This window comes from Natrix helvetica (assembly GCF_964273705.1).
Source record: "Natrix helvetica genome assembly, chromosome: 2".
In the NCBI taxonomy this organism is placed as follows: Eukaryota; Metazoa; Chordata; class Lepidosauria; order Squamata; family Natricidae; genus Natrix; species Natrix helvetica.
The window spans coordinates 268,111,764-268,363,542 of NC_138552.1; the positions used below are offsets into that span (position 1 = coordinate 268,111,764).

Consider the following 251,779-nt stretch of genomic DNA (forward strand, 5'->3'; position numbering starts at 1 on the left):
GGGCACGCAGCCCATTTGTGCAAAGGGGAATAATTAAAGGATGGACTCCCTCATTTTCTTTCAGACACTTTGATTTATTGAAAAGCTTTCTAGCTGTCAAGGCTTGCTTGTTTGATGGTTTCAAAACTTATTCTGAAAATGGGTCAAATTCCTCCAAGAAAATGTTGTCTTCTAGAATTTGCCCAGCTTTCTGTTTTCCTTTTTTGGGGAGTGGGGGCTAGTTTTCCATCTTCTCCAAAATATTTTGAGAGGAAAGATTGGAATTTCCCAGATCCATTAGAAAAAAAAAGCAAAAGTGTATTGGTCTGCACAGTCTCATGAATTCCAGTAATTCCTGGGTTTGTTCTGGATTTTGAGGTATTATTTGACTACTAGCATGTGTAATTTGTTTGTTTGGGTTTGTTTTTTTTTGACAAAAATAAAAATAAGCTAATTTAAGAACATAGCACATTTCAGTTTTCTCAAGCAAAAGAATCATGATTAATTATATTGACTGACATTTTGTGATTTAAAAAATCTAATAAACTGGATTGGATAACAAAAAGTGTGACTGTGAAATTAAATGGTGTTTGAGTCTTGGGTCCCAGTTACTCCACCCCTTGCTCTGTAGGGATAGCTGGTAAAGCATCATCTCCTAATGATCACTATTAAAACATTTTAGATGTTAATTGGAGCAAGCAGAACTGTGCTTACATAAACCTATCTGGAATTAAGTCCGATTAATTTTTAAAATAAGGCTCACGTCTGAATGGACAGAGATCTTTTCCATATGATGCATGTACTTTGTGTACAGATTTTGGAGAAAAATGAAACAGCACAAAGGATTATGAATATAGCTTTCAGCATCCGCTGTCTCCATCCAGCATGGTCGATGTTGCAGCCGTAGCCTAAAGCATCTAAATGTTGTTTTCCAGTTACATAAAGAAGCGCAGGTATCTACGTTCCCAAAGACTAATTGAAAAATCTGGAAGCAGTGCTATTTTAAAAAGTTTGGCCAGCAACTGTACAAGATATGAAAGACAAAGGTGGGTATTCTCAGAGAACATACACATGCGTACACATTCACTTACAGAGACCCACAAACAGCCTCTGCAGTGTTATTAAAAAAAGGATAATTCATTCACCACCTGCTGCTTTGAGATAAGAGCCCCTGTGCATCCGTAACCATTTCCACAGACAGATCAGTCACTTCATCTGCCAAAAAACACTCTTCTCTAGGTCAAGCAATTGGCAAAGCAAACTTCCCCAATTATTCTTCTGAGTATTTGTGCAAACTGTTTAACGGAAGCGCATTTTCATTTCTCTCCCTTTTTACAGAATAAGAAGGATGTAGTCTGTATAGATATTAAAATGGGTTAAATGGGATCTAACGTCTTTGTCCATTAATGCTTGAATTTAAAACACCTGTACAAATAATGATTCTACAATTCTCAGGTGCCTTTAGGGAAAATAAGAGGAGGCAAAAAGAACATTTACTCTTCTTTGGTTGATCGCATAAGCCAAGTTAAGCAAGAAATTCCCAAGGACAGAGCTGTGTAATCCAATCAGCTTCTTGTCTAAACATGTCAGGCTTATATTCATCAAGAAGACATAGAATGATCAGTGGAACAGTGGAATAATTTACTTTACCTATGGTGTAAGTGAGCTACCTAGTCGAATCTGGAAGTTTTTAAGACGAGCCTAGCAGCCACCTATCATACTTTTTAACTTCCTATTTTATTACTAAAATAGTAAAACAGGCAAATTAGATCATTGTTAAATTTTAATTAAAAGCATTGTGTCAAGACATTTACTAACACATCCTTCCTTTCTGTTAAGTGCTGTTAAGCTATCTGCATTTTACCTTAAGCATTAAAAATTCTTACTGGTTTGTAACTAAATGCTGGATGCCATATTCCAAACGTTTGAAACTTGCCTTCCTGTGTATAGTGCTGAATATGGGAGAGCCATTCCTGCTTGGATTTCGTTCTCGTGGGTGATTTAACTGGTTTTCCTACACAATGCAGCACTTTGGACTAGCTGGTCCTTGCGGTTCCTTTCATTCTGACATTCTCTTAAGAATTGTTGTACAGGATCTGATTTTGTTTCTAACGATGACTGATTACTGTATTCTCTTTCATAGCCGGAAGGACTATTAGCTAATGATTACTATTCAAGATGCCAGGATGGTACTGTAATGGACTGTAATAACAGCCTTGGGAGACAGTAGGAAGAGACACAGCCTAGACAAAGGTCGAAAAAGAGAGATCCAAATCCAAAGTAGGGAAGTAGGAATGCAGGTGGACAAAGGAACTCAGAAGGGATCCTTCCTGGTTCTCTGGAAAGCTTTCAGACTTGCAAGGTTCTGTTACTATGATTTTATAGTAACGGTAGATTAGTATTCGTGGCTTTTTGCTGGACTTCATGGCTGGGCTACCTCCAATAGGCCAATAGATACCTAGATACGTAGATTACTAGGGGGATGTTGATTGAGGCATTATTGCATTTCTGTCCTGCTTCTCAACTGAGACTCGAGTTTTGACAGCAACCTGTTCAGTTTCCTGTACATACTAGCATTGAATATGCAGTGTTGAGTTCTCAATGGACCAAGTGATCTGCTGTGAAAAGAGTAGTTTTTCCAGGAGTTTTTACCTGCCTTGAAATATGCTAAAGATCTATTGAAACAAACGGGGTTGGATTTCTCTGACATTTTTCCCCCTTTTGGCAGTAAAATAGAAAACGAGTTTATCCAATGTCACAACAAAAATCGCAACATAGTCAAGATGCGCAATTGGAGACCAGACCAGAAAGTATATAAAGTAGTAAAATGCAGAAAAGAATACATTGCTCCATATCTGATGATGTTATAAAAAAGAGAGACAGGAGGTAGGGATAACAACTGGTTTTGGAAATACCAGTCATTTGTTTTCATTCCTTTGATAGCAAAAGATAAAAATAGTGGTGGTGATAGTGGAAAACAGCCTATTATTCAGAAAGTTTACTGCCGAATAAAAACCAAGGGAACAACAGTTGAGGCTTGGTATAGGCTTCAAGTACCTCTGACTATAAATGTTGCCTCTGTCATGTTTCCAAAGTCCACAACTCAGTAAAGCGTTGAAAAGTATTCAGAGGAGTATTAACTTTTTGCTTTCTCAACCTGATAATGAATTTAATTGAATAATAATAATAATAATAAACTTTAATTTATAAACCGCACCCTTTCTTAAACAGGACTCGGGGCGGTGTACAGTCATATTAAAACAGTATAAATACAAAGTATAGAAATACTTAAATATACAAATAGGTAAACGGAGGAGGTAGGATATGGACTGTACAATATTTAAATTAAAATACAAATAAACATTAAAATTACCCTTAAAAACTACCCAATAAGATGTTTGCCAGGAGGTTAAAATGGGACTATAAATCAGTTAAGCCAGCTAATTGGAACAGGTGGGTCTTGAGCTTCTGTCGGAAGGAGCGGAGGTCGGTAGTAGTTCTAATATCGGGGGGGAGGTCATTCCAGAGGGTTGGGCCCATCACAGAGAAGGCTCTACTCCTGGGCGCCGCCCGTTGCCTGAGAGCTCGATGATCATCCTTTGATAGTTCCTTCAATTCCATGGCCATATCGTTGTCTGAGTCCCAAAGGCACTTTTTCTTTGAAGATATTTTGCTTCTTATCCCAGAAGTTTCTTCTGCTCTGACTGGATGGAGTGGAATGGAAGGATTTATAATTTATTCATATGTTTCCCTCTATCCTGTCAGAGATGAAGAGGATTCCTGGATGAGAAGCAAAACGTCTTCAAAGAAAAACCAGAAAGCCCAGTTGCCTCTTGAAAAAGCACCTTTGGGACAACTATGACCTGGATGACTGAGAATCTTCATAGACATTGGTGGAGCATTGGTTTTTACCAGCCTACTTAAAGACCCAATTAATCAGAGTTTCCCAACTTTGGTTATATATATACATATAGTAGTGAGCTCCCTCACATATTTGGGCATACCAGGGGTTGTAACACAAATACATACCTATTTCCCTGGATCAGCTGATAAGGAGAGCCTGTGGTTTAGTGGCTAATACATCTGCCTAATATGTAATACAGCCCAGGTTCTAATCCCAGTAAGGGTATGGCTAGCTGATGAGAGCTAAATAGCTTGAAATAGATCTATACTAGTCTCCCTTTATTTATTTATCAGCACAAATACAACACAAACATAGCAAAGGCAACATTAAAAATAAAAATATGGTTTTCTGCCTGAATGGTCTTCTGTAATGAGCCGAAGGACAGAAAGGGGGAGTAGTGAGCTCCCTCCCATATTTGGGCATACCAGGGGTTGTAACACAAATACATATACATATACATACATACATACATACATACATACATACATACATACATCATTTTGAGTGGGAAAACAATCCCTGGTTGGATTGCTCGAGATCTCGAGATTAGGCAGATTCCAATTGTCTGAACCTATGAAGCTCCACACTAAGCTGTGGGTCTCTCTAATGTAGGGTGTGTATATCCTGTGACCTCAGGATCCCTCCTTTTCTTTTTTGAGTCTTCAGAACCATTTCTGACTGCTATGGACAATACATTGTGAGATTTCCCATTTTGGAATAGGAACTGAAACCATAATGTAATCCCTCAATATAATCAAATATGTTTTTGAAAACAAAGAACTTTTCCCCAAAACTGCCCCCTCCCCCAAACAGGAACTACACACAAGATGACACAACTTGTTCATTTTGTACAGTTGCTGTTGTGGCCCGCCAGAGCTGGCAGCAGATTCAGACAGTGAAGAGGTTGGGGAGAAACATGGGCCAGTCCTGGAGTCTGGGGGAGCCTCGGGCGAGGACTCTGTGTTGGAGGCAGAGAGGGGACCAAGGCCATCTGGTAGTTATTTGCTGCCTCCGGAATATGACATCAGTGAGACAGAAGAACAGCGGGAGTCTGTTCCCAGTGTGAGCATGTGCAGAGCTGCCAGAAGGCAAGAACAATTAAGAAAACAGGGTCGACTTGGGAGTAAGGCTTAGAGATGATTGGCCCCTCCTATAAGACATAAAAGGGGAGCGAACAAGACATAAGCTTTTGCAGGAAACAATTAGTTCATCTGGTCGGTTCAAGCTTTGAAAAGTTCTGTTTAACTCTCTGCTAAGTTAAGTTGGCCTTGCTCTGCATTTGGCAATTAGGTTTCTGGCAGCATTCCGAGGGAGATAAGGTGGGTGCTTATCAACATTCACCTGAAAGACTGTGGCAACTCGAGCAGACATCTGTTGGAACCTTCACAAACTGTTTGTGAAACCTTGTGGACTGTTAATGACCATAATTTACAGCCATATAAATAAAAGAAGTTTTTTGGGACTAAGATTGTGATTTATGCTTTCTCAGGAAGCCTAGGTCAGAACAGTTGCTTGTCTCCTTTTGCCTTTGACAAATTCTCCAGATCCATCGAAACAATCAAATATCTTTAATGTGTAAAATCCGACCACAAAACATGTCCATATAACTTCTCCCATCAAAGCCAAATTAAAGTCAACAGATCAGGCACAACGGAACTTTAGTAACATATTGCAGAAAAGCTAGGGAGCCAATAGGAAAGGCGAATGCTATAACTCTAAACTACTAGTAGTTCCAAAAATTCAGAAAGAGGTAACTGGAGCTAGTTTCCCCTTTCAAGCTTCAGAAGAACATTATAAACTAAAGCCAAGACCTCATCAGTCCACTACATAAAACTACAGGATAGTCCTGGAAGTGTGTATGTAATGCCTTAAAATGTAGGAAGAAGAGTAACAATAGGAAAGAGTGGAATTACAACTTCAGCCCTAATGAAATTCTAAAGCTCTTTTTCTTATTTATAATGAGAGGATAAACCTTACGTATCTGCTCTATCCCTCTAGACCTCATCCCGAGCCCTTTGAGGAGTATAACCCTGTCAGAACTAACTTTCTTCAGGAAAGGAGACCTGGAAACAGAATAGCACTTAAAATGTATAATATAAATAAACAACATTTGTACACTGTACAAAGAAAGACATGCCAAGCATTTAATTAAAGAACAGCAGCACCCCAAGACCTTTTGGCCTGGCAGGCAGCATAGCTACCTGGGGGGAACTGAATTTTCATAACCTTGGGGTCTGGTCTACCCCCTTTTTGCAGGCCAAAGTTAAACATTTCTTGCTCTATGTCATATTCCTCTGTGTCATATTCCTAAGAGCCATATTCCTCTTCGATCCTTGGCCTGCTACACTTTCTATTATTCTACTATGTCTTTTCTATTGTGGGAAAATGGGAGGGGGGGTTGTACAGAGTAGATGCTATGTAGCCACAACAAAATTCCTTTCTAGAAAGCCAAGGTCATCCTTTGTCTCTGCACCTCTGCACCTGACCGGAACTGAATGAGCAGAACTGCCAGCACGGCAGTGGAAGATTGGACGATGTGATGGACTTGTGGGTGTGGGGGCAAGAGCATGAACTTTCAACTGGATGGGGAAAACGGGGAAGCTTTCAGATTCGGATTTTCCCAGATGTGCCAACCTGGCTCTCTGAATAAATTGGAGCTTTGAGCAATACTTTGCCTTGGACTCTGATTTAATTTTGGATGCTATTTGGAACCCTGACACACTGCTTACTCAGTTCTGAACCTCTCATCTGTATTTCTTTTTAAAATTAAGGTCCAGGTTGAAAGGCCATTACCTTGACTCTATGCTATAGACTACCCTGCTTAGCACAGACCAAAAGAAAAAGAAAAAGCAGAAATTGTAACAAGTAGCCAATCAGGAATTGTTTCATTCTCAGCCCTGTGAGGCAAATCATACACAGCTAGAAGAAAACACTTCTTGTTGCAGCTTTTTATGAAACCTGGCAGGTGGCGCTTTAAATTACACAAGCAGGTACCCTGTGCCTTGCTCCAAGGCTGACAGAAGGCTAGTCATTGCCGGGATTTTGAAAAGTTGAGAGCTATTTGGCTGGTTCAGGCATGCTTTAATTTTCTCCAATCTTTGTTGGTTATACTGAAGCCTCTGCTTCCTACTGGGATTTTTTATGGATAGCTGGGAAGAGAAAGGCATTAATTGTTTGCTTTTGCTACTGCAATCAGTGGTTTGGAAGTGGGATTATAAGAATTTCAGGATTTGCATGTAGTCACGGCAATTCTTTAAAACCTTATTAGCTAAAATCATTCTGTAGGCAAGAATGTGGTAGCTGTCATAGATGGTTGTCGGTGTTAAAATGTTTATCCATTGAATAATATAAATACGAATGTCTCTTGATAAAAGTACTCTCAAAACAAATGTAGCTAAAGGAGAATGTGGGTATCGTTTTTGATTTAAAATGCACAATTTAATGTGAATGAAGTATAAAGAATGATTGTAGTAATGCACGGAACTCAAATGTAACCAATTGACATGCTAGCTGGCAGTTGTATTGAAGAGTGTTTTGTGTGTGTGTTATTTGTCTAATTAAAACAATAATAAAAAAATAAAAATAAAATCATTCTGTAGGCAACTGCACCTTGTAGAAAAGGTTTATAATATTCATGTTGTGCTTTCAAGCTCAAGAATTAGTCAAATACATTTTGGGCTGAATTTAAGAAAGCCAAAACTCCACCCAGTACAATTTGTGGAATTTTAAAGCATTTGCATGATTGTTCATTTTTCATAATTCACTCAGATTTGGGCTACTCTATATCGATATTGGCATTTGATCAAATGCACATTGATCCAATGCAAAGATCATCCCTCTCACCACTGCAAAGTTTACTCAGGAACCTTTGCTCACCCCGTTTCAAATATATTCAAGTCTTTTGTGTGGTTGATAAGAAATTTAACTGCCTGCCCACCACTTCCACATTTGCAGAATGGCCACAACTGAAAGTTGCATCAGTTGAACTTAAATAAGGGAATTTGGGGATTTTCACTTTGCTTAGGCACAGGATCGGCATTGGTGTTCTCCTTTGGATGTTTCATCTTAAGGCAGTGTTTCCCAACCTTAGGGACTTTAAGATCTATAGACTTCAACTTCCAGAATTCCTCAGCCAGCACAACTGGGAGTTAAAGTCTACAGAGCTTAAATGTTGCAAAATTCTGTCTCACTCTTAAGGGATTCTGTCTTGTTCCATAACCACAGAGAGGATAAGCAGGCATCATTCACCATAGAGGCTCCTTGCCAAAATGTTGTTCCTGTCTTCACCTTCAAACTTCTTTTGAATCCACCTTGACTCCTGGTGACTTCATGGCCTGGTTCATTATGCTTTTCTTGACACCACAGTTGACGTTTGTATCATCTCCTTTTCTTTCTTTCTTTCCCCACCCCCAGAAAAAACAAAAAATCATGTGTGATGACAGTGCTGAAAATTTGAGCTTTTCAAAATTTATTCTTGGCCACATGTTCAAACCCTTTTAAGGAACTGCTGAGCGAGACTGTGACGAAATGCCTCATCTCTGCTCACCTGCTCTCAAACGCATGGCCTCACTCCACTGCCTTGAACCAAATGGCAACCTTGACATTTTGGGGCAAAGGAGAAGGATGCCTTCTAATATTAATTACGCTTCAGATAAAACCATTTTCTTTTTCAAGAAATTAGAAATAAATCACGAAAGGGCTAGCTTTGGAGAAGCAAGTAGCAGTATGGTGGGGGTTTCAGTTTCTTTCAGTATCTCCACTGGAGTTCTTAGAATGACCCTAGTATTTTTACTCACTTTACTGAGTAAATGTATAATAAACGCAATTTACTGGAGTTACTAGAAGGATCCCAATGGAGATACTTGAGTCCCTGAAAAAGGCTTGCTTCAGTGCCAGGTACCCACAGATATGGCAGGCTGTGGACACATCTGATAGTATCCAAGAGAAAATTAGATCTTTGGTCCAGTGTGTCCAATATCCCAACCAGATATTCCACAGTAATTCCGGGAGATATGGTTGCATCATAACTGGAGGACAACAGGATGACAGAAATGCCGCTTGCAATATCAATGGTGACCTCCAAGACCTTAACAAAGAGGCCTTTCCCAGTCTCTTGATCTGAGGTCCTTCAGATTGGAGATACTGCCAAGGACTAAACTCAAACCCTGCATGCAAAAAATTTTTGGGGGTGGGAGTATCTTATTAAACCTGCCATGAAATTTTGCTTCATTTGTAGCCTGATACAAAATTCTAGCTTCACTAAGTGTATCGCAAATTGCATCCTAGCCAAAGCAAAAAAGCAGTGAAAATCTGACACTGTATGATTTTAGAATATTGACTCAAAGTTGAATTTTTGAATAGTTTACAGTAATTTCTCTTCATTAAGATAAATCCACCTTGATTCTGAAAAGATTTCTAATATTATTTATATGCCACTCATCTTATCTAGAGGCTAATAGATTTGTTTCTCTATGATTCCCTCTGCTGGATTGTAAATTCATTTTAATGACTCTATGGTTTAATGCAGCATGGTGGTCTTTTGTGAACCACACTGGTATGTAGATAATAGAGTGGAGGGATACCGATGTCAACATAAATACGCAGTGAATGCAAAAACCTGTATTTAATTGGCAGGAGCAATTTTACTTTATAGAAGGAATAATGCCTTTTCTCTTGTGTATCTGCAACTAGGAGTATAAACTTTATCTGTAAAGCCAGATATACTCTGAGACTATCAAGTAAACAACCAAAGGCCAGGCTAACACTTCAGATACTAAAAGTGGCAAGTTTAATCTTGCACACGAGGCAATTGTCACTTAACATTAGACTAAACCAAAAGAAAGCCCAATGCTATCTGTTAAAAATAGCTGCAGCTGATATAAAAAGGTCTACGTTGCAGACACCTTATGACAGGGTTGTCAAACTCGCAGTGTCACGTTGCCATCACATGATGTATCATGACTTTTCCCCCCTTTGCTAAAATGGGGGTTAGCGTGGCCAACATGTGACGCATCTGGCCGCAAGTCTGACACCCCTGCCTTATGATACCATAGATCTGAAACCCTGAAGGTTTCCAGGCTGTTACCCCTTTGCAAATGATAATCAGAGAAATGAAATAATGGTCAACTCTATTTTTTTTTTTAGCCTGTTATAGAAGAGCCAACAAAATTCATGGGATGGATTTGAATGTAATACTCAAAAGAGAATCCACTCTTTGAGATCAAGTGATCTAAATGGACCTTGTTTGGCTAGTTCAGACAATGTTTGTAGTAGGGCCATGGCATCTCCATTTGGCTCTGGGCCTTAATGTGCAAATGCAAAACCTCAGGTGTTCTTCGCTAAATGTCAGTCCAGTCTTTTCACCATATAGGGCCCTTCTAGTCCATAGCCAATCTTCCTGTAGTAATCTCTGGTACCCACACCTGCAAGGAAAAAAACACAGAAAGACGTCGTTCAAGAAACAACTTGCGGAGAAGAATATGCAAATAGCCAGTCTGACTGGAAGATGCATTGAAACACATATTTCAAATTACCCGTATTATATCTATTATCGGCAGCAAAGTACGTTTCCTTTGAAATAACGTAGGATCTGCATGTCTTCTTTGCTACCACCTGCACACGACACCAAATACGTTTGCTTCATCTTGCCTCATGTTTGAGTCCTCAGGTTATTCATCCCCAGTTCCCACATTACAGGGGACCCTGGTTTTTTTCATTAGAGCAGCATGTTCTTCCATTGATACCAGAGATGGGAAACCTTGCAGCCTTTGGGCTGATTTCATTCAGCTTGAGGGTTAATTATCAAAAATCTTATGCAAGCTCAAATTACTGATAAGAGTGACCTGTCCTTTATCTGTTGAGATGTTATGAGGAGGAAAAAGTGGGTGCCAGAGAGGCTCCCTCCCCAATACACTTCTATCACATTATTCAAGGGAATGTGGCTCTTGATGGGCTGCAAATCTGTGACTTAAACCAATCCTCCATTTCAGCTGCAGAGCTTTTTAGTTATTCCGGGACCAGGCTTTCCACACGATTAACTAAAACGTTCATGACTATTCTGTGACATTTGCTACATAATAATATTGTTGACAGTCAAGTGATCTTTTTGTTTGCGTTTATGATTATTAAACTGAACTAAAGCTTTTTTTTTCCAGATGAGGAACTATAACCCAGAGCATATGGTTTCCTCCAATGTATCTTGTGGAGACAAAGAGAACCCATTAGCATATCTCCTATTTTGCTGCTGGAAGATAAAGTTCTTAATCAGTGATTCAATGAGGGGTTGAAGGTGCCGAATAAAAACAAGGAAATAGACGCGTACAAGCTATAGATTTTTCTGAAAGATGGCTGGCCTATATGTTCCATTATTTTGAATAATGTGTGGGCTTTATGAAAATCATATTCTTTTTTTTAACATCAGGTTCTCGCCAATCCAGAAGATCAAGTACGAAAATTCCAAATCATATATACATAAAAGATAAGATTTATAAGTTATGAAAGATATACCGCATTGTTCAGAGTATAAGGCGCACCATTTTCCCTCAAAAAAGAGGCTGAAAATCTGGGAACGTCTTTTACACTGAATACAGCATTTTATGCCTCCCAAAACCCCGCCCCCTTCACCAAAATGGCCATGCAGGCCTGTAGAAGGCTTTCAAAGAGCTCCTAAGGGCTGGGGAGACCAGAAGTGAGCAAAAAATGGGCCATTGTTTTGCTCAATTTTGCCCCCACCCCACCCACCAAGGAGCACCCTACAAGCTTCCTAAAGGCTATTCATGCCTTAAAAAAAACACAGGCCCCTTTTGGCAAAAAACGGGCTCTCTTTGGGAGGTTTGCACAGTGCAAAAACTTTTTTTTAAAATTTGCTTCTTCAAAACCTTGGTGCGTCTTATACTCCAGTGCGTCTTATGTTCTGAAAAATACGGTACTTTTTAAAATAAGAAAGGTGAACATAGAATCACTTCACTTTTATTTCTGAGTGATATGTAGGATAACTACATACACACAGAACAGAACAGAACAACAGAGTTGGAAGGGACCTTAGATGTCTTTAATTCCAAACCCCTGCTTAGGCAGGAAACTCTATACCACTTCAGACAAATGGCTATCCAACCTCTTCTTAATGACTTCCAATGTTGGGGCATTCACAACTTCTGGAGGCAAGTCATTCCACTGATTAATTGTTCTAACTGTCAGGAAACTTCTCAATTCTAAGTTGCTTCTCTCCTTGATTAGTTTCCACCCATTGCTTCTTGTTCTACACTCAGGTGCCTTGGAGAATAGCTTGACTCCCTCTTCTTTGTGGCAACCCCTGAGATATTGGAACACTGCTATCATGTCTCCCCTAGTCCTTCTTTCTCTTAAGCTAAACATACCCATACCCAACACAGAGGAGGGCTGCTGCCGGTTCGGGTGAACTGGTAGTTCTGACCACCCGCTGGGCCCGCCCACCCACCCTGCTGCTATCCTGTCCTATATATATATATATCTATATATCTATATCTCTGGCTTGCTCGTCCTGCCCACGCAGCCCAGCTGATTTCCATGCCTCGCCCACTCGACTCACTGCGGCTGCCCAAGGAGGTGTGCTGAAAGCTGCGTGTATGAAATTGCAGTGCGTTTGAAGCCGTAAGCAAGTGTGGAAGGCGCACGCACGAGCGAAGCACAGATGCGTTCACATTTTTGGTTCTGCACTAGGCAAATTGGTTGTTAAATTATGTGAAGCCCACCTCTGCATACACACATGAACTGGAACACTATACAGAGCCTCTTATTTGCCTAGTTGCAAAGGAAAAAAAGATGGGGTGATAATATTTTTGGTAGGCCAGGAACTATTTTATCAGACACTTGAAATATTATACCGGGGAATAAGAAATGAAACACAGGCAATACAGATAAGCTTATTAATACTGAATAAGAGAATGACAGAATTGGTAAGGACTTTGGAGATCTTCTAGTTTAACCACCTACTCAAGCAGGAAGCCCTACTACACCACTTCAGACAAAGAGTTGCCAATCTCTTCTTATAAACCTCTAGTGTTGGAGCACCCACAACCTCTGGAGGCAAGTCATTCCATCGATTAATTGTTCTGTCAAGAAATTTCTCCTAGATTGGTTCTCTCCTTGATCAGTCTCCATCTGTTGCTTCTTGTCCTGTCTTCAGATGCTTTGGAAAATAGGTGACCTTCTCTTCCTTGTGGCCCTAAGGGGTGACCCTTGGATATTGGAATATTGCTATTATATCATTCCTTGTCTGTCATTAAACTAGACTTACCCAATTCCTGCAACTGTTCTTTGTATGTTTTAGCCTCCAATTTCCTAAATATCTTTGATGCTCTTCTCTGCAGGCTTTGTAAAGTCTCAACATCTTTTTTATATTGTGGCAACCAAAACTAGATGCAATATTCCAAGTGTGATCTTACCAAGGTATTATAAAGTGGTAGTAACACATCACATGATCTTGAATCTATTGCTCTGTTAATGCAACCTAGGGCCGCATCGGCTTTTTGGCCACACTACTGGCTCATTTTTAAGTGATTGCCCACTAGGACTCCAAAATTCCTTTTGCAGTTACTACTATTGAGCCAAGTATCACCTATTCTATACCTGTGCATTGGTTTTTCTTGCCTAAATGTAGAACTTTCCTATTTTTGTCACTGAATTTCATGTTGTTAGATAAAGCCCAGTGTTCCAATATGTCAAGTTCTTTCTGTATCTTGAGCCTATCTTCTGGAGCAGTGAGGGCGAACCTTTTTATAAAGGCGTGCCAAAATTGTGTGCATGCCCATACCCACAATTCAATGCACCATGCACACTTGCACATGCGCAGGCGACACCCCCCCTGCGCATGCATGCCCCCATCATGGGGGGGTGCGGTTGGCTCGTTGGGCCTGTTTTTTGCCTGCTCTTGCGTCTGGAGGCTTTCCTGAAGCCTGGGGAGGGTGAAAACGGCCCCTCCAGCCCTCCGGAAGATTGAAAATCAGCTGGCCGGCCTGCACATGCTGACCTCTCACGTGCCAGCAAATATGGCTCCGCATGCCACCTGTGGTATGCATACCATAGGTTCGCCAGCACGGTTCTGGAGTATTAGCTATTCCTGCCAGCTTGGTGTCATCTGCAAATTTGATGACTTCTCTTTCTTATCCCCTTTTTTTAAATCATTGATGAAGATATTGAAGAGTATCTGGTAATTCACAAAACAATTACCAATTATCAGCAAACATTAAAACATGGAATATGTTAGTCCTATATGGAATGCAGAAAAGTATTTCTAGCAGACGATGTATACATAATACTGGAGGATGGGGAAGTCAGCAAATTCCCTATGTTCTTATATTGCCCCATAATAGCATTGCCACAAATTCTTCCTGGAGAAAAGATGGAGTTGGTATTTAGCTCTTTTGCAATTTCTATTTCCTTGCTCTTGTTCTGTCTATTGCAAGTTTGTGGTTGCCTCTGGCGAGTGGCTGCTTCTGGTGGTTGCTGGCACTCATAACTAAATACAGGATTGCCACCCCCAGGCTTTGGAGAGGCAAACGATACAATTTAGGATGGGCTGTCCGTCACTTGTTATACTTTGAAATGATTTTAAATGGGGCCTGCAAGTGGCAATAAACAAAACACTATCATTTTCTCTTCAAGGCTGGTCCTGTACTCAATTATTCTCAGCTATCTCCCTCTTCCCTTTTCAGCTTGTTGAATGAGCAGTTTGAAACAAAGCTGATGTAAATTCTTAGGTCAGAATTAGCAACCTGATGCTTTCTAAATATTTTAGACTCCTAGAAGCCTCAGCCAGCCTGACAAGAGCCTTAAGAGCTATATTCCAAACTGAAGGCAGAATATAATCAGGACAAAACTATTTAAAAAAAAAACCAAATGCAGGGGATTGAAATTGTCAAGAAGGCAACTGTGGCTACATGACAAAAGCTTTGCCTCTTTATGCGTTTTTCATTCATGATTTACATAAAGGAAGGGGTGGATCACAGCTGCCATCTTGATTTTGTTTACCACCACTGCAGAGGCCCTTGAATGCAATTGCACTTTATTTAAATGAAATACAGTTAATATATTCCCTTGTAATGAATAGAATAAATTACCTTGAGGAACAGTAGGAAGAGCTGAAAATGGTCAGATAAAAGAAACCTGAGTCTGGGGCAGAATTGTAACCTGAGAAAGCATCTGAAACAAACCCCTCATGAAGAAAAATGGAGGGAAACACATCCACACTTGCAAGATTCTGTTATTATAACCTTATGTTAAAAGTAGTGTTAGCCTATATGACTTTCAGTCTGATCAACTGAAGAAGATACACATAAGTAGCCACTGTGTATATACTTGTGCTTCAACTTATAAAGGGTAAGCTGGTTTTCATGGCTGGCTTTCATTTTCCATCCCACATTATAACATTATAATTAGGCAGAGAGACAGTGAGTAACTCCAAGTCGCCTACTAAACAATGTGATGAATGAGCTATGTGTATCCAAGTTTTTAATTTCTGAAGCACAGCCTCCCTGTAGCCCTCTGAGAATTATCTTTTGCATATGGATTTAATAATGGAATTATTCATTTATATGGTACTTAAATTCCTCTCTCCTTTATTATACTTTTTTCTGTTTCTAACTAGAACCATGCTGAGGATAGAGTTTGGTTTTTTGATTTTGAGGATTAGTTCTAATTAAGGATAGGAAAAATTTCTATCACTTTTAGAAACAGCAAAGGCACATATGTAATCAATAAAAGATACGGTTCAGTTCCTAACCCCAAAACAAGGAAAGCCCAGATGCTGCTTAAAAGTGAGTTGTCATATCCTACCACCAACCTCTGCTGATGAGCACTCATCATAAGTAAAGCATGATGAGGGAAAGCTACCAAATGTTTCGGAGTATCAGACGCACCAAGATTTTGAAGAGGTAAATTTTTTTAAAAAGCTTTTGCACTTTGCAGGCCTCCCAAACTCTCTGCGCGCTTCATTTTTTGTGAAAAATGGGGCATGCAGAGAGTTTGAGAGGCCTGCAAAGTGCTCCTGGAGGCTAGGAGGAGGCAAAAGCAAGCAATAAACGGTCCATTTTTTGCCAAAAAAGGGCATGCGTACTCTTTAGGCTTATAGAGTGCTCCTGGAGGCTGGGGTGTGAGTGACAAAAATGAGCAAAAAATGGCCTGTTTTTCGCTTGTTTTTGCCCTCCCCAGACCCCAGGAGTACTTTGAAGGCCTCCCAAACCCTCTGCGCATCCATTTTTCTGAAGGGGCAGGGTTTTGGAAGGCCAAAAACGCTGTATTCAGTGTATAAGACGCACCCAGATTTTGAACCTCTTTTTTGGGGGGGAAAAGGTACGTCTTATACTCCGAAAAATATGGTATGTAAACATATTAGAAGCATCCAACCTTCAAAAACACAATCACAACAAAATCAATCTCTGGTTTAAATCAAACCCTAATAATTATTGAAAGATAATTTTTAAGTTTCAGCTGGAAAGCCAGTAGCCCATGTTTGAACCTGAGCTCCACACGATGGGGTGAGCTCCTGCCAACCTAGCATCTCGAAAGTATGCAAATGCGAGTAGATAAATAGGTACCACTTTGATGGGAAGGTAGCAGCGCTCAATGGCGTCATGCTGGTCACATGTGGAAATGTCTTCGGACAGCACTATCTCAATGGCCTTGAAATGGAGATGAGCACCATCCCCTACACTCAGCAATAACGAATGGAGTAAAATCCGCAAGGATTCCTTTACCTTTTTGTTTTTTAAATAAAAACAATTGCAGCCATAAGTTATACATAAAGATCTAATTGTGTGCCAATTTTTAAAATGGTTTCTGTTTCCTTTGTAAGCATTGATTCCCACAGTGGGGGTTTTTTGGGAGGGGGAATACAGCTGGGGATGAGGCCGAGCTGAAGTGCCATTAATGAAATATTGCCATCTCTGCAGGAGCTCAATGAGATATAATCACTCCATCTGGAAGAAATGTGACAGTTCTGAGCCGGTTTTAATCGCAGAAAGAAAAACCAACAGTCCAAAGGAGCTAGAATCTGCATTCACAAGGATGGAATGGTCAGATTTATCTGCCCCCAAACATTATTGTCAGAACATTAATCATTAGGTTCAGTCATAATAAAGTAAAACATTCAAGGACAGTTTATTATTTCAAAATCTATACCATGACATGTCTGTCATTAGCTCCTCCTGGTGTCATATTGAGCTCATGTGAATCTTTCTGTCTCAGGAAAAAAAAAACCTTTCTCAAGATTGTAGTAAATCTCAGCATCTTCTCCGACTTTACAAACTTCACCTCTGGCATCTGATGTATAAACTGTAATCAGCTTTCACTCCTTTTATATGGAAAGCAAAACTTGAATTGCCTATGGAATACTGCACAAATCTCAAGGAATGGTTTTTCAACAAGATTTTGGAAATGCGGGGCTGTGGGCTGCCTCAAGAGGGCCAGCATCATTGTACGCAATAAACTCCCAGGTGAATGGAGAATTAATGGAGCCCATAACTCAGAAGTCAATCACCAGATTTGCATAGAGAAAGTCTTAAACAGCCTCTGACCTCATCAATTTTAAAAGGATCAGATGAATATGAAGCGTCCTGCTGAGTCAAACTAAAAGTTCACCTAATGCAGTATTCTCTTACTCAACTGGCCAATCGATACTGTTGGGAAATCCAAAAAAAGGACAGCAGCATCCCCCACCCACAATTACTCATGACCAATACGCAAACAAGAAATGATTATAAAAAGTATACATATTATATCCAGTATGACTAGTCTCTGTGAAAGACTTATTATTCATAAGTTTTCCTCATCATTCAAAGTTGTAGCATTTTCTTAATGACTTTCTTAAGTTTAACTATGTGCTGTCAGTCTATAGAGATTCTCAGTCATTCAGGTCATGGTTGTCCCAAAGGTGCTTTTTTTTTTCAGGAGGCAACTGGACTTCCATGTTTTTTTTCTTTTGAATTAAAAACAAAAAGGATTCAAAAGAATGCGCTGTGCAAATTGCTTAGTTTTACCTGTCCTCACTCTCCCATCCTTGCTTACTTTTAATGCCTCCAAAGCAAGCAAGAATAGTCTTTTCCTTACTGCTGAGCTGGTGGAAAACCATTGCAATCTAAGCCAAGAATTTTATGCTAGATGGAGAAACAACAGGCAGCTTCCTACATAGAACCTATAGGAAGGTGTAACAGGGATTCAAAAACAGATATCACTGGGGAATTTAATATAGAGAGAGACTGCTGATTTCCCAATGCAGCTTTATTATCGGTTCATAATCCCAATTTATACCTATGGAATAAAAATGGAGGAAAACATTTTCCTGATTAAAATGAAGCTGTGCCTCTTTCTTTCAGGGCAGACTGGTATGGATGAATGTTCCCCTAGCTTTATTTATTTATTTATTTTAAAGGATTTTCCAAACTCGTGAGTGGAAGGAAGGAAACCTATCTCTCTGTCCTGCCAAAGGCCACTTTTGTCTTTTGCTTTTTAAAGGCTACTACGAAGGGACGGCCAGCTTGGATGTCATCAGTTCCCAGAAATGCCCCTCCTCTCCTCTACAGGCACTTCGGCAGCCGTGTGCGCTCAGGCATGCAACATTTCTGGCCTGTGTCCATGTTAATTTTCTACTTGATGGCACACAAATCGAAATCTGGTCTGGAGGAAAGCTGATCAACTCACTACACGGTAATTAATTCACAGCAAAGACAGGCAGTTCTGCAAGGTGTCACTGCCCTCCCTTCCACCCACCCCGTACAGCAGCGGAGATAAGATGTCATCATAACGTAAGAGATGTAAATTTTGGGTATTCTTGCCTACCTCCAAATTTACACACACAACAAAAACGCAATTCTTCCAAACGGAGCTGGCCTTGAGTTCCCTACAAGGACATGAAGGTGTTTACAAACTGGATGAAAATCTCAGAGCCCCCACAAGTGGAAGAACACCTCCATTTCCTTTCAATGATGAAGGGGCAGCAGACAGGAGAACACTGCCTGGGTTGGCCATTTTTTTTTTTACTATGTAGTTCTATATATTCGGGCTCTGAAGGCTGGATAAATATCACGAAGAATGTTATCTTTAATCTTTTCAAGAAGACAAAGTTTTGGTGAAAGTGGAATTGGGAGATAAATTAGGTGAGCAAGGAGACAAGAAAAAAAATGAGATAGCTCCTACAAAGCTCCTCCAATTTACCCCAGTTCACTTGCTGGAGGTAATCTGTTTCCAGATAAAAAAAGTCAATAAAAACAGCCTAAGATTCTGGAAATAGACTCTAAACTCTCAGATATTATTTAGCCAACTATGAAACAAATAGAAAACTGCTCTCCCAAAAGAAAAGCATGCCTAATCCACCACAAACTTGGTTTTCCCTATCAGTTTATGCAACATTTCCGAAACATTCCATAAAGCTAAAACAAAGGATTAAAAAAAAATTAAGTGGTACTTACATCTTGATTTCCTACGAAAAGTCAGAAACTGCCATTTTAGATACATAAACATTTGGAAACAGAAATTAAGATTGTGGATCAAAGCACCGAGGAGCTCCAATAGGGCTACCCCTAAGGTCAAAACCAAAGCAATTCCTTCTGCCATGCTGGTACATTACTCAATCTTGGAAGATCAAGCAACACTTTCACAATAAGTAAGTTGTTCCATTTATGTTTGGCTCTTGGAGACAACTGCTGAGGAAGGAGAAGGAAAAGGGATAGAATGGGGAGGGATGGCTTTTTGGTTGCTAAGGACATACAGCCCACCTTTTCAAGTGAGAACAATGGAGGACTGATTGGCCAAACATGAAAGAATTGAACAAGCATCTAGAATGTAAAAAAAAAAAAATCTTTAGAAAGTTGAATCAGGGCTGCTCAGTACGCAGCTTACTGCCCCAACAGCTTTCTCCAATTCTTTCCACCATTAATGTCTACAAATGCTTCGGCCACTGCTGATTAATGGTCCAAGACCTAGCTTGTGTATGTGTATATGCAATATATGGGAGGAAGTTGTTCGTATGTTCTGGAAGAACAGCAGTAGAAGCTTTTGCCAACCAGATGCTCTCCAGATAGGCTGGCATCACAATTTTAAGGCTTTCCAGTCAAACATACTAGCCAACCTGGCTGAAGAATCTGTGAACTATGCTCATAGCATAATTGGACAGCACCCAGATTAAGAAAGGTTGCTCTATAAGCAAAACTATGAATTGACACAACTAAAACTACCTTTAAACCTTTCCCACCCGAGTGCCCTTCAGATGTAGTCTAGCTTTATGTTTCCCAGAGGGAGCAACTAGAAGTCTTGGAAAGTATACAATGGAACTCCCAAAATGCTTCACCTGTTGATATTCCCAAGAAGCTGTCCTTTGTTTTCTCAGATTATAAAGGTTACACCTCATCATCACTGAGAGAGGACTTGGGGCCTTAGTCTCTCTCACTTCAAACTTTCTCACAGAACTGTTCTTGTGAATATAAAGCTAGGGGAGACCACCAATACGCCACCTTCACATCTCAGAAAAAGATAGGATATAAAGGTAATAAATTAACTTGACTATTTTCTTTTCAAAGATATCCAAATTAATAATACCCTTTGCATCTATCAGCAGAAAGTTACAATTATTAGCTGTGCAAAGAAAGGATTCTGTCCTGAATATTCTGCCAATCACTTCAATGGATGGAACCAAAGTTCTATAACCGTATATATGGATGGAAGCAAAGTTCTATAGCCATGGTGATGAAATGGTTAAAATGAATTATTGCAGGCTGACTCTGCCCACAACCAGGAGTTTGATCCTGACTGGTTTGAGGTTGACTCAACTTTCCATCCTTCCAAGGTTGGTAAAATGAGAACCCAGATTGTTGGGGGCAATATGCTGACATTTGAAAACTGCGCAGTGTGTGTTGTAATGCATTATGGAGCAAAATATAAGTTTAAATGCTGTTGCTACTGCTATTATATTACTGTATGATAGGATGAAAAAGCCTTTTCTCCAGCCATTAGAAAGATCCATATTTCAAATGTTTTATAAAAACTCTTTTAAATTTAGCTTCAATTACCCATTAACTCCCCTAATATTTTCAATCAGCTGCCTTTTTAATGATTGCTGTTAACTGCTTTAGAATTGGTGATGATGAGAAGGGACATATACTATAAATTACTTTAAATAAATAAATGTTGAGAATGCTGGAATATCAATTTAGCTTTTATGGATGTATTTCCAGCTTTAAAGACAGCAGCTACTGAAACTGCATGAAGATGGAACCACAGTCAGAAAATTTTGGCTGTATCTGCGAAATATGCAGTCAGACTCCACATGATGGCAGAATCAGGGTGATGTAGCAATTAAGATGTTGGACTAGATCATGGTTGCAGTCTGCTAATTGGTGTCCTGAAGATCAATAATCTCACACAGGCTCTTCACCTACATGACAAAGAATGCTTCCAAAGTGGAGGACTGGTTTTGTTTTCTCGAAGGGAAATATAGTTTCCTGCCAGATCACCTTAATTCTGCTTCAGTTTTGTATTGAGATGGTGGTTCCATTTGAAGTTATGTCCTCAAAATAAAAGGTCAATAGGAAGCATTGATACCAGGGCAAAGAAAGCTGTTGATGAAGCCCCATTCTCCAGGCATAGATTGGATTGGGAGAAGCCCAAGAAAAAAGAGAATTAACCTGAGAAGCTGAATATACATTGCAACAGTGTATTATTTTATTACCTGCTGCTTGTTATTTTTAACATTCCATTAAATGTAAGTTTGTATCAAGAGTTTTGAGATTCTTTGAATGTAATGTTCTAACCTCATAAAATGGGTTAGTTTTTTTCTTTTCCAAAAGAAACAGTACAGCCCTAAACACTTTCCTGTCCTCATCAACCACGCAGTATCTTCTAAACACCAATCTTTAGAAGTAGCATCTGTGGACGCATTAAACAAAAGCTGCTCTAAGAAAACAATAGCTCTAGTTGCTGGCAAATGAACTCAGCCTTTGTGAAGCTGACATGCAGGCGTGAAACCATTGCAGGTTACCATTGCCTGTGGCCAATTAATTTAGGGTAGATTAAAAAAAAAAGGAAAGTAGCCTTCTTAAATGCCAGCAACTAAATGTGGAGAACAGCAAACCCAAAGAGTACCACCATTTGTATAAACGACTGGTCAACAGTGGGCAGAGAAAGTTGCATTTTAGGTCCACAGCCAGCCAAAATATATAAACATGGATGGGAATCAAAGCACAGTGCACTTGTGCAATTTATTCTAAGCACACATTTTTCTTAGCACAGACTGCTAAGAACCCAAACTGCAGCTGCGTGGCAGGTGGCACAGGCGGCAGCAAGATTTCATCAGCGACTGCCAGAAGCTTCCACCGGAGCGCCTGTTCTTAACTATCTTCTGATTTGATTCATTTCAAGTTCTGTTAGTGTAGTGACAGGGTTATAATGTACTCAGTTCCTCCTTCGTGATAGTATTCCTTAAAGATCTTGTCTGTTCATGTTTCCCTCTCCTTCACCACCCCGAATTGATCTTGCCTGAAAGGACTGAGGAAATTTCAGAGAGGTTTCTTGCCCTCACCAGTGTTAAGGGTTTGGGTGGGTGTGCTCTGGAATAGGAAGGGGGTTTAAGATGGACATTGTTCAGGGCCTTATCTTGCGTTATTTTAAAATGGGCTTATGGTCCAGTGGAGAAAACTATGGGAAGATGAGCTTGATGTTGGCTTGGGATAGAATAGCAATAGCACTTAGACCTATATACAATAATAATACAATACAATACAATACAATAGTAGAGTTGGAAGGGACCTTGGAGGTTTTCTAGTCCAACCCCCTGCCTAGGCAGGAAACCTTATACCGTTTCATACAGATGGCTATCCAACATCTTCTTAAAGACTTCTTTCACAGCGCTTCATAGTGCTTTACAGCCCTCTCTAAGTGGTTTACAGAGTCAGCCTATTGCACCTAACAATCTGGGTCCTCATTTTACCCACCTCAGAAGGATGGAAGGCCGAGTCAACCTTGAACCTGGTGGGATTCGATATGCCAAACTGCAGGCAGCCGGTGATCAGCAGAAGTAGCCTGCAGTGCTGCACTCTAACCACTGCGCCACCACAGTGGCGCAGTGGTTAAGAACCCAAACTGCAGCTGTGTGGCAGGTAGCACAGACAGCACAGATTGTCTCTTGCCTAAGCAAGAAGAATTGCTTAGGCAAGAGAGAGGCGAAGGAAGTCATTTACAAGCCTAGAATGTTCTCCCTGCTTTCTCTGGGGGTGGGGCAGAGGGGCAACTTCCCTGAAAGATAGATAACAGAATCAAATACCAAGTTCTCCTTTACCTAAGTTGGCAACCAATTGCCAAGGAAGAGTACTAAATTGGTACAGAGAGAAGTTTTAAGCAGTGAATGCATTTTTCAGCAAGCTTGTCAATTTTAATTTGGTTTTTCAATGTGTACAAAATATAGATATGCGGTCGGCTGACAGAAAAGCTTCCTGTCTTGTTGAGAGGTGGAAGAAGCATCAGAAGACGAATCTTTGAAGTGCCTTTTGATTTCTGTTACATTTGCTATTATGGGCAGGCTACTTTAATGAATCAGCAGAGGAGTGTGGCACTCACACGAGGCCCGAAGTATTTCTTTTAAATCCTTTATGAAGCATGAAGAATAGGAAAACATTCTACTTTCCTATTAAATAGTCAAAACAATATGTCAACCTAGAATTAAAAGGGAGAGACCCCTGCATCCACTATTTTTTGCAAGATCAGAAAAGCAGCAGTTATCCATCCAGTAATATCAATAAGCGTGAAAGAAATCAAAACACATGGCTTGAAGTATAAATGTTAAATAGTATGGCTGTGCATTCTTTCAAAATTATTTGGAAGAAATGTTAGCTTTGAGAATTGCAATCCCAATGCACCTGGAAAATCTCAGGATGGGAAATGGATTTAGTTGGACCTTGAGGCAGATATGACCAAAAATGTGTCCTGAGGTAAATTTAATCCATCCTTCCTGTCCTAAAGACCAGTATACATATTCCTCTTTTTCATTAAAGGTATTTTATTTGGAATAATTTGACTTAATTTTAGACATACAAATCAAAGCAAATATTAACCTGATGGAAAGAGTTTCAAAAAAAAGAAATATATGAGCAATGCATCATTAGTCAAAATGTAGATGAAAAAGCTTAGGGGAGCTTCGTAAGTTTATCTATGACAAGAAAAAAAATGATGAGGATAATGATGATGAATTGGCCACGTGCTATAAACGTTTCCCACAAAATGAAAGAGAGGCATGGAAATATACTTGTATAAATACAGCCTGGATAAAAAAAAATCATGCTTAAAGCAGCAAGCAATTTTATCTAATACGGGTAAATCCTCAACTTACAACAGTTTGTTTGGTGACCTTTTGAAGTTACAACAGCACTGAAAAAAGTGACTTACAACAGTTTTCACACTTACGACCACTGCAGTATCCCCATGGTCACAAGATCAAAATTCAGACACTTGGCATTTGACTCATATTTATGACGGTTGCAGCATCCTGGAGTCACGTGATCCCCTTTTGCGACCTTCGGACAAGCTAAGCCAATGGGGAAGCCAGATTCACTTAACAACCATGTTACTAACTTAACAATCACAGTGATTTACTTAACAACTGTGTCAAAATAGGCTATAAAGTGGCAAAACCCGCTTAATAAATGTCTCACTTAGCAACAAACATTTTGGGCTCAACTGCAGTCGTAAATCAAGGATTGCCTGTATTGCCAGGGACGCTGGCAATTGCTGCTGAAATGTGAAGATCAAGTGGAATCTATAAAACATATCCTTGGCAATTTTTTCTACAAATTACACCATTTGACTAACCGTATTTTTCGGAGTATAAGACACACCTTTTTCCCTCAAAAAAGAGGGTGAAAATCTGGGTGTGTCTTATACACTGAATGCCGCATTTTTAGCCTACTGAAACCCTGCCGCAGAGTGCAAAAACTTTTTTTAAAAATTTACCTCTTCAAAATCATGATGCGTCTTATAAACCCTGAAAAATATGGTAATACTGGTAGGTTATATCCTACATCTTGATCTGCCTGATCATCCTGGTGGACTTGAATAATCTCAAAATAAGTACCATAAATGAAGTCTCTGGATTATTCTAAGTACACTCACTGAGGATTCAGAAAGTAACAAGTGGTTCCTGTGGATTTGCTCACCTTTCCATGTCATTTTAAATGGCTTTTATCCACAGAGTTTTTCACCCTATAAAAAGTACCATTTGGTTTTTGGTGTTTTTTCCCCTCTCCATACCATTATGAAGGCTGACTTTTGTGAAAAGGACAGTCTATTGTGGGTTTCCTTTAAGGCACAGGTAAGGTCTCAATGCAATGCTAGAGACCATGAGGTGTCTTAAGAAATTTCTTCAAAAAGATATGATTTTAAATTGGGGAAAGCACCCACATCTAGAAATATGTCCTGCCTTCTCCATAAAATTAATTCATTTGGCAAAAATGATAAGAATCTGTTTGAAAGACTGTAAATTCTACATAGACTGTAGAAAAATCTGATAATTCAGAGATGATAAAATGGGATGAAGAAAAATTGACATTATCATTACTCAATAGAAAAAAAGAATGGAAATAATTGTATATTTTCTTTCCTTTCTTTTTATCTTACTTTCTATCTCTTTTTTGCTTTGCATACTTGTGTGTGTGTGTGTGTTTGTGTGAGAGAGCAAGAGAGATTTTAATCAAGTCTGCAGCAAGAATGATTCCCAACTGAAGTAAAAGTGACAGTCTGTATCTTCTAAAGTACATCAAGCTTTCTAAAGACTGCTTGGAGGCTTCTCCACAATATCATCTTATGCATTTCATGCTGCTTTAAAATATGCTCTTAAACTCTCTTTAAGCGCTTCCTCTCCTTTGCCTCTTTGTAAGGAAAATGAGAATAATCAACAACAAAAAATAGCACTTCTTTGGTATCTCTGAAACAGTTTGAGGGTGAGTGAAAATGTGACCACGAGAAAGTGAGAGAAGTTGTTAAGGAGGGGAAGCACCCTGTTCTTATTTGCCTTTTGCTTTTTGAGTGTTCAAGTACCATATGAACTGCCATGAATAACGATTAAATGTCTCATCCTTCTTCCTTGATTGATCTCTTTAGTGGGCCATTAGAGAAGCCTTAGTTATCTCACTTATTGCAATGCAACAAAGGTTTGTTGCTTGGAAAAGATTGGCAATCAGATTTTTATTTTTTTTAAATCTTGTCTTTATTATTTTTATAAATAAACTCAAGGTAGCAAACATACCTAATATTCTTTCCTCCTCCTATTTGGGTTGGGCTGAGATAGTGACTGGCCCCAAGTCACTTAACCAGCTTTCATGACTAAGGCAGGACTACAATTCACTGTCTCCTGGTTTTTAGCCTGGTGCCTTAACGCAGAGGTGTCAAACTTGATTTCATTGAATGCCACATCAGGGTTTTGTTTGACCTTGGTGGACAAGAGTGGGCATGGCCAGCTCAATATTACTCATGTCAGGGGCGCCTGTGGTGGCCAGAGCACTCTGCCAGAGAAAACAAACTCCTGAGCTCCGTTTTCAGCTACAATGGCTTCCTGCAACCCTCTGCCAGTGAAAACGGCCCTCTCAAGCTCCATTTTAGGTTGCAATGGTTTCCTGCAACCCTCCACCCACAGCCCTCCCAAGCTCCATTTTTGCTGGCAGAGGCACCGTGGGCCGGTTCCTCGTTCTTTCCAGGGCAGCCCCACCGGCCAGATCTAAGAACCCTGCGGGCCAGATCAAGCGCCCGGGCCTTGAGTTTGATACTCCTGCCTTAACCACTAGACCAAACTGGATCTTTTAAAAATATCATCCTTCCCGCCCCAAAGTTAAAGTCCTAAAATATCCAGAAATTGGATAATAGAGAAAAGTATTATTGCTTCAGGCCTTCTCCTGGCTGTCTTATTCTTTGATAGATTTAAATTTATCCTGGACTTTCCGCCAAGTGTATTAACCCTTGGATTCAATTTATGAATAGGTGAACAGTACAATGCACGCATAATGGGGACTCCCTCTTTTCTCCTTCCTTCTGCAACCCTCTTTTCAATTTGACTCTGAAGACTTCGCCACCGTCTCCAGCAGACGGTGACTACTGTGTGTAAATTTATGATTGTATCAGCAGATTGATGTAACTTTCAGTTTAGTGCAAAGCTAGGAGTGAATATCAATCTTATTTCTGTGCAAAGTACAGGAATTCCCCAGAATTAGGAGGATATAGGAGAGTGATGGCTTTTTCTCATGTGCTGAAATTGTGCGTGCGTGCATGCCCACACCCACACTACAATGTCTCTGCCCACTGTGCATGTGCCCCCCCACATGTGCACGTATGTACAACCCCCCTCTGTGCGGCCTACTTGGCCTCCTGCACCATGGGGGCGGAGGAGCTTTCGCCATTCCCAGGCTCCGAGGCTTTCATCAAGCTTCTGGGAGGGAAAAAACAGCCTCCCCTGGGCTCCTGCATGCATGGCAGAGACCCCAAAATCAGCTGGCCGGTGGGGGGTGCACACACATGCACAGTGGAGCTGAGCTGGGCGATGGTTTGCGTGGCCGCAGAGAGGGCTCCATGTGCGACCTGTGGCACGTGTGCCATAGGTTCGCCATCATGGATATACGATATGGTCCCTAGATAGATTTGAACTATAGTACCTCTCTCTTTAGAAAATAAGTATGCACATCAGGAGTATGTTACATGTAGCCAAACAAGATATTACTAGAGATCAATTCCCATAAACCATTCCTACTGATTATGCTGTCCAGAAACAAAGCAGGTACAGCTGCTTATCCCCAATTTATATAGTTTGAAGAGCAATATTTGGGAGTGGTGTTTATCAGTAGCTGGAAACATACATTATTTCCTGATCACCGCTGGAATATCAGTTGAGACCATCCTAGAGAGGGAAAAAGCAATCTCACAACTTGCCCTATATATATCCTGCAGTTTTAAAGGACAGACTATTCACCATTCAAATGCCAACAGATGTTGTGGTGGGGTCAACATTTCCACATAGAGTAGACAATTGCATGGAAAGTAAATTAATAAAACTGTTGATTCCAGTTATCTGATCTATATTTCATAACATGTCATTTTCTCCTGGAAGGATGAACATATGAAGAAACAATTAGAAATCTCATCAAACCATAGATACTCTGTGTAAATATACGTGACTAGTTTTTTTCAATAGCAAAATGCTCCCTCTGTCACAGACAAAGACTTCTGATCTAGAAAGCTTTTTTTCTTTAGCAATTTTCAGATTCTCGGCTACCCAACACTTTCTCTCCCATTCACCGGCTAACAAAGGAGGGTACATACTTACACAGTTGCTAGTAGTTTATTACCTGAAATGACAGCTATCTTCCATGAGCCATGCTCTTCCTTGGCAATCCTCTCTGCCTCTTCCATGAGCAGCATCCCAAATCCCTAGAAAAAGAAATAGTACGGAGGCAGGGAAATGTAAGTTTCCAGAATACAGGGAGCTTATAATTTAGAAATTAGCTGGCAGAACATTTAGAACAGAGGTGTTAAACTCAAGGTCCGTGGACTGAATCTGGCCCGCCGGATGCTTAGATCTGGCCTGCAGGGTCACCTGGGAACCAGCGAAGGAGTGGCACGCAGTCCCTCTGCCAACAAAAACTGAGTTCGGGAGGGTTGAATGCAGCCCTCCCGGGCTCTGTTTTTGCTGGCAGAGGGCTGTAGGAGGCTGTCGCAGCTGAAAACGGAGCCCGGGAGGACCACATGGGGCCTTCCTAGGCTCCTTTTTCACTGGCAGAGGATGACGAGCTGGCAATGCCTACTCCGGCCTCGCCCACCGTGGCCGCGCCCACTTGGCCCTCTGAGGTCAAACACAATCCTGATGCGGCCCTTAATGAAAGCGGGACTTAGAAGGTAGTATGGTGAACTATGGAGAGGCAGACAGGATTGAGGAAAAGGAAAAAAATGATATAAAATAACTTAAACATTTCCTTGTTTTTAACAATTACACCAGCTCCTATGGGACAGCTGCATTAATCTGTTACAGAGGTGGGGGAGATCCAAACCACCAAAACAAAAACCAAAGGAGAACGTTGAGACATCCTTTATCAGTACAACACATGTGCCTCTGAATTGGTACATGGATGCCCACTATATTGGCTTGTAAGTTTATCTCTAGAGGTCCTACCAAGCATAACATGAATAATGGGAGCATGAGTGGAGAACATTGGCACCTATAGAACACGAGCAACTGAAATATATGGTACATTATTTAGCATTAGCAAATAATGCTGCCTACAGCACGGCTATGATTCAGGCTCATAATCTAGTCTATATTTTCTCTCTCTTTCTAAAATTATGATCCGAAAGCCTCATTTGAACAAAGCCATAATGGATGTCAGAAGATCAGGATCTATGGGCAGTATGGTGGGGAGAGATGCCCTGATTGGGACAGAAATGTCAAGTAATTTGAAAGTTAAAGCTTTTTCTGTACATGCTAAACCTGGCAAAGTGCCACATCAACCTTAGAAGCAACTTAATTAAATGCAAATTTGCACCAGGCAAATCTTAGTGAAAGTATATAAAAGGGGTAGTTTGTTAAGATATAGAGGTTGTTTTGGGACTGCATTTGAACTGTCTGAATTGGAGGTGGTATGTGAACAGAGGAGGAGGAGGAAGAAGAGGAGAAATAATAATGATAATGATATAACAATAATAGAATGCTGGCAGCAACCCATATCAGAGCCAATGAATGATATTTGTGATACATTTTAAAATGTTCAGTTGACTGAGCTTCATGTTTAATGAATAAAAGTTTATTATACTACTACTACTACTTATTTTTATTATTATTATGTGGTTAATCTTTGATGAGATTCACAGTCTTTGGGGCTGGTTGGTAGCCTAACAGCTCGAGTCCTAACCATGGACCTAGGAACTGTTAAGGTAACATCGGAGGATATAAGTTGTTCCAAGTAGGATGGTTTTTTGTAGAGTCAGAATGTTCAAGTCAGGTAAATTTAGAATTTTCAAATAGCGAGGTAGCCCTTTAGGTATTGCTCCAAGGGCTCCAATTACAATTGGGACAACACATGATTTCTTTTTCCACAGTCGCTCAACCTCAATTTGCAAGTCCTGGTATTTTGTGATTTTTTCTTGCTGTTTATCTTCAATTCATGCATCACAAGGTATTACAATGTCAATGAACCATACTTTTTTTCTTTTCAATTATTATGTCAGGTGTGTTGTAGGCCAAGTGCCTGTCAGTCTGGATTCTGAAGCCCCACAAGATTTTGCCTTTCTCATTCTCTAAAACTTTCTCAACCTGATTGTCCCAGTGGTTTTTGCTGTACTCAAATCCAAACGGCTATGCATGAAGCATGTAACAGTGATACCCCTTATCATCGGGGCACTTGGCACCATGTCCAAGAATTTTACAAGATACGTACATCAACAAACTACAGCTTCCTGCAATAACACCAGCGGAACTGCAAAGAACTGTGCTACTCGAAACATCTTATATGTTAAGAAGCTACTTGGTTGATACCTAGGACACTGGCAGCAAACCATATCAACCATTAGCACCAGTCACTGGTATTTGTAATGCATTTTTGAATGTTCAGTTGCCTGAGTTTCATATTTAATGAATAAAGTATACAATAATAGGCATTGACAAATTTGCTACCAGTCAATTGCAAAAGACAGGTTTACTTGGAACCGCTTCCATTCTATGATGATATCTGTAACTGTCAAACATCCAGATCTGCCTATCCCAGGTCCTTGGTAAGGACTTGATAGGTAAAACAAAAATGCCAAATCCAATCTGAACATCTGGCTGACTGTGCGATGACCAATACTAATAATAATTCAGGCAGAGGTAGAAGAAGAATCTGCAACTGACAACCCAACAGGAACAAGCACAATCAGAAAGAGGTTTGGTTGTGGGGACTGGCTGGTGAAAAGGCTGGATACTTGCATCCCCTTTCTGACCTTCACCACATCCCTGAATGTCCTCTGTGACCCCCACGACACCTCTCCTGCACCCCTGCGCACTCTGCTTGACTTGCATCATATCTCTGTGTGCCCTTCCCTATCCATGCCATCTCTCCTGCACAACCCCACCACCTGTCCTCACCTGTACGGCAGTCCCATGCACCTTTCTGACTGTAGTGCAGCACTTTGCACACACCATTCCCAACTTGTGCTGCACCCGCACCAGCGGTGGGATTCACTTACCTTCCCTACCGGTTCGCAAATATGAATGCACTCACTCGCATGCTCGCCTCACTTGCATGTGCACTTTGCATACACCATTCCCAACTTGTGCTGCACCCGCACCAGCGGTGGGATTCACTTACCTTCCCTACCGGTTCGCAAATGTGAATGCACTCACTCGCATGCTCGCCTCACTTGCATGTGCCTCGTCTTTGCATGCGCACTGTCTTCTGTGCATGCGCAGTGCTCATGCATTATGTTGGGGTGGGTGGGCAGAGCCTCCCGCAGCCGCCCCTACCAGTTTGCCCCAAAACGGATGAAGAACCTCACATGTCCTCCCTGACCCCTATGGTACCTCTTGCACACCCTTCCTAACCCATCCAGCATAACTCATAGAAACCTGCGTATCCCCTTCCACTCTTCCTGACCTGGGCTGCAGAGGTGAGCAAGACACACTGCGTGGGTCAGGAATGTGCAAAAGAGGTGCTGTGCAGATTGGGGAGGGTATGTGAGAGACACTGCATAGGTCAGTGAGGTTCCATAGGAATGTGGCATGGATTGCCATACCAGTGATTATTCAGTGAGTGACATGAGTTTTTAATACTAAATATTAATTTAGAGAAAAATAGTACATGTGTATTTTCTGTAGGTGTGTGAGTGACTAGAAAGTTTCTTTCCTTTTTACCAACCCTTGACAGGCACAGACACCCACTAGCAATGTTAAGGCCACCCTAGCGAAGTTCATGACATATGGAAGAGTATAACTTGAAATTTAAGAACAGTAAATAGTGAAGTATGTGACAATAAATGAAATGAAGAAATAAAAATAGACTAAATGCTTGATTTCACAGACTAATTGGAAATTTGTTAAAGCCTAATGTCCATTAGTGAAATTTTATGCATGAATAAAATGTACATAGAGTCTATAAACTGTACAATATGTCCATAAAACTTAGATAATGTATGTGCATTGTCCAGATTGATTGCAAACAATAAATTTTCTCTGTTGTTTTGCATGAAGTATAACCTTAGATTTTGCCTGTTACATTCAAAATCAGCTGAATCAAAGATCATAAGCTGAAGGTTGACTATGGATATGTTATGTGTTTGTGGAACTAAGAGAAAGGGAAAAGATATAATAGACTTGCATGAAAGTGGTCCAATCTTGTGAAGTCAAATGTATGCCTAAGGAAATGAATGAAGTAAATAAAACATATGAATTGGTTTTATCCATGTCTTTGTGGCTGTGATTCAAAGTAGGACTTCATAGTTTGATGAAAACATGTTTTGGTGAATAATAGGATAATTGAAGAACCAAGGATGACTTTGGAGGAAAAAACTAAACAACATTGTAAATGAATGCAATCCTAAGGTAAGCATTATTCTGTTAGATCAGGGGTGTCAAACTTGATTTCATTGAGGGCCACATCAGGTTTTGTTTGACCTCGGGGGGCTGTGGTGGGCATGGCCAGCTCAACATCACTTGTGTCGGGGGCACCTGTGGAGGCCTGGGTGCGCCACCAGCAAAAATGGGCTCCTGGACTCCCTTTTTGCCTGCCACGGCCTCATGCAACCATTTGCCAATGAAAATGGAACTCGGAGCTCCGTTTTCACTGGCAGAAGCATTGAAGGCCGGTCCTTTGCTGTTTCCAGGGTGGCCCTGCGGGCCAAATCCAAGTGGCCCATGGGTCAATTCCAGCCTCTGGGTCTTGAGTTTGACACCCCTGTATTAGATGAAATAAATGGATGGGTGCAAACAATCTAAGAATAAATTGAGCCATCTTGAGATACAAGAATAGATGCGAATGGTGATGGTTTGGTGATTGCTTAGAGAAAGATATTATTTCAAATATGTCATTTACACATGACTTTAATCATTTCTGCAAATGGAAAATAAATAAATAGAAAAGATTATTGATATGCTTGCTTATAATGAAAGGCAAAACATCTGTGAAAGCTACATTGGTAATGAGATATTCTGGGTATGGGATAGACCTTTTTTTTGGGTAAAGTCAAAATGACTCTGGGAAAATGGACGTGGAAGGAAAAGAAAGATGTGAAAACACGAATGAAAGTAGAATGCATGCAGAAAAAGAAAATATTAATCATATAAAAAGTATTAGACTATATATATTTCAATTTCCTGACAAAATGTAGAAAGAGGGTGTGGTAGCTGCTTGGAACAGAGTAAAAGGAATTATTTTATAGAATGTCACATGGGTATCTGGAGAAATATGAACAAAGATCTCTGCTGGCGTGCAAAAATAAAAAAGGGTTCTGGAAACGCAATTACTGTAAGGGAATATTAATGCAAAAAAAATGAGAATGAAAGATATTGCATGTCAATAGAGGATAAAATATAGTTTCAAGGAATATAGTGAAAGAACAAGAAACAAGATTAAGAAGCAGAGAAAAGGCAGAGTGGTTTTAATGGAAATAATAATTTAGGTAAAGGAGGCTAAACAATGAGCCTCCAGCATAGTGAAAGGAATTAAAAATAATAGAAATCAAATGATGTGGAAGGAAGATGAAATAAGAGAATAATGATGGAATGTTTTAGGGATCTATATGGAAATAAAATAAATATGTTGAAATATAGAGCTAAATTGAATATTGTGTTAGTGTTCAAGAAATAGGGGTGAAGAATAAATTTTTAATCAGAAAAGAGCTAGAAGGGACCTTAGCGGTCTTCTAGTCCAGCCCCTTGCTCAAGCAGGAGACCCTATTCCAACGATGGCGAACCTTTTTTGGCTCACTTGCCACAAGTAGGGGGAGCGCGGGGGGGTCGTGTGCGGGTGTGCCGCACCCATAATGCAACGCGTGATCCCCCAGTGCGCATGCGCGCACAACGCATCCCCCCCCATTTTTACATGCTTTTTTCGCCCTCCCCAGGCTCCAGAGGCTTTATAGGAGCCTGGGGAGGGCGAAAAGAGCCTCCCCCGCCCACCCCGAACATTTCAGACAAGAGACTGTCCAGTCTCTTCTTAAAAACCTCCAGTGATGAAGCACCCATCTTCGGAAGGCAACTTGTTCCACTGCTTTATTGTCCTCGCTGTTAGAAAGTTTTTCCTTAATTCCAGGTTGTTTCCCTCCTTGATTAGTTTCCATCTATTGTTTCTTGTCCTGCCCTCTGAGACTGGACTAAATTGACCCCCTCCTCTTTGTGGCAGCCTCTCAAAAACTGGACTATTGCTATCATGTCCTCACTAGACTAGCCAACCCCAAATCCAGCAACTGTTCATCATATGTTTTAGTCTCCATGCCCTTAATCATCTTAGTTGCTCTTCTCTGCACTTTTTCCAAAGTTGTCTCAACAACTTTTTTGTAATGTGGTGACCAAAACTAGATGTAGTATTCCATGTGTGGCCTTACTAAGGCTTTATACAGCGGTACTCACACTTTGTGTGATTTTGATTCTATGCCTCTGTTTATACAACTAAGCATTATATTAGCTTTTTTGGCTGCTACCGCACAGTATTGGTTCATATTCAAGTGATTGTCCACTAAGAGTCCAAGGTTCCTCTCATAGATACTGTTTTTGAGCCAAGTTTCACATAATCTGTACTTCTACCTTTGGTTTTTCCTGCCCAGGTGTAAAACCTTGCTTTTCTCCACATTAAATTTCATGTTGCTGGATAGGGCCCATTGCTTAAGTCTGTCAAGATCTTTTTGGATCCTGATCTTATCTTCTGGGATGTTGGCTATTCCTGCCAGCTTAGTGTCATCTGCAAATTTGATGAGTTCCCCTTTTACTCCCTCATCTAAACCATTTATGAAGATAAAGGCAATGAAAATACTTAAGAATAGTAAGCCTGCAAGTGTAGATGGGACAATTAGAAAAATATTAAAATATGGATATGGTTTGGTCACGGAGTGGCTGTGCAACTTATTTAATATAAGCTATGGCGGTGCATTGATGCAGGCTAATTCTGTTGAATGCCAGGAGTTTGATTCTGACTGGCTCAACGTTGACTCAGCCTTCTATCCTTCAAAAGTTGGTAAAATGAGGACCCAGACTGTTGGGGGCAATATGCCAACATTTGAAAACCACTCACAGAGTACTATAAAATACTATGAATTGCTATATGTCTAAACGCTATAGCTATATGATTGTGAAGATTACAACTATGTATGGCAACTGGAAGAATACCTTGACTCTAAAGATCACAGCATTCATTGCAAAACTATAGAGACACGACTTGCTATGTTTTCCGGGAAAATGTTTGAGAAAAATCTATCTGACAATGAGCAAAATTTGGGAAACACAGTGAGGTTTTATGCTGTGTGGAGTATGAAGTGACCAGATGTTGGCACTTTAGTAACTCACTGAGAAGGTATGAATGGGAGAAAGTTGCTGCATTGTAGATAAAGTTGTTTACCCCAAAACTGAATAGTATATACCCGTGATGGCGAACCTATGGCACGCGGAGCCATTTGTCAGGGCACGCGAGGCTCTGCCCTGTCAGCTGGCCAGTGCGCATGCGCGCGCTGGCCAGCTGAGTTCACCTTTCTAAAAGCCATTTTTCCCCTTCCCCAGGCTCCAGAGGCTTTATAGGAGCCTGGGGAGGGCGAAAAGAGCCTCCCCCGCCCCCCGGAGGCTTCAGGGACTGTCCCTGAAGCCTTCGGAATGCTTAAAACCACCCTCCGAGCAAACCGGAAGTGACTTCCGGGTTGCTCGGAGCGTCATTTTAAGCATTCCGAAGGAAGCGGGCGGCGGTGGGGGCTGCAGAGGCGGCGGCCCCGGAGAGGCAGAAGGAGATTCCCCGGCCGGCGCGGAGCAAGCGCGGAAAGGCGATGCGCCGCCGCCTCCCAACCGCAACAGGCACAGCTGCTCCAGAGGCGGTGGCGGATGTGGAGGAGGTAAGCGCGGGGGGGGCGGGGCGGGGGAGGCAGGCAGGGCGGGAGGCGCCACGCGATGCCCGGCAAACTTTTCCTGGCTGGGAGCCGCCTGGGCGAGAGGCGACTGGGGGGGGGGAGGACAGGCACTCAGGAGCGCCTCCACACCTTACGCTGCTCTTCCACGTGGGCTCCAGCCGCCTCCCCGGCATGCAAGGTCGGGCCGGGTCTCAGGGGGCGGGGGAGGCAACTTTGCTGGGGATGGGACAAACTTTCCGCCTGCCCCGCAAGCGCATCTCCCGGGCCTTGGAGGCGGGGGTCACGGGGGTCCAGGGCCCCGTGGGGAAAGGCAGGAGCTGCGGGAGGGGCGCGTGGGGCTGTCCTGCCTCCCGGACGGGGGCCGCCCGCTGGCTCCGCTAAATGGGGAGGGGGTGGCTGCATCCCTGGGCGTTGCCTCCATGAGCTCCCCGCCTTTCAGCAACCGGCAGTGGGGAGGGGGTGGCGGCGGGGCAGGTGCCGCTGGGGAGATGGGGAGACCCGTCATGCGGAGGGGGGCTGGGGAGATGGGGAGACCCGTCATGCGGAGGGGGGCTCAGGCGGGGAGGTCCGGAGCGGAGAAAGGCAGGAGCTGCGGGAGGGGCGCGTGGGGCTGTCCTCCTGCCTCCCGGACTGGGGCCGCCCGCTGGCTCCGCTAAATGGGGAGGGGGTGGCTGCGTCCCCGGGCTTCCCTTCTTTGCCCGCTTGGGCTGCGCTGGCCAAGAAGCCCCCTTTGCCACCCTTCCTCCGGGAGGCCGGGAGCCTGAAGCTCTGGGGCTCCGTCGCCCGGGGGTGGGGAGGCTGCAACGCCGTAGGACAGGGGGGCTGCTTCCCGGGTGTTGCCTCCATGAGCTCCCCGCCTTTCAGCAACCGGCAGTGGGGAGGGGGTGGCGGCGGGGTAGGTGCCGCTGGGGAGATGGGGAGACCCGTCATGCGGAGGGGGGCTCGGGCGGGGAGGTCCGGAGCGGAGAAGCGCCGCAGCCGGTTATGTAACCGCTGGATGCTGGGCCTCCCCCCGCCGCCTTTCTCCCTCCGTCCCCAACTTCTGCCGACTCCCCGCGTCCTTCCCTTGCTGGGCTCAGAGTGGCCGAAAACTACTGCGTGTGTTGACTGCATAGCCGCCCCCCCCCTTCGCCCCCCCAACTGCCTGGCGGGCACCGGTGTCCAAGGGGGCTGGGCTGGCAGGCGGCGGCGCCCAGTTGCAGGAGCGCCTCTCGCAGCAGCGCTGGGCTCCCTCGCTCAGACCCAGCCAAGGTTACATAAACTCTGCCGGGTGGGCGATTGGCGGCGGCGGCGGCAGCGATGGAGGCGCGCAGAGGCTGGGTGGAGCGGTGCAAGGGATGGAGGCGGCTGCGCGCCACGCTGGCGAGTGCGCAGAGGCTGGGCGGAGCGGTACAAGGACGCCGGGCCCGAGGTGCCGCGCGGCGGAGGCGATCCGAGCACGGGCGATCGAGACGCATGTCTCGTGCCTGTTCAGGCACCGTCCCGAGGCTTCCCTGAAGCCTTCAGAGCTCTTAAAACAACCATACGAGCAACCCGGAAGTCACTCCCGGTTTGCTCGGAGGGTGGTTTTAAGCGCTCCGAAGGCTTCAGGGAAGCCTCTGGACAGTCCCTGAAGCCTCCGGAGGGCCTCCGGGGGGTCGGGGGAGGCTCTTTTCGCCCTCCCCAGGCTCCTATAAAGCCTCTGGAGCCTGGGGAGGGCGAAAAAAGCATGCAAAAATGGGTGCGTTGTGCGCGCATGCGCACTGGGGCGCGCGTTGCATTATGGGTGCGGCACGCCCGCACATGACCCCCCCGCGCTCCCCCCACTTATGGCACGCGAGCCAAAAAAGGTTCGCCATCGCTGGTATATACGTACAGAGTTAGTTTTGCCTAGATTAGACTAGAAGCTTGTAATTACTTAAATTTCAGGACACAACTATGAAACTGCCCAATGTGCAAACATGCTATATAGAATAAACTACTGAAATCTTATTATCGATTAGACATACCTAGACACTTTTGCCCACAATACTACAAAATGCACCGCCAGATTCCTAGGATAGAGCAGTAACTATTTAACTAATACAAGAAGCAGAAGAAGAAAACAGTTTCCCCAGGCTGGGAACCACTACCTTTGTCTACTGAAGACGCCTCTGGGGATATGTAAATGTAGATTCTATGCCTAACTAAAATTTTCATTTGACTGAAGTAGTTACTTGGATGAGTAACGAAACATCTCAATGTAATAAACTTTGGTCCACTTGCCATGATTTAACCTTCTTACAAATCCTCTGGGGATATTGTAACATCACTTGAAAGAGCAGGAGGCTGAGTTTTTTGTGGCCTTTGGGCAGCTGTTTCAGGTTTTTTATTTTAAGTAAGAACAGGACACTTCTGAGAAGCAAACCAATTCCATCTTTGGATATTTTACCACTTAACTTTGACAGTATGATCTCCTGTGCGTGTGTTGTGAAGAAGAGATTCACAGCAATTTACATTGGACATTTCTCAAACTGCCGTATCCAGCCGGTGAACTTGGGGGGGGGGGGGGGGGGAAATCCTGATCAGCAAGTCCAGGCTGGTACGCTAGAATAACCCACTGCAGGAGAGATTTAGAAAACAAAAAGACAGAACATCACTTGTCCCATCTAGCTCTCAACTAAAACCAATTCAAACATATGAGATCCAACTCAGCTTGGAGCTAAAGCCTTTCCATCCATAGATCTTAATGATTGGCCTGTACTTTCTTACAGACAATTGTCCAATGTCAAATGATAACACACTAGCAATGCAGACCATCTCATAAAGATGCAGAAGAAACAAACGGTGTTAAGAATAGCCATTTTCAACTAATGGCACCCTCTGTGTATGCTGATACCATTGTTACAGGATCCTGTAATGTCAATCTACACAACTGGGGCTTCATTTGTTTAATTCATAATATTACCTATGATTCAATTGTCAGTCACTTTGTATAGGACAAGCAAGCCAAGCTCCACTCAAAACAATTAATGCACACAAAATTGGCATTTCCCAATCAGCAATATTAACACAAGCACTATTTCATTTTCCCATAGTGTTGTTGTGTTATTCCGTGCTATCTAGCCGACCACAACTCGCTTCAGCTCAGGAAGACTTTGAAATGGTCTAAGGAAACAATTTGTGTGATTTTATCCTCAACTTTAAGATGGGCAGTCCAACTTAAAAATAAAAGGAATTGCATCTAAAAAACATTGTAGAAGAACACTTTAGCTCGTAAATGTACCTGTTATAAATAGGGCCAATTATTTTCTGCAACTGACTTATCAGATAAGGAAGCCTTTTAAAAGGCAATATACTTACAATTATCATGTCATGTTTATGAACATATAATGTGGCTCTTCCTCCAAAAATAAAACTATTTTACCAAGCTCCCTCAAGCCTTTTCACCATGACAACCATGTCAATTAAATGAAAAATCATGACAGGGAAACATCTATGGTCATGAAAGGCTATATTGCTGGGTAAAACTGCATAATTTAACATGCTTTAAGATGAAAAGAATGAGGGACAGGTAAAATTAGTTAACGTTTGTGTCCATCTTTCTTTTTAGAACTCAAGTGGATGTACAGGTAGCCCTCAACTTACCACTATCTGCTTAATGCCCGGTCAAAGTTACAACAGCTCTGAAAAAATGACTTACAACCAGTCCTCTTACTTACGACTATCGACGTAGCATCCTCATGTACACATGATCAAAATTTGACATGTATTTATGATGGTTGTAGCATCCCAGGGTCATATAATCATCATTTGCAAGCTTCACTTAGCAACCATGTGATTTGATTAACAACAATAGTCAAAAGGTTGTAAAACTGGACACAATACACTTAACAATCACCTTGCTTAGCAACAGAAATTCTGGGGTTCCAACTGTGGGGATAAGTCATGGACTACCCATATTTGGTATTCCATCCTTCATTTCCCCCCCTTTTGGTCTAAAGGAGTGTCGTCGTCCCCATCTCCCCCTCCCCAACCTTTTGGGAACTAGGGACTGGTTCTGTGGAGAGAGGCTTTTCCATGGACTGGAGGGGGAATGGTTTCATGGGCTGCCTGCATCCCGTGGATGGGCTTCGCTTGTTTGTGTGGGTTGGTCTCTGCTATGCCGTGGACTGGTCCATGGACAGGGGCTTGGGGACCCTGGTCTAAAGCCTTGTGCAACAGATTGGACTGGCTCAAGTCACCAATAAGCTTTCATGGGTGGGGTGGATTTAAACCTAAATCTCCCTAAACATAATTTCCCTTTATCTTGAGCCAAGGTGGCACAGTGGTTAGAATGTAGTACTGCAGGCTACATTGGCTGCCTGCAATTTGGCAGTTCGAATCTCACGAGGCTCAAGGTTGATTCAGCCTTCCATCATTCTGAGGTCGGTAAAATGAGGACCCAGACTGTTGGGGACAATATGCTGACTCCGTAAACCACTTAGAGAGGGCTGTAAAGCTCTGTGAAGCGGTATATAAGCCTAAGAGCAGGGGTGAGTTCCTACTGGTAGTTTGGCAGCCTGGGTTGCTGAAACCGGCAGCGACCCAGGCCTGCCACGCCCCCAAACTAGCTCACTGGGTGGCGCCGTTGCCACCACCACCTTGTTTTTAAGTTCTGCACATGCGCAGAACAATTTTAATCGTACTGTGCATGCACGCACAGCGTGCGCAAACTGGCAGTAGTGCCTGCCGGAACCCACTCCTGCCAAAATGCTATTGCTATCAACTAAGAGAAAAGCAAGTACACCAGGCCAGAATCTTTAGTGGGAGATTTATGTTTTCCATTCTTCCTATGGGGGTATTAAGCTATGCAGAGGACTGAGGATGCTACATCTCCAAGTCTTTAAAGTAGCATCTGTTGTAACATGGGGTAACTAGAATGAGAGAATGACATCTTCTGATATTGTCCTCCATTTTAAAAAATGCTTGGAAATGCTCCTAGTAAGATAGCTTGATTTCCCACAGGATATATCAGATTATTACCTGCGTTATTTACTAAATTTAAAGAAGAGAGCAAAACACGGTTTAAGCTAGGTCTAACAATAGCCTGACACATATCCAAAAATGCGTAATCGTGTAGTAATGGACTTTCTCAACAACTGTGGAACACATGAAGGCTCAGCTGGCTGAAAAACTGAGCTTACAGACAGACAGTTTAGGGGTGAGAGGAGGGAAGAGTCTGGTCATTTTGATACTGGTACAGATTTATTGATTTCACATTAAGTTTTTGATTAATGTAAAATGAGATAGAAGACAGTTATGTCGACTTTATATTGGGTGTTGACTTGGCAGCAGCGTAGCAGTCAAAACAGCTGGTCATGGCAGCCCAAGAAGAACAGTCCGGTTGAAACAATTCTGCCCAATATATTTTTCTGTTGCTTAGTTGTACCAGTAGGAATAGGCCAAGGTAGAGAAAAGAGTTAGAGGAAAGAATCCAGTCCATTTTTTCCAAGAAGATCCATCCATAAATTAATACAGCTTTACATGACCTATGCGCTATGAAGTATTCTATTATGCTCTGGGAATGTCAAGCGTGGGAGGGAAAGAAAGGGGAAGCAAAATAGTGCCATTTCTGGGGTACCGCAGCTACATTCCTCCAGTCCATCTATGTGCGTCATGCACTCAGGACTTCGCTTCCAATCTATTTCCCTTTATTAGTGCTAGCTTTATTCAATTGATTTTTCTCCCTTTTGTCTTCCACGTGCGTCAATCATTTTTTCCACTCCTGGCTTTTGAAATTTCACTTTCAGGAAATAAGAATTCATTTTCTGTTCCTTTCCCCTACTTCTCTATTGCTGCTGCCTCATTGCCCAGGGTTATTAACATCAAACAGAAGTCACATTCTAATTCACATACGGCAAAAAAAAAAAACGCTTTAAAACACCTCCTTTTAAATCGCAATGACTTGAACTGAAAACATTAGGTATATAAAGTGCATGCTGATAATTTCTCTATTCTGGCTAAAAGCTCAAAGGTGGCGAACTAATGATCACATCCAAGAGACACTTAATTTAATATTTACTTAACTGTATTCCATTTATTTAGAGAAAGAAAAGCAATGATGGGAAGCAGCTGCACAGCCCGCATGGCAAAGAATTGAGGTAATGGAAAGGAAATGCACTATAAACACATTGTGAAAACACATATTTATTATGGTAAGGCAATAGCAATACCACTTAGACTTATATATCACTTCACAGTACTTTACAGCCCTCTCTAAACAGTTTCCAGAGCCAGCATACTGCCCCCAACAATCTGGATCCTCATTTTACCCACCTCGGAAGAATGGATGTCTTAAGTCAACCTTCAGCCAGTGAGAATTGAACTGCTGGCAGTCACCAGAATTAGCCTGCAATACTGCATTCTAACCAGTGTGCCACTACGACTCACAAGGCAATTCCATGGTTGTTAGCAATCTGGGTCTTATTCCCTGGTTGAGGCAATCTGGGTCTTATCAACATAGCCAAGCTGTAAGTGGAGGCTGCCCTAGGATTGAATAAACCAGTATGCAAAAAGAACTTTCCACTGCTCAGAAAACCAGAGTGTCATTGAGAAATTTAAGCTAGAAATACCCTTGCCAATATACTAGTTTCAATGCCATAACAAAAATGTAAGTAGAAAAAAAATCATCTTTGCAAAGTCTACCTATAGATGGAGTGGAAAGTGTCTGCTAAAAGGGTGTGTGTGTGTGCCTGTGTGTGTGATGGATTACAACGAAAGGGCAGTTTCCCATGAAGGAGGGAGTACAGTCCAAGAAGAGGGGATGAGACAAGAGATATCACAGCCCAGAGCTGGATCAGAGAAAGAGATTAAGGATAGTCACTCCTTAGAATCTTCCAGGGGATATTCATTAGGATTACAGTAGCACAGGTTTAGTATGGTAAGATTCTGTCTCTATGGTATAAGCAAAGCAAGAACTGAGCCTTAGCTGGATTATTCCTTGTCCTTCTTGGGTTGGGCGTGTTATCAATCCAGAAATAGACAGGGTAAGGACTTATTTTAGTGAAGCCAAATGATAGAAAAAGAGAGCCAGTTTGGTGTAGTGGTTAAGGCATTATCCCCAAAAATGGAAGGCTGTGAGTTCTAGTTCTGTCTTAGGCACAAAGCCAGTGAATGACCTTGAGCCAGTCACTCTCTCTCAGTCCTAGGATGAAAGAAATGGCAAACCACTTCCAAAATGTTGCCAAGAAAAGTTCAGGAGCTTGTCAAGGGAATTGTTAGGAATAAATACTGACTCAAAGACACATGTGCACATATACCCACTGGGGTAGATTCTGGCAGTCACTACTGCTGGTTCGCTGGTGGACGCGCAGCACATGGGCGTGCTTGTGCGCACATGCGCACTACAATAAAAATTGTTCCCACCACTGATACCCACAAACAAATATGTATATAATCTAGTCTTGTCTCACTTATGAAAGAAAATTATGGTAGTTGTAATTGAAGACACATGGAAAATATCAACTTAGAAAACAATGGAATAGATCCATAAGAAACAATGACATGTAGCAATCAGGTGCTCCAACAATTAATTCTATTGGTATTAATAATTAGTAGTAATTTTACCCAAAGTCTCCAACAAGGAGTTGGTTGGACACTGGCGTCAAAGCTAACTCAGTTATTTATTTAAATTTTTTTGAGTCACAGGAGGCATAGAAATTTAATAAATAAATAAAGTTCACTAGGATTTACTGAAAAATATGCCTATAAAGAACAGCTTTCTGATTTCTGTAGAAGCGAAACTGCTAATATACCAATATTAGAGAGAGCAAGTATTAAGAGCAAGATGTCAATGTACTTGAATTCTGAAGTAATTGTACATGCATTTTGCTATTATTTATTTATTTACTTACTTAATTATTTATGCCATCTTCCCTATAAGCTGACTCTATTAAGGCCCAAATATGGGTATCAAATTAAAATTGGTAGCATTGGAAACACTGAACAGAATATACAGGAATCATGGTTCAAACAATGAGAAAAACGTTATTTTGCAACATTTACATTAGCCTGTTTACAACTTGACATAAAAGGCATTTTTCTCAGCCCAAGAGAAAAAATTCTCAATACTTTTATATATATTTTAAAGACTTATGAAATAATTTTGTATCTAATTTCTGATCTTTCCACCATAACGCTTGACAAAATTAAAAAAGGAAAATGTTTTCTTCATACTTTTTTTTAAAAAAAACTTCTTTCAGGAGCCACTATTTGTCTACACTTTGTTACTAATCCCTAGCATTTCACCTGTATGCACTGTACAAGACAGTTTGCACTGTCACTCAAAAGAAACTGTAGCAATGGAGACTAGCATCAGAGTAGACACAGAAAGCAGCACTGAAAAGATACAGGCTGCAGGAATATAAACATTATTGAAATAACATATATACTGTAAGTATGTCATTGATTGGAATGCAAATAATGCTACTGTTAAAAAGACCTAATAGGGGTTCTACTATGTAGCTAATCTTGGCTGATTTCAAAAACGTAAACAGAAGTACTCCTATTTTCTATTTTGATATAAAACCGCCAGGAGATACCAATTAACTAGATTAGGAATTTGAAAAAGTATCCCTAGATCAGAGATGTCAAACTCAATTTAATTGAGGGCCACATCAGGGCTCTGGTTGACCACAGGGGGCTGGGTGTGCATGGCCGACTGTGTGGGTGTGGCCAGCTTCATGCCACTCCCCAAACTGCTGACATGTTTCCCCTTTGCATTGGGTAGGCCGGGCTGAAGCGATGCAGATAGACCGGGCCAAAGCGATGCAGGCCAGCCCCTCACATTTTCCAGGACAAACCCATGGGCTGGATCCGAGCACATCGTGTGCCACATCAGGCCTGTGGGTTTGACACCCCTGCCCTAGATGAATGCAGTGACCAGCTTCATCCATCTTATTGCCAAGAGAATTAGTCAAGATCATCTGGAGTTTAGCTTGACTCAAAGGAGACTTCACTTACTTTTATATTTATTATAAAACGATACCCTATTCAAAAGCTCAAATATCAATATGCATCAAATGCAGATGGATTAATTCTATACATTGCTGCCACTGTTCACTTTAATAAGCTGCAGTTACCTGATGCTGGAATTTAGAGGGATCTCGGCTGCTGACAGGAACCACACTCCCATAGACATGGAGTTCCCGGACAATGGAGACACCGTCCTTCAGCTCAGGTCTGAAGGTGTCCTCCGAACATTTCCGCAAACGTAGAAGCCCAATCAGGATGTCCTGCTCAGGATCTTCATAAGAAAGAAAGGTCTCCCAACCACTGTTGGCCACATAGTCTCTCCGGACCAGCTCAACCTGGTCAAAAGAGAAAGAGCCAAAAGATTGATAAATGATATTAGATAGTAGCCACTATAAACATTGTGCAGCACTCAAAAGAGACCAAAGCCAATTTCATGGTGATGCAGGTAAGACTTTCTTTGTGCAGGAGAAAAATAGCATGAAATAGTTTCACAACGTGCGGGTCACCATAGATGGATTTTTTAACATCCAAGAGAAGAGTCAAAAAGTGTGATTATTGTCTTTCCAACAGAAGTTAAAATGTTAAATGAAAATATTTTTTTGTGGAAAATCACTTGAACACTTCTCAGAAAGAGAATTCAGTGTTTGTGGCCTCTCAACACCTTCTGCTGAGAATATATGAAGAAGCATCGTGCTTAGCCACAACTTATGCATTTTTTTTGCTTTTAATTGGCCACTGAAGGAACAAAATGTTACCAAAAGGTTGGATGCTTGTCTAATCAAAATCTCTTCTTAGGCTCTTAGCGCTCCAGAAGTTAAAAAAAAAGGTAGGGTTTGAACAACTTCTGGCATTTCAAGCAATATAGATACAAATAGTCTAGTCACTAGAATAAGAAGACTGTGGGCCTCTCTAAACGCTGGCCAGCCCAAATCTGGAAGTGAAGCCATGCTTCAAATACTGTGTAATTTCTGGAGATTTTCACAAGATGAACTTGTTGATTGCTGATTGGTTATTGTTGGGTTAATTCAGTTGCTGCTCTAGAGGAAACACTGGAAGACAGTCCTACAGTATCTCCGTTGGAGTTTTGTTATGCATTAGTGAGATTTTCTGCCTTGCCCCGTCCCTCCATAGATCCTCTCTTGACTTCTCATCAGAGACCTCTCAAGGATCTCTCTTTCTGATCCAGATCTAATCAGCTGAGATACTAACTGGGCAGAGGAGAGGAGCTTCCATTATATAAGCCTCTGCTTGAGAGAATTCAAACACAATGTAAGTGACAGCTCGTTCTTCTATGTATCTATGCTTGCCGAGACTGCCCAGATTTCTTCACCTTGTTCCTGCTTTGTTGCTCAAATACCTGAACATCTATTGACCCTGGACTTTGAATTCTAGACTCAATCTTGATTCTGCTTGTGGTGATAGAGTCTATTATAAAACCTTCTTGTTGCTTCTGATAATCTGATCATATATCTGCCCATGCTGCATAAATCTTGATACAGAAGATGATGTGATGAATTTGAGATTATTTCATATAAACTGAGTGTTAAGGTATTGAGATTTAAGAGGTGACCAGCTGTAAAGCTGATGAAATGTAAGGCAGATGCAATGAAGATGAATCAGCATTGGTATAGCCAATTGAAGACTATGAAGAGGTCCACAAAAGTCTTTACCACTTTAGGAGGTGTTTATATAAGGCAGCCAGGAAAGGGTGAATGTTTCTCTCCTTATGTCCATTGTATCCATTGTCAAGTTCTCCGTGTAGAGTTAAGAAGAAGATTGATTACTTGTCAGGTATTTGCTATCATGTATATTTCTGTATATGTTGTATATAAACCACTGTTAAATGTCTAAATCTCTGTGTGCTGTGCTTTGCTCCTGGGTTGTCTCCTAATAGTAGTCATGCTGCAAATGCTCTGACACTCAGGATTTTACAGAGTGTTGGGAATAGCAATAGCACTTACTTATATACCGCTTCACAGCTCTCTCTAAGCGGTTTACAGAGTAAGCCTATTGCCCCCAACAATCCTCATTTTAGCTACCTGTGGAAAGTTGAGGCAACCTTGAGCCGCTTAGGATTGAACTGCTGGCAGTCTATAAAGTTAGCCTGCAACACTGCAGTCTAACCACAGCGCCACCACAGCTCTCATATTTACCTTGCTCAACAGTAGTAACTGTAAGAGGGATCTTGGAGTCCTAGTGGACAACCATTTAAATATGAGCCAGCAGTGTGCAGCAGCTGCCAAAAAAGCCAACACAGTTCTAGGTTGCATCACCAGAGGGATAGAATCAAGATCACGTGAAGTGTTAATACCACTTTATAATGCCTTGGTAAGGCCACACTTGGAATACGGCACTCAGTTTTGGTCGCCACGATGTAAAAGACTCTAGAAACTCTAGAAAGAGTGCAGAGAAGAGCAACAAAGATGATTAGGGAACTGGAGACTAAAACATATGAAGAACAGTTGCAGGAACTGGGTATGTCTAGTTTAATGAAAAGAAGGACATGGGGAGACATGATAGCAGTGTTCCAATATCTCAGGGGTTGCCACAAAGAAGAGGGAGTCAAACTATTCTCCAAGGCACCTGAGGGTAGAACAAGAAGCAATGGGTGGAAACTAATCAAGGAGAGAAGCAACTTAGAACTGAGGAGAAATTTCCTGACAGTTAGAACAATTAATCAGTGGAACAGCTTGCCTCCAGAGGTTGTGAATGCCCCAACACTGGAAGTCTTTAAGAAGATGTTGGATAGCCATTTGTCTGAAACCATATAGGGTTTCCTGCCTAGGCAGGGGGTTGGACTAGACGACCTCCAAGGTCCCTTCCAACTCTGCTATTGTATTGTATTGTATTGTATGCTATGGCTTTCTCAAGTTTAATGTTTTAAGCATAATCTAGGGCTTAAAAGATTTTAATTTTATTTCCCATCAACATCTAATGGAAAATAACCCTGCTGCTTTTAATTAACATAATCCATTTTCTATTATATCCTATGATAGAATTTCCCAATCAACTTGAGCTAAGAGTGCAATAGAATTGTTTTAATTTGTTTTTACAATGCAAAAAGAGTTGGGATCATGAATACTTCCAGGCAAAGGTTGAAAATGCAAGGATACCAGAGAAGTTTCATCTATACCAGGGGTGACAAACTCATGGCCCGTGGGCCAGATGTGTCATGTGCTGACCACGCCCACCCCCCGTTTAGCGAAGGGGGGGAAAGTCCCAATATGTCACGTGATGATGACGTGACGACGTGAGCTTGACACCCCTGATCTATACCCTGTATTTCTCACGTGGAAGAGGAACTCTCAAGGGCTTTGTATAGATTACTAGCCTGGAGAGGCAGATTTAATTCCGAAAAGGAGTTGTGTGATAAATCTTGGTGTTGTGCTATGTAGGAATTTAGTGATAACCACCAGCACTTTGCAAAGGTTCCAGACACCTATTTTTAATCAATTAACTGATTTAATACAGATATTTTGAATGCCAATGAAGCTTTTCCATTAACACTTTGTACCAGCTGCATCTTTTTGGAAATTTGTAAAAAAAATTGCAGCAGCAGGACAGACAGTCCTGGGGGCAATATGCAATTTGAGTTGTTTCTCCTTGACTTTAATATTCTTCCAAGGTTGAAATATCAATACATAAAATAAAATAAATACATAGAAACGTGCAGCTTAAAGCCGCCAATACTCTGGCAACTAGTTCAGCTGGTGCTCTCCATATGTCATAAAGTCTGGTGGTTCAAGCATCTTGAAATTTTAACCTGCCACTAGTGCAAATTGGCTCTCTTCCCCTGCCACCAGTTTATTAGCCGAAGCTATTAAGATTCATTCCAGGGTTCTGCTGCCACCTGAGCCTCCTTGGTCAGACCAGAATGGACACGTCCTTTCAGAAAGATCATCTTCCATAGCCATAGCATCTAATCTGTATTCATCTTAACTTTGTTTGATTTTGTCCACTTCTAAACTATCTCAAGGAACTAGAGTTCCATGGTGGGTTATTATATTCCTGGACTAAGTAAATAGAAACAAAAGATTTGTAATTATCTTCCACAGCTGATTATACTGTGACATATTTTATAATTTCAACATGTCATTGAAAGATTCTAGGCAGCTTTCATCTCATAAAAACATACCACAAAGCAACATCATGTAGCCACAATAAATCAGACACCCCTCGTGCCTCCCCCCACAAAAAAGCACTTTCCTCCAATTAAATAGCATTGTTTGCCCTGGAGGGCGCTCTGTAAAAGCAGTGTTTTCACAGCTTTCTGGAATGTTAACAAAATGTTAATAGAATGTTTTCTATCACAGACCCAATTATGGATAAACATGCTTTTTGAACTGGAAAATAATTTTCTGAGCCTAAATTGGCTGAGATGTTTGGTAACATGTTTATTTGACTTATGCTAATTTTATTTGAAGTGGCTTTTCCCCCCTCAAATAAACATATTTTTTTTAAAAAAAAAACAAATAATTTTTGCTAATAAAGAGAGCAAGATCAATGGTTCTCAGCCGTCTATATCTACAACTGCATCTGCCAAAAGAGCCTATATCTCACCAGAAATAAAAAGGTATGGGGGGAAAAAAGATTGGATAAAAGGCTCCCAGGTTAACTTTTTCTTGCTGGATTCTCAGACGCTTTAAAAAAAATGCCTTTAGGATAACGATGATGGATGAGACAGACGTTCAGCCAGGACTACTTCCCATACTATTGGCTGCTCAGAGGGACATTTCTACCTAGAAGGCAGCTGTTAAAATGAAAGGAAAGGATCAATGCCCAATAAATCTTTGCAACAGTCAAAGCTGCCCTGTGGGAAAGGAGACCATTTGGAATCCTGTCAGTGGGCATGCATGGGCCAATGCCAAGATCAGTGCCTAACAGAAGTTATAAAAGAAAGGAGGAGAGTTATGGGATGGATGTGGGACAACCCAGTTGGCTTGCAGAGAGGAATGACACATTGCCTTTCACTTCTGATGGCTTCTGCTGCTGCTAAGGTGCCAAGTGGGCAATTGTTCAACTCCCTAGTCAAGCAATAGACTCGATGGCCATTGCAAACCCACAGCAGCATCATTTCAAATTCTGGCAGATGCAAGGTAAGCGTGATTTTTCTTTTTCCAGGAACTGTAAAACTGACAAGGATGCGCAAGAGTCAAAGTGGATTCCGCATTAGACAAAAAAGCTGGGTGAACCACAGTCAGCAATGTGAATCAGGAGATGCCTTTTCTCCTCAGATGGACATTTAAACAAACTCTGCATCCCACCTAATTTGGTTCAGTTTCACTTTCTATTGATGGTACATCCATCACCAGTTGAGAATCACTAGCTGAGATGTTTTCATTCAAGACATATTCACTGTTATTTAGACTTCCGATCTGGCTTGATAAAAGGCAGATTCCTTTTGTTACTTTGGGAACAAAGACAAGCATTTCTTTATATCTCAACCTCTATAATAGAGTGTCAAGTGTTGTTGTTTTTTTAAACACTCACACGAAGGAAAAACAAAGCTCACCTGGTAGGGTCTGACTTTGTGATGTATCTCTTGTATTCCAACTTCTCTTGTTCTCACATCACGGCACTAGATAGGAAGAGTAAGCGATAAAGCTTCAGATAAGAAGACAAGAATTGCAACAGGGAACGTATTTAGGCTAAGGAATAGTGCCCTCATCATCACCATCACTTCTTGCAGGGTTGAAAATTAAGTTAGAATAGACAAGATGACAATTTGAAGGGGAGATTTCAAAATAAAAATGCTTACTTCTCCATTGTAGGATAAGGAAGGAAAAGCCTGGTATATAAAATAAAAGCCCATCCATTGCAAATGTTAGCGGACACTGGTTTCCTTGAGCGATCTGCATCTCATGGAGAAATGATATTTTTTTAAAAAAAACAGCCAGGTGAGAAGAAATTTCTCATCAAATATGAAACACCAATGTTAACTGTGTTTTGCACTGGATACGTAAGGATTGAAGCAGAGAAACTCATGAAAAAATTGTCATAAATGTAGAGTGTGCTTTCCATGAAGGCTTAGGGGCTGAAATTTGCCATGCTTCTCTAAGAAAGGCTTAGGGGAAAAAATCTTTCAAATGTGATGAAAAGTACCATACTTTTTGGTGTATTAGATGCACTCCCCCCAAAAAAAGTGGGTGGAAATATATGTACATCTTACACAGCGAATGTTGCTGAAGCCCCGCCCACCCACTGGCCCCCACCCTTCAGCTTCTGCCTCCCAGCAATTTGCCTCCTTGTAGCAAACAGCAACAGGCTGGTCAGCTTCAGCACAGCCTGATTTAGCACGATTGGTGGTTGGCTCGTCCTCCTGGAATACCGCCTATCAGCTGTTCCAGACTGTGGGGATCGCCACCGCCCATCACCACCCAAACATGCTGTCAATCGATGCCTCCGCACTTCGTGTTTTCAGCCTCTGCACACACCATTTTTGGCCTCCGCATATTGCGTTTTTGGCTGGTTCCAGGCAGCAGGGATTGGCAGCAGCAGCAGTGATCCCCGACACCTGGAACAGGCCGAAAATGTGATGCAGAGAGGTGAAAAACGGGGCCTGCAGAGTTCATAAATGTGCAAAGGTGGCAATCGGCGGCGATGTGCTGTGGTGATCCCCACAGTCTGGAATGGGACAAAAATGTGATACTCAGGGGCCAAAAATGGGATGCGCATAGGCCAAAAATGCGACATGCAGAGGTAGCGATCAGCAGTGATATGCTGTGGCAACCCCCACAGCCTGGAACAGCTGATTGGCAGTATTCCAAGAGGATGATTCGACCACCAATCAGCTGCTTGTGCTGAATCAGGTTGCAATAACATGCTGAAGCTGACCAGGCTGCTGGCTGTTTGCTGCAAGGACAGTAGCCAGATGAATACTGATGGATGTTGGTAGGCAGAGGCAGATTTTTTTTTCTAGTTTTCCTCCCCAAAAACTAATGTTCCACTTATACTCCGGAGCATCTTCTACTCCAAAAAATACGGTATCATGTTTATTCTGCCCGAGTTTACATTAAAACAGGACAAGCCACATATGTTTAATTCCTGTCAAGCACAGCAGAATGACCTGTATGACAGTTTAAGAGAACTGTAATCCAAAATTTCTAGAAGACAACATGGATCTGATCTATAAATCATTTAGTTCAAGTAGTGTGGTCCTCAATTTTGGATGTACAAGTGACCTCACTGGCACAAAGTATCCAAAATATGATAAGCTCAGTTTGGTATAACAGCTGTGATCCTTTTTATGGGGAAGGAGGGAGAGGGAAAGAATGTGACTTCTAGATATTTGTAAAATGGTGATTACCAAGGACCGAGTTAAAGCTAGTGCTCTACCTCATATCTTGACTGCCTTGAAAACAGTCTAGAAGTTTGATGCAATGTTTGAGAAAAATGCTGAAAGAACCAAAAATCTGAGCACAGCAGACTGCTTCTTAAACATCTATTATCAATTTCTAAGCAGAAATCAAGCGTTGTTTTTAACCTTAAAGCCATTTAAAACTCCTATTCAGCCATTCTCAGATGAACCTCTTCAGCAATGATGACCTTCTTCAAGGAATTTTCAGTGGAAGTAACAGTTCATCATTTTTCTTCTACACTACTAATATTGCTGTGAATCTTGAATAGGTGCCATGCAAATCTTGATTTAGCCAGCATATTCATCTTGACCTGGGCTAATTTGGACTAACAATTGTCAACACTTTTGTTCTGCTACAGCAAGTTGCTCAGAATGCAAGCCTCTCAGCTGAGCCTACAAAGTAAAATGTGACATTTTCCTCTGCAGTAGGTTCCAAAGGAAGAAAGTGTTCCTGGGCACTAAGACACTTCCAAACTTGTGGTCCTCTAGTCTCCCGATGGTACCCAACATTTTAAAAACAAAAATAAATAAGTAGGATCCTGGCATGTGCAAAGCACCAGCTTCAGTCAACATAATTGATTTGAAGCAATGCCTTTGGGCTTCATAAATGTCTCACTTGCATGTATAACTTGTCTCTATGTGACCGGCCTTGTCTACTGTAGCAGCCTCCTATTATAGTCATCCTTGGAGGATGCATCCACCATATGCTCTCAATGTTCCAAATGTACTTTTGGTCCAAATGATTATTTATTTCTATCTTATATAAATACATTAAATACACCAAGGGAGAACAAGGAACAATGAGCTTTGCTTAACAAGGGGAAAAAAACATTTTAAAAGCCTTTTTCCATGAACAAATACATTTGGTGGCACTTCACCCAAATCCCTTTAGTCCTAAGAGATTATAAATTGTATTTGTACAGCTCAAGCTGTAAAGAAAAGCCATCTAATGTAAATAGGAGAACTTTAGACAAGACTGGTTTTGTTTTAATATATCTGCAAACACAGAATAGCTTTTTATAAACCAGCTATATCAGGGGTCCCCAACCCCAGAGCCCCAGCTCAGTACTGGGCTGTAATAATAATAATATTTAATGCTTCTAGACCGCCCCCTCTCCCGCAAGGGACTCGGGGCGGTGTACAGTTCATACAAAATATAACAGGATACAATAAAATTAAATTAAATATGTACAGTTGACAATTGACATGGAGGAGGTTAAAATGTAGTTAAAAGAACTGTACAAAGCAGATATAAAATAAATTCAAACCCCTAAAAACAAATACAGTAAATTAAAAAACCCCTAAAATAACCAGATATAATACATTTGCCAGGAGGGACAGTTGAATTATGCCAGGCCTGCTAGTCGGAACAGGTGGGTCTTCAGTTTTTGCCGGAAGGAGCGGAGGTCAGAAGTGGTTCTAATGTCGGGGGGGAGGTCATTCCAGAGGGTTTGGCCCATCACAGAGAAGGCCCTACTCCTCGGTGTCGCCCGCTGGCATTGCCTAGCCTGTTTAGAACTGGGCCATGCAAACAGCAGGCACACATACTTGTGCACACAGCTCCATTTGCACGAGTAACAATCACTCTTCCACGCATGTGAAATTCTATTTGTGTAAGCTCACAAAAGAAGCTTCACACGGGCACGAGTGCCCGCCACTTGTGCAAATGGAATTGTGCATTCAAGCATATGCGTCCACACAAAGGTTGTGGCTACCGCAGATTAAAATTCCCACATTTACTTCAGGTTCTGTGTTTGGCTGATTCTAAACAGGCCTTTTCATATGTAAGATGAACTATTCTTTAAGGGTATTCATGAGGAATCCTGATACTGTCCCCTTTACACACACCCTTATACGAATAAGGATTACCGCATTTTTTGGAGTATAAGACACACCTTTTTCCCCCTTAAGAGGGTGAAAATTTGGGTGTGTCTTATACACTGAATTTAGCCCCACCCACCCACCGACCCCAACTCTTTGGCCTCTGCCTCCAAGCAATTTACCTCCTTGCAGAAAACGGGGAGCCATGGCAACCCCTGCAGCCTGAAGCAGCTGATGATCGGGAGGCCCATGCTGAAAATGAAAGTGAAACTTGCTGTTTGCTGCACTAGGCAAATTGCTGGGAGGCAGATATTTTTTTCTTGCGCTAATCAGCTTGTTTGCTGAAAGGAGGTACCGTATTTTTCAGAGTATAAGATGCACCTTTTTCCCTCAAAAAAAGAGGCTGAAAATCTGGATGTGTCTTATACACTGAGTACAGCATTTTTTGCCTCCTGAAACCCCACCCCCATCACCAAAATGGCCGTGCATAGCTTGTAGGAAACTTTCAGAGAGTTCCTGGGGGGCAGGGGAGGGAAGAAATGAGCAAAAAAGGGGCCATTTTTGCTCAATTTTGCCCCAGCCCCCAGGAGCACTCTATAAGCTTCCTAAAGGCTATCCATGCCCTTTCTTTGACAAAAAACGGGTCCGTTTTCACAAAAAATGGGCTGGTTTTGGCTCATTTTTGCCCCCCACCCAGAGCGCCCTACAAGCCTCCTAAGGGTTATTCATGCCTTTAAAAAAAACGGGCCCATTTTTGCGTTTTTTTGGAGGTTTGCAGAGTGCAAAATCTTTCCTTTTTTAAAATTGCCTCTTCAAAACTTTGGTGCATCTTATACTCTGGTGCGTCTTATACTCTGAAAAATACGGTAAGTCAATAACTATAAATGCCTATAGAATGTTCAAATTATTAGACTTATTTTTTAAAGAATACTTTATTATTGTTGTACACAACTTAACAAAAGAAGCTTTTGCAAGGAGGCAAATTCCTGAGAGGCAGAGGCAGATTTTTCCCTTGTTTTCCTCCACAAAAGCTAGATGCCTCTTATACTTTGGAGCGTCATATACTCCGAAAAATACGGTATTTATTTAGGTAGAAAAATCCAAAATCAGAAGTGTAGGTTTCCTCCATACATTTGGGGAAAAAACTCCAGCAGGATGGAGTATATTTATCCATCATCACAATGATGAGAATAACAATCTTAATGCAACTAATCTGTGATGAGCCAATTGTTTCAAAGGACTTCAGGCTGCCTATTATATACCCTTCCAAAAAAAAAAAAAAGATTTCACTATTTGTAACTATTCCTTCTTCATGGATCTCTATGGCTGCATCAGACCTACGGGTGCAGAAAAATACTTATTTAATACATTTGTATGCTGCCCATCTCTACCAGGTGACTTTGAGCAGATCTTGCAAAACAAAGCAATCATTCTTGGTACAGATAAGAATAGATACAAGTCTGGTAGACTTAAATACAGAATAAAATTATGTGTTTTACCTCTGTTCCTAAATCCTTCATCCTAGCCAAAGCCAGTTCTCTCAAGTTGCCATGTTCCACTCCAGAAGTGACTAAAGGCATTGGGATATCTCTGCAAGAAACAGACCCTCCATTAAACAAAAACATAACTTCAAAAAATTAACCATCAATGCTTTAAATATAAAATATAACAGTTTTTTGTCTACTACTACTTGGTTGAATCAGCAGGAATTCATCCCTGCATTGTTCTGGTGCTGTTCTTGATACATGACTAAGAGTTTGCTGCCTTTGCTATTGCTTTGACTTATGACCATTCATGTAACAACTATTCAAAGTTACAACAGCACTGAAAGTGACTTATGACAGGTCCTCGCGCTAACGATTGTCATAGTATCCCTGTGGTCACATGATCAGAATTCAGGTGACAGGCACTTAGCAGGTACCGTGTTTTCCCCAAAATACGACCTGTCCCGAAACTAACGTGTTGCCACATTTTTCGCATAGGCAAAAATATAAGCCTAACCCCGAAAATAAACCCCTTGGACAACCCCCCCCTCCGGCCAGGCAGAGCACCGCTCACCGAGGTAGCGGTATTCCGAAGGCGCCAAGCCGCGGGAGCCGGGAAGGGGGGGAAAGGCGCTCGCGTTGCTTGTTGCCTTTGGGATACCGCTATGTTGGGGAGTGGCATTCTGCCTGGCCGGAGGGGGGAGTTGCTGGGCGGCTGCTCCCTTGCGAGCGGGCTCCCAAAGAGCCGGGCACAGCCTCAGGGGCGAAGCAGCCATGAGGTAACCACGCTCACATGCAGCCACCTGGCAAATCCCCTCTCCAGCCGGGCAGAGCTCCATGCACTGACCTAGGGGTATCCCGAATGTGCCAAGCCGCGGGAGCTGGGGGGTGGGCAGAGCGCCACATGGCTTGGCGCCTTAGTGATACCCCCTAGGTATGTGAATGGTGCTCTGATCAGCTGAAGAGGGGATTTGCCAGGTGGCTGCTCGTGAGCGTGGTTACCTCATGGCTGCTTCGCCCCTGAGGCTGTGCCTGGCTCTTCGGGAGTCCGCTCACAAGGGAGCAGCCACCCAGCCACCCCAAAACAATAAGCCCTCCCTGATAATAAGCCCACGGCCATATTTTGTGGTGCAAAAGAAAATAAGACCCTGTCGTATTTTCGGGGAAACACGGTATTTACAATGGTTGCAGAATCCCAGGATCACATGACTCCCAGGGGGCATATGACAAGCAAAGTCAATGAGGGGAGTTGGATTTGTTTAATGACCACAATGATTTGCTTAACAAGCATAGCAAAAAAATTAGTTGCTAAAATAATTCAGATAAATGTGAGATAATTCCAAATATGACACATTTGTTCTTTTGGAGAAGCATTAATATCTTGAATGGTACTGTTGTTTCCTCTGTTGCCATCTATTTCCTGTCCACAAACATTGTGTTTTGACTTACTCTGGCAACAATAACTGAACTATGAATATTAAGAATAGTGCTGTTGATTTTGAACACAGATCCACTGCATCAAAGTTTGGTTCCCAAAATATCCAAATATGGTAAATGCTTCCAGAAAATGTAGAAATATCCTACCCGATTGTTTATCTCCATTAGCTAGACTAGCGTTTCACAACTTTGGCAAACTTGGCCAGAGAATCCTGGGAGTTGAAGTCCACACATCTTACAGTTGCCAAGATTGAGAAACACTGAGCTAGATTTTAGAAAGGCCATGCCTCCGGACATAAAAATATCAAACTGCCATAATTATTAGCAACCATTTACTGGTTTGAGATTCAAGAATTTGGTTAACCTAAAGTTGAAGATTATTTCATATTTTGAGGCAAAAAAATTCACAACAACTGGACAGCTGCTAGAGACCCAGATAATAGCACTGTTTAATCATTTGGGTATTATACTTGGTCCAAGACCTTACTTCACAAGGATCAAGTGACGAAAAAATATTTTCCCACCAGGGTATTCTGCTTTGGAGAAAAGGCAAAATATAGTAAATAATATAAAAAGTTGAGCTGAAATCTTAATATAAGCTTTGATCAAGTAAAAGATGACTGGCATAGCAGAAAGAAAAAATTGAAAAGGAAAACATGAATATGCTACAATCATTAAGAAGAGGCCACCCAGTGAACTCTAACAGTGGATTATATATTCCAATTCATTGCCATTCTTGTGTGTGTGTGGGGGGGGGGGGTTAAAGGGAATTACACTTTTGCAATATAATTATACGATGGGGGGGGATTGATGGTTAAGAAATATAAAATATAAATAAATATAAGAGTGGGAGGTAGGAAACCCCTACTTCACTCTTCCAGGAAAATTAACATGGACTAGAGACATAAACATTATATTGGGCCTATGCTGTCTCCATATGGCTTTTTTAAAAAATTGGAGATGAGAACTATGGGGTCATGCCAGATTATTGACTTGAGAGAGAGGGATGGGGAAGACATGGCATACATGTAAGAGGGTAAGGTACAAGAGACAGCAAAGCCAAAAAAGCAGCATTTCTGAAACTTTCTCTTAACGTTCCCATATGTCTGGCTGAAAACTGCTCTCTTACTAGAAAGAAAATGAAGAAAAAAGATCTGGGGACTACAAAAGTTGGGAATGTAAGAAGAAAAAGAGGCTTGATGATGAGATTCTCCACCCGCTGACACACTGGGGCTTAATTCCCTCACCCCCTGCTCTCTTCTACATCAACCACCTAGTCTAGCCTCTCCCCCAGAATACAGTAATAATTAGATCACTCATTAATTTATTCAGCTGGGCCCTGGGAGTAAATACAACCTCATCTCGTCAACAGACATTAACAGTCTTCAGGCAGTAACAGTTAAGAGTTAATAAGCTCTTCCCTGCTCCAGCTAAAAGATACACTGGAGGAGAATGCAATTTCCATCTAGGCACGTTAGAACATAGGCAGCCATCAGAGAGCTGTGCTTCTTTCCAATTACCCAAATACTGCGGGAACGCCAGTCTGTTGCACAATTCACCACAGGGATGCCAATAAAACCATTCTTGCACCCTAGCACGTAGCCTACATAGCAGTATCCACTGAGCAAGTCTATCATCTCTGGAACAGTGACACAGTGTACTGGCGTGCCCGAAGGCCCTGGGTGGCCATCTGCTGCGAAACATATTTTTGTTTCTGTGTTAAGAAGGGGATGTGACTCAAGATGAGTATACACACATATGCAAATATGGCAAATTTGAAGAGTGTAAAGACAAATCTCCATTCTCTCTCTCCATTGATGTCAAAGGTTTAAGGTGTCCTTGCTAGATTTTTCCAGCAGCAAAGACAACTTGGGACGTCACAGGTCCATTTGCTGAAGTTTACCTGCCCGAAGATTCTTCTAATATTTTTTTTCAACAAGGCAAGGCATCAAATAGAAGCCATGTGTTAGGCAAGGCTTATTGGATATGGCAATATTACAAATGAAAATTTAAGAGTAGAGCTCTCCTTCTACCACTACATAAGTTGGTATTTTAGCTGGTGTCGAGCGGCTGTTATGAGGGAAGCGGGGATAAAACCAGAGGTGGTATTCAGCAGGTTCTGACCAGTTCTGGGGAACCAGTAGCAGAAATTTTGAATAGTTCAGAGAACCAGTAAATACCACCTTTGACTGGCCCTGCCATCATCTATTCTCTGCTTCCCAAGTCCCAGCTGATCGGGAGGGAATAGAGATTTTACAGTATCTTTCCCCTGCCATACCCACCAAGCCACACCCACAGAACTGGTAGTAAAAAAATTCAAATCCCATGACTGGATAAATCCAACATAAGAGAATCTTTACCGCAGAGGCTTCCCTATCCATGAATTTCAAGCTATCACTACTAATGCCATTTTATGAGATATAATCTAACACAACCAGAAAGCACCAGGTTGAGGAAAGATGTTCTGCAATACCATCAATGGAGTGTTCTTCTGATTGTCTAGATCCCCACTGATTCCTTTAATGGTGGGCAAGCTTTCAAAGACTACAGTATATCTTTAAAAAACCATCATTCCTGGTAGTCCCCTAACATGGTTTCGACCAACTGACAGGCAAAGATGAATTACTTGATAATTACATTGCTTCTTATTAATTCCCACCCTTAAGCAGACCAACTGTTATCAGAAATGTTCTGTGCTGACAATTACAAATGGGATACCCTTCCCTCACTAGGTGAAAATCAGTGGTGACAAACATTGGGTTAATATTCTGAAATGTTTATCAGCTGATATCTTAACTAAAGAAAGGCAATGCATTCCTTCTTTTGGCTAAAACAAGTTATGCAAATAGTCACACCATTTTTGGGTCACTGGCTGCCATATGCATTCGAATGTATAGTAGAGTAAGAATTGACAATGTGTGGCTCTCTGAATAGTCTAAGGCTGCTATTCCTCTAAACTTATGTTACTGATCACACTGGTTGGGTTGCAGTCAATTGCAATTCGGCAATATCCTTCCTCTAGAACAGTGGTTCTCAACCTTCCCAACGCCGCGACCCTTTAATACAGTTCTTCATGTTGTGGTGACCCCAACCATAAAATTGGTGTCTCAGTTCCTAAGACCATCGAAAATATGTGTTTTCTGATGGTCTTAGGTGACCCCTGTGGAAGGGTCATTTGACCCCCAAAGGGGTCCCGACCCACAGGTTGAGAACCACTGCTCTAGAAACTGAACATTTTCCTCTACCTAGCTACTCCACAAAATTCCCTCATTTATCCACACTTTCACCACATAGTAGTTTTACATTAATATTGTATTCTATTGCTCAAAGTGCTCTTCTGTTGTGTGTGTCCTTCATCCCTTATTGCCTAGGGGCCAATCCGCATTTGCTGAATATATACAGATCATCACTGCTTACCCCTTCCCAGTGTGGTTTCTATTTTCAAAGCTCATTTGCAAGTTTCTGTCTAAGATGCAAGTGGCCACAATGTATGGTGACTCATCAGAGATGAACCCTAGTAGTTATGCACAGATGAGCTATCAAGCACAAGCCACAATTATCATAACATTAGCCTGGTGTGTCGATTCATCCTGAATCACATGTAAATGGCTTGATATCTGTGATGAGAATTTGAATGACAGAGCAGAAGAAGTGCAACATTGCCAGTTACTTTCAGGGAAGTGAGGGATGGTGAAATGATTTCGATTTTCAGAAACATTTATTCTGAGAGTATAACAGGGTCAGAAATAGATGCTGCATGAGGAAATCAAACTGTTTTGTTCTCTCACTGTTGCCCTACCATATTTTATTAAGACTCAGGATGGGAAAGTCAAATGTTACCTTTGTACTCGGTACACTCGAGTCCAGGGAGGCACGAGGGCAAGAATCCTTGCCACCAAATCCACAAGGGTGCTTGGAGGATAACTTTTGTACCTCCCAGTTTTCCAGAGTTCATAGAGGCCAGTGCCACGGATCACAAGAGTTGGGTATAGCTTCATGCCATCTGGGCGAAAGGCAGGATTCTCAAAAAACTCCTGCAGAAGAAGCAACACGTAAGAGAGATTAGTGCAATGGCTCACAACAGCTGGACAGTTCAATAAGTCATCACTCTGACAGGCACATGGCAGATGGGAGTGGGGAGTCTGTATGGTCCAGTAGCAGCAAGATTTCATCACAAAACCTTACCATGCCAGTAGATAGGCATCGGAGGGATGTGTGATTCGGTGACAGGGCGAGGCACTCATTGAGTAGAAGCCTTTCTGTCATCACACTAAAAAAACCTTCCTCTGTGTGCGTACCAGCTGAACCTCCTGCTGTACCACACCACCCATGAGAGGCCCTAAGGCTATTTGTAAACCATGGATGTAATGCTATTTCGGAAGAGTACTAAATCTTTTTAAACCTGTGTTTAAAAATAGCTGTCTTAACAACTGACAGGTAGTTCTCCCTCGGTGCACTATGCAGCACTCCCTAAGGTGAGCTGATTTTAAACATGGGTTGAATGTTATCAAGGTTGTTTGACAGTTGAAGATGGCAACCCCAATCACAACCTGTCTAGTTTGGAGTCTTATGTTTTTCTTCTGTGCCAAACAGACCAATTCTTCACACAATGTGGATGGATAGAATGTGATGCGCAAGTTACTGAAATAGCTGCTGTCTCAAAATGCCTTTAAATTATGATTTTAAAAAATGCAGTGAGCAACGGGCTTGACAGTTCTTCATAATGATTATCTAAAACCTCCATGTTCAGATACATAAATATGTGAGTTAACAATTGCTATGGAAGAACAGCAGGTGAAGGAATTTATGCTTCACAGGAAGCCCTCAAGTAGATCTGACAGACATTGGTTTGGAATCATGGGAACCAGGATGATGGAAAGATCTTTAGTCAATAACAATTTTCACACTGTAATGAAAGAGAACAGCCCTGTAATAGCTACTGTTCTTACCTGGGAGAAACCACATGTGGATATAACATTTGCCTAAGTCAATGTGCTTAAAGTCCAATGCAAAGAAAGCCTTTTTCTAAACAAAACCTCTGGAGATGGAATTGTATATTTTGATCTCCAAAATATTATATTTTAAATGTTTGGGTCCAAAGAAAGCAGTACTGTTATGTTTCAAAGGGTTCACTTTATCCCAAAAAATTCAGTACATCCCCCCCCCCACAGCGTAGGTTTTCAGGACACAAGCCAGTTAATCTATAAGGGTCAAGACTGATTTTGCCAGCACAAGTCTACCTAGTTTAATCTTTTCCAAAAAAACCCCTCCCCTTCTACTATTATTACCACTAATGACATCAACAGATCTCATTCACTCACACTCTTGTAAGCCTGCTAGCATAAATAAGCAGGATGCAAATTGTACAAATTAGTAATGTGGATGCCAAAAAACCGTTTCCCCATTATTGTGAGAGGATGGCTACTCAGCTGTGCAGCTACAGCTTTTCCTGCAGGGGCCAGACAAACAGGTGATTATCTTGCTTTGGCAGGATAAATATCTATGGAATTGGTTTACTGCTCACTCTGAATAACTTAGCAAAAACAGTCAAACAAGGAAAAACTGAAATGGATGAGAAAGTGACAATATTCCAGAAGATGGATGGATCTCTGCCCTGTTGTTATGTGAAGATTAGGCAGGCAGGTAGCTTTCGGGAAAGTTAGGAGTTAAAATTGCAGAAGACCACAATGGGCTGCTTCCAACCCTTTTACTTCAACAGACTTTTAAACATTAAACAAGCTAGTGTTTATTTTGATGGGTTTTTAAGTATTGTTTCTAAATTTGTTGCTCTTTAGTGTGCTAGTTCTAGTACTTCATTTAATGTTTTCTCCCATATATTGGTGGATTAGGCACGGGTCAGAAGTGGGGATCAGGTACACGATGTGCAGGGGTTCAGTATAGACGCTCCCACTTGATATTTTTTATCCAGTTATTAGAATTACAGTACTCCAAAGTAGAATTCTAATTTTTGGACACCAGCCCCAACTTCATTTTTTCTGTAATACGTGACTAGCAACAATTTAAGAAAAAATAGGCTCGACAGCTACAGGTCAGAATTTCACTGTGTCCTGTGTCCAGCTAAAAAAATTGAAGCTAGTAATGATAAGAAAGATTCAGATAAACCTGGAAAGTTTGGGAATGGTAGTGCAGTGGAGAAGCCTGAGAAGGAGAGGAAATTCTGTGTGTGTGTGTGTGTGTGTGTGTGTGTGTGTGTGTGTGTGTGTGTGAGAGAGAGAGAGAGAGAGAGATTGTGTGTGTGTGTGTGTATGAGATAGAGAGAGGGAGAGAGAGGAGGATGCCAGGAGGCAGAGAAGAGCACTATGAATTAAAACTATCCACTCAATACAAAATGTATAACCATTCTTACAAACAAAAGGAGAGTGTTCCCAAATTGTCCCATTGCTATGACAATTTTTGTGGCATCAAGGACACAACACAAAATTTCAAACTGGGCCTAAAAGCTTGAAAATTTGTAGTCTGCTGTATATGAAAATATGTCACAGCGTTTCCTCAATCTTGGCCACTTTCAGATGGGTGGATTCCTGGGAGTTGAAGCCCAACCATCTTAAAAGTGGCAAAGGTTGAGAAACATTGATCTATCACATTAAAATTATCTTTGTTGCTACTGTAGTTCCCTCCAATTACTACTCTCTTCTCTGGATGACCTAGTACGATTTGATAGCTTATTAGTAACCTTGACGATCACTAAGTGCTGTATCTTTCTATTCTTGATGAATGTATTTTATTCTCTTATGTACACTGACAGCACAAGCAACAAAGACAAATTCCTTGTGTGTCGAATCACACCTGGCCAATAAAGAATTCTATAAAGAATTCTATGAAATATGGGTGATCCTAACTGATCAAAGATTATGTAATGAAAGAGTTAAATTCACTACAATACCTAGTTAATCACAACTGACTATAAGTCAGTGTTACTGAGAATATATTCTGAATTGAGAGACAGAAACATAGGACACTGAAAAAAATAGTCAAGTAAAAAAGGGTGCTTGTTAATTTTTAAAGAAAATCTTCTAGAAAGCAATAACAAACAATAATAATCATGCCCTGAAAAGAGTTGGATTTTTTGAGTTCAGCTCTAATCAGCCTAGCATCGACCTAGAATTTTCCTGCGTGGTGATTGTACAGGTTAGGTATAACAGGCAACAGCTTAATGTTATGCTCCTCATTCAGGAAGATGAAAGAATCAATAATTTCAGCCTCTACCATGCAGCCATCCTTATCTATGCCTGAATTCCTGACAAAATAATGAACAGTGGGCCTTGGAATAATACATCAAACAACCAAGACTGATTTTTGTTGAATGACTCCAAGCTACCAGGATGTAAAAACAGCCACTTGACACATTGACATGTACAGAGGTAATAAACTGTTTACTTTCTTGTGAGACTTTATGCTAAGTCTGCTAGAGGTTAGAATTCTTTTCTTCCCCAACGAGTGTCTGCCCCCTCCAAATCAAACGAAACTATGTGGTCAATTTGTTCCATTCCCTTTGCGTTATACAGGTAGTCCTTGACTTACAACCATTTGTTTAAGAATCACTCAAAGTTACAACGGCATTTAATAAGCGATTTATGACCGGTCAATGCACTTATGACCGTTGCAATGTCCTCATGGTCACGGGATTGTGGTTCCAGCATTTGGAAACTGGCATGTATTTACAATGTTTGTAGTGTCTCAAGGTCACCTGACTTCCATTTTCAACCTACCCCGTTTCCCTGAAAATAAGACCTCCCCGGATAATAAGTCCAATCGGGCTTTTGAGCACAAGCACTAAAATAAGCTCTCCCTGAAAATATTGCCACACCACAGCACCCATGAGGTGACCACGCTTGCCGCCTCCTGCACTTCAAAAATAATAAGACCTCCCCAAAAATAAGACCAAGCGCTTGTTTCGGGAGTCAAAAGAAAATAAGACCCCCGTCTTATTTTTTGGGAAACACAGTATCTGACAAGCAAAGTCAACGGGGAAAGGCAGATTTGTTTCAGCGGAGCATGATTTGAATAACAACTGCGTCAAAAAAAGATCATAAACTCAGTGCGACTCACTTAACAACCTCATCACTTAGTGACAGACATTCCAGTCCCAATTGGGGTTGTAAGTTGAGGACTACCTGTATATGTCTGAGCGCATACAGAAGAAACTTTGTTACCGTAAGAAATACTGTGAAAGACAGGAAACATGTTGGAATAGGGAGGCCAAAAACATGTTATCAAAGCTTGCTTATATCAAAGATATACAACAGACACCACAAAATGCTTGTTGTAGATTTTAGGTAGAACAGATGTGCTACCAAGAATAGCACCAGTATCTTCAGAAATTAAGAAGATGTTTAAATCAGTGGTGGGTTCCTACCGGTTCAGACTGGTTCAGCCGAACCGATAGTGGTTTGGCGGTTTGGGTCGCTGGAACCGGCAGCGACCCAGTCCTGCCATGCCCCCAAACTGGTTCTCCGGGCTTGTTTTTTGCTTCTGCGCATGCGTGCAAACGAACCAGCAGTAGTGATTGCCAGAACCCACCCCTGGTTTAAATGCAAAAGAACAACAACAACAGCAGCAGCAGCAAAAACCCCACACATAGAAGGGAATATAATCAGAACACAACAATTACAACAAAGTCAAAACTGAAAAGGTGAAAAATCTATATGTAGAGTTGTCTGGACTCTTTGCTGTTGTTTCAAGGTCATCTGCATATTTGCATATTTCAGATCTGGGAGTCCTCATCTTTCTCAATCAGACCTAAAACTCAAAACAGGTTAACTGAGTCTCCTGCATGAAAGGCCTTTCACTACAGGGATTCCAGGATAGCTCTGCCTTTTGGGCCAGAGTAGCAACCTGCACCTTCCTAAACCCCTGTGAATATCACGGTTGAAAAGGATAGTTTTTGCAATTGCTGAAGATCGTTCCATGCCATTTTGAGAGAAGCATTACAAAATTGTAATGCCACTCCCTCAATAGATTTAATATAGTTAAAACATACGGGCGAGCCCATGCACACCCTTTCCAGAATATTCCAACTAAGCCTGGAGAAGAACAAGAAAAATCCCACCAATCTATGTGATAAAGTTCCCATCACTTTGCATCCTGGTCCCATAAAATTATGGTAGTTTCAAATTTGTATGTGGGTCATCTCCTCTACAGTTCCTAGTTTTGTGTAGTTTTCCAAAATCTTCACGGATTAAATTGTGGAGATCATACCACTCAACCACTCATAAAACTATCAGAAAAGTTTTAATCAGACTGAAGATATAGTGCTATGATGGCGAACCTATGGCATTCATGCCAGAGGTGGCACGCAGAGCTGGCACGCACGCCGTTGCCCCGGCTCAAATCTCCATGGCGTTTCTTTCGTGAGCTTGTTTCCCTGCAAACGATGAAACAGAAACTGACCAAAGAAAAAGATCTTACTTCTAGCTGACCTGCCAGTGTTGGGATGGCCCACCTCCAGCCAGCCAGCTGGCCTTCAGCTCTCTGCTGCGTATCTCCACGCATGTCCATGCATATATGCACACATGTCCGCATGCCCATGCACGCATTTGCGCACACACAACTTTCAGTTTGGGCATGCGTGCATATGCAGTTTGGGCACTCGATGTCTAAAAGGTTCGCCATCACCGATGTAGTGAAAATATATTTCCAACTGATGAATTAAACACCTCTGAAACACATGCTGTTTCTGCATGTTCTCTCATTCTTGCCCCTTGATATTCATTCACATTCCAGATTTTTATTTAGCGAGGCCCTTTACATTGAGAGTAACTCAACAGACCTCTTTTCTGGTTTTTAAAAATTGCTTTTCAAAACCACCTAGGTCAGGAGCTATCATCAAATAACAGCAGCATAAAGTGTGTGGCTTATCATCTGGGTACCAAGGTTACCATTTCTAAACATCAACAAACGGTATCAAAACATTGGGCATTAGGATGTATATCCAAATGTGGATGCAAAACGGGAAACACCAAGGATTTGTCACCAGAATTTCTTACCCACGTACATCCTTGAAATGAAAACAAAAAACCCAAGTTTAAAGCTAGAATTAACATTATTTTGAGACACTGCTTGTATAAAAAAAATTGTTAGGACAAGTTGAAGTTAGTGCTTTACCTACATTTATGTAAAGAGGAATGTGGAAAGTGTAGGGATTCTATAGCCTGGGGAAGAGGGCTGCTTGGGGGGAACATGATTGACAGTCTTAAATCTGGTTATAGTTATTTGAGAATTCTTCACTATCATTTAGACTACACTGTTTACTGTTACTAAAGTAACAGTGTACTATTGCTACACATTAACTCTGCTGGGTTCACATACTGTATGAGTCTTGATATGGTTTGTCTGATATCACATGTTTTGCAAGTCGACAAGTTGGGTGATTCCTTGCAAAGGCATATGAGTTTCTGAACCAGAGAATCTGCACAGCTGACTTTTCCCCCTGCAGTTATTTCAGAGATTTTAAATGTCAGTGATGTTACAGCAACAATTAATCCAAAGGCAGAGCAGAGGGGAGGATAGCAAAGGTTTATCATTCAACTCTCAAAATTGCCCTGCACATTTTCAGTTGATGAGTCATAAGCAACCCAAGGCAGAGGAACAGTTTTTACCATTCATCAGCTGTTAAAAGAAATGAAGGTGCAAGAGAAAAATTGCGGACTGCTTATAGTCGTTCACAGAGGGGTTTTTTTCAACATAGAAAGCTGCCCCACATAGTTCATGACAGAGGCAGATGTACCTAGCACATGTTCACAGTTTGTCTCCTTTGTGCTATTCACTGAGTGTCAAAGATAAGAGATCTGAGCACATGGATCAGAACAGAACAGTATTAGCTGTTGGTACAAAAATTAATACATTTTCCATGCTATATGGAATATATTTACTTAATTTAAACGCCCTTCTCAATCAACAATTCTGGGTCATTTAAATCCAAGCCTTAGCTTTTTTTAAAAAAAAAACAAGAAAGAACCAGCAAACTTTACTTTCTATATAGTCCCATAACTGCAATAGTGCATGGAAAGGTTGGGACTGTACTATGTGCTAAGACAGGTTCTTTTTAATGATGCTATGTTGTATAAACCAGGGGTCCCCCAACCACAGACTACCAGGCCATTGCCTATTTGCAACCAGGCCACACGAGTAGCAGGATGGCATGCACCCATGTGAGCAGCTCAACTTGCACGAAGGGTGGGCCAGCGCATGTACACATGCCACACAACTTGCACAAGTCAAGCTGCGTGTGCATGAATGTGTCCTGGCCCACCGCTTGTGTAAGTTGAGTGGCATGCGCATATGTACAGCAGCCTGTTGCTTGCATGGACCGGTTCTCTCTGCCCCCCCCCGGCCGGGCTGCTAAGGCGCAAAGGCTGGGGACCATGGGCATAACTATTAGGGCTCACTCATTCTAAGATATAAGCCACAATTCACTTGACATGCTAAACCAAAAGCAAAGAAAATCTATTAAGACTTTATGTTGTTGGCTTGGTTTAGCAATGTCAGATGAATTGTGGCTTATATTTTGGACACTACCCAGGGTGGTCATATATTTCCATTTTAGAAGAATGTATAATCTCTACCATCAAGAGAAAACATGGAGTCTAAAAACATTCAGTGGTTTGCTGCCCAAATGCTTATTTATCAAAGGAAAGAAAGGACTCTCTAGAGCAGCGATGGCGAACCTATGGCACGCGTGCCACAGGTGGCACACGGAGCCATTTGTCAGGGCACGCGAGGTGCTTCCCTGTCAGCCAGCCAGCGCGCATGCACGCGCTGGCCAGCTGCGTTCACCTTTTTAAAAGCCATTTTTCGCCCTCCTCAGGCTCCAGAGGCTTTATAGGAGCATGGGGAGGGCGAAAAGAGCCTCCCCTGCCCCCCGGAGGCCTTCCGGAGGCTTCAGGGACCGTCCGGGGCGGGGGAGGCTCTTTTCGCCCCGGGCTCCTATAAAGCCTCTGGAGCCTGAGGGTGAAAAAAGCATGTAAAAATGGGGTGGTCGCACGTTGTACGCGCATGCGCACTGGGGGGGGTCACGCATTGCATTATGGGTGCGGCACACCCGCACACGGCCCCCCTGCGCTCCCTCCCCTGGTGGCACGCGAGCCAAAAAAGGTTCGCCATCGCTGCTCTAGAGATTATGATCATAGGGTTGCACAGTGGGATCTCCCTACCCCCCTCCCCAATAGCCCATTTCCAAATTACTCCTTTTCGTTGTGTTAGCTTTTCCTGTCAAAACAATCTTTTGTTTGTTTGTTTGGGAGAGTCATTCTGCTGATGGATGGACGGACAGATGCACAGACAGATGGACAGACACAGGGCTGAAAGAAGAGCATTGTATTGTTCAGCATGTAAGTGACTGCAATCTGTTTGTAATTAAAGTTATTATTTCAGGCATTTATGGAATAAAGCTCTTGGAAATATTTTTTTCAAGTCACTGCTGCCAAACACCTTGTATCTTTCCTCTGCTAATCTAAGAGTGGAAAAGGTAAAAAGGTAAAACTCTTGAAGAGTTTTTTTTCCTTCTGCAAAAATGGCAGGTTTTCAAGGGGATGTTTGTCAGTTTTATAAGTCTTTTAAGAGATTTTCCCTGTGTGTGAACAACAATGGGAAAAATACCTTTCCTCTGTTCATTCCCTTTTATTTGCTTATTTAAACGTTTTTGGAGGCCTATAGCTTAAGGCCTATGAAGTGTTGTTGAAATATGAAGACATTTCTTGCTGTTCTAGATTTACCGAAAAGTAGTTATACCTCCATGAGTTAAGAGATGGGAATATGGGTGGAATGAGCAGAGGTAACTATCACTAATTATGGTGTGGAAAAACAGGATGAAGTGAAATTCCTTCTTTCTCTTGCAGAATACTATAAATTTTTTAACAGCATATTTACTATTTGTTTATCCTGCATTTCTTACTGGACCTCAATATATTGTAGATTGATTGTCTTATCCTCATAACAATCCTAAGACATTCATTAGTCTCTGAGATAATGCTAGGATCAAATAATTGAGTGAATTTCATGGCTAATTAGAAATCTGAACCTGGATTTTCCTTATCTTAGTTTAGCACTTGACCCATTACACTTCATTTGCTATCCAAGTTGTATGAAAATCTAGGTCATTTAATGAAAAGGAATCATTGATGATTAGGATACTAAACAAAAGAAAAAAAACTTTTTCACAACTTCAGAGTTAACTATGGAATCCGCTTTCAAAAAAATCTAGCAATGGAAATTAAACTTTTAAATAAAATCATGAATGATAAGATTACTAATGGCTACTTTTTTTTTTTTTGCAATGCACCTTCATTGTCCCTTCCCCATATCACAGTCAGCCAATCTTTTACTACCAGTTTTGGGAATATGAATATTGTACTCATGTTCTTCTTAGAGATTTCCATAATTACTACTACAAAAAGAGAATGCTGGACTAGAAAGGTCCTTAAACGGATTCATTATGGTTCTTCTTAGGTTATGGTATTTGATAAAGCTAGATAAATATATCTAAATTTCATGAGGATTTCATGCGGGACTTTCTATTGCTAGCAAGCACCATGGGTTGCTACAATATCTATTGAGATTTCTAAATCCTGAAGAGAGAATTTCAAAATCATCTTTTTGTTTACAGTATAATAATAAACAACACACAATTCACAGCACTGTTCCAGAACTTCTACTGTAAACAATTAACATCAATAGGGCCAAAATTAGAGAAAACTAGAGAAACGGAACGCATATCCCTTCAAGTGCCTCAGATTCAGCAGGGGAGTTTATAACATGATCAGATTAATAGCTGGCATAAATCAACTGCTCACCAAAATTAATGAGGTTTTTAACACAGCCAGCATTTCAAGACTACATTAGGCAATAAAAGGCACACGTGTGTTGTCGCAAGGCAAGAAAAATGAGGTGACCTGGGGGGGAAATATAAGGGGGGGGGGGTGTCCATGAATCACCCATGCTGTCAAAACAGCATTGAACTAAGTTCTATACAAGTGGAAAATGCACACTTGGGATTCCTCCATCTGCTGCTTTGTGGTCTTTTAACTACAAACTATCCCTTTTCTTAAACTTGTCTTCATTTTAATATAATGAAATCTCATTTGATCAGATCTTAATGGGAAAGACTTCACATGAAGCAAAGCAAAGCAAATCTCCACTATGATTTATATTACTTGCATAAAGAAGTAATTATCCGAATGATACAAATAAGTCATTTACATCTTCATTGATGTGATATCTACATTATGCAGATGTCAGAAATGAATGTATATTTATTGATGTAAAAAATGTAGATGATGTCATCACACAAATGATAACCTACTCTGGTTCTTCCTGCACTATACTTAGTCTATTAAAATGAGGTTTTGCTGAAATAAAATAAAACACTTCAGGTATGGAACCACGTGACCTATTAAAATACAACGGCCAATTCAAATTCACTAATGAATGTTGTAATTGTATCCCGGAGCTCGGCAGTGGTGGATGTGAGTGAAAATGGGACATGCACAGTTGCTGATGCCTCTTTGTCCCCAGCCCCGTCCACAGTCACTGCCAAATGGCCCAAACCAGGGGTGGGATTGAAAAATTTTACCAACCGGTTCTCTGCCCGGTTGCTGGGTGAGTGTGGGCATGGGGGGCATGGCCTACTCAGCCTCCTGCACCACAGTGTATGTGTGTGTGTATGGGGGGGGGGCATTTTCACCTTCCCCAGGCTCCAGGGGCTTTGTTCAAGCCTCCGAGAGGGCGAAAACAGCATCCCCCCGGCTCTGAAGGCTGGAAACAGGCCCGTTTCCGCACTTCCAAAAGGCCCGTTTTTCACCCTCCCAGAGCTTCCATGCGGGCCCTGCACCTGGCATGATGAACGGGCCAAATGGAGACTCCTGGGAGGGGTTAGGGTGGGTGGAGCCATCCAGTCCTTCCAAGTACCGGTTCGGCGAACCAGATGCAAAATTAGCATCCGGTTCACCTGAACCGTCCGAACTGGCTGAATCCCACCCCTGGCCCAAACACTACCACTGTTGAATGGCCAAGAGCGGCAAGGGATATGAAAATGGGAAGCCTCCAGTTGCTGCTGCTGTTCTGCCCACCCACTTGCTTATCAGGCTAGGACTTCCTCCAGCAGCGAATTGTGGGGTAGAGTTGTCCTGCAGTGACTTGATGGCAGTGAGTTGGCAGAGGCAACTTGGTATTGGTGAGCTGGCAGCAGTGAGCTGGCCACACCAAATAGTCCTAGACCCATTTGACTGCTTGTAATAATGTAATGATACCTAGTAATGTAGTACTATCTTTCAACATTGGATATCCTGTTAAATTATTGCAATATTTATGAAATGCAGTTGGGTTCACATACTGTATGAGCCTTGATATGGTTTGTCTGATATCACATGTTTTGCAAATCTAGATAGAGTGTCTCTAAATGATAGTTGATAGCATAGTGTGCTATTTGTTTTTCTTCTTGTTGTTATCCTCATCATCATCATCAAATGTATTTGCCACCTATTTTGAGGTTCAAGGAGACTCTTGTTTGATGGTTAATGGTATATTGTTTGAACCCTGACAATTAAGACTTTGGCCACAAAGATTGGATAAGCAACCAATGGCTTATCAAAATATGTGAATTAAATCATATCTTTATAATATCAAGCTTTTTAAATTACCACTGGACATAGAAACCAGTGCTGCAAAGTATTAGTTGTAAACTATTTATTAATTTGCCAAGCTGCAGTATGTTTGGTGAAATATTCCTTTAGCTTCTTTAGGACCTATGGTCCCGAGCAGTTGTATTAGTATTTTGGGAAATAGTATAATAATATTATGGGAAACACCCTTGGTATACATATGCTACTTTGTCTCCAACCTATGCTCTCTTTCTCTCCCTCTTGCTAAAGTGAACTCTGATTCAGTTATGATCTTGCTAAACACCAATTTCTGCATAGCTTACTCAACCAGTTCACAGCTTTGTAATGACTCTTTGTCCATGTAATCATCACTGCTTTGCTAAACATTGGACTTTAAGATACAGTCAGGATGAGTTTTTGTGTCAAATAGTCAAGCGTCTGATGAAAAGGCTTGGTGATAAAAGGATACTCAAAGGAAAAATCAAGTTTTCATTGGTTGCTTTATTTATTCTCCTTCTCCAGGCAAGTGAGCCTGATTGTCTCATGAGTCTAAGGGAGCAATAATCAGAGAGAAATTGAAAAAAGAGTAAATTCTTACCACAAACTGGTTGATGTCTCTCTCAAGTCCCATGTTGGGAAGATCTGGCATCATATGCGCTACCACCTTGAACCCAGCATCTTTAGCTAAGTGGAACGATTCACACACAGCCTTTACTGTATGGCCCCTGGAATAAGGAATTTGTTGAGAAAGTTACATCTACATATTCAAAAATTATGTTCCCTGTGATGAAAACCTCTTGAGTAGACATTTTAGAATATCTGTATCCAAAACCCTTTATCTTCTAAATATTATGAAAACTCATAAAATCTATAAATAACATTAAAGGAACAGTATAACCAAAAAATTAATAAGCATGGAACAAAGAAAGGCCTGGAAACTGTTGTGACCCAGCAGGATCCGGTTGAGCTGCTGATGGACTCGGATAGTGAGGAACCATATGAGTCTGCCCTGGATGATGTGGAGGACCCTATGTAGGGTTCAGACTCAGAGCAGGGACCAGAGAGGCTGGTTGGCCACCAGGAGGCGCCTGAGGCATGGAGCAGTGGGGAGGATCAAAGGTAGTTTGTCCCTGATGCTAGATTGAGAAGGGCTGAGAAACGGAAGTAGCAACTCCGTAGGCAGACTCACAGAAGATGATTAAGCACAGGTGGTTGTGGATTGGCCCCTCCCAAGAGAGAGGGGGGAGGAGGAGCTTCCTGGAGGAATGGCGGTCTGCCATTAGAGCTCCATAGATCCGCGGGGCTCTTTTCAAGGGAGCAGGAGTGCTGCCGGTCCCCTTTTCCATCATGGGGACCGGGTGTCCAGCAAATAGCTACCCTGGATCTTTTTACGACCCGAGCGGGTCTTCCAGGGTAGCTAGACGATGAGGAAAAGCATGAAGAACGAGCCAGTGAGCAGCCGATGGGAGACGCCGTCCTGAGAAGCCGTCTGAGATCGGAGGTGATTGGAGGAGAGGCGTATGGCGGGGAAATGGCGGTTGGAGTGTGCGGAGGTACGCCGGTGTCGGCGGAGCCGGAGTTGGAGCCGGAGTTGGAGGCTAGTGACTTGGGACCGTGGCCTGAGGCGGCGGTGGGTGGAGAGGCCGACTCTGGAGCGGCGGGGACCCAAGCGATGGCGGCGACGGCTGGAAACGGCGAACGCCAAATCCCCCGGCCTGCTGCTAACTTTGAGAGGCGTGGAAATCATGTAGGCCGAACATGAGAAGGCTGGAGGCCGGCCGGGACTTTTGAGGCTGGCGAAGACTGAATGGGTAGGCCGAGTAGGAAGCTGGAGGCCGGTAGGAGCGGTGTTGGGGCTTGGAACGGTGGCTTGGGTGCCTAGATCGAAGATGCAGGCCAAGACAGGAATTAAATGCTGATGGCCTGGTAGGAGGAGGGCCGCGATTCAGGAGGCTGCTCAGAGACCGGAGGGGGGGGCTTGTTGGGGACTGCCAGGAGGCCCCGAACATCAGGCTTGGCAGAGGACTTATCCACCTCCTGCCAGCTGCCTTCCTGATTGTACCCACCTACCCCCCTGCTGACTATCTATCAACAACCTGCCCCTGATTACCATCTGCGTGCGCCCTGGAGGATTCCTCCCTATCTTCTGTGACTTACTGCTTGACTGACCATCTGCCCCTTGCCCATTACCAACTATAGCCCAACTACCCCTCGCCATCCACCATTTACATCCACTAGCCCCCACTTTTCGATTGTCATCCGACCAACCTACCACCACCACCACCACCACCCCCATCTAGGACTGGACTATTCTCTTTCACACTGGAGCCCTGCTTTTCAAATTACACTGGACTAAGGCATTTTGGCCGGAACATCTCAGCACAGACCCTAGGCCCTGACAAACTTTTTTTTAAACATTATATGTATTCAAGGTCAGACCTGATCCTACTGCGAGAGTCCCCCCTCTCGCAGGTGTGGCCCTCCGCCCTTTCGAGGGCCCACCTTGATGACGGATTTATTAATCTCGAGAGGTGGAGGAAGCGGAGACTTAGGGTTTTTTTAGTTAATTGTTTTTTAAAAACTTGTTGGGGTAGGGGTTCAGGGGTTGGGGGGTGGGTGGGTCAGGTCAGGAGCGATGAGAGAGCCAGGTCTCCAGGTGTGGTCGCGAGCAGAAGGAGCGGAAGGGAGGAGGAGGGGGAGGATATCGTTCCAATACAGGGCTCTTTGATTCCAACGGTCGTAGGGAGGGGCAGATACGAGGACAGATTAAGAACTCACAGTCGGTTGGGAGACCGTGGGTGCTGGTTACACCCGGTCGCTCGTAACAACCCCCGCGTTCTAGGTGGTCAGGAGCTGCAGACCCAGGGCCTGAGGCTGTTGCTATGCAATGCGAGGTCCGTCGTTAATAAGGCCCCCCTCATTCACGATCTAATTTTGGAGGGGGAGCCGGACCTCGCGGGAATAACGGAGACCTGGTTGGGCCACGAGGGAGGTTTACCCCTCGTGGAAATGTGCCCACCAGGCAACCAAGCATTTCACCAGCCCCGGGCCCAGGGAAGGGGTGGCGGGGTAGCAGCGATTATTCGGGAGGATTTAGAGCCGAGGGAGTCCACTGTACCACAGACGTCCAGGTGTGAATCCCTTGTTGTGAAATGGGGCCCTGGGAGACAGTTGGGCCTGCTGATAGTATACCTGGCTCCTCGCTATACATCAGCGGCCCTGCCTGAACTCCTCGAGCTGATCGCATCGGTGGCGGTTGAGACCCCCAAACTCTTAGTGATGGGGGATTTTAACCTGCCAAAGGTGGGAGAAGCATCCGAGGGGGTTCGGGAGTTCATGGCTTCCATGACAGCCATGGACCTGACTCAATTGATTCAGGGCCCGACACACGAGGGAGGACACACCTTGGACCTTGTTTTTGTCTCTGGCCAGTGGTTGAGTGATCTGGGAGGAGGGGACTTAACCATCACTCCCCTGTCATGGTCAGATCACTCACTCCTCCGACTTGACTTCCCTGGTGCGACCTCCCGCTGCGGGGAGGCGGAACCGGAAAACACTAGATGGTTCCGCCCCAGGCGCCTGATGGAACCAGATAGGTTCCAGACGGAGCTTGGGCCACCTCCTGTAACCCTGACCTGCCCCTGGGTAGAGGACCTGGTGGTCGCGTGGAACAATGCGACTACCGGGGCCTTGAACCGGGTGGCGCCTTTGCGGCCTCTCCGGCGGCAACGATCCACCCTGGCCCCTTGGTTTACCGAGGAGCTAAGGGTGATGAAACGCCGCAAGAGATGCCTAGAGAGTCGTTGGAGATCCTCCCGTTCCGAATTTGACCGAACACAGGTACGAGCCCATTTAAGGACGTACCTTGTGGCATTGAGAGCGGCCAAACGTCAATATTGTGCCGCTCTCATTGCATCCGCAGAGAACCGCCCTGCCGCCCTGTTTCGGGTGTCCCGCTCCCTCTTGTTTCAGAGGCCGCGGGAGGCCCCTTTACAGGGTAGGGCAGAGGAATTTGGGAAATATCTGCAGGATAAAATCGCTCAAATCCGGAAGGATTGGGTCCCTGTCAGTGGTCCAATGGAGACGTCCGTGGCGAGTCTTGAGAAATCGATCTGGGAGGAGTTTGACTTGGTTGCCATCGAGGATTTGGACAGAATGCGTGGACGACTGCGACCCACCACATGTTTATTGGACCCGTGCCCCTCCTGGCTTGTACTGGCATCCTGGGAGGTTACACGTGACTGGCTCCTAGGCCTAGTGAACGCTTCGTTGAGCGAGGGGTCTCTCCCGGCCGCCCTGAAAGAGGCGGTGGTGAGACCCTTGCTCAAGAAGCCTTCCCTGGACCCTATGGAGCTGGCCAATTATCGTCCTGTCTCCAACCTTCCCTTTTTGGCGAAGGTTGTAGAGAGTGTGGTGGCTTATCAGTTTCCACGACATCTGGAGGAAAATGATTATCTAGATCCGCGCCAGTCCGGCTTCCGCCCCGGGCACAGCATGGAGACGGCCTTGGTTGCGTTGGTAGATGATCTCTGGAGGGCCAGAGATAGGGGTTGTTCCTCTATCCTGGTCCTATTAGACCTCTCGGCGGCTTTTGATACCATCGACCATGGTATCCTGTTGCGCTGACTGGAGGGGCTGGGGGTCCGGGGCACCGTTTTGCGGTGGTTCAGCTCCTACCTTTCCGGCCAGACGCAACGTGTGTTGGCAGGGGAGCAGAGGTCGACCCTAAGCCCCCTTACTTGTGGGGTACCACAGGGGTCGGTCCTCTTGCCACTCCTGTTCAACACATATATGAAGCCGCTGGGTGAGATCATCTGTGGCTTCGGGGTGGGATATCATCTGTACGCTGATGATACTCAGCTGTACATTTCCACCCCGAACCACCCCAACGAGGCCGTCGATGTGATGTCCCAGTGTGTGGAAGCCGTACGGGTCTGGATGGATGACAACCGACTCAAGCTCAACCCCTCCAAGACGGAGTGGCTGTGGGTACCGGCTCCCCGGTTCAGCCAATTAATTCCATCTCTGGCCATCGGGGGTGTACAACTTGCCCCCGTGGAGCGGGCGTGCAATTTGGGCATCCTCCTGGATGCCCGGCTGTCCATGGATGACCATGTGACAGCCGTGGCAAGGGGGGCGTTCCACCAGGTTCGCCTGGTGCGCAAATTGCGCCCTCTACTGGACCGGGACGCCTTACGCACAGTCACTCATGCGCTGGTGACGTCTCGCCTGGACTACTGTAACGCTCTCTACATGGGGCTTCCCTTGAAATGCACTCGGAGGCTACGGTTGGTCCAGAATGCGGCCGCGCGGGTAATTATGGGGAGTACTAGGTACTCCCATGTGACACCTTTCCTGCGCGAGCTGCACTGGCTTCCTGTGGTCTATCGGGTGCGTTTCAAGGTTTTGATAACGATCTTTAAAGTGCTCCATAGCTCAGGACCTAGTTACTTGCGGGATCGTATTCTGCCCCATACATCCCTGCGACCAATTCGCTCGCACAGAGAGGGTCTCCTCCAGGTGCTGTCCACCAGACAGTGCCGAGGGGCGGCGCCTAGGAGCAGAGCCTTCTCTGTGGCGGGCCCAGCCCTGTGGAATGACCTCCCTCCGGATATTAGGACTACCTCTGACCTCTGCTCCTTCCGTGTAAAGCTCAAGACCCACCTATTCCAAGTAGCTGGCCTGGCTCAACCATAATCTGACCATATCGCTCCTGACGGGTTTTTTATTTTTGTAATTTATTTATTTAGGGGACTTTTTAATATTGCGATTTTAATTGTTTTTATCCATCTGCCCACCTCCTCCTTGTATATGTCTATTTTATATGTATGTTTTGTCCATATTTGTATTTTTATGTGTTTTATAGTATTCCGCCCCGAGTCCTTCGGGAGAGGGTGCGGCTAAGAAATTATTATTATTATTATTATTATTATTATTATTATTATTATTATTATTATTATTATTATTATTATTATTATTATTATTATTATTATTATTATTATTATACAGTGGGGCAAAAAAGTATTTAGTCAACTACTAATTGTGCAAGTTCTCCCACTTAAAAAGATGAGAGAGGCCTGTAATTGGCATCATAGGTAGACCTCAACTATATGAGACAAAATATAAAAAAAAAAGACCAAATAATCACATTGGCTGATTTGGAAAGAATTTATTTGTAAATTATGGTGGAAAATAAGTATTTGGTCACCTACAAACAAGCAAGATTTCTGGCTCTCACAGACCTGTACCTTCTTCTTTAGGAGGCTCCTCTGTCCTGCACTCATTACCTGTATCAATGGCAACTGTTTGAACTTGTTATCAGTATAAAAGACACCTGTCCACAACCTCAAACAGTCACACTCCAAACTCCACTATGGTGAAGACCAAAGACCTGTCAAAGGACACCAGAAACAAAATTGTAGACCTGCACCAGGCTGGGAAGACTGAATCTGCAATAGGCAAGCAGCTTGGTGTGAACAAATCAACTGTGGGAGCAATAATTAGAAAATGGAAGACATACAAGACCACTGATAATCTCCCTCGATCTGGGGCTCCACACAAGATCTCACCCCGTGGGCTCAAAATGATCCCAAGAACGGTGAGCAAAAATCCCAGGATCACACGGGGGGACCTAGTGAATGACCTGCAGAGAGCTGGGACCAATGTAACAAAGGCTACCATCAGTAACACACTACGCCGCCAGGGACTCAGATCCTGCAGTGCCAGACGTGTCCCTCTGCTTAAGCCAGTCTATGTCCAGGCCCATCTGAAGTTTGCTAGAGAGCATTTGGATGATCCAGAAGAGGATTGGGAGAATGTCATATGATCAGATGAAACTAAAATAGAACTGTTTGGTAGAAACACAACTCGTCGTGTTTGGAGGAGAGAGAATGCTGAGTTGCATCCAAAGAGCACCATACCTACTGTGAAGCATGGGAGTGGCAACATCATGCTTTGGGGCTGTTTCTCTGCAAAGGGACCAGGACGACTGATCCGTGTACAGGACAGAATGAATGGGGCCATGTATCATGAGATTTTGAGTGCAAACCTCCTTCCATCAGCAAGGGCATTGAAGATGAAACGTGGCTGGGTCTTTCAACATGACAATGATTCCAAACATACCGCCCGGGCAACGAAGGAGTGGCTTCATACGAAGCATTTCAAGGTCCTGGAGTGGCCTAGCCAGTCTCCAGATCTCAACCCCATAGAAAACCTTTGGAGGGAGTTGAAAGTCCGTGTTGCCCAGCGACAGCCCCAAAACATCACTGCTCTAGAGGAGATCTGCATGGAGGAATGGGCCAACATACCAGCAACAGTGTGTGCCAACCTTGTGAAGACTTACAGAAAACGTTTGACCTCTGTCATTGCCAACAAAGGATATATAACGAAATATTGAGATGAACTTTTGATATTGACCAAATACTTATTTTCCACCATAATTTACAAATAAATTATTTCCAAATCAGCCAATGTGATAGTTTGGGTTTTTTTTTACATTTTGTCTCTCATGGTTGAGGTCTACCTATGATGCCAATTACTGGCCTCTCTCATCTTTTTAAGTGGGAGAACTTGCACAATTGGTCGCTGACTAAATACTTTTTTGCCCCACTGTAAGTGAGGCGTTGGGAGGGGACATTTGCAGGAAATAATCGTTCGAATTAATAATTAAGAAAATCTATCTGTGTATTCTAGCCGTGTCTGCTCATTTGGACTATCTGCGTTGCTTCATTTGAATTATCTGGGTTGCTCTATTGAACATGAGTTGTCTGGGCCCTCAGCCAAAGGATTCATTATCTCAGTAATTAAACAGTGGCAAACAGCCAAGCCTGTGTGCTGGTTTATTCACAGGCGTGGAGAGGGGGTCAGAACAGGAAGCTATGTTTTAGACAAAATAATTTTAAACATGTTGGCCATATTGGTTAAAAGTCTTTTTTATGTCCATTATAAAAAAAAAGAGTAATTCAAAAGTTAATAAGCATAGAAAAATCAATCACAACACATCTTGTATAGTTTTTTCCCCTTCTAATGTCACATAATTTTTTAGACAAACCTATACCCATAATTTTTGAAAGCAGATTTCAAATACTGAAGCTACAATCAAGAAGAACATATATATCATTCATATATAGTAATTGATTAACAGTCATATAAACAAGCCTGTCACTCCCAACAAAAGCTAAAGGCAGAACCATGTTCAAAGGAACATGCATGGAATACACATTTAATAACATTCTTTCTACAAACATCATTTTGTACCCATGTTCTGTTCCATGTTGCTATATCTGTTAATTTTTCTACCTCCAATTGAGTTGATGTAGGAAAAATTAGAGAAGATATTTACTCAAACACGGAAGGTCTGTCTTCTATATTGTAATACAGTATATTCTATATTCAAATATTTGTTTGTGAAAGACAACAGGACCCTTAAAAGCATACAGCTACCTGAGATAAGCATGAAAATATATTCATCTTCCAGATTCTCTCTTCTTTATAGGTGAAAGAAATCATTAGCGGAAGGTTAATAGATGCATACAAAACTTGGGGTTATTGGGACAAGAATGCTAAATACATGCAAACAAATCCACAATATTAGGAGGCAAATATTGGATAGGAAAATGTAGCATTCTGTTGGCAGAACTGATACACAGTTCTGTTGATAAAGCATTGTGCTTAATCCAATTAATCCTGGAACTGCATATTAGTTCTGCCAACAGAATTTATTCTCCCTCTGGCCTACAAGATTATAGAATCTCCTAATATGAATCCAGGTTGTTTGTGAGGGAGAAAAAGAATGAAGGAGACGCCTATTGCACAGCATAGGCAGAAACCCATATGTTGGGGGATTTATTGCAATCACCAATTTCAAGAGTTTTAAATGAAGGCTAAGAATTGCTCATTCTGTTCCTTCCCAAATGTTTTATTAACCCCCTTTATTTTGTAGGATCTTCCTTTATATATTTGATACACATTGTTTATAATATTGCCACACAATTAAATTTCAAAAATTATATCTCTATTTCTGTCATAAGCAAAGGACCAACTCGTCTTGCTAAGGCAAGCCCCCGTTACTTGAGCCAACAAAGAAAGCCTGTTGCAGATCCTGTCAGTCAAGAAACTCGGACTGGAAGGATCCAGAAGAGCCTTCTCAGCTGTAGTGCCGGCCTTTTGGAACATGGACAGAGGTTTGCTCTTATCCTCCTGTCCTTCTGCAAGGGCCTGAAGACCTGATTCTGCTGTTTGGCCTGGGGCCCCAATATGGAAGTGCACTGGAGGTGGCTCCTAGACTGATTAGCTGATCCCATCTCCCCTCTGCACTTTCGGTTCCCCCTCTTGCCCTTCTTTGAATTCTTATTATTGTACTTTCCTTTATTTGTTTTTATTTTTTCAGTGCTTTTCTATTGTTATATTTTCATTTTTTTATTTTTATTATTTCATTTTTCCATTTTATTATTATAAATCACCCAGAATAGCCCCACAGTGAGATGGGCAGCAGATAAACTTAACAAATGCATGTATGTATAAAGGTAAAAGTAAAGGTTCCTCTCGCACATATGTGCTGGTCGTTCCCGACTCTAGGGGGCAGTGCTCATCTCTGTTTCAAAGCCAAAGAGCCAGCACTGTCTGAAGACATCTCCGTGGTCATGTGGCTGGCATGACTAAGTGCCGAAGGCGCACATAACGCTCTTACCTTCCCACCAAAGTTGGTCCCTATTTTTCTACCTGCATTTTTTACATGCTTTTGAACTGCTAGGTTGGCAGAAGCTGGGACGAGTAACAGGAGCTCACTCTGTTATGCAGCATTAGGGATTCGAACCGCCGAACTTCCGACCTTTCTGATCGACAAGCTCAGTGTCTTAGCCGCTGCGTCCCGCGCCCACAGTGAGATGGGCAAAAGATAAAGTTAAATGTATGTATGTATAAATGTACCAAAATGCATTTTAGATGCCTGGAGTAATAAGAAAAGGGTAGTGAGCCATTTAGACTGCTATTTAGACTTACGTTGTGAACTGAGCTTCATCTAAGCCCTATTAATACATGAAGAGATTCTGGTTAAACAATAAGTATCAATGTTTAACAAAATAATGTGTGGTGTCATAACTTTATTGAACACACTAAGCAGAAATTCACTGTGTTTTATTTTCTTCAAGTATGACATTTCTGATTAATACCAAAAATACAATTTGAGGGGGTTTCATCTGTCTATAGAACATTGTTCTAATAGTGTACTAGATCATCTAGGTCCGTGATGGCGAACAGGTGGCACACAGAGCCCTCTCTGTGGGCACGCCAGTCGTCGCCCCAGCCCAGCTCCACCGTGCTTGTATGCGTGCCTTCCACCAGCCAGCTGGTCTTCGGGTCTCTGCCATACATGTGCAGGGGGTGGGGGGCATGTGGGGGAGTCAAGTCAGCTCGGGTCAGGAACTAATACACTACAGAAACCTCTGAAAATGTATTTTATCGCTGTTGGGTATAGCAGGATTTTGAAAGCTTGCCAGAGTCAGAAAGTCAGTCAGTCAATCCAATCCACTTGCTGAAACAGGGCCAGCACTCCACCCCCACCCCCACCAAGATTTGTAGAGAGACGGCAGCTCCGATCACGCTTTAAGCCCAAAACACCAGCCTGAAGATATATATACATACATACACACACACACACACACACACATGAAAAATAAAAGTCACAGCTATAAATAGTTACTCAGATTTCTCGAAAGTATCTACAATAAAGGTCACATTTCTATAATATAACCCTCATATTCCTGCTATTATGTGTTTAAATATGCAAGCTGGTGCATTTTTATAATTTACTAGCTGATAAATTATTTTCCTAATCCTGTATTAGACAGGAAAAGGAATGAATTGTATCTATTTTGTTGCATGACCCCCTGCGCGACCCCTCACCTCCACCCCTACCCTGCACCCTGTCTTGGGCCTAGTAGGCCTCTCTGCAGCCTCCTGGGAGCCAAAACAGACCACGGGGGGGGGGGGGCTTGTACCAACCCCCTCCCGCATGCACGGCAGAGACCCAAAAATCAGCTAATGGAGGGAGGCATACACGGATGCGTGGTGGAGCTGAGATGGGCTCTGAATACCACCTGCGTGCCAGGACACACACACACACACACTCACTGAGGGTGTTAGGGGTATCTTACCCCACACAATATTTTTTTTCCAGAGAATAAGTCATCTGTGTACCAAGTTTGATTGAAATTGCTCAAGGCGTTCCAGAGTTATGCTGGAACACACACACACACACACACACACACACAGAGAGATATTTTTATATAGATAGTTAGATTTTCCTTGCAGACTGCCTGTTTCCAAAGGCTCTAGCGGGCTAACAATGTCAGCGTATAAAATAATAGTCCCAGAAAACCCTCAGTACATATAAAAATAAAATGACAAAGAAAGATAAAAAATGCAAATGCATAACCCTACCTTCCTGTTACAACACACCCTCCTCCCATGAAAGATGGAATATGTAGGTGTTTCAATTTTTTCGTAAAGTCAAAGAAGGACTAAGTTAAATAAATCTCTGCCCAAATTTTGGAATTCCAAAAAGCAGGGCAACATTTGATCAAAGCACACTGCCTTGGATACAGAGTGTAAAGAAATTGCTGTTGATTTCTTCACACCATTTCCAAGTCTTTCCTTCATCCAAAGAGAACACCTGACACGTGGAAAGCCAATCATTTGTGGTTTACTACAATAATCTGCCCATAAAAACTCTGATGAGAGCTTTAGGTGTGGAAGCTTTAGTTTTGGGTGACTATGTAGCAGAATAAGTTTAATTTAGATTTACGTACGATGACTAAAACTTTCTGCAGTCATAGTGTGGTATAAACCCAAACTTCTTTCAACTTTGAATCCCAGGCCCTAATAGTCATAAGACTATCAAATCCAGGAAAGTGACTCATCTCAAAGGGAAACTTTGATGCACTTCCCTTTTTAAATATAGTCAATTGTACATATGAACCCCTTCAATCTGGTTCACCCCCCCAAATTATCAGATCAGCATGATTCTTTTGCATTAATTTGGTTAAAAATCAGCAAATGCTTTGTTTACTGCTATTATTTATTCAAACCTATTTAAATCCACCCAATCCCAGTGGACCAGTTTTACCTGGGTGTACTTTTGCTGTACTGTACATCTGAGACAATTTCCACAAATACAGAAAGGGAAAGTCAGCATACTGCCAGTATTAAAAATACATGCAGGATTAAGGCTATGGACTGATATAGATTTGCATTCTGCTCTCAGAATGTCTAATTCTGTTAACATCTAGCAAGCTGGAACATGTCTCATCATTTAAGCATTTAAATGAATATCTCTGGAGTCAGAAGGGTAAGCAGAGCTGAGCTTGGTGGGTGTTTAGATGGGAGACCTCCAGGAATACCAGGGCTGTCAATTAGACCTGTACCACTGCCAAGAAAACCTCATGGACATTTCAAGTACCAGGACTTGAGTTCATATAGAAAGAAAATAATTGCTATGCTAGAGGACATAATCTCTGGCCTAGTGCTGCCAAATGGCACAAATTACTTGTAAACTACTTGGGGATATTCTCTCCCTCTCCCAATCCCTCTCCCTCTCTCTCTCCCTCTCTCTCTCGTCTAACATTAACCTATTGCCAGTTAGATTTGCTCTCTGGCCAAAAAATTAGCATTATTAGCATCAGAGAAGTTTTATTTTCTCCTTGCCATTTCCTTCAAACCATAATAAATCTTAATGATGTTCATATATGCCAAGTCATAGCATAGACACCAAAGTAAGAAGTCCTAAAGTTGCTGTGAAAAAAAAGTTGCAATAATATGACTATTTTGGCTGCATCTTATATATTAAAACCCATTTTTTAATTAAGTTTGAAAGTTCAAACTGCCCAAAGAGCTGCTGATTCTGTTCTACAGAGGAATTATTGAGTCTGTCATCCGCACCTCTATAACTGTCTGGTTTGGCTCTGCAACCAAACGAGACAGACACAGACTTCAGAGGATAATTAGAACTGCAGAAAAAACAATGGCTACCAACCTGCCTTCCATTGAGGACCTGTGTACTGCACGAGTCAAAAAAAGGGCCGTGAAAATATTTACAGACCCCTCGCATCCTGGACATAAATTGTTTCAACTCCTACTCTCAAAATGACGCTACTGCACACCAGAACAACTAGACACAAGGACAGTTTTTTCCCAAATGCCATCACTCTGCTAAACAACTAATCCCGGCAACACTGTCAAATTATCTACTAAGACTAATAATTGCTATTACTCTTCTCTTCCTTCTTAGTACCTATCTCTTCCCACTTATGACTATTACCATGTTGCTTGTATCTTTAAAATTTATATTGTTTTATTTTTTTCCTAGTATAATTGGATTGCTTATTAGTAACCTGTTGTGGCCCAGCAGGAGCCGTTGGAGTTACCACCAGACTCCAACAGCGAGGTGTCCTCTGAGTCGGCTCAAGAGGAGGTGGGGGACCCTGGACAGGGTTCCGACGCTGAGCAGGGCGCAGAGAGGCTGGTTGGCCACCAGGGGGCGCCTGAGGCATGGAGCAGTGGTGAAAGCCAAAGGAAGGGGGCTCCTGATGTCATGCCTTGGAGCAATGGGGAGGAGTCACAGGACAGTGAGTCAGACATCAGCAGTGAGCTATTAGATGCTCGTTACCGACGTGCTACCCGGCGTAAGGAGCAATTGAGCAATTACAGGAGGTAATGGCTCTCAGCTGCTGATCATTAGACTCCTCTGCAGACTATAAAGGGACTGCTTGTGGACACACCCTTTGCAGGAATCAACTGATCATTGGAGTTGGAGAAGCTCAGATCTGTGTTGTACTTTGGCAGGCTGGATTGCTGCCAAAGGTTTTACCTGGATTGCTGTCAATCTGTTCCCTGAACCTTGGCAGGCTGGAGTGCTGCTAAGGTGATTATCTGGAGCTTGGTAGCTGGATTGCTGCCAAGGGGTGTCGCTGTAGCTGGATTACTGCCCAGAGTGCTATCTTGACCTTGGCAGGCTGGATTGCTGCCAAGGTAGAACCTGTATGTCAATAAACATCTTTGAAGAGACTTTGTGTCGGAGTGTCTTGGTATACAAGAGGAGGGGGTCAGAACAGTAACCTATGACTATCACTAAGTGTTGGATCTTATGATTCTTGATTAATGTATTCTATTTTATTTTTCCTTATGTACACTGAGAGCATATGCACCAAAGAAAAATTCCTTGTGTGTCACACTTGGCCAATAAAGAATTCTATTCTATTCTATTCTATTCTATTTATGCCAAACCATAACATAGACATCAAAGTAAGAAACCCTAAAATTGCTGGGAAGAAGTTGCAATAATCTCACTATTTTGGCTGCATCTTACAGTGGGGCAAAAAAGTATTTAGTCAACCACCAATTGTGCAAGTTCTCCCACTTAAAAAGATGAGAGAGGCCTGTAATTGGCATCATAGGTAGACCTCAACTGTGAGAAACAAAATGTAAAAAAAAAGACCAAACAATCACATTGGCTGATTTGGAAATAATTTATTTGCAAATTATGCTGGAAAATAAGTATTTGGTCACTATCAAAAGTTCATCTCAATATTTCGTTATATATCCTTTGTTGGCAATGACAGAGGTCAAACGTTTTCTGTAAGTCTTCACAAGGTTGGCATACACTGTTGCTGGTATGTTGGCCCATTCCTCCATGCAGATCTCCTCTAAAGCAGTGATGTTTTGGGGCTGTCGCTGGGCAACACGGACTTTCAACTCCCTCCAAAGGTTTTCTATGGGGTTGAGATCTGGAGACTGACTAGGCCACTCCAGGACCTTCTTACAAAGCCACTCCTTCATTGCCCGGGCAATATGTTTGGAATCATTGTCATGTTAAAAGACCCAGCCACGTTTCATCTTCAATGCCCTTGCTGATGGAAGGAGGTTTGCACTCAAAATCTCACAATACATGGCTCCATTCATTCTGTCCTGTACACGGATCAGTCGTCCTAGTCCCTTTGCAGAAAAACAGCCCCAAAGCATGATGTTGCCACCCCCGTGCTTCACAGTAGGCATGGTGTTCTTTGGATGCAACTCAGCATTCTCTCTCCTCCAAACACGACGAGTTGTGTTTCTACCAAACAGTTCTATTTTGGTTTCATCTGACCATATGACATTCTCCCAATCCTCTTCTGGATCATTCAAATGCTCTCTAGCAAACTTCAGATGGGCCCGGACATGGACTGACTTAAGCAGGGGGACACGTCTGGCACTGCAGGATCTGAGTCCCTGGCGGCGTAGTGTGTTACTGATGGTAGCCTTTGTTACGTTGGTCCCAGCTCTCTGCAGGTCATTCACTAGGTCCCCCCGTGTGATCCTGGGATTTTTGCTCACCGTTCTTGGGATCATTTTGAGCCCACGGGGTGAGATCTTGCGTGGAGCTCCAGATCGAGGGAGATTATCAGTGGTCTTGTATGTCTTCCATTTTCTAATTATTGTTCCCACAATTGATTTGTTCACACCAAGCTGCTTGCCTATTGCAGGTTCAGTCTTCCCAGCCTGGTGCAGGTCTACAATTTTGTTTCTGGTGTCCTTTGACAGCTCTTTGGTCTTCACCATAGTGGAGTTTGGAGTGTGACTGTTTGAGGTTGTGGACAGGTGTCTTTTATACTGATGACAAGTTCGAACGGGTGCCATTGATACAGGTAATGAGTGCAGGACAGAGGAGCCTCCTAAAGAAGAAGGTACAGGTCTGTGAGAGCCAGAAATCTTGCTTGTTTGTAGGTGACCAAATACTTATTTTCCAGCATAATTTGCAAATAAATTATTTCCAAATCAGCCAATGTGATTGTTTGGTCTTTTTTTTTACATTTTGTCTCTCACAGTTGGGGTCTACCTATGATGCCAATTACAGGCCTCTCTCATCTTTTTAAGTGGGAGAACTTGCACAATTGGTGGTTGACTAAATACTTTTTTGCCCCACTGTATATATTAAAACCCAACTCTGCAAGAGTGTTTTTAAAGTTACCTCAGCCCTCAAGTAGCAATTAGTTGGAAGCATTTCAGTTACCGCAATCTGTGAGATGAATTTCAGGTAGTCCTCAATTTACAAGAGTTCGTTTAGTGACCGTTCAAAGTTACAACAGCACTGAAAAAAGTGACTTATACTTTTTTTTCACACTCACGACCGTTGCAGCATCCCCAAGAAGATCATGTGATCAAAATTCAGATATTTGATGGCTTGTTCATATTTATGCCCATTGCAGTGTCCCAGGGTCATATGATCACCTTTTGCGATGTTCTGAAGAGCAAAATCAATGGAGGAGCCAGATTCACTTAACAACTGGGTTAGTAATTTATCAACTGCAATGCTTCATTTAACAACTGTAGCAAGTGAGGTTGTAAAGCGGGGCAAAACTCGCTTGACACATATCTCGCTTACCCACAGAAAGGTTGGCCTCGATTGTAGTTGAGGACTACCTGTATATTTCACAGACTAGTATCATCAGCTGAAACTCACGCAGGATGGATGTGAGTGGCAAATCACTTGTTTGCCACTTGCTTCCCCATCATTCTCTTTAGTGCTCCAAGAAATTACCTATCACTTCAATTTATGGGGTAGGCACATTCCATACACAACACTGAGCTCCAAGCAATCACCATTTTTCACAGATGGTCAGATATATGTCTCAAATACTTTCTTAGAAGTAAAGATAAAGGTATATTTTGTGTTGTAGTACACTGACTTCCTATTTAATTTTAATTTTAAAAAGGATAACAAAAATCAAAACAACCTGGTGGTCAAAAGAATACGGTAGGCATGCTAAGCAATGTGCCCACATTGCCTATCCCGCCTACATAATGCAAAATTCCAGCCAGGAATCTTGGAAGCAGGAAACACTGAAAATATAGCCATCTTTCCACAGAAGATTCTGTTAGAGCCTCATTTCTAAGTTTGTGTAATCTCCCTCTAAAAGCTTCTAACTCCCTTTTGTCTGAAATTGTATAGGGTTTCCTGCCTGAGCAGGGGGTTGAACTAGAAGACCTCCAAGGTCCCTTACAACTCTGTTATTATTCTCTTATTCTTTTTTGTCTCTCCCCCCTCCCCCCTCCCCGTCTTACCTGTTAGTATCTCTGGCCACATCTTCATAAATGCTTTGTACTCCAATCTCCAGCCTTGTGCATCCATAGGACAACATGTCACTCAAATGCCGTTTTAGGCAATAATCTGGCCTGGTCTCTATAGTAATCCCAATGCACTTTGTAAGACTTCGCTCAGAGTATCTGTAGAAGGAAGTAATAGGCAAAGTGAGGTGAAAAAGAGCTGCAAATGAGATGGGTTAAGTTTAGCCAAGATTCTTCATGTTATGGTCCACAGGTTACATCTATCTAAGATGGCACAGCTCATTACAATCACTGGCTTCGGATAATATCTTAGCAAATCATTTTATGACAGCTATGACAATGGTGCATTCAGAACTGCCTCTAAATCTCTGCAGTCTGCCACTGAAATATTGTGTAAACGAGGATCTTTTGCTAAAAGATAGTCTGGAGCTGATCTCACTTGTGATTATCCATTGCAGTGAAAAACTAGGCTGCCTCATGTAATAATAGCTTTGGAGAAAAAGGACATTTGCTTGAATGTTTTCTCTTTTCAGGACAGTATTTGCTTCAGACATGTTTCAACGTGAGCTAGTTTTAAAGAAGCGTTAATTCTACTTCCAATATTAGAAAACAAAGGAGGTGGTTTTTTTCCCCTCTATGACACAGGTGTCAAACTCGTGGCGTCACATTGCAGTCACATGATGTATCACAACGGTTTCCCCTTTGTGGAACTGGGGGTGGGCGTGGCCTGCATGTGACACATCCGGGCCGTGCACCGTCAGTTTGCCACCCCTGCTCTATGAAAAGAACCAGAGAACAATGCCAGTGGGTTTCTGGTATTCACAAATGCAAGATTTTTTTCACAATTTTATGATAGACAAAGCAACATGTGAATTGTCTTGAAAATGTTCCTGAAGCTCACCAAAGGCTGGTGCATGTCCACTGTGCTTCAAATAACTGCAGCCTTGACTTCAGTGCATGCCTGTGCATAGTGTATTAGTATTTAATGGGACTGATTTGCAGATATATACAGATGAGCCACCTCATTCAAGGCTAGCACAAGAACTGGCTATCCCCAAATGAAAACCTGCTGAGTCTTGGTACTTAAATGTTTTTAAATGTTTTCACATTTAAGGGAAATGCTGATCTGAAATATCTCAATGAGAAAAATCAATCAATATTAGTCAACATTATTAATGTGTTTGACATCCTTTTATTTCAGTTAAAATTATCATTATTTTATACTAGCTTTTTGGAGCAGTATTGCTTTGTTAAACATGGTTTTGGCTATTATTTCAGCTAGTCTGAGAATTGTGCCACAGGCTACTATGTCGCGAGGTAACAACAAAAGGCTTGGCAAGGATATTCAGAGGCTATGTCTATACTACAAAGATCACAACTGTGAAGACAATGCTTTTCCCTGTGACAAAAGTGTGAATGTTTGAGTTTGAAGGAAAAGAATAGAAGTATAGAAAGAGCATTGACGCTTCTGAACTTTGTTGCTGGAGAATACAGCAGCAAAGAAAACAAACAAATGGATCACAAAACAATAAATCAGTGTTATCACTTGAGATGCAAATGGTATGGCTCTATGATATTTTGGCACAGTATGTGAAGAACCAGTTCTCTTAACAAGTCCATCATGCTGAAAAAGGTGGAAGGAAATAAAAGAAGATGACCAAGGTGGATAGACTTGACTTATAGTGGTGATAGGTACTTACCATAGCTGGGGCAATCTAAAGAACTAGATTGGTGATAGATGTTCCTGAAGAAGGTCTATCTAAGAACCGATAAAGGTGTAACGGTACGTGATCAGTCAATTCCAGTGGATAAATAATTTTGCCTTGTATTTTATTACTTTCATTGGGTTTTAATTCCTTCAGATTCAATTTGAATCTGCCCTGGGAAGTAAAGTGGGGTACTGTTCATCAGCTTTTCCCAAGTTACTGAACTCTAGATGCTGCTTCACAATCTGAAAAGGAATCCATTGCTGAATATTGGAATCCACTAGAAGCAAAATCTAGCTCCTGTTGGAGAGACTATAATTATACTCTCTAGAGAACCCTCAAAAAAACCCTTGTTGCCTCTGGTCTGCCAACTTCCTGTAACTACTGTGAAGCTTTTACTTTCAGCCACATCCCACGCTGCAGGGAAGAAGTAGTTTTCAGAAGCCTACATTCAATGAATGAATGAATGGTGGAACACAATTTTTCTGCTGATGACTAATATATAGTGCACTGTTGCAAAACACAACCTGGCAAATAAAATCAAAGGTAATATATCTTGATTTTAAAGTAATCATTCTACTTTGAAGTTGTAGAAAAAGTATTTCAAAGAGGAAGAACACAATTAAATATAAAAAGAGATAGAAACTAGGTTATTAACTACATTTCCTACTTACAGTCAGGGGATTATATGCTCACTGCTAAAACTCTGCATTGCAGCAGCTACTGTTATTTGTCATAGCCATACTATGCAGCGAGTTAAATCTAGAAGTTAACTTATAGAAATGTATTTGTTGAAGTCTAGATTAGATGATTGTAATATAACTTGGCATCCTATTCACCTGGTATGAATGCAACATATGTAGAAACATATAGATTAAGAACTACTATATCCTATTAAGAAAAGTAATAGCTACTTTGAAGAAAATGCCCAAGCTCATAGGAAGATTCACAATGGAGGCAGGTCACCAGAATGGAACTTAGAAAAATATAGACAAAGCAGAGTTGCATAATCCACAATTTACCCATTCTACATAGACCAGAGGGGCAAGAAAGGTAAGACAGCCCAGAAGTCAATTCATGTTCCTATCAATGACCAGGATATGAAAATGCAAGTGACGTAGTTTAGGAATCAGCCACGGTATGGGACATCATCAGTGACTAAATCCAGCCATTTAGGTTCTTTGAACCTAAGAATGACCAAGTCCAACAATGACCGATGTTCCTTCCAGCACTGGGAATTTGATGTGGAAAGCTGCCAACCACCCATACCATTAACAAGCTGCCTAGTGCTCAATGAACCTATTCTAAATAAGTAGCAATTAAGGTGTACCCAATCAATACTAAACATCTCTTCACCAGAACAGGTAACTGAATAACCACAATCACTTACAAAAAGGACATTCAGTGATATGATATTATTAGAGGGAAGAGGAATATTCTTGGCCCTTTCTGGAATTGTTCTGCGGATGTTTTAAATGTGGCCTGTTATTTTTCTTTTATTTATTATAGTGATATGCCCATCCATCTCACAAGAAGCGAGCCTGGATGGCATACTGCAAAACAAATCATAAAACAATAAACATGCCAAACCCAGTCATATCAAACAAGTTAGAAAAAGAAGGACACACAAGAGATCTTACTGGGTTTCTGAAACCTCCAAGCAAGATGACAAAGCCAGGTCTTGAGGGACTTCTGAAAAATAAGGGCATATGTAGTTGACTTCACTTCAGGGTGGAGAATGGTTTAGAAGGAGACAAGCAACCAATGCATCTGACAGAATGGAGAAGTAATTTGTGTTGTTTCAGAAGCACACATGCCTGTGCCACTGCATTTTGCACAAGTAGAAACTTCCAGATATTCTTCCATGGCAGCCCCACATACAGCACATTACAATACTCCAGTCAGAAGGTGGTTAGAGAAGGAATAACTGTCAGCAGAGCCACCACGTCCAAGAACCTGTGTAACTGGTGCACAAATGAAACAGTGCAAAGGCCCTCCAAGTCATGACTGCCACCTGTCTTCTAGGAGTTGTGAGGCCAGGAGGACCCACAAATAGCATATTAGGTCTTTCTGGAGCCAAATAACCCCATCCAGCACTGAAGATGGTGTTACATGTAAACTGTTAACATGCCAAGTTTTTATGTTTAGATATATGGGGGGAGAGAGAGGGAGAGAAAGAGAGATGGAAACTTGCAGTACTGACAGATGGTTTTACCACCAAATGCCATTTGCCTGGTCCAAGGGATGGAAAATGGGTGTTCAGATCGTTATGTCTACTCCCACAACATTTTCCTCTATAATTGTTCATTTGACTTTTAATCTTTCTGTACTTCAATCAATGCCATCCTTGTGAGTTCAGCAATGTATTCTTGAGGCTTGTAGGAGATAATTCAAGCATTGTACTACGGCCCACACATATATACCGTGTTTCCCTGAAAATAAGACAGGGTCTTATTTTCTTTTGACCCCCAAAATAAGCGCTTGGCCTTATTTTCGGAGAGGTCTTGTTATTTTTGAGGTGCAAGAGGCAGCGAGCATAGTCACTTATGGCTGCTGCTGTGTTGCAATATTTTCAGGGCAGGCTTATTTTCAGGGCGGGCTTATTTTAGCACATGCTCTCAAAAGCCTGATTGGGCTTATTATACGGGGAGGTCTTGTTTTCGGGAAAACAGAGTATAATTTTTAGGGCATCTGACTCCCAACAAGTCTGGGAGATCTTATGCCACAAAGGACTTTATAGGTGAAACCAGTATCTTAAATTGCATTTGGAAGCCAATCAGTAATTAGAGCAGCTTGCAGAACAATGATGTCACATGGCCATAAGAAGAAAGGTCCACCACCATACCACTGTATTCTGGAGTAACTGTAGATTCCGGGGAGTCTTCAAAGGCAGCCCAATAGAAAGCCCATTACAGCAATCAGTTTGTGAGCTGATTAAGATGAATGACTGAAATGCTTCTTGGTTCCTGGAAAGAATGTAACTGGTGCAAAGGCACTCCTGATGATAGCTGCTACCTGCTCTTTAGATGCAATGAACCCATACTGTAGGTGTAATGAGGTGTAATGAATCCATAAGGATTCTCCAAACTGCACATCGGTCTTGAATAAGGAACTGCAATCCAATTCAAGACCAAAAACTGAAGATCCCAGAGCCAGGCCTCCAAAATATCTACAGCCATTCAATCTTGTCAGGATTGAACCCGAGTGTATTCCTCCTCATCAGACCTGCACAGTCTTCAGATACTAGGGCCCTGACAGCATCACTTTGTGGGCCTGGAATTGAGGTGCATAATTGAATATCATCGGATATCTTTCTCATATTTTCTGTAATATAGCCTGAATTCTTTCATAAGAACAGCCAACTCTAAACCATAGTCAATTCTTCAAGGATTCCCCCTCCCCCCAATACACACACACGTTAATAGGATTTTTGAATAAACTATAGCACATTAGAAATCTTATTGTAGAGACTGGGCTATCATTTGGCTGCTTTCAGCAAACAGCTCTTCGGCTACCATCTGTTAGCAAAACAATTCTTGCTACTGAATTACTTACTTACAAATAATCTCTTCCCTTCCAGGGCACATTTTATTGCTTTTTTAAATTATAGGAATGCTTTTGTGAGTTCAGATTCATTACAATGTTTTATTATATCTTAATATTTTTACCTTTAGGGTTATTTTAATAAGCAGTTTAGAAATACTTTTCAAATAAATAAAATTCACTCCCTATAACTAATGTCAGAGGACATTAACATGCAATTTAAAGGGATAGATCATGAATTAGTTAGCCCTTCAGGCAAAGTTGGATGAAGCAGAACTTGTTCTATTATGGTCTAAGTAAGCCAAACCTTAAATGGCTTGAAATTTTTATTTTTGGATAGAAGAGAATCAGAAAGAGAAGCCACAAAAGCTTATTTGGAACGTAGGAAGGAAATTTCAAACTCAGACTTTACACGGTTGCATGCAAGCTTTACAAAATAAAATGTTAATCACAAGTTGGATTTTAAAAAAATGATACAAAGATATTGTATATGTATTTCATACATTTCATATCTCTCAAATAATCACAGTTTCCATGAGACAACTGTGATTATTTGACAGATATGAAACGTATGAAATGGAATTGTTAAACAGCAAAATTCTATGTTAAGGAAAGGATTTTATGCTAAGGTGGGTCTATTATTTTCTGAGTATATTTCCTCCCACTGTTATTCTACTTGCTTTAGCTTTTATAGATTCTAGTATATGCAGATGTGCAAATCATACATGTAAGAAATAGTCACAGAAATTTATGGAATACTTGTCTTTCAAATATTTGTTTAAAAAGAAAACGCAAACTCACCCCCTTCCTTTATTTATTTTTTTCACCATTATACATAACTGTGTAGTGTTTCACTCCATTTCTTACATTAATCAGAGCTACTTTGGTTTGATATGTCTGCGATGAAAAAGGATGAATGCGGTTTCTGAAATACTTATGAGACCTAGATATGTGTCCAATGCAGAGCTGAGATTAGAGAAAGAGAGCTTCAGGAAAGAGGCTAGGATCTGGCAATCAACTTTTGATTTATAGGACTGAAGATTAACTTGGTCCCAATGAATTTGGTTTTAAATGGTATTAGAGGATGCATAAGATAAGTACTGTCCGTTGCCTAGGTTACTGTTGATTTGGGGTCTGAACAAGGTCAAGGAAATAATTAGGCAATTATTGGAGATATAGAAATACAAAATGAGCTATGATGCATAGCAAAGACTTTTCACCACTAAGAAAATACAGAGGTTCACACCTGCAAAATATTTGTATTCTCTCTTCTAGCTTCATTATAGATGAATGTTTTCAAGAGCTTGCTTGAATGGTCTCTGTTCAGTCACCCTGTGAGGCAAGTTCCAGAATATTCTAGAAGAGACCAGGAGCATGTAATCAGGCAGCACTGAATCCATGGAGTGTGTGCCTTCAGGCTGCACTTTTTTTTCTGATTTATAATACTGTAGATACTACAATAATTTTTTTTTATAAGGCTCATACTAGACCAGGGGTGTCCAAACTTGGCAACTTTAAGACTTGTGGACTTCAACTCCCAGAACGCCCCTATACTAGACGTTAGGTTAACTACATTATAAAGGCCGATCTTACTTAACAACTGCCCTGCTTAGCAATTGTTCAAAGGTATGATGGCGCTGGAAAGGTAACTTTATGACCAATTCTCTCATTTATGATCATCAAGGCTTCCCCATGGTCACAATCGACATTTGGACACATCTCAACCCGCAGGAATTTACAACCATTGCAGCCTCCTATGGTCACATGATTGCTATTTGCATGCTTCACAACTGGCTTCAGTCAATGCAGAAGCCAGCAGTACATTCCCAAGTTGTGGGTCATGTGATGCCTTCCTTAATGACCCATGACTCACTTAACAACCAAATGGGAAATTACCTCATAATGTGGGTCATGTTGTGTGCCAGTATGTCAAACTCAGGGCGTCACGGCGGCATCACATGATGGGAGTTCTCCCCCCTTTGCTAAACCCGGCGTGGGCGTGGCCAGCGTGTGATGCATCTGGCCTGCGGGCCAGGAGTTTGACAGCCCTGCTATACGCTGTGGCATATGAGATGCAAGAAACAGCCAGCCTGGTGTTAGCTGGATCAGGAGGAATGTTAATTATTTTTAGCACCTCCTTTCACTCCCAAAAGGTTTTTGGTTTAGATCAGGGCTGTCAAACTCCTGGCCCACAGGCCAGATGTGTCACATGCTGGTCATGCCCATGCCCGATTCAGCAAAGGGGGAAAAAGTACTGATACATCACATGACCCCGCCGTGATGATGTGAGTTTGACACCCCTGATCTAGATGATAAAGTGTATGGCCACTAACTTTAGTAGAAATTATGTATAGTTTTTAAGCATTCCTTATAACGTAAGAGCAACCCACAGTGGCTTTCATAAAGAAATGGACACATGAATGTTAAGCGCTTCCTGGAGCCTGACACAGAAATAAAAAATTGTTAGCCTGGAACATCTGCATAGTTGTCCTATCTTGTTAGCAAGATAATTAAAAAATCATCACACCCTAGTGTACTGGCATGTAATAATTAAGAAATCATCACACCCTATCCACTTATCAAAAAGTCTTTTCTCTGATGTTTTAATAAATCTGATTAAAGATGACTTTGGGAGAATCTTGTTTTCTGTTGCTATATTGTGATTGAAGTACCATATTTTTTGGAGTATGTCACACTGGAGTATAAGACACACCAAGATTTTGAAGAGGAAAACAAGAAAAAAATAAGTTTTTGCCCTCCCTGGCCCCCAGGAGCACTCTGCAGTCCTCTCAAACCCTCTACACATCCCATTTTTGCAAAAAGCAGGCCTGTTTTTGGTCTCCCAAACCCCCCAAGTCCCCCATTTTTTCCCTCCGCAGCCCCCAGGATCACTCTCCATGCCTCCCAAGCCCTCTGTGCACCCTGTTTTTTTTGCAAAAAACGGGCTCATTTTTGGCAAAACTGGGACACGCAGGGCAAGTTTTCAGGAGGCCAAAAATGGCCGTATTTGGTGTATAAAATGCATCGACATTTCCACCCTCTTTGGGGGGGGGGGAGTGTGCCTTATACTCTGAAAAGTATGGTATATAAAGTAAGCATTGGGAATGAAAGAAAAGAGAAAATAAACCACTGGCCTCTTGACTGAAACAGTTATAACAAAATGTTATTGTTTTTCTTACTTAAAGATAGTCAGGATAAAAGAATACAATGGCTACAACTTCATCAATCAACTTTTAAAAACTTTTATCTGTTACTACATAAAACTGACTCCAATGTAACTGAGGAAAAAACAAATCAATTCTTATGTATTGTAGCTCTTCCAAAGATCACACATGATCAAACTTCCTCTCTAGCTGTACCTTTATTTCTTCAGGAAATAACAGATCCTATTAAAATCATAAAAAGAAGAAAAGCTCCAGTCCTTATGGCTACTCCATTGAGTAGTATATAATACATATTGATTTTTTTTGCCTGTTTCCTGGCATCCTTTTACTCATTATATTGGAAAATTCATCTTCTAATACTTCTTCATACAGGATATGTACTTTCTCTTCCCATAGTCATCATACTTTTTCTTTTGTTTCTTTCACTGCTTTTTCTTTCATTCCCATTTTTTGCCAAGATATTTCATGCATTAATTCAGGTGGGGAAATTGAAAATTATCTCACAAGACAATGAAAAAATGTAAGATTCACACTCAGGAAACATTTAAAGTATTATTTAACATTAATCTTGCATTCATCCAAATAAATGCTCATCTCTCTACTGAGTTTCATTTAACAAGAGGGATATTTGTTTTACTCAGGGAGAGAAACAGATCTGAGCTTGTATCTGAGTTTGGTATTTCCCAAATAGGGGAATTAAGATTTTGTTTACTTATCTATTCTCCAGAATTTTGGGAGAATTCATGGAACAAACTAAGACTAATCCATTGTATTGTGAGAAACTTCTCCCTCAACCTATCTTAAACTGTAAAGAAACGTAGACATGATTTGAACATGTTACATTTGTACTCCTCTCCCACAGACTTTTAACTATTTTATGTGATGAAACCTTCTTGAAAACATCCATCCCTCCAATCCATCCATCTCTAATCTGCCAAAACTGTGTGCCAATAAATATAAATAAATAATATTTTAGGACCAGTTTAATTTATTATTTATTTATATTTATTGGCACACAGTTCCTGTGGACTCATATGTTTTCTGAATTTTCTCAATGGGACTATTAGTTTTTCTAGGGTTCCTTTGTTTTAAAATGAAAACAGAGGTATAATAGAAATCTTGTAGAACTGAGATGGATATAGCCATCTCTGGAAACATCCACTGAATTCTAGTGGGAGTAACCAGATGTGATATTGAACTCTTCTCCAATTTCAAAGTTGAGGAAATAATACTGGGCACAAATACACCACCAAGAAAGTTCTCAGCTAATTTATGTTTTCAGGAAATTCAACAACCCTTCCTTGTCACCTAATATGGTTCATATTAACAAAAGACATAAGATGCCCATGAGGAAATCAAATTCTTTTAAATATTGTTTTTAGAAAATCATATGGTAAATTAGTCCATTACAGTGTATCATATTTATTTAGAAGGATGTGGCTGGGATCCACCATTCATAAAATGATGAGTAGCTTTGTTTGGAGATGTACAGTACATATCTGTTCTCCCATGTCCAAAGTGAATCTGAGTGATCTGAAGCAGCGGTCTTCAAACCTCTGAGCTGCAGCCTGGAACTGGCTGTTGGGAACTGGATCACGCAAGCCGCAGGCAAGCACACGAAGCTTCATTTGTGCAAGCGGTGTGCGCATGTTAAATCATCCCTTCTCCCCACCCCCAACACTGGTCCACAGAGCCAGAAAGGTTGGGGATCGCTGATCTAAAGCATTCTGGAGGTTAGAAAAATGGTTAAACTTACTATTTTGCTTTCTGATAATTTTTTTAACTGTCAGGTAGCAACTTTGTGAAGAGGTTAGGTCAGGTTAACTCAATTTGTACATCATCCTGGGAGAAACTCTTCATGGTTTCCCACTTCCAAGAAAAGAAAAAGACTGAAGCCAGGAGGCCCTGCTTTTCAATGCCATTGCTTCAGAACAGACTTACCACAGAGTTCAGAGTAGCCCCTTTGTTGATGACTTTCAGAATGTTAAAGATGCAAAGTGTTTCCTGGTCTGCTAAATGAACTTTATCATCTTTGCCACCTTCTATTGTTTAAAATTTTTACAATTGGTATTCATATTGCCAAACTTTGGTTGGTTTTTATGATACATTTGGTTTACATTTTTAAAAAATGTGTATGCTTTAATGTCTTCAAATGGTGAATTTACAACATTGTGGCTGGATTTAACAGGCAAGCATTCTAGAAGTGTTAAAGAGATGTTCTCGAAATTTTAAACGTATCCACTGACTCAGAAACATTGCTTGCCCCTGGCAATAAAAAATGAATTAATTCTTCAGTGATAAGCTTACTTCTTTAAAGAATATGCTCATGCACACAAAAAGGGGGGATTTGAGCGTACACCTGCAGTGATTTCTCATCTTCTTCCAACTTCTTTAAATTTACCCCCATGTTGAAAAATAAGAAGAAGACATGAGTTCAAGCAGTTATTGCCTCAGAATTAGTGATTCTGAGAGGGCTGTTAGCCACATTGGTGAAAAATGATGGGAACTGCTATTCTCGGGAAGGGCCATAAACTGGAAAAAGCTGTTGTAGGCAGAATCTGGAAAAAGATATAACTTTTGGGGGCTTCTGCAAATACTTTAGTAACACAGAATTGATGGCACTCTACAGATTTGAGAGGTGTCTTGAGACTTCATCTCACCATGTTATTGGATACCTCAACAATTCAATCTTCCTTTGAACAGAAAGTCTTCATTTGCCTAATTTTCACAAATATAGCAGGAATTTGCAAAAACCAAAGTGACTGATCATAAGGAGAGTTGGAATTATGAGGTAGGCCAGAACAGGAAGCAGATAAGAATTACAGCAAGGTTACTTCATTGTTGGAATAAAAACCTGAATGTCTGTTGATGATTCCTCCTACCCTCTCTTATACCCAAAAGACTCAAGGTGAAGTTATTTTCAGTTTCTTTTTCACACTTTCTCCTTTCCCAGGATTTCATCTCTTATTTTGCTTTACCTCTATCCCTTCTTTAAGGTTATGTATATATCCCTCTGCACACAGTAATAATATAATGCAGATCATCCTAACACACCATTTTGGGATCTGAACAGCAATATAGATAAAATATGTCTGCAATACTGAAATACTTCTCCAATTTTAATTCAGGGAAAATAAAATGGTCTATTACCAATAGTTTATAAAATACTAAAACACAGCATACCTCATTGTTTAAAAAACTGCTTGGCAGATACCAGAGTTTGTTATAATACCTTATTATCTGATTTCCATTTAATAACCATAAAATACTGAAACGGGGAGCAACTAACAGACTGAAACCATTTTAAAGATCCACTGACATTGTGATTGCCTCTAGAATAAATCAATGCAAGTCTTCAAATTCAGCCAAACTACAAGTCACAGTGTGAATTTTATTTTCCAAATAAAAATAACTGACTGCATTATTGTGCATAAAGATGCACAATGCAAAATTAAATCTCTGGCAGGTAAAACGAGAACCCAGCCGCTCTTCCCATTGGCAGGATAAGGATAAAAGCAACCCCCCCCCCCAATCTGTCTTCTGCCAGCTTGCTTCTACTCCAATTTGTTTAAAATTCTTTAAGCCTGTTCAAAAGACACATAATTAAAGGTCTTATCTGCTCTCTTTTCTCTGCCAAAAGTTACTAACAACGTGATGGCCAAGTTAAACTTTCTTGGACTTCACTCAAGGTTTTAAAATCGTGAGTCAGAACTGGATTGGTTTTGGCGAACATTTTCCTCCATCCCCTAAATGAGTCAGAAGAAAAAGTAAGATAAAGAAAACCCAGTTAATTTTCATCTAAAAAGTTAAGGTCATCTATGTGCTCCTGTTCCAATCACTTTCTCTTCCCCTCCTACCTACTTTCTCCCCAGAATTCTGGGTTTCAACACCTAGAAGTGAAACCCTTTCTCTAAAGAACAAAGTCAAGTCGCAGCAGAGTGATGATTGCCATGCAGACAGCTGTCCTCCCACAGATGTGACGCCCTCTGCCTTATCCATGTAATCATTAAACCCCCAACTGTTGCCTTGTTTGATAGGGATCTGGGAATCCTATTGAAATCCCTTTAGTGGCCTCATGTTCTCAAGAGATAAAATTCATCAGCCTTGCCAGGCATTCTTTAGAAAGAGAAAAGCCCTTGTGATTGGGTCAGTGGCTGGTTCTGTTTCCCCCCGAACACTGAGGCTCCTTCATGCAATGCCTTCTGGGAAAAAATGCTTGCATCTGCTGGAATTTTTCTACAAAAGGCCAGCAATATGTGGCCATGTAGGAACCCCATGGACTAAAAAGATATTTATTGTGGGCATAGAACTTGATTCCATAAGGAGCTGGATTATCAGAAGAATTTCCAGCTGCATTCAGTGTAGTAGACAATTGATTGGCCATTCATTGGAGACAATGTACATTTAAAGGCTCGGATGCCAGGTGCGTATGGGACTTCCAAAGGACAGAGGTTGCTTTAATGCTCTTTAGAATTGTCTTCTCCTCAGAGCTTCTCTCCAGCTGCATTGATTCACAACCCCCATCATCCCTTGTTGCACTAAAGCAGTGGTTCTCAACCTGTGGGTCGAGACCCCTTTGGGGGTCGAACGACCCTTTCACAGGGGTCACCTAAGACCATCGGAAAACACATATTTTTTAAAAAAAATACGGAAAACATACAATAATTTTATGGTTGGGGGTCACCACAACATGAGGAACTGTATTAAAGGGTCGCGGCATTAGGAAGGTTGAGTCCCACTGCACTAAAGGGAAGGTGAAAGAAATACTAAATGCAGGTGAAGGTGCAGAGGTGGGCAAGACTGCTCTTCTCTTTTGATGTCATTCTAAAAATCCTATGGTACCCTTGCAGTGCCAGCTGAGAGCCAACCTGCCAAAATATTATTGAAGAATATTTGTTTAAATTATTTAAGCTTTTTGTGAAAGTTTAAAAAAATTATCGTCATGAAAACTGTGTTAGAGAAAGAGAGAAGTGTTTACATTGTCTGGTATATCATTTTTAACAGACACGCAAAATTATATACTGATTAAGCAATTTCCTTGCTTAAGGCTACTTTTGTTAATTCCAGCTGCAAACTTTTATACCAGGGGTGTCAAACTTGCAGCCCACAGGCTGGATGCATCACACCTTGGCTACCCCCACCCCCATTTTAGCGAAGGGGGAGAAAGTCTTAATACGTCACGTGACAACGTGATGACACGAGTAACACAAGTTTTATGCTCAAGTGTTTTAGAAAAGTATTTCTAGCAATCAGGATGACATTTATGTTTTATCAATTAGTTCAGTTAAGATAATAACGAAATAGAGGTTTGCTGCCCTTATATAATATGTTACAAAAAAATACCTTAGTGCACTTCATTGCTTTACAGGTAGTCGTCGAGTTATAACCATTCATTTAACAAACGTTTGAAGTTATGACAGTGCTAAAATAAATGATCTATGACTGTCGCAGTGTCCCTTGGGTTGCATAATTGCAATTCAGGTGCTTGGCAACCAGGTTTTTATGATGGCTGCAGTGTCCCAAGCCCTGTGATCATGATTTACAACCTTCCCAGCTGGCTTCTGACAAGCAAAATCAATGGAGGAAGATGGATTTGCTTAACACCCCATGATTTGTTTCACCCGATGACTTACTTAATGATTGCATCACTTAGTGGACGTTCCGGTCCCAGTTATGATTATAAGCCAAGGACTATCTCTACATATTCCATGAATTCTTCAGGAGAAAAAAAAGTCAGGCATATCAGCTAGACCAGTGTTGCTGAACCAAGCTCCCTCCCTTCCTCCCTCCCTCTCTCTTTCTCTCTCTCTCTCTCACACACACACACACAGACACACACACAAAAGAAAAGTCAATTTTAGCTCTAGCATCACTGATGTCATTCAAAACGTGCACAATCCTTTGGGATTCGCACAATTGCCCCCATGGATCTACTGCATGCCACATAGTAATAGCACTTAGACTTATATACCGCTTCATGGTGCTTATACAGCCCTCTCTAAACGGTTTACAGAGTCAGCCTATTGCCCCCAACAATCTGGGTCCTCATTTTATCCACCTCGGAAGGATGGAAGGCTGAGTCCACCTTGAGCCGGTGAGATTTGAACTGCCTAACTGCAGCTAGCAGTCAGCTGAAGTAGCCTCTACCCACTGCGCCACCTCGGCTCTTACATTCAGGTGGTGTTCTCTTTCTGTTGGCAGGTCCCTGTGGTCTACCTAAAGCTGGTCTAGGTTGCACAAGGCCTTTGTTCTTGAAGTGGCTTCAAAGACCGGTTTTTCTTTTATGGCCTCTTCAGCCTCCAAAAACCACCCCAAAACACACACTGTTCTACTGAAAGTTTGGGAGGGTTCAGTGGCTGCCCTAGAACACATCCCATTCTCACATGCTCTCCATAGCCTCTGAAAAACTTGTAAAAGCATGCCCCATTCTCACAGGTCCAATTCTTGTAAAATTTTTGAGGCTCCAGTGCCCATGTGAGAGCATATCCTATTCTGTTGCAGCTTCCAAAAGTCACACGAAAAGAGGGCATGCTTTAAAAAAAAAAACTTAGTTGGATGTTGGTGAATCTTGGCATGTTACCCAAAATATTGTAGCATATTGTCTTGGACACATGTGCCATAATTGAACCAAACAGACACTGCCTGCTCTGGAAAAAAACTCACTACCCGGCATCTAAACTAGCCTCGAAGTTTCTCCAGGAAATATATGCATCTTCCCTATTATTGTATTGTTCCCAAGTGGAATTTTTTAAAGCACTAACCCAGCGATGGCGAACCTTTTTTGGCTCACGTGCCATGTGGGGGGGAGCACAGGGGGGGGTGGTCATGTGCAGGCGTGCCGCACCCATAATGCAATGCGCGACCACCCAGTGCGCATGTGTGCACTACAGGCGCGACCACCCCATTTTTGCATGCTTTTTTCGCCCTCCCCAGGCTCCAGAGGCTTTATAGGAGCCTGGGGAGGGCGAAAACAGCCTTCCCCACCCCCAGGAAGCCCTCCAGAGGCTTCAGAGACCTTCAGGAGGCTTCCCTGAAGCCTCTGAAGCAGTCAAAACGACCCTCTGAGCAAACAGGAAGTCCGTTCCCGAACTTCCGGTTTCCCCGTAAGGCCAGTTTTTTGCGCTCTGGAGGCTTCAGGGAAGCTCATGAAGCCTCCGGAGGGCCTCTGGGGAGGAGAGGCTCTTTTCGCCCTCCCCAGGCTCCTATAAAGCCTCTGGAGCCTGGGGAGGGCGAAAAATAGCTTTAAAAAAAGGGTGAACATAGGTGAAGCCATTACCATGGCAACTCCACTGCACTGTACAGTAGAAGCCATTTTATGGCAGTACAGTAGAAGCCATTTAAAGGCACAACAGGCTGTATCTTAACAGAACACACACCCCAAGGAGTGTTAGCAGTGTCTTTCCCCCACAGTATTTGTCTCCAGAGAGTGGGTACCAAGTTTGTTTGAAATTGTTTGAGGCGTTCCAGAGTTATGCTAGAACATACACACACACACACACAGTCATATATATATATAAAGGCAACATTAAAAATAAAAATATGGTTTTCTGCCTGCATGGTCTTCTGTGATGAGCCGAAGGACAGAAAGAGGGAGTAGTGACCTTCCTCCCATATTTAGGCATACCAGGGGTTGTAACACACATACATACATACATACATACATACATACATACATACACATACATACATACATATTCTGAAAGCATTTTAAATTACTTTCAATCAGCTAGCCTTATAAAGTAAATTAATGATTAAAGACATTTAAACAAAATGTTTCCTCAACTCTGTCCTATAGAATAGCTCTTTGAACATGTAAACACAACACCGTATATATGGGAAAGTCTCTCCAAATTTAATCTTTGCAACAATTCAGTGTGATGTGTTGGCCTGAGAGAATATGACTAGCACGAAGTCACCACTTAACTCTACAACTGGGTGGGTACTTGAACTATCTCCAATGCCTTCACTTCTATACTACACTGGTGATCTGTACTGTCTACATGATATTTAAAGTAAAACAGTACATCTATGGAGCTACGTTGAAAAAAGCTGTGGGACTTCCTTTGGCAATTACCAACCTGACAATCTCTTTGTACTGCTAGGATATTTTGATAAATGACGGGATCAGATATTACAGGAAGAGAGCTGTGTTAGTCTATGGTAGCCCAATATCAAAAGAAGTCTAGTAGAATCTTTCGGATTAATGGATTTCATTAAGAGGTATAAGATTTTGTAAGCTATGGCTCTCTTTAATGGATGCAATATAATGAAAGGGTGATAATACACAAGCAATTTTTCACCCAATTGATCAGCAATACCCCTCTGACTCATTCCAATTTAAATCTGACATCAATCTAACCACTCCATTGCATCTGATGAAGCGAGCTATAGCTCACAAATCTTATGCTTCAATGAAATGAGAAAACCTTAGTCTGAAAATGTACTACCATATCCCTGCTTATTGAAGGGATCAAGCTATACAGAACTTATCCAATTTAATTAATAATGATTGCTTCAGCACTTTGGACTAACTTTGTTTAACCATGGTATGTTGAATAATATGTAATTAGGTACATTCACATTCTTTAATAAACCAGAACAACACACACACACCCCTAGATTATAGCTTGCCAATACGTCTTAATATCTTACCTTAAAAGAGGACATGTCAATCATGATTAAATCATTCATCTATTTTCATCATTACCTGCTGTCTGCCTTTCCTCCACTGGAGTTTCAGCAGTAAACTGACAGCTATGTTTCTGACTAATGGTTTTCTTGTGTATACCTATGCACACACCTCTACAAAAGAGTATGGATTTTAAAATAAAAGAAAAGCAACCACAAAATAATGTAAAATAACATAGAACAGTCATTTGATTATTGAAATGCTGGAACACTATGTAGGAAACAGACTATTCTAACTAGCTTACTATTATCAATAAAAGAGAATATCTGTCGCTCAGGTTTGAATTATGAGGTCCTTGGTGCTCTCTGAGCTTGGTTGTTTTCTTACAGACATTTTGTTACCAAACTAGGTAACATCATCAGTGTTAAAAGGGAGTGGGGTTTGTTCTCATTTTATATACTAGTGGTTTGCCCTGTCAGTATTGGTGGGAGTGGCCTTGGTGGTTCCTTGATTGGGCTGCTGTTGTGTTAACTTGTTTACCTGAGTTAGTAGTTCCTTGATTAAGGTATTGTTTTCACGTATTGTTATGCCAACCTAGATTGTGTAGAGATTATTATGGAAGATGTGATCCAAGAAATCCAGAGGCACTATAAGAAACCTAGTCTATGTTAATAAACAGTGACTTTGTTGACCTTCAGACTTATACTTGAACATGAGAGAGTTGATCGTGGAAACATAGGTGCACCACATATCTATAGCTCTTCTTTATATAGCTGTCTGAATACATGTACAAGTAAATTTTCAATTTGAGTTTTTCAAGCAAGTGTCTTCAAGAAAGATTAATGAATATCAGACCCCTGTTGGCTGCATGCCAGCTCAATAGTCTCAGAAACAGCTAAAGTTATGGATTCCTTCCCATATAATACTTTTTCCATTTAACTTGTGATTGTCAAGTCACACCTGAAGAGCAACTCTGGAAAATCAAGTGGATTTTTTTTTCTAATAAACTATTTTAAGTATCTGCTGCCCTCCAGAGGAAAGAAATGTTTAAGATTCTAGAATGAACATTGTATGTACTTCACATGGTTTTACAGTTGTGTTTCACAAAAGTTCATGGGTTTTAAGATACAGAAATATTTATTTTTATTTCAAAGGCAGAGAGCTAAATTCCTCTTATCTTGTGAATCTCACTAATATCCATGAATCTCTTATTTGCTGAAGGATAAAAGGAGGGATGTGTTATGTATGTCCCCTCCAAATTATATGAAAGATTGGAATGCTTAGACTTTCTAGGGAATTTTCAGAATTTCTTAATGTTTTGCATTTTAATTAGGTAACATTAACCAGCTAGACTCACCATCAACTCCAAATCACTTATCAACTGCTTAAAAACCTGACTGTCCTTTTTAAAAAAATGTGCCTCAGCTATAGAAATTAATAAATTTTATATATTTAGTCCATACTTTGCTGCTTATTATTATTCCATGACGTTACCCACAGATATATTAATTTAGAAGTGCTTGGTGAAGGACATAATCAAAACAATTCTAGACAGCTAGTTTGCTTTACCTGTATAAAACATATATCGGTCCATCTTCAACAGATGTTATAATAATTACTAAAGTTAATGCTGCTGCCTACCAATTTACCCAAAATAAAAATCACTCAAGATGGCCCTTAATTAATTCATTTTCCCTTTGATCTTATTTTAAAATGCCCAATATATTGAAATGAAATTTAATTGAAATGAAATTTAATTTGTTAGCCACACCCTCTCCAAAAGGACTCGGGGCGGCGTACAATAAAACACATACAATATACATATATATATACAATACATATACAAATACAAATAAATATTGGTTACTTTTTAACTATTGAGGCCAATGCAAGATACACATTTTTGCTATACTATCATAAAGGACACATACCTAAGATTTCTTGGGTAGATGCTATCCTTACCTAAATATTTGGCAATTTTTATCTGCTGATAATACATAAAACATCTCATTTCCTCAAACATTTGCCTTGATTCTCATTCTCCCTCTTGAATAAGGTACAGACAAGGAAACTGAATTAGTCTTGATCCTTTTTTTTAGCTAACAGTACAGCAGCTTCCATAGTTATCACTGTTGGTCTTAATGATTTTTACAATATTTTTTTCAAAATATTTTTCAAAACCTCACCAGAAATATTTAAAGACACCAGGGTAATTTTTACTGTGAACACCCATATGATGCAACTATCAGGTACAATAAACAAATTAACATAGAAAATTAATTGATGCACCAAAGTATCTGCTGCACAAGATACTTACTTGACTGCTTCTGCTACATTGTTCGACGTATGACCTGATAAGGCATCATGCAAATTACGGATAAAGTAATCTCTGTATTCTTCTGGAAGAGCCATGAATGTTCCACCCATCACAATGAATTCCACTTTGTCGATGCTGTGGCCCAGCTGTTTCAGCTGTAAAAACAAGATCAGTCTTTTGAACCATGCCAAAAACTACATATTTTTAAGTCTGATTATCAAAACACTGTAAAATATTTTAAGTGAGGTTACTCCACAGCTTTGTATAAAACAAGCATTATAGTATAGCAGATTTATTTTAGAGTGTCCTTCAACTTCAAGCAACAAACTTATATTGAGCTATCCATCTCACTCATAAGCCTTCTCTCTTAATAGCCCATCAAGTTTGGAATTCTCTTCCTTGGAGTCCTATTAATGCCCATGTTATGCCTCTCCTTAATCTCTGGCCATTCATGTTCTAGGTGTAGGATATTCCAGGAGGATGGAAGGGTAGGGTGGAATATTTAGAGTACTCTTGCTTTCCTCACACCAACATTTTAATAAAAAATTATATGTATTCATTAATTTATTTTGAATAGTATTTGGAAACTTGTAGAGCAGGGGTGTCAAACTCGCATCGTCATGGCATCGTCACATGACATATCATTACTTTTTTCCCCTTGGCTAAACCTGGCGTGGGCGTGGCCAGTGCATGGCGCATCTGGCCTGGGCACCATGAGTTTGACACCCCTGTTGTAGAGGAAGACTACTTTCTCAACCTGTAAGAGAGTTGTTGGCAGGTGATATAAATAACCTTTGGCTAAAATAAATAAATGGTGTAACTCAGTGTAAGACAACTTTTTGAATGAAATAACATGGGGGAGAATGCTTAACATCTAGCGTAAGAGCTCTGCAGGTCACCGTTCAAGAAGTTGATTTATTTATTTTATTTTATTAAATTTATAGATGTTGACTTATGAAGTCCAAGCAGTATAGGTCATATTAGTGGGATCTATTTCCCTCTTGAAGCAATTGTAATCTTCTCAATGAAAAAGGTTCAGAGTTTAGTGAAAGTTTTTAATCTAGCTCTGATCTTTAGACAAATGATTTGCTGCAGTAGCTAAGAGTAATTATCAGGACTGCCATCCAGCTACAGCCACGCTTTGCCAAATGCCAGTCTGCCACAGGAAATTGAGGTAGGGAGCCTGAGGGGAGGTAGAAGGGTGGCTGGGATAAAGGGGAATCGAATCTACTGTTTGTGCCATGTGAGACCTGCTGGCAGTTCCAAGTTCATGCAATGGAATGTGATGCCATTCAACCTGCCAAGCCAGGGACTGTTGCAAAACAATTTGTTTGAATGTAATTGGATAGTTAAAGATAATTAGGGGAAAGGTGCGGAGAAGGGAACAGTTTCCTAGATGTTTTGGGCGCAAAACTTCAGATCCAGCTTTGCCTTACTGTAACCATTTGACATTCCACATAGTTTCCTTTTGGTTCAGTTTTCATTTTTACTGATTCTTTCCCTATGTGAAAGAATCTTTTGACAATTGGTTAATCTCCATGAATGCAATAAGATCATGGGCATAGTTGTAGACTAAGCTTCTCATTTAGCTACAAAGAACTAAATTGCTTCATTTTTATCCTATCATCATCGCATTCTTCCACCATAACAAATCCTTACTTGTTCAACTCGGTGTCTGGTCTGGAGATAAGGATCATATCTGGCACGTATGGCTCTCATAGATGTTGGCTAAAAGAAATCAAAACAATATTCCTTAGGAAACAACTAGCAAGGTTGTTGTAAAGCGTCTATAATTCAAACTCCTCTCACTTCAGGGACAAATGATCAAGCTTAAATTATCTTATAGTACTTCAAATCAATTATGTAAGGACTTAGCTGTATGTAGAAAATTCTAATGCTGGGACAAGTGGAAGGAAAAAGAAGAGAACCACCATTAGCAAGTTGGATGGACTCAGTCACAGTGGCGAATGGTACTCTGTGAAGACTTGAACTCTTAGGTTATGGACAGATTGAGAAAATTTATGTGTTTGTTAAGAGTCGATACTGACTTAATGGCAAATAATGCATCAAATCCAAATTCCTAACTGTACTGTACTGTCAAATTTTATTTTTGCTAGATCAGGAGTATATAGCTTTTACTGGACTGAGGATTACTCAGTCTTGCTCAAAAATGGTGCTCAGCATATTAAAAAAAGTTAACCGGGTTCAGTATATAAACTAAAATTTATGTAATGTAAATGTAAATGACATGCTGCAAGCAAGATGGCCAGTCTTCTGTTTAATAATTAATTCTAGCATATTGAATTTGACACTTAAGTAGCAATGTCCAGAAAAGCTCTAGAAACCTCATCCTTGGCTCTGGAGAATCATATGTGTTGTATGTATCTGATTTGAGCTTAACAACTCTAAGAGCTGAATTAATTTTAATATGATATATGCAAATCAATTTCACAGATGCTGTCCAAATGGGATTTCATAAATAAATCTCCAACTAATGGAGTGATTATAAAATAATTTTATACAATCTCCAATCCAATTTCAAAGCAATCCAAAGTACCGGGGGGGGGGGGGGGGGATATGCTAGATGAATAGATTAAGGAGTTAGGGGAAAAGGTATCTAACTCAATATAACGTAATTTCTTAAAAGTTGCTTCTGGTTCATATATCAGACTTTAGCAAATGGCCAGATTGAATCAGCTATCAATTTAATAAAAAGCTAAGTGTCTTTTTAAAAACAAAGGCCACTCTGTTATTTGAAAACAAGGGGAGATGCAATGGAACACTTTTGGAGACACAGTTTGGAAAAGTCTTAATATATTACTTCACAAATGTAATATATTTAACTTGTATCTTTAACTAGGTCCTCCATATGCATTGTCCATTCTGGATGAGAATTAGGGGAGCTGAAATCCAACATACTGCAGGAGAGCATTAGGTTGGGGAAGCTGTTATATGACTAACAGTGTCAGTGCAACAATGTAAAAAGTATGCTTACCTGTACCCCCAACCATCTCTTCATTTCTAACTTAATTTCTAAAATATTGAGATGGTCTCAAGAATGACAATCTCACACTTGAGACTAATAATTACCAGATAGAGGTCCAGTTGTGAAATATTGAAAGAAAGAAAAATCCAAAGCCATCACTATTCTATGAATGTAAAATAAACTGGTCCTTCCCTAAAATTTCTGATATTTTGGTTTATAGTACATTCCCTCACTCCCCCGAAATAGGATCAACATGTTCATGAGAGCAAGTACCTCATATCCAGTGTAAGATTGTGTTGAATATTCAAAGTCCGAATCAGGCCCTCCAGGACAGTATCTGCATTTTCAAGGAAAAATATGAAATCATAGCTAGAGGTTAAGTATATAATTAAAAGCATGGGTTGACAACCCATAAACTGTGTATATTTAAATGAGTAGTAGATGCTTGAAGGCAAAAGAACTGTTCCAATGAATTTCAAAGTGACCCCTGTAGGAAACAGGCTATTGGCCTAAATAGATCCAGCCCCTAAGATGTAGTGCCAGAAAAGGAATTCAATTTAGGGTACTGATCAATTCCAAGACAGAAGAAAGAACATGAACCAGAGACCTTCCAGTTCAAAGAGTGGTTTGGGACCTCAGAGGTACTAGGAAAACCAGTCCCAAGGTTGTTTTCTGAAAGGCAAAGTTGATAATGAGTGTTGTTAGAAAAATCCATGGCTGTGTTATGCTACAGCATAGTGTAGTTTTTTTGGCACTGGTTCAGTGTGTTATTTGCAACAACCATTATAGTTATAACCATAGTTAGTTAGTTAGTTATTAGAAAAGCCATTGTTTAATATAACGTGCAAGCAAAATCTATGTGTAAATTGTTCCCTACTCCACAAATCATGGTTGAAGTCCTAGGCCCATATTACTTAAAAAAAAAAAACTTCCTGCAAAAACCCATCACCTGAGCACATTTACCAAAACAAAAGCACTAAATTGCAGATACTCAGTATTTTTATTTCTTAAAAGATGGCTGGAGTCCCTTCAAGTTTATAAATTGACATGAAAATAATGTTACATTTAGGCTACATCTTCTTTTTAGAATAGTCTTATTACACTATCAAATGCCATGTTCAGCCATTCACGTGAAAATGTCTTGCGCCTACCGGTATATCGTAAAGAACAGGTACCATAATCATAGAAAAATAACATATGTATGCAAGCCTCATTTTAGATGAGTCTAAAGAAAGAGAATAGCCTCTCTATTATTGTAAAAATATGTTTACAATTATTAGGAATGTATTTTTAGATGAAGCTGAATATTTTAATGCATGCCATGTGTTTTGGCTAGGTATTTAAGATATTCTGACATGTTATTAGGCATACTCACACACATATATTTCCTGTGAAATTAATATGTGGACATCTGTGTGGTTTGCACATTACTGCCACAACAGCAATCTGAAAGAAAGGAGTATTGCAGAGAAGGTATTTAATATCTGGTCTTTTTGTATACAGCAAATACATCAATCCACAAGGAAGGAAGGGTTAAAACAACTGTTCTGTTCAGAACTTCCTGAACCTGATTACTTTGTTAACTTTTCCTGCCACAAAGAAAAAGCAGAGAAAAGAAACCACAAAAGAGCAAGGAAAGGAGGAGAACAGGGAAAACCCTGGGGAAAGTTACTAGAATAATAAAAGTAAATACTCTGAAGAAAAGATACAACAATCACAAAAATAGGAAAAAGAAAAAGAAGTTAGGGAAAAGGGGAAGAAGAAGGGGAAAAATTAAAACTGGAATTTTTGAGAGTCCAAGAGAAAATGGTTAAAAGAGGAAAGAAAGGGAAAAAGAGTTACAATACAATACAATAGCAGAGTTGGAAGGGACCTTGGAGGTCTTCTAGTTCAACCCCCTGCTAGGCAGAAAACCCTATACCATTCCAGACAAATGGCTATCCAACATCTTCTTAAAGACTTCCAGTGTTGGGACATTCACAACTTCTGGAGGCAAGCTGTTCCATTGATTAATTGTTCTAACTGTCAGGAAATGTCTTCTCAGTTCTAAGTTGCTTCCCTCTTTGATTAGTTTCCACCCATTGCTTCTTGTTCTACCTTCAAGTGCCTTGGAGAATAGTTTGACTCCCTCTTCTTTGTGGCAACCCCTGAGATATTGGAACACTGCTAGCATGTCTCCACCAATCCTTCTTTCTATTAAACTAGACATATCCAGTTCCTGCAACCGTTCTTCATATGTTTAAGTCTCCAGTCCCCTAATCATGTTTGTTGCTCTTCTCTGCACTCTTTCTAGAGTCTCCACATCTTTTCTACATCATGGTGACCAAAACTGAATGCAGTATTCCAAGTGTGGCCTTACCAAGGCATTATAAAGTGGTATTAACACTTCACGTGATCTTGATTCTATCCTTCTGTTTATGTAGCCTAGAACTATGTTGGCTTTTTTGGCAGCTGCTGCATACTGCTGGCTCATATTTAAATGGTTGCCCACTAGGACTCCAAGATCTCTCTCACAGTTACCACTATTGAGGAAGGTACCACGTATACTGTACCTGTGCATTTCGCTTTTCCTGCCTAAATGTAGAACCTTATTCTTTTCACCATTGAACATTAATAGACTAAAGAGAATAGTAGTAAGATTGTTATTATGAGGTAACTAATTAGGAAATAAAGAAATGATAGTACATTGTTAATTGTAGAAAAAAATTGAAGGAAATGCTCTCTGCTTAAATTGAATTAGACAATGTATGCTGTTTATAGCAAGATATACCAATGGAGAAAATAAGAAAGGGAAATTTGGTGTAACTTTGAAGGGGCAATGGTTTATGTATTAAGAAAAAATAATCATAAAGATGAAAAATAATAGAAGAGAATAATTTGGCAGAAAGGGAAAATGAAACTATGATGTAAAAAGGACTATGTAAATGAGAGGATGTAAAAGAAAAGGCCTGGATAACTCTTTGTTGCTATAATATGTATAATTTGTATTAAAAAATAAAAAACCTTGAATGGAAAAAAAAAACCTTTCCTGAAAATCACCAAAGGAAGTTGTAACTACAACTTTACAATCATTGTTTTTCAAAGTGTATCTATCACCTTAGACCAGGGGTGTCAAACTCAAGGCCCAGGGGCCGGATACGGCCCATTGGATGCTTAAATCTGGCCCACAGAGCCACCCTGGAAAAAGTGAAGGACCGGCTGACAGTGCTTCTGCCAATAAAAACAGAGCTTGGAAAGGCTGCGTGGGCCCTCTACTGCTCCATTTTTGCTGACAGAGGGTTGCAAGAGGCCACGCAGCCGAAACAGAGTTCTGGAGCCCGTTTTCATTGGCAGAGAGCTTGGGCCACCACAGGTGCCCCTGACACGAGTGACATTGAGCTGGCCATGCTCACCACCCCCCCCCCCCAGGCCATTGACTCTGGGACCTTGTGCATGAAAACAAAGAAAGAAAGTCTTACCCCACTAGCAGTTCGGATGGGTTTTGCTTTCAACTTAGGAACTAGCACTTTGCGGTACTGAGGGGGAACAGCAGCAATGATGTCAACCAGGCGTGGTTGTGCTGAAAGGCCATACTTGGCAGCCGTCCTTGTTTTAATCCTAAAATTGAAAGGCATGCTACTTAGAGGCTATATAATATGGAGCGGCAACCTGATGCTCTCCAGATGATTTGGATTTCAACTCATATCAGTTCACATCAATATTTAAACTTGCCTTGGCAAGAAATTATTAATGCTATGGTCAATAATAACCAAAAAGCTTCAGGTTGCTTCTATTATATATGTCTTTCTTCAATGCAATTACATTGGAGTATACTACAATAGGTACAAAAAAGGAGGGAAGAGCTCCAGCCCTATATCCTTGCCTTTGGATGATGTCTTATGATTTTATTCTCTCTCCGATCCTATTCAATACCTACATAAAGCCACTGGGTGAGGCTATCGGCAAAGAGTTAGATATCAGTTATTGCACTTATTTCATCTTTGGGCTGGCCAAATTATGTTCTTAAGCTTCTATCTCAGCATCTTGGGTTCTGGATGGAGAGGAACAGACTTAAGCTCAACTTAGAAAGACTGAGTGACTAAGGATTTCGGGACTCTCTAGATCTGAAAGTCTATTCTTGATTCTGGATGGGGTGGTATTGCTTTGTGAGGTTAACTCAGAAGCTATAGTCTGGAATACAGTGGCACACAAGTACTGATGTGCATACCTCATTATATGCCTAAACAACCGGTACTCCACAAGCTGCTTTGGTCGTCAGTGGGTTTTTGGGTGCAACTGAAGGTGTTGATGGTCAACTAAAGGGCTGCTCTTGGCATAGAGGTCTGTAGAACAGCCTATCTCCAATTATCTTTTGCTATTCACTAAAATCTGATACACCAGCATTTGACCAGAGTCTCTCCAACCTAGTGTTTGCTATATTTAAGCTCTCTACAACTTCAGATACAAACCTTTTATGGGGCATCAGCTTTCCCATAAAAAGTGAGGAAGACAGAAACAATAAAATGTTGAAGAGCAAAGAAGAAATAGAAGACAACTCACTTGTTTAAATTCACATCTTTGCCCTCCTCATGGGCGTCAATGAGTTGTTTGATGACATCAGCTATAGTCATCATCATGAGTTCTGCTCGGCTGAGATCTCCTAAAATAGAAATAAAAGGTTATGAAAGAGTCTGGGCAAAAGTGATTTCTCACATACAAATGTAAAGTGACTTGTGCTCTCTCAGACAGAATAGCCTTTCTCTTCTCTCAAAGCCTAAAGCCTATTCACCTGAGTCACAGAACACAAGTTCCTTTAGTACTAATCAATGTGGCATGTGCAGTAGATGATGTGTGAGAGTTGAGGAAATGCTGCCTTCAGGTAATAGGCAAGATAACTGTAGTACATACTGCAGAGGATGAAGTGAAAACTATTAGGTCTCCCTTAGTTAACTTTCCTCAAGGATGTTTGAAGACTCCAAGGAGGAAGGTAATAGAGAAAGAGTTCTTGGAAGAACTATATTTTTTCCAAAAGTTTATTCTTTTCTAAGGAACAATTATTCACACGGAATAGTCACGGACTGGAGGATATGGCAATTAAGTAAACACCTAGCTTATTGGAAAATCATACTCAAAAATCATATATTAATGTTTTATCAAACTGAACTGACATATTGAGTGGATACCATGGGGTTCAAATTTTGACCCTATACTTTTCAATCCTTTCAGTAATGCTTTGGGGGAGAAGATGCAGGAAATGCATAAGAAATCTGAGATAGAATAACACCTAGAAAACCAAAAGGAAATTGAAAAAAACCCTTGTATTTTAGAGAAGTGGATCAAAAGTCACAGAATTAAGTTTAACGGAGGCAAGTTCTTCCCTAAAGGGGAAAAAATCAAATGCACAGATAGCAAAGGTGATATTTGTCCTCCCAGGCCAAGGAATAGATTATAAACTAAATGAACAATGTAATTGGGTTGCAAAAAGAATATAAATGCAATTTTAGGCAGCATCAACATAACAGAAGTATAATTTCCAAATGTCAGAAAGTAGCCACTCCATTTTGCTTTGGTGAGATGTACCATCAATACTGGGTTTGGGACACCACATAGTATGGATTAAGGCAAAGTGGAACGAATTAGAGAAAAGCAGCAAGGATGATCAGAAGATTAGAAATCAAGTAAGAAGACAGTCAGTTTAGCATAATGGTTGGGGCATTAGGAAGAAATCGGGAGACCATGAGTTCTAATTTGGTTTGGCTCTGCAACCAAAGAAGACAGACACAGACTTCAACAGATAATTAGAACTGCAGAAAAACCAATTACTATCAACCTGCCTTCCATTGAGGGCCTGTATACTGCACAAGTCAAAAAGAGGGCTGTGAAAATCTGACCCCTCACATCCTGGATGTAAATTGTTTCAACTTCTACTCTCAAAATGAAGCTATAAGGGCACCGCACACCAGAACAAGTAGACACAGACAGTTTCCCCCCCCCCAAATGCCATTACTCTGCTAAACAACAAATCCACACAACACTGTCAAATTATCTACTAAGATTATATTTCTATCCTTCTTTTCCTTCCTAGTACCTCTCTTTCCTAGTACCTATCTCTTTCCACTTATGATTATTACCATGTTGCTTGTATCTTTAAATTTTATATTGTTTTATTTTTTTCCTAGTATAATTTGATTGCTTATTAGTAATCAATGACTATCACTAAGTGTTGTATCTTATGATTCTTGACAAATGTATTCTACTTTATTTTTCTTTATGTACACTGAGAGCCTATGCACCAAAGACAAATTCCTTGTGTATCCAATCACACTTGGCCGATAAAAGAACTCTATTCTACTCTACCTTAGGCACAAAGTCAGCTGAGTGATATTGAGCCAGTCACTCTCTCTCAGTCCTAAGGAGCAGGGAATGGTAAAGTACTTGAAAACCCTGGCCTAAAAAACTGCAGGAACTTGTCCAGATCAGAAATCAGCACTGACTTGAAAGGGACACACACACACACAGATTATGAAGAGAGACAGAAGGAATTTGGGAATAAGTCTTGAGTAAAGAAACCTCGAGTTTAACAGGATATATTAGCATTGTTAAACACGTGAAAGGGACCCAGCAGATTCTCTAGAATCCTACCCCAGAGAGCAGGATATGGGATCCTAGATTTAAATTACGGGAGGGCAGGTTGTGATTGAGGGTGGTGGTTTCCCCTTCAGGGGACGTGTTTGGGTGGGAAACAAGACCGTTCTCTCCTTGGGATGCTTTAACCTGGAGTCCTACGCTGAACAGAGGGAACCCCTCAAGTCTCTGAACACTCAACAAGCATTTTCACAATGAAGTTACTCTTTTTTGCGCTAACGATGCCAATCATATTTAAAAGTTATCTAAGTCGCAACTTCCTATCAGTGTACATGAGGCTGTCCTATCTTGAGGCGTTCCAGCTGTAGTGGGACTACATTTCCCAGAATATCCCAATAGCGCGGCCCCACATCCGATCCAAGGCCTCTGGAGAGCATCTATTTTAGGAGGCTTCATACCAATCTCCCTTCTGTCCCGTCCCCTTTCTACCTTTCTTTTTCTGCCTCATGGCGAAGATCCCCCTGGCGACAACGAAACGGTTTCTCAAGCCCTCCCCTCCCTGTTTCTTCTCGCCGGCCGTCAAGCAGGAGCTTCTCTTATGCCGCTCTAGGCAAATCTCTTTCTTTTTTCCTCTTCACGACAGTGCCGTAAAAACAAAGAAGAAATACGGGGAACCGAGTAGAAACAGGAGGCAGTTTTTACTAAGCGAGTCGAGCGCGCGCACGAGGAGAAGGGATTGGTAGAGCGCGAAACGTCCCGCCTTTTCCGAACTGACGATTTTCCGCTGCAGCCGGAGCCAAGACGGGTAATTGATGCCTTTATGGTAGGAGTGAGGAACGATGGCCCTTGTGGACTTCAACTCCCAGAATTCTGGCTGGCTCAGGAATCCTGGGAGTTGAAGTCCACAAGTCATAAAAGGGCCATCGTTCCCCATCTCTCCCTTATGTCCTTTACGTATGCTATCTAATCCGGAGGCCAGATGGCAGGACGAAGCAGAAAATAGTAATTTTGCTGCCATGTAGGAATTTTAAGGGTTTTTGCAGTTCGGATCTGGTATCACTTCAGGTCGAGTAAGCACGTAGAGAACCCCCGTTTTAAGTGAACCTAAATCAGCCCTCTTTGCCTTCAAAGAGATTAACTCGTACGATCACAGGCGGTTGCTATATTCAAGCAACGCCGTCGGTTCGATACTTTTAGTAGACGTGGTTTGCTGCCGCAGGTTTTATTTAATCATTCTTTACTAAAAACCGACAATGAATTCTCATAATAATGTATGACTGACAAACACTTAATGAGTCTTGCTTTTACGTTGCCTCGTGGTGGTGTCCCAAAGATGCTTTTTCAAGAGGCAGCTGGACTTTGTTTTTCCTTGATGACGTTTTGCTTCTCATCCAAAAGCTGCTTTTTTATTTTATTCATTTAATCAAGCATGTATTCGATAACTTATAAGTATAAACATGATTTTGAATACATGAAATGGCTACGAAGATGTTGGATAGCCAATTGTCTGAAACAATATAGGGTTTCCTGCCTAGGCAGGGGGTTGGACTAGATAGAAGACCTCCAAGGTCCCTTCCAACTCTGCTATTGTATTGTATTGTATTGAATAAAAAAAAACATTAGGACAGGGATGGTAGGCACGTTGGTGCGCTTGTGCACGCCCCTTAAATACCTCTTGGGAATGGGGTGAGGTCGACAGTAGACAGCCTAAGGTGAAAGTTGTGGGGGTTTGGGAAAGAAACCACTGAGTCAGGTAGTGCATTCCAGGCATTGACCATTCTGTTGCTGAAGTCTTATTTTCTGCAATCGAGTTTGGAGCGGTTTACCTTAAGTTTGGGTCTGTTGTTGTTTTATTATCTCATCTTGGATGAGAAGCAAAACCAAGGAAAAACAAAGTCCAGTTGTCTATTGAAAAAGCACATTACCGCCGGACGAATTAGTGATAAAAAAAAAACCTTGGATTGTGCAGAGATGGACAAACTAACCCTAAAATTAAAGGACAAAGAAGAATCGGAATACTACGAAATTTGGAATAAATGGTATGAATGGTTGGAAAATAAGAAAAATAATTAAGCCGAAAACAATATACATAAATAAACATAGAACTGTATATAAAAGTAGGTAAATATGTAAAAGATCATAAAAATGTATAGATAAGATGACATAATGATGTAATAAATGGTAAAGAGAGGAAAACATATACAGATATGACGATGTAACATTGTGCAAACTGTTGATATAAAGATTGTAATATGTGATGAAAAGACAAAAATAATAAAAAAAATATTGAAAAAGAAAAGAAAAAGCACTTTTGGGACAATTATGACCTGGATGACTGAATCTCCATAGGCATGATGGTGATGGCGGTTCTTGCAGGGCTGAGTAAACAATGCTTTGAATGTATGCCAAGAGTATATATAATCCCTGAAGGGTCATTCAAATCATACAAATCATCAGTTTAAATGCTGCCCAACTAAAACAAGCAAGGGACGTTTATTGAACAACAGTGATGTAGAAAAATGTTGAAAGCAGATGATCATTTTAATGACTGAGAAAGTTCGTTTCATACTGCACTGGAGAAGGCAATGATAAGCCACCCCTATATTTCACCAGAAAAAAATGTGTATAAAAATATGAAGTGATTGATGATGATAGTGCTGGATAATGGGCCCCAGATACATTAATTCTACTCAGAAAGATTATCTTTCGGCCCACTAATGGTATGCCATGAGCAGATTAAGTCTGGTTCTCTAGTTGTTATATTTTATATTTATATTTATTAAATTTATAGACCGCCCCCTCTCCCCAAAGGGACTTGTTGATGTGATCATGCAGGGGGGAAAATAATCCAAAGCTACAAAGATTGAATTACAGTGGAAACATGAAACAAAGAAGCAGGAACAATGGAAAGCTTAACAGGGTGAGACATGGAATGCATGAACATTGACATTTTGGGCATTACCAAATTGACATAAACTGAAATTGGACACTTTCAGTCCGCCAACCATACTGTTTACTGCTCAGGACCCAAAAACAAAGAAGAAAAAATTGTTTTCTTTCAGTAATCAAAGCATATATAAAGGATAGTACTTGGGTCCAATGAAGTCAATGGCTGAAAAGTACCAATTAGATTGGCAGACAATCCTTTAATAAGACAATATAAGTTTATGCTTCAACCACTGATGCAAAAGATAAGGTTGAAAGGTTTTGTGTCCAAGTTCAACCTGAAATTAGATGTAGAACATGCAGTCAAGATGTGATACTAATGGTTGGAGACTAATGCCAAAGTTGGAGCTAGACTGAATGGCCTATGAAACAAATGAAATGAATCGGGATATCATCCTATCAGTTTGTCAATCTGTTGATTTCTTCATTGCTAACCTAGACTTCCAGCAATCAAAGCAACACTTATATACATGCACATAATCTATATACGTACATAGATGTAACAGACAAATCAAGTCAACTAAATTATTGATACAGAGAGGTGGAATAGCAAGGATGTAGCTAACTGCTGATTATGGAATACATCAGGGGTGTCAAACTTGATTTCATTGAGGGCCACATGACGGTTGTGTTGGTTTGCAGTGGTGAAATTCATTTTTTTTTTACTACCAATTCTGTTGGCATGGCTTGGTGGGCATGCCAGGGGAAGGATACTACAAAATCTCCATTCCCACTCCACTCCAGGGGAAGGATACTGCAAAATCTCAATTCCTTCCCCACTCTGGGGCCAGCCAGAGGTGGTATTTGCCGGTTCTCTGAACTACTCAAAATTTCCACTACTGGTTCTCCAGAACCTGTCAGAACCTGCTGAATTTCACCCCCGGTTTGATGTCAGTGGCCGGCTTGGCCAGCTCGACACCTTTCGTGTCAGGGCTACTGACCACTCGCTATCATGTGGTAGCCAACAAAATGGAGTCCCGAGCTCCATTTTTGCTGGCAGAGGGCTGCAGGAGGCCATTGCAGCCAAAAAAGGCGGGCCTCCTAAGTTCCATTTTCTCTGACAGAGGTACCATGGGCTGGTCCTTCGCTGTTTCTAGGCGGGCCTCATGGGCCAGATCTAAGCACCCCACAGGTCAGATCCAGCCTGTGGGCCTTGAGGGTGACACCCCTGGAACAGATCATGAACCATTGATATGCAAGCTCCAAGTCCAGCTAATGCAGATCCAATGTCTATGGTACGATTTTGAGCATATACCTTTAATTTTCAGAAATTGCTATTAAGTCACAAAGATGTAAAAGAAGAGCAGTTTCGTGTTTTTAACTGCTAATTGTATAAATATTATAAGTCACCCAGGGTCTTCTGCAGTGAGCAGACATAATAAATATATTTATTATATCTGAGGAGATGGAAAGCAGGACTAGCTGAGAATTTCAATACTCAACTTACGACCACAAGTGGAAGACATAATTTCCATTGCTAAACAAGGCAGTTGTTAAGTAAGTTGCATTCAATTATATGACTGTTTTTTGCCACTGTTGTTAAGTGAATTACTGCTCTTAAATAAAGCAGTCACTAAGCAAAGCCAACAGCCCTTATTAACTTGGTTGTTAAAAGGCAGCTTGGAAGGGTCGCAAATGGCAATCACAGGATCCCAAGATGCTGCAACCAGAGGGGGGTTCCTACCAGTTCAGATCGGTTCTGCCGAGTAGATAGTAACTCAGCCTGCCACGCCCCCGAAATGTTTCTATCGGCGGCGCCATAGGCGGTACCATCTTGTTTTTTGCTCTGTGCATGCTCGGAAGCATTTTTTCAGTACTGTGCATGCATGCAGAACACGTATCAAGCGTGCACGCACCTGCAGCGCATCCCTGAGCAAACTGGCAGTGGCAGCAGCCGGAAACCACCCCTGGCTGCAACCATTACAAATACATGCTGGTTGCCAAATGCTTGAATATGATCTGGTTGTAGCCAGAGACAGTTGCAGGTGAAAGATTTCAGTAGCTTCGTCTCTGGTAATATTGTACTGCTAACTAGAACATACAAAACATTTGCTAGACCAGTTCTCGAATACAGTGTTCTGTGTGGAACCCACACCGCATATCGGATATTAATACAATTGAGCGAGGCCAGAGATATTTCATGAGAGGAGTACTCCACTCCTCTGCTCTCAACAGAATACCTTATGCCACCAGACTTGAAATGTTGGGTTTAGACAACTTGGCCGCCTTCGATCAGACCTAAACGTAGTACATAAAATGAATATTTGAATGAATGAATATTTATTTCTTAGCCGCACCCTCTCCCGAAGGACTCGGGGCGGCGTACAATAAAACATATAAAATACATATCTGAACAAGACATACATATAACAAAGACGTGTACTGAGACGTGTACAAGGAGGAGGTGGGCTGATGGATAAAAACAATTAAAATCACAATATTTAAAAACCCCTAAATAAATAAATAAATTCAATTAAATTACACAAATAAAAAACCTGTCAGGAGCTATATAGTTAGATCATCAAAATTATCTGCTACAATGTCCTACCTGTCAATGAATATTTCAGCTTCAACCACAACAATACACAGAATAGATACAAACTTAAGGTAAACTACTCCAAACTTCATCCCAGAAAATACAACTTCTGTAACAGAGTTGTCAATGCCTGGAATGCACTACTTGACTCTGTGGTTTCTTCCCCAAGCCCCCACAACTTTAACCTTTGACTGTCTACTATCGACCTCACCCCATTCCTAAGAGGGCTGTAAGGGGCGTGCATAAGCGCACCAATGTGCCTACCATCCTTGTTCTAATGTTCCCCTTTATTCGTATCCATTTCATGTATTCATAATTGTGTTTATACTGCTTGACGAAAATAAATAAATGATCCACCGCTCAGTGACTGAGAATGCTGAATAGATGATTTGTTGGACAAACAGGATTCTTCTTCTGTAAGTCTGCAGGATCTTCAAAATCCTGTTCCACAGTGTTCATCATTTATTACAAATAAATTTGATAATGTCACCAAAAAAAGGTCTTTTTAATGGTTGCTCCAATTCTGCAAGTTGCTGCTTAAGATTGCCCATCTAAACCTCTATGCCAGGGTGTCAAACTCGTGTCGTCACATCATTGTTGTGACCTATCGCGACTTTTTCCCCCTTCACTAAACCGGGCATGGGTTTGGCCAGCGCATGGCGCATCTGGCCTGCGGGCCAGGAGTTTGACAGCCCTGCTCTATGCAGTGACCTTCATTTGGGGTGTATACCCAGGGATTTTGTCTGTTAGCTGATTGGTTTTTCTGCCTGCTGGGGATAGTGGATGATTTGAAAGCCACCTGCTACTAATTTTAAATTGCTTTCTTTATTGGTGAATTCCATTGTGGACTTCTTATGGTAAGTATGGAATAAAAATGCAAATGAGCAAGTTGTATTCCCAATTAAATGGGCAGAGAATTACAGCCGCAGAACATAATCTTATCTGCTCTTCATAATCTCTTTTCCTTTCTCCCACCCTTTGACTTTATCCCTGCTCCATCCCTTCCTGCCTTCTGTTCATTTTCTGTCATCTTGCCATAATTCATTCTCCCCTCTTCCTCTTTCTCCATCTTTTCATTTTATTTCTCCATCTTTCCTTTCTCATCTCCCTCCTTCTCTTCCCAATACAAGCAATTTTGTTGTATTTATTTTGCACAATGACAGTAAAGGCTATATACTATACATCTCTCTGATCATTTTCATGTTTAGTGCCCTTGCCTCTTCCTTATTTTTTCTTTTCCTTCCATCTTCATTCCCCCCCCTCTTCTTCCCTCCCTTCCTCTGCCAATCTTTGTCTCCTTCCTCTCCTTTCCATCCCATATTGTGCGCACAATATGGATCATTTATTTGTACGCTCTGCTGGAAAACTTCAGAATTTTCGGAATACTTCAGAGAGTATTGGATATTAAAATATATAAAAATGCTTGCAACGATGAAGGAAGCATTAAAGTGAAAGGGAATGTGAGGCCAAGCACAAATTATAATACTCTAAATTACAGAATGAAAATGGATGGAGATTATATATGGCCATAAATCAAGATAAATCTGTTATTCAGAAAATCAATAGTCCTTTATTTTAGATTTATAGAATAGCTATTACTAAATATCTCTGCACAATAAATCAGAAGAGATAGGGCAGAGAGAAAACATTTCACTATCTCCTTAATTGTGTTCAATTTTAAATTCCTGTTTTAGTAGTTTATGGTAAAAAGCCGTGTCATCATGCTTAAAAATTGTTACTGATTCTGTCTTAGTTTTGATAAACTTCCTTGGCAGAAAAGTACCACTGCTCCAGAAGTGGATTACTCTCGGTTCAGCTTGGTTCGGGCGAACTTGTAGTGGTGGTGGCGGGAGGCTCCGGCCACCTACTGGCTCTACCAGTTTGCTCATTGCGCACAAGCGAACCGGTAGTGCCAGCATTTGCAACCCATCTCTGCACCGCGCCCTCTAATTTTTGCATATTTACTAATACAATTTAGGAGAACTGAATATGCAACTGTTGAAAGAGGACAGCAAAACAGCACAATGGCTAAGCCACAATTAGCCTATCAATGTAATAAGGCTCCTAAGTTGGACTGTTGTATTAGAAAGTTTAAACTGAGCTGAGTGATCCTGCAAACAGAACTAAGATATCAGAACAGGATAAAAGTAAAATGAAAGGAGACATTTTTTTCAAAGATGTGGTGGTGCTGTTTACTATATCTGCTTTTTCCACAGACCAATGAAAAGCACTTCAGATATTGCATAGTAAATATATTTTGTTAAAATATTCATGACTGGGAGAGACATGGGAACAAGGTCAGCCAATGAATAGGCATAGCAACTATGTCAGCTTAAACTGGGAGCTTAAACAGATCTGAGTCTGTGCAGAGAATTGAAACAGAAACTTAAGCAGTCTGCTCCTTTGAAAAGTAACAAGCAGTCTGTCTGGGCTTGTCTTCTAAAATGAAACTAGCTGCTTGTGTTTGCCCGTAACTCTCCTGCCTTGTGTTTACTTGGAAGAACCACCTGTTGGTATTGTACATTTATTCATCTATTCTTATGTATATGAAAAAGTTAATGAATCCAGTTGAATCAGTTATCTGTATGTGCTTTCTAGATTTAAATTTTGCAACAAACTCTGACATATTTTATATTTCTGAAGCCCTCTAAAGCTGCTTGTTATAATTAGAAACAACGATGGATAAAAACAGTATACTATTCACATATTGCAATAACACTTTCAGGTCTAAACTATTACTTGTCTTTTGCCCTCCTTTTCAATATATGAAATGATTCACAAAGGATATATTCAAAAAAGATTAATTTTTGTACTATATACAAATGTATGCAGGTAGAGCCCTGAAGTGAAAATAGAAGCTGCAGACATGCTTATTTCTCTGCTCTACGTTGAGCGCCTATATTCTCCAACCAGTTGTCTAGGTCGAGAAGGCATTATTTGGATTATGGGGATTAATCAAACACTTTGGTATAACACATCAGGCGCGGGTAGACCTTTACAAGGTAAAACAGCAAGACAAATTTACAGTAGGTCTCAGCTAAAGAACCACGTTTATTATAGCGCAAACTTTTATGAATCTTCCAGGAACTCCTGTAATGTCAGATTTTTGCTTTGGATCCAATTCATGTTAAGCCTTCTTGATGTAGAGCTGAGCAATATTTGCATAAAATTGACTTACACAAAGGACTTTTCATTTGTTCAGTTGGTATAACAGCTGTCCAAAGCTTGCTCCCATTCACTATTTTGGGCTAGGAATTAGCTGTGGCTGAATACTGATAGGTAGTAACACAACTGGATCTTTACCTGTTTTTAAAGAAAAGCACTAGTATGACAACCATTCCCCTTTGGTTTTGCAACATTTTGCCACATAAAGAATTCACCAGTTAAAGTACTCTGAAAGGATAGTTATCAGTGGAATTCACATATTGTTCAGACTTGTTAAGTTTTGGCAGCTTTCAGGTGGAATTAGTAGCTGGATGATCCTGCCATTTCATGCTTCAAGGTATTTGGTAGAAACTCATGAGCAAAGCCAAAGGAGAAAGGCATGCCTACAAGAAGTCATACAAATGTAGCAGAGGAATAAGGTCAATTTATTCTGTATAATTTCAAACAGCTGACAAAAGTAATAACTCTCTTAAGTCTCTACTACACGTATTATGAACATTGTAGCAAATTTCTAAAACATTTGTGTGTACTTTTAATGCCATAAACGAAATTGATTTTCCTAAGTGCAGACCACAATTTTGAGAACTGAAACTGCAATAGGAATTAATTTCCATTGGGGGAACATGTGTATGGCTGCAGTAACCAAAAGCAATCAAAGCTTTTCTGAAGCTTACCTGAAACCATCTACTTTAGTGCATCTACTTGCAGATGTATAGACTACAAATGTGATTATTAGTCCAATACCAAGACTATTCTAAGGAGATACAACTTGGTATAAACACTACTAGACAATCCAGAGTCCACATGTTGCCCCAGACCATGTAAAGATGGCACTACTGAAATTTGGCAGCAAACAAATTAATATTCAAGGATATTTCTTTTTTTTTTTTTGTTCCCAAAGATAAAAAGTGTGTGTTAAACTGAGGTGTAACAGACTTATTTTTTTCCCTTCTCCCAAAAGCTGAACATTTTCAGTTGTGTCTCCAGACACACTCCCTATGTCCTTCAGGAAATAAAGTTTTGGAAAAAAGAAAATGATGCCATCTGCAGTCTCAAAGAGTGCTTGTATGTTAAGTTTGCTTCGTAGATTTGAATAATTTTGGATTATTCAAAAAAAAAAATGCCCCAATGTACTGCTTAGTATAGTGTGTGAATAATCATCTTGCAGTGAAAAACCTAGTATGGTGGCTTTAATTGCGAATAGTCAGCAGATATTAAAACCGTAAGATTGATACTGCAATTCTTACTTGGAATAAAAAGGTATTTGGTTTCTGGTGCGCTACTTTAAAGCTTTATGGGTCATGGAATTATGTCAAGCAACTAATGATATTAGTGGGAAACCGATTTACAAGCTAGGGGAAGCCTATATCATATTTCATGAAGCAGCCATGAAATAAAACAAGTCTTGAGGTGACTCTTGGGATATGGCAGAATTCTGCACTTCCCCTAAAAGCCTGCACATTCTATGTATACCTTTGTAGTTTACTCTTTTCCCTAGATGTTTAAAGAAGCAACAAACACTTCAAAGCTTTCATTTTAGTCTTTTTATTAAAAATTCTAAATAGTCTTTAAAAAACAAAAACAAAATGCTTAATCAATGCTATGGTAACCATTTGTACATGCACAGTTAAGGTGCTAAAAACAAAATAAAATTGAGTAGGACACTGGCTTATAGTACATGAGGAATCAAATCTACAAGGAGTTTAGTGCAAGTTGAATTGTTAGCATTGGAGATCAGGTACCACGCTGGTGTATTCAAATCTATCTCTTATACTCAAATCACAATTTCAGATGAAGGTAGTAAACCTGATTTTTTATAGAAACATTAACAATGCCGCTCCCCTTCACGAAATAACACCATTGATTAGAAGTACTAATTTGGGAAGATTTTTCCTAAAAGAAATTATATATATATTAAAAAAAACCTTTCCTGTTTGAAAACAGAGGAAGTAAACAATCTTTTCTTTTATCTGCTACTTCGTTTTGGTTTTTCTGCACTGGCAAAAAGTAGCTTATATGATATCCATCAAGTCATTTAATACAAATTACAACATTAAATACAGGTGTTTTGTGCTAAGGCTGAACTATTTTTTTTTCTAGAACACTTATCTTCTCTGCCTAACTATGCCAGATCTGACAGAAACTGGCTTAATTACTAAATTGTTCAATATTCTATATTTGTTATAGTTGCAACATACCTGCATCAGTGACATAATCAAATCAAAATTGGGGAATGGACAAATGATGCTTCTCAGCAAGGGGAACAAATGGGAGCCCAGATGCCATTCTACTAAAACTAGTTTATGTATCATTTTAAGACAATTTTCTTTATATATAAAGAGCCACAAGAGTGATCTGCATAATGTATTCAAAATTGGACATAGATTTTACATAACATCATTCCAAGGATGCTTGTCCCAGTCAGTTAAAAAAAACTCAAAGTAACAAGCTAATGCTAAATATAGCCTAATTTTTTTTGCTTAGTGTCACTTTGCAAAAGAGAAAAACAAATTCTTTGTAAAACCAAAGATTAAGTCTATTGCGATTACCCAAAATAAAATAAAATAAAAAAGCCTCCTGCTAACAATAAACTCTCAAACTGTTTGGTTTATGGTGACAGCATTGCTAACACAGGACATGAGAAAGTAAATTGAAGAATTGGTCTAAACAATCTATTTCCACAGCTCCTGAGTGGGGAGGAAAAAATAGATGCTTTGGGACTAGCAGTTTCATGTATGCAAGATGGAGCCCAAAGTGGCAGGAATGCCTTGGAATTTCTAGAGCCACTTGGATTCTTTTATTAATATTCTTTAAAAAGTACTTGAGATTGCAAATTAGTTTTTATTCATTGATATAAATATAGACTGAATTAAGCTCAAAATTTTATATTTTGGCCACATCAATCCCAATGAAAAACACATTCTAGTTTTGAGAAATTGTACAGATCAACTGCATGATCACAATATATATGATTTTCTGCGCACTGTCTGATTTATAGCATTTTATAGAAATGCCATGTAAATGTTTTATCCAGCACTACTTAAATATGGCTAACTGAAGTAAAATAGTTCTTGTAGGCTAGAGGGGTCAGGCAAGCTGCCTAAGGAGGTAGGCAGTATGATGCAAAAAGTGATTTTGAAAACTGCCTGCCTCATTGAACAATGAAGGTGGAAAAATATTAGTTTACAGGCACTTGCCCCAATTTCAACAGTTGAGAAGTGGAGATATCCCCAGTTTTTTAAGAAGCAGCATTAGTTGGCATATAAATCTCAGATTTTAAAAGGTAGGTATCTTAACAGGCAATTAATGGAAAAAAAGAATGTGGCAATTTTTTTGTTTGCTTGCAAGCGGCTTTGATATATATAGCTATGGGAACTCTTTTGGCTCCATTCTGCCTTACATTAATAGAAAAAGGCAGCTGATGTGTAAGCTTTGATTAGAATGCAGAAGCAAACTACGTCGCTATTTTCTAGGACACATTTTTGTCTGAGTGAGTTAAATCTATGGGAATCCATGCTGTCTCAAATTGTAAAGACATTAAGAAAAAAATATTTTACATCTTTTAAAATTTCCTAAAATTCTAGATATTTTCCCCTACCAGAGATTTTTACTTTTGTCTTATTTTGAATTACGTAGTTTGGGGACTACTGTATGCCAAGAACAAAGAAAAAAACATTGCCGGATATTTAATAATTGTGCTGCCTTAAGAGTTAAATCAGATGTTTGTTGCACTGATTGAATCATGTATAGTGTAGATGTGGGTGTGTATGTGTGGGTGTGTATGTATGTGTATATATATTTTAATTATATTAAAAAAAACAAATTGTGCAAAAATCCAAGCAGATTCTGGACTCAAGGTTTAACTTTTCTTTCTCCAATTCTAAGTGTCTCACTTCTCTGAAGTTGGTACAAGTGACCTTTGTTATCTACAATTGATTAGTTATGGTTGGTAAATATAGATCAGATTTTATTATTTGCAAAAGGATTGGATAGCTTTGATCCTTGATACCTTATTCTATTTGGAAGATTTCCAGAGTATTTTTTTAAATGGAGGGAGATATTTAAGTGTGCACAAAATGATGGTGGACTTTGCTCATGAACAAAGCACACTTCTTCAAAGTCTTATGCACAATTCTGTTATCAATGGCTGTTAGACTGGAATAGAACCATCACAAATAACAAGGGCTACCTACATTATATTTACATTTTATGGAAAACTACCTTGATATTAATATCTCTTGAAATGCAAATACTGCAAATTTTGCTAGAACAGGAACAGAGAAAAATCTTTGCTTACCATGGTTTGGATGCTGTTCAGGCTTCCTCATATTTATATTCTCATAATTAACATTAGCTTGATCCCAATTGATTTAAAGTACCTAATCAAGTTACAAAGCTGCTGATCTGGCACCTCACAATTTATAAATTAGAATTTAAAATAATACTAAGCCTAATTCTTATAGCTCCAAAGTATTTCAGCATCGGTTACTTTTCTTGATGAACGAAGAATGAAATGGTTTGTCATTAAATTCAGATACTTAGCATATTTGTTCTCCATTGTATATATATAAAGTTGATATAAGGGAGGGCGCATTTTAAGAAAAAGAAGCAGAACAATCATTTTCCAGCCGTAGTATTAGAGCAATAGATGAGGTAGATTTAAACACACACAAGTGCTTCCTTAACTCATGCCAATAGCTGCCTTAGAAAAATCAAGTTCACTGTCCAAGACAAGCATGGGCAATGTTTTAATTAAGAACTGTAGGTTTGCATATTTAAATTGCTCATGTGCATATCATTCATAAGTGTGAATGAATACAAAACTATAGCTGGTTTACACTGCATTAAGAACTCATTGTTTGTACTTTTAACTTGGAGGTTAAACCCGTTCTATTTAACTGGTCTTATTGTCTTGTACAATATATTTTGACTTGCATCTTCAAATGAGAAAAATCCCTATTCTGGAATTATACTCTCACTGCTGTTAATCTTGAATTGGTCCCTAAATATCAAAGAACTTTGAAATAATAAATTGAAAGCTAGTGCTTCGCAATTGGGCAGTTGAATTAAAAAAGCTTCTTACAATATGTACACTGAAGGGTTTGGCTGCATTTGTTCTTCTGGTTTCCATATGCATATCTTGAGTTTGGAACTGAAAATGATCTAATTCAACATTTTCTCCTCAATGGCTATCTGCAGGGCTCAGCAAATATTCTTCATAAACAAGATAAATTCAAAGTACTTATTATTATTATATAGATCTTGCCCTTCATTTCTCAAACAAATATCTCAGATTCTTTGAAAGAGGCCATTAACTCTTTCCTCCCAAAATATCCTAGAATAGATATAGGAAGAACCGTTCAAGGCACTGATGCTGAAAGAATTGAAGCATGTGGGAATTTTCATAATATTCCTAAAGGCTACATTAATTGCTATATTAAGAAATCAATTTCTATCCTATTCAATGAAAATGCTGAAGGTGTTGAATTCAGTTTGATAATTAAGAACCAACTTCACTTTTCTTTTCTTTTAAAACTAGTAGTAAATTGGAATATTTCTACCAAAACACAAACTATACAAGAAATTTTACACTAAATGTTGATAAACTCCCTCCCTCTCCACCAAGACCAGAATTTAACTTAGGAGCCAACAATATTAAGACTTTTGCTACCCCCCCCCCCCTTTTGTTCTATTTCCAGTGCATTCACTAATAATCTCTGATGCCCTCTATACAGCTTTTAATATGCAGCCTACATTCTGTGCCACTGGAGAATAACTAACTAGTTTATTATTTTATTAGAATGGAAAAAAGCAAAACAGATATCTCCCTCCACAAAAAAGCCAATCCAGTCTTCTACTTTGAGAAACTTTTCATAGAGCCCTTGTAGTATGACACTTATAGATGCATAGGGATTTTTAGAAAAGATGGGGAAAACATCAACAAATAATTATAGTAGCTAATCTTAAATGCATCCACCATTAACTTGTAGACTTGATCAACAACAGACTTGCTTAGAGGCAATCTTCCTAAGAAATCTTGAGCTACAGGAAAAAGGTACTGACCGAACTGGGTGCCATTCTGGCTGATAAGAGGAGTAAAAGCTGATATATTATTTTGATAAGAAATGGATGCTGTTCATTTAAAAATAAGTGTGAGATGGGAAAAGAAGTGCAGATCAAGCGCTGGTCCCATCCTCTTCAATAACTCGGTTCATGCTGGTGCCATGAGTTATGTGAGTTACTGGATTTCCACTGAGGTCTCTGGTGCTACTGTGACGTGACTGATCATTGAGCCGATGGGAACTGCTATGCCTGGAGTGGTCAGTCAATCGGGACATACTGCCATGAGGTAGTCGATCTTCAATTCCACGGTAACTGCAGGGGGTATATCTAATTCATAAAGACTTATCTGTTTTAGTAATACAGACACAAATACCTTGAAAATATTCAAATAATCTCCCAAATATATAAATTAGATAAGCAAAACTTAGATGCACTGCAGTTTAATCCAAACATTTTCATTTGTAATATTATCAGTTTTCAGTTGTAATTCCACTTTTAAGCATACATATTATATATTCACAGAGGGACAGGTTTACCATGGATAATCTGACTATAAGAAACTTGTTGGCTGGGGCCAAATACTTATTTAGCTCACTGTTCTGATTTTACAATCATCTGTCAGGTGTGTCATATAAGCCCATAATAAGAATATAAGGGCAGCAGTTTTTCCTGCTTTCTAACAAACGAATGCTAACCTTACTCTGAATATAGCATAGCCATGAGAACTGATGATCACTGATAACCAGTGACGTGCGGTGAGGTTTATGGCTGGTGAGGCACTGACACAGTGGTGGTTTTCAAACATTTTTAGACTTGTAGACTTCAACTCCCAGAATTTCACAGCCAGGCATGCTCAGTTCCGATTTAAAACGACAGCATTTATTTTTCTCCTTTGCGAAATAAGTTTCCCTTTTTCATTTTCTTTTTCTTCTCCCTTCCCCTCCTTCCCTCTCTCCCTTCCTCCCCCTTTCTCAAACACACACACACACACATTGGATTGGACTATCTCTCCTACCCCCTTCCCTCTCTCACTCACTCTCAAACAAACACACACACCCAAAAGTTGGATTGGAAATCTTTTCCAGTGGTTTGAAAGCAGCTCCTCTGCCACCCCCCCCCCCATTCCCCTGCTGCCTTCCCCAAACACCTCCACCATTGCAAATGCAGCCTGCTGTCTGGGTGGGAAAAGCCTGGAATGCAATAAAGCCCACCCACTCACCTCCTGCTGGCAGGCTGGGGTGAGAGGAGAGGCAGAGAAGCAGGAGGGGAGCCAATCCGAGCCTTCCAAAAGAAAGAGGCTGGGGGAAAGTGTGTGTGCTACAGCATGGCTCTTTGACTGGCTTCCGTGGATGACTCTGCTTAACTGTTTAAAAAAAGCCTCTAAAAAAGCACCCTCTACTATGAGGCAGGAGAACTGCGTGCCTCACCTATGTCAGGAATTTTTAGGCTTTTAACCCTTGCTTAACTCTGCTCGAGTGATCATAAAATGCCTAGTCAGACTAGATGAGGCATGCAGTTCTCCTGCCTCATAGTAGAGGGCGCTTTTTTAGAGGCTTTTTTTAACAGTTAAGCAGAGTCATCCACGGTGAGGCAGCAACTAGCTCAGCTTTTTCCTTTTACATTTTTTTTCTTTTCATGAGAGTGGTGAGGCTGTGCTTATTCAAATAAATCTGAATGCCTGCTCAAAGAACTCTTTTCTCTTCTAGAAAACTGGAAGAATGGATGTCAGAGAAACTTCATAGGCAAAATGTTCCAAAGCATGAGTGTCATAACAGGAAATGAGGATCTGGATTCTCATGGGAATATAACTGACATCTTTTTGCATGCATGCATGAACAAGGAAAATGCTACTTTGAGGAGATTGTCCCTAAGGTGCTCTGGAGCCAAGTCATATGGAGCTTTAACAGCCAAACCAGCACTTTGAATTAGATCAGAAGCATATTGGCAGCTGCTGCAGTAATCCCAAGAAACTGGTATAAAACCTAGATAGTAGCACTTACCTGCTAGCAGCCTGGTCACTGTATTTTGTACCAATTAAACCTTTTGAATCATTTTCAAAGACTGTCTCGTATAAATCATGTTATAATAATCTAATTCTATGGTGACTAGCACATGACTCTGTTGTCAGAGCAGCTTGATCCAAATAAGACAAATTGGTGCACCAATTTTAGCTGAGTGAATAACTTTCTGCTCATGCATTCCACCTATGATAACCAGCTCCTTTAGAAGGGCTTTAGAAGTATCAACTCTATCTTTGTTTCTATCATTCCAAAGATAGAATTAAAATTATTACTATGTCTCCATTCTGGGGTACAATGTAAAGTTGAGAATCATCCATATATTGAGAGACTAACAGGTGACCTCTTCCAGCAACTTATAGATGTTAAAAAGAAGAGTAGGGAGAGAAGGGCCATATAGTAACCCATGCTACAGCACATACCAGGTCAACAGCTCATTCCCCAGCAATACTGACTGGAACTACCTACTGTGATAAAAAAATGAATCCTCAACCCTCAACCATTATAGACAGTCCAATAAGATACCATGACCAGTCTGATAGAACTAAGAGAGCCTCCTTTAAGGTTCCAACACAGGTGATTTACCAGAGTAAACAATGCTCTGTTATTTGCCTGGGTCTCAGCCTATCTGAAACTCTAAATATTCATTTCCTCTAGGCCCTTTGCAGTAACCAAAAGACAGGATGATAGTTCACAATATGGTTAGTTTGGGAAATGGCTTTTTCAAAATACATTAATGACAGCTATTTAATTAACAGCCCATATTTTCTCTACCTGGGTGCCCTCCAGAACTGTAGAATTCAATCTGTAATTCCAGAATTTTCTGCATGAATTATGCTGGAAGGCATTCTACTGCTGTATTATTAAATCTGGAATTAGTTTATATTTAATAACCAACTGGGTAGGATATATATATATAATGTGCACTCTGGAATGGTTATAAAATGCTCTAAACATGATTGCCTTCATTAATTAGCTATATATCCCTGAAAATATTACAAATGGAATTGCTAAGAATTACAGCATTTGACTTCCTAATTTGTACTGAATTTCTCTAAATGTGGAGATCTTGTAACAGAAGCTCAACCAAAAACTGACTTTCTCAAATCATGTCCTCTAGATATGTTGCAGACATTCACAATGAACTTACATTAGAGAAAGGCAACTTAAGCCTAGAAAACAACTTGCTAAATTTTATTTCAAATTAGCATAGAGTAGGTAGAAGAAAGAATAACTGCATACAATTGTTATCATTAGGAACCTTGACTCAATCATTTCCCTTGAATTCATACTGCCCTGGCTTTGATAAGAATTTTTTACACTCTGCTTATGTATTTACAGGATAATATTTTAATGTCCTCACCTGCCATCTCGTGACCTATGCAAGCTGCCATGGTAGCTACTGACTTTGCTATGCACACTGCCTGCTTTGCTTCGTTGGTCATCCATCATAGCCAATTGTGTAGAGGAGGCATGCGTAGAAGTCCCTTGGGTGGAAGTCCCTCTGGATTTGCGAATTATGGGTGTATTTGGATCTCTCAAGAGAGACTGAGCAAAGTCAGGTTCCTGAAGTACTTGTCGACTCTCATTAACAACCCTGGTAAATATAAATCAGTTTAACACAAAATGATAAATGGAAACAGCAGCATGTAGAAGAAGCCAGGCAACAAAAAGCTCTGACTATACTGCATGAATTCAGAAGTGCATATTTCTGTTACATCTACTGTATATCATTTAAAATGAAGGCAATGTATGACAGACAGGTTGAAAGTGGTTAAAAATTACCACTACAATTACAACAACTGCATTGTATCATTCCCAGAATATTGCAACCACCAAACAGATATAAGCTGTTATGTCCTTGGGCACAATTTGGTCATGCCACATGGCTGCTGTATACTAGCTGCCATCTAAGCAATATAATAAGCTTTGGGGAGGCATGGTATTATGGGGCCTTTAATTGTACCTTGCAAATTGGTCCTGGGAAGTAATGCAGATACTTAATATTAACATTATTACAAAGCCAGCATATTGCCCCCAACAATTTGGGTCCTCGTTTTACCAACCTTGGAAGGATGGAAGGCTGAGTCAACCTCAAGTACATTAGGATTGAACTCCAGATTGTGGGCAGAGTTAGCCTGCAATATTGCATTCAGTACTGCAATACTGCACCACCATAGTTTTATTGCCCATGTTATTAACATTTATAGTTCATAAAATTGACAAGGAAAGTCACCTTCAGCTTTGGAATGCAATGTCATCAGTATATGGCAACCTGACACTTTTTTTACCCATAAATCCAAAACAGATGATTTTGGAACTAAGGAGGGGAAACAAGTTCAGGAACTAAAATCAATGGAAAATGTATTTCCCAGGCATAAGGATTCAACTAATGGGGTAGAGTTGCATACCTCCTAAAATCAAGTTTATAGTTAGAAGGTGTTTCTGGCTTCATTTTTAATTCTGAAAGCACAAGTAGTGGAAGGGCGAGGTATGACATTTATGGACTTTGGCTTAACATATCAACTAGAAAAGGCAGATTTGGCTTCTCATATATTTCAACCTTCCCCACCTTCCAAGTATATGGATTTCAACTCACTCTTTTTTCCTGCGCCCATGAAAAAAGCTGGCCCATTCAAAGCAAGTCTTTTTACTTCCAACCCAAAAGACTGATGGGATTCCTACTATGAGGGCCATCAAATATTTCATAAGGAAGAGGATCAGGTCCGGTCGACTCATCTGGGTAACCTATAAAAAAGAGGCAAGTGTAACAAGCAGAGAAAGGGCTGCCGATATAATTCTAGGTATTAATTCATTTAAAAATAATTACTATAGACCCAAGTGTACCCAAACTTTATTATCCAAAGCTGCTTATCGGAAAGTCCTTCTTATCCAGATGTAGATAAATCACTTTAAGTCAATTTAAATGTCCCTGTTGTGATTGGGTAAAAGTTTCATGTATCACTATCCAAAGAAAACCCTATATACAACTTCATCCCTAGAACCCCTGCCTAAGACATGTAAGAAAAAGGGCTGTTTTCTTGAAATATTGTTCCCAATACCTTCATTTTTAATTTGTACAATTAATTTAGTAATCACTGCTGGATTGAGAATGATATTAAATTAGTGAGGAAAAGGCAGTTGTTCATATGTTCTACAAAAAGGTCTACATGGATAACTTATTTGCAAGCTTCTCATTTTTATTAGTTATTTTTGTGCTTGAGCAATATTTCGTAAATATATTTCCTCTTCTTGAAGAAGAGGGAGCTGGATTGCCTGCATGTAGAAATCTGGAGGTTTTTTCAAACTTCCAGCTTTCTCAACACTGTCCGAACCTCTTATGGTTCCAGGGCAATGTGATATTGAAGATATTAGAGAAGGGCATCAAGAAATGGTTAGTCAGTGTAGTGACTATTGAACTTTGTTGACATGATGGAATAGAAACTCATCTAAAAATGCAGTGCTATAGTTTGACCTCTATTTCTGTAATTGGTATTGTACAGTGTACAGAGACATACATTTTGTGTAGCCATTAAAAGCTAGGGTGGTTTGTTGGATTTTTGATTTCTCAAATTTCAAATTGTAGCTGCTTCCTTTAGCTCCTTTATCAATAATTTAAATGACATAATAGAACAGACCAGATGGTGAGAGAAAGTGAACAACTATAATATGAGATTCTTAAAATATTTATCCCTGAAGAATAACTCTACATATAAAAAAAGAATGTCTTTGGAGTCAAATAGTCCCTAATTTAGACTGTGATGCTTCATATCAAGAGAAAAATAATCTGCTAGACTAGGTAGCTTAATTCTTAATATAAAAAGTAAAGCACAAGACAAACATTTACATGAAGCTATGGATGAGATCATCCATCACCATGGAGAGAGGTATCATCTGCATGTAATATACCTTTCTGTCCCTGGTGACTTAAAAAACACTATTGATGTTCTATTCCAATGACTGGAGGCTGTGGGGATGAAGAACAACAGATTTCAGCGAAACCCTGGCAAAACTGAGTGGCTCTTGGTATTTGTACCCTCTAGCTCAGGGATTATGCCTCTTTGGACTCTATAGGATTCACTTGTCAGGCTCAGTCCAAGAATAACATAGAACAATCCAGCCAAAGTTCAGTTCTTTATTTCTTTATACTCACTAGACGGAATTTAGCCAGATTAAACCTTATCCCATCCCCTGACAGATTCTAGGGAGTGGATATCCTAATTCTCTTCCTCTGCCTCCTATCAAGCTCTATGGTTGTATGGCCTCTTGTCTCATCCCTCTCCTTGGAATGTGCTATCCCTCCTTCCTGAGAAATTGCTATTTCCCTGTAGTCCATCACAACGCTATCCCTCCGTAGGCACCTTTCTTCCCAGCACTGTCCCAAACAGACCCAGTAGGCAATTTGGAACAAGAAGGGCTTCTGCAAGCTTCATGTTGTTTGCTAATCGTGCCTATTGCTGGACCTGTACACTCTGCTTACAGTCACTTAGGCCCTGATCACCCCTCAAATGGATTACTAGAATCTCCTCTACATGGAGTTGCTGGTGGATAGCATCCAGAAGATTCAGCTGATGCAGAATGCAGTGGCACAGGCAATTATGTCTGCCCCTTAGAACAGCACATTACATTCCTGCTCTTTGAGTGGCATTGGTTGCCAGTTTACTTCTGGGTTCAATTCAAGGTGATGTTTTTTACCTTTAAAGACTTTCAGGGCAGGGGGCTGGGTTATTTGAGGGATCACTTTCTTCCAGTTATATCTACCTATTTCATCAGGTCCGCAGAACAGATATGCTGTGGAACCCATCTGTGAAAGTGTTTCAATCTGGCAGGACCCAAGAGACATGCCTTTTTTTTGCCATGGCATCCACCCTGTAAAACATCATCCCACATAAGGTGAGACTGGCTCCATTATCTTATTGTTAATAATACTGTTGACATCTTTTAATTGCAGTTTTTGATTTTTATTATTGTTTTTATTGAAAGCTGCCTATTGTCATTTCATTGTGATATGATTATATTAATGTCCTAAATTTAAAAAATCCTCAGGATCATCATTTACTTATATGCTATTCCGCATAGTTAAAAGGAGTATGCCCAAGAACTACTCTAGTGATGGGAAACATAAAATAGACCAATACAATCTACATTTCAAGCAAGACATAGATACTGGGTTTCTAAGTACTATCCTAAGCCATAGTGTGGTTTGTTTGGTTTTGGCCTGGAGTTCTAGTCCCACCTTAGGCATGAAAGCCAGTTGGGTGATTTTGGGCCAACCACTCTCTTTCAGCCCAACACACCTCACAGGCTTGTTGTGGGGAAAATATGAGGAGAAAGAAGGAGCTGTCTTGAGTTATTTATAAAAATAAAGGAAGAATATTAAATAGATAGATAGTTAGATAGATGATAGATAGATAGATAAATAGATGATAGATAAATAGATAGATGAAACAATGTGCCATTGTTTCCAAGTACCAGCAACCACATAGATTACTATTGCTTGAATATAATTTCTTTAGATATTATCAAAAGTATTTTTGACACATTTTTTTCTCAAATTTCAGCCACAAAAGACTATACTACAGTATCATTATATTCAATTTATTACATTGGAATACCAAACTAGAAGAGGAGGTTGACATGTTTTATGCTCAAGATTAATGTAACAGTGAAAGAAAATGCAAATAAAATATGCTATTTATGATTGGAGACTGGAATGCCAAAGTTGGAAATCTATTACACATGACTCTTTTTTCAAATACGACTTAGTGAGATACACACAAAAGAAAGCACTATTATTCCAGAATCTTATTTACCATCTCATAACAGCAGTTTATCAGCTTAAAAGAAAAGGCATTTAATAGCAAAGCAATTGCAATTCATTCTTCTGAATAAACTCTATTCAAGATACTATAATAAAGATTGCTTCTGTTCAATAAACCATTCACTCCATTTCATACTGGTGTGTATTTCCCCCAACTACCCAACAGTCACTTGGCATGTTCAGTATGTACTTCTGATCATTTTTCATGTTTGGCAAGTGCTTAGATGTCTATCTTTACACTGTAAACCTACAGAAAAGTACTGTGTGCAATTATATAAGGACATGCTTGGTGCCTAGTGTATTTCAATTATTTTAATATCCCCTTTTCTTAACTGAAGGACTTTTTATTTCAGGGCATTTAAAATAATAAAAATATATTTTTTAAAAATATACCAAATGATTCCATTTTCTCTGAAGATCATAAAAATTCACATTTATGTTCAAATCTCAATTTCAATTTTCAGTTTATAAAACTGGATTTCTTCTGAGTCATATTTCTAGTCAGCTAATTATGCCAGGTAGCATGTTTTTACTTGATAAATATATTGCAGGAGACTGGTATCAAAAGTTATAGAAAAAATAACTTTCTGCCTTGAGGGGCACAAAAGGAATTGACCATAAAGAAATGATTTAAGAGATAGGCTCACTTACCTGATAAGGGCAGGGTATGTGATATTCCTTGCACCTTTCTTGAATCCATGTTGTCTCCCACACACTTCGGTAAGCTTGTTCATAGAAATAACAGCCAATGACAACCAAGAGTGGCACAAGATACAGTACACTGAAGACGCCAATCCGAATCATAAATTTCACCAACTTGTCCTGGTTTTCCTTCTCTAAGGGAATTTCAATACGAACCCGATTTAAAGAAATGATGCCAGCAAGTAACAAAGAAACTCCAACCACCACATACAGGCAGAGAGGAGCAAGAACAAAGTATCTCAAGGCATCTACATCATAAAGGCCAACAAAACACACGCCACTGATGTTATCACCTTCTATTTTATTCATAGCTAGGAGAATGATGGTAAGGGTTCCAGGGATGCCCCATGCACTAGCATGGAAGAGAAGGGCTTTCTTCTCAATGGCTTCACTACCCCATTTTGGGACAGCTGCCAAAAACCAAGTAATGGTAAGAATCACCCACCAAACGCTCCCAGCCATGGTAAAGAAATACAGTACCATGAAAAGCATGGTGCATGCTTTATTGTGAGAGCCCTGTGTCACTGTGGAAGCCTTGTAAGTGGCAGGGCCGGAGGCATTGCAGGCAACCCGGTCCTCTAGCAAAAAGCCAATGAAGAAAATGAGGGACACCATCATGTAACAAACAGCATAGAAGATTATGGGTCTTTCTGGATAGCGAAATCTTGTGACATCAATCAGGAAAGTCAAGAAAGTGAACAAGGTAGCGGAAAGGCAGACAATGGAGATCACACCAATGAAGTATCGTGCGAAAGAAAGTTCTTCTTGTCTAAAGTACATATTTGGACAAGGAGGGGAGCAGTCCCGTACCCGCAGGAATGTGTAGCCCAGATCAGGGTCTATTTTCAGTTCTCGGGGGCACCAAAAACCATAGTCTCTTTGCACTTCCACTGTTGCTTTTTCTGTTGGGTCCCCAATTACATTGAGGTCAATGGGGCGAGGGTAAGGCTCATCACAGTCTGGGAACCTAGAAAGCAAGACCAAAGGACTTGTAATAATTTTTAAATATAAGAAAGTATTTCTGCCTGTTCTTTAAAAAATAATTGATTTGATGGAATAGTCTAAAAAGAAATTAAATTAAATTATAGGATTCTATGCATAGAAAACTAATTCTTATACAAATTTTAGATTAATAATTTCATATATTCAACTGTCAATGCCAGCTTCTTTTCAGAGGCTTATATCTGAAGATTTCATATTAAATATGATAGTCAACTGCCTTTATCCTATAAATAATCAAAGATATTTTTTTAGCTAACCAAGAAAAACAATCAATCAATTAACCAACCATCTTAAAACATTTAAATGAATAATGGAAAAATGCTACTGTTTTGTGTGTACATTTTTGTGGCCAGGTAAGGCTTTGGCATTTGCCATGTCTATGGCAGCTTTCATTGTCTTCAATTTTAGAGTGCAAACGCTTCAAAAACAAATCTGGAATGCCTTGCCTTACACAATCTGCATCACAGGGTCCTTCAGCAAAACACATTGTTATTAAAAGTCAGCATAATGTATAAAATATCTGAAATACTAATACATCCAATTATATCTAACCAAGATATATTTCTCCTAATTAAGCATATAAATAGCACAGATGTATTCCTATACTTCTGCTCCTGTATTTTGCATTAATTTATTGCATTTTTTTCAGTTTTGTCTTAGTACTTATACAACATCTTTCAACTCTACTAAATATTCTACCCCATAGTTTTCAGACTTTAATTCTGAAATCTAATAACTGGACTGCAATAGTTTGTAAGCATGATTTCCCTCAGTGATTTGTACTGTGGAAGTTACATATTCCTTTTCACTGAAATAAAGGCCAATGTAATTGGTTTCAAGTTTATATTTGACTTCTATCTGTCACTTTCAAAAGCCAGAAGAGGCTTCTATACAAGTGGTACTCGTATGTAGAAGCTACTTTCAGTTTTGACAAAGGCAGCCTAGCAGTGCCCTTCGAAAGCATTCACCAGAGTTTGTAATAAGTTCTCTAAAGAAACTGTGCTTAGGATGGGCTGGAAAACATGGCAAAGCCATTTTTCTAACTCCATGATTGATTAAAAACTAATGTATTTATTTATTTATTTTTTATTTATTTATATTTGGTGCTTCTAGACCGCCCCCTCTCCCAGAAGGGACTCGGGGCGGTGTACAGTCCATAGAGAATATCACAAAATACAATAAAAAAGTGAAATATGTACAGTTTGGAGGAGGTTAAAATGCAATTAAAAGAACTGTACAAAGCTAATATAAATATAAGTTTTAAATCCCTAAAACAGACACAACAAATTAAAAAACCCCTAAGATAGCCAGATAATAATACATTTGCCAGGAGGGACAGATTGTAATTATGCCAGGCCTGCTAATCGGAACAGGTGAGTCTTCAATTTTTGCCGGAAGGAGCGGAGGTCAGAAGTGGTTCTAATGTCGGGGGGGAGGTCATTCCAGAGGGTTGGGCCCATCACAGAGAAGGCCCTACTCCTTGGTGTCGCCCGTTGGCATTGCCTAGTGGACGGCACCAGGAGAAGTCCCTCCCTGTGTGAGCGAATTGGCCGCAGGGATGTATGTGGGAGGATGCGATCCCGCAAGTAACTAGGTCATGTAAAACTTTTCAAGTTTGAAAATATAGATTTGAATATATATATAGAACAGGAAGCTCACAACTGGTTTTATACCCAAGAAAATATCACAGGTGTATGACATGTTGTCTGAAAATACATTACATAGTAGGTGATTTTAATGTAATAATAATTTTAAGTAGTAATTTTAATAACACAAATCTTGAGGATTCACTCACCTGTTGCATTCCATGTCTTCAGGCCAAGAGACACCAAACATCTCCATGAGTTTTGAACATTCATTATATGCTCGTTGACAAATTCTGCGACATGGGAGGGTGACTCTACCATATTCCATGCAAACAGGAGCATAGAGAGCACATAGGAATGGTCGAAAGTCTCGGGAACAATCAAGGTTAACCATAGGATGAAATGGCTATGAAAAAGAAGTAAAAGTAAGTGGTTCTGGGCCAATATTTCAACAACCAAATTCTATATTGTATACTCTGATTTCTCAGAATCCTTACACAGCTTTGCGAAAACAGGTAAAATAATATACCACATTTTTCGGACTATAAGATGCACCTAAATTTACAGGAGCAAAAGAAAACAAAATTTTTTGGCCTCCGTGCGTCACATTTTTTGCCCTCTCCGTCCCCCTGAAGCACTCTGCATGCAAAAATGCACCTGCTTTTTGTCTGCAGAGTGCTTCTAGGGGCCTGGGAGGACTCAAATAGGTATGTATTTGTGTTACCTATTTCCCTGGCTCAACTGATAAGGAAGTGAGCCTGTGGTTTAGTGGTTAAGACTCCTGCCTAAGATATAATACAGCCCAGGTTCAAATCCCAGTAAGGGTATGGCTAGCTGATGAGAGCTAATTAGCTCGAAATAGATCTATACTAGTCTCCCTTTATTTATTTATCAGTACAAATACAACACAAATATAAAAAGGCAACATTAAAAATAAAAATATGGTTTTCTGCCTGCATGGTCTTCTGTGATGAGCCGAAGGACAGAAAGAGGGAGTAGTGACCTTCCTCCCATATTTAGGCATATCAGGGGTTGTAACACAAATACATACCTATTTCCCTGGCTCAACTGATAAGGAAGTGAGCCTGTGGCTTAGTGGTTAAGACTCCTGCCTAAGATATAATACGGCCCAGGTTCAAATCCCAGTAAGGGTATGGCTAGCTGATGAGAGCTAATTAGCTTGAAATAGATGTATACTAGTCTCCCTTTATTTATTTATCAGTACAAATACAACACAAATATAAAAAGGCAACATTAAAAATAAAAATATGGTTTTCTGCCTGCATGGTCTTCTGTGATGAGCCGAAGGACAGAAAGAGGGAGTAGTGACCTTCCTCCCATATTTAGGCATACCAGGGGTTGTAACACAAATACATACCTATTTCCCTGGCTCAACTGATAAGGAAGTGAACCTGTGGCTTAGTGGTTAAGACTCCTGCCTAAGATATAATACGGCCCAGGTTCAAATCCCAGTAAGGGTATGGCTAGCTGATGAGAGCTAATTAGCTCGAAATAGATGTATACTAGTCTCCCTTTATTTATTTATCAGTACAAATACAACACAAATATATATATATATATATATATATATATATATATATATATATATGTATATGTATATGTATATGTATATGTATATGTATATGTATATGTATATGTATATGTATATGTATATGTATATGTATGTATGTATATATATATATATATATATATATATATATATATATATATATATATATATATATATATATATATATATATATAATCAACCTTACACGGGAAAAGACCCGAATACAACAAAACCAGCATGTATGTATGTATATGTATATGTATATATGTATATGTATATGTTTATATATATATATATATATAATTATAATTATAATTATAATAATCAGTACAACATACACACAAAAACACACACACACACATCCAGAATTCACATTCAGGTTAAGAATTCTTTAGAAAACGGATACAAATATTAAATGTTTAATATTTAATATTACATAGAGAACTTAGAGAAAAGACATGGGGAAAAGTAAAAGAAAATCAAGGCAATAATACTCTGTTGAATATTGCTTGAAAAACAAATATGATACAACTGCAAACATAGATGAAGAAAATATTGTACTGATAGTGGATTAGAATATTGACTGAAATGACTAACAAAAAAACCCATTTGGTGATGCTTGAACAAATAATTCCCTGTTAGTTTGGTCATTTCAGAATTTTTGAGGATGTAATAACATGTATGGTATCTAGAATTATTTGGAGGAAAGATGCAAATCAGATGCAGGCAGTATCTCAATTTCATATCCCAATATTATTATACAATGTCTAGACAAAGACGCACTGGAAGACAAGCTGTCAGCACTCCCAATGACAGCCAATATTCCCAGTGAATATTATTAGAGTAATGCAAATTCTGAATAAGTAACTACCTATATGCAGAAAGTAATTTTATCAGTCTCCTACTCCTTCAGTACTTTAAATGCAAGATTTCAGAAAAGGATTAATTCAATGACCAGATTTTAACTTGAAGCCAGAAGCAATATATTATGAACTAAAATTTCATAAATTATTACAAATAGAGAATCCTTACAAAACCAGCATGGGGTTGACAAGTTTAATGGGGGAGATGATCAACAATATGAAATACTAGAAGATAAGGAAGAGAAAGAAAAGGAATGTTTTAATAATACCTTTAGCTTGAAATTTAAAAATATATATCATGCAAAGAAAAGCATATATACTGTATAAAAGCAGCTAGCAGCAAAAGGCTGCTTCTAATAAGAGGGAAAAGGGAGCTTTATTCAAATAGTTTTTCTCTTTAAATTTTTAATTAGTATGCTTCATTATAATCAGTGTCAAGATAGAGTTTATCTACCTCTTCTACTTTTTTAATAAAAATGAATTGCATTTTAATAGGATTCTTGCCTATGCTTATATTTATTTTAAACAGATTAGAGGGAATATTCATATTGTGAATCCAGTAGCATGATATTCTACTTCCTTTACCCTTCCTCTAAGAGATAAAATGACAAAATATAGCCCAAAAAATACAACCTCCCACATTTCTTTAGATCACAATCAATTATATAATGTACACAATATAAATTTATTCACATTTCTTATGGATAATTCCTCTTGAATGCATGGCAACTGCTCATGCCTAGGCAAGCAAAATTTCTCTCCTCCCTCCTTTCAACTGCATGTATTCTGAATTTCAGTTGGAAGTTTCTTTGCAAAATGAGAAACAGAAACTCAGTTTAACACTTGTTTTACTGTTGATCACCGCCTTTGATATGAACAATTTAATCCAAATAAAGAAACAGAAAACATAAACGAGTTTATAACTTGGAAAAAGTTATTTTCTACTAACCAATTACTGAATTTTAAAACCTTAAAGTCTTCCTCCTTTATTTACATTCAAATTAATAAGATTTGCATGTTCTATTCACAATCTGCCCCCTCCCCCTTTCAGTGTTCCATACCTATTACCATGGGAACATTGCATTTATAGGATTTCAAGCGTACCACAGGCCAAGCTTAGTCTGAAGTGTGAAAAGGGTAGAGTCAAAGGGTATAATTTGGCTCGTGGGAATCAGAACACTAACCTTTGTCACACCACAAAAGGCTGGTAACCATAGGAACAGTTATCAAAGAAAAAGGGTCTTGCTAATATACTCAGAGATACCTTATATAGGGGAGGCAAAGATACCATGAAATATGCAATCATGGCAAATACCCAAATATTTTGTACTCTGATTTATCGGGGAGTTATGCTGGAATAATAATTCGAAAACCCTGCATCTTCACTGAACAGGTCTGCATGCTATGAAATAGCAAAGCTGCCCCTGAAATCTATGGCAATACTTAACACTAAGTCCAGATATAACTACATTTTTTCTGCCATTCCAATAACTCATATGTTGGAGCTTTAAAGGGATTAATAACTAAGGAAAATGTAGATAGGGCTTTTATCATAATATTAAAGCTTTTCACTGTAGTTTTAGATAATTTAAAAGTCCTCCACTGAAACTCTCACATTTTCACATTTCCATTGTAATAGGGAAAGTTTTGGTATTTAGGAACATTCTGGATGCATATGTAAAGCTTAAAAAAAGCAATAGAAAAGTATATCTCCATTTCTTAATAGTTTGCTGTTGAAATTCAGCTGTTAGTTACATAGAGAATTTGAACTGAAATAATATAATTTTTTGGGAGGATGTTTGTGGCGGACTCTGTTGGGCTACTTAAAATTGCAGTGCACATTTCTCATGATTTCAATAAAATAATTATATTCTTATTCAGCGCTCCTACATTTTGAATTGGGCATCTGGAAAGCCGGCAGCCCAGGTTCAAGATCCGAGCACCACGTGATGGGCTGAGCTTCCATTCTCGCTCCAGCTCCTGCCAACCTAGCAGTCTGAAAGCATGCAAATACGAGTAAATAAATAGGTACCACTTTGGTAGGAAGGTAACAGTGCTCCATGACATTATGCTGGCCACTTGACCATGAAAGTATCTTTGGACTGTGCTGGCTCAATGGTCTTGACACACCACCCCCTAGAGTCTGCAACGACTAGTAGAATACAATCTGCAGGGACTTTTTAAAAAAACATTTTGAATTAATTCTAATACTAAGAAATTTAACTCATTGATTTTAAAACAAAGCGAACATTTAAATATAAAATTGCTTCAAAATATAGCTATTATGGAAATAAAATCTTCATATTTTATTTACCATCTTCCATTCAGCTTGCTGAGGGAGATGGAAGGTGGAATAACAAGATATCTCAAGGGCATTGAGTTCTGGAAGCTGATAATAGCATAAGATAAGCAAAAACTATGAGAAATGATTGAGGAAGGAACCAACTGTTCCAGAAATAATAAAAATACCCAAAAACCCAAGCAGCAACAGAAGCAAAGCAACTGTATAACCAATTAACACACATTCCTAATAAAGGCAATATGCTTAGATCAGACCTGGGCATTTTATGGCCCATGGGCCACATCCAACCATCCTTGTCTGACTCATGGGAGCAGCAGCAGGGGGTAGAGCAGTGGCAGGCAGAGGGGCAGTGTGGTGGCAGTGGAAAAACACAGTTCCAGTTTTTTATGTGCCGCTAATTGTACTTACATATATCTTTTTGGAGTGGGGTAGGGTGGTAAATTAACAGTTCACAGTACTAGCTGCAGATGGAAGCTCCCAGCCTGCTTATACAAACTGGATAGCTCAAATGGACTAATACAAATGTAGCTCTAATGTTTTATATAAAATACAAAAGTACCAAGTACCAAGTACCTTATCTTTCAAAAAGAAATGAGGTGGTTTTTACAGCCTCAATCATTAAAACTTAAGGGACACAGTGTTACCAAAATGGACAAGATGGAAAATAAACCGTAACCCTTTCAATTGATGTAAAAGTTTATCAGTCAAAGCTTAAGGAGTTTGATTTTAAAAGTTATAAATAAATTGGAAGCTTTGGGGAAAAATCTGTCTAAATTGCAAGACATAACAAGTAATCAAATTTTAATCTGTACTGGAATAATGTATCATATGGATTACTTTGGATTCAATGTATGCATTTAATTAATACTTTAATAAAAAGTAAAAAAGCTGCTTCAGAATGAGGTTATACATGCCATACCTATCAGTACCTCCTTAGCGGGGCTGCATCTTTTTTCTGAGCCTGCAGAAAATACAAGCTCAGGGGAAGAATGCAAAAGAATTAAAGGGATGCTGATATGGTGTTGACAAAGTGCTTTAGAGGGAGTGTGAATACTACAATTTTAACTTCAATCAATACTGACTGGTTGCTATGAAATGACAATATTATTGTGCCAAATCCTAATATTTGCCTCTTGTAAAATCTCAAATTTCATAATGGCATTGGATTAATATTTCTGTTTTACAAAGAAGACACTAAGCATGGAAGGAAAATACATATTCTTCAGGCACTTTTTTCCCTCCAAGTTTCAATACTGCAAAGTCATTTCCCCCCATATCTTAGAAGAGTAGATGATAATATATTCTTTCAGAATGTTTATTTTTACTGTTTATATATTGTGAATTTTGGGGGCATTTTCATAGAAAAATGCCATTTATAATTTTATATACGCTATATATGAGCGTCTCATTTTGATTATATGTAATAATTCTCATGGTAACAAGTACCCTGCATCAGGTAATATAGGCCTGTATCCTTTAAAGATGAGGGCAAACAAACCAAGTACAGTCATCAGCCTTCGACAGGCAAAGTACCAAAAAGTCTTTAAACTTATTCCAGTACTCTATTTTTCCACCTGGAAACAATTTCAGGTTAATTGAATGTTCTTAAATTCTATTTCTGAGGTCTTTTGAACTTCCAGAATTGATTCTGAGAGTACACAGGAAGAAAAGCAAAAGAAAATAGCACTGGAAGGCAGACATCATTTTACCAAAGTTAAATTATATCAGGATTCATGCCTAGAGCTAGAAGTAAATCACAGATCTCCAGACTTGAAATTTTTAATTCTGCTCCTGTCTAGACTTGGCAGAGGATGCCCAAGCAGTACTAGGAAATATTGCTATCAGTAACATCTTGAACATTACATTGGCTACTGCAAGTCAAAGGAATGAGAGACTTTATGCATTTATGCTGTAAAATGTAAAATCTAGGCTTTTTCCAGCCATTTTTATAAATTAATATATATTTGGCAGATATCTGATAGCTTTGGGAAATCAATGAGATGTTTACATAACCATTTTCTTTAGCTCAGAAACAGGTAGCTCTTGCCTTGCTTCTTTCAGATTACACCATTCATTTTGCGTAAAAAGAATGCTTATGGAATGGGTATACATTATAACAGCTATAGAAGGATATTAGAAAAAATAATAGATTCCTTCATTTCTCCTTCCTTCTTGGAAAGAATGCAGATCTGATTAATGAACTACAAAAAGGGTATGAGGCACGAGATATATCTTCATTTTCCATTTGGTATAGCTCATTATGTTTTATTTTGCCTCTTTAAACATGTATAATGCTTCCCCCACATTTGTCCCCAATAGCACTTTTATCATCTTATAAGTTAACATGCCCAGAAGAATCTTTGCAGCCTCAATTACAACCCCCCATGAAAATTCCAAAAAGCTTCATTCTAGTTGCAAATATATTATTTGAAGAACATTTGTTTTGTAAAGATTACCAATAAATTATTAATTGCATGTGATCTACTAAAGTATAGAACATACTTGTTTAACTCTATGTCTCAAGATCAAAAATAGCTCATGAGCAGTTTACTGAAAGTAAATACAATTGGTTCAAAATCCACTGTTACTGCACTAATTCATAACAGCCACTTTTAATCACATTATATATATTTATTTTAAAAAATTCTCATCACACATAGGGTAATATAAAAATCAATTTTATATATTAATAAAATCCTCTGGATCCAGAGAACACAATATCACACGTGATGCTACCCTTCATGAAGGTTTCATGCTTTTTAAACACCCCCAAATAGCAAAAAAGTCGTAAATACATTTATTGTTCTTTGTTAATAATTCTGAACAACTGTAGTGAAGATCTTGATTTATATTTTGAATGTAAATACTTACTTCCATTGCTAGAGCTGCTGTTTGTTGATCATAATGATTCAAAAGGTTAGGCATAAATGTGGTATTGTACGGAAGATCTTGGCACATCCTCAGGATTATGGGTTCACATGAGAATAGACTATGGCCACCACTACATCTTGCTAGAACTGCCAAAAGCCAAAGATAATGGATCATCCAAATTACAGCCATTCTTCTGCAACAGTCATGAGGGTCTCCAAATTATTTATCAGACATTGCTGGATATTTCAACTTTTTATCTTAAAGTTCTTCAGAGACTGAATAACTCTTCACACTAATAGGTTTTAGCATAGTCCAGTAGAATACTTTTATTTCCAAAACACTAATAACATATGTGGTCTTGTTTTTTTCTTCCATGCCACCATGCAAGTTGTACTGTATCATCATAACTTATTGACTAACCACATTCCCAAACAGATTCCATGTTGACAGCCTTTTTTCTTCTATCAATAATCTAAGGATAAGAACATAAATACTTTATTAAAGTTCAAACTAGTACTGTACATAGATTAAAAATATATACATTCAAGTTCTGACCATGGAGCACAAAGAATTGCTTTGGAGAAATCATTATTTTGTAGCCCAATCTACTCATAGGGTTGTCATAGGGATATAATTGATATAAAGGCGAAAGATTTATAAAATCTGAGGAGAAACTTTGTAATTGATATAAAAGAGCCAGTTTGGTGCCTAACTGGTTAAGACAACAGGTTAAAAGTAAGAGACTCTGAGTTCAACTTCTGCCTTATCCATGAAAGCCAGATGAATGACCTTGAGTCTGTCCCTATCTTTCAATCTAACCCACCTCACAGGGTTGTTATGGGGAAAATAGGATATGTGTGCCACATTGAGTTATTTGTAAAAATAATCAAGGTGGGATACAAATAACTAAAGAGAGGTTCTTGTGCACTGCCATCAACTTCTAAATAAATAGGAGATAGAAATGCAATAAATAAAATTCCATTTCTTATTAGATGTATGCCAAATATATGAAAGATGCATTACTTGCAATCGTGAAATGATATCTTTACCACTATCACACATTTGTCTATTCCAGGTCCGTGGGAAGCACTCATTAAAAATACCAGATCCAGTCTAAATATTGGGTTGACTATGTGACCAATCATAAATAAAACTCCCCTTCAAAGGAATAGTACTTCATCATAGTAGAAGAATCAGACTAAATCTGACAACCCCCCCTCCCATTCAATGCTGTGAGAATACATAATCTGAATTTCATGCTGGATCAACTATTGCCCAGATTAACAAAAGTCACATTGGATGCTATTGCTCCTAGGTATTCATTGACAAATGCTCAAAGGTTCAATTCCCCCTGCTAGGCAACTAGGTGTGGAGTTGACAGGCTACTGGAAGGCTACAAAGAATTTGGTCAAAGGAAGAAAGCTAGACAATTATGGAATGTTTCTACCAATTGGAATCATCGAAATGCAGATTTCAAAAGTGAATGTACCAGCTTTTTTTTGGGGGGGGAGAGAGATTTTCATTTAATAATTAATAAGAATTTATGGTCCAAAAGTGTGTAATTCTGAAACACAATTTTTTATCAATATTAAACTGGAAACAATTGAAAAAAAAATTCAGATTTATTCAGAACTATGAATAGTATCAATTTGCAGAATGAGCGACATACAGTAAAAAGTAAAGAGACAATTGATTTCAATGAAGAACAAGGAGAAAAAATTGCTTAAAAAGTGCTAAAGAACTGCAAATACTATTAGCTAATCAAGACCTAGTTGGGAATTCAAAGACCAAATGAAAGAAGCCAAAAGAATATGTTTGGCAAAATTGAATCAAATTAACAAGAAGACTGTGGCTAAAACACTAAAAATATTAATGAAGCTGTTTAAAATGTGACCCAAATGATCCAGCTGTTGTATGCTATATCTGATGTAACCATAGAAGAATTGGAGCTTAAAATATGAAGCAATAAAGTCATTAAGAAAGGAAAAGCTAAATGGAAAATGCACAGATCTGGATAAAGAAAATGTGCATAGATTTGAGCAATTTGAAGAATTTGAGACAAGGAAGCTAGAAAACAGCTAGTCCTTGACTTATAACTATTGCTTACCCTAAGGCTATGATGGCGAAGCTATGGCACGTGTGTCAGGGTGGCATGCAGAGCTCTCTGTGGGCATGCATGTGGCGGCCACCTGCTCTTCCAGGTTCCATCGCGTGCATGCGCACCAGCCAGCTGCTCTCTTCTGGGTTTTGGTGCTTTGGCAAGCGCATGCACACTCCAGTTTTGACATTTGGTGCCGAAAAGGTTAACCATTACTGCTGTAAGGTATTATTATGACCTGGATTCAAAGTTGTGATGGTCGTCCGTCCGTCCCCCCCATGTTATGTGACTGTAACTTAGGATGCTCAGCAACTGGACACCATTTGCAGCCCTTGCAGCCCAAGTTTTATTATGATTTTGCCAAAAAACAACATTTACTTCTGCATTTGGCAAACCACATCCATAACAAACCATTGGTTTGACTTAACTACTGTGGCATTCACTTAACAACTACAACATTGCTTAACAAGTGCAATGATTTGCTTAGGAAGCACAGAAAAAAGGTCATAAAATTGGATTGGTCATACGACTGATCTGCTTTCTGGCCATCATTAGTTATGTCAGTGATGGGCAGGCTCTATTATGGTCATAACTCAAGGACTATTTGTAATAAGAAAATCAAAAATACTCAGTGTGTGAAATACAACCTGGAGAGTTAAGGAATTGCAGAGGCTATAGAACAGGGGTGTCAAACTCGCGTTGTCACGTTGTCATCACGTGACATATCATGACTTTTTCCCTTTCACTAAAACGAGGGGGCATGGCCAACATATGACACATCTGACCCACAGGCCATGAGTTTGACACCTGCTACAGAACAACTGAAATAGAGCCATGGCTATTGCAGAGAAGATCAAGCAAAATGCCAAATGAATAATTCAATTCCAGCAGAATTTGCAGGTTGGAACAAATCAGCAGGAATTTTACAAAACGTGACCAAGATAGCTTTATATAACTATACACCACATTCTCATCATTTAGTTATGTTTGTTTCTCACGTCTGTAGATTACCCACAAATAATAATAATTTCCTCCTTTGAAAGCAAATCTAAAAGTGGAAGAAACAGAATGAAAATACTAAACATAAATTTTGAAGACAGGGGAAACATGAAACGTAACTAAATGATAAGAATGTAGTATTTGTTTATATGAAATTGTATCAAATGGGATTAAATTCCATGATTATGTGATACAATGCTTACCTATTCTGAATCCCTGAGTTCAGCTTTATTATAGGAATCCTAATACAGGGAGAGAATAAAAAATTACTTTCTGCAAATTCTGCACTATTGGATATCTAATATGAGAAACTGCTTAAGAAGCAAAGGGTACTTTTCTTCCGAAGCCTTGCTGCATTTTCAAAAACTATCGAGTAAATCACTACAGGAAACCAGATGCCAGATTAAATGTTAGTTCTTATATTTGCATTTTTCTTACATAACTTTGGAGATAGAATGATGTTCCCCTGAAATTTAGTCCTCAATGCTAAATAGTCCCTTCACTATAAATATTACATGTACTAGGGTAATTTTGTTTGTCATGATTAATAGTGATTTTTAAAAAATAAAATGTTATGGCAAAAATATAGTTATTTTATTTATTATATTTACTATATTACTATATCTGGCAGGAAAACTAGGATTTGAGAGTAAGATGTGCAATACTTCAGATGATAGATAGATAGATAGATAGATAGATAGATAGATAGATAGATAGATAGATAGATAGATAGATAGATAGATGATAGATAGAGAGATAGATAAAGTTTTCAACTAATAATTTGCCATTAAAGCAAGAAGTTTATTTCAGATTCACTGAAATAAGAGAATCTTCTCTCTTTAATATATTTTGGTAGTAAACTAGGACATCTTTCTCTCAGAGAAATATATTGGCCCTTACACATGATTAGAATTAGTGATCATCCAAAAGAATTAACTGTAACAATAAAAATCCAACAATTCTTTTCAGGTGAGGTTGATGTTCAAACATAATTAGTACTGTTTAAACAGAAACCTAATATTTATATATACAGTAAAAATATATATGTTGAAGAATTATTGCACCAGTTTAGAATGTTGTTCTGTTATTAAATACTTATTGGCAAGGTTAGATAGTCTTTCCTTCTTTTTAGGAATCCTTATATCTAAGCTGACTTGTACTGGACTGCTCTTTAAACAAAGGCACTATTACATAAAGGCATTATCTGTAAAGAACAACACATGCTTTTACTAACACAGTTATAAAAATTTAAGAATGACAAATATCCTCTCATAATGGTTTTAGCATTTTTCAGACTGCAGATAAGGAATGGAATCTATGATTAGAACCTCATTTCCTATAGTCAGCCTGATATGGTAATATAAGAATTCTCATATGATGCAAAAAGGGATTATCTAATCTACTATCCTATGATTCAGAGAAGCCAAGAATGTCCTTACTTCTAACATTTCTTCACGGAAAGTGGTATTTAAGAGCAAAATGAATCTGGAATAGCAGGTAATATTTAACATATAGCTAGTAGCTATTAATAACAAGCATAATATAAAGTTCTCTATATAGATGAAAACTGATTATTATTTATTGTGACTTTATTCAAGATAATGTACCATCTGCCTTCTACCAATTACAGAAACATTCAAGAAATCATAGTTTAGAAAAGAGGAAGGTAACTTTAGTCTTCACTTTCTAGTTGCATTTACTTTTACCATCCCTTTCAAAACTCAGTTTTACTTAAGAAGGTTCTTTTCTTGAAAGGAAATAATTTTCTGCCTAGAAAACAAATCTGGCTTAAAAAGATGGCACTCAAACAGTTTGGCTGGCAAATCTATATCAACTGTAAGTATGCTGAATCTCAATCTCAGTAAATAAAAGGGGCAGATGCAAATTTTAATCTGCTATTAAAATGTCATTATTTTCTAAACATATTTAATACAACTTGAGGTATTTAGGCCACAAATGTTAGAATAAAATTTCTGTAATTTACTATTATTTATATTCATGTTTCTGTAACAAAACTGTTTTTGTTATGTATGGCCATTGCATTTGGTTTTAAGATTATATCTTGTGAATCAATATACAGACTTCCATAAGAATAAGTGGGAACAAATGATGAAACATATGTCACATCATCATGATGCAATTCAATTGAAATACTTCTTTACTCAGATTACATCCTATACCATGACACAAGTACACAGCATCAGGGTTTGTGTCCTGAACATATTTCATCACTCAAGATATTTATGGCTATATGCCAAAAGTATATAGGATCAAGATAGAAATAGAAGGTATTTTTTTAATTAAAACAGAATTAATATAATTATTTCCAGATCATTTAATAATGTTCATTTTGTCATATTAAACATTTTGGTGATATTTCCTACAGGATGTCTGGTAATTAAATTAAGCTTTCAGACTTTACTGAGAGATTCAGCATTTATGATCTTCAAAAATACATAACTAAGAAATTTTCATTTATTTATTTTTATTTATTTACATAACAGAGTCTCCAAACAACTTTGTTTGCACTTCAAAAGCAAATAAATAAATGAAATTAATAAAAAGGTGATATAGTTAAAAAACCAGACCCCCAAATCTTATAGGGGTCTAACAACCACCCTGCCCAATAAATTATATGAACTGATAGCTAAAATAAAACATTCCTACTTCAATTCCAGCAGCACTATCAGCTTTTTAATCTTTTTAATACAACCAGCATGCACATAAACAACTCAGATTATATATGAAAGTACAGATCATGTAATTACTCAGGAAAAAACCTCAATATTTCTGCATATTACTGAAATGATTTATATAATCACTAGCGGCAATAATGAAAATGTTATCTTTGCATTCTATCAGTTGTTAGTGGTTCAATTTTTAATGTTTCAACAGTAAACTGCCAGCTTTGAAAATTATTTCAGTTACAATTTAAGTGTGAAAGAACAATCAGTGACATAAGTAGAGAAGAGAAATCAGGCTCTTTAATTGTCAAACTAATCTATCCTAGCTGTATCAACAAGAGGGATAGAATCAGGATCACATTAAGTGTTAGTACTGCTTTAGAATGCTTTGGTAAGACCATACTTGGAATATTGCATCCAGTTTTGATCACCATAGTACCAAAAAGATTCTAGAATGAGTGCAGAGAAGAGGAACAAAGATGATTCAGGGACTGGAGACTAAAACATATGAAGAACAGTTGCAGGAACTGGGCATATCTAGTCTAGTGAAAAGAAGGACTAGGGATGACATGATAGCAGTCTTCTAATATGTAAGAGGATGCAACAAAAAAGGGTGTCAATCTATTCTCCAAAGCACCTGAAGGCAGGACAACAATGGATGGAAACTTATCAAGGAGAGATCCAATCTAGAACTAAGGAGAAATTTCTCCTTAGAAAGGTTGAGAACAGTTAATTAGGGGAGCAGTTTGCCTCCAGAAGTTGTGAGTGCTCCACCATTAGAGGTTTTTAAGAAGAGATTTGGTAGCCATTTGTCTGAAACAGAAATATTTCTTCCTTGAGCAGGAGGTTGGACTAGAAGACCTCCAAGGTCCCTTCCAACTCTGTTATTCAGGTTTGTTCTACTCTTATGGTTACTGTCTTGTTTCTAAAAGAAAGCAGAAGCACAAAATAGAGCATAATCTCTTAAAAGCCCTAAGAAAATAGTTTAATGATTTCCATATTGGGTTCTTGTCAAATAAGCAGTGGTTTGCAGACTACCAGATCATCAACTACAGCTTCCCACCATCTTCAGTATTAATGAGGTGGGGACTGAGATAATTAGCAGCCTAAACCAAAGTCTGCTAACTATTTCAGTCCCCACCTCCTACGGTAAATTCTCTGCAAGTTCAGCTAGTTCATGAAAATGAATCAGTGGATGAAAAAAGGTTCACTGAAGCATACAGGTGATAAAAGTAGCACTACAAACACCAGAATTCATAAAACAGCAGCAAATAGATCTCAAGTGACTATGAGTCTGTAAGTGAATGCTAATTGCAACTGTGATCTCATGTAAGTAATTAAAAAAATACAAATAGAAATAGATATATGAGTATCTTAATAACATAGACATAGAGTGGTGATCGATTTAGGACATCAATTTGTCCATCATTTTAGTACTCAAGAGATTTCTACAGAAGATCATTCCATTATATTTGTGCTAAAAAATAACATTGGATATGCAAAATAATCTAAGAGTGAAAAGGCATACTTAATTTGGGGATTTTTTGGTTGAAAATTTAGCTTATAATAGCTTTCAAACAGGGAGGACAGGGAAGCATACACAAATGTAACTATAATCATGATCTTATTCATTGAAAAATTGATTTCCATTTTGCAGATGAAAATAGATAGAGAGGTGTTTGTTTAACTGGGAATCTATTATTTCCAAATATTTATTTAGGAGTCCACAACTGCCAAAAGTTTACAAAGTAGTGATTTGGGAATCTTTCAATGCATCATTGGAATAAAAATAATAATTCACGTTAAATAATCTTTGCTTAGAGGCTTCTCCTATAATATCTTCTAAAGGATTATCTCATAAACTAAAAAAAGAAAACTTACTCTCCATGCTATCATCTACTGAAATAGAAATTCACTCTCTGTGCCATCATCTACTGAAATGGAAAACTTTCCCATGCATGTTCCTTGGTATCAATCCATGCCTTGTACGGCAGTCAGTAAAATTTAACTAGTAATTTTCTCCTTTTGCATTAAACATTAATCTATCTCATTGCATATTCTTTGCATATTTAATATTTTAGTTTTCCTATGAAGCACATACTTGCTTCTATCATTCCTGGGGAAAAATTAAAGCAGGACAAAAGTGGTTATGTAAAATATATTTGTTGCTAGAATTATGGTGGGGACAATGAAGGGAGCATCCCTGCAGTATTAAGATATTATAAAACTAGGAAAATTGTTTTGTGGGATCAGAGGATTCGCTCTACAATTTCTTTTCCAGCACCAGTAAGACTGAAAGGCAATCCACAGAAAGGGTGTCCCCTGTCTTTGTATTGTTTTTTAATTGTTCCTCTGCCCCCCCCCCCCCTGAGGTTCTGTACAGGCAAGCTGAGTTACATTAAAATATTTGAACTTTAATTAAATGTCACTTTAAAAATCTTATTTCACACATTTGCCTTATTTTTTTTGACAGTCACTTTGGTGGCCTAGATTGTCAGATCTAAAAAGCTTTAAGAAAATCATTGGTCACATAAACAATCACTATTATTTCTTGATAGCTCCCTCATATCCTCTACCGGGGGTGGGGTGGGGGACACAAAAAATGACTGGGGAAAACAAAGACCGAAAGCCTCCATTAATCCTCCCGCTTTCTTTCCCCATCTAGAAAGATAAGAGCATAATCAGGTATGTACTCCATTTGTCTCTCAGTCTTTCAGTGCCAAGCCCACTTTGACCTGAAGACGTGGGAGAATACGGGAGACAGAGAAGGGGCCATGAGGACAGCAGAGAAAAGAGAGAGGTACCTGCAGCCCTTTTAACTCCAACCTCCTCGGTCGCTCAAGGAGAGGCTGAGATCACGTTTTTATTGTCCTAAAGGAGCGAGCGAGGGAAGGCAACCCGCCCTTGGTTACCGAGACTGAGGATATTGGGCGCTGTAGTCCAACACAAACGGCCTGGCTGAGGGGAGCGGGGGACGATCAGCTACTATGGGGCGAGAGAAACCGGTCTCCACACAAAAGAAAAAGAAAGCGGAGCGTTCACACTTCTTCCTGGGAGAAAATTAAGGACGCCTCCTTTTCTGAGGAATGAGGAAGAGGGGGAGGATAAAAAAAACCGTCCCTTTTCTCCGCCACCGTTTACTGTACCTGCCTCCGGCTCCTTCTCCTCCTCCTTCAGGCACCTCCGCCACTCCAGGTCCATCGAGTACAATATGCCGGCGAACAACTTCCTCAACGGCCGCCGCCGCGCCTTTTCTCCTCACACTCTGCCCCGCCCCCTCACGAGTCTTGAATGCGGGGGGAGGAGGAGGGAAGAGTGTCGGTGTGTGTGTTTGTGTGTGTGTGTGTGTGTGTGAGAGAGAGAGAGAGAGAGAGAGAGAGAGAGAGAGAGAGAGAGAGAGAGAGACGAAGAAAGAAGAGAAAAAAGTATCCAATGAAATACCGATCCCTACCGCCGCTCTCGCTTGGTTACTAGGTAGAACAAAAGAAGGAGGGGGGGGGAGGACACTGCGCTTCGGATGGGCCTCTGCAACTAGGCAACGGTTTCCATGGCAAAGAGAATCAACTCGCAGGCGGCGGCGTCGGAGGAAGGAGCGCTGTACAAGAGACTAGGCCGTTGTGTGGAGCGTGAATGGTGGGGGAGTTGTGGAAGAAGACAACCACGTCCTTAATGGCCCTCTCGCCCTCGCCATCGTTAATGGCGTTGCTGAAGCCTTAAAGAGTCAAAACAGGACAGGTGAGAGCTTGTGTGGTGGTAAGCCAGTCATCCAACTGGTGGTGCTGTTAGAAGAGAATATTTCTAGCTCAGAGTTGAGCCTTGGATCCTTATGGGTAGGTCATGTTGCCTAGTTTGGTAATGAAATGTCTGCAAGAAAACAAACTTACCAGAGCACGAAGGACCCCACAGATGCACAGTTCCCTCTACACATCTCGACATACATCTTGACATATATGATAATAATAATTTTTAATTCAAATCATTATTTTTTTGCTTTGCTTGAAATTATACCCTATGTTTGAAAGGTGATTATTACAATGCCTGTTTCTATGTTGGGAAAATATGTGTAAGAAATTATATTATTACTTTTTTTCTTTGTTTGCTGCTTTGGACATGCTGCAAAGAAGTATGAGATATCTAGTAGAAAGAAGTAATTAGATTAGGACCTTGGGTTCAAGAGTTGTGATCTTGGAAGGCCTCTGTCTTACATCTTTATCTATTTGACAGTGTCAGTGTGCAGGTGGGTTGACAACTGCTGCTGTGAGTTGCTAAAAAAGAAAAGATGGAATAGAAAACGGGAGAGTGGGATAATTTATAAATACGTTTTTATATAGATAGGCATTAGGTAGTCACTAACAAATCTCCATTATTAGTATTAGCAATATCAGGTTATTTTAAATGGGATCCTTATCCATGTATGACTTATTAACATTGAGAAAAGAGTCTGTACACTACATTATAACCTCCCTTTTTAGTGTAAAACAAAATTGGGGAGGAATTTTCTATATACAAACTGATATATGAGATATATGATATATCTCATATATCTGATATCTGAGAACAATCTAACTCGTCCTCAAATTTAAATTCAGTACAATACATATTAAGTAACAAAATATGATAAGCATAGAGTTTTAATTATTTTCTTTTATTACATCTTCCATTTAGCAAAGAACACAAATAATATTTTTAGAGCAAAAAAGTACATTTTCTTTATTTGGAAGTAAAGCATCTAGAAAATGTTTTCCACCTTTTATTTGCGGAGTTATGTTTCTAATCTATAGTAGTGTAACTGCTTGTATAACAATGCTATTTTTACTATTGTTAATTATGCTAGCATATCATTGCTGACATCGACTATATGATTGCAATGATCTTTGTTGAAATCCCTACGGGGGGGTGGGGGCATGACGACGTCAATATAAATACAGATACCAACTTCAACAAATAATGATATATCCAAATTAATAGATCTTTTAAAAATTTGTTCTTACTTCTTTTCAGAGGCCTGACATAGGAGTTCAGAAAATCCAGGCCCAGAACATCCCTGTTATCAACTTTCAAGGCCACTTTTATTGTCAATAGAAAACTGACATCAGGTAGGCCTCACGTGGTACTGCATGAATTGGGCACGAGCCCAATCTTCAGTTTCCAAGGCAAAGTCATAACCTCTCAAAAGAGGGAACTTTTGTCTAGATTAAGAGATTTGTAATACATTGCATACTCCATAAGTGAGAGCAGATTTGTCTGTGCCATCTATCAGTGGAATGGATTTCTCTCAAACATGCTGCAGACTGCTTTGCTGGGTTGAGGAACCTATTGGAGCAGATTTGAAGGGACAGGGAAGGGTTCTGCTTCATTTATTCATGTTAATATTAGATATAGCTGTCTTTAGCTTTCCCGCATTAGGTTCTGAAAACTTAGATACAGGGGTGGGTTTCTGCTGGCGTTACTGCCGGTGCAGGGACTTAAATTTCAAAAGTATGAATAATACATAAAATAACATCTGGCCATAAAATCAGCCTTGTCTAAACTAATGTCTTGAACATATATAGATATTCCTAATAGCATAAGGGAGCCCTAAATAACATAATTTTAATGGGAATTGAGAATGACTTGTTTATTTATCATGTTAATATGTAATATAGTTTGAGGCAGCTTAGAATGTTCCATGAGCTCAGTCTATGTGGTTTATTCAGAAAGCTATAGTAAAGAAAATAAGATCATTCACTATGAGTGTTAAATAATAATTAAGGGACATATATACTTACCCACATTTCAAAACCTCAAAGTACTTCTGAAAATATTGAGTAATCCCAAGTATATCAAAACCCTTTCCTGTGCACAAAGAAATAATTGCAAGTGGAGTGTACTTATTTAAAGATAAAACTGCTATATCAATTAGAAGTGAAACACAAACACTGAGGCTAAAATAACAGGGTATGAACTATAAATCAAATCACAAAATTGTTGTTTTGGGGAGAATGTTTGCAAGAAGATACTACAATAGGTGATTTCTCTACTTTCCTAATTCAGAATTAGTTTAGAAATCTTGGATGCAACATTTTTGTTTCTTCTGTTTTATGTAAGTTTCAATATTTTGCTTTTGATTTCACCTGATGTATGCTCTCCAGTTAACATTAAAATATAGCTTATAGTGAACTCCAGTTTCTCCCAGCTAGAAAGCTCATACTTAGGTACTGTTTTTTCCTTTCTTAATGGATTTCGGGAAGAAAACAAAATATTTCATTGTTTAAAGTTTATGGCCACCCACTAATGGAAGGAGTGAGGAAACTGAAAAAAGGTTGCAATAGAAGACAATATCCTGTACATTACACATACAATTATATTAACGGGCTGAAGTCATTGCTGAAGAAAACCTTATATTGAAGCCATTCTGTCCTCCCTCTTTTCTTAGTTCCAATATTTATATACCCCGTTTCCCCGAAAATGAGAACTATCGTGAAAATAAGCCCTAGCATGTTTTTTTAACTCCTGGGTGTAGAGCTTAATATAATTCCTATCCTCCCCCCAAATAAGCTGTACTTAAGAGCCTGCACAACTGCCCGCCCGCCCATTCTGTCTGGTTCCTCGTGGCGCCACAGCCATGAGGCAAGGCAGTTGGGTAGTGGAGCTGTCCCACGCGTCCTGCACCAGCTTACCTCAGGGCCCTCATAGCCAAATCATCCATGCCCTGACACCTGCCTTGTGGTGGCAGCACCAGCAGCCAATGGGTGCCGGCCCATTTCTGCTTGCTCGCAGCTGCAATGGAGCAGGAGGCTGAGCAGTGTGTTGATGCCATGGCTGCGAGGCAAGGGTTGGGGCGTGGGCGGCCTGGCTATGGGGGCCCTAAGGTAAGCTGGTGTGGGGTGTGTGTGGAGCAGCTCCACACTCCTGCCTCACAGTGGCAGCACTGGCGTGCAGCATGGCTTCTTGTCCCACTGTGAGCAAGCAGAAGAAGTGGACTTCCCGTATTTTTGGGGGGGGGGGAATAAGACACCCCCCCAAATAAGCCCTAGTTCTTATTTTGGGGCCCAAAAGAAAATAAGACCCAGTTTTATTTTCGGGGAAACATGGGTAGTAAAATTGCCATACTCACGTGCAACGGCAGTTACCTTGTTTTAGTTTACATACTGTATCCTATGTTTTTTCTTATGATTTTTTTCTTCCCCATATTTTGAAATCATACACTAATAAAAAACAATATGAATGAAAACAAGATGGAATCAATCTCATGATTACATCTTAACTGACTAATTTTACCGGCGTAAATACACTGATTTATTCAACCATTTAAAATACAGACTCTTACTTGTAAAGCCGGTGTGTCTTGGAAGCCCCAGTTTAGCATTTCTGCTGAGTTAAACCGGGATTAGCACAATGCAAAAAAAAATCAGTCTAATGACTTTAGTTAATATGATACAAGCATTATAGTAATTAATCTTTCTTAAATATAATTAAATTATGTCTGTGAACAGCTTACCTTGGCTCCTTGCCTTTCTGTGAGGTTTATTGGGACTTCAAATTCCGGTCTTTTTGTATTGTAAAGCGACATAGCTAAAAATACTGTAGATATCTTGTTGTTCCATTCCCTAATTGCTAATCCTTCAAAACAGATACGTCACAACACACAGAAGTACGATTTTGAATTGTTAAAACAGCCTTACAAAGAGGCATCTGCAAACTGCTTATGAAGCAGCCATACTAGTCAGGAAAAAAATGTGGCTGCTTTCATAATTTGAAAAAAGTATGTGCTGCAATTTTACCTCTTTCTAAGATTTTGCACAACCCTACTATTCATGAGTAGAACACAAGCATATATCAAGTCTACCTTACAAAAACTGTAGCATTCCAGCTCAATTATAACTAATTTGATTGCAATTTGTAACATGGATATTTTTATGTTTCTAGGAATCCCCATCTAATTTTGTTATGCTTTTGATATTGTAGTAAATATAATTGATTTCTTGCACTTCGAAAAATGTGTTTTAGAGTAGTGAAACAGAAATATTTGTAGGTGGGAATGACTTTGTGCAGTTGGTTGCTTTCTGTGAGAACAGACTGCTGGACTAGATGAGCCAAGGGTCTTATTCAGTAGCTTATGTTATTTGTCAAATATGAGCTTTGGTTTTCTTCGGTAATTTGGGTCATTTAAACAAATATTTATGTCACACATAATTAGTATACTTAAAATATCCTTACTTTCACTAGTGGTTTATGGTCCATAGGCTGAAACCCATTGCAGTAAACCATCAGGAGCTACTGAGCCTGTTATTTTGAATTGGATCCAGGCTAAATTATATACATATAACATATCAGTTACTTAAATTGCCAAAGAAAACAACTGGTAATCTGTGAAGGTTTTTCACCATGAGCCATTAATGTTAATAACATGATGTATTTGAAACTAACGCAACATTACATCAGATTAGATTTACATTAAGTTCATTGCAACAGTAGAATTGTGATATAATTAAGACACAGATCATTGTTGCACATCCATTTGGCTCAATCTTGCCCAACTTCTCACCTTTTAGATTTGTTGCACTTGTGACTGCAACTTCCAGAATTCCCAACCAACATGCTAACTTAGAATTCTGACAACTATAATGCCAACATCTAAGGAGTACCAGATTGAGGGATGCTCATTTATAATCATTGAGCTAGAAAGTAACTTAGAGATCATCTGGTAGTCTTATTCCCTATCCAGTGCAGGAATTCTATCCTATAGCATCAGCCTGTGACTAAACGCCTCCAACAAATAAGGATCTATCATCTCCCACTTTGAACAGCTTTTATCATTATGAAATCTATGATGCCCAACTAAAATCTACATTTGCAAAATAATTCAAATATCGTTATTGCCATTTTTAATTATTTTGGCTCCTTTTCTATGTAAAAAGACATGGCATTTGGACCTCCCAAAAACCTGAATGGTCCCAAGATGCAAACAAAGATGAGCGCCTGGACACCACTGAATCATCAGCTCATGAATGATAAGGTAAGTTTTAGGAACTTTATAAATTATGAATCATATGTGTTCTTGCCCACTTTCTTAACAACTCCAGCATGTTACGCAGCAACATTATCAAGATCATTCTTGTATGATTCTAATAAGCCCTTTTTCTGCTTGGAGAATTGCCCTAGATAAAACGCAGAAAGTTCGCGTTCTAGCAATACTTCAGACTTTCCAGGCTTGATATCTTTCACATACACTGAAACTATAAATTGTCATTCCCTGGCAACCTCACAACATTGCAGAGAGCCATAATCACACAATCCCATTTTCAAACTGCACTGCGGGCTTCCCACAAGCAAACTCAGTGAGGAAACTAGTAGGAAAAGTTGCAAGACACTCCCTCAATTTTTTCCCATAGGTGCTTTTTCAAGGGGCAACTGGACTTCCTTGTTTTTCTTTGAAGATGTTTCGCTTCTCATCCAAGAAGCTTCTTCTTCAGCTTCTTGGATGAGAAGTGAAACATCTTCAAAGAAAAACAAGCAAGTCCAGTTGCCTCTTGAAAAAAGCACTTTTGGGACAATCATGACCTGGATGACTGAGACTCTCCATAGACATCCTTCATTTTTCCCACCACAGCAACCTCCCACCCATGCATAGCCTATATCAGCCCGCCCACAATTCACTTTTCGCCAGCACTGGGTCTCCCAAAGCTCTCCAGTCTTCTGTGGCATGCATGCACTTCTTACCTGGGACTTCTGTGTCTTCCTGTGTGTTTTGGGGTTACAAAAGCAATCAGGAGGTTCCAGGATTCCCATTACTAAATAATGTGGTCATGTGATGTTTTTCGATCATTGTATTGAACTGAAAATTGTATTAAGGTCTTCTGATGCAGATAGGATTCCGATCATTTCTTAAATTAGAATTGCCTCTTTTATCATGTTCCTCTGACAGCTTCATTTACTTAATTGTTTCTAATAATGTAATGAGTCACTTCTTATTGAATCTTAGAAAAAGTAATTTTAAAATTAGTTTTATTTCTTTACAGGTATTTGAAGAAAGAAGAAACTTGTTGAGGAAATGGGTAATCATCTTTTATTTCAATTGCTCTGTCAATCACACAGGGTTCAATATTTATTGTACAATATCTAGATGTGGCTGGGAAATGTAAGCGTACTCCAAAATCCTTACGATCAGCATTTTTTAAACCATAGAACATAGTGTATGAATATTTTTAAAAAGAACGTAACATTTATCTAAGAGTATTTCCGAAAAGGGACATTCACAATGTAAAATATTTTTACTTCCATAGTTCTATAATTCCTCGATTACAGGAATTGTCTGAAGGACATTCATTTGGGAAGGCTGATTTAGAGGTTATTTATTCCTTATACTATACATAAACAATGTATTCTAGGTGTTCAAAAAATAGGTTTTCTAGTGTGTATTCAGTATATAACAGTTTATATCATGCCACTTTTATGAAATTCTTAGTTGCACCTGACTTTCTTCTCTTAGGAACAGAGTTTGAACTAGGTGGCCAGTGATACAGTAGAAAACTTTAGTATCTCACAGTATCCCTTCCTTCCTTCCTTCCTTCCTTCCTTCCTTCCTTCCTTCCTTCCTTCCTTCCTTCCTTCCTTCCTTCCTTCCTTCCTTCCTTCCTTCCTTCCTTCTATATAATTGCCCATACATTACTTTAGCTGCAATAACATACATAAAATATATTACAATCAAAGCAATTGAGGAAAGTTATCATAGACATATCAGTACCTGAATGAGTGTCTTATACACGATTGCCTGTTCTCCATCAAAAAACAGAATGCAGAATAAAGTTCTTGTTATAGGAAGGCATATTCTGACTGAATATTAAGAATATTTTAATAGTAAGAGCAATTTGAAAGTGGAACCAATTATGGAGGGAAATGGTGGGCTTTCTTTAGTTGGATGTGTTCTAGTGGGAGGCTAGACAATTATTTGTGGGAAATACTTTAGGGGCTTGACAGTTCCTTTTAACTCTTATGATTCTGTGTTGCTGATTTTAATAAAAAAGTGCAGTCTACTTTTGAATGATGTCCCATGTTGAGGACAAAGCAAAATGTATCCTTTTTTAAATTATGCTTATGAACTGTCCACAAATACCTAGATAATACTTCTAGAGGCAAAATATGGCCTGAATGAATTCTTGGTGGACATTGGTGTCCTTTGCAACAAGGAAAGGTGCAGAGATCTCTTTCATTTTTGGAATTAGCTTAAGTTCATAATTGGCTTTGCAGTTTATTCCTTGTAAACTATAATGAGGGAAAGTCACTTGTAAATGGCTCCCCCAGAGGTCATGAAAATCACAACTCAGTTTTTTCCCCACAGTTTGACAAGTGGACAGATAATCAAAGGCGAAGCGTCTTGACAGACTTCTTGGAGCACTGCTCCCTTTCACAGCTGAAATTCTGTTTCAAACTGCTGCAGGATCGCGTGCCAATTGAAGCACTGGATTTCACCACCCAGCTTCCCCGAGTGTTAACTTTGTACATCTTTTCTTTCCTGGATCCTCGAAGTCTCTCCCAATGTGCCCAGGTAAAACTCAGCATGTTGGAAAGGATGCAGCGGAGAGATACAAAGCTGAACTCACTGGGTAGGTTTAGCCTAGAGAAGGGAAAGCTAAGGGAATTATGTTAACAGACTTCACATTTTCAGAGGAGCTGAGGCAAAACAATAGTTACCTATGCTGCTTTGTAAAAGGCACAAAGAAATGTCTTACTTAATAGGTATTGATTATAGTTTAGGAAATATTTCCTACTGGAAAAGCTCTTTGACAACAGAATGAGCTGAGTAAGGAAGTGCTAATGAATTTCACTTGTGTAGCTTTTCACAGTAAGACTGGTCAACTCTATATGCCTTGATGGGGACATGGGAAGTAGATTAATTATCTGAGTCTTTTCCAGCTAGCAATTTTACAACACTTGAACATAATTGCAAGATCAGTTTAGAGTCACACTGGTATTGATGAATTTCCAACTCATTGTTAAGGCTCATCAGCATACCTAATTTAGGTCCTAAACTTTGTGGTTCTAGTTTCTGGCAAGTCCAGTTAAAAGATTCTCAAAATATATATTTCAGTTGTGACCTTGGAGACCCATTTTATGTCAGAATAAATAATAATGGGCTAGATTTATAGTCTTCCCTATCCTAAAGTCCTTTGAATAGATACGATTCTAGTAATGGCTGGCTAGAATGACTGCTAATTGTGCTTCCTTGGGATCATGCCAATTTTAGTTTAAAATATGTAAAGCGAATCAGATTGGGTTGTAAAGTAGCCTTTATTGGTGACTAAGAGGACTCTTAACTCCCTTATAAAACACCTGCTTTTTGTACAGTACTTTGTGTATTTGCAGGAAATACATCTAACCACATACTACAAATTAGAAGATATACAATTATGAAATGTAGCACTGACATATACTTCAAAGGTCCAGAGTCTAGGTTGTATCAAAGAATATATATTCAAATGAATACTTCCTTGGAATTATCAATTAGAGTTAAAACAACACTGTGTTTTAAAATTGTCAAAATGTGTTTTGTATTTGGAGGATGTGCCCCATATCTCATGGGTTTTTTGCTATGATATAGTCCTTTGAAACACAGTAAAGGTATTTTGGCACTTTCAGGTAAATTGGCACTGGAACTACTTAACCCAGCTTGATCAAATCTGGATGCCAAAATGTCTGCGTTTTGAATGGTACATCAATTTCTCTCCAACTCCATTTGAGCAAGGAATCTGGAAGAAACACTATATTAAGAAGATAGAAGAATTTCGAGTGTCCAGACCTAAGGTATTTATGGAGCCTTGGAAGATGAGTATTTTAGGTAATAAATCTGAATGTTTATATTATATATTGGATGTTTGAAATTTCCATATGCAAGTTTGTTTTAGTAAACATGGGAAACATTCAGGCTTATAATTCCATATTGAAGCAGAACAATTTTATAGGATTATACTAGATGCCATTCTGAAATTCTGAACTGTCTCATAAAATGTATAATCTCCTGAAAATTCATGTGTGGATATCTGAGCTGGTACTTCAAAGTGTTTATGTATATAAACGTATAGTAATGTAAATTTAAAGGAAGGTCTTTGTTTTGATGATAGAGCACATTGCTGGTGCATCTGGGGAATACAGATGGAGATGGCTCCATCTGTATTCCCCCAAAAATTTATATAATGTTGGAAAAAACTGTTCTCAGATGATGTTGAAAAAGCTGGAGCAGATTTAATACAACTCAGTTATGTTTCTACTGCATCCAATTAAATACAATAACCAGAGATTCTGGCCATACTCAATTTGTAAAGAATGGATGAAATTTATTTCTGCACGATATAATGATGGTCATTGACTTGTTTGGCTTTAAAGCCTAAAGACAATTTCACATGAATATATTTGTCATGGCTGGTCATGATCTCTAAAGAAAATTTATACAATCAGAATTAATGTTCATCAAAATATTGATAACTGACAAGAAAATATAGGGCAGTGATGGTGAACCTTTTTTTTACGGTGTGCCAAAATTGCGTGTGCGTGCACACTCCAATTTAATCCTCCCCGCCCACCTGTGTATGTGCACATCTCTCCCCCCCCCTGCACATGCACGCACGATCCCTCCTCAGGCTCCAGAGGCTTTCCTGAAGCCTGGGGCTTGTAAAAACAGCCTCCTCCGGCCCTCCGGAAGCTGGAAATGGATCATTTCCGAACTTCCGGTTGTGGCCATTTTTCGCCCTCACCAGGCTTCAGAAAAGCCTCCGGAGGCTGGAAGGATGAAAAACAGGGACTTCCGGTTGGCCTGTTGGGCCTGTTATTCGCCCTCCCCAGCCTCCGGAGGGTTTCCTGAAGCCTGGGAAGGGTGAAAATGGCTTACCCCAGCTTTCCAGAAGGGTAAAAATCACTGGCCAGCACGTGCATGCACGCTGGAACCAACAACTTGTGTGCCAGCAAATATGGCTCCACGTGCCACCTGTGGCATGCGTGCCATAGGTTCGCCATCATGGATATAGGGGAAAAGGTTTTGTTTTCATTTCTAGTTAAGAAGGGATAATCTTGGATTGTTCATTGATTAATAAACAGCCATTTTACTCAGGTTTTTTTTTGTGCCTTCAGTATCTGTAACAGATTCAAAGAGACTGAGTTATGGTGAACCAGTGCATTACTACCAGTGCACTACTCTTTTCAACCAATAAATAGAGATACTATAGGGGGACATTAGAGGAGGGACTCAGTGTAGTATGGAATATCTATAACAGTTTTGGGGTTACTTTGCTTATGTTTTGCTTTCTTTAGACCCCACCAAAAAATGATTTTGTGGTGGTTGATGTTCAGCCAATAACAAAAGATGTCCCAGAAATAAAGCAGTCTTTGTTGTCAGTCCTCGAATCAGCATCTCTGTTAAGAAGAAAGATAAACAAAGGAAAGAGAGATCTCCCACCTTGGCGTTCATCAGATAAGCATCCAACAGATATCATTCGTTACAACTATTTGGATAACTTTGATCCCATTGAGCAGGCAAGGCAGGCGTAAGACACTTTTCTCCTACAGTAATTTTTATCTATGTCTGTCTTTCTCTGGCAACAAAACCAATGTTATGTTTGATATTACATTGCCATCTGCATCAGCAGAAGCTGGTCAAAGGATTCTCCTATTTATCCTCAAAAGCCAAATCTTTGATTCACTATTTCCTCATGTATCTCCTTTCAAGATTATTGGCACATCCTACCTAGTTGGACTCTAATTTCAGCCAGTAAAATATGAGCAGGGGTTCTGGTGGTGGTCAGATATTTTGGCTAAGCCTGGGCTCCACCAGAATTCTGAGAAAGTCATAGAAGAGTTGTGTTGTCATCTTCAGATATGCATAGAGCAGCTCCAGCACTAAGTATAATCCTGTTGTGCTATCTTCTATCTTCATGTCTCTGACACTGAGCATTGCTATGAGCATTGCTATATCTATGATGCAGCCAATTCTTGAATACTCCAAAGGTCTCACCAAGATTTACTGATATTTTAATTGTTTGATATTTTCAGATCAGAATGAGCAAAATAAATCATTTTGCAGTCAATAGGTAGTAGCACTTTCAAAACAAGCCAACTCCAAGTTATGGATTACAAACTGATTTTTAAAATTCTAGAAACTACAGAACCCTGAACCATCTGCGTATCTACTCTTAAGCCCTCGTGCAATTCAGCTGTGTGCATGCTTTTTCAATTTTGCTGAGATCAGGCTTATTTCAGAGCTAGTGCTTTTGTCCTAACTAGTCTCACTGCAGGTCAGGGTATCATTTGATACAACTCCCCCATCTTGTCTGTCTTAAGAAGCCATTGTAGCTTTGTTTAATATATCCATTTTCTCCACTCTTGCAGTAGAAGAAAAGGAGGAGGTCTCACCCCAGACCTCAGTCAGTCAGCTTTTCAGAAAAAGAGGAAACCAGGCAGTGGAACGTACAAACTCAGAAAAGCAAAGTCTCTGGCAAGTATTGTGATTGGTTAACTGTGTAAGCCAAGCAACAGACTCTGTGAGGAGTCCAACCCTTGGCTATTGGCAGCTTTCCCAATGCCCCTTTTTATTTGTGCCCCACTGCATTTCATTGCTGTTTGAGTATAGCAGCCTACAATTTAACCATCAGACCTCAAAGCTGCTGTTTAATCTTTGCATATAAATTGTTATCTCTGCTGGCAAGACAGGCTCTTTTCGGACAGAATATTTTTTGCAGAATAGGGCTCACAGGAGGTATCCTTGGGATCAGCTTTTAACGACATAGGCAATAAGAAGAATATCACTGTGCAGAGTAAAGCCATGAATTAAGTTAGATGTTCTACCAGACAGTGTAATTAAGTTGTGATTCTCTCCCCCGCCTTCTTTAATGATATTTTGCCAGTATGCGAACAGCAGTGCACTCACAAAAGAAAACTGATCTCCAATAGATAGATTATCTTATTTCACTTCATGCATATTTGGAAAGTATTCAAGAAAACCTGATTCCAACCTATGTTCAAATTCCTTGCACTAAATCACTGGTGTCAATGATGCGATGTACCGTGACGAATCACAACATTTTTTGCCTTTACGGAGCTGGGGTGGGTGTGGCCTGCACGTGATGCATCCAGCCTGCAGGCTGCCAGTTTGACACTCCTGCGTTAATCCCTAAGAGATGGATATCTATGAAGATTTTCAACAATCCAGGTCATGGTTGTCTCAAAGCTGCTTTTCAAAAGACAATTGGACTTTCTTGGGTTTTTTTCCGTTGAAAACATTTTGCTTCTCATCCAAGAAGCTTCTTCAGTTCTGGCTGACTGGTGGGGAATGGAAGGATGACTCAGAGCTAGATTCTGACTGGACATTCCTTTTGAGATGACAGAAGCAAGGTGTTTAACTGAGACAGGTTTGAACTTATAAATCCCGAGGAGGTGGACAGTGTCCTCAGATGCTAACCTAGCTACCTCTCTCTCTTTTTTAGATCTCTGCCCCTCTTGGTTGGTGTATACTGTCTGGGAGGTGATAGATGATTGGATTCATGCTGTAGTCATGGATTCACTGAGGAGGTCTTGTCACTGCAGTCTTAAAGAGGGCAATGATCCACCACTTCCTCAAGAGGTCTTCATAGGATTTTTATTCAGTCTCTAACTTTTCTGTTTTAGAGAAATTTGTTGAGAAACTGATGGATTGTGACTACGAGAGGGTCCTGGAGTGAAGTGATTATCTGGACACCTTTCAGTCAGATTTCAGGCCCAGGCGTAGTAGACGGATAGCAATAGTTGTGTTTGTTAATGAGTTCTAGAGGAATTGGGACCAAGATTCTTACTGATCTTTTTCAGTGCCATCAGCCATAGTGTTGCTCTCGTCTGCCTGAAGTGGAAGAATAGTGCTGAGGTAGTGTCCTGCTTTTGCTGTGTTTAGGTCCAGTCAGTGTTGACAAGAGAGGAGAGCTGAGTCCAAACCTCTTGGTCTGTGGGGTACCTCTGGGCATCATACTCTTATTCTTCTGTTAGTTACTGCACTATTTAATCATTCAGTTTTTGACTTGTTCAGTGTCAGAATCACATAATAAGTCCAATAAGTCTAAATAAGTCCAATGGGGTTTCTGAATTTTGTGTTGTTAATTTTTGATCAGGTTTCTGAATGTTCCATCTTGATTTAGTAATTGTTTTGAATTATATGATACAGTATATTTGAAGATATTAGAACCAATGAGATATTTCTAATCGTTCAAAGATGAGACGTAAAATTCATCTTTGTTCTATTAAAGATTTAATATTGAATTTCTTGGAAAAGTATTTCCAAAATAGGTCCTCACCTTTCCTGGCTTTTCGTCATTATTTCTACTACTATTGTTATCATTATTGGTGTAGCTTCTTATAACTTAAAGCTGAAAATATGAATACCTACATGGTTCCAAGTTGTTCACTATGGAATAATTCCAGTGTAGATATATTTAAAATTTTGGTTCCTCTTTTGGTTGAAGCATCTATCATAACAATTTCATCATTTTTACATATTTGAAGAATAAGTTATGTAGTTAATTATTAAGTACTTCAGTAATGATTTTTGGTTCAATGCTGGAATGAAATCCCCAATATGTGCTTGCTCAAGCCCATGATTAACCTTATGACACAATACAAAACACTTGAGTTCCAAAAAACACCTTCAAGTGTCTTTTATTATTTTCCTTGTTCTGAGGAGCCTTACTAAGGCTTTGTGAATTAACGTATTCTACTTCCTCCTCCTTTAGCATCCTAACAGTGAACTATCAAGAACACCAGATTGTGGGAATCAGGTATATGAAGCCCTTTGGAGCATTTGCTCTCCATTGCTCATTCTGTGCTTCCTCTGTTTCTGGGGGCAGAGAGGCAGGACCAGGTTCCCATTCTTCCAGCCATCCCATCCTGTCATACAGCATCACTATCTTTGACATTTTAAGCTCTAGCATGCCCATCTGCTGCTCTTTCAATTGCTACCTGCCAATCATATTGCAAATTAATCTCTGTCATTCACAAATTGTTTCTAACTCTAGCTTTTTCAACCCAGTGCTACGGAAATGGAAAATGCTGCTATTAGCCTTTCCAGGCTTAAACACTGTTGCCAGGCAAGCTTTATCTTCCACAATCTCTTTATAATAAGTGCTAGAGAAGATATGAGATAAATAAATTAAGGCTGCAATCCTAAAGTATGTCTCCTTCTGATTGGAAATTGTAAGTCTTGTTGATTAATGTGCTTTTTTGTTTTGCATTACTAAGCACTAGCTATCATTGGGGTGAATGAATAGTATCCGCAAAGTATCACTTCAAATTTCAGGTCTGAAATCACAGGCCATGACAGAATGCCCTGCCATATAAAGATGAATGACTTCCTGCGGATGTCTCAAAGTAGGATTCTCATAAATGATCAGTAACTCACGTTTTCAGCGTGATGGGTGACATACAGGCTGCATAGATAAATGCAGCATTTTATAACCTACAAATATCCAAAGTTTGGACAATGGCATTTTCAGTCTAATCCCCCTGCCTGTTGGAGTGAGTAGCACTGCAGGAGCCCAAATCAACCATGTGAAACAATTCTGTCATAGCATGAATGGGACAGATGAGTGAACATTTGGATCACATGCTTTTTCTGGCCAAGAGGGACAGATGAACAGAACATGGACATTTATTTCATGATCTTTTTATGAGATCTGAATTAAGGCCCTGGTGCTGTGAGCCATAGCTTGAGCTTTGTTTCTTAATATGGGGAGGAAACAAGCGAAGGATCCCAATTCAGACAGCACAATAAATTAAGACAGAGCTTCGGTGATCTGTTTATCTGCTCCTGGTAGGAAGAGTGAAGTGTAAGGGTTTGAAAAGAATCCACAGGCACACCAGGACATTCAGGATAAGTTAGAGACTTCTAAAACTTTAATTTGCTTTAACATGCAAAAGTTAATGTGGTAGAGTCAAAGGTGTGCTTTAAAAGTTTAAGGATTTTTTTTGGTTCCAAATTGTTTTTTGGTTCAAAGAAAGGAGATAGCTGCATTTCTGAAGATGATACTATTTGTAACACTTGTTCCTCATCATTGCTATTATAGAAGTAAGAAATAAATAATAAATGAACAATTAAGGAAAACCTGAACCCAAAACCAAAATGCAGTCATAGCCAGAGACCTGTGGACATAAATAATTATGGCTGCCTATTCTGAAAATGCAAAAACTATTAATTTCCAATTAAATTGGAAATTGAAAATTAAATGAGGTTAATACTGTTTTCTAGGATTGTTTTTTAAATGTCTTCTAATAATTTTTAGACCTAGTGTTCCTCAATGGTCTGCCTTTCAGGTGATAACTAGTTCCAATCCTGCTTAGCTTTCTAGCCTATACCAATATGTCTGGTATAGGTGCTATAACCTAATGAAATCCTGACCTTGAACTGATTAGAATAAACTGGGTTTATATCAGTAAAGCCAAAAGTAAAAATAAAAAGTATCTGTTACACGAATCTAGAGTTTATCCAAACTCCTGTAAAACATCATTCCAAGATTCTTCATTCTACCTGTTATGTTGTGACCATATTGCTTTTATCTTACTGGGACGGGGGGGGGGGGGGATCCCAACCCATTTCCCTCCCAGATATTTGTAATTTATTTGTAAGACTGTTTATATTTGTAAGACTGTTTATTAAAAGATTCTTTATAGCTTCATTAGACCTCACAATAAGAGTCTCATTCATTCATTCATTCATTCATTCATTTCATTTCATTTCATTTCATTCAATTTCTATAGCCATGTGACTGGACAACTTACATTTCTAAAATTACAAAGCAATTGAAACAATTAAAAACAAAGAGTAAAAACAGTCAAAACCACAGGTATATACAAACATCTAGAAAATATATATAAACAGCAACTGAGATAATTGTTTCCTCTCGTTGTTTCTCTTGCCTTTTTTTCTATCCTCCTTCCTAGTAACGGGGGCAAAACCCATGGCCTTATTGATTGTAGCGTATGGGGGGGGGGATGGGAGAGGAGAGTACCGTAAAAGGGCTTGAGGAATTATGGAGATCCAGCAGCTTGGACATAAGAAGATTCTGGGTAATGCAGCTGAAACTATGCCTTTCTATTGCTAGCTTTACTTTCTAATTTTTAAACTTCCTTAAAACTAAACACCGCTTTAGGAGCCTCTGGTTTACCAAGGGTTTTGGTAGGGTCAAGGGGAAACAAATGATGAAATGAACATCACAACACAAATTCTACACATTGTATGTAACTTACAAGAACATAAAGACGGAGCTTGCGTTGTGACATTACAACATGCATTTCATGATTTTGCTATCACTGTGTTTAGAAATGGATTACTATGCCCTCGCATACAGTGAGGCTCAGGATTACATAAAAGCTGAGATTTTCAGGATTCCATATTAAATTTTTGGAGAACATTTTGGTATAATTGTGGCTCTTCATGCTCCAGAGTTTACTACACCCAAGAGCATTCATTATTTGGCATTATTTACTATGCCAAACACTCATCCACATCCCTTAGCAGAAAATACTTGGCAATCAACAGCCAAATCTCAGCTCAGTACGTGGTCCTCTTGGAGTTCATCTATCTTTTTCAATTTTATCACTAAAACCATGGAAGTCAAAGCTTCATTTTCATGTTCACCAGAAATGTCATCACTTGCTCGGTTCCAAATTTCATGTTTATCCACTTTGTTTCCTAGATGTCCCTCTCGGCAGAACTTGACTCAGAGGCAGAAGTGACAGTTCGCCCCAACTGGGCTCAGCAGCAGCCAAACAGCTACCCTCTGACTAAATCAACAGCTAAAATGTTTGCTCAGAGTGCTCAGTGGAATGCTGAAATACGTCCTGCACCTGCTCGAGGGCCCATCCCAAAACTGAGTGAGAAAGGAAAGAAAGCCTTTATCCGAACTAGCAGAAGCTCACCAAGTCAGTAAACTCTTGTTCATTTAAAATAAATATGGGGTGGATGGCTGAAAACGAGAGAGGGATGAAAAGAAAACAGAAGTGCTGTCTCCTCTGATGTCTGTGCCTTGATTTGAACTTTAGCGAGAGCCCATTTGGATCTCTCTTAAATCTGAATGCTATAGACCACAGGTCCCAACCCTCATGCCATGGCCCACTAATGGGCCCATGGCCCGTTCAGAAGCAGACTGTGAAAACTGTGGGGGAAGGTGCACACACGCACAGTTCCACGTACGTGCGCAGTGTCAAGCAACCACATGCATCTCCATTTGTGTGAGCAGCTTTTGCATGTGGGCCCACTGCTGGCGCAAATGGAGCAGTGCGTGCCTGCCTGCCGTTTGCACAGAGCCATCCCCCGCTCCCAACAGTCCACAAAGGCAGAAAGGTTGGAGACGGCTGCTGCAGATGACAGAGGAGAATTTGCTTAGGTTTGCATTCCACTTGATGGTTTCCTAAATTGATTGATCCTTGCAGGAAACAGCATGCTTGACTAGATAGGTCTCTGCCCTGATAGTATGTTCTTAAATGCAATGTATAGTATAAAAGTAGGGATTTTCTTAACACTAAGCTTAATTATTTAATCTCCCACCCCCTTCCAGCATCACCACTATTTGAAAGTCAACCCTGGGAAGTTCCATCATCCATCTATATATCTGATGCAGAGCAAGAAGTTGAAGAAAAGAGAACCTCCGCATCACTACTGCCTTAATCTCCCAAAAGAAAAAGTGCTTGTTCAATTATTGTTAAGTGAAATGCCTCTTTCTCAAAGTTGGTGTTTGGACAAGGATTAAGAATCAAGTAGATAGCTGACAGATTTATCATGACTCCATTTCCACAGTGAATCAATTAGCGGATATCTTGGTTTTAAAAAATTGTGAAGCCGGGAACTTGCCATGTGGCCTTGAATGCTTTCCCAAACTCAGTTACTCAGCTGTGCAATGGAAATTGTTTTAATGTATTTCATAGGAATGTAGTGAGGATGAATGTTATAGGGATTACAACAGCTCAATTCTGCATAGGTTTATTTATGTACTCAGTGAAATTTACATAACTGAGTAAACAATTGCAGCTGAAGGTATTTAGAAACTAAAACAATGCATCTCAATGCAGAATTTAAAAAACAAGTTAAAATGGGGGAATATTTGAAATTGGTGTATATCATACTAAATAATAGCTAAATGACTATCATGACCTGTGCCAAATATAGTTTTCACATCCATTTCTGCATCTTCTTTTCTTTCTGTCTATCATGAGCAAATGCTTGTATAAGATAAGTATTTAATATATATAAGGAAAAAGGCAGGGTTTATATTAAATAAAGAATTGTCACGTGTTGAAGGCTGCAATTATTAGCATGGGGTTTGAAAACTCCTTGGAAAGAGGCCAATCGTGCTTGGCTAGTGCTGTTTGAAAAAGCATTTTATAATATGACAATATTCACAGTGCACTGGAACATGCTAATTAACTGGGATGTATAATGAGGAAGGTCAACTATAAGGCCAGGAATATACGGTAATGTATCACTTCACCAATGATGGTTATGATGCTGACTTTTTAATGTAATCCAGTGTGCAATAGCTACTAGCACCTGTTCCAGTGATGGCGAACCTATGGCATGCGTGCCACAGGTGGCACGTGGAGCCATTTGTCAGGGCACGCGAGGCGCTGCCCTGTCAGCTGGCCAGCATGCATGCGTGCGCTGGCCAGCTGAGTTCACCCTTTTTTAAAGCCATTTTTCGCCCTCCCCAGGCTCCAGAGGATAGGAGCCTGGGGAGGGCAAAAAGAGCCTCCCCCTCCCCCCCAGAGGCCCTCCGGAGGCTTCATGAGCTTTCCTGAAGCCTCTGGAGCACAAAAAACCAGCCCTACGGGCAAACCGGAAGTTCGAGAACGGACTTCCGGTTTGCTCAGAGGTTACTTTTGACTGCTCCGGAGGCTTCAGGGAAGCGTCCTGAAGGTCCCTGAAGCCTTCGGAGCGCTCAAAACGACCTTCCGAGCAAACCGGAAGTCACTTCCGGTTTGCTCGAAGGGTCGTTTTGACTACTCCGGAGGCTTCAGGGAAGCCGCCTGAAGGTCCCTGAAGCCTCCGGAGGGCTTCCGAGGGGGCAGGGGAGGCTGTTTTCGCCATCCCCAGGCTCCTATAAAGCCTTTGGAGCCTGGGGAGGGCGAAAAATGGCTTTTAAAAAGGGTGAACTCAACTGGCCAGCGCACAAGTTTTCCTATAAAGCCTCTGGAGCCTGGGGTGGGCGAAAAAAGCATGCAAAAAATGGAAGGTCGCACCGGTAGTGTGCGCATGGGCACTGGGGGGGTTGCGCATTGCATTATGGGTGCGACATGCCCGCACACGACCCCCCCTGCACTCCCCCCACTTATGGCACGCGAGCCAAAAAAGGTTTGCCATCGCTGACCTGTTCAATAACCAAGCTGTAGAAACATGATTTGATTTTTAAAAAAAACTGCAATATGGAATGGGAAAAAGGCATTAGCTTGTCACGTTTTTTTTTTTTTTTAAACTATAACCAAATAGACTGACCCAGACTCAAAAGAGCCACACAAGCCCTGGATGAGTAATTTTTTTATAGTTCCCTAAAAGGGTTGGGAGATTTGTCAAAATAAAACAAGATATAAAAGTGCAATGTGAAATTTACACATCTATATGTGAGTGTCGGATCTGCCATCACACCACCTCAGCCCTGCTTTGCTTTGATGGCGGCCTGCACATGTCAGGAACCAGAAGTGCCAACCAGAAACAGCGGTTGAATGATCCAAGGACACTAGCATGGTAACGGAAAGCAAACGCCTACCAAAGAGGCGCCAAACGTAGACCTGTTACCAGAACAACTGATTTGAACGTCATTGGACGATAGCAAGATGACCAAGGGGGAAGGGAAAAATAGCGGCTTTGCTTGGGAATTTTCAGATTTGGCTTTTTCTATACCGTAACCACTTGGCTTTAGTAGAAGTACATCTTTCGCAACAAATGGAAGCAAGGTTCTGTCTTTCATAAATGTCCAAACTGAGGCAGGCCTGACAAGAAGTGCTTGTTTTTTGACTCCATCCTATATTATATTACAGTTTATTCCTATTATTATATTACTATGTTAAATACTACTATTATAACCACCACTATATTCTATTATATTCAATAATACTATTATATTACTCTTTTATAGTACTACTAGCAATACTTTTTTCTTATGTTACTTTCTGTCTTAATTCCTCTCTGGGATTTCTTCTGCTTTTTCTTTCTCTTTTAATGGCTAACATTTTTCCACACTGTGCTTTGTTGTGCCTCTACACTTCTTTTTCCTTTGGACCATCCACTCTTTTTGAAAGAAAAACACCTCCTTTTATTTGGCACTGTTCTCTGTTTTCTTTGGTTGCGGAACCTCCAAGACACATGTACCTCCTCCATTTTCTTCCCCCATCTGTTTCAAAGTTGTAGCTTTATTGGCAACTCTTGTATTCTGATGCTGGGCGGGAAAACTCCTATGGGAGGGAGGCCAGCTGGGGGCCTGCAATTTTTATAAGCAGCCTGCTCTTCCACAGAAGAGGAAGAGGGATCATGGAAAAGGGAAGTAATGTAGTCATCAGAACAACACCAAGAGAGCCAGCTTGGTCTGGTGGTTAAGGCACCAGGCTAGAAAACGAGAGACCATGAGTTCAAGTCTTGCCTTAGCCATGAAAGCTGGTTGGGAAACTTTGGGCCAGTCACACACTCTCAGCCCAACCCACCTCACAGGGTTGTTGTGAGGAAAATAGGAAGAGGCAGGTGTGTATAGGTATAGGTATAGGGTTTCCTGCCTAGGCAGGGGGTTGGACTAGAAGACCTTCAAGGTCCCTTCCAACTCTACTATGGTATAGTATGGTATGGTATGGTATGGTATGTAAAGACGAGATATCTGTAAACAAATATCCCTATTGTCCCTATTGTCAAGGTTCCAAATAGCATCCAAAAGTAAATCAGAGTCGAAGCCAAAGTATTGCTCAAAGCTCCAATTTATTAAGAGAGCCATGTTGGCACATCTGGGAAAAAACGAATCTGAAAGCTTCCCGGTTTTCCCCATCTAGTGGAAAGTTCAAGACCATGCCCCCATACCCACAAGTCCATCCCATCATCCAATCTTCCACTGCCATGCTGGCAGTTCTACCCATCCAGTTCCGGTCATGCGCAGAGGTGCAAAGACAAAGGATGACCTTGGCTTTCTAGAAAGGCCTTTACTATTACATATAGGTTTTGTTGGGGAAATGCTGTTTATATTTAGTTTGGAAAATGTTTGTCCCCATGTAACTAAACACCTTCAAAAAATGATCTGTGAGAGTCCAGTTTACATTCTTTGGGGTAGAGTAAATAAAGTCGTGCACATTTTGAGGATTAAGAAGTTTGTTCATTCAAATGAATCAAATGTTGACAAAGTGATAACATAATAGAAAGCAAATATTGATAAAACGTTTCTTATGAACTTAATCTTTACTAGATTAAAGGCAGTCCAAGAAAAGTTTTCAGGCATCTGAGTTGACTCAAAAGAAATCCAAAAATGATAATTTAGTTTAGTGCAAGACAGAATCAAACATTGCATTTTGCATTATATTGACCTTTTTTATTTTGGAAAGATGATATGGTCTTACTATGTTTCTGTAGCTGCTGATTGAACTTTGAGAAACTTAGATTAAAAAAAAAGATTTCCCTTATTAAACAGTATGGAAACTTTGCAGGCAAGGTGCATAATGTGGATCTTCGATGGGGCCAATGTAGATGTCAATGAATGAACCTCCTTCCAATTCTTCTGCAAATTCCATTATTACACACTTGCCTCAGAAATTCCCTTATTAAGGATTGTAAAAATGAATTTTTCACCTGTTTATGTTGCCTTGTTGAGACCTGCTGATCTGTCAGGCATTAAGTAGAGCTAGTTCCTCTATTGGAATTCCTTATGGCAAGAAAGGAAGGTGCCAGAATCTTCACAAGTAGGGAATAGCCTGCTGGTGTGAAGGAGGATATCAAGCCTCTAACTACTGCTGCCTATCCCATTTCTCTCTCTTAATTTGACTATTTTATGTTTGAGGAGTTTTCTCTTACATGCTTTGTTTGGACTGCTAAAAGAGGCCTTTTTGTTTTCAGCCCTTGACCCTGAATGCTTAAGAGTCTGCAGCAGACTATCTCCTTGGGAGTCCAGCATTTGTTTGCTGTTACTCATGAGTCAGCTCCCCACCTCTTTCTGCAGGGGAGTTTGCCACATGGATTAACTCTCTTCTTTTCATGGTGTAGGTGCTGAGGGCTAAGGTATCCCTGGATAGAAATGCTGATTATGCCAATAGGCAATGATGAGAACAATCAAACAATGGAACAGAAGTTGCCTTTGGAAGTTGTGTGAGCTTCATCACTGGAGGCTTTCAGGAAAAGATTGGACTGCCATTTACAATACAATACAATACAATACAATACAATACAATACAATACAATACAATAGTAGAGTTGGAAGGGACCTTGGAGGTCTTCTAGTCCAACCCCCTGCCTAGGCAGGAAACCCTATACCGTTTCAGACAAATAGCTATCCAACATCTTCTTAAAGACTTCCAGTGTTGGGGCATTCACAACTTCTGGAGGCAAGCTGTTCCACTGATTAATTGTTCTCACTGTCAGGAAATTTCTCCTCAGTTCTAAGTTGCTTCTCTCCTTGATTAGTTTCCACCCATTGCTTCTTGTTGTACCCTCAGGTGCTTTGGAGAATAGTTTGATTCCCTCTTCTTTGTGGCAACCTCTGAGATATTGGAACAATGCTATCATGTCTCCCCTAGTCCTTCTTTCTCTTAAGCTAAACATACCCAGTTCCTGCAACCATTCTTCATATGTTTTAGTCTCCAGTCCCCTAATCATCTTTGTTGCTCTTCTCTGCACTCTTTCTAGAGTCTCCACATCTTTTTTACATTGTGGCGATCAGAACTGAATGCAGTATTCCAAGTGTGGCCTTACCAAGGCATTATAAAATGGTATTAACACTTCACGTGATCTTGATTCTATCCCTCTGTTGATGCAGCCAAGACTGTGTTGGCTTTTTTGGCAGCTGCTGCATACTGCTGGCTCATATTTAAATGGTTGTCCACTAGAACTCCAAGATCCCTCTCACAGTTACTACTACTGAGCAAGGTATCACCTATACTGTACCTGTGCATTCCATTTTTGTTGCCTAAATGTAGAACCTTACTCTTTTGTCAGAAATGGTGTAGGGTCTCCTACTTGGGCGGGGGTTGGTTGGGCTTAATGACCTACAAGGTCCCTTCCAACTCTGTTAATGTGTAATCTGCCAGCCATCTGCTACCTAGAGCCCAGCTGGAGAAAAGCAAAGCGAAGTGTTCTTTAAACCATGAAAAAGACAGTAAAAACATGCTGGATTTAAATCAGGGTGTGTATAAAAAGGGATTGCACTTTTGTGTTGAAAGTGCAATCAACTTTCTGAAGTGACCTCCAGGTTCACACTGGGGAGACTAACTGTAGGTGAAGGTTTGTGCGTGGCATTAAGGCCTGGAACATCTTTCTCATAAGGCCTTGAGAAAAAAGCAGCAGCAGAAAGTGAAAACAAGGATTAAAGAGATTCTCCCTTATGTAGTGGTGATAATGGATATATGGTTAGTGGTTGATTGGAAGAAGAGCGTGTACAAATGTTGAGCTGCTCTACCAATGCTAGTCATATTCACTGGGATACATTTCTCAGTCTTCTCCACCATCATTTTACTTTCAAAAATTGTCCATCCTTTATCTAGCAGTCCGCCACCAACCTTATTCCATTTACAGTGCACATTTAAAGAAGCATTAAGGAAATGTACATTGCTCCTGAGAATCCTTTCCCGCATTTTTATCAAAATGCTTGAATTAGGGAGAGACTGGAGAGGAGGAGTCAGAACTCCAAAACTGACAAATGTAAGAACAAAGAAGAAAAGAGGTAATCTTGAGGAGTAGCCTTAGAAAGACAGAAAGGGGAGTAATTAAAAAAAAATCTAATGCCATCTAAGAAACAGGTGGATCACCTTTGATTTTGATTGTGGACCTATCTGGATTTTATTTTAGAATAGAAATCTAATATATACATACAGACAGAAGATCCATGTTCTAATAAATCATGCATGTGCATAAAGTGGGATATTTCCTTCGCCTATGAAATAATAGCAACAATCCTTAATAAGATCAAAGATCAGCTAAACCCAAAATACTAATATGGAATATCTTCTAAACCCAAAATAATTGGTTTTTGTCTCAGTTGTTACCTCATTTTCATTGCAGCCGTACAAAAGGCTAACATGGTTGGCATCTGAAAAAAGAAGGTTGATGATACGAAAATTGGCACGTTTGAAGACCACTGCAAATCATGTAATTCTTCCTTTCTAAGAATTGGGGAATAGAATAGAAGCAGCAGCAGTATGGAATTGTCCAGAGGGTCACAACATAATTTTGAATAAAGAATTGGGAAAAGGCAATCATTGTCCAACTATTTATTGTATCTCTCTTAAGAAAATGAGGAATAGTGGACTGTATTTTAATTGCTCCAAAAATGTTCTCCCTTCTGTTACTTTTTTTTCTATTTACCCAACACATTTAAATGGACTTATGGGCAGGATTACCGCAGATGGGGAGTGCAGCCAAGAAATTAAAAGACGCTTCCTCCTGGGGAGGAAAGCTATGGCAAATCTAGACAGCATAATAAAAAGCAGAAATATCACCCTGCCAACAAAAGTAGGTATAGTCAAGGCTATGGTTTTCCCAGTTGCAATGTATGGCTGTGAACGTTAGACCATAAAAAAGGCTGAGCGCCAAAGAATTGGGACCTTTAAACTATGGTACTAGAGAAGACTCCTGCGAGTCCCTTGGACTGCAAGATGATCAAACCGGTCAGTCCTAGAGGGGATCAACCCTGACTGCTCTGTAGAAGGCCAGATCCTGAAGATGAAATTCAAGTACTTTGGCCACCTAATGAGAAAGAAGGACTCATTGGAGAAGAGCCTAATGCTGGGAAAGATTGAGGGCTCATTGGAGAAGAGCCTAATGCTGGGAAAGATTGAGGGCAAAAGAAGAATGTGACGACAGAGGATGAGGTGGCTGGATGGAGTCACTGAAGCAGTAGGCATGAGATTAAGTGGACTCCAAAGGATGGCAGAGGACAGGAAGGCCTGGAGGAAAGTTGTCCATGGGGTTGCGATGGGTCGGACATGATCTCACAACTAATAACAACAAATGGGCAATATAAAAGCTGCTCTTAGCAGCTCAGTTTGGCATCAGATCCCAGCAAATAAGTGTTTATCCATCCAACAAGAATAACCAATGGAGAAGTCCTTAATAAGGGGCTTGTCCATGTCACGACCACTTCCTCTACTTTATCCTTCAATAGAAGACTCTCTCCAGGTAAGTATTGAGAAACATTCCTCTGGGGTCTAGTTTCTCCCGAATGCAACAGAACTTCTGAAAACCTGGATACATCTTCTCAAAATCCTTCCGGGTGCATGTATGGGCCTGGTGACAGAAAATATGTTTTATCATACTGGTCTTGAAAATGGGTGTCAACAAGCATAGGATCACAACATCTGCACAGAAATAATTCACCTGTTACTCTCTCATGTGATTATATTTGCTATGGGCGCTGCAAGTTGTAACCCAAAACTTTTGGTAAGCATCCTTCAAAAATTCCTGGTAGTAATTGCAGATGGATGATACTGTAAAATATATCACTCTGTGTATACATCTATAAATCAGTCTGTCTTCCTACAGTCTGCTTAAAGCACTTAGCCTGAATGGGTTGTAATCTCCCAGTTTCTAAATTAGCTCCTAGGGACACTTAGAAGATCTACCAGTACCCCACTGACATCTGCCATACTTCTTCTGCCCCACCTGATTTTGTTTTGTAAAATCTTTTTAAGCATAAGAAGCTCTCATGATCTGAACCATAATTTATATTTCCAACATACTGTTGGAAATAAATCCCAGAGGCATTTTAGGAAATAAAGATTGGCATCTGCAGCTCAGTGCTTGCTTTCAAAGTTTATATCTTTGAGTATTTTAAAGCAAGATACTAGATAACAATTGTGAGCTTGTATAGTTTTCAGTTGGACACACTGAAAACATGCATATGAGAAATATAATTTAAGAAATAGAAAATAATCTATTCTACAGTGCAGGTTCCTTCAAACAGGTGGGAGAATCCACCACCTCCCTGGCAGTCTGTTCTATTGCTGAAGAGCTGTTATCAGCTGTTCTTTTCTTGATGTAAAGCCTAAAACTATATCCTAAGATAAGCCAAGAGGCAGAAGTTACCAGAGACATCAGATATATGAGAGATATTGAACAAGTCAAGATGGTAGCATGCTACACAACATGGAAATTAATGGGTGGGACTTTGGTCTTATGATGCCAGACAGCATTTTTACTTATTTCAAGTCTCACTTTAGACTGTCTGTGTCACTTACAGCATTAGTGCATGCGATGCAAGGGCTGGAAAGGGCGTAGAGATATTGTAGTCTTCCTGTGCACATTTTTATTTAAAGACCAATTGCATTGCAGCCTAGTTTGGGCAAGAGAATAAGTCTCTTGAAATTGTATGGCCTTGAAATTTTAAAGCAGTTTTTTAGATCAACTAATTTACATACTCATTTTATTTTTAATTATAGTCAAAAATCTTCAACTCTATAAGAACGGAAGCAATTGTGGTAGGAACTAGAATGCTATAGACAGGCAAAATTGTTATATAGTCCTGAACAGGTATCTTAGCTTTGCTATTTCAAGGCTGAGAAAAAAATGTCAGAACTCTATTGACTTAAAAAGGTAGAAGAAAATGTTTGGGATTCAAGCCCTGGAGTTGCTGAATTCCGTGTCTTCTTTGTATATATGACTTCTTCAGCAATAAAGCAATTATTCTAAGTTGGGTCCTGTTTTAAAATCTGTAGGATGGTGAGTATGATGCTATTATTATGATCAAAGCCCCACTTGTTTTTTATGTATATACAAAAGAGATGGGACTTCAATCGCAACACACCTGCCATTTTGCAAATCTCCATCCATGGAGACCCTTAGAGTCGAGCATATGAAACTTCTGTTGTGAAATCACTACTGAATGTATGGACGAATTCCTGCAGAGATTTATTGCTGTATCTGGTGGGAAGTCTGACAAAGCCCTGTGATACTGTTGGGTTCAAGGCCAATTCTTATGATGAACAATGATAGAGCAAGGAGTCAACCTTAGTATGGTAGCCAACTATGGGACAGCACATAGGAAATAATTGTATCAGGTCATGTTGTCTTCCTAATTGATAAAAGACTGCAATGGGCCTCGGTGGCATAGTGATTAAAATTTGCACTGCAGGCTACTGCTGTGGATCACCAGCTGCTAGCAGTTTGGCAGTTCAAATCTGACCAGGCTCAAGATTGACTCAGTCTTCCATCCTTCCTAGGTGGGTAAAATGAGGACCCAGATTGCTGGGGGCAATAGGCTGATTCTGTAAAACCGCTTAGAGAGGGCTGGAAAGCACTGTGAAGCGGTATATAAGTCTAAGTGCTATTGCTAAGTGCTCTTATTTTCATTTTGTGTTTTTTTTTTATGTGCAAAAATGATCTGACTCTGCAAAGGGGAAAGTGTCAGTGTTTACTAGAAGACCTACTACCTTTGCCCAGTGTGGTCTCCCTCCAAACTTCTTCATGACTCCTTCATAGGCAAGCCAGTAGTTAAGGCGTGGGACATCTTTCCCGTAGGGCCTTGAGAAAAAAGCAGCAGCAGAAAGTGAGAACAAGGATTAAAGAGATTCTCCCTTAAATAATATATCTGTGACATCATTACATCATTACAGAGGGAATCTTCTGCTTTGCCACATCCTGACTATCTCCATCACCCCCATTTGAACGGCATCCTGAAGGCATCTTAAGTGTGGATTCTTCATACTGCCCTCATCATGGGGATTTCAGATACATTCAGCTCACAAGGAGCAACTTCAGCTCATTTATTTGATTTACAGTACCCAGTAGCTTAATGCCATTTCAGCACTAAGGGAGAGAACGGCTTTTGTTTTAACCTGGCTCCTTTCCAACAAGTCAAGATTCTGCAAGCCCGCATGGTTAAACAATCTTTCTTTCTTTTTTTTTTCTTTTAACACACAAAGCCGAGCAGAAGTGGGAGGGTTGTTAGCTCAGGCAAGTAGGCAGTAAGTCACAGCATGTGCACATGCCACAAACGCTGGGTTACTTTGCTCTCTGTGGAATAGGGAAGGGGGAAATACTGGTTCAAAAGTAGTGATGAGGAGAGAGGTTGTGCACCTTTTGTAACCTGGTCATCCTGCTGGATGGCTGTCAGCAGGATTGCAAATGCAGAAGATATCTTCAATACTACTAGAGGCATGATAAGATCATTGTGGGGGTAGGACTTCTTGAAGCGCTTCCAATCTTCACAGTCACAAAATGTTTCTGGTTATTCAGTCTAACTTTCTGAATTGACATATGTGCAGTCAGCTGGTAGAATGATCTTCAGCCTGGGCCCCTCCAGATACGTTTCAACTTCAGTTCTACAAAATCCCTAGTTGGCTGGAAATTCTTGTTGTTGCATTTTCAGTACATCTGAAGGGCGCCATTAGCTGTTCTAAAATGGTAGGAAGTGGGTTGTTGAGGGATAGAAATCTGTTCCTTTCCCCCTGAGGAACTCTGGGAGTTGAAGTCCATAAGTCTTAAAGTTGCCAAGGTTGGAGACCCCTGACATATCAGTTGTCTGGAACAATTCTTTTCAGATGGCTTTCTGGAGCAGTGGCGTTTGTTGGTGAGATTAATAATTACTGGTCAATTTATGCAGCACTCCTCTAGAAGTGCTGGAATGATCCTGGAGTGCTCCATAAATTGACCAGACATTATTAAAGTCTTAAAGTTGCCAAGGTTGGAGACCCCTGTGATATGTGGTACCGAAAGTGACCGTATTGAATGTCACTCTTCTGATCATAACAGGACACGTGTTGGGTCAAAATGTACCACTACTTCTTTGCAGCTGAGGCTCGGCTTAAAAAAGAAATGGGGAGGATAGCAGAGTTTATATATTTTATTAATTTATTTTGGCGAACAGAAAACTCGCTGCAGGAGTGCTGGTTCTTCAGGGTGCTTTTCCGGTGATTGGCATCCCCCCCCCCAGGACATCCACCCTATGGAGCACCGTGAGGGAGGAATCTTCTGGAAATAAAGCAATGACTATTGGTAGGAAGGGAGCTACCCTTGTTTCCTCAGAAGCTCTCTCTGTGCCAGACTCACAGATGAGAGATTCTGGGAAAGAAAACAGAGGTGTTCTGCTAGAGCCTGCCATTAAAGTTGAATGAAAGGTGTAGACATCATGAGGGTCCAAAAAAGGATTCATTCATCCCTTTTGAACCACAAGTCTTTCATGTTTTAAGCTCTGCTTTTTTGGCCTACAGTTAATTAAGTTTCACTTTAGTTTTCATTGGCACTGAAAGAAACACTTGCTTCCAATTACCCAACTTGGGGTTGCCACAAAGAAGAGGGAGTCAAGCTATTCTCCAAGGCACCTGTGGACAGAACAAGAAGCAATGGGTGGAAACTAATCAAGGAGAGAAGCAACTTAGAACTGAGGAGAAACTTCCTGACAGTTAGAACAATTAATCAGTGGAACAGCTTGCCTCCAGAAGTTGTGAATGCCCCAACACTGCAAGTCTTTGAGAAGATGTTGGATAGCCATTTGTCTGGAACGGTATAGGGTTTCCTGCCTAGGCAGGGGGTTGGACTAGAAGACCTCCAAGGTCCCTTCCAACTCTACTATTGTATTGTATTGTATAACTTGCCTTTTCCAGTTATGCCTCCCCCCTTCTCACCTGTACATGATAATGTTGATGTAACAGCTATTCCTCTGGAAACAGGGGCTCAGGAGGAAGTCATCCCCTTGGGTGAAGCGCACCTCTACTGGGTAGTGGGCTACCATTTTGGGGTTAGTCTCCAATATCCCCTTTAGCTCCAGAAGAGCATCCTTTGTTTTCTCACTAAAAGAAAAAGACCCACTAGTCAAATCAGACAACATTTTATAATGGACAATATTATCTTTCCATCACTATCCATGCCTTCTCATATGGAACCATGGAGGTGACCTTGAAGAAGGAATCCAGAAGTTGTTAAGACAACAAGTACTACTGAAAGATGCATTAAACACAGGAGGGGGAGAGAGAGTATGAGGAAGAGACTCAAACTCCTCACTTGGAATACTGCATTCAGTTTTGGTCGCCACAACATAGAAAAGATGTGGAAACTCTAGAAAGAGTGCAGAGAAGAGCAACAAAGATGATTAGGGGACTGGAGACTAAAACATATGAAGAACGGTTGCAGGAACTGGGTATGTTTAGCTTAAGAGAAAGAAGGACTAGGGGAGACATGATAGCATTGTTCCAATATCTCAGGGGTTGCCACAAAGAAGAGGGAGTCAAACTATTCTCCAAAGCACCTGAGAGTAGAACAAGAAGTAATGGGTGGAAACTAATCAAGAAGAGAAGCAACTTAGAACTGAGGAGAAATTTCCTGACAGTTGGAACAATTAATCAGTGGAACAGCTTGCCTCCAGAAGTTGTGAATGCCCCAACACTGGAAGTCTTTAAGAAGATGTTGGATAGCCATTTGTCTGAAACGGTATAGGGTTTCCTGCCTAGGCAGGGGGTTGGACTAGAAGACCTCCAAGGTCCCTTCCAACTCTGCTATTGTATTGTATTGTATATATAAATAGGAGGGAAAGGAAAACGGAGGCACACTTGCAAAATTCTGTTGCTATATTCAATCTCAATAAAACAGAGTTTGAGTCATCTTGTAGAGTCAGTTACTGGACCTAGTCTACTTCACAATAGACTGATTTAAGTCCATTGGGAGCAACCATTTGCTGTTGTTGTTCAATAAAAGAAGGGAATCCTGTCACCCACAATAGCATCCTGCAAAATTTGTGGCTCTATTATTGTCAGTGAACATGGATAGTTATGATTTCCAGATTGTCCAAAGTGACAGCTACGCCATGGGATTTTAAAAACCACTGTGGACCAACCTCATAGCTGGAAATGTGCATTAAATAAATGAGAGCTAAATAAAGGCATTCTCAAAATCCCTCATTTCGAAACATTTTTTTTAAAAAAGTTAGGAAATTATAAATAGTAGAATTAACTTTAAAAAAAGACAAATGCTATTCTCTTTAGGAAGAAGAAAGAATCAAATACAGATACATGATTACTTAGCTTGCTAGTAACAACTGTGAAAAGAATAGTACTTGAAAGTAGTTGATTGCAGACTGAATAGCTATGGCCCGAAAGAGAAATATAGTTTTAGGTCATTGAAGCATAGGCTATAACACTAAAGTTTTCAGATGAAAGGGGGAAAAAAGAGTTCCATTTTATTCTATCCACATCTTGGGAACTATGTCCCGTTCTGGGAAACAGTGTTTTATGATCAAAGCCAATTAGGTTCAGGGAAGAACAAATGTGATCAAAATCATATGAAGAGAGAGTGAAGGAAATGGAAACTTTTAATTTTCAGAGACTAAAGCCATGGAGGAGATGATAGCACTCTTCAATCATTTTTTCTTCAGACACAAACAATTATTGTTTAATTACATCAAAGGCAAAATAGACCACAGAAGAGCAATAGCTATTCATCTGTAACTCTGTGCAGTGGCGTAGCGTGGGTTGTCAGCACCCGGGGCAAGGCAAGTAATTTGCGCTCCCTAACCTGTGGATTTTAGCACTCGAGTCTCTTCCACTAGATTAGTTAAAGAAACCCTTACCCCCTAAGCACATGTATTGCCCCCCCTGCACCCCCCACGCTACGCCACTGCTGGCACCCCCCCCCCTCCACAGTGGGCGGCGACCCGGCGGCTCGGATCAGATTCGCACAGCCAGCACTGCAGTGAGAGAGAGTGAGTGAGCCAGGCAGGGGCAGAGAGCTGCGAGTGCGAGCGCGCCCCCCCCAGATGTTGCGCCCGGTGCGGCCGGCCCCCCCTGCACCCCCCACGCTATGCCACTGACTCTGTGACCTTAAATTAGTAATTCAGTTTAGCTAAGCTATCAGTGTTAGTAAATGTAAAGGGAGCAAGGAACCACTATGTATTTCTGCCTAAATCCTTGAAGGAAAGACAAAATACCATTATAAAACCTGCCTGGAGATGGCCTTTAAATTCAGTGCCTGCCTTTAAGTGATTTGAAAATGATACCAGAATGGAATCAATTAGCAATTACAAGGCTATACATCCAACGGGCAAAGGTGTAGTAATAAATACACTCTGAATTCAAAGGGAAGCCAGAGAGTGATCATCATGCCAGACAAGCTTCACAGCAAGGTCTTGTTTCAGCAACAAACAGTCTGAATTCTGATGTTACACATGGAACGGATTGAGTGTCTGGGTCGAGATCTGAATGACAAGGGCCAGAAACAGGGGATCCTGATGTCATCTCATCCCAGGTGCTAGGAATGGGTCCTCTAATGGCCTTTTTCTCAGCTGAGGATAAGTCAATGCCTGGAATGCTCTACCTGGATCCATTGTAACATCCTCTAACCCCCACAGCTTTAATTTTAAACTGTCTACCATGGACCTCACCCCATCCTAAGAGGACCATAAAGAGGGCGTGCATAAGCGCACCAGCGTGCCTACCGTCCCTCTCCTAACAACCCCATTTATTTGTATTCATTTCTTTCGTTCATCATGTCCATGTCTATATTTATAACGGCTATCTTGTATATGTTTGACAAACTAATAAATGCAAAATACAAATAAGTCTTCAGACAGCAGCATAACAAATCTTATTTCACTTGTTTTTTTGTTTTGTATTCCTCAAATGCTTCGGGCATCATCTAGTCCAGTGGTGGGCAACCTTTTTTTTCAACTGAGTCAAATCTCACCAAAACCACGATTGAAATTTATTTTGAGAGCCACATTTTAAAAACTGAAAATACATAGGATGGTACACTGTTTTTAGTTTCAATAAACTCTGGCATTTGAAGCACGCAAGTCTTAAAGCTGTCAAGTTACAAGATCCTTGCATCCCTAACCCTTTAGGAAAAAAACCCCAAGGGGTCTTCAAACCTGACAGCTTGAAGACTTGTGGACTTCAACTCCCAGAATTCCTCCTCCAGTCATGTTGGCTCAGAAACTCTGGCATTGAAGCATGCAAGTCTTAAAGCTGTCAAGTTGCAAGACCCTTGCACCCCTAACCCTTTAGAAAAAAAAACCAGGGTCTTCAAACCTGACAGCTTGAAGACTTGTGGACTTCAACTCCCAGAATTCTGAGAATTGAAGTCCACCAAGGGCATCAATCATATTAGCCCAGGGATCTGCAAAATAGGCTCTTAAGACTGGTGGACTTCAACTCCCAGAATTCTGAGAATTGAAGTCCACCAGTCTTAAAACAGCCACCTTTGCAGACCTCTGTGTTAGCCCAAAGCCTGGCGCTGGGCGGGCCTTGCTCCCCCATTGGTGGAGCCCCAAGAAGCGAGGAGGGAGAAAAAGAGACGGAGGCAAGGAGCTTCTCCCCCCCCCGCAAAAATCTTATCAGGGAGCCGGCGGGCAGTAGCAAATTAGCTGATCACGCGGCGTGATCGGCTAATTTGCTACTGCCCGCCTGGCTCCCCGGTTAGATATTTGCTGGGAGGAGGCGGGGGGAAGCTCCTTAGCCTCCGTTTCTTTTTCTGCCTCCTCGCTTCTCGTTCCCGCCCGACTTCAGGATCCTCCCTAATCATTGTGGGTGGAAAAGAAAAAAGGGAAAGGGGCGCTTGTTTTGAACTGCCCGAGAGGAGGGAGGGGAGCGGGCGCCCGGCACACAGAAGAGCCACATTAAAGTGTGTAAAGAGCCGCATGTGGCTCGCGAGCTGCGGCTTGCCGACCACTGATCTAGTCTATTTTACTTTGGTCTGGTTTCAGTTCTTCACCCTGCTGCACTGGAGCTTCATTTATTTTAAGGTAATGATTTATATGGTGACTTTTTCCTTGTATGGAACTATAGGCAATATTTACGATGTGCCTCTCTGATCTCAGAGACCTGTTTCCTTTTCTTCTTCAATCTTTAAGCTCATTGTACAGTGAAGTTCTTTTATTACATATACTATCCTAGATGTGTGTGTGTGTGTGTGTGTGTGTGTGTGGTATTCCTATATGATCCTGTTATCTTATATGTATATTCAACTATATCTATCTATCTATCTATCTATCTATCTATCTATCTATCTATCTATCTATCATCTATCTATCTATCTATCTATCTATCTATCTATCATCTATCTATCTATCTATCTATCTATCTATCTATCTATCATCTATCTATCTATCTATCATCTATCTATCTATCTATCTATCATCTATCTATCATCTATCTATCTATCATCTATCTACCTACCTACCTACCTACCTACCTACCTACCTACCTACCCCCCTCTCTCTGTATGTGTGTGTGTGTGTGTGTAATCCTATATTATCAATTCAAAATGATCTCCCCCCAGACATCCGGACAACAACCGACCTTCGCTCCTTCCGTATGAAGCTGAAGACCTACCTGTTTTGTCAAGCTGGCCTGGCATAACGTTACAATCTTGCCACCCCAGGTCATTTTATAATGGGAAATTTTGTTTTTTAAAGTTTTTAGAGTTTAATATTTTTGGGGTTTTAAATTTTGTAAGTATGCTTATTTATGGACTTATTTTTACCTCCTCTGCACGATATATGGTGCTATCTTGATTATTGCTCTGTACGTCGCCCCGAGTCCCTGTGAGGAGAGGGGGCGACTAATAAGTTCAATAAAATAAATAAATAAATAAATAAATAATAAAACAGTGAATATACTCAATACTCCTATTTTCCCCATAACCACCACTTTGGGTACTGGGTTAGACTGTGAGAGAGACTGACTGGCTCAAAGTCACCCAGCTGGCTTCCCTGCCTAATAAAAACCTAGAACTCACAGTCTCCTTTCTAGGTCAGCATCTTAACCACTACGCCACTCTGACTCGATCTCGAAACAATTCATGAGGATCACCAACACACAGGGAAATAGTTTTAACTTATAACGGTAGAGGTCTGCATGTTATATGTCAAATATCCTCCAGATATTGTGGAATCTATTGGTTTCTATTGGAGCGAGAGGGAGAGGGAGTCCCATTTGACTTACAGGGGAATGGCCCAATCTTGCACGTGCTGCTTGAATCGGCATTCATAGTTGAAGATGTTGTAACTCACGTTCACGTTTTCCACTTTGCCGGTGAAGAGGAGCCAAAAGAAGAAGCGGTTGATCCAAGATACCAAGAAGGGCAGGAATGTGCTGAAGGTGAAGGAGAAACAACAAGCTGAGAAGGACTAAGTCAGTGTTGGAACACCTTGTCTGCATGCCAAAGCCCTCGGAGGGTATAGCTGCAGCAGGAATTCTCAAGCTTGGCAAGATGTGTGGACTTCAATTCCCAGAATTCCCCTCACAGCACGGGGAATTGGGGTTCCTCTCCTTGCAGTCTGAAGGAAAACCTTTCCCAGTTTGGCACCTCCCAAATCTTTTGATTACAACTCTGTGACCATCTTTCCCCAATCTGATATTATCCAGATGTGGTGGGATTGCTTTGCCCATCATTCCACGCTGCCATGGCAAGTTGAGTGCTCCTAGTCAAATATTCCTGGGCTGGACTGAAAAATATCCTGAGCTGCTGAAATTCTGCTTCCCTTGTTTCTACTTCGCAGAAGCAGCCAGGGCGGCGGCGGTGGTGGTGGTGGTGGTGGTGGTGGTGGTGGGGGGACTGGAGAGTCAATGCTGGAGATCATCAAAGAGAGCTTTGTAGTGCAAGACTTTCACTGAATGGGCAATAAAAGCCTTCCCCATTGCTGCCTCTAAGCAAGCTGTTCATGTCACAGAAATTATTCACGAACACAGCACGGAGTCTTTTTGTAGCTTCCAAAAAGGATGAAAAGGAAGCCATGTGGGAGTGGCAACACATGTCTAGAGCTGTTAGCATTTCTTCCATGGCCTCCTTCTTATTTAAGTACAAGGTTAGAAGCACCAGGAGCTAAACAGCATTCTACAAATAAAGTACTGGGCTCACAATCAACTCACAATCATTATTTCCCAGGGCGCATTCTAACAGGCAAAGAAACCTTGCTATCACTCTTCATCGTATATATGGCCACTGATTTCAATAGAATAGCACAATTACTGAGCAATCTGTAGCTAATCTTGGCTGATTTTGAAAACCTATGCAAGGCCAGATTTGGTTTGATTTGATGAGAAACCACCAGGAAATATCTGGGCTGTGGTCTAAACTGAAATTTTTTTTAAAAAAAAAGCAATGACAAATCCCTTCAGTACAGTTGCCAAGAATACTATTTATACTTGTGAACACCATGCAAATGAGAATTTACTTTTCAACAAGTTATGTATGATGAGTGGATGGATGGGTTGATTATGTACCATCAAGTTGTTTTCAACTTCTGGCAACCACGTAGATTTTTCTCCATTGCAATCCATCCCTAATCTGTTCTTTCAAGTCTCCCAATGGTGCGTTTTGAGTCCATCCATTATGGGTGGAGCAATTTCTTTTTTCCACCAATTTTTTCCACCTCACAAAGGTGCTTTCATCTTCTGCCCACCAGAGGACAGCCTAAGTTCAGCTATCACACTACTAGAATAAATAGGGAGATTTACAACAGTAGTAGGAGATTCTGCATGCATCTGTCTATGAGTAATCTTGCTTGATTCATAATGTGGGATGAAATCCCTTGACTTCCAGGAATAAAAATTAATCAGAATATCAAATAGACTGTCCCGGGTTGATATATTTTAATTCATTTTTGAAGGCTTGGAGAAGGGGTGGATATATTCATGAGTGACAATTACAAGAACCCACCTCAAGCTAACCTGTATAGTAAACCTCATTGGAAGCAGAAAGCGATGAGATATGAGATATGAGTCCTTCCATCCACCAGGCAATTTTTTTTGAAGAGATGTAGAAACTAACCTGATCCAAAGAAGGAACTCCAACAGATAATATCCAATGGCATAATCCCAAAACCAGTTTGCTGAGGAAGAGGGAGGCTGCAAAAACAAGAGTATTGGATTTTTATGAACTTGTCAGAAGGTTGGGGATCTGGCTTTTAAACCCATGGTATTGTGAGAACCACATAATGCTACAGTAAGTTCATCATAAACCCGAGCATGTATCAACATGGAATTGATTGATTGTACTGATATCCCATTTTTTATTTTTCAGAGCTTATACAGGGTCTTAAACGGGGTCCTGCCATCAATTTATGCCAATAACCACCACCTGGTGAGGTCCTTTGGTCTGAAAGACCGAGTGACTGATCCAAACTCACACAGTAAATTCCATGGTTAGGTTTCTCTGGTCAAAGTCCAGTGCTTTAATCATTTAATTTTAGTAGGACATACCAGTCTCTTTCAACTGGGCACTTTTGAGATGATCTGGGGACAGTTGATTGGGATTAGCATATTTGTGTTGCAATTAGATGTAATTTCTTGATCTGTAGAGCGATGACAGTTATGCTTTGCCTAGCAGGGAGGTTGAATGGGGAAAAATGATAATGGGTAACCCAACAGATGGTTTACCCATTATCATTTTTTCCCCATTCAACCTGTCCAGTTGAAATGAGCAAGACTCAGGTCACCCCATAGCAACTGAAATGTTCTTAATTCCTGCCTTCCTAGTTTTTTCTCTCAAATAAACTTAAAAAAGCAGATTACTTTCATCAGGGTAGCACGTACTCACCTTGTTGGTATGATCTTGGTAGATGATGCTCACGTTTTCACTGTGAGGGAACCAAAGGAAGCGGAAATACTCAGATTTCTTCAGGTGATTATCTAGATTGTCAAGAACCTACAAGGTGTTCAAATTGAGAGCGGAATGGACACATCTTTAAATTGGGTGATATTGCTAAAGTTTCTAGTTTGGTGGGTCACTCATGTGACATGCTGAATAATTCACATTCAAGAGTGAAATTATGAATTTATTATTTCTTACCTTTCCTCATTAACCTCAAGGAGGAATGCACCAGTGACGTGCAGTCACTGGAGGCAGGGGAGGCGGAGCCTCACCACTCTCATCATGAAAATAAAAAAGAATTACTCCAGGAAGCCGTGAAAGTGGCTGGGTGAGGCATGCGGCTTGCTTTAGCCTCCCTGGACATCTCAGCAGCAGCCCCAAGTGTGCCGATCTCGCCATTTTTTACATTGGGCGAGCCCAGGATCCTTGCAAGAGGAATGGGACCACGTGTGCAGGAGGCTCCTCAGCTCCAGCCTCAATCAGCGCACCCGCGGTCCCCTTCATCTTGCCTCAGGAAGGAGGGGAATGGGACCACGTGTGCAGGGGAAGGGGATCGCAGCTCTGCTAATCTGAGGCTGTGCGCTGAGGAGCTGCCTGCACACGTGGTCCCATTCCCCTTGCAAGGATCCCGGGCTCGCCCGATGCAAAAAATGCCTAGGCACCGTGTTTCCCCGAAAATACAACCTGTCCCGCGCTCACTGACCTAGCGTTATCCCAAAAGCGGCAAGTTACAGGAGCCGGGGGTCGGGGGAGCGCTCACGTTGCTTGCCGCCTTCGGTATACCACTAGGTTGGGGAGTGGCGTTCTGTCCGGCCAGAGGGGAGAGTTGCCGGGCGGCTGCTCTCTTGTGAACTGGCTCCCGAAGAGCCGGGCACAGCCTCAGGGGTGAAGCAGCCATGAGGTAACCATGCTCACGAGCAGCCGCCCGGCAAATGCCCTCTCCAGCCGGGAAAAGCGCCATTCACTGACCTGAGCAGCCGCTCGGCAAATGCCCTCTTCAGCCGGGAAAAGCGCCATTCACTGACCTCAGCAGCCGCCCGGCAAATTCCCCCTCCAGCCGGGAAAAGCGCCATTCACTGACCTGAGCAGCCGCTCGGCAAATGCCCTCTCCAGCCGGGAAAAGCGCCATTCACTGACCTCAGCAGCCGCCCGGCAAATTCCCTCTCCTGCCGGGAAAAGCGCCATTCACTGACCTAGGGGGTACCAAGCCCTTGTGCAGCTCTCCCAGGCCATCGCTGCTGGCTGCTGCTGCCCGCCGCTGCCCGCCGCAGCCCCGCTCCGCTCCGCGCATAACTTCCAAACTCCAAAACTTCCAGCATCGGCTGCTCTAAGAGTGCTCTCTATGGTGGGCCGGCTGCTGGAAGACTCTGTCCGGAAAACTCTCTGTCCGGCAGCCGGCCCACCATAGAGAGCACTCCTAGAGCAGCCGATGCTGGAAGTTTTGGAGTTTGGAAGTTATGCGCGGAGCGGAGCGGGGCGGCGGTGGGCAGCAGCAGCCAGCGGCGATGGCCTGGGAGAGCTGCGCAAGGGCTTGGTACCCCCTAGGTCAGTGAATGGCGCTTTTCCCGGCAGGAGAGGGAATTTGCCGAGCGGCTGCTCAGGTCAGTGAATGGCGCTTTTCCCGGCTGGAGGGGGAATTTGCCGAGCGGCTGCTCAGGTCAGTGAATGGCGCTTTTCCCGGCTGGAGGGGGAATTTGCCGGGCGGCTGCTGAGGTCAGTGAATGGCGCTTTTCCCGGCTGGAGAGGGCATTTGCCGAGCGGCTGCTCAGGTCAGTGAATGGCGCTTTTCCCGGCTGGAGAGGGCATTTGCCGGGCGGCTGCTCGTGAGCATGGTTACCTCATGGCTGCTTCACCCCTGAGGCTGTGCCCGGCTCTTCGGGAGCCAGTTCACAAGAGAGCAGCCGCCCGGCAACTCTCCCCTCTGGCCGGACAGAACGCCATTCCCCAACCTAGCGGTATACCGAAGGCGGCAAGCAACGTGAGCGCTCCCCCCACCCCCGGCTCCTGTAACTTGCCGCTTTTGGGATAACGCTAGGTCAGTGAGCGCGGGACAGGTTGTATTTTCGGGGAAACACGGTACCTAGGCATTTTTTGCATCGGGCGAGCCCGGGATCCTTGCAAGGGGAATGGGACCACGTGTGCAGGTGGCTCCTCAGCACACAGCCTCAGATTAGCAGAGCCGCGATCCCCTTCCCCTGCGCACGTGGTCCCATTCCCCTCCTTCCTGAGGCAAGATGAAGGGGACCGCGGGTGCGCTGATTGAGGCTGGAGCTGAAGAAACTTCTCCGTTTGGGCTGCGCCCGTGCGATTGGAGCAACCACGTGGTTTGATGATGCAACCACGTGGTTTGATGACGTCACCAGCCTCACCAGTCATAAACCTCACCGCACGTCACTGGAATGCACAATACCCTCTCCTCCATTTATACTTACAACAGCTGTGTGAAATAGTTTTGATTGAACATTAATGACCATCCTTCTCACTCCCAAGAACTTCCTTGGTAAGGTTAATGTCAAGCAGGCCTCCCTCAGCAACCAAGAAAGAAACCACTTAACTCCATTTTGCAGAATTAAGAGTACTTTTACTGGTTATGAAAAGATAGCAGCTAAGCAAAGCAAGATCTGAGGCAAAAGCGCACAAAATCATACATATCAATATGTGACCAAAACCCCTCCCCCTGGTAACCCTCATCCCAGTGTCCAATCTGCAAATCCCTTAGGTGTCATGTGAGTTCCATCTTCAAAGGGCATCAACAGGTTGGTATGCAGGACGCTTGGCCTTGACCCACACCAAGCACTAATCTCCCGCATGCGCACTAGACGGTAAGACCAAAACTCCCTTTTTACAATCTCTCCTGTACTTAAACTTCCCCTCCCAAATACCACCCCCCCTCCCCGTTTCAATGGCAGCCGAAAGCAAATAGCAAAACAGAGGCTGGCAGTTAACCTGCATTTCCCTACTTTTATCCAATATTTTAACCATCACACAGCCACTGCATCTCCTCTACGAGAGCCTGATTTTTCAAAGGACACAAACAGATAGTCTACACACTTCCTAACAGCAAGAACAGTTCAACAGTGGAAACAGTTGTCATCCTTTTCATTGAGTGGACAGTTATCTTCTGGGGATGTTTAACTGGGATTCCTGGCCTGAGTAGAGCAGTGTTTCTCAACCTTGGCAGCTTGAAGATTCACTTGCTGGCTGGGGAATTGTGGAAGTTGTCACAGTTGACAAATACTGGAGTAGAAGGTTAGATCTGCTGGCCTAAATGTTCCTTCCTGCCCTAGGATGCTCTAGGGAATTTTCATCAATATGAAGATCTCAAAAATAATGCAGAGGAAAAAGAACATTCACCTGGGAGTTTTATATAGGGTATATAAAATGTAATTTTTACACTTTAAAATATTTTGCACTAAAATATTTTGGGATCAAATCTTGGGTGTTTCCCTCTGCCCACCTTCTAAAGGTTTTGCTAGCAAAATTTGATCGGCGAAACTTCATGCCACCATTGTACAAGATCAGTAATTGTTGTTCTAATTAATTGCTGCTTCCTGCCATGAACCAGTTTAAATTGGCTTAAAAATAGAAAATGAGAGATTGGACAAACAGAATAATCCCAATTCTTCCTATGTGAAAGGTTATAAATTTGCTCTGGAGATGGTACATATTTGTTATATGTATGTCTTGTCTAGATATTTATTTTATGTGTTTTATTGTACGCCGCCCCGAGTCCTTCGGGAGAGGGTGCGGCTAAGAAATAAATATTTATTATTATTATTATGGGAGCCAAAATTGCAGAATTAATACATCAGAGGGCCAATTTAGTGTAGTGGTTAAGGTGCTGGTTTAAAAAGCAGGAGACTGTGAATTCTAGTCCTACCATAGACATGAAAGCTGGCTGGGTGATTTAGGGTCAGTCATTTTCTCTCATCCCAACCCAGATTACAGGGTTATGGTTATGGGAAAAATAGAAGGAGGAAGGAATATTATCTACTTTACTTATAAAGTAATAAAGATGGGATAAAAATCTAATAAATAAATAATCTAGCATCAAAACTGACACAACTGAGTGTCAGAGAATTCATGACTGGCAGAGACATGGTAACAAGGTCAGCCAATGAACAGGCATAGCAACAGATCAGCCAATGGGAGCTGAAACAGATTAGAGCCTGGGCGTGGTTTAGCCCTGCAGCTCTGTGTGCTGTGCTCAGAATTGAAACTGAAACTAGTCTTGTATGTATTAAGCTCTGTGCTGGAAATGAAACTAGTCTGCTCTGATCTGAAACTGAAGAACCACTCTTGGTATTGTACATTTACTCATGTGTTATTATGTATATAAAGAAGTTAATGAATCCTGCTGAATCAGTTATCTGTGTGTGCTTTCTGGATGTGATTTGTGCAACAAACTCTGATATTGAGGACTGTGTTACACCAGACTTTCTCAACCCTGGAGGAGCCCCTGAAATAATTTTCAGGATCAGGAAACCCTGGCATCTTCTCTAACTGCAAATCATTGCTAAAGAATAGGTTGAATTTTCTCAGTTCCTTTCTGCAGCCAAGGAATTTGGTTTACCGTTATGTTTTCACCAGCTTTTAGTCATCTTAAAATGGAAAGGTTGCCTTCCATTTGAAAATGGAGGGTAGCTACTATAAATTTCTGTTGAAAGCCAGGAAAGAAAATGGCCAAAATGAAAGAAGAAAGTAACCACTGATTTTACAATCCCTCTCACTGAAACCTATGCCTACGAGGCCATGGGAACTAAGAGGCACAAATTAACATGCAGGAACTGAAGGAGGAGTAAAATATATTGGACAAGAATGGTCCAGGGAGAGAAACAAAGAAGGTGAGCAGCCACGGAAGCTCAACAATTCGCGTAAAAAGAGCATCTGTTTATACAATCTAATCTGGAAGCCCATGTGCAAAATCAGAAAAATGAGATATATATGTGCCAAAAAAAGTCATGGCACAAAGAAAAGGAAAAAAAAGTTGGGGAGGGGGAATCTTTCTCTTAATTTTGCTCTCTCCAGCTGCTTCAGGGAACAGGAAATGCTTTGAGGACAAACAATGTAAATATTGAAGCATATTTATGGAACTGCTGAAAATCAGTCAAAGAAGAGAAAAGAAAGAGGCTGCTCTGATTCAGGTATTACATGAAGACGTGACACCACTGCCTTCTGCATCAAAGGCCAGCATTTCTCAGGGACGTAATGTCTGATCCAGGTCATTCATAAAATTATGGGCTAAGATTTAGGTCTTCTGAACATCTGCATCCCTCTTTTAAAATAGGAAGTGCTGCTTTTTCTGCAACTTGTCCTTGGTGAATTAGAAAATCTTCTTAGCATCCCATTTCCAGTGTCCAGCTTATAGGCCTCTGGAAGCCTATAATCAGAATGGGAAGCTAACAAGTCCCCCTTATTAATGGTCCTGCCTTTGCCAGTATCAGGTATTCAGAGATTCAGTTGTTCTGAAAGTTTAATTCCACGTTTGTAGTTAATTGCAACTGGATTAATCCATCATACATTCATGTATTAAAGTACTAACACGGAGCACCTTTCAAATGTTTGGTGCTTGCCAGATTTATTAGACCATACGGTGGTTCCTAAACATCTAACATGGTTGATTGCTTGGCTGGTTGTGAGTTATGGGAATTATAGTTCTTCTGGGAATGAGATGGGTGGTATCTAAATTAGAAAGATCAATGGATGGATGGATGGATGGATGGATGGATGGATGGATAGATAGATAGATAAATAGATAGATAGATAGATAGATAGATAGATAGATAGATAGATAGATAGCTGTGGCTGTGGCTGTGGCTGTAGCTGTAGCTGTAGCTGTAGCTATAGGGATAGGGATAGGGATAGGTATAGAGAGATATCAAAATAGATATAGATGTTTGTAAGATATTAAGTCTTTCAAAGCTGCAGCAACAACAACAAAAAAGCCAACGAGGAGAAGAGGGTGAATTCAATTGTTTGAAAAATTGGCCCATTCACCCCTATTTCTTGTATGCTACCAGTTTCAGTAAAACTGCCCACTCATGGTCTCTATATTTCCTGAAAAAATAGTATGTGAGAAAATCTATGCTTGATGGTCACATCAAAGACCTATTAAGTCATCCTTAAGGGTGGAAAGGAATGTAGTAGACTTTTCTTGCAGTTGGTCGTCTGTGTTTGGTATTCAGAGGGCTCATTTTAACTTTTTTCTTCTTCTTTTTACGATCCTGTAATCCCCTTTATCCGGATGGAGTTGGGGGTGACTGAATGGAGCTGAGAGTTTACTGGCCAGATGCCTTTCCTTATGCCTAAGCGGGGTTCGCAGCAGATATTTTCTTTTTGCACCCTGATAGAAAAACATCTGTTGCTGCCTAAGATTGATCTCTCAACTTTCCAAGTGGGAGGCAAGTGTCTTCACCTCTAGGCCACCTTTTGACTCTTCCTAGCTATTTCTACATATTTTCCTTATCTTTATTGCCATCATTTATCAATTGTCCCCAAACACAATTCTCTAGGTCAAATATGGATTAAAACATGATAATCACACTGCCAATAAAATCTAAGTAATGAAAACTGCATGACCACTAGACAGTTTGCAATAGTAACAGCATCATCCTTGGAATAAACTTATTCCATATACTTGACTAAATGTCCTTGGAAGCCAGCTTAGGAAATTCCTCTGTGCTGCATCTAAGATAACTTTCCATTAATCAGATGAATTGGACAATCTCACTTTAAAAGGAGAAAAAATACCTTTGTATTTATTTTCTCTACTCCCTGAATAATTTTACATACCACACCTCACCTTTTAAACTAAAGATGTTCAAAAGTTGTCGTTTCTCCTCCGAGGAAAATTATGGCATGAATTGAGCAAAAGTTATGAGGCAAATTGTTTTCATCTGAACCTTTCCCTGCTGTCCCCCTCCAGATGGGTTGGGACAGCACAGTCCCTTTTGACAATGTGGGCTGGGAATTTGGAAAGCAGCCCATCTGCCTACAAAAGGCTGCTGTAAGTTATTTGTAGGTCACAGAGACAGAGAGACCAAAATAGGATAGTTTGAGCCTGGTCGTTTAACAGATTAACAGAGTTGGAAGGGACCTTGTAAAGTCTTCTAGTACAACCCCACACCCAAGCAGGAGACCCTACACCAGGGGTGTCCAAACTTGGGAACTTTAAGACTTGTGGACTTCAACTCCCAGAATTCCCCAGCCAGCCATGCTGGCTGGGGAATTCTGGGAGTTGAAGTCCACAAGTCTTAAAGTTCCCAAGTTTGGACACCCCTGCCCTACACCATTTCTGACAAATGGCAGATTGGACTTCCAGTGATGAAGCTCCCATGACTTCCGAAAGCAAACTGTTCCATTGGTTGATTGCTCTGTCAGAAAAAAGTCTCCTTATTTCCAGGTTGAATCTCTCCTTGGTCAGTTTCCATCCATCATTCCTTGTCTGGCCTTTGGGTGTTTTGGGAAATAGCTTGACCCGCTTCTCTCTGAGGCAGCCCCTCAAATATTGGGACATGTCTCCTCTGGTCCTTTTCTTCCCTAGACTAGCCATGCTGATTAATTGCAACCGTTCATTGCATGATTTAGCCTCCAGGTCCCTAATCATCTTGGTTGTTCTTCTCTGCACTTTTTCTAGAGTCTCAACATTTTTTGTATAACGTGGAGAACTCTGGGTTGATTTATTTGATGTTCCATTTGTCGCAATATTCTCAGAAGTCTCCCCCATAGGTTAAAAACGTTGATATTCTTCCTATCTTGCTTCTTCAGATTCCAATGTTTGCTTCCATAGATCGTCACAGGAATACCATGCCTAACATGATTTTGATCTTTGTAGTTATAGATACATCATGACTTTTAAATATCTTTCTCAAGGCTTTCGTGGCTTCTCTGCCAAGCCATCACCTACAGTTTATGTCTTGACTGGTTGCTTACTATTAATGCCTGAAAGGTAGAAGCTATCCAACACTCTGATATCTCCGTTGTCAATTCTAAGGAATGAATTGCAGGCTGACTCTGCCCACTGCCGGGAGTTCAATCTTGACCGGCTTAAGTTTGACTCAGCCTTCCATCCTTCCGAGGTTGGTAAAATGGGGACCCAGATTGTTGGGGGCAATATTCTGACTCTGTAAACTGCTTAGAGAGAGCTGTAAAGCACTATGAAGCGGTATATAAGTACTAAGTATTATTGATAGTTGTTCTACCTGTTGTCATTAGTTTGGTCTTCTTTAGATTTAATTTTTCATCCCATTTTTCACTATGCTCCTTAACTTTTATTACTGGAGCTTGCATTTTGGGCTACATGTTTAGTGTCATCAGCGTATAGCAAGTTATTGATGTTTTTAAATCCAATTTTAAATCCATGCTCATGTTCTTCCAATCCATTTTCCCTTAATATATATTCAGCATATAGGTTGAATAAATAAATGGAGAGTGAACAGCTCCCATTTATCTTAGAAGCAAACAAGACAAGAATCTTGATATAAAATAAAGCATTCTTAGAGACGGGTACATTTGTACTGTAACCAAAGTCTGCCAGAAATTTGTTTTATGGAAGATAACATGAGATGTGAAGTTCTCCAAGTATAAATATGTTGAAAATACATTGTTCTTTCCTAACAGTGGGAAAAGAAGAGATAAAATCTTTGGCACACCTGGGGAATGCACACACACACATTTTAGATAATGAAAGAAATAATTTCCAAAGACCAGATACTCTCTGAAAAGAAACTCAATCTTCCTACTTAGGATCCTCAGCTTAGAAGATTTCCTAACACATTAGATTAATTGAGACTGCTGTGCATAGAAAAAGAATACTTTGCTAACCAATTACCTTTGCATGCTGGTAGAATTTTTCTAGCAGCTTTGATTCTTCTGAGACATTAAAATATCAAATGGCAACTTGGCCACACAGGCACAACACGTGCCTCTCAAAAGGGTCTTAAATTATACTTCCCAAATGCACCATCTGAGCTTACCTCCTTGAGTGTAGAAGGGAAGGTGGTTTCTTGCAGGTAGAATTCTGCGACACATTGGAACGTGATTGTGAGAACGATGCCCAAACAACCCAGATGTACACAGGCTGCTCGGAAGAGTTCAGGATTCACCGTTTCAGAGCACTCCAGGATGTCCCCTGAAGCTGTCAACAGTGTCATGGCTACCACCTGACAAGGGGAAAGCAAAGGATCTGGTTGAATCTGGGAATCAGCCAGAAGCGGTATGTATTCAGCCACTTCTGACAGGTTCTGGAGAACCGGTAGCGGAAATGTTGATTAGTTCGGAGAACCGGCAAATAGGCTAGCCCCGCCCCCATTGCCTCCCAGCTGATCTTCTTTTGTTGCCCTGAACAAGAGAACGGAGCTGGAAAGCAGGTTAGTGGGGTGGGGAGGGAATGGGGATTTTGCAATATCCTTCCCTTGCCACGCCCACAAAGCCACGCCCACAAAGCCACACCACACCCACAAAGCCACACCCACAGAACCGGTAGTAAAAAAAATTGAATCCCACCACTGGAATCAGCCCACCTATCACAGCACATTTGAGGAATTCTGCTTTCCTGTCATTTGCTTGGCATGCACCCACCACGAAAGAAGAAATATCTGTCAACCTGCCCAACTGGTAGACCCTGGACTGCGAGTTAAAATTGTAATGCGTAGTTCTGTGTTCAATTTAACCAAGCTACATTCAGTACAGGTAGTCCTCGACTTACAGCAGTTCATTTAATGACTGTTCAAAGTTACAACAGCATTGAAAAAGCTGACTATGATTGTTTTTCGACATTACAACCTTCGCAGCATCCCCGTGACTCTTTGATCAAAATTCAGACGCTTGGCAACTGATTCATATTTATGACCGTTGCTGTATCCCAGGGTCATGTGATCACCTTTTGCGACCTTCTGAACAAGCAAAGTCAATGGGGAAGCCAGATTTACTTAACAACCAGGTTACTAACTTATCAACTGCAGTGATTCACTGAACAGCTATGGCAAGAAAGATCATAAAATGGGGCAAAATTCACTTAACAAATGTCTCCCTTAACAACAGAAATGTTGGGCTCAATTGTGGTTGTAAGTCAACGGCTACCTGTGATTACATATATACAACATGCTAAAATAGTTTTTAAAAAAGTTCCCAGATTAACTTTTTCCTTCCTTAATATGTTGCATGAAGTCATACTTCAGTTAGTCCTTGTTTAGTGACCACAGTTGGTATTGGCAACTCAAGTCACTAAATGAAGCAGTCATTAAATGAAAGTGTCCCTATGCTTATGATCTTGCTTCACTTTTACTTGGCTTTACAGATCTGCAAAAGTTGAAAATGTGAGGATTAATCACAAAAATACCTTTTCATCAGTATTGTAACTGCCAATGGTTGCTAAATGAGGCAGTCACTTAATGAAGATTACCTGTAATCTGGGTTTACTGAGTTCTATCAGCCAAGCCAACCATATTTCATTTGGCGAAGCTGCAGAAGGCCTGATATCTAGGGGGTTGATTTACACATAATTACTTTATTTTATTAAATGTTTGAAGCTTTTTATGTTGTGCTGTTTTGGGTGTTGATGCTACTTATGATTTTATTTGGCATATTTTCAAGATTTATTTTATTCTGAGATTATTGGATTTTATTGATCATGTTATTGTTTTAAGTTCTAAACTGCCACAGGGTGGTTTGCTTGCAGTGTGCAGTATCAACAGGATAAAAGTCTGTAGAGTTTCTCAGTCATCCATGGTTGTCCCAAAGATGCTTTTTCAGGAGGCAACTGGACTTCCTTGTTTTTAATTTTGAAGACGTTTCACTTCACATCCAAGGAGCTTCTTCAGTTCTGACAGGATGGTGGGGAATGGAAGGATTTATATTCCTTGCAGACAGCTGGTCATTTGCATCCTTTTAGAACAGTGTTTCTCAAACTTGGCGACTTTAAGTCCTAGCTGGCTGGGGAATTCTGGGAGTTGAAGTCCACAGGACTTAAAGTCGCCAAGTTTGAGAAACACTGTTTTAGAAGGTCGTGGAAGCACCTGGAGATTTATCCATGTCCTCAGGGTCACCAGAGTAGTACTACTGGTTCCTATAGCCTGCAATTTTTGCTCTAGAAATCCATTCCTACTCCCACACTATTCAAAGGGTGTCCATCCCAAATTGTATAGCTAAAAGTCTGTAGAGATTCTCAGTCATCCAGGTCATGGTTGTCCCAAAGGTGCTTTTTCAGGAGGCAACTGGACTTTTTTCTTTTTTCTTTTTAAGATGTTTTGAAGAAGTGAAACGTCTTCAAAAGAAAAAAAAACCAAGAAAGTCAAGTTGCCTCCTGAAAAAGCACCTTTGGGACTATCAACAGGATAAATCATTCAACAAGATAAATCAACATGATAAATCCTTCGATCAAGTGAAAGCATAATGCGGTTGGTTGGTTTCGGTACAGCATGTGATGCAAGCATAGATGCTATGTTTTCTTAGCCTAAATGCACTAAATGAACCTAGCCACCACCTAGTTGCTAATACCACCCCTACATCCTCATTAACCCTATTGGTGCCACTGCACTTATCCAAGGCTAACTGAAGACAAACAACTGAATATATGCTCACCCCATTGGAACACATTGCCTTGAGTCAATCTGAAGCACCACCACTTCTACTGCAGCTATCTCCAGCCTGGTGACTTTCAGATTTGTTGGACATCAATTCCCATAAATCTTTGGGACTCCAAGAGATCTTGAGAGAAGGCTATTTTACCTCCCTTGAATCTTATCTTGGTGTTACTATCATCATATTGCATAATGGATTTGCTCATAAAATAGTTGTCTTCAGCCCCAATACTAGCTTCTTTTTTGCTTAGGTTATGAAGTGAGCTTGTCGATCGAAAGGTCGGCAGTTCGGTGGCTTGAATCCCTAGTGCCACGTAACGGGGTGAGCTCCTGCTACTTGTCCCAGCTTCTGCCAACCTAGCAGTCCGAAAGCACGTAAAAAATGCAAGTAGAAAAATAGGAACCACCTTGGGGGGAAGGTAACAGCATTCCATGCACCTTTGGCATTTAGTCATGCCAGCCACATGACCACGGAGACATCTTCGAACAGCGCTGGCTCTTCGGCTTTGAAACGGAGGTGAGAACCACCCTCCCCCCAGAGTCGGGAACAATTAGCACATATGTGCGAGGGGAACCTTCACCTTAACACTTATATTGGGTTTTTCTTAACATTTATTGCATCCCCAGAGTCACTTTGGGAAGAGGGATGGTCATATAAATGCAGGACAGGACAGTCTTTTTAGAGCAGGGGTGTCCAAACTTGGGAACTTTAAGACTTGTGGACTTCAACTCCCAGAATTCCTGAAGTCCACAAGTCTTAAAGTTCCCAAGTTTGGACACCCCTGTTTTAGAGCAATCTGCATTTTGGATACAGGAGCAACAAAAGGAACAAACAAAGCAGGCTACCGATCCGTAAGCCTGACCTGATTCAGTGCACAAATTTCAGAACAGGCATTCATCTCTCAGTTTTTGATGTAATTATTTCTCACAGATAAACGAGGGAGACTTTAAATTGCTGGAATTCATATGCATCATTACTTGATATTGAACGATTTGATTCGGTTAAAAAAAATCTTGCTTATTTGTACATCACCAGACTCCATACTGATCATCATGGGGGCACTTTGGAGATATTTTAAACAGGATGCCACATTAGAGTCATTACAGTTCAACTTCAGGCTAATTTTACCATAACATTATATTATTACAGCAAAGTCCAAGCTGCTCGTATTTTTAACAATGGCTGTGCTTGCTTGCTTGCTATGCTTACTCATGGTTATCTGAACAATTTTAATTGAACAAACCCATTTCCTGGAATCTCATGATACACTGAACCATAAATTAACCCCATAAGAAGGGAGCCAAAAGTTAGCCAAAGTTGGTGTCAGCTAGTTTGTGATTTCTTGTATCATAAAATAGAATTACTTTGTAAATCTGTTTATAAAAATGTCTACTTTCTTATCTTCACTTATTTTGGTTCAGTAAAATCTGATTGGCTATATAAAAAAAAAAAAACACCAGCTTCATTTGCCATAAGATCCCTGACTGGGTCAGATCAATCATATGATTGATCTAAGAAACAAATAGAAGCAAAATAAAATGGTGCTCAACAGAATTTGAAACACAAACCATGCTGAAGGTTCATAGCATTGTGTCTTTGAGAAAAGAAAAAGGGAAATTCCATCACTCATAACTGCCTAATTTAAACTCTAAATTAAAAGTATCTAACAAGCACCAGGAAGATTTACTTTGAACTGATAATTCAGTTTTAATATTCATTTGATGTTTTGTTTCCAATGGGAATTTTCAAGTATTGATTCAGAGAGTGTCATCCTCAGGTGACAGTAAAAAAAAAAAAGTTAAAGTTGTGGCTTTGACTGCAGGATTGAAATCCTATCGGTTTTTATGCACATTGTATGTGCAAAATATGTAAAAGAGGCCAGAGCTTTAATTGCATAGCCATAGCCATGAGCTTGGCTTATTTTGACCCCAGCATAAATGCTCCTAATTTCAGGTTTTGTTCAAGTACATCTGCTTCAGCAATATGAACATCTGCAGATCTGAGTCATGACCTTTGATCAACTGCCAAGCTTCTGGAAGGATGTGGAGAACGTTGCACTGTTCCATCATTGGCTTTACAGTTTTACCGAGTTTACAGTTGCTAGAGAGGCAAGGTCCCAACCCAAGATAAACTCATCATTTAAGTTTACAGTTGACAGAAAGACAAGATCCTAAGGTACCATCCTCTAAGATGATTCATAACTAGCATTCTTCCTGAACTGGAGGGGTCCCGTAGTTGGAAGATGCTAGATGATGATGTAAGTAACTGATAGGCAATGTTTTTGAGATTCCAATTCTTCACACAGTGCATGGTGAAAGCATCCCAGCCATCCATGTTTCCCAACCTAACCCAGTTTTTTTTCCTCTCTCAGGAAACTTTCTCCAGCAGAGGGCACCAGTGGGTTGAAATTCAGGCTACCCTCTGGGTCTCCAGTGGCTCTAAAAAGTAAATTCAATTTTCTGATTTGCCTTCCCTACAATCTCACTTGCTGAAAATGACTTCCCAGGGGAAAGAAAAAACAAGGGATAGGGTGTAGACAAAATTAGGAGTCTGAGGCCTTTGTCATGGTGCTGCTGCCCTACTAGGTCTTTTTTTTTTAATCTCTAGGCAATCTTCTGAGGTCAACGTGGTTCAGAGGAGAAAACAAGCTCTAGGGAAATCACACTAAAATCAATTGAAACAAACCTGCCTATCATTCTGAAAACTTCACAGCTGAGACTCTGCTGCTACTCTAGGTAGCCATTAACGGCTTTGGCTATATACAATAACAAAGATGGACTTCCATTCTAGCAAGCAAGAGAGGCGACGATAATGGGCCAACATCGTTGCTTTAAAAATCTACTCTCTGAACAGTTCTACATCATTCAGTAATCTACCAGATTTGGACTGCATCCTACCGTGAACTTGAGGACTGGTTCACATTTCCTATGTTTCTCTCTTGCACTCATATATATATATGTACGCACACAGACAGAATAGGCTCAACCTCCTGCTAAACTATTGCTTAGTTTTGATCTAGTTTACTATTTGAACCCTAACATTCTTGTTATAAGCTAGCATTTAGATTTAGTGTGTCATGTGACGTAGGGAAACATGGCTAGTTTAAATAATTGTGCTTAAACCATCAAGGACTGAGCACAAACTCTGACCAATGCTACATCAGAGATGGTATTCAGCCAGTTCTCTCCGGTTCGAGCGAACCAATAGTGGCAGCTGGGGGAGGCTCTGTCCTCCCGCATGCGCAGTGCTTGCGCATTATGTCGGAGCGGATGGGCGGAGCCTCCCACAGCTGCTACTACCAGTTCACCTGAACCGGAGAGAACTGGCTGAATACCACCTCTGATGTAACATTGGCATGCACAGATGAGGTGCGTGAGCTCACATTTGCGAACCGGTAGGGAAGGTAAATGAATCCCACCTCTGTAGCTACATCCTCTGGCAGCGGATATGCTATAATCTAATTTATAATGTGATGAATTTCCAGTTTTCTACCCTGCATCTCCTACTATTAATCTTCCAATACCACGTTGTGATATTGAGCTGTGGTGGTGCAGTGGTTAGAATGCAGTATTACAGGCTAACTTTGCCCACAGCTAGGAGTTCGATCCTGATTGGCTCAAGGTTAACTCAGCCTTCCATCCTTCAGAGATCGGGTAAAATGAGGACCCAGATTGTTGGGGGCAATATGTTGACTCTGTAAACTGCTTAGAGCGGACTGTAAAGCACTGTGAAGTGGTATATAAGTGCTATTGCTATGTTCATGTACTTCCTCCAAACCATGCCTTTTATATGCTTCTATCATGCCCTGCTTGATAGAAGCTCAAGATTCATCCATGGGTATTTGAAAGTTAAGTTACTTTGAGTTGATGTGCATTATATTACTTGTGCTAACATTGCTTTCTTCCAACTGAAATTTGCATTCTGCATTCTGTATTTTGAGACTCTGTTTTGGAGTTTACTTTGTTTCTTTTCCTTGCAGCTGCAGAAATTCCTGATTCTGTGCCTGGACCACTGTTAAAGTCATAAGAGCCCTGTGCTCTTTTGCACCTGGTTACCTAAATATTCCCATTACGCATTTACTATTGTTCACACATTTGTATGTCACACTCCCAGTCGGTTCTGAGAAGTGGTCTGCATGTCGACATGCACTTATTTATAAGCACTTGCACCAGAAGAAAAACGTGGCCACTGTAAAACTTTCCTCAGAAGTTTTCAGGCAGGAAAATGATGCTCAGAGGCAGAAAGAGACGAGGAGGCAACATTTATCAAATATGTCTTCCTTTCTCAGCCCCTCATAGCACAGGCTGTCTTTTAGGCATATAATGTATTGGTCTTTGCTCCACTTTCTCCCCATTTCCTAAGGTTTTTCCCCCTTTGTTTTTTCCCCTCAGAATTGTTTTTGTCAGCTGCTCGTACATTTTATGCCTTCTTGGTTCTCAAAAAGGCCATTTTGTCATCTCTTTTGTCTCCCAATTGATTACCCGCTCTCTCTTATTAGCTTTCCCCCTCTTTCTTTTCCACAGCCTTCTCTTGTCGGGTCTTACAACTCACAGAGTTTTGTGGGAGAAAAATTATTAGCCACATTCAAACGTAGGTAATCTAGCTAGCCACCATGTCTGAACCAGGGAGAGCAATTTGCCTTACAAGTAGCCACAAACGGCTACTCCTGGGCTACAGATAATTGGAAGAAGGAATCGAAGCTCTGGGCTTCATCTTAGCTCCACCTCATCCCATTTCACAGTTACAAATCCTCACACTTACACGGCAGCAAATAGCATCCTATTCTGCAATGTTGTGGCAATATTCATGAATTAGTGCAAATGAGCCTTTATATGGATACTCTATGTTTGCATGTGCATTTGCAAGTATAGGTAGTCCTTGGCTTCAAGTAGGACCAGAATTTCTGCTGCTAAACAGGATGTTAAGTGAGTCACAGCTGATTTTATGACCTTCTTCTTTATTACCACAGTTGTTAAGTGAATCACTCAGTGGTGGGCTGCTTCCAGTTTGGGCCACTTTGTTTCCACCACCAGCTGGGTCCACCCGCTCGCCCTGCGCCATCTCATCCTGTATAATCGCCATTCTTTTGATGCCGCGCACGGTCACATTTTCGGTTCCGGGCGAACTGGTTGTTACAGTCCACCTTTGGAATCACTACAGGTTTTTAGTGACTCGTGTCATTGTTAAGTGAATCCAGCTTCCCCTGTTGATGTTGCTTGAGGGAAGCCAATTGGGAAGGTCGTAAGTAGCTCTCACATATCCCTAGAATGCTACAGCTGTCACAAAATACACTACAGTTGCCATGGGTACAGATTTTAATCATGTGACCGTGGATTGCTATGACTGTTGTAAGTGTGGACATGCCACTTTTTTCAGTGCCATTGTAACTTTGAGTGGTTGCTAAATAAATGATTGTTAGTTGAGGATTACCTGTACTTGAAATGTATATATCGGTGATGGCGAACCAATGGCACGTGTGCCACAGGTGGCATGTGGAGCCATTTCTTAGGGCAGGTGAGGTATTGCCCTGTCAACTCCAGTGCGCATGTGCACACTGGCCAGCTGACTTCGGCCTTCATTTTCAGCCGTTTTTCACTCTGTGCCAAAAAACAACCCAACGGAAGTTCAGGAACAGATTTCCAGTTAGTGAGTTGGGGCGTTTTTCGCCCTCCGGAGCTTTCAGGGAAGCCTCCTGAGGGCAAAAAACAGCTAGGTTGCCCATTGGGCCATTTTTCTCCCTCCGGAGGCTTTAGTGAAGCCTCCTGAAGTCTCTGGAGGGTGTCCGGGGGGGGGGGTGGAGGGCAGGGGAGGCCATTTTCACCCTCATCAGGCTCCTAGAAAGCCTTTGTAGCCAGGGGAGGGTGAAAAACGGATCCATCACACGCCAAAGATGAAAGATTGGACCATGTGATGAACTTGTGGGTGTGGGGGCAAGGTCTTGAACTTTCAACTGGGTGGAAAACTCAGGAAGCTTTCAGGTTCGGGTTTTCCACAGATGTACCAACATGTCTCTCTTATTAAATTGGAACTTTGAGGAAAGCTCTGCCTTGGACTCTGATTTAATTCTGGATGATATTTGGAATGCTGACAACAGTACTGCAGGCTATTTCTGCTGCCTGCCAGCTGCCTGCAGTTTGTCAGTTCAAATCCCACCAGGCTCAAGGTTGACTAAGCCTTTTTTAAAAAAAACGGGCCGTTTTTCGTGAAAAACGGGCCGTTTTTGGGAGGTTTGCAGAGTGCAAAAACTTTTTTCCCCCTTTTGGAAAGCTCTTTAAGTGATTGATGAGAATTACATTGATCAAGTGCTGTGCCAGCAGAAACACCTACCTATCTACTGTATTTCTCTCTATCTCTATTTCTCTCTCTCTATCCCTCTACCTATCTACACATTCTCTCTCTCTCTATTTCTCTCTCTCTCTCTCTATCCCTTTATCTACTTACCTACCTAACTACTCTTTCTCTCTCCTTACCTACTGTATTTCTCTCTCTTTCTCTCCCTCTCTATCCCTCTATCTACCTACCTACTTTTTTAAAAAATTTGCCTGTTCAAAACCTTGGTGCGTCTTATAATCCGGTGCATCATATAATCTGAAAAATACGGTAAATACAACGATATTGGTTTTAACCTCACTGGTGCAAAATTATAGCAGAAATGAAAAAAGAAAGAAAAAGGGAAAAAAACCTAGCCTGCGCATGGAGGGATTGTGGTTGTATTTAAAAGCCTGACAGCCCAAGGATAGAAACATTCTTCATAATTCAGTAAAATCTTCGTAATCTTTGTTGGTATTTCCTCCCTCACCACAACTGCAAGTCAAAGTGAGTGGAGGTTGCCTTTTCAGGAATGGGTTACACAATGCATCCACATCTATCTAGAGACATATTTTCCCCTTTACTGCATGGGCTTTAGAATGGAATTGTGGGTTGTTGCTTTTTTAGCAGAGTGAATGAGAATTACGGTGTGGTGTGCTGGCTTGACAGCTGCAGATAGAAAGACACTACAGAGGGTTGTGAGCACAGCACAAAACATCGTGGGCTGTCCCCTGATACCATTAGATGATATCGCTAGGGCTCGCTGGCTTAGAAGAGTGAGAAAAATCCTCAGGGACAACCCACACCCTGGTCAGTCCTCCTTTATTCTCCTACCATCTGGAAGGAGATATAGAAGCATAGGCATCCCCGCACAAACAGGCTGAAGAACAGTTTTTATCCATGGGCTGTCAGACTCCCGAATGAAAACAACCGGCTTGCCCAGCACTGGAAATGTGAGCGTGGCCATCCGCACATGTGCGCAGCATCACAGAATCACAGCAATTCACTCATGTGTGTCTTTTACATTGGGCCTTCAGGCCTGCCACATTTTTCTGCTGTGGGAAAATGGGAGGGTGGATTATATGGAGTGTGGGTGATATGTAGTCAAAATAACATTCTTTTCTCAGAGAGTCAAGGACATCTTGCCCTGCAGATGGGATGGTGTGACTGGGAGGCATCTCCAGTTTTGGATGGTACCTGATTGGACCATGTGATGGAAATGTGGATGTTGGGTAGAGACTTGAACTTTCATTTGGGTGGGGAAAACCTGGAAGCCTTCAGATTCGACTTTTCCCAGATGTGCCAATATGACATCTCTAATAAAATGGAACTTTGAGGAAACTCAAGCCTCGGCATCTTCTTTTGTTAGGGGTATTACCTGAACCCTGACACCAGTATTTAGATCATACCACTTCCCCTGATCCTCTAGAGATCCTGGAGTTACAAAAATTGCCCACATTCCACGGAAAAAGGCATTAAGCAATGAGATAATCCTTCTCGATACATTTGCCTCCCATAAAATCAGAACAATGGCTAATGGAAATGGCTTTGAAGCCCCGAAGTTCCCTTTCCTCCACTGCATTTTATGGCCTCCATGAACCTTGTTGGTGATTATGCTGGCAACTCTTGCAACACCAGGCACTTTTCTCAGTAACCATAACCACCGTTTGTAGGATGCTACTGTGACTGAAGTAGAGAAAAGGGGGCAATAAGCTCAGGAACAGATTGCTGAAATGTAGGGTTGTGAGGTCTACTTGAGTATAGGGGAGAAAACAGGCATTAGGACAACACCTCTGAGGAAAAATGCACTTCTGCTCCAGCTGCAAGTAAATGGCAGCTGGACCAGGGGCAAAAAAATAACTAAGCTGAACTCTCAAACCTCACAGACAATTGACTGCTGGAATTTAGGAGGCAGCCCTTTTGCTCCTCACTCGGTTTTATTGTTTTCAACAGAAACAATTCTGAGATGTCCTTGGCTGAGCCTGCCTTCTTCTTTATGTTATTGGTTCCTGGTGATTAATTTGGGGGCAGATCTACGAAGTGCCATACAATATGTCAGTTCTGTGCCAATTTAGATATGCAAACATTCACTGCAAGCATTTAGAAGCAAGACAAGTGGCTTTTAAAAAGCCTTATTGCTTTAATGCATTTTCTGTCACCTCAATCGAGGAAAAGCTTTTAAAAATCTTACTTTCTGTCAAACTACCATCTGGTTTATTTTTGTCCCCCTTGTCATATTACCGACTTTATACAGACTTTCCTATTATTTTTAAGAAAGAAATAATGTAAAAACAACATCTCTTGTGACAAATTTGTTGGCTACATTGGCCATAATAAATAAATAAATAAGTAAATTAAATAAGTAAGTAAGTAAATAAATAAATACTATTTTTAGAAGCATGAAGATGGAGAAGTTCATTAAAAGAATTAATTTTCCCCCCACCCTACCAATCACAACTTTTGGATCAGATCTCCATGTGAGTTGCTCTTTATGAGTTGCCAGCTTGGGAAGATTCTTGCACTTCTTCTGAACTGGAAGACAAAAGTGGTCTGGATCCAGTTCAGAGACCAAGTATGTTAGCAAAGTCTAAGGAAAGTCTGTCACAGCGTTGGAACATGAAGGAAAAGTTTTGGGCCCAAACAATTCCTTCCAAGGTTATCTAGAGTGAAAGGTGAGGTGGGAGGAGGTAGCAAGTACCCTGTGTGAACAGCACATGACTATTTGCCAGATTCCTAATGTGCAAGGAAAATTCTCTTCCAACTCAAATCCGTGACCTCGTGGACCTATGTCTGTAGCGTTTGGTGCAATAATAAAGAAGTACTTTGCTAGTATATTTCACAGGATGTTTTTCTGCTTCCCAATTTAGTCTATAGCCCTGGGATATCCCAGCCAAGGATCCACTAGGCTTCTGAACTCTAGGCAGGCACTGCCTTTTGAATAACCGCTCTGCCATGGTGCCTTGCATACAACAGGACTAATTCTACATTATTCTCATTTATTTTCTCCCACTGGGGAATAAAAACCGACCTAATTAGCATTTTAATAACTTGCTCGTGAGGCATAATGGCTAGGAAATTTTTACACCCTGCCAGTTACAACCCAGGGGTCTTACCTGAGTGGCCAAGATGCCGTGGCTGAAGCCAGTGTTGTGAGTGCCAGTCCCAATGACTCCAGCAGCTGCCACATCTGACACAGCTCCTAAACTGGGCCCCGAAACACAGAGAAGGGAGAGATTTAGCTGGGATCCATTCCAAAGGTGACTGTTGAGAGGATGATATTAACAAATGTGACACTGATGCAAAAAAGCTAATTAACTGCACCTGCTCTGACTTCAAAACATGCCCCAATGAGTGTTGAGCATATGTCACAACCTATCAAGCCATAGAAATAGGACACTGACTATGAAGGGATGTTGCATGCAGATTTGTATTTCTGATTCTGGAGTGATTCCTTGGATTCGGAACATAACGTAACGTAACGTAACGTAACGTAACGTAACGTAACATAACATAACATAACATAACATAACATAACATACCTAACCTAATATCAGAGTTGGAAGGGACCTTGGAGGTCTTCTAGTCCAACCCCCTGCCTAGGCAGGAAACCCTATACTTTTTCAGACAAATGGCTATCCAACATCTTCTTAAAGACTTCCAGTGTTGGGGCATTCACAACTTCTGGAGGCAAGCTGTTCCACTGATTAATTGTTCTAACTGTCAGGAAATTTCTCCTCAGTTCTAAGTTGCTTCTGTCCTTGATTAGTTTCCACCCATTGCTTCTTGTCCTACCCTCAGGTGCTTTGGAGAATAGCTTGACTTCCTCTTCTTTGTGGCAACCCCTGAGATATTGGAACACTGCTATCATGTCTCCCCTAGTCCTTCTTTCTATTAAACTAGACATACCCAGTTCCTGCAACCGTTCTTCATATGTTTTAGTCTCCAGTCCCCTAATCATCTTTGTTGCTCTTCTCTGCACTCTTTCTAGAGTCTCCACATCTTTTCTACATCGTGGAGACCAAAACTGGATGCAGTATTCCAAGTGTGGCCTTACCAAGGCATTATATAAAGTGGTATTAACGCTTCATGTGTTAACAAGGATATATGCAATCAGGGGTGCATGGATTTCTGATCCTTGTGAAACTGAAATTGTGTTCCTGTATGCGCTGAACTGACAAGGGAACCACCTCCACCCCAGGAATCCTTCCATGCTGCCTCTAAAATCCTCTCTTAGTTTTTTGGGGGGAGTGGGAGGGGAGAGAACCAGTTCTGGATGCTCATGCATTGATAATTACTCTTGGATAACCTTGGCTGTGAAAAAAAAAGAGTCAGTCTTATTAGATCCTTCTGTGATTATAGTTTTTTTTTCATCTTGGTGTCTCCATACCTGAGTGCATTTGCATATGCTCCCATAAGCTCATTTCATTTTCCAGTTGGCTTTAAAAGAATTTGTTTGCCACTCCGAAAAAGGGCAATGGGGTGAAGGATTCCCTCTGTATGCAATTATAAGGTCTTTGGAGTGAACTATACCTGAGCTCCTGTGCTAAAATCATTCTGCGCGGCCCTAGAAGCAAATTTGTGCCTTGAATCTTAAGTTTGTAATGGATTTGTCTAATTTAGGTGAGTTGAAACCTGGTCCTAGAGACCTTTACTAGATGGAACATTCTAAAAAGTCCCCTCCCCTTCCCAAAATGGTTCGATTCCATTTGTCATTCAGAAGGCCATCACACATCTGGCCACATTTCTAGACTAGTGATAATATTTGTCCTTACATGTATCACAACCAGCGGTGGGGTTTACTTAGGTTTACCACCGGTTTGCAACTGTGAGCGTTCCAACTGTGAGCGATGTAAAAGTTTACTGGGAGCCCTTTGTGCATACAGGCTACCTTTCGCGCATGCACTTTGCACACACGCGGCATACACGCATGTGTGCAGTGTCAAAAATGAGGCTACCTAGGATGTTTTGGAGGCGGGGCAGGTGGGCGGGGCAGGTGAGTGGGGTGGGTTCCACCCACAGCTCGCCACTACCAGTTCAGGCAAACCAGTCGGAACTGACTGAATACCACCTCTGCTCACAAACATCTGAGCATTTTTATAGGGTGCGTCAAATTTTTCAATTTTCAATTTCCAAGCGTCAGGGGTGCTCAAAAATTGTGCAATGCCTTTGGGGATTGAAAGCATATTTTGGTTACTTTAATATAATGTTAGATGTCCTTGGGTTAGTAACTACATAAATACCATAACTTATTAACATTTTGTTTGTTTCAGCGAGGGATATGCCTACCATCTCAGTGAAGGTTTACTTACATAGGTAGAGTTAAGCCATGTTTGCTCAGCTCCACGTTCAGATAAGAGAGCAAAATCCCTGCCTCTACCGTCACTTGCTTCTTCTCTTTGTCCACCTGCGAGGGATAATACATTGTTGTGTTAATCAAAGAAGCAGTCCTGGAGGAAACATTCGATCCGGACTGATTATGTCTGTACACGGGCCAAGCATCATTTGGAAGAAATGCATCAGACGTCTCACAAGGATTGCACTAAATATTTGATTCTAAGGCAGCAGCATCTTTTTCAAGCCTGCATAGAAGTTTTCTTTAAAAAAAATATTCATGCTATAATAAGTTGTAAAGGGGTGCTGTGCTTGTTTCTTTGGAGTTATTTTCAAAGTGGGCACAAGGAGTTTTAAATACAGAGCCAAAGTCAAAGCACCAAAACTCTTTGAGTAATCATACAGAATCGGCATTGTGATCTTCAAACATGATTGATTGATTAACATGATATGAGAATTTTACCTTGCTGGATCTTTGATAATCGGACTTAATTAAAACAATGGTTTGGCATGATATGTATAGAATAGAATGATAGAGTTGGAAGGGACCTTGGAGGTCTTCTAGTCCAACCTCCTGCTTAGGCAGGAAACCCTATACTGTTTCAGACAAATGGCTATCCAACATCTTCTTAAAGACTTCCAGTGTTGGGGCATTCACAACTTCTGGAGGCAAGCTGTTCCACTGATTAATTGTTCTAACTGTCAGGAAACTTCTCCTCAGTTCTAAGTTGCTTCTCTCCTTGATTAGTTTCCACTCCCTCTTCTTTGTGGCAACCCCTGAGATATTGGAACACTGCTATCGTGTCCCTAGTCCTTCTTGTGACCAGAACTACTACTCTCCACTCCTTTACCAACATCTAGGAGCTCTTTACACATTCCTAGCAGCCTTTAGTCTTATTGGTTCAGCTGCCTCTTTCATAAAAGGAAATAAGCCTTTGGAATTCTGAAGCCGAGCAAGATGAATCATGAATCTGACCCAGTGCCAGGTCCTTTTACCTCAAGGATCTTATTCATTTTTCCCATCTGGATCATGAAATCCTCTGTGCAGGCAATGTCTGATGGGGAGTGTCCACCACCAACCACTTTCACTTTCTTGCTTTTCTGCCTGGCCAGAGCCAAGATCTGCAAAGATGTTAATCAGACATTTGCACATTTAGAATAGCACTTAGCAATAGCACTTAGACTTATATACCACTTCACAGTGTTTTACAGCCCCCTCTAAGCAGTCTGCAAAGTCAGCACATTGCACCCAACAATCTGGGTCCTCATTTTACTGACTTTGGATGACTGGAAGGCGGAGTCAACCTTGAAACGGTCAGGATTGAACTCTTGGCAGTGGAATGCAGAGTTAGCCTGCAGTACTGCATTCTAACCACTGTGCCACCATGGCTCTTATAAGCAATCCAATAAGCAACCCAATACTTTCTCTAGGCCATATAAGAATTCCCATAAGGTGCAGCTGGCACAATAGAGATAGAGAACAACAGGACATATTGTTATATGTAGAGAACAATGGAATATAGAGAATAGTAAAGAAGTAAAGAAGATAGAGAACAGGTAGAGAACAATTAGTCATAGAGAACATCAAAACAACAGACCATCTGGTTGGATGTTGCTTGCTTACCTCTCTGATCTCATCAACTGTTGTCGGCTGGAAATACATTTCTGGAGAGGATCCATATGTTCTTGCCCAGTTCTGGAATCTGACTCCACCTTCACCATGTACCTAGTGCACAAAAACACATAGTAGAAGCCCATCCATTTGAGAATTCATTGTAGAAGGTTTCATGAACACTGCCAGTTTTATCTGTACCCTTCTGGGAAGATTTTTTTAAAAAACATGGATGATAGCTTTGCTTGTAGATTACCTTACTGGATAAACTCCACTTAAAATGGTAAGCTACACGCACAAAATGAAGTACAGTAAAATAATTCCAAGATTCTAAAATATAACTCTTCCAACTAATACATCAAGTATTGTAACAGTCTACTTAAAAAGAAAATTACAAGACTTTTGAAACAGTTGGATGTAGCCCCCTGAATTATGAAAGAATGCTAGCTGGGGAATTCTGAGAGTTAAAGTCCACACATCTTAAAGCTGCTGAGGTTGAGAAACATTGATCTAACTGATCTTAAAGATTGACCAAATTAGCCTCTGATGCTGATCTTAAAGCTTGGGCAAATTCATATGCTTGCACCATCTCCATGATGAACAAATAACCTGTTCCCAGACTATTTTGGCAGGGGGTGCAGTTGAAGCTGTAGGGCTGTTTGATATCCTCAGCAGATTGGAATGTCTCACTGCCTACTGACTTTTTACAAAAGTGAATGCCAAATTAATATTCTTAATAGGACAGAAGAGAAAAGAAATATTTTAAAATTGAGAGGAGGAATCATATTCATTTATTGAATTAATTTCTTTTTAATTTAGCATTTAAATTCAATTAAATCAAATGTAATTGCTGTCTTGGTCCTACCTATTCTGGTCTTATTTTATTTTTTGGGGTCTCATTCGTTTTCTGGAGGATGGGCCCTTGATCACTACTCAAATGTCATTTTCAGCTTTAAAAAAGGATTTGAAAAACCAGAGCTAGAACTTCAGGGGTGAAAAATCCTCCAACAATCAGTTTAGATGACAAAGAATTGGATAGTGGTTTGTCTGACTCCAAAGAGTTTAGGAGCAGAGCCTTTCTGCACACACATGATTCTTGGTCAAGTATCTGAACTGCTCTTTTAAAGGATATTGTGTTTCTTTGGTGAAATGAAAATTCATTGATATTTCAGCATTTGACTTGGAAGTTGGAGGTTCCAATTGTAATCTCTCATAATTAACAACTGTTTACTCTATGTATGTAGGCCTAATATTGTACTTAAATAGGAGACCATCAGGAAATCCAGACCTATAGGCCAGATTAGGAAATTAAAGAAACTGTATTGGAAGAAGGCAATGACAAATCATTTCTGTATTACTGTCAAGAAATTGACATGAGCAGAATGTCATGTACCAAGCAGAAGTTAAGTTTGATTCAAGAGAACCCTTTTCTTCATGAAACCCTTGGAGAAAAAAAAATTCAGGACACAGTCCCAACTCCCGAGCTGTTATATCCATAGCAAACATAGTTCACAAATATTCCAAGCCTTTTTCGTGCCATGGGAATTGGAATTTTAATGACAGAAAACATTTTCCACAGGAGACTTGCTAACCATTTACAGCAGTTTATGAAAAGGTGGATTGTGTTTTTGCTTCTAGTGCTCAGTTTATTAATTTTTAAAAAACATTTGTCCTCTATTTCCCATGAGAAAAACCCTTAAAGTAATTAGCGGTGTAGGGTTTCCTGCCTAAGCAGTGGGTTGGACTAGAAGACCTCCAAGCTCCCTTCCAACTCTGTTAATCTATTCTATTCTATTCTATTCTATTCTATTCATTTGCTGTTTTGCTAATTTACTTCTTTTTCTTTCTGGTTAGTGGGGATACTTCCAAAGAAAAGATTACATACAAGCCACATATTTTCAGATGCATTCTTAGAAAGACATAATGCAAGGGACTAGCTTTGCTTTGGGCGCACAGTAGATATACTCTGCATAGGGGAAGGACCTTGGTACCCCAGTACTAAAAGAATTCTGATCCATCTGAGAGGGTGGTTGGCCAAGGTTTCAAACAAACCATGCTGGAAAAGTTTTAAGCAGGTGAGGAATAAATGGAACCTTATTGCTTCTGGGCAGAGTATAGTGCACCACAAAGTAGTATTCTACAGAACCTGCCCCTGAGATGGTTCCTTTTGAAATGGTGATAAAATAAGTAAGATAAATAACACAAGGACCTCATTTTTCAAATACTATAAAATCATCACTTCTCCTCTGTCGGTTCAGTGCCATCAAGATAATTTCAGATGAGGTTGTCTTTCCTTCGGCTCCTCAACCCAACTCATTCATCATTCCAAGGGTAGTTTCTCCCACCATTAAAACAAATATTCTTACCATTGTACTTAGCTTCCGTTGAACCTCAGAGAGAAGATTTGCAGAATGGGAAGTCCTCTATTAAAGAGCCCTAAAAAAGAAGAGGGGGGGGGATTTAAAACCTGAAGTTTTGAAATGTTCACCAAACAGCAGAACTAGAAAGACAGGAGGCTCAGAAGTTCAGTCAAGAGTGCTGAGTTGGGAGAAGCCAAATGATGGAATACTTCTCTGTGTCGTAAGGACTTTTCTCCAGGGGAAAAAAGGGGTTAATGAGTAACAACAGCAATGTTGGTTTGGGGGTTAAGAAATTTAGATTTGGGATGAAAGCTAAGCAGCTATCCTATTTAATTAACAGATAGCCCTGAAAGATTCTTTAAAAAGAATTGGGCTGAGTAATAAAGTAAGTGCTGGAGAAGACTCCTGTGAGTCCCTTAGACTGCCTGCGATCAAACCAGTCAGTTCTAGAGGAGATCAACCCAGACTGCTCTTTCGAAGGTCAGATCCTGAAGATGAAGCTTAAATACTTTGGCCACCTAATGAGAGGGAAGGACTCACTGGAGAAGAGCCTAATGCTGGGAAAGATTGAGGGCAAAAGAAGAAGGGGATGTCAGAGAATGAGGTGGCTGGATGGAGTCACTGAAGCAGTAGGCCTGAGATTAAATGGACTACAGAGGATGGTAGAGGACAGGAAGGCCTGGAGGAACGCTGTCCACGGGGTTGCAATGGGTCAGACATGACTTTGCAACTAACAACAACAACAATAAAGAAATGAATATTTTATGATTAAAGATGTTTGGAATAAATGCTTGGAGAAATACTAGAAAATCAAAGAACATTATATACACACATTTACATGCAGTTTTAGGATTATGCCTGCTCATTGTCACTGGGTTTTGCTTCTAATTCTTTTATTTTCGTTAAGTCCTTCCTTATGTTATACATTTATAATTTATATGAATACTTTTTTTAAATGGTTAAATGAAAATGCTTGATATCACAAATCCTATTTAAAACAAATCAGAGATTGCCTGAATCAAGTGAAAAAGCTTTTTTTTTTAATCCTGGATTATTCTTGAACTAAGTCTGTATCAAAGCATAAGACAACCTTTTCTCCCCGACACCCCATTATTACCAGTTTGCCTCTATCTCAAATCATTGTGTGCAAAGGCAGAAACATTTGCCAATGAGGATGCAAGACATGCTTTGTTGATCAGATCCAACCAAAGTCCATCAGATGAACAGGCTGCTCCCAAAAATGGTCATTACTTATTTATTTTCACATCAACAGCTGCCCCTTCCCTTCCTCAGTTTATGTTTATCTTGTTGGTTTCGTTCTGGTATTTTCCCCAGGCAATACCTTCTAGAATCTTGAATCTGCCTTCTTCTATAGCTTAGCTAGAGTGTGCACAAACTATTCCATACAACTGCCATTACAGTAAACTAATCAACACCATCTTGCTTTTCTCTTTGTATGGAATTCAATAAGAGTGTAGAACAGGGGTGTCAAACTCGATTTCATTGAGAGACACATCAGGGTTGTGTTTGACCTTGGGTGTATCTGCGTGTGTGTGCCCATGGTGGGCAGTTCAACATCACTCATGTTGGAGGCACCTGTGGTGGCCCAAGCACTCTGCGAGCAAAAACAGTCTCCTAAGCTCCGTTTTTGCCTGCAACAGACTCCTGCAACCCTCTGCCAGTGAAAATGGAGCTTGGGAGGACCACCCACGGCCCTTGCAAGCTCAGTTTTCAGCTGTGATAGCCTCCTGCAGCCCTCTGCCAGAGAAAAAAGAGCTCATGTGGACCGGCCATAGCCCTTGCGAGCTCCATTTTTGCTGGTAGAGGCACTATGGTCTGGTCCTTCGCTTCCAGAGTGGCCCTGTGGGCCAGATCTAAGCACCTCATGGGCCGGTTCTGGTCCCAGGGCCTTGAATGTGACATCCTGGCTTAGAACATGTGTCCTTTTTAGATGCCTTTCCGCTGATCATTGTATACCACTTTGCTCTCTGCATGCGAAAACAGCTGAGGATTTCCTAACCACATCTTGTCTTCCAACCTGGGGTGGGATTCAGCTGGTTCGGACTGGTTTCAGGGAAGCAATGGCTGCGGCTCATGCTCACTCCTCAGCTGCAGTACAATAGAACTAGAAAAATGGCAACAACTATGGGAAAGGAACTATAAACTGACAATGGTGACAGCATACAAAGAGAATTTATATAAGACGTTTTATAAATGGTACATAACACCGGAAAAATTAGCAAAAATGTTTAAGGATAAATCAGCTAAATGTTGGAAATGTCACCAATTACCAGGGACATATTATCATAAGTGGTGGACATGTAGGGACGCAGAAAGCTATTGGGTTAAAATATAAACATGGTTAGAAAAAATGATACATCAGCCCATAGAATTTAAGCCAGAGATATTCTTAGTGGGTACTCTACCAGAGAAATATAGTAAAGAAGATTCATATTTGATTGTACAAATAATAACAGCAGCTAGAATTGTATTTGCACAAAATTGGAAAGCAGACAAAATCCCATCGGAAGGGGAGGTAATAAAGAAGATATTAGATTGTGCAGAAATGAATAGGTTGACACTGAGAATAAAGGACAAAGAGGAATCAGTGTACTACAGAACATGGGGGCGATTTTATGATTGGCTTGAAAAAAGATACAAATAGAAAGAGAAAGGAACAAAGCATCAAAACAAATAACTCAGACGACACATTATTAAATCAAGGGGGAGGGAAATAAGAAAGTATAAAAATGTAAATATACAGGTGGAAAAATGATATGAATTGACCAATGTTAAATAGCAATTATAAGAATGTGTATTTAAGAATGAATTTGAAAGTAAAAGTAAAAAACTTTTTTGAAAAAAGAAGGGAAGCGATGGCTGCGGCTCATACTCACTCCTCAGCTGCAGGCGTGTTCCCCTTTCTGTTGTACCCTCCTCCTGGATCCCATTCCCATCCTGCCAGCCCTCGTGTTAGCAAGGTTGGGTCAGTGTCTCAGGGCAGAGAGCAAGTTGCGCGATCGGGTCAGCAGGGAAACACAGGAGAGGGGTCAAAGAGCCACATGCGGCTCTGGAGCTGCAGGTTGCTAACATCCGCACTATGGCCATTAGCAAGATGGAAGGAATTGTTTTGAAATATTACATGCAATCCTTAGGCTGATACAACAGGGAAACAAAACACAAACCAGAAATGATTTTTTTTTGCAACAACTGATCAGCTTTCCCTAGTGATTCTTTTGGCATCCAGTTGCTGAATAATAGATTAAAAAAAACAACACCTCTTGTCCCATCCCTCTTTTTCAATTCCAGACAAAAGGCTAAAGTTTGACTGGAATAATGACCCTGTTAATCCCAGAATGGTTAATAAGAACAGTGTATCAGCAAGTTAGCTATTACCTGGTTCAGAGTCCCATTAATTCTAGAGGCCCTTGGGCACAGCTGAATATATGGAATCCTCTTGGTGCTACTCATCAACAAAACTGAGGACGCTTCAGAAAACTGAAGGTTGATGAAATTAGTCCAGATTGCATAACATTTGGACATCTATACCTTTGTAGAGCTCACTATGGGTGGTGCCTTACAGAGCTTCTTCCCAAGAGGCCTAAAATCTGCAATAGGCAGGGCTCATCTCTGATTCTCAGCAGAGGAAAATTGTGTTTGGTGGGAGACATTTGTGCCATCATGTAGCTGGTGTGAAACACGAAACACAGTAAGCTTCCCATCGTAATGGTACTTATTTATCTATTGGCATTTGCATGCTTTTGAACTTCTAGGTTGCCAACTTAACTTTTTTTTACTGAGGGGAATTAATATTCCCAAAATCATTGTGTTGGAAGGGATAATTAAACCAGTGTTTCTTAAATTTTTCAAGAACAAGCAACCTCTGGCTATTCTTTTTTTCCGAAGAAGAAAGCTGCAAGGTTATTAGGTTATGGCAGAAGCATATGATGCCAACTTTCTGTTTTCTACTTGCATCTCTACTTCCATCTGCTGGCCAAAGGAAATGTCAACTCTCTTAACCCACTGGAAACACAACATGGTTTCAACCCTGCACTTTGCAAAGCCTTGAGCAGATGCAGAAGACATATCCTGTTATGTTCTACAACTATATACAAAACATAACATATCCAGTGCAGAAAAAATGTTGGATACATTACTCAGCCTTTTCCCCACTTCAGTTTGAAGGGTTACAGCAATAGCACTTAGACTTATATACCGCTTCACAGTGCTTTACAGCCCTCTTTGTACGGTTTACGGAGTCCGCATATTTCCCACAACAATCTGGATCCTCATTTTAATGAGCTTGGAAGGATGGAAAACTGAGTCAACCTCGCTCCGATCAGGATCGAATTGCTGGCAGTGGGCACAGTTAGCCTGCAATACTGCTTTCTAACCACTGTGCCACCATGGTGTATGGTGGAGAAACATTCTCCCCACACAGGCAATCTAACAATTCAATCAGGGCAATGTATTGAATTGCTTTGCAGGAGATTTCCACAGCTGTCTGTGTGTAATAGTGACTAAGCCTCCAAGGGGAAGATATTTAAAAACACTTAGGACATACAGTATCTGAATGCTTTTTATAGAATACTAGTTTTGCATAATCTAAGAGATACTGATTCAGGCCATTGATTCCAACCTTCTGTTCAGCGTAGAATCCAAATCAAGGCATCCTTGACAAATATCTATCCGTGTTCTGCTTGAAGTCATCCAAAGAGATCTAATTAGAGAATTTGATGTTGGCATTAGAGGAGTTCTGGGAGAAAGGCTTTCTCCGGCTCTATATTTATGTCAATATTGAGTGTTCTGCTTCTCAAAGTCAGCCACGGGGAACATCAGCAGAAGATTAAGATTGCCCATATAGCTGTTCAATGTGATCCCTGTGAGATTACAGGATGATCTAGCTTCCCAGATCAAGGGTGGGCAACTCACATTTTGTTGGGACATGCATCGTCATCCACCCTATTTGTAGCCCTCGGAGCTTATCCTGAATGGGCCGGACATAATTAACATCTTTCCCCCAGCGGATCTATTGTTCCCACTGTGGATAGCTTTTAAGGGACAAAAGAGACATTTCAACTCTCCAGTCCATCCCACAAAAGGAAGATTTTAGAATTTTAGAAATAGATATTTTATTATGCTGTGAACCCAGGGGTGTGGAAAGAAAACATTACAGATGCAGAAAAAAAAACCTTTAATAGCAAAATAATTAAGAAACGTAGAGTTTCTATTAGAGTAAAAATTAGAGTTAAGAGACGAGGCAGAGCATCAAGGAAAAAAAAAATATGAGCTCTCCAAAACCCCACTAAAAGGTTTCCCCCCCCTCTTTTCTCCTCTGTTTTTGAAAGGTTGTCTTTTCTTACAATATTATCTGTACTTTAGGTCTTAAGCTTTAGGTTTCATACACTCCTATCTGAAAATAATGGGAAAATGCTGTGAATTTTCAACGGTCATAATCTAACTGGACTATTTGGAGAGATGGGTGAGAGAGAGAGAAGAGAGAAAATGATTCTTCTTAGCATCTGTTCCACATGATTGCAGGCTCCACTTGTTTCTGCACTCTGCTCTCCTAGTTGTTACAGAAAAGCTTATCAGTTCATGGCATGGTTTGTGTGAATATGTCTGTGTTATTTATTACCTGGCTTGTCACAGAGCCGGAAGCTGAGTTATACCTATATTTCCCTCTTGCCCTTGGGCAAACAAGCTACCTACAGTCTCTGCTAAACCATAAATCAAAGTTTGTAAATCCACATAGCACATTAGACTAAAACCAAATGGATCTCATTTTGAGTTATGGCTTCATGCAAATAAGATCAGTTTGTGTCATTTGCATGTACATCAATATTTGCTTTATGTACAAGAGGATAGAGAAGAGTACAGGCTCACCTATACCTCTAGGGAAAAGGTGAATTACTTAAACCTGAGAGATGGCAAAACTGCAATTAATGCCACTCTTTCTTTATAGCTCTGCAAGCTAATTTCCTGCTAATTCCAACTGGGCAATGCTCCCCCACTTTTCATTTTGTTAATTGCAAAGATGTTTTTTTCTCTCTCTTGCTCTCTCCCCCCCAGCCTAACCTCTGAGTTGGAGCAGTATCATCTGAGCTAGCGAGCCCATTGAAAAGAACCTGAGAGACAGCCTCAGTTTTCAGGATCCCGTTTTCATTCATTCCCATTGAGGAAACTTCAGTCTTCATGTTTTAGCCACCTGCAACCAACCTAACTCTGAACAGTTAGCAGCTTCCATGACGACATGGTATCCATCGAAGAGGGACAGAATGGAAAACACTGTTACTGGATAAGACGGGAATGGCCAAATGGCATACAATATATAATGCACATAATAAATACAAATGCAAATCTGCACAATAAAGTATGGACATTTGTGACTGTGGGGCTATAATTATAAATGATGAAGGGTGAGTGTACAGGAACATCTGGTGAGGGGAATGCGGCTATAGTTTGGAATATATATGCTAATTAAAGGCACGGCACTGAATCAATGCAAAATGGACCAATTTGCATACACAGGAAGAGCCTGCTGCTACTAAATATTCACAGGTCATTTAATGCCTAGATTTCAGTTCTTGCTGAAGTACAATAAGCATAAACTAGAAGGGCATCAAGAAAAAAAGAATCTTTCTCTAACCCAAACAAACATGAGGATGTTTATGGTCAATCAACCAAATCTTTATCACGGTCAAAAACTAGCATAAGGAGAGTTGGATTTCTAGAGACCAGAGAGTAGGTATTTGCCTTTGTTGGTCCTACAGGAAGAAAAGAGGTTTCCATGGATGGTCTTGGATGGATGGAAATTTCTTTGGATTTTGTTGGATGCTCAACAAATTTCCCCTTTGGTTGAGCAGCTCATACTACTGAACTCCTACAAACCATCTTCTAAGGCCCCTGCTCAAAGCTGTAGTTGAGATCAGGGGTGAAATCCAGCAGATTTTGACAGGTTCTGGAGTACCAGTAGCGGACGTTTTGAGTAGTTTGGAGAACTAGCAAATGCCACCTCTGGCTGGCCCCAGAGTGGGATGGGAATGGATATTTTGTAATATACTTCCCCCAGGAATGGGGAGGGGAGGGGGATTTTGCAGTATCCTGCCCCTGCCATGCCCACCAAGCCACACCATGCCCACCAAGCCACGCCCACAGAACCGGTAGTAAAAAAATTTGAATTTCATTACTGGTAGAGATCCACTGTTGTTAGCCTTGGGAGATTTATGACCCTTTTATTATTCCTTTTCATAATGGAGCTGAATTGATTGCTCAGAGGTAAACAGATTTTTCTCCAGAATATGTATTTGATTATCTGATTTCTTGTGAGAATCCATTCTGCTGGGAAGGAAACCTCAATAATATACATCCATAGACAAATTGTATAAATCTGTGCCTGATACTTGTACTTTTAATCTTACCTTGTTTTTTTTTTTTTTTTTTAAGATTTTTAGACCGCCCCTCTCCCAAAAAGGGACTCGGGGCGGTGTACAGTCAGTACAATAAAACCAGTCATAAAATTAAAACCCCAAACCCTAAAATAAAATAAATCCCCGGGAGGTAAAACTAAGAGAGTGCCAGGCCAGCTGATTGAAATAGGTGAGTCTTTAACTTTTGCCGGAAGGAACGGAGGTCGGTGGTAGTTCGAATGTCGGGGGGGAGGTCATTCCAGAGGGTTGGGCCCATCACAGAGAAGGATCTACTCCTAGGTGTCGCCCGCTGGCATTGCCTAGCAGACGGCACCAGGAGGAGCCCCTCCCTGTGTGAGCGGATAGGTCGCAGGGACGTATGTGGTAGGATGCGATCCTGCAGATAACTAGGTCCTCTGCCATGGAGCGCTTTAAAGATGGTGATCAATACCTTGAAACGCACCCGAAAGGCCACAGGTAGCCAGTGCAGCTCGCGCAGGAGAGGTGTTACGTGGGAGTAACGTGTACTTCCCATAATAACCCGCGCGGCTGCATTCTGAACTAGCTGCAGTCTCCGGATGCGTCCCAAGGGAAGCCCCATGTAGAGGGCATTGCAGTAGTCCAGGCGAGACATCACCAGCGCATGAGTGACCGTGCGCAGGGCACTCCGGTCCAGTAGGGGGCGCAATTGGCGCACCAGGCGAACCTGGTGGAACGCCCCCCTTGCCACGGCTGCCACATGGTCCTCCATTGACAGCCGGGCATCAAGGAGGACGCCCAAATTGCGCGCCCGCTCCACAGGGGACAGTTGTTCGCCCCCTATGGCCAGCGATGGAGTCAGCTGGCTGAACCGAGGTGCCGGTAACCACAGCCACTCGGTCTTGGAGGGGTTGAGTTTGAGTCTGTTGTCCCCCATCCAGACCCCGACGGCTTCCAAACACCGGGACATCACTTCGACAGCCTCGTTGGGGTGGTTTGGGGTTGAAATATACAGCTGAGTATCATCAGCGTAAAGATGGTACTCAACCCCAAAACCACGGATGATCTCACCCAGCGGCTTCACATATGCGTTGAACAGGAGAGGCGAGAGGACCGACCCCTGTGGCACCCCACAAGTGAGTGGCCTCAGGGACGACCTCTGCCCCCCTGTCAACACACATTGCTTCCGGTCGGAGAGGTAGGAGCCGAACCACCGCAAAACGGTGCCTCCGACTCCCATCCCCTCCAACCGGCGCAATAGGATACCATGGTCGATGGTATCAAAAGCCGCCGAGAGGTCTAATAGGACCAGGATAGAGGAACAACCCCTATCTCTGGCCCTCCAGAGATCATCAACCAACGCGACCAAGGCTGTCTCTGTGCTGTGCCCGGGTCGGAAGCCGGACTGGCGTGGGTCTAGATAATCGGATTCGTCTAGGTGTCGTGGAAATTGCTGCGCCACCACATTCTCAACAACCTTCGCCAAGAAGGGGAGGTTGGAGACTGGACGATAGTTAGCTAGCTCCATTGGGTCGAGCGAAGGCCTCTTGAGCAAGGGTCTCACCACCGCCTCTTTCAAGGCGGTTGGTAAGTATCCCTCACCCAGTGAGGCGCTCACCAGGCCCAGGAGCCAGCCTCGTGTCACCTCCCAGGCTGCCAGTACCAGCCAGGAGGGGCACGGGTCCGTTAAACAAGTGGTGGGTCGCAGCCGTCCACGCAACCTGTCCAAATCCTCGGGGGCAACAGAGTCAAACTCCTCCCAGAATGGTCTCTCAAGACTCGCTGTTGGCGGCTCGTCTGGTCCACTGACGGAGGTCCACCCGCTCCGGATCTGATCAATTTTGTCCTGAAGATATTCCCCAAACTCCTCTGCTCTACCCTGTAAGGGTGTCTCCCGCGCCCCCTGCGATAAAAGGGAGCGAGTCACCCTAAACAGGGCGGCAGGGCGGTTATCCGCGGACGCAATAAGAGCAGCACAGTGTCTACGTTTGGCCGCTCTTATTGCCACAAGGTAAGTCCGCAAATAGGCTCTTACCTGTGTTCGGTCAGATTCGGAGCGTGAGGACCTCCACCTGCTCTCTAGACGTCTCCTGTGGCGCTTCATCACCCTAAGCTCCTCAGTAAACCAAGGAGCCCGGGTGGGTCGATGCCGCAGGAGAGGTCGCAAAGGCGCAACCCGGTCCAAGGCCCCAGTCGTCGCCCTATTCCAGGCAGTCACTAGGTCCTCGGAGCGGGAGCGGGACAAGGCTACAGGAATTGGCCCAAGCTCCGTCTGGAATCTATCAGATTCCATCAGGTGCCTGGGGCGGTACCAGTTTATAGAGTCTGGTTCCGCCTCCTCGCGGTGGGGGATAGCGCCAGGGAAGTCCAGCCGGAGGGATGAGTGGTCTGACCATGACAGGGGCGTGATGACTAAATCCCCTATTCCCAGATCACTCGTCCACTGTTCAGATACAAAAATGAGGTCCAGTGTGTGGCCCCCTTCGTGAGTGGGGCCCTGCACTAATTGGGTCAGGTCCATGGCCGTCATGGAAGCCATGAACTCCCGAGCCACCTCGGAAGCCGCTCCCGTTGACGGCAAGTTGAAGTCCCCCATGACCAAAAGTCTGGGAGTCTCAACTGCCGTCGCTGAGATTAGCTCGAGGAGCTCGGGCAGGGCTGCTGATGCATAGCGAGGAGCCAAGTATACAATCAGCAAGCCCCACTGCCTCCCTGGGCCCCAGTTCACACCAAGGGACTCACACCCGGGTATCTGAGGGACAGTGAACTCCCTCGGCTCTAAACATTCCCGCATAACCACCGCCACCCCTCCACCCTTACCCAGGGCCCGAGGCTGATGGAATGCACGGAAACCCGGTGGGCACATTTCCACGAGGGGTAAACCACCCTCGTGGCCCAACCAGGTCTCTGTTATCCCTGCAAGGTCTAGCTCCCCCTCTGAGATCAACTCATTAATGAGGGGGGCCTTGTTGGTGACAGACCTTGCGTTGCAAAGCATCAGCCGCAGGCCCTGGCTCTGTAGGACCTGTCCACCTAGACTGCAGGGGTTGGTACAAGCGACCGGGCGTAACCAACAGCCGCGGTCTCCCAACCGACCTTGGGATCTTATCCTGTCCTCGCATCCCCTCCTCCCCGCGACCGTTGTAATAGGACAACCCTCTGCTTTAGTGACCTTTATATTCCCCCCCTCCACCGCATCCCCGTCCTTCCTGGACTCACCTGTCTGTCTTTTGTCTTTTGTTTCTAATTCTCAGGACTGTCAGGAAATATTTGAGAAGGCATGCAGGGCACTGCGCACTCCCCAAAGATAAACGTGTATATATATATATATTTACTATTCTTACCTATCCTTGATCAGTCCTCTAAGTTGAATATCCAATCAATGTTCTCCATTCTTGGATCCCCTAAATCAGGGGTGTCAAACTGATGACCTGTGGGACGGATGCATCATACACAGGCCATGCCCACCCTAGCTCTGCGAAGGGGGAAAACGTTGCAAAATGTCACGTGATGGCAACATGACGCAGCGAGTTTGGCACCCATGTCCTAAATGTATTTGAATCTTGTTGGTATGAAACCTTTAGTTTAGTGCAAGAATACATTCTTTGCATTGCAGACTGAAATTTCCTTTATGGTTCTGGTCTAGCAAACCCAGACTTTGGTTAATGTGAGTTTAATAAGTCCACATGAATCCAGAAAAGCAGGAGGAGGAGGAGCCCTACAAAGCTCACGATGACTCAGTGTTGGAAGGATCATCACAAAACCATTTAAAACCTGGGCTGGAGTGAGAAACATTTTTGTACAATCAAAGGAGACTCTTGGAGTTGCCAGGGAGTTTGACTGTTGGTACAAAGTGTAAGTAAGGAAAGAGTTTTTGCAAAGACCTCACAATTTTTTCCAAGTGTAAAAGCATTCTGCTAAACACAAAGCATCTGTGGACTTTTCTGGGTCATCCTCTATGGCAGTGATGGCTAACCTTTTTCTAAAGGTGTGCCAAAATTGGGTGTACATGCTCTGGAGGCTTTCCTGAAGCCTGGGGAGGGTGAAAACGGCCTCCCCCGGCTCTACAGAGGCCTTCGGGAGGGCTGGGGGGAGGCCGTTTTCGCCCTCCCTAAGCTTCAGGAAAGCTTCTGGAGCCTGGGAGGGAGAAAAACAGGCCCAACGGGCCAACCCTTCTGGTTGACCTGTTGGGCCATTTTTTCGCCCTCTCTAGGCTCTGGAGGCTTTCCTGAAGCCTGGGGAGGCGAAAATGGCCTCCCATGGCCCTCCGGAAGCCAAAAATCACCTGGTTGGCTCGCACATGCATTCCAGAGCTGATGGCCGGCAAATATGGCTCCATGTGCCACTTGTGGCATGTGTGCCGTAGGTTCGCCATCACAGCTGTTGAGTGAGAGATATGAAATCTAAAAAGGCACGTGTTCCATATTGTAACAGGTATAAAATTGGATGATGGCTTAGTTCCCTGTGATTTGGATTTTCTTAACATAGGCAGCCCTGTTTTATTAAATCCATCCATTTGGATCCTATTACTGAAAACTAAGGGGGACAAAAGCCGCTGCAAAAGCAGGAATCTTATTTTTCTGCAGTAACGGAGTATTTGAACTAATAGCAAAGGCATTGGCAACTTTCCAAGCTGATTAAGGACTGTTGCAATTGCCCATATAAGAGACAGTGCAAAAGAGCATCATCACCTAGAAAGTTCATGGCCCTGAATTTATGAGCTGGTCAAAACAGTGAAATCCATGGTTTAAAGGTATTTCTATTGGAACAATGTTACAGCATCAAGGCTGTGTTTCTTGCTCAGAAATCACTTCTCACTTGCAACTTGTCTCTGACAACGCAATGCTTATTTCTCTTGCATCTGGTATCTCCATGGGCAGACAAATAAAGTACCAAGATAAGTAATCTTGAAGATAAAAACAGTCAAGCTGTGAACAGAATAAGGTCAGGAAGTCCTACAAGTCATACATTGTAAAGTTTCTCCTTTGCTTCTGATTCAAGTCAAGGCAACAGCCTTCATACCAAAGAAGGGCACTCCATCTGAAGTTAAGCCTGATTGAATGTACTCAGTTCAATTGTCTGCAGTTTATTTGTTTTTCCTATTATTTTTAACAACATGATCAGATACACATCTACTGAGTATCCAGAGGCTAAGCTATTTGTTTCATAGTATTTTTAAATCTATTTTTGGCATTTAGATCACATTTTTTAAAGAGTCTTTAGTGTTGTGGGTTCTTGGGCTCCCCCCCTCATTTTATCACATCAAATACTGCCTTGTGATGTTAATTGGACTGAAAGAAGAGAAAATCAACAAAATCCAAAATAATCCAGTTAGCCGTAGGGATATATAGGGACTTAGGTTTTCCTGATCCAAGTTTAATCATTTAATCACTTCACTGATTTTTCTTTGCTGAAATTTTGAAGAGTCTAAAAAGGTCATTTCAATAATTAAATGTCCAGACTGGAGGCTTTTTTAGGGGCTAAAACTTTGAGTCCAATGATTAATCCAAATAAATTGAAATTCAATAGCAATTCCACTGAGAATCAATTTAAATGATTTCCACTGGAATTATAATTTTAGAGTTCATGGAAAAGTGTCTACTTTGAAATACTTCCAGGAAAAAATACTCACTTTTTTCATTCTATTACTTGTGACCCTTTAGTTGGTGACATCTGGGACTAATCTTGGCTTCTTAAATAGTGTAGAACATATTTAGATCACTTTCAAGATCTATATCTGTCTAAAGCAGTCTATAAAACAAAACAACATGAATAATACATTACTCAAATAATAAAAACTACTTCAGTGCCGTCAATACTGAAATCAGAAAGCTTATAGAACACCACTGGGATTAGCAAAATAATGCCTCTAAGGTAAAAAGGTAAAGGTTCCCCTCGCACATATGTGCTAGTCATTCCTGACTCTAGGGGGAGGTACTCATCTCCATTTCAAAGCCGAAGAGCCAGCACTGTCCTAAGATGTCTCTGTGGTCATGTGGCTGGCATGACTAAATGCTGAAGGCGCATGGAACACTGTTACCTTCCCACCAAAGTGGTCCCTGTTTTTCTACTTGCATTTTTTACGTGCTTTCGAACTGCGGCACTAGGGATTCAAACCACTGACCTGCTGATCTTCTGATCGACAAGTTCAGTGTCTTAGCCACTGAGCCACACTATAGTGCCTGTAGGGATTTTTTTTGTAGGATTTATTTCCTATTGTAGGAAGTTATCACCCAGCCCCCTCCCAGAAAAATGAAATATTGAAAAGGCAGAATATTTCTCTGGATGTGAAAAGGAAGAAACATGTTTTATTAAAGAGAGAATAGCTCCCTGCAGCTTCCTGCCCATCTCCCTTTGTCAATGGGCCATTGCCCAAGCTAGTCCCTTTATATAATAAAGAGTTCTCCCCTTCAGCTCCAAGGTGATGGGATTTAAGGCATGATCAGCCTTTATTCACTTGCCACATGGTATCTGAGAACTCAACCAAACCTGGATTCAAAACACAGCCTAGAGAGTTTCTCCTGCATGGCCCCATGGGAGTCTGACAACCAATCAGAAGACTAGCTCAAGATCAAAGGCCAGAGAGGGCATAAAACCAGGGACTCAGAATCTCAGTCATTCTTTCTCTTCTTCTTCCCAACATTGAAGCATGTGATCACTTTTTCTGTTCAGGACTCAAGCCATGTGGTCCTGTCCACCATTAAAACCATCTTTCCAAGCAGCCTTCATGTCTCCAGTGTCTTGGAGCCGAACCCAGAAGGATATTTCTTTCAACACTATCCTTCTTCACAAAGCGCAGGGTTGCGTTTATACAGTAGGTCTCCTTCTTTCCATTCTCTTCCCAAAGCGACTCTGTAAAGTAGGATAGGTTGAGAAATAGCAGTAGGCCAATAGGCAGATTTCATGAGTAAGGTTCATTTTGAACTTGGCTCTCCAAGACAAAATCCATCTTCTATAATCTATAAATCCTATATAAAAAAGCTTGCTAAATCTTCTCCAATCTCACTGAAATCATGCAACATTTAATGACTGGGAGAAAACTTTCATTCTTTTGTTCGTAAAAGCTAGATTGGGGAACCTATTCCCTACTATTCTTCTCCAAGTTGTTATTTTTTTAGAACAATGCAAATCATTTGGCCCATTTTATATTCCACTGTTACTAAGGCACTGGAGAAGACTAACTATAGGGTACATAGTACATTTCTACTCAAAAGAAAGCCCCATCAATATTAGGCACTTCTGAATAAGGAACTTATCCTGCTCATATTGGAAAGAGTATGATGAATTCCCTTTAAATCCATCATGTTGTAAACACATTAATAAACTCCAGAGTGCTTTGTTTCACTGAGGTTGGAAATGTTTGCAGCATACATCTACCCAGCCCAATTTTAGTCCAGCATAATAAACACCATGCTCTGCACTATTAGCTTCTTTTATTTATTGAGGGATTGACAAAAGCAAAATAATGTAAATGAGCTTTACCTTCGGTGAAATAGCAAGATGCAAAAATTTAAAAATGTATTTTGTTAAAGTCGTCATGACTGGGAGAGACACGGGAACAAGGTCAGCCAATGGATAGGCATAGCAACTAAGTCAGCCAATGGGAGCTTAAACAGATCTCAGTCTGTGCAGAGAATTGAAACAGAAACTTAAGCAGTCTGCTGCTCCGAGAAGTAAACTAGCAGTCAGTCTGGGCTTGTCTGCTGAAATGAAACTAGCAGCTTGTGTTTGCCTGTAACTCTCCTGCCTTGTGTTTACTTGGAAGAACCACCTGTTGGTATTGTACATTTATTCATCTATTCTTATGTATATAAAGAAGTTAGTGAGTCCTGCTGCATCAGTTATCTGTGTGTGCTTTTGGATTTGAATTTATGCAACAAACTGATAAATTTAGAAATGAAATCTGCAGATATTCAATGAAGGGTACCTGGTTGGCTAACAATAACTAGGAAAAAGATCTTGGGATTATACATGGTGGATGTACAATGAGGAAATAAAGGCAAACGTAAATTTGGGCTGCATGATGCCACTCTTCCAGTCTCAGGAAATAATAATCCCATTGTTTCTAAACTGACAGTCTTTATCTCAAGTGGATTGGTAGTTCTGTATTTATGAAAATTGAGGAAGCTGAAATATACCCAGAGAATAGCAATAAGGATTAGGAACCAATTACAGTGTTTTGAGAAGAGTGATTATGATTATGATTATTGAGAAAAATGAGCAGAAAGAACGATATCATCTTACTCTTCAAATGTCTGAAAAGATATGGCTCTGAAGGAAACCAAGTCCTGCCTTCTATTTCTCAGAAAGCCAGACAAGGAATGATGAATTTAAGTTACAGGAAGGTAGAATCTGAGTGAATGTTGGGAACGAAGTCCTAATAGTAAGAACAGTTCAATAAAAGACCCATTTATTCAGATGGGCGACAGGTTCATTGGATGTGTACAAGCAGAAGCTAGACTGCCATTCATCATTCCTGTACAACAGTGTTTTTCAACCTTGGCAACTTTAAAGATAGGTGGACTTCAACTATCAGAATTCCCCAGCCAGCATGGATAAAGAGTCTTTGACAGACATCTAAAAAATGTCATAGCAGAAGTTTCAGAAAATTCTATGGGTTCCATCTGTGATCAGGGTTAAATATTTAGTAAATTTATATGGCAGCTCATTTCTTATACATGTTTCAAGGAGGCTAACAGTCTGCTGCCTTCTCCTCCTCCTCCTCAAGTTATCATAATCCACTGAAATCTAGGGGATGTCCCATTATTTACAAGCAAAGTTATGCATGACTGTTCTGTTAGTTTACTTATTAACACAGCAGATGTTAATAATTGGGCGTTAGAGCAAATGAAAATGACAGGCACTGCGTTATAGCCCTGGGTGTGTTTGGGAATTGAGAGAAGTTTTATGCATGGCTCTTGCTGGTTAGCAAAGTTCATAGCAAGCAAACATTCCTGTCTTGGTTTACAGCTTTGGATGCTTTGTTCTCCTTTAAACAATAAACTAAATGGGAGAATGACTAAATGGGCAAATGAAACTGTTTATTTCTGCATGTAAGGTTCAGCGCCACTATCAATCTTCCATTATGTTATAAGCTGTCACTTGATTTCCACCTCCGTGCTGGCAGAATTAACTGCCGGCTGAATGTTGCCAGCTGTTTCTAGCAATCACAGCATATTTAATCAGGCAGTTTGGTGGGAAGCAAAGAGATCAAGGATCCCGAATGGAGCCTTGCTGACCTTCAAGATAATGTAGGAAAATAGATAGCTCAAAGGGCATAAAACCATGCCTGATACCAAGAAATGACACATAAAGGCTGCTGTCTTTTTTTTAATGTTCATTTGGCAAGAATGAGCCATGCAGTTCCCAGGAATCAAGAACACTTGCAAAAGGACAAAGTTTCTCTCATTTTCCCTTGTTGAAAAAAAAAATGAATAGCTTTGAGTAACAAAGAGGGAAAGGCAGTGGTGGGATTCACATTTTTTTTACTACCGGTTCTGTGGGCGTGGCTTTGTGGGCATGGCAGGGGAAGGATACTGCAAAATCCCCATTCTCTCCCCACTTTCAAAATTTCCGCTACAAGTTCTCCAGAATCTGTCAGAACTGGCTGAATACCACCTCTGGGGAAAGGCTACTAATCAATTAATTGTGTGAAAATTGTTTATAATGTTTTAAGATCAGAAATCACACAGCTAAAAAGAATTTCTTCCCTTTTGTAACTGGAAAGTGGCCTCATGAATAAAATTGAAAGGTTATTTTGTGTTCATTCCTGAAATCTCCAGCCTTTACTTTACTTTATTGTCATTGTACGTATATACAGTTTACACCAGGGGTGTCCAAACTTGGGAACTTTAAGACTTGTGGACTTCAACTCCCAGAATTCCCCAGCCAGCCATGCTGGTTGGGGAATTCTGGGAGTTGAAGTCCACAAGTCTTAAAGTTCCCAAGTTTGGACACCCCTGGTTTACACATACAACAAAATTCACATAACACCCAGAGACCAGGCCCAACACACATGACAATACCCAAACATCCCCACCCACCAAAAGATTCCCCGCCCCTAAACCACCCAAACATCCATGCAACAGATCAAGCAGCGCTGTCCAATAGCTCACTGATGGTGACCCTTTAGTTCATTGTTGAGTGCAATTATAGCTCTGGGATAAAAACTATTCAGAAGACGTGTGGTTCGAGTTTTAATTGTTCTGTATCTTCTGACAGAAGGCAACAATCCAAAAAGATTGTAAGCAGGATGGGAAGAGTCTCTGAGAATGCTATGCAACTTCCTCAAACAGCGAGATGCGAAGATGTCATCCAGGGCTGGTAGCTGGAGCCCAGTGATATTCTGGGCAGTTTTAATGATTCTCTGTAGAGCTTTTTTGTCCGCTGCAGAGCTGCTCCCATACCATGCAAGAATGCCGTATGCCAGGACACTCTCAATAGCGCTGCGATAGTAGGACAGAAGTAGATGCTGAGATAGATTTATCTTCCTTAGCATGCTCAGGAAGTACAGCCTCTTCTGTGCCTTCTTCACAAGCATGTTAGCATTCATGGTCCATGAGAGGTCCTCTGAGATATAAATGCCCAGAAATTTAAAACTACCAACCCTCTCCACCTCCTCGTCATTTATGTACAATGGTAAATGTACATCTCTCTTCTTCCTGAAGTCAATTGTAAGTTCTTAAGTTTTTTTGGTGTTAAGTGTAAGATTATTTTCTTTACACTACAATGTCAGCTCTTGTACTTCCTTCCTATAAGAAGCAGACTCATTGTTCTTATTAATGAGCCCCACGACTGTCATGTCATCCGCAAATTTAATAATTGCGTTGGTGTTATACAATGGGGTACAGTCATGTGTTTACAAAGAATAAAGGAAGGGGTTTAGCATACAACCCGGGGGGCAGGGAGCTTCTTCACTTCCTTTCTCAGGTCAACATTGCATTTAGTAGAAAACCCACAATTTTGTTCTTGGCTAAGAGAACAAGAGTCATCCCTGAATGGAACAGAGCCTACGTTGCATGCAGAAGAGCCCAGGATCAGGGTCTCAGCATCTTTACTCCCTCTGGCATTAAGAGAATCTCTAGACCCATTTTAGAAGGATTATGTAAAAGTAAAAAATTGAGGCTTGATGTTACTATCTTATTTTACTACAATAACGGTAGTTGGAAGTCAACACCTTTCCCCCCTTCTTTTCTGCACTTTTCCCTTCCCTTCCCTTTTCTTTTCTTTAATTTTTTTATTCATTTCTTATTAAAATATTGGACACAGTGTGACCATCCTGGCATTATCTACGACATACATGCTAACAAAAAAACAGGTACTATACAAATAAGTTTTCTTACATTACATTGCTAGTTATACACACACACACATATTTTACTCAATATACTCATTTATATTTACATATATTACATATATTACATCACATTCCAAGTTCACAAATCCTAATTATTTCTTGTTCCAACTTCTGCCTCTTCTTTCCAACCATTGATAAAATCTATTCCATGTATCATGATATTCTGATTCTCCTTTATTTTTTTATTCTTTCCTTCCCTTTTCTATTCCTATTTTTGTATTTTACACTACAAACTATTAAAAAAAGAAAAACAGAAACGCTTATGGAACTTATGGGGATTTCAATCAATGTTTGTGATTTCAACGCCAAAGTTCAAAGATGGTTGTTGGAATTAATGCATTTTTCTTTTTTAAAAAAGCCCACGAACCCAACCAAGCACATGCGCCAACTACGGTCTCAGCTTTTCACTGAAAGCTTCCTTTCTTTCCAGACACTCCAGAGGGAATCTAATATCTTCCTCTGCTGTGCCAAACCTGACAGCAGTTATTCTTTTCTTGCAATCCTCTTGGCTGAATGCTCTTTTCTTGTAAAACAGATGGAACACACACAAGGGCAGGGGCATTAGCTTCAAATGTGATTGAAAAGCAAAATCAAGGCTGTTTCCAAGTTTCCAATATGCTGTGTTGGTGTTAAGGTGAGCTTTTATGGGATCCTGGCTGCCAGGTGCTTCCTCTTTCTCATTTGAAAGCTCCACTTATTCGCTGCAGGTTGAGGGCACATTCCATGCTCGTCTTTCTTTGCTGTCATGTTTTTCATGGACATGATCACGTTAAAGCTGCTGCTTGAACACTCGGTGGGCCTAGCAGCATCCAAGCAGGCGACCAGAAATGCAACGGAAACAGAGATGGGAGTGGTCCAGCAGCTTCCATAACAATGTAAAATGGGACTTCAGTTGCATGACTTGACCTTGTAAGTATGAAAATAACATAGAAAGGATTACTGTGCCACTTAAGAAAATGGTACCGGGGAAGACAGCACATATTTAAATTGTTGCAGTATAAGTGCCTATGCCTTGCACATTCTGCAAAGACAGTTTTTCACTCTTAGGCAGCTTTGACACTGGGAATATACAACCATGAATGTTCCTTATAAGATCTCTGTGTTGAAAAGTGTAAGCCAGGAGTGTCCAAACTTGGCAACTTTAAGACTTGTGGACTTCAACTCCCAGAATTCCCCAGCCAGCTCTGCTGGCTGGGGAACTCTGGAAGTTGAAGTCCACAAGTCTTAAAGTTGCCAAGTTTGGACACCCCTGGTGTAAGCAAAGTAACACAGTTTTGGGTCCCTAAATCAGAACAAGGGAAAATTATCAATTGTCTGCTAGCAGGAGCATCCATGCAGAGAAGTTAAAAAAGGAGGGGTTCTTGGTGCTCTTAGCTTGCTTGTTTTCTTGTAGATGTTTCGTTGCAGATTAACAATCAAATAAACAATACCTCATCAAGGAATTGCCAAAGAGCCATCAATAAAACAGCCCAACTAAAGAATCTCTACGATCGCCTTCACCCACACAGACAGGCAAGCAGTGACGTGCGGTGAGGTTTATGACTGATGAGGCTGGTGACGTCATCAAACCACGTGATTGCTCCGATCGCACGGGCGCAGCCCAAAGGGAGAAGTTTCTCTTCTCAGAAATGTCAGAAAGGGGCAGGCAGGCTGACGCAGCTCCACTGAGAAGACATTTCTGAGAAGAGAAACTTCTCCTTTCTCCTCCTTCCCCCCCTCCCCTTATAGCACTGATGATGTTACCTAGGCATTTTTTGCATCGGGCGAGCCCGGGATCTTTGCAAGGGGAATGGGACCACGTGTGCAGGTGGCTCCTCAGCAGCGCACAGCCTCAGATTAGCACAGCCGCGATCCCCTTCCCCTACACATGTGGTCCCATTCCCCTCCTTCCTAAGCCAACATGAAGGGGACCGCGGCTGCGCTGATTGAGGCTGGAGCTGAGGAGCCTCCTGCACACGTGGTCCCATTCCCCTTGCAAGGATCCCAGGCTCGCCCGATGCAAAAAAATGGCGAGATCGGCACCCTTGGGGCTCCTGCTGAGATGTCCTGGGAGGCTAAACCAAGCCGCGCGCCTCTCCCAGCCACTTTCACGGCTTCCTGGAGTAATTTTTTTTTATTTTCATGATGAGCGGTGAGGCTCTGCCTCCCCTGCCTCCCCTGACTGCACGTCACTGCAGGCAAGTCACCAGAATATAAACTGACAGCAAACAGCACTTCTATGATGTTACCTAATTAGGGCAATGAAATGTTTGCAAGAAAACAAGCGAGCTCAGAGAGCACCAAGGACCAAGAGCTCATTTCAACCCTGAGCTACAAATAGTCTCCTGTATTGAAGTTAAAGAAGTCAAGATGTTGACTGTGCCAACGTGATTGGATTCCTGCAAGTAGAGGCAGGGTTCAATAGCGCAGATGTGGCTGCCATTTTGACATTTAAGCACACTTGGAAATGCCTTTGCTTGCCAGGTTTTTGGGTCCTGCTCGCAAGAATATCTTCGGCTATGACCCTTCTGTTGTCACTAGCCCTTTCATTTATGCTATAGGGCTATGAGGGTGAACTTGTGGCACATGTGCCACAGCTGGCATGCAGAGACCTCTCTGTGGGCACGTGAGCCATTACCCCAGTTCAGCTCCACCGTACATGTGCACGCCCCTCCCGCTGGCCAGTTGATTTTCGGGTCACTACCATGCATGCGCGGGAGGCAGGGTGCATGCAGGTGCACCCATGCATGGGGGCGGAGAGTCATGTGTGCATCTAGCAGTGTTCCAATATCTCAGGGGTTGCCACAAAGAAGAGGGAGTCAAGCTATTTTCCAAGGCACCTGAGGGTAGAACAAGAAGCAATGGGTGGAAACTAATCAAGGAGAGAAGCAACTTAGAACTGAGGAGAAACTTCCTGACAGTTAGAACAATTAATCAGTGGAACAGCTTGCCTCCAGAAGTTGTGAATGCCCCAACAGTGGAAGTCTTTAAGAAGATGTTGGATAGCCATTTGTGTGAAATGGTATAGGGTTTCCTGCCTAGTCAGGGGGTTGGACTAGAAGACCTCCAAGCTCCCTTCCAACTCTACTATTGTATTATTGTATTATTGTATCTGCGGGGGTAGCATGGGGGTCATGTGCGCATGTGCAGGGGCATATGGGTTTTTTTCATGTGCATTGTATTATGAGTCGCACAAGCTTTCGGCACGAGACGACAAAAAGGTTAGCCGTCCCTGCTAAAGGAGGCTAATGTAGGAAGCTTTCAGAGAAAGGCTCACAGGGTTGATTTGATTAGCTGGGCAGAGTAGGACACTCTCACTTGGCTGCCCAATCTTCTTCCTAGCCTAGGAGGCTTCAGCAAACATGAGCCTTCTGCAAAGAACTGGAATGTCCAACATATAAAAACGGGGAAAGGATTACGTTATACTGATTCTGGACATTGATTTGACTATTTCTCCTAATCCAAATATGCAGGCATTTTTTTATCCTGAACTTTTTCTTAAGGGAGAGATGAAATCCATATCCAAATCTTTCACTTGTCGCCCAATGGTTTCATTTCCCCCAGAATTCATTCACGATTTATTATTCTCTGGCTGGCTTAAATTCTACGCAAAGTATAGCTTTCAAGATATATCACAAGAAGCACTTTTATAACCAATTCACTGCAGAGGACACATTTATGGATTTTAAAAAAAATGTTTTAATCATATACAGAGGCACTTGCCTACCAATGGACCATACAGTGCTTGAAATTATAGTCTTGGAGTCAATGGTCATTCATCAGATTTAGAGGGAAGAAAATGGGCTCAAGAATCTCCTTAGCCATGGGAGGGAGAGATACCAGGAATATGGGGGAAGAAGTTGAGTAATAGGAATAAGAAACCTGAAGTCAGGGTGATGAAAGAGGTTTCAAACATTGCAAGATGCGGCTTCAAACCCACACTGAGAGTGTTTGAATCCCCATCGATCAGTGCTGGACATCTTTCATTGTACAAGTCTGGACTTCTGCTTACTTTAACCTTACTAGACAGCTATTGTGTTTCCCCGAAAATAACACAGGGTCTTGTTTTCTTTTGACCACGAAATAAGCGCTTGGCTTTATTTTCGGGGAGGTCTTATTATTTTTGAGGTGCAGGAAACGGCATGCATGGTCAACTCATGGCTGCTGCTGTATTGCTATATCTTTGGGGAGGGCTTATTTTAGCGCATGCGCTCAAAAGCCCGATTGGGCATATTTTGGGGGAAACAGGGTAGGACTTAGTAACACTGGTGCTTGGAATTCTCTTCCTCTATGAATCTGAAGCCAGTTTTCAGGTAAGATCAGAAGCTTCCCACTATGTGAGAGAGATGTTTATGGATCTTTTTCCAATTCTTATTGGAATAGGAAGTTGGTGTTTGTACCACTACAGAAATGAATAGCTTGTTATTGAAACACAGTTCTGGGAATCTCTTAGTATAGATCTGAGTACCTGGACTTGCTGGAAATTGCAGTTTAGCAATGCTTGGAGGGTCATAGATCATCCATCTCTGAAATAGAGAATTCATTACTTTACAAGTAGAAGTACTGACAGTTCAGTGACCTTAAGACAGAATAATTGAGAGTATATCCATTTATTAAAGCTCAAGACTTTGGCTCAATCTGTGCCTTTTGTTTATGTTTTGCTTAATACTGTGAATATAAAAAAAATCTTATCAGTCAAAACGAAAAGGAATGTTAACTGAACTTGAAACATTGATGTACATGTATTAAATATGCACTAAAGAGGAAGGGAATACATTGAACAAACCCATTCTCTTTCACATTTGGTGTTCAATATAAAGGTAAAGGTTTCCCTCGCACATAGGTGCTAGTCGTTCCCTACTCTAAGGGGCAATGCTCATCCCCATTTCAAATCCAAAGAGCCATTGCTGTCCGAAGATATCTCCATGGTTATGTGGCCATCATGACTAAATGCTGAAGGTGCAAACATCACTGTTACCTTCCCACCAAAGGTGGTTCCTATTTTTCTACTTGCATTTTTACATGCTTTCGAACTGCTAGGTTGGCAGAAGCTGGGACAAGTAACGGGAGCTCACTCCATTACGCAGCGCTAGGTGATCAATATAGGTGATATTTATACTTAACAATAACTGTACAGTACCAGCAAAAGAGACATGCAAGCTTATGAGCTACACAGAACCAACTATCAGTCAGGAAAAATTATAGTTCTTAGCCACACATATACTGTAGTTCCCCATGAGAATGAGCCCCCGAAGAGATGGTAGTAGAAAGGTAGCAGCTATTCAAGAAATTGCCCAGTTGGATTCTTTCCTTCTCTTCCACCTGCCTGCACTCAACCCTAGCTACTGCCTGCAACAGTCCTAAGGGAAGGATGCTTTTATTTTTTCATAAATGTTTGTTATATTGTATTTATGTTTCTTATATTGCTTGTAAGCAATTTTGGGAACACTGCGATTCTGAAAGAAGGAATACAATACAATACAATGCAATAGTAGAGTTGGAAGGGACCTTGGAGGTCTTCTAGTCCAACCCCCTGCCTAGGCAGGAAACCCTATATCGTTTCAGACAAATAGCTATCCAACATCTTCTTAAAGACTTCCAGTGTTGGGGCATTCACAACTTCTGGAGGCAAGCTGTTCCACTGATTAATTGTTCTAACTGTCAGGAAATTTCTCCTCAGTTCTAAGTTGCTTCTCTCCTTGATTAGTTTCCACCCATTGCTTCTTGTTCTACCCTCAAATATTTGAGTTAATATGAATTATGGTTGATGACTGTGGAATAGATGCATGAAGGTTTTTTGTAACCAACTGATACATTTTTCTACAGTATGTAAATAAGGAGGATACTTTGTGTTGTGTTTGTTTTGAAAAATAAAAATCAAAATTATTTTTAAAAAATGGGCTGCTGGGGGGGGGGCGCGCGCCCCCCTGCGCATCCCGAAAATCAGCCGGCTGGCGGGAGGTGCGTGTGCATGTCTAGTGCAGCTGAGCTGGGCGACAGCTTGCATGCCCACAGAAAGGGCTTCTTGTGCCAGCTATGCCATAGCTTCGCCATCACGGCCCTATACATTTTAGACACATTGCTCCACCTTATTTTAAAAACCTCCAGTGTTGGAGCACCCCCAATTTCTAGAGGCAAGCGGTTCCACTGATTAATTGTTCTAACTGTCAGGAAATTGCTTCTTAATTCTAGGTTGCTTCTCTCCTTGATTAGTTTCCATCCATTGCTTCTTGTCCTGCCCTCAGGTGCTTTGGAGAAT

The 251,779-nt window shown here is 40.8% G+C and overlaps 4 protein-coding genes across 14 annotated transcripts; 1 reads left to right on the plus strand and 3 right to left on the minus strand.

The window, feature by feature from the left end:
* Positions 1–9,487: 9,487 nt before the first annotated feature.
* ELP3 (elongator acetyltransferase complex subunit 3) lies at positions 9,488–119,290 on the minus strand. Its single transcript, XM_081944312.1, has 15 exons — positions 119,135–119,290; positions 116,621–116,720; positions 115,540–115,678; positions 113,457–113,527; positions 112,355–112,418; positions 110,755–110,823; positions 109,096–109,250; positions 89,734–89,895; positions 73,238–73,364; positions 60,863–61,056; positions 55,601–55,691; positions 50,436–50,501; positions 45,031–45,258; positions 28,228–28,309; positions 9,488–10,305 (listed from the first exon to the last, which is right to left on the minus strand). The coding sequence occupies exons 1-15, from the start codon at positions 119,151–119,153 to the stop codon at positions 10,229–10,231; spliced, it is 1,644 nt and encodes a 547-aa protein (XP_081800438.1). The 5' UTR covers positions 119,154–119,290; the 3' UTR covers positions 9,488–10,228.
* Positions 119,291–128,821: 9,531 nt separating this feature from the next.
* On the minus strand, positions 128,822–161,146 carry FZD3 (frizzled class receptor 3). Of its 8 annotated transcripts, XM_081944303.1 has the most exons (8): positions 161,018–161,124; positions 155,391–155,429; positions 152,091–152,562; positions 144,694–144,890; positions 141,846–142,863; positions 137,973–138,121; positions 136,737–136,970; positions 128,822–133,682 (listed from the first exon to the last, which is right to left on the minus strand). In XM_081944303.1, exons 3-8 carry the CDS (start codon positions 152,277–152,279, stop codon positions 133,469–133,471), a joined length of 2,001 nt encoding a protein of 666 aa, XP_081800429.1. In that variant the 5' UTR covers positions 152,280–152,562; positions 155,391–155,429; positions 161,018–161,124; the 3' UTR covers positions 128,822–133,468. The 8 variants fall into 8 exon arrangements, with proteins under 8 accessions (XP_081800429.1, XP_081800432.1, XP_081800428.1 ...); XM_081944306.1 differs by lacking the exon at positions 155,391–155,429 and having other exon boundaries at positions 128,822–133,667; positions 161,018–161,146; XM_081944302.1 differs by lacking the exon at positions 155,391–155,429 and having other exon boundaries at positions 161,018–161,146.
* A 231-nt stretch (positions 161,147–161,377) lies between these two features.
* FBXO16 (F-box protein 16) lies at positions 161,378–180,137 on the plus strand. Of its 4 annotated transcripts, none has more exons than XM_081944979.1 (11): positions 161,378–161,606; positions 162,873–162,967; positions 166,772–166,869; positions 167,873–167,908; positions 169,192–169,398; positions 170,490–170,654; positions 172,155–172,387; positions 173,229–173,334; positions 175,595–175,639; positions 178,553–178,778; positions 179,414–180,137. In XM_081944979.1, the coding sequence occupies exons 3-11, from the start codon at positions 166,774–166,776 to the stop codon at positions 179,521–179,523; spliced, it is 1,224 nt and encodes a 407-aa protein (XP_081801105.1). In that variant the 5' UTR covers positions 161,378–161,606; positions 162,873–162,967; positions 166,772–166,773; the 3' UTR covers positions 179,524–180,137. The 4 variants fall into 4 exon arrangements, with proteins under 4 accessions (XP_081801105.1, XP_081801106.1, XP_081801108.1 ...); XM_081944980.1 differs by having other exon boundaries at positions 173,232–173,334; XM_081944982.1 differs by lacking the exon at positions 179,414–180,137 and adding an exon at positions 175,877–176,054 and having other exon boundaries at positions 178,553–178,677.
* Positions 180,138–187,185: 7,048 nt separating this feature from the next.
* On the minus strand, positions 187,186–226,857 carry LOC309388375 (L-gulonolactone oxidase-like; the record flags this gene model as incomplete). The annotated part of the gene is made up of 12 exons (XM_081945617.1): positions 226,804–226,857; positions 224,450–224,551; positions 223,822–223,947; positions 222,804–222,898; positions 220,608–220,698; positions 208,581–208,766; positions 199,552–199,659; positions 198,784–198,860; positions 196,956–197,105; positions 191,649–191,813; positions 189,456–189,546; positions 187,186–187,314 (listed from the first exon to the last, which is right to left on the minus strand). Exons 1-12 carry the CDS (start codon positions 226,804–226,806, stop codon positions 187,186–187,188), a joined length of 1,323 nt encoding a protein of 440 aa, XP_081801743.1. The 5' UTR covers positions 226,807–226,857.
* Between the last annotated feature and the right edge of the window lie 24,922 nt (positions 226,858–251,779).

Bases quoted from the DNA above. Each gene is read 5' to 3' on its own strand.
- ELP3 (XM_081944312.1), bottom strand. The intron at 112,419-113,456 runs GTGAGTATGCCT...TTGAAAATGCAG, and splicing joins TTCACAGGAAATATATGTGT to ATACTGTCCTGGAGGGCCTG. The intron at 28,310-45,030 runs GTAACTGCAGCT...TTCTTTTTCTAG, and splicing joins CCTCTAAATTCCAGCATCAG to GGATTTGGGATGCTGCTCAT.
- FZD3 (XM_081944302.1), bottom strand. From the start codon at position 152,279: ATGGCTGTAATTTGGATGATCCATTATCTTTGGCTTTTGGCAGTTCTA. The intron at 136,971-137,972 runs GTGAGTTGAAAT...TATATTTACCAG, and splicing joins CATGGGCGCAGGAAAAAAGA to GGTTGTTAATGAGAGTCGAC. The intron at 133,683-136,736 runs GTGAGGACATTA...TTTATGAATTAG, and splicing joins CATAGGTCACGAGATGGCAG to ATATACCCCCTGCAGTTACC.
- FBXO16 (XM_081944979.1), top strand. From the start codon at position 166,774: ATGGCATTTGGACCTCCCAAAAACCTGAATGGTCCCAAGATGCAAACA. The intron at 170,655-172,154 runs GTATTTATGGAG...TGCTTTCTTTAG, and splicing joins TTCGAGTGTCCAGACCTAAG to ACCCCACCAAAAAATGATTT. The intron at 172,388-173,228 runs GTAAGACACTTT...CCACTCTTGCAG, and splicing joins ATTGAGCAGGCAAGGCAGGC to TAGAAGAAAAGGAGGAGGTC.